Source organism: Hyla sarda, chromosome 1, assembly GCF_029499605.1.
Source record: "Hyla sarda isolate aHylSar1 chromosome 1, aHylSar1.hap1, whole genome shotgun sequence".
NCBI classification, from domain to species: Eukaryota; Metazoa; Chordata; class Amphibia; order Anura; family Hylidae; genus Hyla; species Hyla sarda.
Window position 1 is genome coordinate 10995620 of NC_079189.1, and position 277158 is coordinate 11272777.

The window sequence follows — 277158 nt, forward strand, 5'->3', positions numbered from 1 at the left end:
CTGTATGTTAAGTCCTTTTATTATACTACTGCCTTTGATAATAGGTCAGCAATGTTGGCACAACAAACAGACAAAGATGTCTGGAATTTTTTTTGTTACATAAACCATCCAATTGATCTGCAATAAATTCAATCCACTTATGAATTTATTCTTTTCTTCTGGGTAAACTCCAGCACCTGCAGCCTAATTAGATAACCAGGTGCAATGATGAGACTCCACACCCTCTCTCTGCAAAGCCAGAGTATTCATGAGAAATGTAAGCTACATTACAGAATTACTTCAGTGATAGAATTGTAAACCATCAAGGTCAAATCAGCTAAAACGGTATTGCTGGCGCTAGGCAGCAACTTGCTTATAGCACTTCCCGCTACTTACCTCGGTACAGCCGCATGCTTGGCTCCCCCGCTCGCTGCATGCTCTGAATTTCTTTCGCTGCTGCAGGTGGTGACAGTTTCTGACACCCTGTAAGGTCAAGATATGTGAATGAGTTGTCTCTTTAAGGGTCCGTGAGCATCCTTCACTTTTGTCCACCTGAAATCCATGCCAGGCACCACCTATATAAGGCACTCCTCCCTTCCTTGTGGTATCTGCGCAAAAGTGTAGTTTGGCAAAGGTATCTGCAGTTGCTTTGATATGCTTTTTTCCTGTGTTCTAGACCCAAGCCTGTTTCCTGACTCTTCCTCTAGCCTGATCCCTCGTTACCTGTCTGCTTCTTCAGTGTATGACTCGGAGTGTCGATCATACCTATGTCTGTTAGCAAGCTTACTCCATTTGGCTGCATCTGAGCTCCTCATATATTTTGTTCTAACATCACCAGCTCTGCTTAAACACCAAGTCAGCTTTGCTTCATTCCATTGCTTATTCCATCTAGCAGCAGCTTGCTCCTCCTGCCTGTATCTTTGGTGCTTGGCCTTTGCTGCATTATAGAAGCAAAAGCCAAAAAATATGTAAAATGGTGCCTACAAGGTAGAGATTAGGGTATTTTCCATGATATTTGTATTGATGTCCTATCCATAAATGCATTCATAGACCACGGAATTGTCTTTACTTTAGATGTGTTTTTTAGCTGAGCTCAAATCTCTTTTATTTCCCACAGTGTAAAACTTGGAAAATATCAGCAGCTCCAGGCTTTTATTTTTGCCATTAATGAAATTAACATGAGGACAGATATTCTCCCGAATGTCACCCTGGGATATCACGTCTATGATTCTTGTGGAGATATAAATAAAGTTATTAAAGATGTTCTGCATATAATGACCGGGATTTGGAGTATAATGGAAGTTCCCAACTATACATATAAGGAACATGATGCACTTGCCGGTTACATCGGAGATCTTCATTCTATCACCACAACCCCGATGGCACAATTATTAAGTGTTTTTGGATATACGCAGGTAATTGCACTTCCTTGGATCACTATGGGCATATTTATACAAGGCAACTATGTTGCATAAAATTTCTCAGCAAAAAATTTGTTTTGTTGAAGAATTTCTGTAAGCCTGTGTAGACCGTGTACCAGGGTGGGCTCCCAAGAATACAGCGAAGTCACAAACGAGGAAAACAACTCCACCACCAGCTTTTGTCAAAACCGAATTTTACTTAATCATGGTAATGAACAAACACAGATTCTGGGAACATACAATAAATTTACATACATCCAGCCGAAGGCTGAGACCCTTGAGCCGCACGGCACAACACCCTCCGAAGGATGAGGGAGAAAGGAATGGTAATTTGCCTACCTACAGGCACAACTAAACTGCCACACTTTACCTGTTATTACCCTATAAAAACACAAGAATAACTGTATGGGTATGTGGTATGGGCTATCCTGCGGTGCAGCACAACAGCTTACAATCTTACAAAACTCTACCGTATACCCTCTCCCCTAAGTGGTGTCGTAGCACGTGCATGAGTATTCCTCCTGAGCAAATGCCAGCCTGGCTTGAGTTGGTGGGAATTTTATCAGCTCTCCAATTGTGAAATTCCACTTTAAGTTATGGAGCCCTTGCAATTAACAGTAGGCGATAGACAAAGAGCCGGCACTATAGTGTAGTGTACGATGTTGCAAATGCAGTGTTGGACTAAGGTGACAATCTTGGACGGGCGGTGCGGCAGTGTCGGGGGTGCGCTTATATGGAAAGCAACATGTATAACATAGCAAGGAGAGGAAGGTTACATACCCGGTTTGATGCCAAAGAAAGTTCTTTTATTCCATGCTGGTAAGTTACAGCGGTTCAGGTTGGGGAGAGGAAAGAATCTGAGCTCAGCCGAGCTCGTGGAACGACGGTTCCGTTTCGTGGGTTATCCACTTGGTCACGCGAACTGAACATGCTTGCGGTCACGGTTTTATAATCTACCGCTACAGGGGTCCTCCAGCGCTGCCGAAAGTGGATACATGCATTTTGTGGCTGCATCCGTGCTATAGCATCCATCTGTATAGAGAACAGGTAAGTCCGCCACCATCAAGGCGGAAAAATAAAAATAAAGAAGTACATGGGAGAGGTGGCAGAAAACATAGAAGGGAGGGTAGGGGAGGTGGAAAAGACATCGGATGCAGTTCATATGAACGTACTAAACTAATTGCGTTCCTTGAACCCTATGGGTCCATTAGCTCCCAGCCAGGAGATCCAACAAGCTTCTCTTTGTTGCAGAAAGGTCTGTCAATTGAGACCCACAGGAGTGGTTGTGACTGTTTCTAGACCAAAGAAAGTCAATAATGTAGGGTTGTCACTATGTTCAGTGTGCAGGTGTTCTGCCAATCTTGGTACTCCTTCCTCTCTCCTAGAGTCTCGGGCATGCTCTTTAAATCTCACAAACATCGGGCAGATGGTGCACCCGATGTAGAAGAAACCACAAGGACACTGTATACAGTATACAACCAATTTAGTTCTGCAAGTGATGAGATCTGTAACATGTATGCTCTCACCACCTAGATGATAGTTTTGTTCTTGCTTTAATTGGCCACAGAAGGAACAGTTCCCACACTTGTGGTTCCCCGTGGGGAGTAAATCATTAAGCCAGGTTGTGGGTGAAGTTGGTCCTGATGAGAATTTGCTACGTACTAGTTCGTTTCTGAGCGTTTTTTGTGCGTTTATGTGCAATGAACAGTAACAACACTTGTGGCCTGACACAGAGACCCTAACTAACTACCTACAGGCCTGGTCTAGTCTCTAGGCACCAACAAAGTAATTAGGTGCATGCACAATCTTACCAACCCAGGTTTGCTCTGAACAGAACAAACGCCTCTCCAACAAGTATGCGGTCCCACAGTCTCTCTTGTTTTGCTCCTCAGCTCTCATCCGTGTTCCTGGAAGTAATCCTTGTTCCTCTGGATAGGATCAGGGTCTTGGACAAGCAGCTTCACTTAGCTGCAGTTCTGGTCAATGAGGTATGCTCCCATACCTGGATGCCGTTGGATCCTCTGCTCACAGTTCCTTCAAGATGGCTACTCCCTGCCTTCTTTTTGGCTTTTTTTTTAGGTAACTCCCCCTCTCAGGAATATGGAAAACATGCAGTCTGTTAGCTGTGTTAGGAAACAGCGGCATCTTGTGGCCAAACAGCAGAATGTCAGTCCAGATATTTAACAAAACAAACAGTGTTCAGACAATGAGAGCTGTTTCCCATCTCACACCTGTTTACATGTGAAGTGGCAGAAATTTCTGCAACAAAGTGAGTAGCACTGAAAGCAAGCCGCACTACAAATACCTGCCATGAAAGTTTTTCATTGTATGTAAACTGGGCTGCAGAAAACCCCATTCACATCATCATCAGATTTAGGGTACGCTCACATGTGTAGGATATGCTTCATATTTTTGTTGCATACCTTGTGCAGCTTCTTTTGCTAATCATTAAAGAGTACCAAATAAAACTTTTAATATAGTGTTCCGTGTGCAATTAACAGACACTTTCCTATTCACTTGCTTTTAAAATGATCAACATAAATATGTTTAAAATGTAATATAAAAAATAACTACTAGGTGGCTCTGTTCGGTTCCCTGCTACAATTAATACAGTGAGTTTGGTCTCTTCCCGGCCTGGCAGGAGTCCGAACCCAGGAAGTGTTTCTCTGAACCGAGCTTGATTGTCAGCTGCAGAGAAAGGGAAAGCTCCACAGATTCTCACAGAAAGCCACACAGACTGACAGCAAGAAGAGCATTACTGAAATCTGCACAGACTGAAACATGCTCATAGCCTGAGGTCTTCTATTCATCACAATGCTACAACAATGTGAGGTCGGAAGCTGTCACCCAGCAGGCTTCAGTGAGGTCATGCCTGCTGGGAAATTGCACTATGCGAGTAAGAAGAAAGGTATGATACAGAGCTTTTTAAAGCTCTGAAAATGTTTTTAAGGACAGGAAGGGTGTTAGGAGTAGTTAGGGTACATAGGCAGAGGTAGTTGAGAACAGTATATTTGGTGACAGGTACTTTTTAAATTTAATTGGTAATAAAATTAGCTGCAGAAAATATGCAGCAGATCCTGAACGTGCGAATGTACCCTTTAAGTGGATTTTACTGTAGAACCCATTGCACATATTATATTAGTGCAGCCTTTTTAGTGTTTTCACTGTCATTAGTTGTCACTCCTTTTATAGGACTGTGTGATCATCATCAATTATCGGAGAGACTGCTTTCAATTCTCTGTTACACCCACCATAGATTATTATTATACTAGGGGTGTAAAACTCTTATTCTTATTCCCTTAAACTATTCCTTTCCAAATTATGGATTGTGGTGAAGTAAACAGAGAAACAGAGGATGGTGACTGGTCCTTCTTTGTGTAAAAAAAAAAAAGTACAAAAATAAAAACCCATTTACTGTTTTCTTTGAAACAACATTACCTTTCTAAATTCAGGTCTTTTCAGGGTCCCGCTCAGGGTCCGTTCAGCTCTTTTTTTTTTCTTGCACAGAATGGATGCTAAAATGAGTCGGAGAGCAACAGATAGTGCCGGGTCCCCATTAAGGTTTACTGGAGAAAGAAAATTTAGCAAACGCTATTTTTTTTTCTCCGCTAAACCCCTATGACAATTTCATGTCAATAGCACATTTGGAATTATATTTAGTGAGAACAATGTTGATATGTTCAATACTTATTTCACCTGTATACTAACCTTTATTAAAAGGGTACTCCACTGGAAAACATTATTTTTTTTTAAACCAACAGGTCCCAGAAAGTTAAACAGATTTGTTAATTACTATTATTTAAAAATCTTAACCCTTTCAGTACTTATCAGATGCTGTATGTTCTAGAGGAAGTTCTTTTCTTTTTGAATTTCCTTTCTGTCTGACCGCAGTGCTCTCTGCTGACACCTCTAACAAGAGGATTCTATAAATGTTACATTCTATTCTTATCCTTATAGATCAGTTATGGAGCCCGAGATCCACTTCTGAGCAACAGAAAGCTGTATCCAAACTTTTTTCGAACTGTCCAGGACTATGAGACACAACATGAAGCGATTGCAAAGTTAGTTAAAAAATTTAAATGGAACTGGGTCGGGATAATAACTTCGGCCGATGACCTAGGACAACGTGAAGCTCAACATCTGATCCAGACACTCAGTAAACATTGGATTTGCTGTGAATTAACCCTTAAAATTGCTCTCAATGACTTGCATACAGCAAATTATGAAGATCTGAAATCCTCATCTTCTGAGATTTTTATTATATGTGGAACATTACAAATGCATTTTGTGTATAAAATCTATTCTACAGCAAGTATTCTGAGGCAAAGAACAATTATCTTCCCAGCATCATGGTCAGTTGCCATAGAAATCTTAGACTCTGAAATGGATAATAGCCTGAATGGTAGTTTGGTGTTTGCTTCTCCAGTACGTCACATCCCTGGATTACAGGAATATTTATCTACTTTTTATCCATCCAACCGACCACATGATAAGTTACTGGAGGACATCTGGATTTTTGGGCATTTGTGCCTCTCAGAAAATATGAAAAAGAATAATCTCTTTTCAGCTGTTTTTGGTTTATCTCTTCGTAACTGTACTGGAAGGGAGACATATTCAGAGCTTTATCATTATTTTGAAGATCCAGTGACCTACAAAGTGTTGGTGTCAGTCATGAGCATGGCACTCGCTCTCCATGATTTATATACCGTCTTTAAAATCACTGGAGCAAAACTATTGAAACCCTTTAAATTCCAACATAAAGTAAGTGAAATCATAAAATAATTGTATAAAGGTGCTCTCATTTATGTAAGAACAATACTTCAGTTTGGGCTGGAAAAAGCACAGGACACTACCAACCAATCCAGCCTTTGTGTTTCAGATAAAGTTAAAAGCCATCACTACACCAATTTGCCTTTGAACAAAAAAAGTCCTATCCTTTTTATTCAACTGTATATGTTCTTGTATACAGATTTACTACCACTAACCTGGAACGTGAAGAGGATCTATCAGCTCTTCTGACATGTCTATTTTAGTAAATACTTCCAACTTCCTAATAATATGACAACTTTTCTTTGAGTTCTAGATTGTGCTTTTCCTCAAATATTTCTCCTAAAAAAAATTATAAATAAATTGACCAATAGCTGTTGCCAATTGGATCTGTGTCTTTACAAAGTCTGATATGGTCCAATCAATTATGACAGCCCTAGAGTGTGTAAGGATACACCTCATTGACAAGGGAAATAGTGACACCCAACTGTGAATTTATTCCTAAATATTCAAGAATTGTAACAAAGGAATGGTACAACAAAGTACAGCAGAGAGAATGTTTAAATTTCATAGGCAATACAAGTAGTATTCTACAAATTTAGAAAGTAATACATGGCAGCACATTCACCTGGTGTACCGATAAATAGATAGATAGATAGATAGTATATAAATTATCAGCACAATGTCAACAACTAAAGTAAGGTAGTTAGAATAAATTTAGATTAGACTGCAAGCCCATTTGCCATTTCATGGCCAACTGATTCAAATGGACCCCTAACTTGAATGGCATGGCGCTGGGTGCAGACCCCTACTGCTGTAACACCAGTACCTATAGGAGAAATGATTCAGTGCTCTGGAACATGCTACCCAAAGTGCCAAAGCAACCCTGACCTCCCCATACCAGTGTGAACAGATCACTAAGTTTACCTTATTACATGCTCCCTGTCAACAGACTTGAATATGCTAGGAATAAGCTTGGAGTTCTAGAATGAGGTGACATACTAATAAAATGTGGCCAGTTAGCTCAGCTGTTTAGAGCACAGTGCTAATAACGCCAAGGTCACGGGTTCGATCCCCATTCAGGCCAGTTCGTATACTTATAAAATGTAACACAACTTTAGAAAGACATCAATAAACAACATGTAGATGTGCGACCATGTGTTCTTAAATCTGTGATTCAATACAAGTGTTATGTTTCTCACAGATGTATATTGTCTAAACTACAATAAGTTTGGTGCTGGATCTAAAGGTGGGTTCACACAAGGTTTTCAAGGGATACGATCACTGGATCTGGCTTGGGAGGGGGTGCTCCTGTATCCCAGGTCAAAAAACTGGATACGGGGCAAAAATTAGCTGACCATAGTCAATATCTGACTCCGGTCGGCTCATTCAAATAAATGAGAAATGAGATTCATGACCAAGATAACTTTTTAAATGACAGTGCCCATTTTTGTAAAATGTTTTCTTATTTTTTTAAGCTGAAAGTCTTTGTAAATAAAATTAAATGTTATGGTCAGAGCAACGACTACTTTACCTTTAATAAGAAAGGAGAAATGCCTGAAGATCTGGAGATTGTGAACTGGGTGAAAAGAGAATATAACATCATCTTGCGGAATAATGTGGGCAGCTTTGATCCATCACTACCAGAAGATAAACAGCTGAATATATTCCCACAGAAGATAACATGGAAACATGGAAAGGTGAGAAAAAATTACAATTGTGCCAATTACAGTATAATAGATTTTTATAATGAAATATTAACTTAAAGGGGTACTCCACTAGAAAACATTATTTTTTTAAGTCAACTGGTACCAGAAAGTTAAACAGATTTGTAAATGAATTCTATAAAAAAAAATCTGAAGCATTCCAGTACTTATCAGCTGCTTTATACTACAGAGAAATTTGTGAAGTTCTTTCCAGTCTGACACTGCTCTCTGCTGACACCTCTGTCCATGTCAGGGACTGTCCAGATTATAAGCAAATCCTAATTGAAAACCTCTCCTGTACTGGAAGGGTTGATATATATATATATATATATATATATATATATATATATATATAATTTTTTTTTTTTTAATATAAGTAATTTACAAATCTGTTTAACTTTCTGGAGACAGTTGATTTGAAAACATTACATTTTTCCACCGAAGTTCCCCTTTAAAGGCTGAGAAGTGGGCTTTACTGAGAGGTGGGATTCAGAATTCTTTGCATTGCAGTTAAAGGAAATCTGTCATTAGTATCACTAACCTGTCATACAGGCTTGTAGTGCAGGTGATATTGATTAAAATAATACTTACGGCGTCCGTCACCGTCCAGCCATTTTGCGGTTATTCTGCTTTATCTTCATATGTATATCAGATCCTTTGGGCATGGATGACTACAACCGGAGCTCTGGGCACCCCTGTGTCATTTTCGGCCAGGCGGGCGCATGCAGATGGTGTAGGGATGCCAGGAGCTCCCGTCGTAGCTCCGCCCATGCCCCAAGGACCCGATGTACATATTAAGATAAAGCAGAATAACGGTGGAACGGCTGGACGGTTCTGAACGCTGTAAGTATTATTTTAATTAGTATCACACGCATTACAAGCCTCTATGACAGGTTAGTGCGGGTGATACTGATGACAGATTTCCTTTAACACAGAATAGAGAGGGGAGGCTCCTGCAGTTAGAAACAGGGTTAAGAGAAGGAGAAGGTGGGGATGTGGCTGATCTTATATAGAGTTATGGCTTATCTGATATAGAGTTACTCAATAAGAATTATAATAAAATAAAATTAGGATCAAATTAAATAAAGAGATAATTCTTGTATATATTTCTATGTTTAGTGTTTCTCCTAAAAATAAGTAAGTGTTATTAAAGGGGTATTCTAGCTTTTAAAAACCACAGAATAGAGGATAAGTGTCTGAATGTGGGAGATCCTAACTCTCCACGATCTTCTAAATGCAACCTGGCTCTTCCCACTGATTTAATCCAGCCCCCCAGCTTCCAAGATGAACTGGTGACAGGCCATTAAGTCAATCACCAGCCACAGAAGTGTCCTGCCTTGGTCGGTGATTGACTGAGCAGGTCACCACTGCACAGACAAGTACGTTCAGTGGGAAGAGTTAGGTCCCTTTCTGGGGATTGCCGAGGGTCCTTCCACGAAGATTGGACACATGCCCTATCCTGTTAATACACTTTTAAAAAGCTGGAATACCCATTGAACCTCTTTCTGTCTGTGAATTTTTATTTTCCTCATAGCATTTGCCACGAAGAATCAATTACATTAGTTTTTAACATTTTATTGTAGATACTTTTACGCAAATTACCCAAATTAAGTAATTTCTTTTTAAAGTTTAGACTTCTTAATTTGAAACATGGAAAAAGGGGAATTAATTTAAAGTTATCTTATTTAATAAGTTTATAAAATTTATGAGAACAAGAAAATATAGCAATAACATTGTGCAACCAGTACATGAAGTAACACATATATAAAACTTCTGCCTCCAAATACAAAGGTTCAAAGTCACATGTACATGTATATAGTAAGCAAACCAATGTCAAAGTAAAAAGAAAAAGTAAAAGTAAGACAAGGTACAACAAGAATAGGTCATGAAAGTGAAATTAAGCAATATTTTAGTACATATTTAAGTACATTTATGTTAGGTACTATATAAGAAGTTTTATATTTTGTACCTAGATGCCATAGATACCATTGACCATGGCATGCAAAGGGTTAAATAACTGGCATTGAGTGATATTTTATAGTAGTCACTTTCAAGGACTGACGGTTACTGGTAGCAGCCAACACTCACCGTATATGGAGCAGCATCAGCTTCTGAGTTTTATCCATGTGAAGAGAAAATAACCAGGAAAGAATAATTTAGTTTAGTTAGATATAGTTTAAGAAAGGGATAAGTATATACACTATACACTGCCTAGAGGAGGAGAAGTGCCAGTCAGTAAGTTAATCATAGACCATGTGAGGGGTTAGAATCCCATTAAGTGATGGTTCTAAGGCTTCTGAAAAGCAAGCGATAAGCAGAGAGTAGGCATAGATCGGCATAGTAGCACATGCAAGAACAGTCAACTGTGAGACAATGCATTCTTCTAGAGTAGACCCTGGAAGATACTCCATCTCAATAACCCATTGGTCAAGTCATAAGCCAAAGTTAGAAGAATATCAGTAGGATAAACGGCCCTAGTAGACTGCCATGGGGCCTACATGGTAATAGGTGTGAGGTGGGTTTCTTTGGATGTAGCTTCGGACTGTGCCAGTGAGGAGAGTCTAAGGAAATATGTAGATTTTAAACTCACACAAGGAAATGGTGATTTTTCCACTAGGAATCCACAGTTTGTTACCGCCAACATAGTTTCTGAAGATAACAGCAGATATATCCAGGTGTGGTACCATAGAAGTAATGAGAAGACATAGTCATCCAAGAAGAGATCTGGAACAGGCAGTAGGTCAGGGCAAACTGCAGATAAGGAGAACCGTCAGAAAGAAAGCCTTGTCAGAAAACATTTGAGAAGAATACCTTTGCTTTTCCCTTAGGGTAAAAACCCTATTGCTGAAGTCCTGGAGAATTGGTGAGAAGGCAAAATTAACTGAAGGTTGGTTGAAGTAGCAAAATGTGGTCATAGCTGAAGTCTATCAGAACAGCCAAGGTGAACAATTGAAAGAAACAGCAAGATGACCTGTCAGCCCTTCACTGGGATCATTTTAGAAAGTTTCCATTTCGGTACCTTTTCTTCGAATGAAAATAAAGTTCAATGTGCAAACATGCCCAACTGTATGGTGTACAATGACAGGTTGTTACACCTAGCGCTCCGGCCGGACGCGCTGGCCGTGAGTGCTCCCCTGCTCTGTCTGCTTCTGTTGGCTGGCCCGGGTTTTGCATCGCGGGACGCGCCCGCATGCAAATCTTGGGCCATCACTCACCTTCCCTATCTGCTGTTCCTCCTGTAGTCTCGCATCGCCAGCGTTTGTGTTTCTGCCTCCTTGGGCGCATGCGCCGGTGCTTTAAGATTTAAAGGGCCAGTATGCCCTTGATTGTTGCTTTCACCTGTGCCTGGTCTATAAGTGTGTTCACCTCCCGCACCCCCTTGGCAGATCTTTGTGCCTAGTGCCTCAGAGAAAGCAGTCATTGTGTTTCCATTTCTGTGTTCCTGACTACTCCGCTTGGGACCTGACTACACTCCTGTGCCGCCAGCCTACTGACCTTGCTACGTCCTGACTACTCTTCTGTACCGCCTGTTCCTGCAAGCCTTTCTATGTGTCATCTCTCCTGAGTCAAGATACACCTAGCAGCCTGTGTGGTCGAGTCATGCCAGGGGTAGCGACCTGTCTGCCGCCTCCCGCTTTGCGGCGGGCTCTGTTGAAAACCAGCGGCACCTTAGACTCCGCTTCCTGGTAAGGCTCACGTCATCTTCCACACAGGTCCAGAGGATCTACTACCACCTGCCGTAACAGTAAGATCCAGCCATGGATCCAGCTGGGGTGCCTCTGCCAGATGTTATGGATATTTCCACAGCCGTGGCTCAACAGTTGCAGCAGTTAGCTCGTCAGGTGCAACAATTGAATCAATTGTCTGCCATGATGCAACAGCTTCTTGCCGCCCAGCAGCAGCAACAGCAGCCGCAACCTGCTCCTGTGTCTCCTCCTGTACCTGCAGCTCCTTCCGGATCCAAGCTTTGTTTATCCTTGCCCACGAAGTATGAAGGAGATCCTAAGTTGTGTAGAGGCTTTGTAACTCAGAACTCTATGCATTTGAAGCTCATGGTGGATCAGTTTCCCACCGAGCGAGCTAAAGTGGTCTTTGTGGTCAGCTTATTGTCCCGTAAAGCCCTAGCCTGGGCTACTCCCCTCTGGGATCGTAATGATCAGGTGTCTTCAAACCTGCAGGCCTTTCTCTCAAAATTCTGCAATGTCTTTGAAGAACCCGCATGGGCCTCCTCGCCTGAGACGGCACTCCTGAACCTCTGCCAAGAGAATTCCTCTGTTGGTGACTACGCGGTTCAGTTCCACACGGAATGATGAGGCCTTGTGTGCTACATTTAAAAAAGGACTGTCCAGTAGAATCAAGGATGCTCTCACTGCTCATGATCCTCTGTCTACCCTGAGTGAGCTTATCCATTTGGCCACTCGAATTGATGTGCGTTTTGCTGAGAGGCAGGAGGAACTTCACCTGGAAAGAGAACCAGTCCGAACACGGCGATTTCCTCATCTGGCACCCGTATTCCAACGTCCACCTCTACCGTCTTCTTTGCCTCCTGCTGAAGAGGCACTGCAGGTGGATCGGTCACTCTTAACAGAGCAGGAAAGATCCCGTCGACGCAATGAGAATTTGTGCCTATATTGTGCTAGACCGGAGCACTTTCTCAGAAACGCTCGCACCTAGGGCATGTGAGAGAGGCGTCCCTGGGTGTGAATACTACCTCTCCTCATTTGACCATGTTGGTTCTAGTTTATAATCCTGCCAAGACATCTTTCTCCGCTTCTGCCTTTTTTGGACTCTTGTTCCACTGGACATTTTATTGATGCTTCCTTGGTCCATCGTCTCCCGGTGACTCGGAATTCTAAGCATTTGTACATTTCTTCTGTCAATGGAAAAAACTTGAACTGTACGGTGCTATTTTGCACTGTACCTCTCATTATGCAAGTGGGTGTGTTACATAAGGAAAATATTGAGTTCTATGTGCTCATTGTACTTTGAAGCTTCTTCTCGGTTTTCCTTGGCTTCAACGTCCCACTCCACTTCTCGACTGGAAATCTGGTGAGGTCATCCGCTGGAGACCTTTTTGCCAAAATCACTGTCTTGTGTCTACCCAGCCTAAGTCTGTTTCTTCGCTTTCTTTTATGCCGGGTCTGCCTCTTCCTTATCAAGACTATTCTGATGTATTCAGCAAAAAGCAGGCTGAGACTCTTCCACCACATCGTCCCTATGACTGTCCTATTGACCTACAGTCTGGGACTACTCCTCCCCGGGGAAGAATTTATACTTTGTGTTACAGAGACACAAGCTATGGCAAAATACATTCAAGAGAATCTCCAAAAGGGCTTTATTTGTAAGTCCACCTCTCCTGCTGGAGCAGGTTTCTTCTTAGTCGGGAAGAAGGATGGTTCTCTTCATCCTTGTATTGACTACCGGGAATTAACCCCTTTAACCCCTTTAACCCCTTCAGGACCAAGCCCATTTTGGCCTTAAGGACCAGAGCGTTTTTTGAACATCTGACCACTGTCACTTTAAACATTAATAACTCATGAATGCTTTTAGTTATCTTTCTGATTCCGAGATTGTTTTTTCGTGACATATTCTACTTTAACATAATGGTAAAATTTTGTGGTAACTTGCATCCTTTCTTGATGAAAAATCACAAAATGTCATGAAAAAATTGAAAATTTAGCATTTTTCAAACTTTGAAGCTCTCTGATTGTAAGGAAAATGGATATTCCAATTTTTTTTATTATTCACATATACAATATGTCCATGAGTTTTTACTTTTGGAAGACATCAGAGGGCTTCAAAGTTCAGCAGCAATTTTCCAATTTTTCACAAAATTTTCAAACTCACAATTTTTCAGGGACCAGTTCAGTTTTGAAGTGGATTTGAAGGGTCTTCATATTAGAAATACCCCAAATTACCCCATTATAAAAACTGCAACCCCCAAAGTATTCAAAATGACATTCAGTCAGTGTTTTAACCCTTTAGGTGTTTCACAGGAATAGCAGCAAAGTGAAGGAGAAAATTCAAAATCTTCATTTTTTACACTCGCATGTTCTTGTAGACCCAATTTTTGAATTTTTGCAAGGGATAAAAGGAGAACATTTTTACTTGTATTTGTAGCCCAATTTCGCTTGAGTAAGCACATACCTCATATGTCTATGTAAAGTGTTCGGAGGGCGTAGTAGAGGGCTCAGAAGGGTAGGAGCGACAAGGGGATTTTGGAGAGAACATTTTTCTGAAATGGTTTTTTGGGGGCATGTCACCTTTAGGAAGCCCCTAGGGTGTTAAAACAGCAAAAAAAAACACATGGCATACCATTTTGGAAAATAGACCCCTTGGGGGAACATGACAAGGGGTAAAGTGAACCTTAATACCCCACATGACTTTCATGACTTTTGCAAATGTAAAAAAATTTTTTTTACCTAAAATGCTTGTTTTCCCCAAAATTTTACATTTTTAAAAAGGGTAATAGCAGAAAATACCCCCCAAAATTTGAATCCCAATTTCTCCCGATTCAGAAAACACTCCATATGGGGGTGAAAAGTGCTCTGCTGGCGCACTACAGGTCTCAGAGGAGAAGGAGTCACATTTGGCATTTTGGAAGCAAATTTTGCTCTGGGGGCATGCTGCATTTAGGTAGCCCCTATGGTGCCAGGACAGCAAAAAAAAAAACACATGGCATACCATTTTGGAAACTAGACCCCTCGGGGAACGTAACAGTGTTACAGTGAGTACTTACACCTCACAGGTTTTTTAAACAGTGGGCCATAAAAGTGAAAAATTTGATTTTTTTTTGCACTATATTGATAGTGTTACCCCAAATGTTTCATTTTCACATTGGGTAATAGGGCAAAAGGCCCCAAAAATTTGTAGAACAATTTTGTCTGAGAAAAAAAATACCCCATATGTGGATGTTAATTGCTCTGTGGACGTACTGCAATGCTCAGAATAGAAGGAGTGAAAATTTTGTTGAAATTGAAGTCGGGGTCATGTGCATTTATAAAGCCCCCAACAGCAAAAAAAAAAAAAAAACACATGTGACACCATTTTAGAAACTACACCCCTCAATGAATGTTGGAAGGGGTACAGTGGGAAATAATACCTCACAGGTTTTTTGAAAAGTGGGCCATAAATTGAAAAATTTTATTTTTTTACACTAAAATGCTGGGGTTACCCAATTTTTAACATTTTCACAAGGGGTAATATGAGGAATTGGGTTACAAATTTTGGAGGGCTTTTTCCCCTGACTATGAAAATACATCCACATATGGGGTAACGTGCTGGGCGGGCGCACAACAAGGCTCAAAAGTCATAGAGGTCAGTTTGTATTTGTGGCCTATGGCATATCAGTAGCTGACGGTTACATACATTCCGAGGAAAATACAAAAATGAAACACCCACATGTGACACCATTACAGAAAGTACCCACCCTGAGGAATGGGTATAGGGGTAAAGAGGACATTTTGAACGCACAGGTGTTTCCTAAATTTATTTTCCAGGAATGGATGAAGGGTAGCTTTTGAAAATTGCAATTTTTAACCTATGCTCTGCTTCATTTTTCTGGGAACAACTAACATGTGACTCCGAATTGTCACCTGGAAATATGACAGAGCTCAGCGAGAACTCTTCGCATTTGAAGAGGATGTTTGTTACGGACCAGTTACATACATTCGGAGGAAAATACAAGAAAGGAGCACCCACATGTGAACCTATTACAAACTACACCCCCTAGGGAAGGTGTATAGGGTGAAGTGGAGATTTGGAACAGACGGGTGTTCCCTTCATTTATTTTCCAGGAATGGATGAAGTGTACTATGGGGGGGAAAGAAAATTGCAATTTTAGTACTGATATGCCAATTATTTTCCCAGAATGATGACCCCGAGTACAGCCAAAAGTAAAAATGATGCCCGCCCCAAACCCTATACTCTGAATCCTCATTCTGGGAAGGGGATGTGTGGGGCCGTCCCTATTCTGTTACCTCAAATGCGCAACCCGCTCAGGTGGGGAGAGAGCGTTGCGCATTTGAGGCAACTGCAAACCTCTAATGCTGTTGACTCTGTGTCCCATGACCCATTTTTTAGGGGGAAGAAGAAAAAAAAGATATTGGGAGTATTGAGAAAAAGGTTTTTTTTTTTTTTTTTTTTTTTTTGGGGGGGGGGGGGGGGGGATTGGTATAAAATTTGGAAGACAATGTACCCTGGACTAGTACATTGGAGTCGAATTTTGGGAAATGAAAATTAGGGCAAAGGATGGAAAATTTAGTACTCCATGGAAGTGTGATACTCCCTGAAGCAGCCTATGCAGAGTCCCGGATTATCTGGGCAAGTGTCGCATTGAGTGGTGGTGTCCTTCCGCATCCCCCTCTTGCGACACACTCTGCATTTCTTCTGAGATCGTGCCTTCTTTCCAGTGTGGGGGATCACACCTGGATAGTGTTGGCCGGGGACGATCTGGGGACCTGAAGTTCCAGAGGTGCTCTGACCCGCTCTTTGGCGGTCACCATAGATGAGGGCCTTTAGAACTTCCTCTTGGAACTCCAGGTATGTCCCTTTGTTGCCAGCGTACTTGTACAGTACAAAAGAGTTGTACATGGCAACCTGCACCATGTAGACCGCAACTTTTTTGTACCATACCTTTGTTTTCCGCATGGCATTATATGACTTGAGGACTTTATCAGAAAGATCAACTCCCCCATATACCGATTGTAGTCCAGAATACAATCGGGCTTGAGGACCGGTCCCACGGTACCTCGCACAGGGACAGGGGTGCTGCCATTCCCAGGAATAGTGGTGAGCATAAGGACATCCCTCTTGTCCTTATACCGGACCAACAACAGGTTCTCATGGGAAAAGGCACGGGACTCACCCCGGGGGATAGGAGTCTGCAGGGGATAGGAAGGAAGGCCTCTTTGATTTTTCCGGACTGTCCCACAAGTGACAGTGGATCTGGCGGCGAGGGATGTGAAGAGAGGGATACTAGTATAAAAGTTATCCACGTAAAGGTGGTAACCTTTATCTAGCAATGGGTGCAAAAGGCCCCAAACGATTTCCCCGCTAACACCCAGAGTGGGGGAACAATCTGGGGGTTCAATGCGGGAATCTCATCCCTCATACACCATAAACTTGCAAGTGTACCTGGAGGTACTCTCGCAAAGTTTATACATCTTCACAGCATACCGTGCCCTCTTGGTAGGGATGTATTGCCGGAAGCTGAGTCTCCCCTTAAAGCTGATGAGAGACACATCAATAGGGACCTCCCTTCCAGGGACATAGGCCTCACACAATCTGGCCCCGAAGTGATTGATGACCGGCCTGATTTTATACAGGCGGTCATACGCGGGATCAGTTGGGGGGGGGGGGGACATGCCGCATTATCAGCATAATGCAAACATCTCCGAATGGCCTCGAACCGGGAACGTGCCACGGCCATACTGCCACAGCCAGGCTGGCGGCAGACTGCAGCGACCCAGCAGGGCCGGGGTCACGCAGATAAAGGTGCTACGGACCCACGGACACCCACTAAGGTACGCCGAAAAAAAAAATGTTTTAAACTTTTTTTTTTTAACCATAACCTGTCCCTACCTAAATCTAAAGCTATCCCTGGGGATTTCTGTGCCAAGGGGCCACAGAAAGGGGGCAAGGGGCACTTTTTTTTACAGTGAGAAGATGGTGGGCAGCACGGGGCTCCGCCCTGCTCGCCAGATCTCTGTGACATGGCGGGCAGAACGGAGCAACATGCTCCTAGCCCCCACCATCCCCTCCCATTACTATGTGATTGGTTTGGCCACTTTGGCCACCCAATCACAACTGTACTGAGGGGGGTTGCCACAATGCCAGCCCCCAGTACAGCACGGATGGTGATTGGTGGTGTATACTACACCACCAGTCACCATCTAAATTCAGGTCACAGGGTCACACGTGACCCTGATGACGCGGAACCGCTGCAGAACGCCGGTAAGTAGTTACCGGCGTCCTGCAGCGATCGCCGGTATAGGAGGTCCTCCAGACCACCTCCGGCACACTGCTGGGATGTCTGCAGACATCCAATCCCCACCCGGCGAGCGACGGGGAACGGTCATCTGAATTGATAAGCGATGTGCTGCGATCGCCGACATGGGGGGCATGATGACCCCCCTTGGGCGATATGCCGAGATGCCTGCTGAACGATTTCAGCAGGCATCCGGCTCCGGTCCCCAACCAGCTACCGATGGGGACCGGATTTCCCACGGGCGTATGGATACGCCCTCGGTCCTTAAGGACTCGGAATGCAGGGCGTATCCATACGCCCTATGTCCTGAAGAGGTTAATTTCTGAACTTTTTGATCGACTACGTGGTGCCAAGGTCTTCTCCAAGCTGGATTTGCGGGAAGCAAATAACCTCATTTGAATCCGTGAGGGAGACGAATGGAAGATGGCCTTTAATACCCGGGATGGACACTTTGAGTACCTTGTGATGCCTTTCGGCCTCTGTAATGCCCCGGCTGTCTTCCAAGAATTTATCAATGACAACTTCCGAGATCTGCTCTATATGTGTGTAGTGGTGTACCTAGACGATATTCTGATCTTCTCGCCCAATTTAAGGGGGTTCATCTCTCTCATGTCTGCCAAGTTCTATGGCGCCTCCGAGATAACCATCTATACGCCAAACTCGAAAAAAAGCATTTTCGAGAAATCCAGTTTTCTGTTTCTGGGTTACATTGTTTCCAACCAAGGTCTACAGACGGATCCTAACAAGTTGTCTGCAGTTTTGGGCTGGCCACGTCCTACTGGCTTACGAGCTACTCAATGCTTTCTTGGGTTTGCGAACTGATATCAAAATTTAATTTCTCATTTCTCTGCCTTGGTTGCCCAGATTGTGGCTCTCACGAAAAATAACTGTAATCCCAAGTCTATGACTCCTGAGGCCGAAGAGGCCTTCTCTCAATTAAAATCTGCATTTGCCTCTGCTTCTGTCCTCTCTAGACCTGATCCTGAGAAACCCTTCTTTTTGTAGGTAGATGCTTCATCCGTAGGAGTTGGGGCCATCCTTACTCAAAAAACTCCCAAGGGCAAAACTGTAAACTGTGGCTTTTTTCCCAATCCTTTTAGCCAGCAGAGAGAAACTACTCGGAGATTGGGAACTCCTGGCTATTAAACTTGCTTTGGAAGAGTGGTAACATCTAATGGAGGGTTCATCTCATCCTGTTAGCATCTTCACAGATCATTATACCTCCAGTCTGCTCAGCACTTGAACCCCCAGCAGGCCAGATGGGCCCTTTTCTTTTCCAGGTCTAATTATTTATTCATTTCCGTCATGCGGACAAGAATGTCAGAGGCGATGCTCTTTTTAGATCTTACGATGTTGTTGGTCTGGACTCCACTCCTAGACACATTGTTCCACCTGAGCGATTGGTTTCTGCTACGCCTGTCAATATTCTGCATGTTCCCCCTGGGAAATCTTTTGTGTCTTCTCAACTGAGACGAAGAGTCTTGAATTGGGGTCATTCTGGAGTATGAAAGTCCGTCCAACTTATTTCTCGGCATTACTGGTGGACGAACCTTGAACGCGATGTCACAGATTTTATCCATTCCTGTGCTATCTGTGCTCGCAACAAGACTCCCAGGAAGAGACCAGCGGGCCTTCTACAACCTTTGCCTATTACGGTAACTCCATGGTCTCTCATAGCTATGGACTTTATTACTTTATTGCCACCTTCCAGCAACAATACGGTCATTTGGGTTGTAGTTGATCGTTTTTCCAAAATGGCTCATTTCATTCCTCTGCCTGGTCTTCCATCTGCTCCGCAACTGGCGAAACATTTTCTTCAGCATATCTTTCGCCTTCATGGCCTTCCATCTCACATAGTTTCTGATCGAGGAGTGCAGTTTGTTTCCAAGTTCTGGCGGGCTCTCTGCTCTCACCTTAAAATCAAGCTGGACTTTTCTTCTGCCTACCACCCACAAACCAATGGCCAGGTAGAGAGAGAGTTAATCAAATCCTGAGAGACTATCTCCGTCATCTTGTCTCAGCTCAACAGGAGGATTGGGTCAATCTCTTACCTTGGGCAGATTCTCTTACAATCACAAGGATTCTGAGTCTACAAGGACATCACCATTCTTTGTTGTCTATGGTCATAATCTTCGTCCTCCCCTTCCTCTTCCAGTCTCTTCTGGTGTGCCAGCGGTGGATGAACAATTACGGGATTTCATGACCATTTGGCAAGAAACCCAACACGCTTTGGAGCACGCCTCTTCCCATATGAAGTCTCAGGCGGATAAGAAGAGAAGGTCTCCTCCGACTGTGTTTCTTGTATATCCATTTCAGGATGCCCAGTTACAAATTGGGTCCTTGCTACCTTGGAACGTTTGAGGTCTTGCAGAAAATGTATCTGGTCTCCTACAAGCTCTGTTTGCCATCTTCTCTATGCATCCCTAATTCTTTCCATGTCTCCCTTCTCAAGCAATTTATCATGAACAAAAGCACATCATCTTTACTCTTTGGACATCTTTGGACATCTTTGGACATCTTCATGGTCAAAGAGATTCTGGCAACCGTGAAAGGGAGACGTTATTTTTTTGGTCGATTGGAAAGGTTTCGGTCCTGTGGAAAGGTCCTGGGAGCCAGAGGAGAATATCCTAGATGACGCTTTGGTCAAATAAAATGTCAGACCCAAAAAGAGGGGGAAACCCAAGGGGGGGGGGGTACTGTTACACCTAGCACTCCGGCCGGACACACTGGCTGTGAGTGCTCCCCTCCTCTGTCCGCCTCTGCTGGCGAGCACGGGATTCACATCGCGGGAAGAGACCACATGCGAATCTTGGGCTGTCACTCACCTTCCCCATCTGCTGTTCCTCCTGTAGTCTTGCATCGCCGGCGCACGTGTCCCCACCTCCTAGGGGGCATGTGCACAGGTGCTTTAAGATTTAAAGGGCCAGTGCGTCCTTGATTGTTGCTTTCACCTGTGTCTTATCTATAAGTGTGTTCACCTCCCACACCCCGTTGCCATATCTTTGTGCCTAGTGCCTCAGAGAAAGCAGTCATTGTGTTTGCCTTCCTCTGTTCCTGACTCCGCTTGTGACCTGACTACGCTCCTGTACCGCCAGTCTACTGACCTTGCTACGTCCTGACTACGCTTCTGTACCACCTGTCCCTGCCTTCCCGTCAGCCTCTCTACGTGTCATCTCTCCTGAGTCGAGTTACACCTAGCAGCCTGTGTGGTCGAGTTGTGCAAAGGGTAGCGACCTGGGTGCCACCTGCCGCAGCAAGACCATCCCGCTTTGTGGCAGGCTCTGTTGAAAACAAGCGGCACCTTAGACTCCACTTTTTTTTTTCTTGAATGAAGTTAGGTAAAATGTTTCCCAAGGTAAAAACATAAAAAATTAAAACTATTCAAAATACCAAAAATGAACATTTGAAGAGACAGTCTCTTTAAAAAGTGACTTATGGGAACAAACTACTTAATATATTAATATTTTTTCTCATAGATTCCAACAGGTTTATGTTCTGAAGTTTGTTTTCCAGGAAGTCGGCGATCTCCAAAAGAAAGCTATCACTCCTGCTGCCATGATTGTATTCCATGTCCAGAAGGACATATCTCCAATGTATCTGGTAAATATCACTTATAACGTATATATACAACATTTACTTTATTTCAGTACCAGAAGGGGAAGGAGATATTTAGGAGTTAAACATGGAAAGGGAGATCACACAACACAAAACCAGTCAGGGATTGAGTGTTCAGACCCAACTGATTCCTAGAATAAGCAAGAAATGCACACGGCTGATTTTTCCTCTCTCCTGGCTCTTTCTGCTGGCAACCAAGATAATTCCATGGACTTACATTGAAAGTTTATCTCTGTCATGTGATTTGAGAAATAACACACTTAGGCCCTGATTTACTTTTGTAAACCTGACATGGATTTGTGCCAGAATTTGCTCCAAAATTGGAAAAAAAAACGGACTAACTCTCCATTTTACTATGAAAACCCATAAGGGGCGTGGCCATTGGCAGAAGTGGGCGTGCCCTGAAAAAAAAAAAATATATTTACTAAGGTTTCCACAGAAAATCCAGTGGATTTGAGATGAGAAAAATCTGACAGATCAGAGCATGTGTAAAAAATAAAGCAAAATGTGGGGAAAAGTGCAAAATCTAGGAAAACCTTACTAAATACCGTGGAAATTTTTTGGGGGGAATTAATACCCACAAGAGAAAACTACACTCCACTCTTAGTAAATTAGTATGAACTTGGTGTGAACACTCGGACCTCTATGACATGTCAAAAGTTCAAGTGACAGTGTCTACCTGAACAAAAATGTGATAATAAAAAGAAGTAAAAATGTTAGGTATGACTGTCCATTCCCCTACTAGTCCATGAACACCTACAAATTCAGCATCTCAATGAATTTCTGTTCTCATCCCTCTAATATCCCAATACTAGACAGTAATTTTCCTAGCACCAATAACAGCGTGGCACTCACCAGACTTCTTTATTTTATGTGTAACAGACAACACAAGGCAAGTGGGGCTACAAAACAGGGGACAGGCAAAACAGGGGTACAAGAGCCATGTCGTGTCTTTTCGACACTTTGTCGTGCGCCTGCAAAAGGAAGAGGCCCAAAGTTTTGCAAAGATACAAAGTGGCAGAGAGCATACAGCAGAAGAACAGAGAGTGGCCTCCTGGCCAGAAATGCGCTAGGAAAGTCATGGTCTGCGTCAGCATAGTGCTGGGCAGTATACCGGTTCATACCGAATACCGGTGTGTTTTTTCTTTAAGATATACATTTTTCATATACCGCAATACCGGTTGCCCCACCCCCCAAATGGATTATCAGCCACAGTGCATTGTCCCCACATCAGGGAACGAATCATATATGACGCACGGGTGCTGCTCTGCTTCTCCTCCCCCACCGAAAGAATTATCAGCCGCAGCGCTCTTCCCCCACATTGGGGAACTAATCATATGTTACTCGCAGGCGCTGCTCTGCTTCTCCTCCTGTGAGCTGCGGGCGCAGGGCTTCTGTTCTGATTGTAGAACGGAAGCTGTCACCTCCCCCTGCAAGTGCTGAAAGCTAGTGAGCCGCGGGCTTCTGTTCTGATCAGAAGGGAAGGGGATCAGAAGCTTTGCAGCACCCATGGCTCACTGGCTTTCAGCTCTTGCAGGGGGAGGTGACAGCTTCCGTTCTCCATTCTTACTCTGTGTGGAACTGTGAATGTTTCATTTAATTAGTTATGGTTCATTGTTATCGCTCCAACCTGTTTCATTGGATTCTTGTGGTAATTCCAGAGGTAATATATGACAACGACTATAGGACCTCAGTCTTGAAAAGATTACATAGGGTTTTTTTTAAATTTAAATAGAAGATTTTGAATAGATTCACATGTGCCAGCAGCATGAGGAGATCACATGGTGGCAAAATGACAGAGCCTGGTAATTGGAATGAGCAAACTTTAAATCCTTTTTTGAGGACCCATTAGAAGGCAAGTCTGGTACCAGCAGCCGTGGTAATTCCAGCTCCAGTAGTGTATGATTGCTGCAGTGTAAACTATGGAAAAGCTCTTAGTTGAATCTTAAAGTCGAGCTAATGGTCCGTCGCGATTCCAACTACCACCTGTTCCGGCCCCTGCCTCTCAGCGCACCACTATGCTCTGAGTGTTCAATTGAAAAGGGAGGGACTGCAGTACCAGCAACTTGGACAGGAACACATTCAGCTTCTGTGCCGTTGGATAAGTGGGTGCATTAAGCTAGAAGTGGCTGCAGTGAAAAAGCTTGTACTTGTATCTTAAAATCAACCTGGTGGTCCTTCGCGAGGCAAACTACCATCTGTTCCAGGCCCTGCCTCTCAGCGCCTACCCGCCAGCCCCCCCTCCCCCCCTGTGAAACTGCAAAAGTTTCATTTAATCAATTATGGTTCATCGTTATCGCTCCAACCAGTTTCATTATATTCTTGTGGTAATTCCACAGCTAATATATGACGACGACCATAGGGCCTCAGTCTTGAAAAGATTACATATATATTTTTTACTTTAATTGTAGATTGTGAATAGATTCACAAGTTTGATGTCCCGGGTGCCCAAAACGTTTACTTTGAACTAATACTGTATGGCCACAGAAGCCAATATAACAAGGAGTCACATGGCTGCACAATGACAGAGCCTAGAGGTGACAACAGCCCGATGAGACCATAGAGCCTCACAATTGAAAAGATTAAAGATATTTTGTAAAATTTAAGTTAAAGATTTTATATAGATGAAAATGTAAAAAGTTAAATTTAATGTGCCAACAGCATGAGGAGACCATATGGTGGCACAATGTAAGCAGATACATGGTTTTAATTGCACAAATATCCACTGGCATATAAGAAGTTAAGTGAGAGGCAGTGCACACTGCAGGTGCAACTGCCTCCAATGTTGGCACAAAAAGCCCTTAATCAGCACTAGTTTAGTACTGAACATCCTTTTCCTAACCAGTGCTGAATAGAACAGTTGTTTACAATATTGGAAAGGATAGTGGATTACATCCAGTGGAATTAGTTGTGGTTTTAATATTCCTCCATTGGTGAATTTATAAATGAATGAATAAAAGTTATTTTTTATAAGAGTAGGGATAATGAGGATTCCAGTGCCTTATGGGCACACTTGTTGTTTAGCATATTTTGGCACAATGACACAGCCTGGAGGTGGCAGCAGCATGAGGAGACCATAATATGGCAGAATGACACAGCCTGGTGGTGGCAGCAGCATAAGGAGACCATAATATGGCAGAATGACCCAGCCTGGAGGTGGCAACAGCCTGGGGCCTCACAATTGAGAAGATTAAATATATATTTTTTAATTTAAATTGAAGATTCCATATAGATGAACCTAAAAAGTTTAATTTAATGTGCCAGCAGCATGAGGAGACCACATGGCCACGGTGTGTCTGGTTCCTCTGTCTCGCCTTCTTCATCACCCTGTAGCTCCACAACCTACTCCTGTTCCTCCTCTCCTGTCAGATGACTATAAAAACCATCCATTTCGCAAAGCCTTGCCTGTGCTCCACTGTCCCCCTCTCCCTCCAGTTCAGACTCCATAGGGCTCATGTGGCCGTGAGATGTAGGCGCCACGTCTCCAGTGCCCTGACCAGCCATCGTTTACAACACATGTTGTAGGAAATGAAGCAGTCGAATAACGTCATTCACCCCATAAACGGTGATGGATTTCCACAGTTCGTATGGTCGGTCCAACATATGGAGGGTGGAATTCCAACGTGTGGAAACGTTGCAAATCAGACTATGTTGGGGAATGCCGTTCTGACACTGCAGCTCAAGGAGGGTGTGCTTTGTGGTGTACAAGTGGCTGAAGTGGATGCAAAGTTTCCTGGTCAATGTTAAGATGTCTTGCAGATGGGGGGAACACTTCAGGAACCACCTGACAACCAGGTTGAACACGTGTGCCATGCAGGGCGCATGGCTCAGGCTTCCTTTACGCAGCATAGACAAGATGTTCTTCCCGTTGTCGGTCACCATTGTTCCCATTTCCAGTTTTTGTGGAGTAAGCCATGATTCGATTTCTTGATGAGTCACTTTTAGCAGTTCCTCCCCTTTGTGACTCCATTTGCCAAGGCAAACCATGTGAAGAACAGCGTGACACCGCCGTGCCCTGCACACATGATATAATGGAGGGGCACTGAGACTTGTCCGTGCAGTGGAGGCTGAGGGCACGGTGGAGGATGAGGAGGCAGAGTCACACACTACTGCAGGACCAACGGCCTGAGAGCATGGAGGTGGAAGCGGCGGGACTTGTCCAAGTTGCTGTTGTGGCTGTGCAGGACATGTATTGTCCCTGACCATAGTTACAGCTCCATGCGTCGGCGCTGCCGTGCACTATGGTACACTTTGGTAGAGTGGGGTGTTGGTTGTTAATACCAGTACCCGGTGACGAATGTGGGTGAAAGAAGGAGAACTTGGCATTAGATGTGTGGCATCAGGCGGGTGGCAGGATCAGAATAGTAGCTGAGGCAAGTAGGCAGAAGAAAACGGTCTCTTTTGTCAAAGTGTTGGTGTGCACAAGTAAGTATTGAGAATATGCATTACGTAAAACTTAACTTTTAATACTTTTGGTGGTGTAGGTGGCGCCATGTGCCACCTACACCACCAAGTATTGATGTGATGCAAAGACCTCTAAAAGGTGGAAGGGAACAACGTATGGTCCAATGTAACAGGTGGGGGTAAAAACTTCCCCTGTAAGGCCCTACTCTTGCACTATTAATTCCCTTATTGGCAAGTGTTGCTCGCATCAAAAAGGGCAGCCCCACCCAGGAAGCTCTCCCTATTTCCACCTAAAAACACTGCCATCTACCAGGGTTTTTCATTGGAAATAGGGATTGGTTCCTGTGTGGGGCCGCCCTTTTTAGGACGAGTAACACTTGCCTCCAAAAGGTGGAAGGGAACAACGTATTGTCGATTGTAGCAGGTGGGGGTAAAAACTTCCCCTGTAAGGCCCTACTCTCGCCAAGTGTTACTCTCCCTAAAAATGTCGGCCCCACACAACTAATACCTAATTCCAACTAAAAACCCAGGGAAATGGCAGTGTTTTTAGGTGGAAATAGGGAGAGGTTCCTGTGTGGGGCCGCCCTTTTTAGGGCGAGGAACACTTGCCGAGAAGGGAATTAATAGTGCGGGAGTAGGGCCTTACATGCCAACAGCATAAGGAGACCATATTGTGGCACAATGTAAGCAGATACATGGTTTTAATTCCACAAATATCCACTGGCATATAAGAAGTTAAGTGAGAGGCAGTGCACACTGCAGGTGCAACTGCCTCCAATGCCTGCACAAAAAGCCCTTAACTTCTTGGGGACGGAGGGCATATGCATACGCCCTCACGTACCATCACTTAAGGACGGAGGGGCGTATCCATACGCCCTCCGTATTTCCGATCACCGCTGCTCGCCTGGCGGTGATTGGACCGGGATGACTGCTGATATCTATCAGCAGGCATCCCGTGGCAATGCCTGCGATTTGCGGCGATCCGGGACAATCGGCGATCCTGGACAATCCTGGATGTTGCAAAACTACAACTTTCAGCATGCACTGACTGTCTGGGCATGCTGGGAGTTGTAGTTTTGCAACATCTGAAGTGGCAAAGTTTGGAGACCGCTATATGGTGGTCTCTATACTGTAGCCCTCCAGATGTTGCAAAACTACAACTCCCAGCATGGCCAGACAGTCAGGGATGCTGGGCGTGTAGTTCTGCAATATCTGGCCCTTCAGATGTTACAGAACTACAACTCCCAGCATGCATGGACAGTCTGGGCATGTTGGGAGTTGTAGTTCTGCAATATCTGAAGGGCCAGATATTGCAGAACTACACGCCCAGCATCCCTGAATGTCTGGGCATGCTGGGAATTGTAGTTTTGCAACAGCTGTAGGCACACTGGTTGGGAAACACTGAGCTAGAGTCTGTTTCCTAACTCAGTGGTTCCCCACCAGTGTGCTTACAGCTGTTGTAAAACTACAACTCCCAGCATGTACGTTCTGTCAGTGCATTCTGGGAGTTGTCATTTTGCCACAGCTAAAGGTTTGCCCCCCCCCCCAACCCTATGTGAAAGTACAGGGTACATTCACATGGGAAGGTTTACAGTGGGTTTCCTTCTACAAGTTTGAGCTGCGGCAAATTTTCTGCTGCAGCTCAAACTCCCAGCGGAAAACTTACTGTGAATCCCCACCTGTGTGAATGTACCCTAAAAACACTACACTAACAAATAATAAAAAGTATAATACTACATATACACCCCCTTACACGTACCCCCCCCCCACCCCCCCACCCCAATAAAAATGAAAAACATCTCATATGGCAGAGTTTCCTAAATGGAGCCTCCAGCTGTTGCAAAACCACAACTCCCAGTATTGCCGGTCAGCAGTAGACTGTCCTGGCAGGCTGGGGGTTTTGCAACAGCAGGAGGAACCCTGTTTGGGAAACACTGCTGTAGGGTTTTGGTGGAGACAAGCCCGATCCTTGCAACCGGGTTCGACCCTATTGCAAATTCCTTATTTAGGCCTCAAATGTGCATGGGGCTCTCTCACTTCAGAGCCCTGTTGTATTTCAAGGTAACAGTTAAAGGGGTACTCCGGTGAAAACCTTTTTTCTTTTAAATCAACTGGTGCCAGAAAGTTAAACAGATTTGTAAATTACTTCTAATAAAAAATCTTAATCCTTCCTGTACTTATTAGCTGCTGAATACTACAGAGCAAATGATTTTCTTTTTGGAATTCTTTCTGATGACATCACGAGCACAGTGCTCTTTGCTGACATCAGTATAATAATAATAACTCTTTATTTATTGTTGTCCTTAGTGGGATTTGAACCCAAGGCCCCAGCACTGCAAGGCAGCAGTGCTAAACACTGAGCCACCATGCTGCCCTAAGCATACATCTGCTATGCAAGATTGCTAAAATGGACAGAGATGTCAGTAGCGAGCACTGTGGTCGTGATGTCATCAGTGTTCTAAAAAGAAAGGAATTGTCTCTGTTTTTTTCTCCCTGAAATGCTGGTGTTACCCAAATTTTTTCATTTTCACAAGGGGTAATATGAAAAATGCCCTCAAAATGTCTAACCCCATTTCTTATGAGCATATAAATACCCCATATGTGAATGTAAAGTGCTCTGCGGGCGAATTACAATGCTCAGAAGGGGAGTCATTGGGCTTTTTGAGAGAGAATTAGGCTGGAATTGAAGGCTGTGTGTGCTTACAAAGCCCCCATGGTGCCAGAACAGTGGACCCCTTCCACATGTGACCCCATTTTTGAAACTACACCCCTCACGGAATGTAACAAGGGGTGCAGTGAGCATTTACACCCCACAGGTGTCTGACATTTTTTGAACAGTCGTCTGTAAAAATGAAAAATTTAATTTTTCATTTGCACAGCCCACTGTTCCAAAGATCTGTCAAATGCCAGTGGGGTGTAAATGCTCACTGCACCCCTTATTCAATTCTGTGAGGGGTGTAGTTTCCAAAATAGTATGCCATGTGGGTATTGTTTACTGTTCTGGCATCATGGGGGCTAAATGCGACATGACCCCAAAAACCATTTCAGCAAAATTCGCTCTCCAAAAGCCCAATGCCGCTTCTTCCTTTCTGAGCCCTCTAGTGCACCCGCAGATCACTTTGCATGCACATATTTCCTTACTCTGTATTTCCTTACTCGAGAGAAATGGGGTTGCAAATTTTGGGGGGAATTTTTTCCTATTACTCCTTGTGAAAATGAAAAGTTTGGGGTAACACCAGCATTTTAGTGATAAAAATCTAAATTTTAATTTTTACATCCCACTTTAACGAAAGTTTGTCAATCATCTGTGGGGTGTTAAAGCTCACTGTACCCCTTGTTACGTTCCTTGAGGGGTGCAGTTTCCAAAATAGTAGGCCATGTGTTTTTTTTTTTGGCACCATAGGGGCTTCCTAAATGCGACATGCCCCCAAAAACTATTTCAGCTAAATTTGCTTTCCAAAAGCCAAATGTGACTCCTTCTCTTCTGAGCATTGTAGTTCGACCCGCAGAGCATTTTATATCCCAACATGGGGTATTTCCATACTCAAAAGAGATGGAGTTACAAATTTTGGGTGGCATTTCCCCCCATTACCCTTTGTAAAAATGGTACATTTGGGGAATAAAACTGCACTTTAGTGAAAAATTTTTTTTTTCATTTACACATTCGACTTTAACGAAAAGTCGTCAAACACCTGTGGGGTTGTAAGGCTTACTGGACCCCTAGTTACATGCCTTGAGGGGTGTAGTTTCCAAAATAGTGTGCCATGTGTTTTTTTTTTTTTTTTTTTTTGCTGTTCTGGCACCATAGGGGCTTCCTAAATGTGACATGCCCCTCAAAAACCATTTCAGAAAAACTCACTCTCCAAAATCCCAATGTCGCTCCTTCCCTTCTGAGCCCCCTACTGGGCTCGCCGAGCACTTCACATACACATATGAGGTATTTCCTTACTTCCGTACTGGGGTACACATTTTGGGGGGCTTTTTCTCCTATTACCTCTTATAAAAATTCAAAAACTGGGTCTACAAGAACATGCGAGTGTAAAAAAATGAAGATTTTTCTCCTTCACTTTGCTGCTATTCCTGTGAAACAGCTAAAGGGTTAACAAACTTTCTGAATGTCATTTTGAATACTTTGAGGGGTGCAAATTTTATAATGGGGTCATTTAAAGGGTATCTCTAATATAAAGTCCCTTGAAATCCACTTCAAAACTGAACTGGTCCCTGAAAAATTCCGATTTTGAAAATTTTGAGAAAAATTAGAAAATTGCTGCTGAACTTTGAAGCCATCTGATGTCTTCCAAAAGTAAAAACATGTTAACTTTATGATGGAAACATAAAGTAGATATATTGTATATGTGAATCAATATATCATTTATTTGGAATGTCTATTTTCCTTACAAGCAGAGAGCTTCAAAATAAGAAAAATGCTACATTTTTTATTTTTTCATCAAATTTTTGAATTTTTCACCAAGAAATGATGGAAGTATCGACAAAAATTTACCACTAACAAAGTAGAGTATGTCACGAAAAAAGCTTCTAAGAATCAGAATGAAAAGTAAAAGCATCCCAGAGTTATTAATGCTTAAAGTGATAGTGGTCAGAATTGCAAAAAATGCTCCTGTCCTTAGGGTTATAATGGGCTACGTCTCCAAGGGGTTAATCAGAACTAGTTTAGTACTGAACATGCTTTTCCTAACTAGTTCTGAATAGAACAGCTGTTTAAAATATTGGAATGGATAGTGGATTACATCCAGTGAAATTAGTTGTGGTTTTAATATTCCTCCCTTGGTGAATTTATAAATGAATGAATAAAAGTTATGTTTTATAAGAGTAGGGATTATGAGGATTCGAGTGCCTTATGGGCACACTTGTTGTTTAGCACATTTTGGCACAATGACACAGCCTGGTGGTGGCAGCAGCATGAGGAGACCAAATTATGGCAGAATTACCCAGCCTGGAGGTGGCAACAGCCTGGGGCCTCACAATTGAGAAGATTAAAAATATATATTTTTTAATTTAAATTGAAGATTCCAGCAGCCAGCAGCATGAGGAGACCACATGGCCACGGTGTGTCTGGTTCCTCTGTCTCGCCTTTTTCATAACCCTGTAGCTCCACAACCTACTCCTGTTCCTCCTCTCCTGTCAGATGACTATAAAAACCACCCATTTCGCAAAGCCTTGCCTGTCCCCCTCTCCCTCCAGTTCAGACTCCATAGGGCTCATGTGGCCGTGAGATGTAGGCGCCACGTCTCCAGTGCCCTGAACCAGCCATCGTTTCCAACACATGTTGTAGGAAATGAAGCAGTCAAATGACTTCATTCACCCCGTAATCGGTGATGGATTTCCACTGTTCGTATGGTCGGTCCAACATATGGAGGGTGGAATTTCAATGTGTGGAAACGTTGCAAATCAGACTATGTTGAGGGATGCCGTTCTGACACTGCAGCTCAAGGAGGGTGTGCTTTGCGGTGTACAAGTGGCTGAAGTGCATGCAAAGTTTCCTGGTCAATGTTAGGATGTCTTGCAGATGGGGGGAACACTTCAGGAACCGCTTGACAAACAGATTGAACACGTGTGCCATGCAGGGCGTATGGCTCAGGCTTCCTTGACGCAGACAAGATGTTCTTCCCGTTGTCGGTCACCATGGTTCCCATTTCCAGTTTTCGTGGAGTTAGCCATGATTCGATTTCTTGATGAGTCACTTTTAGCAGTTCCTCCCCTTTGTGACTCCATTTACCAAAGCAAACCATGTGAAGAACAGCGTGACACCGCCGTGCCCTGCACACATGGTATAATGGAGGGGCACTGAGACTTGTCCGTGCAGTGGAGGCTGAGGACACGGTGGAGGATGAGGAGGCAGAGTCACACACTGTTGCAGGACCAACGGCCTGATAGCGTGGAGGCGGAAGCCGCGTGACTTGTCCAAGTTGCTGTGGTGGCTGTGCAGGAACCACATTCACCCAGTGGGCCATAAAGGACATGTATTGTCCCTGACCATAGTTACAGCTCCACACGTCGGCGTTGCCATGCACTATGGTACACTTTGGTAGAGTGGGGTGTTGGTTGTTAATACCAGTACCCGGTGATGAATGTGGGTGAAAGAATGAGAACTTGGCATCAGATGTGTGGCATCAGGCAGGTGGGAGGATCAGAATAGTAGCTGAGGCAGGTAGGCAGAAGAAAACGGTCTCTTGTCAAAATGTTGGTGTGCGCAAGTAAGTATTGAGGATATGCATTACGTAAAACTTAACTTTAAATATTATTCTTAGATTAAATAAAAAATTTTGGTCCATATATTTTATCCTAACAAAAGGAAAGGTGTGCAAAAAAAAAACGCCATGTGCCACCTACACCACCAAGTATTGATGTGATGCAAAGACCTCTAAAAGGTGGAAAGGAACAACATATGGTCCATCGTAACAGGTGGGGGTAAAAACTTCCCCTGTAAGGTCCTACTCTCGCACTATTAATTCCCTTATTGGCAAGTGTTACTCGCATTAAAAAGGGCAGCCCCACACAGGAAGCTCTCCCTATTTTCCCCTAAAAACACTGCCATTTCCCAGGGTTTTTAGGTGGAAATAGGGATTGGTTCCTGTGCGGGGCCGCCCTCTTTAGGATGAGCAACACTTGCCTCCAAAAGGTGGAAGGCAACAACGCATTGTCCATTGTAGCAGGTGGGTGTAAAAACTTCCCGTGTAAGGCCCTACTCTTGCCCTATTAATTCCCTTATTGGCAAGTGCTACTCTCCCTAAAAAGGGCGGCCCCACACAGGAACTAATCGATATTTCCAACTAAAAACCCTGGGAAATGGCAGTGTTTTAGGTGGAAATAGGGAGAGGTTCCTTTGCGTCAACACTTGCCAAGAATGGAATTAATAGTGCGAGAGTAAGGCCTTACAGGGGACATTTTTACCCTCACCTGTTACAATGGACCATACGTTGTTCCCTTCCAACTTTTAATGGTCTTTGCATCGCATCAATACTTAGTGGTGTAGGTGGCACATAGTGTTTTTTGCACACCTTTCCTTTCGTTAGAGTAAAAAAGAAAAATTTGGGTCCATATATTTTATCCTAAGAAAAGGTACGTTTTAGCTAATGCATATCCTCAAAACTTACTTGTGGTCTGATGCAGAGGAATTTTTGTAACTGGGGACCAGCACCTTAATTATGTTTTGCAGTATCCATGGCAGCACAATGAGAGAGCTTGAAGGTGGTAGCATCAGCATGAGGAGACCATATGGCGGCACAATGAAAGAGCCTGGAGGTGGCAGCATCAGCATGAGGAGACCATATAGCGGTACAATGACAAAGCCTGGAGGTGGCAGCAGCATGAGGAGACCATATGGCAGCAAAATGAGAGAGCCTGGACGTGGCAGCATCAGAATGAGGAGACCATATGGCGGCACAATGACAGAGCATGGAGGTGGCAGCATCAGCATGAGGAGACCATGTGGCGGCACAATGACAAAGCCTGGAGGTGGCAGCAGCAGCATGAGGAGACCATATGGCAGCAAAATGAGAGAGCCTGGAGGTGGCAGCAGCAGCATGAGGAGGCCATATGGAAGCACATTGACAGAGCCTGGAGGTGGTAGCAGCCGCATGAGGGACATGCCAGCTGAGGGTTGAGTCTGAGGAACCGACTAACTGGAGGTGTTGGATGTCACTTGGGATGAAGTGAATGACCGAGTGAACCAATCAGTCACAGCTGCCCCTACTCTGCTGCGACCTCTGCCTGCACCTTATGAATTTAGGCCTCTGCCACTTTGACTGGCCAATCACAGTAACTAGGCCTAAATTATTTTAACAGGAAAATATAGACAGGACACCACATCGGTGTACGTAGAGTGTACACTTATGAGAAGAGGACTATGTGCTCCACTACGCTTAACCCCTTAAGGACTCATGATGTACTGCTACGTCATGAGTCCGCTCCCGATCTATAACACGGGGCCACGGCGTGGCTCGGGCCCGGCCTCTAACAACAGCCGGGACCCGTGTCTAATAGCGCGTGGCACTGATCGCAGTGCGGCCCGCTATTAACCCTTCAGACGCGGCGATCAAAGTTGATCGCCGCGTCTGAAAACAAAAGTAAAATGTTCCCGGCAGCTCAGTCGGGCTGATCGGGACATCGCGATAAAATCGCGATGTTCCGATCAGCTGGGACGCAGGCGGAGGTCTCCTTACCTCTCTCTGCGGCGTCCGATCATCGATTGATTGCTCCAAGCCTGACTATGGCTATGGCTTTGCAGGGATCAGCATAGGAGATCAGTGTGTGCAGTGCTATAGGTCCCTATGGGAGCTATAACACTGCAAAAAAAGTGAAAAAAAAAAGTGAACAAAGGTCATTTAACCCCTTCCCTATTAAAATCACCCCACTTTTCCCATAAAAAAACTGTGTAAATAAAAATAAACATATGTGGTATCGCCGTGTGCGAAAATGTCCGAACTATAAAAATTTATCGTTAATTAAATCGCACGGTCAATGGCGTGTGCGCCAAAAAATTCCAAAGTCCAAAATATGGTATTTTTGGTCACTTTTTATATCATGTAAAAATGAATAAAAAGCGTTAAAAAAATCCGATCAATACAAAAATGGTACCGATAAAAACTTCAGAACACGGCGCAAAAAATGAGTCCTCATACCGGCCCGTACGCGGAAAAAAAAAGTTATAGGGGTTAGAAGATGAGAATTTTTAACATATACATTTTCCTGCATGTAGTTATGATTTTTTTCCAAAGTACGACTAAATCAAATCTGTATAAGTAGGGGATCATTTTAACCGTATAGACCTACAGAATAAAGATAAGGTGTTATTTTTACCAAAAAATGCACTGCGTAGAAACGGAAGCACCCAAAAGTTACAAAATGAAATTTTTTCTTCAATTTTGTCACACAATGATTTCTTTTTCCGTTTCGCCGTGGATTTTTTGGTAAAATGACTAATGTCACTGCAAAGTAGAATTGGTGGCGCAAAAAATAAGCCATAATATGGATTTTTAGGTGCAAAATTTAAAGCGTTCTGATTTTTGGAAGGTGATGAAAAATGAAAATGCAAAACGGAAAAACGCTGAGTCCTTAAGGGGTTAAAACTGTATTAGACTACAGAAACAACTGTGTAGCTTTGTCTGGCCTTTCACAGTAACTAGGCCCAAATTAGTTTAACAGGGAAATATATAAAGGACACAACATAGATGTACATACAGTTTATACTTATGAGAGGTGGACAGTGCGCTCCACTACAAACTGCATAAGGCTACAAAGACAAGTGTGCAGTTTTGGCTGGCCTTTCACGGTAACTAGGCCCTAATTAGTTTTACAGGAAAAAAAAACGTACACTATCTATGTATGCACAGGTTACACTTGAGAGGACAATAAGCTCTGCTACACAACCTGTATTAGGCACTGTAATCAGGTGACTACGGCTTATCGTGCTCACCCTAACTGGCCCCTGTTAGCTTTAGAGTTGTTGTACACCCAACTGCAGCAGCACAGAATCGCTGTGTAGTAGAGCCCAGTACAGTATTATTAGGCACTAATAGCAGGTGACAATGGCTTTTAGTGCTCAGCCTAACTGGACCCTATAAGCTTTAAAGTTGCTGTACACCCCACTGCAGCAGTACAGAATCGCTGTGTAGTAGAGCCCAATACAGTATTATTATGCACTAATAGCAGGTGGCAATGGCTTTTAGTGCTGAGCCTAACTGGCCCCTATAAGCTTTAGAGTTTCTGTACACAACTGCAGCAGTAGAGTCGCTGTGTATTACATCCAAAAGTGGACTTTCTCTCTCTCTCTCTCTCTCTCTCTCTCCCCCCCCCCCCCTTCCCTGTCAGTGCTTTTCTGAAGTGATTTGGATTTGTGCTGAATCACTGCTGTCAAGCTGTTTTCTGTGCAACGCATCTGCTCTATCTCTCCCTGCAATGAAACGCTCTCTCTCTGAAATAAAATGCTGAAATGGCTGGCTGCAGTATGGCTGCCGATTATATAGGGCTGTGACATCACAGGGGTGACTGGCTGCATGTGATTTAGGGTCATCCCACCTAACCACCATCCCAGAGTTCCTTGCCCCATGTCCTCACATATGGAACTCCCATTTTAGATGCCCTGGAGCCTGGACCGCACTAAATATAGTTTAATGAAGCTATTTGTTTAATTGAATCGCGGCGATATTTGGATTTGTTGCGAATCAAATTTTTCCTAATAATCATAACGAATTCGGATTTGTCAGATTCGATTCGCTCATCCCTAATGATCATCATTAATAGCGTATGTACTGGTTAAGGCAGGATCTTCTAATCTCATGTTATATTTTATTTCAAGACAGTGAAAATTGCCAAAATTGTCCTGAGGATCAATGGCCAAATGTGGAAAAAGACAAATGTTTATCAAAAATGAAAGATTTTCTATCTTATGAGCAGGACATATTGGCTGCATTTCTATCTTCCATATCTGGACTATTTCTCATCATAACTGTCTCTGTATCAGGGATTTTCATCTCATTCTTGGACTCTCCTATAGTAAAAGCCAATAATCGGAACATCAGCTTCATTCTTCTTCTATCCCTGAAGCTGAGTTTATTCTGTGTGTTCCTGTTCATCGGTCACCCAGATGATATAACCTGCATGTTACGACAAATCTCCACCGGAGTCACCTTCACTGTTGCGGTGTCCTCTATCCTGGCCAAGACCATTATGGTTTCCATCGCTTTCAAAGCCACCAGACCTGGAAGCTCCTGGAGGAAATGGATGGGGGTAACACTGCCCAATTCTGTAGTATTGATCTGCTCCCTTGTTCAGGTTCTGAATGGAATTATTTGGTTGTCGGTTTCTCCTCCATTTCAGGAGCAGGACATTGACTCTTACCCTGGAAAGATCATCATTCAGTGTAATGAAGGTTCTGTGGTGGCTTTTTATTTCATGTTGGGTTATTTGGGGTTTCTGGCAGCGGTGAGTTTTGTTTTGGCCTTTATGGTGAGGACATTACCTGATATCTATAATGAAGCCAAGTACATCACCTTCAGCATGCTGCTGTTCTGCAGTGTGTGGATCTGTGCCATCCCAGCGTATCTGAGCAGTAAGGGGAAAAACATGGTCATGATGGAGATATTTGCTATATTGGCTTCAGAGATTGGGATTCTGGGCTGTATATTTTTTCCCAAATGCTACAATATTATTATGAGGCCGGAGATGAACAGTAAAAGGCAGTTACTGGAGAAAAAATAGTTCATCTGCCTATAGTACTTAGCACGTTGTTATTAAAATGGCTTCTTATCTGATGCTGTACACATATAATAAACTATATGAGCCATAATATAAAACTTATTGTTATATATTAAAAACCACCAGCAAGAAATATGTATTCCCAACAGTGCAGAAAGATTCCAGTCTACTGACCGAGCCAAACAGAGATTTATGAAAGGTAAAACAATAGAATGGTCATACCCAATATCACCCATATATCCATCAGGCCAAAGCATCGTCCAGTTGCACCTTCACACAAAAGCCACTAAGAAAAACATTTTTTTTTCTCCAAATATAGATATTCTTACAATTCCTACCTGTTTCTGTTCACATATATGCTTAATAAATATGGCTACATCCTCAGGGAACTGCCGTGCTGCCAGATACTGAAGGAATATTCTGTAAAATGTGTGGTGAATTACAACATTCAGACATAAGATAGCGACTGTGTAGTGGTTTCGCTAGGGTAAGGTCAGAGGGGACCATAGTCCCACCTACATCATGCTGTTCCCCCCTACATCATGCTGTCCCCCCTACATTATGCTGTGTTCCCCCCACATCATGCTGTGCATCCCCTAAATTGTTATAGTCAGCTCTCTCTGTCTTCGCCTCTGTGTTGATTTCTATGGTCAGTCCTCCCTGTCCTCTCCTTGTTCTGGTCTCTATGGCCAGCCCTATCTTTACTGTACTGATCTCTATGATCAGTCCTCTCTGTCTTGTACTGACCTCTATGGTCAATCCTCTTTGTTTTCTCCCTGTACTGACCTCTACAATCAGTTTTCTCTGTCCATCCCCTGTGCTGATCTCTAGGGTGGGTCCTCTCTGTCTTTCCCCTGTGCTGACATCTATGGTCAGTCCTTTCTGTCCTCTTCCTTTGCTACTCTCTATAGTCAGTCCTCTATGTCCTCTCCCTTTACTGATCTCTATGGTCAGCCCTCTCTTTTGTCCTTTCATTGTGCTGAGTTTTGTGAGTCATCTCTGTGCTGTACTAATCTCTATGGTCAGTCCTCTCTGTCCTCTTGCTGTACTGATCTATGTGGTCAGTCCTCTCTGTCCTCTTGCTGTACTGATCTATGTGGTCAATCCTCTCTGTCCTCTTGCTGTACTGATCTATATGCTCAGTCCTCTCTGTGCTGAACTGATCTCTATGTTTAGTCTTCTCTGTCCCGTACTGATCTCCAGGATCAGTTCTCTCTGTCCTCTCCCTGTGCTTATCTCTATGGACAGTCCTCGCTGTGCTGTCCTTGTCATGATCTTTATGGTCAGTCCTTTCAGTATGTCAGTATAACAAGCATGACACACCAATTTAAACTTTTTTGGGCAGCAGTGGGTGACAGGTATTCTGATGATCCCAAGTTACCCGGTGAGGTGAAAAGAATTGTATAGTGGAAGAGTGGTGCAGTTGTCCAAAGCAAACAATTTGATTTGTTTTTCTGTTTTTTTTTCTTCTATGCTTTGAAAGGCCAGCAATAAATACTCTTAATATGTTTGCGGTGATCCAAATTTACTTAACATTATGCCAAGTTTACAGATTAGAGTTCCTAAAATGCTATTATAAGGCTATTCCACAAATGCTCTGTTACTCAAAAAGGTGAACATGGTAAATATCTTCTACTGCAATGTCAGAAGCGGATTACTGGATTGTGCGCAAAAATTATACACCAAAATTCAACCTCCAACACAGCCAGAAATCCAATAATAAATCCCCCCCCAGTTAATCTATCCTCGTTGCCCCCACTGTACTGTCACAAGAGACCCCCATCTCTGACAGAGTGCTTAATATTGGATCACTTATTAAACCTGTGTTTCCCAACTAGTGTGTCTCCAGCTGTTGTATGGGCATGCTGGGAGTTGTAGTTTTGCTGGAGGCATGCTGGTTGGAAAACAGCACATTGTATTAACCCCTTGAAGACAAATTAAAATCTTTGCATTTATATGTTTCCCTTCCTCCTATACAGATGGGATATTACAACAATATCCCATCTGTATAGTATTAAAAAATGAAAACTTAAAAAAAAAAAAAAAAAGGCCATGCTTAACCCCTTAAGGACTCAGGGTTTTTCCGTTTTGGCACTTTCGTTTTTTCCTCCTAACCTTTTAAAAATCATAACCCTTTCAATTTTGCATCTACAGACCCATATGAGGGCTTGACATCAGTCATTTTACCAAAAAATCTACGACGAAAGCTAAAAAAAAAAAATATTTGTGGGACAAAAATGTAAAAAAAAACAAAATTTTGTAATTTTAGGGGCTTTCGTTTCTATACAGTGCATTTTTTTTTATTTTTTTTTTATTTTGAAAACAAAGGTGATTTAAACTTTTATTATGGAAGGAGTGCATTTATATTTTTGCAGACACTTTTGAAATGAACTTTTTTACACCTTTTTACTTCTCCTAGGGGGCTTGCATGTGCAATTATTGGATTGCTCACACAAATCACGTAGGCACTTCATTGATCAGTTACATCTGTGCTCTATTGGTAGAGGCTGCCGGAAGTGACCGCGAGCTGTAAGGAGTTTTGACAGAGGGAGGGGGCTCCCTCTGTCTCTCTCCTGTAGCACCCTGCAACGATCGCGGGGTGCTGCTGGTTACCTGGGCAGCCGGGGGTCTTTACTAGGACCCCCAGGTCCTGATATGCTGCCTGATAGGCACGTCCTGATATGCTGCCTGCCAGTGTAAAACTGGCCGACAGCATATAACTGCAATGCTTTGGAATACTAAGTATTCCAAAGCATTAAAAAAGTGTAAAAAATATATATATAAAATAAATAAAAGTGTAAAAAATAAGTGTAAAAAATGTTAAAAAAATATGTAAAAAAGTGTACAAAATTAAAAAAATACATTTATTAAATAAATATAATGAAAAATAAAAATGCATGTGTAGGATCACACGGCGCACATCCATTTTATATGCTGCGGATGCCAGCCAGCAGTCACAATAATGAGCTCCCTGCTCCCTGGATTTCCAGCTGGCAGTCATGAGTGGACACATTGAGCTACCCAGCCGCAGCAGTGATCTTGCCCTTGTGACTCCTGGGGGGCATCCGTGGTGTGAAATAAGCCGCGGATGTGCTCTATGTGACCCTACACTGTGTCCTGTTCATACTGCGTTTCAACGGTATGTTACAGCCACGCGTCACTACTAGCCGACCAGGGACCGATCAGAGCGGTGCCTGGTCCAGCCAATGCACTTGTAGGGCTGCGGTATTGTTCTGACAGCTCTGATCCTTTGCAGGCATGGGGTGGGGTCTATAATTCATATAATGATGCCCTGAAAGCCAAAGGGGGCTCCTCTCCTTCTTGGTCCAACCAGGCGGTCAGGCATCCAGATATGGCCTAAATAGGGGTACTGCCCAGCCCGGTACAAACAGCGTGATAAAATATGGGCGCATTTCCTCCATTTCAGAAGCAACTTACCAAAATGATGTCCCACAAATAAAGAATAATTGTAATTTTTTTCCCACTGACTTTGAAATAATTCTAGCCACACAATAAGGGCTCAACGTACTTACTTTTGCCCTAGGTGAATACTTTAGGGGGTGTAGTTTCAAATATGGGGTCACTTCTGGGGGTGCAGTATTGTTCTGACATTTAGAATGCTTTGCAAGATGAAGTGCGGCCTATAATTTGTATAATGATATCCTGAAAGCCAAATGGGGCTCCTCTCCTTTTGGGCCCCACCATGTGGCCATGCAACCAAATATAGCCTAAGGGGGGGGTTTTACCGAACACGGGACGAACAGCGTAATAAAATATGGGATGCATTTTCTACTTTTTAGATGCAATGTACAAAAAACAGGTCCCACAAATGATGCATTTGTGAAAAGAAAAAAAAAGAAAATTTCAATTTTTCCACTGACTTTGTAACCATTCCAGCCACACAAAAAGTACTCAAAGTACTCACTTTTGGTCTAGGTGAATACTTTAGGGGATATAGTTACCAAAATTGGGTCACTTGTGGGGGTTCTGTATGGTTCGGGCAGCTGAATCCCTTTGCAGGCATGAAGTGCAGCCTATAATCCATCCAGCCTAAAATGATGCCCTGAAAGCCAAATGGCGCTCTTCTCCTTCTGAGTCCCACCACGTGGCCTAAGCGGGTTTATTTCCAAACACAGGCCGAGCAGCTCAATAAAATATAGGGAGCATTTCTTTCAATATCAGAAGCTGTGTACAAAAAATATGACCCACAAATGATGCATTCGTGAAAAAAAGCTAATTTTGAATTTTTAACACTGGCTTTGTAGTAATACCTGCCAAAAAAAAACATGGTGTTAAAATACTCACTGTACCCCCTAGTGAATACCTTGAGGAGTCTAATTTTTAGAATGGGGTCATTTGTAGTGATGTCGCAAACATAACATTTTTGGTTCTTGAACCGCGAACGCGAACTTTTGCGAACCGCCATTGACTTCAATGGGCAGGAGAATTTTAAAACCCACAGGGACTCTTTCTGGCCACAATAGTGATTTAAAAGTTGTTTCAAGGGGACTAACACCCGGACTGTGGCGTGCCGGAGTGGGATCCAGGGCAAAACTCCCATGGAAAATTACATAGTTGATGCAGAGTCTGGTTTTAATCAATAAATCACCTAACATTCCTAAATGGTTTGGAATAATGTGCTTTAGCCCCCTTTAGGCACCACCTAGAGCCCCCCTTTAGGCATCACATAGTTAGATCCCCCTTTAGACAGCACATAGATTCCCCCATATTAGGCAGCACATAGTTAGAGCCCCCCTTTAGGCAGCACATAGATTCCCCCATATTAGGCAGCACATAGTTAGTGCCTCCCTTTAGGCAGCACATAGATTCCCCCATATTAGGCAGCACATAGTTAGATCCCCCCTTTCGGCATCACATAGTTAGAGCCCCCCTTTAGGCAGCACATAGTGGGATTTGAACCCAAGGCCCCAGCGCTAACCTCTGAGCCACCATGCTACCCTTACCATACATCTAATATGCACGGTTGCTAAAATGGACAGAGATGTCAGCAGAGAGTACCAGAAAAATTAGGCATGTACACATGGCTCAAAAATTAGGTATTGTTGCAGCCGCAGCTGTAGCAGCGCCCAGACAAATTGCGGCAGCATAAAAAGTGCAGCACCAGAGGCCAGAAAAATTAGGCATGTACACATGGCTGAAAAATAAGAACAAGCGCATATCCAAGAGTCCAGAAGACTCTATAATGCAGGACGGAGAAACAGACAAAGAAATTATTTTCTAAATAACATTTTTCATCAAATTAAGAAACAGAGTTCATCCCTCTCTGTATTTTATTTGTGAAAATTTAAGTTTAAAAATCACACGCAACAAGCGTTCCTTGGTGTAATGGTTAGTACTCTGGAAAATTCAAGTTTAAATTATCAGAAAGTCCAGAAGACTCTATGATGCAGGACAGTGAAAATCACAGAGAAATCCTTTTCCAAATAAAATTTTTCATCAAATCAAGATGAAAGCAGCGGCCAGAAAAATTGCAGCAGCAGAAAAAGTGCAGTACCAGAGGCCAGAAAAATTAGGCATGTACACATGGCTGAAATATAAGAACAAACGCATATCCAAAAGCCCAGAAGACTCTATGATGCAGGATGGTGAAAATCACAGAGAAATCCTTTTCAAAATAAAATTTTTCATGAAAGCAAGATCTAAGCAGCGGCCAGAAAAATTGCAGCAGCAGAAAAAGTGCAGCACCAGAGACCAGAAAAATTAGGCAAGTACACATGGCTGAAATATAAGAACAAGCGCATATCCAAAAGTTCAGAAGACTCTATGATGCAGGACGGTAAAATCACAGAGAAATCCTTTTCAAAATAAATTTTTCATCAAATCAAGATGAAAGCAGAGGCCAGAAAAATTAGGCATGTACACATGGCTGAAATATAAGAACAAGCGCATATCCAAAAGTCCAGAAGACTCTATAAAGCAGGATGGAGAAACAAAGAAATCCTTTTCAAAAGTGCACCATGGCCGTGTAGGAACGCCTGAAATGGCCACACACCTTCCTGGACTGCTTCAGGACATCCTGTAAGTCTGAGTACTTGAGCACAAAGCGTTGTACAATCAGATTACACACATGTGCCATGCACGGCACATGTGTCAACTTGCCCAACCTCAATGCCGCCAACAAATTTGTTCCGTTGTCACAAACCACCTTGCCGATCTCCAGTTGGTGCGGAGTCAGCCATTGGTCCACCTGTGCGTTCAGGGCCAACAGGAGCGCTGGTGCTGTGTGACTCTCCATTTTGAGGCAAGTCAACCCCAAGACGGCGTGACACTGCATGTGGAATAGCACCTGGGGAGCTGGGGGGTGCCGGTGATGTGGAGCAAGACGCAGCAGTGGAAGATGACTCGGCCAAGGATGGAAGAAGATGGAGTAGGAGGAGTAGAGGAGGTGGCAGCAGGCCTGCCTGCAAGTCGTGGCGGTGTCACCAACTCCTCTGCAGAGCCACGCATTCCATGCTTGGCAGTCGTCACCAGGTTTACCCAATGTGCAGTGTAGGTGATGTACCTGCCCTGACCATGCTTTCCAGACCAGGTATCAGTGGTCAGATGGACCCTTGCCCCTACACTGTGTGCCAGACATGCCATAATTTCCTTTTGCACAATGGAGTAAAGGTTGGGGATTGTCTTTTGTGCAAAAAAATTTCGGCCGGGTACCTTCCACTGCGGTGTCCCAATGGCTGCAAATTTTTTAAAGGCCTCAGACTCCACCAGCTTGTATGGTAAAAGCTGGCAGGCCAGCAGTTCGGACAAGCCAGCTGTCAGATGCCGGGCTATGGGGTGACTTTGAGACATTGTCTTCTTGCGCCCAAACATCTCCTTGACAGACACCTGACTGTGGGCAGATGAGCAGGAACTGCTCAAGGCGAGAGATGGAGAGGCGGATGGTTGAGAGGGGGCAAGGAGGGCAGCAGTGGTTGACCTGGCTGAAGATGCTGGGCCAGGAGGAGGATGGCGACTTTGACTTTGTGTGCTGCTTGTACTGACGTGTTGATCCCATTGGCCTCGCTGTTGTCAGAGGCAGAAACACAAAAAAATGCCACACTGCTGAGCTCTGCGATGACGGCATTCTGGTGGTGGCAACAGCATGCGTTGATTGGCGTCCCGTCTGGCTGACCCCGGGTGCCGAAGCATGCTGTCTGACTGTGCCACTAGCTCCTGGCGACGACCTCCCCCGCTTACAACTCGTCTCCCCCTCCTCTCTGTTTCCCCATCTGAACTTTCCCCCTCTTTTTCTCTTCAAGTGGGCAACCACGTGGCATCCACGGACACATCGTCATCATCAACACCTTCACCGCTATCTGACACCTCAAGAAAGAAAGCAGCAGCAGGTACAACATGTGTGTAATGCTGCCTGACTGAGACATATCCCTGTTAACTACATCCTCTGGCAATAATAGTTGCGCATCACTCATGTCTTCAAACTGATGTGTAAATAACTCCTCTGACGGATCAAGTAAATCTGCTGTGGTGCTAGTGTTGGTGGTGGCGGCAGGCGGGCAAGTGGTAGCATGAGAGGTGCCTGAAGCTAAGCTAGAGGAGGAGAAGGATGGTGTGTCAAGATTCCGAGCGGAAGCTGTAGTAGATTGGGTGTCTTGTGATAGCCAGTCAACTAAGCCCTCAGAACTTTGGGGGTTCAGGGTACGTGGCCTCTGAACACTGGCCATTCTAGGGCCAAAGGGAATCCCAGCACCACGACGGCCCCTGCGGGGTAGCCTTCCTCTGCCTGTAATTTTTTTGGTCAAATTTGCACAAGTGTCACACCAAATGTGATTGCACTAGGGTGACACAATTTGCCTTGCAGGAAAAAAAAACTGGTAACTTTGACGTGAACTGACAGTGACGACTGGTTTTATTTAACAGCCAAAAAAGGTATTTTTTATTTTATTTGCACAACTGTCACACCTAATGTGATAGCACTAGGGTGACACAATTTGCCCTGCAGGCAAAAAAACTGGCAACTGTGACGTGAACTGACAGTGACGACTGGTTTTATTTAACAGCCAAAAAAGTTTTTTTTTTTTTTAATTTGTACAACTGTCACACCTAATGTGATTTGCACTAGGGTGACCCAATTTGCCCAGTAGGCAAAAAAAACTGGCAACTGTGACGTGAACTGACAGTGTTGACTGGCTTTATTTAACAGCCCAAAAATGTATTTTTTTTTATTTGCACAACTGTTACACCTACTGTGATTTGCACTAGGGTGACACAATATGCCCTGCAGGCAAAAAAAATGGCAACTGTGACGTGAACTGACAGTGACGACTGGTTTTATTTAACAGCCAAAAAAGGATTTTTTTTTTAATTTGCACAACTGTCACACCTAATGTGATTTGCACTAGAGTGACACAATTTGTCCTGAAGGCAAAAAAACTGGCAACTGTGACGTGAACTGACAGTGATGACCGATTTTATTTAACCCCTTAAGGACCAGGCCATTTTACACCTTAAGGACCAGAGCGTTTTTTGCAATTCTGACCACTGTCACTTTAAACATTAATAACTCTGGAATGCTTTTAGTTATCATTCTGAGATTGTTTTTTCGTGACATATTCTACTTTAACTTAGTGGTGAAATTTTATGGTAACTTGCATCCTTTCTTGGTGAAAAATCCCAAAATTTTATGAAAAAAATGAAAATTTTGCATTTTTCTAACTTTGAAGCTCTCTGCTTGTAAGGAAAATGGATATTCAAAATAAAACATTTTTGGGTTCACATATACAATATGTCTACTTTATGTTTGCATCATAAAATTTATGAGTTTTTACTTTTGGAAGACACCAGAGGGCTTCAAAGTTCAGCAGCAATTTGGAAATTTTTCACTAAATTTTCAAACTCGCAATTTTTCATGGACCAGTTCAGGTTTGAAGTGGATTTGAAGGGTCTTCATATTAGAAATACCCCATAAATGACCCCATTATAAAAACGACACCCCCCAAAGTATTCAAAATGACATTCAGTAAGTGTATTAACCCTTTAGGTGTTTCACAGGAATAGCAGAAAAGTGAAGGAGAAAATTCACATTCTTCATTTTTTACACTCGCATGTTCTTGTAGACCCAATTTTTTAATTGTTGCAATAGGTAGAAAGGAGAAAATTTTTACTTGTATTTTAAACCCAATTTCTCTCGAGTAAGCACATACCTCATATGTCTATGCTAATTGTTCGGCGGGCGCAGTAGAGGGCTCAGAAGGGAAGGAGCAACAAATGTTTTTTGGGGGGCATGTCACCTTTAGGAAACCCCTATGGTGCCAGGACAGCAAAAAAAAAAAACACATGGCATACCACTTTGGAAACTAGACCCCTCGGGGAACGTAACAAGGGGTAAAGTGAACCTTAATACCCCACAGGTGATTCACGACTTTTGCATATGTAAAAAAAAAAAAAATTTTACCTAAAATGCTTGGTTTCCCAAAAATTTTACATTTTTAAAAAGGATAATAGCAGAAAATACCCCCCAAAATTTGAAGCCCAATTTCTCCCGATTCAGAAAACACCCCATATGGGGGTGAAAAGTGCTCTGCTGGCGCACTACAGGTCTCAGAAGAGAAGGAGTCACATCTGGCTTTTTGAAAGCAAATTTTGCTCTGGGGGCATGCCGCATTTAGGAAGCCCCTATGGTGCCAGAACCGCAAAAAAAACACATGGCACACCATTTTGGAAACTAGACCCCTCGGGGAACATAACAAGGGGTAAAGTGAACCTTAATACCCTACAGGTGTTTCACGACTTTTGCATGTGTAAAAAAAAAATTTTTTTTTACCTAAAATGCTTGGTTTCCCAAAATTTTTACATTTTTAAAAAGGGTAATAGCAGAAAATACCCCCCAAAATTTGAAGCCCAATTTCTCCTGATTCAGAAAACACCCCATATGGGGGTGAGAAGTGCTCTGCTGGCGCACTACAGGTCTCAGAAGAGAAGGAGTCACATTTGGCTTTTTGAAAGCAAATTTTGCTCTGGGGGCATGCCGCATTTAGGAAGCCCCTATGGTGCCAGAACAGCAAAAAAAAACACATGGCATACCATTTTGGAAACTAGACCCCTCGGGGAACGTAACAAGGGGTAATGTGAACCTTAATACCCTACAGGTGTTTCACGACTTTTGCATGTGTAAAAAAAACATTTTTTTTTTACCTAAAATGCTTGGTTTCCCAAAATTTTTACATTTTTAAAAAGGGTAATAGCAGAAAATAGCCCCCAAAATTTGTAACACAATTTCTCCCGAGTACGGCGATACCCCATATGTGGCCCTAAACTGTTCGTTGAAATACGACAGGGCTCCAAAGTGAGAGAGCCATGCGCATTTGAGGCCTAAGTTAGGGACTTGCATAGGGGTGGACATAGGGGTATTCTACACTAGTGATTCCCAAACAGGGTGCCTCCAGCTGTTGTAAAACTCCCAGCATGCCTGGGCAGTCAGTGGCTGTCTGGTAATACTGGGAGTAGTTGTTTTGCTGGAGGCTCCGTTTTGAAAACAGTGGCGTACCAGACGTTTTTCATTTTTATTGGGGAGGGGAGGGGGGCTGTGTAGGGGTATGTGTATATGTAGTGTTTTTTACTTTTTATTTTATTTTGTGGTAGTGTAGTGTTTTTAGGGTACAGTCACACGGGCGGGGGGTTCACAGTAGTTTCTCGCTGGCAGTTTGAGCTGCAGCAGAAAATTTGCCGCAGCTCAAACTTGCAGCCCGATACTTACTGTAAATCTCCGCCCATGTGAGTGTACCCTGTACATTAACATTGGGGGGGGACATCCAGCTGTTGCAAAACTACAACTCCCAGCATGTACGGTTTATCAGTGCATTCTGGGAGTTGTAGTTTGGCAACAGCTGGAGGCACACTGGTTGTGAAACACCGAGTTTGGCAACAAACTCAGTGTTTTTCAACCAGTGTGCCTTCAGCTGTTGCAAAAGCTACAACCCCCAGCATGTATGGACAGCGGAAGGGCATGCTGGGTGTGGTAGTTATGCAACAGCGGGAGGCATACTAATTTGGCTGGGGATGCTGGGGATTGTAGTTATGCAACAGCTGGAGACACACTGGTTTGCTACTTAACCCCTTAAGGACGCAGGACGTAAATGTACGTCCTGGTGAGGTGGTACTTAACGCACCAGGACGTACATTTACGTCCTAAGCATAACCGCGGGCATCGGAGCAATGCCCGTGTCATGCGCGGCTGATCCCGGCTGCTGATTGCAGCCAGGGACCCGCCAGCAATGGCCGACGCCCGCGATCTCGCGGGCGTCCACCATTAACCCCTCAGGTGCCGGGATCAATACAGATCCCGGCATCTGCGGGAGTTCGCGATTTAAATGAACGATCGGATCGCCCGCAGCGCTGCTGCGGGGATCCGATCATTCATAACGCCGCACGGAGGTCCCCTCTCCTTCCTCCGTGCGGCTCCCAGCGTCTCCTGCTCTGGTCTGTGATCGAGCAGACCAGAGCAGAAGATGACCGATAATACTGATCTGTTCTATGTCCTATACATAGAACAGATCAGTATTAGCAATCATGGTATTGCTATGAATATTCCCCTATGGGGACTATTCAAGTGTAAAAAAAAATGTTAAAAAATGTAAAAGTAAAAGTAAAAAAAAAGTGAAAAATCCCCTCCCCCAATAAAAAAGTAAAACGTCCGTTTTTTCCTATTTTACCCCCAAAAAGCGTAAAAAACATTTTTTATAGACATATTTGGTATCGCCGCGTGCGTAAATGTCCGAACTATTAAAATAAAATGTTAATGATTCCGTACGGTGAACGGCGTGAACGAAAAAAAATAAAAAAAGTCCAAAATTCCTACTTTTTTAATACATTTTATTAAAAAAAAAATTATAAAAAGTGTATTAAAAGTTTTTTATATGCAAATGTGGTATCAAAAAAATTAAAGATCATGGCACAAAAAATGAGCCCCCATACCGCCACTTATACAGAAAAATAAAAAAGTTAGAGGTCATCAAAATAAAGGGATTATAAACATACTAATTTGGTTAAAAAGTTTGTGATTTTTTTTAAGCGCAACAATAATATAAAAGTATGTAATAATGGGTATCATTTTAATCGTATTGACCCTCAGAATAAAGAACACATGTCATTTTTACCATAAATTGTATGGCGTGAAAACAAAACCTTCCAAAATTAGCAAAATTGCGTTTTTTGTTTTAATTTCCCCACAAAAATAGTGTTTTTTGGTTGCGCCATACATTTTTTGATATAATGAGTGATGTCATTACAAAGGACAACTGGTCGCGCAAAAAACAAGCCCTCATACTAGTCTGTGGATGAAAATATAAAAGAGTTATGATTTTTAGAAGGCGAGGAGGAAAAAATGAAAACGTAAAAATTAAATTGTCTGATCCTTAAGGCCAAAATGGGCTGAGTCCTTAAGGGGTTAACTCAGTGTGCCTTCAGCTGTTGCAAAACTACAACTCAGCAGTCACCAACAGCCAACAGGCATGCTGGGAGTTGTAGTTATGCAACCACCGGATGCACCACTACAACTCCCAGCATGCACTTTAGCTGTTTGTGCAAGCTGGGAGTTGTAGTTACACAACAGCTGAAGGTACACTTTTCCATAGAAAGAATGTGCCTCCAGCTGTTGCAAAACCATAAGTCCCAGCATGCCCATAAGGGAATGCTGGGAGTTGTGGTGGTCTGCCTCCTCCTGTTGCATAACTACAGCTCCCAGCATGCCCTTTTCGCATGCTGGGAGCTGTTGCTAAGCAACAGCAGGAGGCTGTCACTCACCTCCTGCTGCTGATCGACGCTGCAGGTCAGTCCCGCCGCCGCCGCCGTCGCTCCTGGGGCCCCGATCCCAACATTATCGCCGGGGATCGGGGTCCCCAGCACCCGGGGTGCACGTCCCGCACCCGCTCACGTCCTCCGGAAGAGGGGCGGAGCGGGTGCGGGAGTGACACCCGCAGCAGGCTCCCTGATTGGTCGGCCGGTAATCTGGCCGACGAATCAGGGCGATCGTGAGGTGGCACCAGTGCCACCTCACCCCTGCAGGCTATGGCTGTTCCGGGCCGTCTCTGACGGCCCCGATCAGCCAGTAATTCCAGGTCATCGGGTCACTGGAGACCCGATTGACCCGGAATCGCCGCAGATCGCTGGACTGAATTGTCCAGCGATCTGCGGCCATCGCCGACATGGGGGGGCATAATGGCCCCCCTGGGCAATATGCCGCGATGCCTGCTGAACGATTTCAGCTGGCATCGGGCACCGGCTCCCCTCCGGCTAGCGGCGGGGGGCCGGGAATGGACAGGACGTACTCCTACGTCCTTGGTCCTTAAGGACTCGGAAACGGGGGCGTAGGAGTACGTCCATTGTCCTTAAGGGGTTAACAGCCAAAAAAGTTTTTTTTTATTTTTTATTTGCACAACTGTCACACCTAATGTGATTTGCACTAGGGTGACACAATTTGCCCTGCAGGCAAAGAAAATCGCAACTGTGACGTGAACTGACAGTGACGACTGGTTTTATTTAACAGCCAAAAAGGTTTTTTTTTTTATTATTTATTTGCACAACTGTCCCACCAAATGTGATTTGCACTAGTGTGACAATGAGCAAAAAAGCTTGCCAGCGGAGTTCCCCTTTTAAGCAGTGGTCCCCAAACAGTGTGCCTCCAGCTGTTGCAAAACACACGGACTGATATATTTCAGCCCTTTGAATACTGTAGTAGTTAGTTGCTTTAAAGAAAAAAAGCTTGCCAGCGGAGTTCCCCTTTTATGCAGTGGTCCCCAACCAGGGTGCCTCCAGCTGTTGCAAGCCACACAGACTGATATATTTCAGCCCTTTGAATACTGTAGTAGTTAGTTGCTTGAAGGAACTTAAGTTTGATTCTGGAGTACCCCTTTTAAACAGCGGTTCCCTCCCAACCAGGGTGCCTCCAGCTGTTGCAAGACACACGGACTGATATCTTTCAGCCCTAAAAAGGGCTTTTTTGGGTGCTGTCCTTAAAGCAGATGTTACACTAGTGCTTTAGAAGTAAACTGGACCCTGAATACACCACCTAGCAGCAACCTAGCTATCACTTTACCTATACAGCAGGAGCAGCTTCTCTGTCCCTCCACTTTCTAAGCCTGTAGCATGCTGAATGAGGGTAAAATGGCGTCCGTGCAGGAGCTAGGAGGGTCTGGAAGGGAGGGACTGCTGCTGATTGGCTGTAACGTGTCTGCTGACTCTGACTCACAGGGTCAAAGTTTACCGCAATGTTAAAGTATAGGGGGCGGATCGAACTTCACATATGTTCGTCCGGCGATGCGAACGCGAACATGCTAAGTTCGCTGGGAACTGTTTGCCGGCGAACAATTCACGACATCTCTATAAGAGATTAATATGCACTTTATTTTCATAGTACCCACCGTCTGAACTATTAGATCAATTTCTCAAAAATATCTCTGTTCTTTCGGCTGGCTTATCGGACACTGTGGATAATTTTGACTGATTTATCGGATACTGTGGACACTCATATATTTTTTACAATTTTATGAATTTTACTAATACCTGTTGATATTAGTTACAATTGCCGTATTATATTTGTATATTTATTGTGAATTTTTATTGTGGATTTGCCAACCCACAAGGGCCCTGTGAGGTTCAGCACACACTTTAATTATCATATATATTTTATTATAATAAACATATCATCATCCAATATTCATTGACTCTGAGCCTCAATTTCCATTTTTTATTCTCTAGTAAAGTCAGACATCCCCGATTTAAAAAAACAGGCCTGGTCTTTCAGGGGTGTACAGGTTTACTTGTGTTGGTCCTTAAAGGGGTACTACTCCCCTAGACATCTTATCCCCTATCCAAAGGATAGGGGATAAGATGTCAGATCGCCGCTGTCCCGCTGCTGGGGAGCCCCGCGGCACCGAGTTCGCTCTGTGCGTAATGATGGGCGATACAGGGGACGGAGCAGCGTGATGTCATGGCTCCGCCCCTCGTGACATCACGGCCCGTCCCCACAACGCAAGTCTATGGCAGGGGTCGTGATGACCGCCACGCCCCCTCCCATAGACTTGTATTGAGAGGAGCAGGCCGTGACCTCACTAGGGGCGGAGCCATAATGTAACAATGCTCCAGCCCCTGTATTGCCCGTCATTACGTGCAGAGCGAACTCGCTCTGTGCAGTAATGATAGCACGGTGCCGCAGCGGCGATCCCGGGGGTCCCCAGCAGCGGGACTGCGGCGATCTGACATCTTATCCCCTATTCTTTGGATAGGGGATAAGATGTCTAGGGGCGGAGTACCCCTTTAAGGGGTTAAATGGGCACTGTCCCTTAGATAAACTTTTGACATGTCACAGGGACATGTCAAAGGTCTCGATCAGTTTGGTCTCAGTGCTTAGACATCCACCAATTAGGGGAACGAGCTAGGAGAAATGCGCCGTGGCCCAATTTGCTCCTCTGCTCCTAGCGATCTTTGTCTTGTTGCTCCATATGCTGATAATGGAGCATGATCTCTTGTTTCCTTGATTAGTGGAGGGCTCAGCACTGAGACCCCAACTGATCAAAACTTCCGACATGTCCCAGTGACATGTCAAGTTTTTCAAAGTGGAAGGTACACTTTAATAGCATCGAAATGGCAGATAGCTGGTAGCTAATAGTTAAAAATCACTGTATAGCCAGCTGCCCTGCATTGGCAGGCCACAAACAGGTTCCCCGACAATGATGTGCAAATGCAAAAAGAAAGCCCGTTCTGGATAACACTTCCGTACCACATCAGAGGGGGAGGACGTATACAGTGTAAATACTTCAATGCTTACTACTATGAATGTGAAGAATGTCTGGGTGGGCTGTCAATGCTGTCCACAGTCAATGGTTTTATGGCTAGAAATGAAAGAATTCTACAATAAAGAAAAGACTCGCATTAGCAGAGGTTGATGAGACCTACATATCTTATCATAACTGTGATAGCCATAGTGGAAATACCGCAACCTTCCATAATAAATCAAATTAATGCGACTAGCTGATAAGTGACCAGAAATAACCACAACATGTCACCACGTCTTTGTGTATAGTATCAACACTTACTCAACACAAATTCAAGCTTACGCCTTCCTGGGACAAAATTTCCAAAACTCGGGAACCCTACAAAATAAAATGTAACTTTTATTTTCCCTATCAAAAATTATAATTTGGTGACAAATCCAAAATAGTGAATTAAAACCACAGGCATTGTGTCAGACTGGGGTTATTATAGATCATTCCCTTTTAGGATTTTCTGTTAGTTGGATTTAGGCTTCGCATTTTTCCACTTTTATTCTTATTGGATACATTTCCTGTTAGTTCCAACTCCGGTAATTAGATATGCTCTGTCCCAATGCTGCTGTTAAAATTATACACACAATCCCACACACAATAAATTAAAATTTATATATGTAAGAAACACTTTAACATAGGTAAATTTCCATGACCAATAATACTGGTATACAAGGAGCAAATATATACCACCACACAATAACTGGATAATACCGCCATACTGTACTGAATAAAACCACTATACACAGACCAGTATACTATAAAGAATCTGTATACAATAAAAGTGATTATATACAGGACCATATGGTGGTAGATATCAGCTGCACACAGGATGTGTATACCATATAAGTGATTACAATTACATTTTGGGACTCACAATTACGTCTTTTCTGATCAGTGGCTTTCTCTTTCCTTTTCTTCTCCGTCCGGATAAGACCGCCATGTGGATCTCTTAACATCTGCAGGAAAAACATGTTAGACTCTGCATTTTTTCAGTGCCCCTCCTCTACACAATCTTCACATCTATAGGCCCACAAACTGTAATAATGCTTTCCTTGGTGTCCTGCTCAGTAAAAGGGCAGGTAGGTATCCAGGTAACCCCCTCTTTTCCATAGGTATATGCAGAGTTACACCCCCCTCTTTCCCATAGGTATATGCAGAGTTACACCCCCCTCTTTCCCATAGGTATATGCAGAGCTACACCCCCACCCCCTCTTTCCCATAGGTATATACAGAGCTACCCCCCATAGGTATATGCAGAGTTACACTCCCCCCCTCTTTCCCATAGGTATATGCAGAGCTACAACCCCCATCTTTCCCATAGGTATATGCAGGGTTACCTCCCCCTCTTTCCCATAGGTCTATGCAGAGCTACACCCCCCTTCCCCATAGGTATATGCAGAGCTACACCCCCCCCCTCTTCCCCATAGGTATATGCAGAGCTACACCCCCCCCTCTTCCCCATAGGTATATGTAGAACTACACACACACCCTCTTCCCCATAGGTATATGCCGGGCTACACCTCCCTCTCCCTCCCTTTCCCATAGGTATATGCAGAGCACCCCCCCTCTCCCTCCCTTTCCCATAGGTATATACAGAGCACCCCCCTCTCCCTCCCTTTCCCATAGGTATATGCAGGGCACCCCCCTCTCCCTCCCTTTCCCATAGGTATATGCAGAGCACCCCCCTCTCCCTCCCTTTCCCATAGGTATATGCAGGGCACCCCCCTCTCCCTCCCTTTCCCATAGGTATATGCAGAGCACCCCCCTCTCCCTCCCTTTCCCATAGGTATATGGAGAGAACCCCCCCTCTCCCTCCCTTTCCCATAGGTATATGCAGAGCACCCCCTCTCCCTCCCTTTCCCATAGGTATATGCAGAGCACCACCCCTCTACCTCCCTTTCCCATAGGTATATGCAGAGCAACCCCCACCTCTCCCACTCTTTCCCATAGGTATATGCAGAGCACCCCCCCTCTCTCTCCCTTAGGTATATGCAGAGCACCCCCCTCTGCCTCCCTTTCCCATAGGTATATGCAGAGCACCCGCTCTCCCTCCCTTTCCCATAGGTATATGCAGAGCACCCCCCCTCTCCCTCCCTTTCCCATAGGTATATTCAGAGCACCCCCCTCCCTTTCCCATAGGTATATGCAGAGCATATGCTTTCCTGCCTTTCCTGTAGGTATAGGCAGGGTTAAAAAAATTAAATAAAAAGGATGATCACCTGATATCCCACGCAGCAATCTCCTCAGCTGCAGGGCCCGCGTCTTCTCCCCTCCACAGTACAGGCGCCGATGAGTGACGTCACTGGTGCCTGTACTGCGTGGGGGCGGAGGTCATGTCTCCTCTGTGTAGCTGCAGTTGCGGCTCACACAAAGGGGACACCTTCTCCTGTATGTACGTGTAACGCGCATACAGGAAAAGGCCCCGCTGTCTGCTGGGCCCCCCCTCCCCCCTTTTAGTAATGATCAGTACAGGTAAGTTATTTTTACTTATAGTTGTGGATTTTGGCTATAAATATTGGTACAATTTGTTATTTTAATGTATGTATATCGGGTTATAGTATATGTAACTTCCATTCCTATATACCATTCAATAAATTATAGAAGTTGGATGGATTTAAAGTATTTGACAGCCTATATTGAGGTTTATCAAAGGATGGATCCTTTTCTACTTCCTTTTGGTTTATGCATATTTATCAATTAATCACATCAATTCACTAGTGCCCATAATAATTTATTTTAATTTATGTATATTTATCCAATCAGATTACTATCAATAATTGTATACCACAATGATTGTATGCTAAATCGCATATCACTAAAGTTATATGATAGAGGTACTATAATAATCCTACACTTAATCCTACACCCATATAACTAATAAGTTCACATATTTTATAGGTCACCATTTGTTCCTCATTGCAGATTATCGACTATCATCATTTCAGACCCGTCCACTATTCCCTTTACCTGGTGAGTATGATAATTTTTGTTCTTATTCTTACCTGGTGAGTATGATCATTTTCGTTCTTATTCTTATCCATTTTCAATTATTACATTCAATCTTCCTTTTTCCTACTTTTTACATTCTTCTTTTTCCTTCTTTTCTTTTATCTGGTAGTGGAGAATAGTTATCCATAATTCGTTGTGTCAATCAATGATCCATGTTCTTTTATTTACCTAGACAAGTATCCCATTATTTTCAACCTCTCACTATAGTTATTTTTGCATACCTAAACTTTATTATCTTGATTATCTTCCAACCAATCAATGTAAGGAGGCTGTATATGAAAAGCCTTCATTTAAGCCCTTTGAGGATCTACAGTTAAATCCGTAGATCCATTTAGGGTTCTTTCCGTGTCTAACATGCGTAGATTGCAAATATATGATAAAGGGCTCCAGATTCATACACCCTGACACACATATAAAACATCCTCTTAAATTCTGCCTTATCTGTGACTCCACATGGGTCATTTATGTTTTGATGTGCCCATATAATCTTATTTACATAGGACAGACAACTTGGATTTTAAAAACACGTATAAATAACCATCAACTTAGCATTCGTAAACGTAGGCTAGACCTACCAGTGTCTAAACATCTAAAGTGTAATCTAACATGTTCTTATCCATCTGTTTGGTATATAAGGATATGTGGATCTGTCCATCTCTTTTACTACCCAGACATCTAGGAAGCTGAGTCCTTCACTGGAGTATGTCATAGTAACAGAGATATTAGGGTCAATATTGTTAAGAAAGGAGTGAAATGTCTTTAATTCTTCAACTGACCCATCCCATAGGAGGAAGATGTTGTCTATAAATCTAGACAACATCTTCCTCCAGAGCGGCAACATAGAGATTGGCATACATGGGCGCGACATTCGTCCCCATGGCGGTCTCGACTAACTGTAAATAATAAGTGTCTTCAAACATAAAATAATTATTAGTGAGTATCAACTCCAATAACTTTAACATAAAGCCAACAAATCTCTCTCATGGCTTATCGAAGTATATAGACTCGTGATGTCAAATGACACCAAAATTGTCTCATCCCAAGTCTGTACTGCTTGAATTTTTGTCAAAAAATCAGTGGTATCATGAATATATGATCTAATACGAAAAACAAAGGGTCTTAAGATTTTATCCCAAAAAAAAATAATTTTTTAATTTTGATTTTAGGTTTGTATTATTTTATATAATTTTTTTCACCCCTCCCCCTTTCTCACAGGTGGAGTTTTAAATGGATCCAGCATGTCACCCAGTCAGAGGCTATATGCCCAGCAGAGGTGAGTGGATAGTTGAGTGTTAGGCTCAGAATTTGTGCTAGGTTCCCATAATAAATGAGGCCACCTCCCCGTGGTGGATGGGGGACACGTTTTGATCAAAGAGCCTCAATTTTTTTGACCAATGTGTGCTGCTGCAATCCTCTTTTTTTGTATATATATATATATATATATATATATATATATATATATATATACACACATATATATATATATATATTTATGTTTTGAAGAGTAGATTGAGGGGTTAACACTGCTGAAAAGCAGGCACCCTTGGAAAACAGCTATGGTGGGGGGGGGTCCCAGGTGTGGTGGGAACTTGAAGGTCTCGAACACTAGGGTTTCCCCCTTTGACGGTGAACATCCAGTCTCATACAGGTCTGGATAGTGATCTGTCACTAGTGGTGCAAGGTATAACCCGATATATGTAATGACAGTCAATGTAGTAGAAGCAAAGAAGCCTGGCACTAGTAGTATAGGCTGGAGAAGTATGTATATGTTCCTGTATATTGTGGAAAAGGCGTAGGAAGCAATGTGCCTGCTGCGGGTGGTGCTCACACTGTGCGGTATAGTCCAAATGGCAATGACAAAAGAAGATAAATGAATAGGAGCAACTCACCCAAGACCCGAGAGGCAGTAGCAAAATCTTTACTTTATTGCATATCGTGCAGACATAGATGCAAGCCATCTATGCATCTATGTCTGCACGATATGCAATAAAGTAAAGATTTTGCTACTGCCTCTCGGGTCTTGGGTGAGTTGCTCCTATTCATTTATCTTCTTTTGTCATCGTCGATATATGTAATGACCACTGTTGGTTGTGAGCTTTACTTCCCTGACTCTTTGTTATGAAAATTTTTTATTTATATTTTTGTATATGTATTTACATAACCTTTTGTTAGTTTTTTTTTCATTATTACTTTATTATTATTTTTAATTTTTATTTTTTATTTATTATTTTCTCATTTTTTATTATTTCCTTTTTTTATTTTTCTTCCTGCTCTCTCCTACGGGTTAAATGGTGACATCTCTATTGGGTTACCTTAAACATGCCAATGTTCAGGTACTGTTCGCATTCTGCAGTTACACAGAGCTGAGACTTAGTTCACAGCTTTATTTGTAATTAACACAATAACAAAGAAAGAAAATAGCCATCAGGCACTGCCAGTGCAACAAATTGTACCAATCCATATGATTCAATTGTGTCAGCTGCCTCTTATAGTAACATACTATTGAAGTGGACCCAGTGAGTGGTGCGGCTTTAATGGTAGTAGTATAATCCAAGCAAACAGGATAACAGAAAGGCAAAGAATGAATTGCACTCACCACATTTAATGTCCCAGGTAAAATAATCTTTTATTCCACGAAATATGATGCAGTTGTTGCAGGAAAAAAAATTAATGGAGCGGGGAGGGAGAGTAGCCGCTCTCAGACACAGGTGAGCCCCTGCGGCTGAGAGCGGCTGCTCTCACTCCACGCTCCATGAATTTTTTGTTCCTGTAACAACTGCATCATATTTCAAGGAATAAAAAATGATTTTACCTGCGACATCAAATGTGGTGAGTGCGATTCATTCTTCGCCTTTCTGTTATCCTGTTTATTTGTAATTATCTGAGGTCCGGGTGGTTCTTTGCGCATCCTACCCTGTGACTCCCGAGCCCCACTGCGCTTTTGGCATTGGTGGTTGCCGGGGTGACTGGGCGGGTGCGCGCAGGTGCCGCTTGTCTCTGATACATGGTTTTGATTTTACAGTGTGCCCTTGTTCAGATTGCATGCGGCTCCGTGCGCATCCAGCCCTGGGATCCCTGGGCACTACCTTGCTTGATGCGTTGGTGGTTGCCACGGTGACAGGTCGGGTGTGCATCGGAGTCACATGACTGATCATGTGCTCGGAAGTTTACATGTGAAGTTTGCACAGGCGCACTAAGTATTTGCCCACGCTTACAGCGCCATCACATAGAGGTATGTGGTGTCTCCTTCTTATTCCATGCGTATTCAATATCTTCTAATTAATCCAGGTACACATGTGCTTACAATATGTAATATTGAAGTAATTAATGAACTTTACATTTTTCAAGCGGGTTTTTAATCCTTGTATGAATTTTATATATCTATGCACTACCTCACTTTCATATAATATCAAAGCACTTTATTTTGTATATGGATACATGAAAGTATTTGCACTGAATTATTAGAATTTTGCTAATTCTCACAATGTGAATTGATGTTTGCACTTAATGAGATGTATGGGCATATAAGCCCTCTTTGCTGTGTGTGTCACTATGCTTGAAAATGGCTCTAGGAGGAGTTAAAACATTGTAATGCCTACATGAGAAAATAAATCACAGTTGTTTTTGCAGTGCTGCGCACTGTTCTGGTTTTTGTATATATAAGTCCAATAGAACCCCCCCTCTTTTAAGCCACCACCCAACTTAAACTAAACCCAAACCCCAGGTGGCATCACACAATACATACAATATATACAGTACATGAAATATACACAGACTAACCATATATACAGTACATAAGTATACATTACAACAATAAGTACCACAACAAATACATATAACTCTAAAAACCAAACAACAAAGAGGCTTTTCAGCCACACAAACCCCTAAAGCTCAAGTTCAGTGACTGCAAGCCCTATATTACCATATACCTACAGCACAAAACAAAAAGACTAATGTGCCAGCATCAGCCCACCCCACCAGGGGGAGACAACAGGCTAGGGCACTTTAAAGGCAGAACCACTCCACAGACGAGAAGCCCTGCCAGCACCCAACCTCTCGTACTCCAGAGAACGCACCTTCACCAGGTCACCCAGTATGTTCCTAACCACCTCACTCACTAAACACCATGCGTTCCACGTGTAGTACCTGACCACTGAGCTAACAGGGAATAAAATGCTCCGGTCCCAGCCTCCAAGGTTCCTGAATGCCCCATTGGCCCATTCCGCATAGGAGAGACTCTCTGCCCCTACATACAAGGTCTTAAGCAAATCAACAAACCCCCCCGGCAGGCCATATCTCAGAAGGACAGACCAGAGGTATTCAATGTTAACCATATCAAATGCTTTTGCCTGATCCAAGGACAGCAAGTACCTTTTCCAGTGGCCAGCCCTACCCTGCGCCACAGCCTCTTGGACAGTGAGCACAGCACAAAATGTACTGTGGCCTGGAACAGAGCAATGCTCAGCCCCCGAACGGAGCCGCGGCGCAAATTCCATCAGCCGATTAAACAGCACTTTTGCCAAAATCTTTCTGTCCGCATTGAGACGCCAATTCTCAATGAGGGACGGGTCTTTACCCTTTGACAGGATGATCAGTCCTGACCTCCTCATTGACTTCGGCAGAGTGCCCAAGGATAGACACTCATTAAATACCTCGGTCAAGAGGGGAACTAAAGTGTCCTTATAGAACTCAGATATTAAGCCATCTGGACCGGGTGACTTCTTGAGGGCAAGCCCAGCAATCGCCATCCTGACTTCCTCTTCCCGGATCCTCTCTGTCAGAACGTCAAGAGATGGGTCTACTCCTGGTTCAGGGACAGTTTCAGCCAAGAAAGCTGATACCTTATCCTCATCTAGATCCTTCCTTCCCAAGAGGTGCGAGTAAACGGATCTGACGACCTCCAGGATCCCTGATCCTGATCTGGACCTTTTCAAGGATCCCGTACTATCAATCAGTCCTGAGACTACTTTACTATTCACTGGCATCTTGCAGTTTCTGTAAGGGTCGGGCGAGCGGTACTTCCCGAAATCCCTCTTAAAAACCCAAGATGCATATCTATCGTACTGATACCTCATCAGCAAGGACTTCACTCTGGAGATATCATCATGACTACCTCCAGTCGAGACAAGGTGCTCAAGTTTCTTCCTCAGGCCCTGGTACAAGCGGTACCTGTTTAGGCTTCTGAGGCCTGAGAGCTGGTGGAAGAATCTCGTAACCCTTTTTTTTTTTTTTGAAGATCTCCCACAACTCTGACTTACTGCTACAAAGGCCCAGCAATGGTACCTGGCTCTGAAGTAAATCCTCAAAGGACTGTCTTATCTCCGCTTCTTCCAAGAGAGACTAATTGAGCTTCCAGTAGCCTCTGCCCCACCGTGGTCTCTGTAACATTCAGAGAAAACAAAATTAAACAGTGATCGCAGAACTCCACCTCAAAAACAACAGACACTGCTGAAGAGACGGCTTCCTCCTTTAATTAAAACCAGCTAATTCTGGACCTACAACTACCCCTATGATAGGTGAATCTCGTGTGGCCTGGGGTGTGACGGATGTGGACATCCACCAGGCGAGCCTCACCCGCTGCGCTATTAAGGGCAATGCCATCATAAGTCAGCTTGTCTCTGGAACCTCCCCTGTCTTGGGGTCTCCTGACAGCATTAAAGTCCCCTCCAAAGACCACCTGCCAACTTATAAAAAGATAGGGCTTGATCCTCATAAAGAGACACTTACGATCCCACTTAGACTGTGGGCCGTAGATGTTAATAAGGAGAAGTTCTTGTCCCTTCATGGGAACATCTAAAATCAGGCACCTCCCCATTTCTAACTCAATAACCCGCCGGCATTCTACCGCTGCGGTAAAAAGGACCGACACTCCACTATACGGCTCTGCCGCAAAAGGCCAGAGTAGGAGGGCCCATGCCTCCACTCCCTTCTAGCTTTAAATATAGATGACATATCTGTTAACCTGGTCTCCTGCAAAAATAAAATCTCGGCATTCATACGGCTAAAAAAATCAAAGGCCGCAAATCAAGCCGTATCTGACTTAATGCTGGCGCCATTAATGGACGCCAGCGTCAATGGAGAGGGTGCAGCCATTGAGGGTGATTGAGTTAAATGGTTTTCTTTTTCCAACTTCCCTCCTCACCCTCCACATCAGAAGAACTCTTCACCCTCTTCAGAGATACTGAAGTATCCATCACACCAAACACATTTTTACTTTCCTCGTCTCTGGACTCGAGGCCAATCCCTTCCCCCGAAGATATAACCTCCTCAGGAGAAGCGGACTCGGAGCCCCCTTGGAAGCCCCACCGTCACCTTCAGAACCTCTACCTCAGCCTCCCCCTCTGAAGAAGATGAAGAGATGTCCTTGAGGGGTCAGAATCGATTGGAAAGGCCAATCAGAGGGGAGTCAGTTTTGCCTTCCTTTGACACCTGGACCAGGGTGGGAGAAGATCTTAAATCTCCCCTTTTTCTACTTGTACCCCGCTTTTGTGTCTCCTTCTGCCATCCCTCATCATCCTCCACCACGCTATCTGAGGAGATGGCACCTTCCTCATTCTGGATCCTCCTGACCTCCTTATCCAGCTCGTCATTCCTCAGGGTCTCAGCAGCAAGGTTTGCCTCTGGGACAGGATGAGAGGTCGTCCCGGTAACCAGGGCTTTCCCCATCCCCCTATCCCTTTGGCGTTTATCAAGAAGTCTTAGTTGGGCTGGTGTCTTTTTCTTGCTGTTCCTCACTGACCCCTCAGTTCCCTCACCTCTGCTGGTCCCCTCCCCAGCAGATTTCGGCTCGTAATCTTCATCCGCTGGGGCCAAGACCACATTGGCGAAAAAACGAGGACACCGAATGAATGGGTGACCTAAGTCACCACACAGTTGACACCTAATCTTCGCAAGATGACCTACACCCCCAAACAAGGCACATTTCTGTACAGTACAGTAATGAAGTGTGTGGTGTCACCACACCTGTGACAGAGTTTCGGCTGACCCCGGTAGAAAATCTGGATACGATCCCTAGCGAGAAAGGCAGAGGATGGAATACGGGTAACTGTATTTCCTGAACGCTTAAGTTTTACCAAAAACGTCCAGGCTCCTAACCAGATGCCAAAATCGTCCCTGCTCTTCTGGGGAACCCCCATCACCTCGCCATACCGTCCTAATGAGGTGATGATGTTTACACAAGAGAGTGATTCATTACGGGCCAAACGGTCACTCTCTTGATTTCGTTTTGATGAGACAATGCCTGAATAGCAAAGTCTCGCCAGCCGGGCTCATTCTTTACCAATTCATAGTTCGACCAGAAAAGCTCAAGCCCCTCCGGCCGAACAAAACTGATATTGAATTCAGGAGAACCATAGGGATGTGTCAAGGCATAGCTATCAACTGCCTTGAAGCCCATCTTTAGCAAGAGCTCAACCACTTTTGTCCTTGATGGACAAATATCTTTGCCCTGCCACCAAAGATGAACCATATTCCTACGGTTATTACCTGGTACGGCTGTTGGGAGGGACCACACAGTATCCCACCCTCTTTCCTCTTGGAAGGCAGAGAGACGGTGCCTTTCTATCCAGAATGACAGATCAACTGCTCTACCCTCTACATTGATCGACCTTTCCCCCTTTTTCAGAGCTTCCAGGAGACGTTGTTGCAATAAACCGTCCCTAAAGTCAGGAGACAAGGAAAGTATCCTACTTCCCCAGCAGTAACTCCTAGGGTCTGACACCACTGGGGGGCAACCGGACCCGACCCTACACCACTAATGACAACATCCCCACCACCCCCAACAACAACATCAGCACCAACCCCAATAACATGGTCCCTCACAAAAAAATTCTAGACCCATCACCACCACCCCCAACAAGAGCAACACCACCACCTCCCCCCAAAACACTTTCCCTGGTAATATCAACTTCCATCCTCTCCCCAGTCATACACCCCGCACCCCCATTTACCTTCTCATTCACACTGGCTGGACCAGAAACAGATAAGCTGGCAGAAGATGATGATGGTGATGATGATGATGGTAATGAATTTTCAGTCCGTTTTGCCTCGGCATCACGGGGCACTAAGGCTGGGACAACCTCAACTGGTCCTTTAAGGGACAGGGCAGCATGCTTACCAAGTCTAGAGGAGGCCCCAGCCCTGTTCTTATTAGTGCCCTCCACCTCATCAGCAATTTCTCCAGTCCTATCATGGTGCCACTGATCAACGGGATCAGCGGCGCCAATGCAAAATAATATTTTACCTTTATTTTTGGGAGTGTCTGTTACAATATCCTTGGCCACCGCGTCTACCTCCGAGGCTGAGTCACCCCCCCACTCCCACAATGGAGCAAACTACAGCACCGGAGTCTGCCTCTCTGCCCACCTCTGGGCCGCCCTCACTTTCCGGCCTTCTCTGCTCCATCCCTGCTACTACAAGCAGGAATGGAGCTCTGCACCCTTTTAGTACCTGTACTCTCCCCGTAGCCAACTCAGGGTTTACACCGAGGGGGGTGTAGATGTAACGCATGTGAGGACACACTGGGGATTCCAGCATTCTGATCTGGGCCATCAGCGCCCCTCCCTGGCTGCTGCTGTCACTGTCCTCCCCTGAGTTGGCAGGTGACACTGCTGGCTGCTGTGCAGGGGGCCTACTGTACAGGCCTGCTGGTCTTGCTGCAGTTACCAGGTGGATCTGGCTGTTGTTCTCCGTCCATCTCTTCCGCATCATCCACCTGGCTCTCAGGTTGCAGCCCCATCAACCTTTTCTCGCTGTTGTCAGCCAATTCCCTGAAGCAGTCTTCATTTTCCAGTTATTCTTTAAATAGGCCACTCATCTCTCTTAATACCACTTTTCTTTCCTCCAAAGCTTCAATTTCAGACATTAGTCTCTTTATCTGTGCATGAATTTCTGCCCTTTTCCGTTTAGGGGTAACATTAGCCCTGGAACAGGCACACCGCTGTTCCTCTCGGAGTCTTCCGGTAACTTTGCAGGTGTCTTCATACTCACGGAGATGACTCATTACCAGGGAGATATGGAAATAGACTCCTGGGCCCTCAGCACTCCCCAGCCTTCCTCACTGAGGTTGGCTTCACCTCCGTGAGCACTCTCTGAAAAACCCAGCTTTCTGCCGGAAGCACCCAGCTTTCCTGAGGTTGATTCAACCTTGCGGCTTCTCGCCTCAGTGGGGGGAGTTGGAGCCACATTGCTGCGACACCGGGTGGAGCGCCTCACCCCAAATCCTCCGAAGCACAGGCCGCTTGCTGGCCTCTCCTGCCCCCCTGCGGCCTATTCCAGGAAGCAGAAGCTTGGGCCTCGCCTAGCTCACTCATCCTTGAAAACCCACTCCCTCACTGGGGAGGAGGAAGCAGGCTCCAGGTGTAACAGATGGAAATCCCTGGAGCTCAGGAGGCACAGCAGACACACAGCACAGCTGAAGCACAACCACACCCAAAACTACGCACTATTCTGTTGGTGAGGTCACTGTATACATACTGTACATTACATTACTTATCCTGTACTGACCCGGAGTTATATCCTGTACTCCAGAGCTGCACTCACTATTCTGCTCATGAGGTCACAATAATAATAAATAATTACAGACATAAACAAATATCTGGCAGAACATAACAATATAATGAATCATAAAACCAACACTATAGCATAGAATACAACACCAGTCCACCCCACACTCATTCCCCCACACAAACAAATATATACAACATTTCTCCTATAATACCCATAACATATTAATACACTATATACACTAACATTAAATGTGAATTCCCTGGCTCAGCCCAGTTGCAATATCAAAAAACAAATAATTGTGCAAAACCCAATACCAAAATTAATAATAATAAATATACCAAAATAATACAAACCAAGACAAACTAAATAACACCACTTCCCATGCCCCTAGTGCATGCTACCAGACGTTATATCCTGTATTATACTCCAGAGCTGTACTTACTATTCTGTTGGTGAGATCACAGTGTACATATATTACATTACTTATCCTGAACTCATCCTGAGTTATATCCTGCATTATACTCCAGAGCTGCACTCACTATTCTGCTGGTGTGGTCACTGTGTACATACATTACATTACTTAGCATGTACTGATCCTGAGTTACATATCAGAGAGGAGGCTCATATCTTATGCATTAATCTTTCTTTATTAATGCCCATAGCAGAAAATTTTATCTTCATTTTTCAAAAATAAAATTCAAATAGAAACTTTTCCAACGATACTCAAATACTACAACTCCCAGCAGTCCCTGCACACTCAGTAGCCACTCCTAGTCCCGTGGCCCATATATAATGGACTGCCCAGAGTGATCCCTCCTCTTTCTTTCTGCTCATAGCGGCAGTACAGATAAGTAGCTCATTTGTATATTATGCTTTTAATCATTTTATCTTTCTATATATATTCATAGTGTAGTCAGAGTAAATCGGGGTTCTTATATACTCCCCTCTCTGTCTCGGTTCTTTGCTCCTTGGCACCGGATCGTTCCGGTACCAATCATTCCTTATTTGTGCCCCATTCCGGGCAACTATTGCTTTTCCTTACCTCTTCTCTCTCCATTCCCACCCCCCCCCCTCGTCTAGGTGGTCGCCATCTTCCCTGCGCCACCATTTTCTATCTCCTTCTTCTTGCGCCTTTTCGCGCGCGCGGGAAGGGGACGAGGCCTCCGAAGTGCCGGCTGTTTGCTCTTGCGGCCTGCGCTCGGGGGAGTAGGCACGGCCTGTGCGCGTCATCAGCAGAAGCTCCAGCGTCCTCCAATCAGACCCAGAGGGACGTAGTCTCGCGAGACTTCGTCCCCTGGGCATAGAGATATTCAGGCTCTCCTCCCACCGCAGCGCCAGTACAGCGCTATCGGTGTGGAGGTAGGAGCCTGCTACTATAAGTGAATTCCTTCTAGTTAGAGTCAATCCCCTTACTATTGGACGGAATTTATTCCGTTCATAGTCTACAGATTAGGGTCCAGGTCCAGATCAATGATAAAGAGTCCCTAACATATAAGCCCTAGTGAATCAGAATTAGTGGAACCAGTAATGGACCAATCCAATTCCTATATATTGTGTTTTTAAACACCTTCGTTTGTATTATTTTTTGCACCTCATTTTGTTCTTAACAAATAATAAATAAAAGTGAAGTTTTAAAAGGGTGACCCTAGTTGGGGGTCTTAGTCCCGGAGGGGTTGTTAACCCTGAAGGGAATTGGAATTTATGAATTAAATACCCCGGGTACCCCATGGGGGATTTTTGTGTATATGAAAGATTATAGCGGAAAAAAACGCACTTAACCTCCCAAACCTCCGGAAATGTCCGGTTTTTTGAATCAACCGATAAATGCAGATTTATTTCAAACTGAAGCGTCTCATGTCTTCTCAGTAACAAATTTACCCTTACATCAGGCTGATATCTCACAAGCTTTCCGTACCTTGACCAAAACCTATAAACAATATATCCGCTCATGGTGGGAAGTTACAAGCTTGGATACCTATGCCCAACAGAAGTTGGTGTATAGAGGTTTAAGATCACCACTTATACCCACCTCACATAGAGAGGATGAACAATTTATGAGAGGTTGGGAGTATCTACAGACGGAAAACTCTCTGAGATTAATCAATTATCTCTTGGACTATGAAAAAACATTTCTACAAAAAGCTAATATACAACTGCAGGTAGAGATACAGCAGATTCAAAGCTTTATTGATAATCCTGAATATAAAAATTTGGAAATAAGGTTACAAAAAAATTTGGAAACATTTAAAAGTGAGATAAAGGAAAGAAAGCATAGGAAGTATATAAGGGATTATACAGATTTCTCAAGTGATAAAGTTTATACATACAAAGAAAATCACCCTAGAAGTAGAAGGATAACATATAACCCGAAGTTGGGTGAACCAGATAACTCTACTGTAGAGGACACCTTCTCTGATTCGAGCAATAGCTCGACAGGTACTAAACGAAAGAACCAGAAGTGGAAACCTTATCCTAATTCCAAAAGAAATTCCCCCCAACCAGGCCATACAGTGGGTGGGAGGAATAGGAATAGAGGAGGATGGGGAGAGAGAAATACACAGCAATATTCCAACCCAGGAACCTCTTCCCAATCCTCCACATACTCCAATGCTTTCAGACCTATGCATCAACCTGGGAATCAAATGAATACAGGTGTACATATTCCTGCAATGTTTCAAACGAACACGATACAGAGTGCCCAAAGGATGATGACACCATTAATAGGAGCACCCGTGTCTACTACGGCTGCTTTTTTAGGACTCCAAGCACCCAATACTCTCCCCCCGAGCCAAATGACAACAGCGGCCACATCACAAGTGACGGGACAGACTTACCAGGCAATGGGGGGGTGCATTCCCAAGAGTTGAGGGCGGAGACAGGAATGGCATCACCTGTGGAAATAAACATTGATGATGATATGCAGATATTCAATTTATCTTCCTACAATTTATCACAAGTAGAGAGATCATTATTATTGAAGGGACTCTCATTTACCCCAGTACCCAGATTTAGCCACTTTGAATGGGTTAAAGATATTAACCTTTTCGCACGCAAATTGGCATTACACAAATGGCATAAAGAAAGAGAGAAGGACGGGAACCTAATGAGATACAGGGAAAGCATAGCTCTAGAAGCATTGAGAGACTTAGAGATGGAAAATGAAGGTGAAGAAGTTAATTTAAGGGCACCGTTTACCAACTTGAGACCACGCTCTATGTTGACACCCTCATTCACACAATATTCTAACATAGACACTTTTGTTGAAATGGTAACAAAGGATATACAAAAAATTAAGCCGGAACAAAAGAAGATATACTCCAATCTGTCCATGGGGGAGCAACTGGCCCTCAAACAACTACAATCCAATGAGGAATTGGTAATAAAACCCTCGGACAAAGGGGGGAATATTGTCCTCATGGACAGATCGGAATATATAAGGATGGTCAGGGATATCCTCGACGATGGGGACACTTACGAGATTTTAAGGAAAGATCCAACAGAAATCTATCTAGGAGAGTTGAAAACTTTGTTGGAGACAGCGAAAGATAATAATCTCATCTCTGAGGAAGAATTTAAATTCCTATTGATTAAAAGTCCAAGAATAGCGACTTTTTACGCACTGCCAAAAACACATAAAAAATATCCACCAATAAAAGGAAGACCAATCGTCTCAGGGAACAGCAATTTGACTCAAAATATTAGCCAATATGTGGACACAATTCTCGCACCTTTTGTTCCCACACTCCCATCACACCTTAAGGACACAAAAGACACAGTTAAGAAAATTAATGATTTAATTGTCACTGAGCACACTTCACTTATGAGTTTAGATGTGGAAGGACTATATAGCAATATAGCACATCACTTGGGTATAAAAGCCACGGAATCCTATCTAAGCACTAAAAGTAGGTCTTTTTTAGACCACAATACATTTGTAATTAAATTATTGGAGTTTCTGTTAACACACAATTATTTCTTATTTCAGGGTACCTTTTTCAGACAAGTAAAGGGTACAGCTATGGGGACCACCTGTGCACCTACCTTTGCTACACTATTTTTGGGGTGGTGGGAACACAATTTTGTTTTTGGAGATGACACCTTGAATCACTACACAGAACACATATTATTTTCGGGCAGGTATTTGGATGATATCCTAATTTTTTGGGAAGGATCACAGTCGCTATTCTTGGAATTTGTAAATATTTTAAATCAAAATGAAATAGGGATGAGATTTACCCATGAAGTGGGAGGTAAATCTATCAACTTTCTGGATCTAAATATCAGAATAGATGAGAATAAGGGAATACAAACCAAGATCTTTAGGAAACCCACAGCTACCAATAGCTTATTACATTGGAAAAGTTGGCACCCAGGATCGCTTCGCAAGAGTATACCTTATGGCCAGTACCTGCGAGCAAAAAGGAACTGCTCGCAGGAAGAGGATTACAGGGAGGAAAGCCAAAATCTCATGTTACGATTTTGTAATCGGGGATACCCTAAAAAATTCATGAGACAGGCATATAATAAAACAAACTCTAGAACTAGGACATCACTTTTGGAGGACAAAGGAGAAGAACATGACCCCCCAAAAACTATAAGATGCATAGGGATGTATGATGCATATTCCCCTCAAATTAGGAAAATTATGGATAAGTATTGGCCAATACTCTTAGCGGACAGTGATCTCAAGGAAGTAATAAGCAAAAAACCAAGTATAACATACAAGAGAGGTCTTAACCTCAAGGATATCCTTGTACACAGCCATCAGAAGGATATAGAAGTAGCCAATGATTTGAATTGGCTCTCAACCATACCACCACCAGGCTCTTATCCTTGTGGCCATTGTGTGAACTGTAAGTTCATGCCACGGACTAAATCCTTTATTAATCCAGTTGATGGAAAGAAATATGAAATTAGGGAGTTCATTAACTGTAACAGTAAAAATGTAGTCTATGCAGCAAAATGTGGTTGCCCGAAATTGTATATAGGGAAAACAGTTCAACAACTGAGGAGACGTGTGGGTAAACATCTGAGTACAATACGCACCAATGCTGAGACCCCAATATGTAGACACATGAGAAGTGTACACAAGAATAGTTTGGAAGCAATCCAATTCTGGGGAATTACCACAGTTAAATTGGGGCCAAGAAAAGGAGACATAGATAATCTCCTCCAAAGGGAAGAAGCCAGATTGATCTTCCGTCTGAGGAGTAGATCACCTGATGGTCTTAATGAAGGCTTTTCCTACTCTGCATTTTTAGAATGAAATAGGTTGATATATAGTTAATTTAGTAATTTAGTGAGTGGAATAATAGTTAAAATAGTACTAAAGGAAGAAGTGGGTAATTTGCCAATGACATCTTAACTATATCCCTGTTAATTGGTATAGGGTCATCCCTGTAATTACCTGGGTGGGTCCTTGATATAAGAAAAGTGACTTGCTCCAAAAGAATAAAAATGAGAAATAAGAAATAAGATTAATTATTCACACATCCTTACATATCCAAATCATGTGATACTTACCTCGTGGACCGGCTTGGTTGGATCCGGAAGAATCTACCTATAAGAAAATTAACAAAGAAATGAATAAGATGATAGGCTACTATATAGTAAACTATCTTGTATCTCCTCATACTTCTCCTAGTAACCAAAATGTGGGGGTAATAACTACAATATGGTCAGGATATAGTTATAAACATCAATAATCCCGGTATAGTACATAATATAATAGGAAGATACAATAGATATAACGATATAATAAGATGACACCATATAGAGAGATCGAGAGTTGTCAGAGAGCTAGTTTGTTTACTTGTATCCATGGCAACATACATTTAATGCGCCAGCACCGGGAATACCTTAGTGCGCGTGGGCATCCAGCTCCGTGGAGAAAGATCGCAATTACTGATAAGTCGGGAGATAGTGCGCAGGCACCAAGATATGTTTATTTGTTACCATGGGAATACTGAACCCAGTGCGCAAGCGCCGGAAATACCATAGAGGAAAGTCGTGGCATGATAGAAGGGGTAGGACGGGACGAATGCGCATGCCTGATCGCACTAACATCATTGGCTCAGTGACGTAAGAAGATGGAAGCTTACAAGACCTATCTGGATTGGACCACGAATTATAAAGTAAGAAATAAGGATGGAACGTGATTGTTGATAGGTTCGGATGGAAATGGATATCACATGACCTAGATAACCCGGAAGTGATCCGGTAATAAGACAGAAGTTAACAGGATATAGAATCATAACTAAGAGACAAAATGGTGATGTGGCAGTCCCTGATTGGTCAAAATGAATTGGTAAGTGACCACACCTACAAACAGAGGACATATATATCACAGTGATTACCCACTCCCAACATTAGTGTCCTATACCTTGATAAAGCTGGGTCTTTCCAGCAAAACGTCGAGGGGATGCTAGGGAACACTTTTTAAACAGCAATAATAGGAATTGGTAAATTAGATAGAGGAGGTGCATGTTAGGTGGACTATGTAGATTGGAATCTTAGGATCCGGATCAATGATAAAGAGTCCCTAACATATAAGCCCTAGTGAATCAGAATTAGTGGAACCAGTAATGGACCAATCCAATTCCTATATATTGTGTTTTTAAACACCTTCGTTTGTATTATTTATTGCACCTCATTTTGTTCTTAACAAATAATAAATAAAAGTGAAGTTTTAAAAGGGTGACCCTAGTTGGGGGTCTTAGTCCCGGAGGGGTTGTTAACCCTGAAGGGAATTGGAATTTATCAGTTTGCCAATTTAACATATATATATATATATATATATATATATATATTTCGCTCATAACTATACCTTCCATAACAATATGTCTGAAGATTCTACATCCGCTCCCCTCAGAGGGGACGATTTTTCTGCGGAGCCCGCTCAATTTCTGAACGCAAATCAGATCCAAGACCTGATTAATAAATCAGTTCAGGCGGCTCTAGCCTCGACCATGGTACCCTCAGGTTCGCAACAAACCACGGCCGGTATACCAGTCCCGCCACTTCAGAGCGGCGAACCACCAATTAAACAAGGAAAGGCTTCTCATAAGCGGAAACACACTATGGTGGCATTCGACTCCACGCAGGGGAAGATAACAATGTGCTCCAGGCAGCTCCTCCCCCGAACTGCCAACCCCAGCATCTTTCAGACTCCAATCGACCCCTGGGCCTCAGGAAGTTACACCAGAAGAGGCATAGATCCGCTAGACGGACCAAACCCGACTCATACATAGATTCTCCGGACGAGGACTCGTCCAATAAATCTACTGAGTCTGACGGCTATGAATCCGAATCTATACATGAGGATGCTGGGGATACGGCGTGCGACACCGACGCCAACCCTGCTACGCAGGGAGAGGTGATCCTAGATGCCCTAGGTGAGCCCTTCTTTCACCCTGATGACATCTCTCATCCGAGATCAGGAGAATGGTCCCCTCTCCCCCACGTCTCTCAATACGTGGAGCTATGGGCCCGTAAATCATTGGATAGGACCAGCCGTAATAAGCTAAGGGCTGAGTGTCCTAGACCTTTTATACCCAATAAGATTGTGGCCACCCCCGAGGTGGATCCAATTCTGTCAAAATATTTAATAAAGTCGGAGAAATTCCCTAAAAAAGGCATAGAGCGCTCCTTTAAGATAATTCAGGAGCGTATCCTAGATCTGATGAGCCCTCTCACCAAAATTTTAAACCTCTCTGAGCAGGCGGCTGGAACTGATCAACCAGTTGACCTCCGTCAGCTCCGCGGGTGGGCCCAGAGGGCGATATGTCTAATGGGTACGGCCAATACCACCTGCTCAATTGAGAGGCGTCGGTCGATCCTCATGCGTCTCGACCCGCAATTATCCCATCTGACCGAGACTGAGCGTGGTCCGTCGGCAATTGGCATGTTGTTTGGGGACAATTTGATGTAGGACATCAATAGATTTGTTGGCCTTTTTACCGGCTTGGATAAAGCCCAAACCTCGCTGAAAAAGTCAGGGGCCAGTAGTGTTTTTCCCCGCGCCGGCAGAGGTAGAGGCCGATCTGCCGGCCGCAACTCATCCCATCGGCCACAGGGCAGATCCTCTGCCCAATATCAGTACCCACAGGCTCCTCCCTCCTACACCATTCCGGTGGCACAGCCAGCGCCTTTCTTCCCACCTCGGGGCAGACCCCGGCGCGGACGAGGTGGACGTGGCTATCCCCGTTCCCGTCCTCCTACCGGTGAGTATACCATGCATCCCACATTCTCACATACCTGTGGGGGGGCGGCTGATGTATTTTTCCCACGCTTGGTCTGCGATTACGACAGACGCGTGGGTTCTGCAGACTATAACGGGGTTCCGCATAGAACTCCTCTCCTTACCGGTTCTGGGAGTGAGTCCCCCTCCAATCCGGTTTTCAGACCAAAATGTACTTCTCGTAGACAACGAGATAAGAGATCTCCTGTCCAAGCGGGCGGTCCTAGAAGCCAACCCCTCTTCTCTAGGATTCATAAGCAACTTATTCCTAGTGAGGAAAAAAGGGGGCGGATATCGCCCAGTGATCAATCTCAGGGAATTAAACCAACATGTCACTTATCGACATTTCAAAATGGAGGGCATTCACTTCCTCAGAGATCTTTTACAACCCGGGGACTGGTTGGTGAAGGTGGACTTGAAGGACGCCTATCTCACTGTTCCTATACACCCGGACTCTCAGCATTTTCTCCGCTTCCCCTGGAAGGATCGAATGTGGCAGTTTACTTGCCTTCCGTTCGGCCTATCCTCCGCCCCGTGGTGTTTCACCAAACTGATGAAACCTGTGGTGGCGTCTTTGAGAAGCAGAGGGGTACGTCTGATCATTTACCTAGATGACCTCCTCATCATGGCCCGCTCCAAAGCTCAAGCTTCCCTCCACATGTCGTGGACGGTATCGTTACTGCTAGGTCTGGGCTTTATTGTCAACAGGGAAAAGTCGGTTCTGGTCCCGACTCAGGAGATGGAGTTCCTGGGCTTCTTGGTAGACACCAATCGAGCCGTTCTCAGGCTCCCCAAATCCAAGCTCGCCCTGATCCGCAAGGAAATCAGGGTAGTTTTACGCAAAGGTTGTTTATCCTTAAGGGTTCTGGCGTGCTTGGTGGGGCTACTAGCGGCCTCCATCCAAGCTATCTTCCCGGCCCCGTTACACTACAGAGCCCTGCAGAGGCTCAAGATCTTGCATCTGCGACAGGGCCTCAGGTATGCGGATGAGGTGCCCCTCTGTCCAGAGGCTATCGAGGAGTTGCACTGGTGGCTTCGGCATGCCGTCGAGTGGAACAGCAAGGCCATCTTCAACTCCAGCCCGGACATCATCATAGAATCAGACGCGAGCCGTCACGGCTGGGGCGCTCGATGCGGGGAGGCTTTCACAGGCGGGACGTGGTCCGTCTCGGAAGTCGACCTACACATCAATGCGTTGGAACTTCTGGCGGCATTTTTTGCCGTCAAGAGCTTCATACCACATGCGTCCAATTGTTGTGTCTTGTTCCGTATGGACAACGTGGCAGCGGTTCAATACGTCAACCGGCTGGGGGGTACCAGGTCCAGGGTCCTGGCGGATATGGCGAAGGACTTCTGGCACTTTTGCCTAGCCCGCAACATTATCCCTGTGGCGGAATACATTCCGGGGGTCTCCAACATGGTGGCCGATTGGAATTCACGCTATCTTCTTGACTCCAGCGACTGGCGACTGGATCGCTCCGTTTTCCTGCAGTTGAAGCGGCTTTGGGGTCCATTATGCGTGGACCTCTTCACTTCTCGCCTCAACCATCAACTGCCTCGCTTTTTCAGCTGGAGGCCGGATCCGGAGGCGTCTGCGGTGGACGCTTTCCGCCACATTTGGCCGAGGGGAACGAACTATGCGTTCCCTCCATTCCAAATGATATCCAGGGTTCTCCTTCATACGGCGAACCAGAGGGCGACGATTGTGCTGATCACACCCTGGTGGCCGACACAACCGTGGTTTCCCCTCCTGCTGGGGATGGCCGTGGATTATCCCCGATTGATTCCCCAATTTCCGCAGCTCCTCACTAACCCCACCAGGGGTCTCCACCCCCTGGTTGTGGAGGACAGCCTACCTCTCCTAGCGTGGTTGGTTTCGGGATCCCGGACGAGGATAACGACCTTTCAAGATCAGCTAGGGATCTCCTCGCCCTGGCCTGGGCCCCCGGGACTAGATCAGCATGTCGATCAGCCTGGAGACTCTGGGTTCGTTGGTGTGATCAACGACAGGTTGATCCCATACAGGCACCTGTGTCTGTCATAGTGAACTATTTGGCGGATTCTTTTGACTCCGGCAAATCGTTTAGTTCCATCAACGTATACCGGTCGGCTATATCGGCTTACCATTGCCCAGTGGACTTCTTACCGGTGGGCAAACATCCGCTAGTATGTAGGCTCTTACGCGGCATAAAATTTCAACGTCCCCCTCAACCTAGATATCAGGCGACATGGGATGTCTCTAGGTTGCTTGATATGTTCGCCGCGTGGGCGGACAATAACGATTTGTCTTTAAAGATGTTATCTTATAAGCTGACGGTCCTGCTATGTTTGATCTCTATCAAACGCGTCTCGGATGTGAAAGCGTTGGACATCTCTCGGCGGCAGTTTTCGACTCGGTTTTTTACCCGTTTTTCCTTACGCATCCTCGGCTCTGCGTCGTTCGTTGCCTGCAGGAGTATGAGTCCCAAACTGCCAATTTGCGCTCTCCAGGTCATTCTCAACTTCTTGTCTCTTACGTTAGACCTCATCACCCGGTTACCTCCGCTACTCTAGCGCGCTGGGTTCGTTCTGCCATGGAAATGGCGGGCATAGACATTTCTCTATTTGGAGCTCACTCGTCTAGGGGCGCTATGGCTACTAAAATAGTCGCAGCAGGGGGCTCCCTTTCTGATCTATTAATGGCGGCTGATTGGTCTTCGGAGTCCACCTTTCGCCATTTTTATTTCAGACCGGAGGGCCATGTCTCCATGTCGGTCTTGTGAAGTCTATTTGATTCTTTTATGTGTTAGCTTTCAACTTGCATAAGATATGAGCCTCCTGTCTGATATATAAATCTAGATTTTCCTAGCTTGTGACGGAAAATATTAGTTATATGAAGACAGGAGGCGAGTATCTTCCCTCCCGACCCAACCCTATTACGAGTATTTTGCTCTCTTCTCAGGGTACTGATAGACGATGGTGGATCCGTATTGGCGGTTAACAGGTGCGCACGGATGTTCTGATTCCTCGGTCCTCGTTGGGACGAAGTCGGATTGCTCGGTCCCCGTTGGGACGAAGTCGTTTCCTGAGATCCCCGTTGGGATGGGTTGGTGTCCACGTTCCGGGATGCTGTTGATTACACTGTTCCAAGTCTCGGTTCTGCATTTGGAGAAGTCGCGGGCCGGCTGGCTGAAGATCCGGATTATGATTCTACGGTCCGGAGGCAGCTCACGTTTTGTATGCCTGGTTTTCGCACGAAGAAAGAGGAGGGATCACTCTGGGCAGTCCATTATATATGGGCCACGGGACTAGGAGTGGCTACTGAGTGTGCAGGGACTGCTGGGAGTTGTAGAATTTGAGTATCGTTGGAAAAGTTTCTATTTGAATTTTATTTTTGAAAAATGAAGATAAAATTTTCTGCTATGGGCATTAATAAAGAAAGATTAATGCATAAGATACTCGCCTCCTGTCTTCATATAACTAATATTTTCCGTCACAAGCTAGGAAAATCTAGATTTATATCCTGTATTATATTCCAGAGCTATACTCACTATTCTGCTGGTGGTGTCACTGTGTACATATATTACATTACTTATCCTGTATTGATCCTGAGTTATATTCTGTAGAACTTTTATTTAAAAATATAAAAACATTTCAATAATAATAAACAACACCATAATAATAATAATACAAACAAGAAACCATAGCACAAAGCAGCGGCTGACACGCCCCCTCAATATAATTCTATGTCTCTGCCATAGCGCTGTATTGAGGGGCATGTGGCTGACAGTTTGTACAGTGGTTGACATGCCATACCTGGCCAGGGAGATGGGGCCCCGGACGGGATATCACGGGGGTCCCAGCTAGAGATGAGCAAATCTTTAGAAAAACTCCATTTGGCCGATTCACAGAATTGTCCCAAAAAATTTGTTTCGGTGCTAATTTATTCGCTGCAAATCGGTATTAAAAACTGCTATTTCTGGCCTAAAGAGAGCCTCAATAGGGGGGGTAGAACACTTTGCCTTCCTATAACACGCATAGGGTGTGTGCTGGGTTAGTGAAATAATACTGATATTAAGTATGACATGCAGATCGGATGCTATTCGAATCACTGTTGCAGATGGGCACAATGACAGGGCCTGGAGGTGGCATCAGTATGATGAGACCATATAGTGGCTGAATAACACAGCATGGAGGTGGCGGCAGCATGAGCAGAACATAAAGTGCCGGAATGCCACAGCGTGGAGGTGGCGGCAGTATGAGGAGAACATATAGTGGCTGAATGACAGTCTGGAGGTGGCGGAAGCATGAGGAAACCATATAGTGAATGAATGACACAGCGTGGAGGTGGTGGCAGGATGAGAACATATAGTGGCTGAATGACACAGCGTGGAGTTGTCGGCAGCATGAGGAGACCACGTAGTGGCTGAATGACACAGCCTGAAGTTAGTGGCAGCATAAAGTGGCTGAATGACACCGCCTGGAGTTTGAGGCAGCATGAGGAGAACATATAGTGGCTGAATGACACAGCCTAGAGTTGGCAGCAGCATAAGGAGACCACATAGTGGCTGAATGACACAGCCTGGAGTTGGTGGCAGCATATGGTGGCTGAATGACACAGCGTGGAGTTTGCGGCAGCATGAGGAGAACATATAGTGGCTGAATGACACAGCCTGGAGTTAGCGGCAGCATATAGCTGCTGAATGACACAGCATGGAGGTGGCGGCAGCATAAGGAGACCATATAGTGGCTGAATGACACAGCGTTGAGGTGGCGGCAACATGAGGAGAACATAGTGGCTGAATGACACAGCCTGGAGCTGGCATCAGCATGAGGAGAACTTATGGTGGCAGAATGAGACAGCCTGGAGGTGGCAGCAGCATTAGGAGCCCTGAAAGTGAGCCGGTGACAGAGTGGTGCGGTGGATGGCAATACCAGTACTCGGTGATGAAGGTGGGTGAAAAAAGGAGAACTTGGCATCAGGTGGGTGGCAGGATCAGAATAGTAGCTGAGACAGGTAGGCAGAAGAAAATGGTCTCTTTTGTAAAAGTGTTAGTGTGCACAAGATTTGAGGATATGCATTACGTAAAACTTAACTTTTAATAATATGCTTAGGATAAAATATATGGACCCAAATTTTTTTTAAATCAAACAAAAGGAAAAGTGTGCAAAAAACACCATGTGCCACCTACACCACCAAGTATTGATGTGATGCAAAGACCTCTAAAAGGTGGAAGGGAACAACGTATGGTTCATTGTAACCGGTGGGGGTAAACATTTCCCCTGTAAGGCCCTACTCTCGCATTATTAATTCTCTCCTTGGCAAGTGTTACTCGCCCTAAAAAGGGGGGCCCCGCACAGGAACCTCTCCCTATTTCCACCTACAAACACTGCCATTCCCCAGGGTTTTTAGGGGGAAATAGGGATTGGTTCCTGTGTGGGGCTGCCCTTTTTAAGTCAAGTAACACTTTCCTTGAAAAGGTGGAAGGGAACAACGTATTTTCCATTGTAGCAGGTGGGGGTAAAAACTTCTCCTGTAAGGCCCTATTCTTGCCCTATTAATTCCCCTCTTGGCAAGTGTTACTCACCCTAAAAAGGGCGGCCCCACACAGGAAACTCTCTCTATTTCCACCTAAAAACCCTGGGAAATGGGAGTGTTTGTAGGGGGAAATAAGGAGAGGTTCCTGTATGGGGCCGCCCTTTTTAGGGCGAGTAACACTTGCAAAGAAAGGAATTAATAATGCGAGAGTAGGGCCTTACAGGGGAAGTTTTTACCCCCACCGGTTACAATGGACAATGCGTCGTTCCCTTGATTTAAAAAAATGTTGAGTACATATATTTTATCCTAAGAAAAGTTAAGTTTTAGCTAATGCATATCCTCAATACTTGTGGTCTGATGGCGAGGAATGTCTGTAACAGGGGAGCAGCACCTTAAACATGTTTTGCACTATCCATATGTGTAAAGTGTTGGTGTGGCACCATGGTCAATCTGCTCTGATGCATCAGGCATTGGTGGGTGGAAATCCTGACTGATCCATGCCTGATTCATCTTCACAAAGGTCAGTCTCTCGACAGAAGAGTTCTCCTTGGCACTACTATGGCCCCGCCGCACTAAACACCCACTCTGATGGCACACTACATGGCAGGACAGCTTTTCCGGAGCAAACTGCTAGTTGCGGCCACAAATCAAGTTTGGCTGCCCAGAAGTCTAGCGGATCTTCAAGGTGTGTTGGCATGGTCATGTCAAGGATACCATCATCTGCTGGTTCAGGTCCTGCTCCAGGTCTGCCTGCTGCTGATGAGTTGCTTCACTATGCGGGTAAAGAAAGCTACTCATCAGTGACTGTAGACTAAGGCTTCTGCTGATGGACCTGGTACTGCAGTGCATGTAAAGTTTCCTTCCCATTGTTAGGATGTCTTGCAGATGGGAGAACACTTCAGGAACACTTCAGGAACCGTTTGACAACCAGACTGAACACGTGTGCCATACAGGGCACATGGCTCAGGCTTCCTTGTCGCAGCACAGACACAATATTCTTCCCGTTGTCGGTCACCATGGTTCCCGTTTCCAGTTTTCATGGAGTAAGCCATGATTCAATTTCTTCATGAATTACTTTTAGCGGTTTTTCCCCTGTGTGACTCCGTTCGCCAAGGCAAACCATGTGAAGAACAGCGTGACACTGCCGTGCCCTGCACATATGGTAAGCTGGAGGGGCACTGAGACTTGTCTGTGCCGTGGAGGCTGAGAACACGGTGGAGGATGAGGTGGTGGAGTCGCACACTGTCACAGTACCAACGTCCTGAGAGCGGAGGAGGAAGCGGCGTGACCTGTCCAAGTTGCTATTGTGGCTGTACAAGAACCACATTCACCCAGTGGGCCGAAAATGACATGTATTGTCCCTGACCATAGTTACAGCTCCACACAATGGTGCTGCCATGCACTTTGGTACACACTAACAGGCTCAAGGACTGGCCTACCTTCTGTTCCACAAAATTGTGCAGGGCTGGTACTGCCTTCTTCACAAAGAAATTATGGCTTGGGACTCTCCACCTCGGCTCGGGACAAGCCATCAGTTTGGTGCAGAGTCCACCACTTGAAAAAGGAGGGACTGCGGCACCAGCAACTTGTACAGGAGCACATTCAGCTTCTGCGATGTTGGATGAGTGGGCGCATACTGTTTGCTTCGCCAATGAATTGCTGACGGAATGACTGACTCGAAGTAGGAGGATAAGGAGCATCTGGAGTGACAGAAGATGGGTATGACACACAGCTCCCTTCGGCTGAGGTGGTGGAGCCTTGGCTGGCTGAAACAGGGAGCAGCGTACCTATGGGGGATGCAGCAGGCAGGCCCACCACATCGGAGCCACGGTTCTCCCAGGCTGCTTTGTGGTGACGCTGCATATGTTGACACAGGGCCGTGGTGCCAACATTGGGACCCTGGTCACGCTTCACTTTCTGCTGACACATAATGCATGTGGCTATGTTAAGCTCCTCCAGATGCTTGAAAAACTGCCACACCGCCGAGTAGCTGATTTCAACATCAACAGTCCACACTAATTGACTGCTACTGCCACTGACTCCAGGAACCCCTGTTTCACTACCTCCCTGGAAGGTAAGGCTGCCACCTTGCTGGCTCAGCTGCTGCTTCATGGGCAACCTGCAACCCTCTTCTCCTGATGATGATGAAGCCCCTTCTGCATCCGGCTCCCAAGTGTGATTGGCTTCAACATCATCAAGTTGTTTCTGCACGTCACTGATGTCCTCCTCAGGTTCCTCAACAGTGTCTGCTTCGGAGCTGCTTTAGGATCCTGAATGCACTCAATACCACCTCCCATGCCACTCTCCTCATCACTACTTGCCCGCCTAGTGGAGGAAGCAGTGGATGTCTCCTCCACTTCTTGGCTGGGCAGTAGCTGCTGACTGTCCTCTAGATCTTCCTCACTAAATAGTGGAGCTGAACCCACCCTCTGTGGGGGAGGGAACAGCATAGGACAGAGGCAATGGTAGGACAGAGACTGCTCCTGGGCAATGCCAACTGATGGTTGTGTCTGAGGAACCCACCGACTACTGACTGGGGGTGTCAGATGTCACTTGTGATGAAGTGGATGGCCGTGTTAACTAATCGATGACGGCAGATGGGTTGCTGGTCGAGACACAACTGCTAGCTGATACCGGGAGCTCAGGCCTCTCAATGCGACTCCTGCTGTGTACTACAGTGACTGGGCAGGATTTGGTCTTGAGCTGCATTGCTGCTGTTCTGGGCAACACATTGCTGTCTGTCCCTCTCTGTAATAGAACGATGTAGTGACTGGGAAGTGAATCACTGATGTAAGAATGTTTTTCTGTGAAACACACACTGCTCTCTTTCCCTCTCTCTTTGCAACAGAACGCTGATGTGACTAGGAGGTGGAAAAATGCTTTTCTTGGCAAAACACAGCGCTGTCCGTCCCTATCTCTCTGCAATGAAAGGCTGAAGTGACTGGCTGCAATATGGCTGCAGATTATACAGGGCTGGGACATCACAGGGGTGACTGGCTGCTAATAGGCTGCATGTGATTCAGGGTCATCCCGCCTACCCTTTTTCCCGCCTTCCCAGGATTCCTTGCCCCATGTCCTCACATGTGGATCCGCTTTAGATGCCTTTGAGCCTGGACTAAATGGAGTTTATTGAAGCAAATTGCACGCTCAAATCTTTGCGAATCAAATTTTTTTGTCAAAACGAACAAATTCCTGGATTACTCCTTTAAATGCCCATCAAAGTATTTTCTGGTCCAGCCTCATTCTCACCAAACACACACCACTATAATAACTATCCCACATGTGTAAACTTCTAAACTCTACTTTATCATAATGATAATAATAAGAATAATAATTACAGCAACAATAATAATAATAACAACAATAAGTATAATAATTAGAACCTTAATACTAATAACTAAACTAAAATCCCTGGTCCAGTTGCATTTTCCTCACCCAAAAAAAATAAATTTGTGTCATAAACCACCAAACACAATTGGAAAACATTATTTAGTTTGGCCTTAAGCTGGTTCCGCATCCCATGCCCCCAGTAAATGTTGCCAGATAACATACAACACTAAATATTGCATATATAAATACACAAACAGAACAAATATATATACAAAAATAGTAAAAACTATACAAACCAAACAAAAAAGAGTCTTTTGAGCCACACAACCCCTAAAGCCCAAGTTCAGCGTCTGCAAGCCCTATGTTACCATATATCTACAGCTCAAAACAAAAAGTTTTATGTGTCAGCATCAGCCCACCACCAGGGAAGGAGACAACAGGCTAAGGCACTTTAAAAGCAGAGCCCCTCCACAAACGAGAGGCTGTTCCAGCACTCAGCCTCTTGTACTCCAGAGAACGCACCTTCACCAGGTCACCCAGTATGTTCCTAATCACCTCATCCACAGGGAAGATTTTACACTGCGTCAACACTAAACACCATGCGTTCCACGCCTAGTAACTGACCACTAAGCTGACTAGGAAAAAAGAAATAAAGAAAAAGTACAAAACCCAAGTTAGTCCCGTATAATGATCAGAGGAGAAAAGAGAGAGAAAATTAGGAAAGAGCAGGCTACAGGGCATCGCGGAGAGCAGTAATAATGTTGGCAGTATAATTAGTGTGAGGTGTGTGGCACCAAGCTCCCCACACCTTATAAACTTATTATGACACTTCCTGTGTTTAAAGACTGGGTACTCATAGGTGACAGTAGTATTCACTGATTTCTTCCACCCCAAGAGTATAGGAACTCTAGGATCCATCCACCTCAAAGCAATGGATTTTTGAGCCAAAAACAGTGTCTCCTCAAGAAATATCAACTCATGGCAGAAGGCGTGGATGCCGGGAATACTGGAGAAGTGTGACAGCCGTTTCGTAGGTCACACCTACTTCATCAGACCACTTCATCATGATGAGTCAACTAAACTGAGGATCTAAATCAGCAGAGAAGTGTGGCAGTGAGAGGTGATGCCACAACTGTCTGTCCATCATAACATCTAAGTAAGCTAGTAGCTTTATATCAGATGTGTCCTGTGAATAGGCAATCCAGAACCAGCTAGGCCATCCCTTCCCTCCAGTATGGATGAAAGCTGACTGAGCCCTAGAAAATACGCCAGGTGGTGCTCACTATTAGGAAATGTACCAGCCAAAACCAAGGCACAGAAGTAGCTCCAGCCAAATAATAAACATGAAAATCAAGAAAGGACATAACCGTCTGCGACTTTGCCCGATGTAAGGTAGGCAATTTGAGTTTAGCTCTGTTAGGATCCCAGATGAGCCTAGGCAAAAGAGACTTCAGCTGCTTAAAAATGCCCTCAGCACCGGTGACGGGACAGGTTCAAGCAGGTAGAAGCACTTAGGGAGAATGACCATTTTGACGAGGTTGATACGGCATGCCACAGACAGCGGAAAAGCTGACCACACCTTCAATTTCTCCCTGACAAATGGGATCAAAGGGAGAATGTTGGACTGATGTTCCTCCCCAAAGATACTTAAAGGAAATATGTCACCAGTGTCACCTCCACTATCCTTTCGATACAGAGAGGTAGTGCAGGTGACATTGATGACAACGGTGCTGACCTTGTCATGGTCTGTGGTGGGGATCTCCTGTAATCTACTCCGCTATCTTCGCTCCGGGCACCGACATGGGGCACGGGCAGAACTTATTGATGTAACCGCTGCTGTTCGAAGGACCCAGCAGAGAGCAGCAGTGGTGACGTCACTAAGTTCCGCCCATGCCCCAAGCCGCTGCTGCTTTCTGCTGGGTCCAGGGTCCTGGGAACAGCAGCAGTTACGTCATTAAGCTCTGCCCGTGCCCCAAGCCGGTGCCTGGAGCGAAGATACCAGAGAAGATTACAGGAGATCCCCGCCACAAATTGGGACAAGGTGAGTACCGTTGTCATCAGTGTTACCTGCACTACCTGTCGGTACCGACAGGTTAGTGCAGGTGCCACTGGTGACAGATTGCCTTTAAAATGTAATACTGTGAGGCACTGTATATCCAATCCCCAATCCATGGGCTGAAGGGGCATAAAAAATTACTTCTGCCATTGATTTGCAGACCAGAGAAATCTCCAAATTATCTATGACCGTCTTTGGGGGAAGCCATAAACAGAACTATGTCAACTGTACAGGCCCACTGTATCCCCCCTTGTGCCATTAGTAATCGCAACATAGTAAGGATGTTGATGGAGCTGCAGAGCCAATGGCTCAATAGCAGGCACAAACAGCAAGGGAGGAATAAAGCAGCCCTGACGCGTACTCCGGCCCAACAGGAAATATGGTGACAATAGCCCATTTACAGCCATACGTGCCCTAGGGGACTTAAAGACAATAGCTATCCATTGGATAATCCTACTACCAAAGCTAAACTGTCTAAGGACCTCCAAAAAAAACGACTATTCAACAGAATCATGTCGAGAGACATGTCATGTCGAGAGACAACAAAGACCAGTCCCTAACGCTAGTGACCCCCCACTTGAGTTAGCACCTGAACCCTGCGGATATTGTCTGACGTACAGTGCCCAGGTATGTAGCCAGACTGGTTCGAGTGGACCACCTCCAGTATTACTTTATTCAACCCATATATCTCCTTTAATCTAGAACCCCTTCTGGCTAACACTGAGGCACGGCTTCTAACCTAGTCTAATCTCCCTTTTGTCCATAGTGGGTAGGGTTAATATTTTAAAAATGGTTTATCCCTCAAAATTTCTATACTTAGTTCACCTTTCAGCCCCTAAGCGTTTTTTTTTTTTTTTTTTGTTTTTTTTTAGATTGGAGTGCTTAGATAGGAGTGCTGACAAGGTAAACCTCCAAAACTCAATCTGGCTCTTCTCCAGGTGCCAAAAAGTCACGGCAGTTTGGCATCTCCAAATTGTCTAATTATTTCCTTGCATCTCAGTTGGTTTATGCTGCCTGCTGGATTGATTTTGACTTCTCTAACATAGCAACGGCCCTGATTGAAGCCCTCCTGAGATCTTACGAGAGCCTCACCAGCGCATTGTATAGATTCTCCTCGGCATACGCTTTCCTTAAGCCCATTAAAACAGTGATTGTGGTTTGGTCAAAGGTGTCTCGTCGCTGCGCACAACCCACTGCCTCTCCAAGAGCCCCTCTGTGGGCAAATGTGCACCTGTCCCATTTGCATGAATTGCCTACTGTTAGCATTTGGGGTAGGCATGGGGTTAAATTCATTACACACTCGTTCCTGGGGGGATCATACATTTCTGTCCTTCACTGATATGCAATCTAAATTTCATATCCCCTGAACTTCTTTTTATTTTTTTCTATTTCTTCAATTAAGACATGCAGTTAGTGCGCAGTTCGGTACCCTTGAGGTGGTGCCCCAATTTTCTAAGGTAGAGACTTCTCTACAGACTTCTCCAAGCCACTCACTCATGCCTATGCAATCTCTAGGGTCTAGACCATTTGCTGCTGCTTTCTTGAGTGGATGTGCCTACGCCTACTATGTATCAGTGGAAGGAGGTGAAAAACATATATTACTCTACTTTTGTCAGTGCTAGGGATTGCCTGATACAGTCCCTTTTTCTTCTACATCTCTAATACACACCTGTAAAGCTTTAATGAATAGGAGTTCCCCCATCAGCTTTCTTTTTTAGGTGCTCTGCAGAGGAGGGGACCTTCCTGCATGCAGGGTGGAGCTGCCTATGTGTTGTTCTGTTCTGGAGGGAAGTCATACAGTTCCTAAATGACCACCTGGATGCCCCGTTTCTCCTTAACTCCTAGGTCTGTTTGTTGGGTCTTATTATTGAGGTGGAGTGGGGCCCTGGTTCGCTTCCTTCTAATTTGTGTCCATAAGATTATCAATGACCTGAAATGCCAGTGTCACCCCTCTCTCTTGGGATGGCTTCAACAAAGTCTGGATTCTTTGGCTCCTTCTTGATTCATCTGTGGGTGATACTCGTCAGGCAGACCTAACTTGATATATCCTTTCCCCTGTGTGTGTTTTTTCCCCTATTTCCCCTCCCTTGGGGGGGTTGGGGTGCGCACAGGAATGAATGGTATGATTGTGTTTATATGTGTATTTTCCGTGTGATGGGCATGTTTTTTAGTTCTGTTGGTGAATAGTGTCTGCTCTACTGCAATTTTCCCAATATCCATGCCATGACAATTGATACATGCTGTTCTGTGCCCATATTCTCCAATATGATTGTATATGGTGCTGGTGTTTGTATATAGTATTGTATATTTTTTTATTTGTTTTGCTTGAAAATATAATCCCTGATTTTTTTCATATAATTTCCATAGTATTAGAATGGCCCTGGATAGACTCGATTTTCACAGCAGATGAAATTTTACAGTGGATGAAAGAACACTGCAGCGCTCCAAGGCTTGTGGTAAAAACTTGTAGAAAGTGTTTATTCCATCAAAAATGCAGAAGGCAACGTTTCAGCTGCTAACATGCAGCTTTTTTCAAGCTTGAAAAAGACTGCATGTTAGCAGCTGAAACGTTGCCTTCTGCTTTTTGAAGGAATAAACACTTTCTACAAGTTTTTACAACACGCCTTGGAGTGTTGCAGTGTTCTTTCATCTATGTGTTACTTGGAGTCCTGTGACCTGGGACCCTTACTGAATTGCACCCACCTCTAATCACTCTTACGGTGCGCTGCTAACTTTTAGTTTTTTTTCCAGATTTCACAGTAGATGTTCTAGTTTAATTCCAGGTAGTAGACAGTGAGTGGGTAGATATTTCAGTTTTCTGAAGTTTTTTTTAACTCAATAGTATTTGTGAGAAAATATATTTTCTTATCTTTTGCTCAGAATGATGTTATGCATATAATATTATTGTAGAGTTTTTTTTTTATATGAAAGCAAATATAAATTGAAAATAGTAAAATTATATTTCTATCCTAGTAGAAAGTCTGGGACATGATCTGAGAGCTGATCCCCGGAGTAACCAGTCTATGGCTTTGCTGTAAATGTATAAATGTAACACAGGATTCTATGATAATAAATAGGACAGATAACATATATAAACTCTTCCCCATCACTGCCTTATAGCAGAACACTCTATATCATACAGAGTCTGTGCTGCTGCCAGTGAGAGGACATAAGGCTTGATAATGCCTCTGATTTTGATTAACCAAACTTTTCCAAACTTTCTTTTAATACATTGTCTGTTCTGGTTTGTTCTTTTCACTTTAATTTGTAAATTTGATGGTCGGAAATCTGGATGTAAACTTCACAACTATGACTATGTATTTGAATATGAGTATTATCAGGATGGAGACGTCATCATTGGAGGGATATTCTCTGTGCATGATGCAATGACAACGATTGTTAATCCAGGTGGGGGCAAGATGCACAGACCTATCCGAATGTGTCAAAGGTAATAAACCCCTGTGTAATGTAGGAACATCTCACGAGCTTGTACTGAAATATCAGAAGAAATCATTTTCATTTTACAATTATTATACAACAACCTCTTCAAACCCTTTCACGTATTCACTTTTTGTTATGTTGTACCATTGTGCTTAAATGACCAATATCCACCCCCATCTTTCTGCTTTTAGTACCCCATAATGACAATATGAAAATACATTTTTGCTAATTTTTTTAAAAAGAGAAAAGCTATAGTTTTCATACCTTTTACTCAGGACTTAGTTGAAGCCCTTTTGGTAGTGATTACAGCCTCCAGTCTTCTTGAGAATGAGGCCACAAAGGTTTACACATATGGATTTGGGGATTTTTTGCCATTCTTCTCTGCAGATCCTCTCCAGCTCTATCGGGTTGGATGGAGACCGTTGGTAAAAGTCATTTTCATGTCTCTCCAGAGATGTTCCATTGAGTTCAAGTCATGGCTCTGACTGGGTCACTCATGGACATTCACATAGTTGTCCCCAAGCCGTTCCTGTGTTGTGCTGTCAATCAGGTTTTCATTAGGAATAACTTTGTACTTTGCTCTATTCAATTTTCCCTCAACCCAGACCAGTCTCCCTATCCCAGACACTGAAAAATACCCATAGAGAATCATAATGCCACAACCATGCTTCCCTTGGGGATAGTATTGAGCAGGTGAGAAACAGTGCCTGGTTTTCTCCAGACACAATGCATAAAATTGAGGCCTAAAAGTTTAATTTGGTTTCAGGTGTGTCTTTTACAGGGGAAAAGCTCTGCCATAAGCCCAGATTAGTAGAGTGCTGCTGTGATAGTTGACCTTCTTGAAGTTTCTCTGATTACCCTGGAGTTCAACACGAGTGGCCATTGGGTTCTTGATGATGACAAGGCTCAAGAAAAAGTCTAGGTCGTTCTGAACTTCTTCTTCCATTTAAGAATTATAGAGGCCACTGTGCTCTTGGGAACTTTTTCTCCAGGAGAGTGTTTTCACACAATCCTGTCACTGAGCTCTACAGGCAATTCTTTCCACTTCATGGCTAGGATTTTGCTCTGATATGTATTGTCAAATGTAAGGGGGGGGGGGAGGGAATTTTATTTTAGCACAAGGCTGCATTATAACAAAATATGATAAGACTTAAAAGGGTCTGAGGAATGTCCAAGTGCATTGTATATATGCAGGGGTCAAGTCCTGGAAAAAATAGTGTGGGAACCCAAGATTTCCCCTCAAGAGTTAGTTCTGCTAATGGGAACAGTGTTCCTGCTGTAGAAAAAGTGCAGGAACTCAGTTCCCACGAGTTCCTGCAGGGCTTGAGCCCTGTATATATGCTTTTGTGTACTGTCTCTTTTTCAGGCTAAAAATTGCTAGAAGATCGCGGAAGCAAGGGATTGCTGCTTCTATGTAAAGTGATTCCTTGTAAACTAATTGTCCAAGCTCAAGCCTTCACTAGAATTCACCAGAAGATCCCGTCCAGTTCATGTGGCTCCTAAGAGTGATCACCTGACTTCCTCATTACACCATAGGTTATTTGATGGTCAAGCAGAATGTGAGAGGTTGGGCCTTTTCTGCTGAGACCAACTGGCATAAATTTTTAGAATTTAAAGGGTAGAGAGAAATTACCCTCTTTTTGCCCTGCAAATAAGAGATAATTCCAGGGCAGAATTTCCAGGTCAGGCACAGTAACTTCTTTTCTTGTTTCTTTTCATTTCATAACAACATTTTTCCTGTGGTGTGCAGAGGACAGTGTGCATGTAGGCTGTTGGGTCATGTGTCTAACAGTGATGTTCGTGATTCCAGGAGTATTAACCCACCATGCTCCAAGGTACAGGGTTGATGGTACCAAGTGCTGGGTAAAGAATACCTCCAATGCCAGGTTGTGGTAACCACTTGAGCTTTACTTAAGCAATTGCAGGAGAGGTAGCACAGACAGTTCAGTTCAGCAGATGTGCAACTATAGTAAAGGATCCAGTAAGAAACCACAGTTGCAATACAAGTCTTTCTGGGGCATGTTGTCTTAACTGACTGTGATGTGACTCAGACTGAAATAGACTGGACTTAAAGAGACATATCTTGAATAGACTGGACTAGACTTTACTGGTGCAGGCTTGAATTGACTCTGAGAGCTGACTATCACTGCCTTGTGCTGCCTCACAATATGGAATCCAAAATGTGTGCTTGCCAACAGGGTAGACTTAGTGGATGTGGCGGCCAGAGGATCTTCTCCCCTCTATCCTTGGTTGGTAGGAGGCCCGTAAGACTCTTTGGTTATCCCCAAAGCCAACTTTGACTGTAAGTCGCTCTTACTGCAATAATTCTGGCAACTGGGTCCATCAAGTTCAACCTATAACCCTAATGAGTCCCTACTGAGTCGACAACGACTCACTCAAGATTGACTTTACACTGAACTGAGTAACATGTGCTTTCTTACCTGTACTCCAACAGAGGTAACATTAAAGGAAAACTGTCAGCTTGCTCGCCCTGCACTAAACAGCGGTACTGGCTGGTAGTGCGGGGGGATGCTGAGCAGTTTGATGCCTACCATGCCCGGATCCGCCGCGCCGTTCGCCCGTTATCTTCTTTCTTCTGGATATGCAAATTAGCTGCTAACTGGCACGTGCGGGGTTACTGCCTTCATCTAGCAATGTGATGTAACCGCCCCTCAGCCTGCAGCACCGCCCAGCTTATGAATATTCATGTCCTCCCTCATCATCTCCCTCTCCTCCCCGCTGATTTCAGGATTCCACTACGCATGTGCTGGCTTCCTGTCTACACCTGGAAGCGGCCTCAATGCAGTGAGGTCACATACAGAGCGTGGAGGAGAGGGAGAACATGAATATGCATAAGCCGGGCTATGCTGCGGGCCAAGCGGCGGTTACGTCACAGTGCCAGATAAAGGCAGTAACCCCACCCGTGCCATTTAGCAGCTAATTTGCATATCCAGAAGAAAGAAAATAATGGGCAAACGGTGCGCCGGATCCCGGCATGGTAGGCATCAAACTGATCAGCGTCCCCCACGCTACCAGCCAGTACCGCTGGTTAGTGCGGGGGGAGCAAGCTGACAGTTTTCCTTTAACTGCTTACATGACATAAGAATGCAATTACATTAGACAATGAAAAAACAATAAAGACAGGTTTCAAAGTACATTTTAACATGGAGCTGTGGGCCAGTAGTGGACACATAAGATGACATCCACCTGACAGTCATGTAGAGAAAAACAATATAAGACAAATACAATATGTCTACTTTATGTTGGCATCATAACATTGACATGTTTTTACTTTTTGAAGACATTAGAGGGCTTCAAAGTATAGCAGCAATTTTCAAAATTTTATGGAAAAATTTCTCAGGCACCAGTTAAGTTTGAAGTGGATTTGAGGAGCCTATCGAGGAGAAATATCCCATAATTATAGAAACTAAACCCCTCAAAGTATTCAAAATGACATTCAGAAAGTTTGTTAAGCAGTTAGGTGTTTCACAGGAATAGCAGCTAAGTGAAGGAGAAAATTCAAAATCTTCATTTTTTACACTTGCATGTTCTTGTAGAGCCATTTTTTTTTCTGCAAGAGGTAAAAGGAGAGAAATCCCCCAAAAAATTGTAATACAATTTCTCTCAAGTAAGGAAATACCTCATATGTGGATGTAAAGTGCTCTGTGGGTGCACTATAGAGCTCAGAAGGGAAGGAGCGACAATAGAATTTTAGAGAGTGAATTTGGCTGAAATGGTTTTTGGGGGGCATGTCACATTTAGGAACCCCTATGGTGCTAGAACAGCGAAAAAACAAACAAAAAAAAAACAACAACATGGCATAGTATTTTGGAAACTACTCCCCTCAAGGAATGTAACAAAGGTACAGTGAGCCTTAACACCTCACAAGTGTTTTCACGACTTTTTGTTAAAGTTAGATGTGTAAGGATAAGTTTCCACTTGTCTTTTTTTTCTGCCAGTTTTTTTTATAGCTGCCACTGCAGTGTTTGAGCCAAAGCCAGAAATGTATTCAAAAGGAATAGGACATATAAAGGAAGGACTTATACGTCTCCTCCCTCATGGATCCACTTCTGACTTTGGCTCAAAAACCGCAGTGGCAGTTTTCCAAAAACTGCAAAGAAGAAAAACAAGTGGAAACAGCCTAAATGAAAAAAATGTTTTCACTAAAATGCAGTTTTTTCCCCAAATGTTACATTTTCGCAAGGGATAATAGGAGAAACTGCCCCCATGTGTACATGTCAAGTGCTCTGCTGGTGCACTACAATGCTCAGAAGAGAATGAGTCACATTTGGCTTTTGCAAAACAAATTTTGCTGAAATGGTTTTTGGTGGGCATGTCGCATTTAGGAAGCCCCTTTTTTTCACTAAAGTGCTGGTTTTTCCCCAAATTTTACAGGGGGTAATTTGAGAAAATGCACCCCAATATTTGTAACACCATTTCTTCTGAGTATGGAAATACCCCATATGTGGATGTAAAGTGCTCTGCGGGCGAACTACAATGCTCAGAAGAGAAGGAGCGCCATTGAGCTTTTAGAGAGAGAATTTGTTTGGAATGGAAGTTGGGGGCCATGTGCATTTACAAAGCCCCCATGGTGCTACAACAGTGGACCCCCCCCCCCCCCCCACCATGTGACCTCATTTTGGAAACTACACCCCTCACAGAATTTAATAAGGGGTGCAGTGAGCATTTACACCCCACTGGCATTTGACAGATCTTTGGAACAGTGGGCTGTGCAAATTAAATATCAAATTTCTAATTTTCATGGACCACTGTTCCAAAAATCTGTCAGACACCTGTGGGGCATAAATGCTCACTGTACCCCTTATTACATTATGAGAGGGGTGTAGTTTCCAAAATGGGGGTCACATGTGGGGGGGTCCATTGTTCTGGCACCATGGGGCTTTGTAAACGCACATGGCCTATAATTCCGGACAAATTTTCTCTCCAAAAGTCCAATGGCGCTCCTTCTCTTCTGAGCATTTTAGTTTGCCCGCAGAGCACTTTACATCCACATATGGGGTATGTTATTACTCTGAAGAAATGGGGTTATACATTTGTTATTAGTTTTTTTTCCTATTTTCCCTTGTGAAAATTAAAAATTTCGGGTAACACCAGCATATTAGTGAAATTTTTATTTTTATTTTTCCCATCCAGCTTTAGTGAAAATTTGGCAAACACCTGTGGGGTGTTAAGGCGCACTTTACCCCTTGTTGCATTACGTGAGGGGTGTAGTTTCCAAAATAGTATGCCATGTGGGTATTTATTGTTTTGCGTTTATGTCAGAAGCACTGTAAAATCAGCCACCCCTGTGCAAATCACCAATTTAGGCCTCAAATGTACATAGTGCGATCTCACTCCTGAGCCTTGTTGTGCGTCCACAGAGCATTTTACGCCCACATATGGGGTATTTTTTACTCAGGAGAAATTGCGTACAAATTTTGGTGGTCTTTTTTTCCTTTTACCACTTGTGAAAATGAAAAGTATGGGGCAACACCAGCATGTTAGTGTAAGAAATAAATTTTTTTACAATAACATGCAAGTGTAGACCCCAACTTTACCTTTTCATAGGGAGTAAATGGAGAAAAAGCCCACTAAAATTTGTTAGGCAATGTCTCCTGAGTGCGAAAATACCCCATATATGCACTAAATTGTAGCCTTGAAATACGACAGGGGCTCCAAAGTGAGAGAGTGCCATGAGCATTTGAGGCCTAAATTAGGGATTTGCATTGGGACGAACCCAGATGCCCGAATTACATTTGCCTCAGATACTAAAATTACCCAAAGGCAGTGTTTCCCAAACTGGGTGCCTCCAGCTGTTGCAAAACTCCCAGCATGCCTGGACAGTATTTTTCGTAGTGTAGTGTAGTGTTTTTAGGGTACAATCACATAAGCGTGGGTTTACACTGAGTTTCCCGCTGGGAGTTTGAGCTGCAGTGGAGAATTTGCTGCATCTCAAACTTGCAGCGAGAAACTCACTGTAAACCCCCGCCCATGTGAATGTACCCAGAACATTCACATAGGGGGGGGGGGGGGGGGGGGGCAAACCTCAGGCTGTTGCAAAACTAGAACTCCCAGGATGCCCTTTGGCTGTCCATGCGTGGGGGTTGTAGTTATGCAACAGCTGGAGGCACACTGGTTGCAAAACAATGAGAGTTTGTTACTTAACTCAGTGTTTCGCAACCAGTGTGCCTCCAGCTGTTGCAAAACTGCAACTCCCAGCATGTATGGTCTGACAGTGCATGGTGGGAGATGTAGTTTGCAACAGCTTGAGGGACACTGGTTGCAAAACACTGATTTAGGTAACAAACTCAGTGTTATGCAACCAGTGTGCCTTCTGCTGTTGCAAAACTACAACTCTCAGCATGCACGGACAACCAAAGGGCATGCTGGGACTTGTAGTTATGCAACAGCTGTAAGTTTGTCACTTAACTCAGTGTTTCGCAACCAGTGTGTCTCCAGCTGTTGCAAAACTACAACTCCCAACATGTACGGTCTATCTGTGCATGCTGGGAGTTGTATCTTGCAACAGCTCGAGGCACACTGGTTTCAAAACACTGAGTTAGGTAACAAACTGTGTTTTGCAACCAGTGTGCCTTCAGTTGTTGCAAAACTACAACTCTCAGCATGCACTTACAGCCGAAGGGCATGCTGGGACTTATAGTTATGCAACAGCTGGAGGCACACTACTGCAACTCGCAGCATGCCCTTTGGGAACAGTGCCTCCAGCTGTTGCATAACTACAACCCCCAGCATGCACAAACTACCAAAGGGCATTCTGGGAGTTGTAGTTGTGCCTTCTGCTGTTGCATAACTACAAGTCCCAGCATGCCCTTCGGCTGTAGGTGCATGCTGAGAGTTGCAGTTTTGCAACAGCAGGAGGCCAGCTTTACCTCCTGCTGCTGAGCTCTGAGGATCCGCCTGCTACGCTCCTGGGGCCCCGATCCTGCCGCTGATGCCGGGGAACAGGGGCGGAGCGGATGCCATTAGGGATACCCCCACAGCAGGATGATCGTGAGGGGGCACCAGTGCTAAAGGATGATAGGTGCAGCCTCGGACGGCACCTATCATCCTTTTTTTTTCCGGGTCACCGGGGGCCCAATTGAACTGAACTGAACTGAGTAACATCTGCTTTCTTACCTGTACTCCAACAGAGGTAACATTAAAGGAAAACTGTCAGCTTGCTCGCCCCGCACTAAACAGCGGTACTGGCTGGTAGTGCGAGGGATGCTGAGCAGTTTGATGCCTACCATGCCCGGATCCGCCGCGCCGTTCGCCCGTTATCTTCTTTCTTCTGGATATGCAAATTAGCTGCTAACTGGCACGTGCGAGGTTACTGCCTTCATCTAGCAATGTGATGTAACCGCCCCTCAGCCTGCAGCACCGCCCAGTTTATGAATATTCATGTCCTCCCTCATCATCTCCCTCTCCTCCCCGCTGATTTCAGGACTCCACTACGCATGTGCTGGCTTCCTGTCTACCACCTGGATGCCGGGGAACAGGGGCGGAGCGGGTGCCATTAGGGACACCCCCACAGCAGGATGATCGTGAGATGGCACCAGTGCTAAAGGATGATAGGTGCAGCCTCGGACGGCACCTATCATCCTTTTTTTTCCTGGGTCACCGGGGGCCCAATTGACCCTGAATTGCCGCAAATTGCCAACATGGGGGGGGGGGGCATTGTCACGGGATGCCTGCTGGATGATTTCAGCAGGCATCCCGGTCCAGTCCCCGCCCGGCGAGTGGCAGGGACCGGAAATACTCAGGGCATACAGGAACGGCGTACATAGGTCAGAAACAGACTCCATGAGGGTGGTATGAGGGACCAATGTCCACAGGTGGGGGTTGTGCTTACAGCCCAACACCGTGCAGGACGTTTGGCATTTACCAGAGAACACCAAGATTGGCAAATTCGCCACTGGCGCTCTGTGCTCTTCACAGATGAAAGTAGGTTAACACTAAGAACATGTGACAGACATGACAGAGTAAAAAGATGGAGAACGTTCTGCTGCCTGCAATGTCCTCCAGCATGACCATTTTGGCAGTGGGTCAGTAATGGTGTGGTGGCATTTCTTTGGGGGCCGCACAGTCCTCCATGTGCTTGCCAGAGGTAGCCTGACTGCCATTAGGTACTGAGATGAGATCCTCAGACCCCTTGTGAGACCATATGCTAGACCTCATGTGGCTGCAGTGTGTCAGCAGTTCCTGCAAGAGGAAGGCATTGATGCTCTGGAATGGCTGGCCGTTCCCCAGACCTTAATCCGATTGAGCACATCTAGGATGCTTTAGTCCAGGTCTGGGAGGACATCCCTCAGGAGACCATCCGCCACCTCATCAGGAGCATGACCAGACGTTGTAGGGAGGACATACGGGCACGTGGAGGCCACACACACTACTGAGCCTCATTTTGACTTGTTTTAAGGACATTACCTAAAGTTGGATCAGCTTGTATTATGGTTTTCCACTTTGATTTTGAGTGTGACTCCATATCCAGACCTCCATGGGTTGATAAATTTGATTTCCATTGATCATTTCTGTGTGATTTTGTTGTCAGCACATTATGTGAAGACGAAAGTATTTCATACGATTAGTTCATTCATTCAGATCTAGGATGTGTTATGTTAGTGTTCCCTTTATTTTTTGAGCAGTGTACTTAAAACCGCAGCATACAATGCCAAAGTTTAAAATACTGTACGTAATAAATCGCAGCTAGTGGCAACGCGTTTCAGGGGGTTAATCCTGTGTGATTCCTCCCTTGCTCAAGCTCAACATACTAAAACATTATGACACTTAAATGTAGTCACATCCCCTGCTATGCGCCCAACATCTTTACCCACGTGGGATGGCCACGACGTGGCTTTCAGCTCCAACATCACTATAGACCTTATTGCTTACCTCACTTCACATCCGGCAAAACGCAATTCGTGTCTCCCCGACCAGAACTTGGAGGTGAGGCAAGCATACTTTATTCTAATAGTGGAATATAAAAAATTAATGCTGGGTTAACCAGCTACAAAATAGATAGCTTACCCAAAACCCTTAGGTCCAGAGTAGGAGCAAATCCCCATAGGAAACCTATTCTGCTCTGGACAGTTCCTAAAAATGGCCAGAGGTGTCAGCAGAGAGCACTATGGTCAGACAGAAAGAAAATACAAAAAGAAAAGAACTTCCTCTGGCACATACAGCAGCTGATAAGGAAGGGTTAAGATTTCCTGTGTGAAGAAACGGCACCGGGGCATTACCCCGCAGGGCAAAATATTTTACTGGCAGTGTTCTCCAAGCCTGTCCCACCACACAGCCATGGATAATCTATATAATATAAATTGGCATGTATTAATGAACACAATAAAATCCCATACACATAAGTACATGTTACAAATAGTATCACCAATCTCTAAATCATAATTCTATATAGATAAAATTGACCACACGCCATAACAAATAATACAGTATTCAAATTTATATTTTTTTCTTTAAAAAACTGACTCCAAAGTCTCATTGAGTCCATGAGAACTCAAAGTATTAAAGGGGTAGAAAGTTAAAGAGATTTCTAAATTACTAATATTTAAAAATCTTAACCCTTCCTTATCAGCTGCTGTATGTTCCAGAGGAAGTTCTTTTCTTTTTGAATTTTCTTTCTGTCTGACCATAGTGCTCTCTGCTGACACCTCTGGCCATTTTTAGGAACATATACTACCTTTTTTTCTGTCTCTGTGCTAAATTAAGTGTTATACCACACGTTATACACCTGCCGGTGTATTAAAGAAAAAAAAAGGTTTTCCTGCGTACAAATACGCTTAACAGTGGCCTTATCATTGCAAAGGGCCTACATGCAAGCAAATAGCGTACCATATACCCCTTTTTTTCTGTCTCTGTGCTAAATTAAGTGTTATGCCACATGTTATACACCTGCCAGTGTATTAAAGAAAAAAAGTTTTCCCTGCGTACAAATACGCTTAACAGTGGCCTTATCATTACAAAGGGCCTAAATACAAGCAAATAGCGTACCATATACCACCTTTTTTTCTGTCTCTGTGCTAAATTCAGTGTTATACCACACGTTATACACCTGCCGGTGTATTAAAGAAAAAAAAAGTTTTTCCTACGTACAAATACGCTTAACAGTGCGATCATCATTGCAAAGGGCATACATGCAACCAAGTAGTGTACTATTTACTACCTGTTATTCTGTCTCGGTGCTAAATTCAGTGCTATTCCACACATTAGTACACACCTGCTGGTGTATTTAAAAAAAAAAGTGTTTTTTCTGCATAGAAATACGCATACCAGTGCGCTCATCATTGCAAAGGGCATACATACAACAAAGGAGTGTACTATTTAGTAACTGTTATTCTGTCTAGGGCCTATATACTTTGAAAGGACAGCTGTAACTAATCGCCTGCTGCTGTTCTATACCCTCATAAACGCTCTAAGTATGTCAGGCAGGGAAGTGCCAGGACGTGCACAGAGAAGGGGCAGATGCCTACATACATCAGGCAGAGTTGGCAGCAGACTTGGGGCGAGCAGCAATAGGCCTGAGCTCCCGTTAGCACCCAGCGGTTGTGTCGTCGACCCATCTCTCCTCGTCAATTGGTTTGCACACTCATCCCCATCGTCACAAGCGACATCTGACAACCCTAGTCAAGAGTCGATGGGTTTCTCAGACACAACCCTCAGTTGGCATGGCCCGGGAGTAGTCCCCGTAATCCCATTGCCTTTGTCCTATGCTGTTCCCTCTCCCAAAGAAGTATCTCATGCTTTGGGTTCAGCTCCACTATTTAGTAAGGACGATGTAATAGAGGACAGTCAGCATCTAATGGGCAGCCAAGAATGTGAGGAGACATGCGTCGCTTGCTCCGCAAGGCGGGCAAGTAGTGATGCGGAGAGTGACGTGGGAGGCGGTGTTTCAATTGTTCAGGGTCCTGAGGCAGACACTGTTGTGGAACACGAGGATGACATCAGTGACGTGCACACATCTTTTGATGTAGATGAAGCCAATCGCAATTGGGAGCCGGGTGCAGAAGCCGGGGCTTCATCATCATCAGGAGAAGAGATTTGCTCTTTGTCTATGAGGCAGCAAGGCGGTAGCACGGTTGGCACTCAGCGTGGTGGTGGCAGTAGTGGAAATTCAGGAACCAAACATGCCAGGGGGAGACCACCTGCTTCGCGGCAAGCTACCATTCAGGGAGGTAGTGGAAAAGGAGTTCCTGGAGACGGCGCCAATGGCAGTGAAATAGTGCAGACTGCGGGTGGGAAAATCAGCTACTCTGCGGTGTGGTTGTTCTTCTTAAAGAATCTGGAAGACCTTAACGTAGTCACATGCAAAATCTGTCGGCAGAAAGTGAAGCGTGGCCAGGATCCCAATCTGGGCACCACGGCCCTGCGTCAACACATGATTCGCCACCATACAGCGGCCTGGGATAACTGTGGCTCCGATGTAGTGGTCCAGCCTGCCGCATCACCCAGTGGCCATCCGCTCCCTCCGTCATCCAGCCAAGGCTCCACCACCTCAGCCGAAGGGAGCATTGTGTCAAACCCTCCTTCTTGCGCTCCTGCTTCTTCCGCTTGTAGTCAGCCATTCTGCCAACAATCGATCAGCGAAGCCATGTCCAAGAGACAACAGTATGCGCCCACTCATCCAACGGCGCAGAAGTTGAATGTGCTCCTGTCCAAGTTGCTAGTGTTGCAGTCCCTCCCTTTCCAACTGGTGGACTCTGCGGCTTTCAGGGAATTGATGGCTTGTGCCGAGCCAAGGTGGAGAGTCCCAAGCCTTCATTTCTTTGCGAAGATGGCAGTACCAGCCCTGCATAAGTTTGTACAAGAGAAGGTGGGCCAGTCCTTGAGCCTGTCGGTGTGTTGAAAAGTGCACGGCAGCGCCGACGTGTGGAGCTGCAACTACGGGCAGTGACAATACATGTCTTTTACGGCCCACTGGGTAAATGTTGTTCCTGCACAGCCACAACAGCAACTTGGACAGGTCACACCGCTTCCCCCTCCACGCTCTCGCTCCCAGGCAGTTGGTCCTTTTACAGTGTGTGCCTCCTCCTCTTTCTCCCCCGTGTCCTCGGCCTCCGCTGCACGTCCAAATCTTGGTGGCCCTTCATCGTACCACGTGTGTAGAGCACAGCGGTGTCAAGCCGTCCTTCACATGGTTTGCCTTGGCGAACGGAGTCACACAGGGGAGGAACTGCTGAAGTTCATTAGGGAAGAAATCCGAGTATGGCTTACTCCACGAAATCTGGAAATGGGAACCCTGGTGACCGACAAAGGGAAGAACATTGTGGCCGCGCTGCGAAAAGGAAGTGTGAACCATTCGCCCTGCATGGCACACATGTTGAATCTGGTTGTCAAGAAGTTTATCAAGTCTTCACCCCATTTGCAAGACGTCCTGACAATGGCAAGGAAACTGTGCATGTGCTTCAGCCGCTCGTACACCGCCAAGCACACTTTGCTTGAGCTGCAGCGTCAGAATGGTATCCCACAACATAGTATAATTTGTGACGTTGCCACACGTTGGAATTCCACCCTGCATATGTTGGACAGACTATACCAACAAAGAAAAGCCATCACGGATTTTTTGATGATACAAGCAGATAGGAGTACTCCCCTGTGTAACATCAATGTGAACGAGTGGCAGCTCATACGTGACACCTGCCGTTTTCTGAGGCCCTTTGAGTAAGCCACATTTTTTGTTAGTCGCTCGAATTGAACGACGTAATTCTACTCTACATTTACTCCAAAAAATGATTGAAAACATGGCTGATCACGGCAATGGAGACGTTGCGCCTACATCAGAAGGCTACATGAGTCCTGTGGGAGATGAACTGGAGGAGGATGATGAGGGGCAGAGAGGAGCACAGTTTACCGTGGATGAGATGGCCCGTGTTTCTGGTCATTGGACAGGAAAGGAGGAGCAGGAGCAGCCAGAGGAGCTGGAGGGTTATTACGAGGGAGGCGAGACAGAGGACCCAGACACACCGTGGCAGTATGCAGTGGAGATGGAGGCATGTAGTCCAAGCGAGTCACTGTCACAAATGGCACGATGCATGCTGAGTTGCTTGCGTAGTGACCCCCAAATTGTCAAAATTCGTCAGCTCGATGACTTCTGGATCTCCACCTTATTATACCCTCGCTACCGGCCCAGAATGGGGGCCTTTTTTACACCCACTGAGAGGGAGGACAAACTGACCTACTTCAGGGAGCTTCTACGTAGTCGGTTGGCCGATGCCTATCGGCCTCATGGTCCATCCACTCACAGGTCTGACTCTGGGGGCCCTCTGCGTTCACCTTCCACTGCTACGGCTGCTGGGGAGGGGAGGGGTGGCAGGAGCAGTACCGGCTCAATCAGCAGCAGCTTGAGTCTAGAGTCGCTGATGAGTAGCTTCCTTCAGCCGCATAGTGAAGCTATCCCAGATCCCTATCACAAACTGGTTTCAGCGTGCTACACGCACCTGTCCTTGAAAGATGGAGACACGCTAATTGGTTCAGTGGAGCGCTAGTGCGGCCCAGGACATCTGAGGCCATAACACACCTGTTATTGCTCGATCTCGCAATTGATCGGGCAAGGTAAGGGGCTATTAAAGCCTCTTGGGTACTGCTGAGGCCTACTCCTGACTGCTCCTGGTGCAATGTGTGGGGTAATTAAACACTCTTGGGTAGTGTTATTGTTAAATTTACTGATAATTTTATGAGTAATAAAATAGAATTTTGCAGAATGCTAACCGTTACACAACGGAACGCTTGTTGTGTGTGATTTTTTAATGAAAAAAAATATATATATATGGAGAGGGATTAACTCTGCTTAATCATTTTTGGCGATTAGAATCCTTTTGTGATCTGATCTTTTGGAGACAGATGCGCTTACACACATGTAATAATTTTTTTATCCAAATTTCAAACATTGTGTGGTTTATTATTTTTGAGAAGAATGTCTTTTGGTGGTCCACCGTCCTGCATTATAGTGTCTTCTGAAGTGCTGTATATGCACTTGTTTTTAAAAAACAGGTATTTTGTCAGACAATTTCAATAAAATGTTGCGTTTTTTTTGGGTGGATTGTGAAGCCCGGGTGTGTACTCGTGCATCAGCCAACTCCAGGCTGTGTCTTTCAGGCAATCTATGGGTTCCTGATGTCGCAGAGGTGGGGCTTGGGTCTGGGAATTAAAAATTTTTGGATTGCGAGTGCTACCAAAAAAGATGGACACACGCTAATCCGTTCAGTGGAGCGCGCCTGCGGCCCCGGACATCTGAGGGCATAACACACCTGTTATTGCTTGATCTCAGGAGAAGGGGGGTTCATCATCGGGAGAAGAGAGTTGCAGGTTGCCCTTGAGTCAGCAAGGCGGTAGCACGGTTGGCAGTCAGCGTGGTGTGGTAGTAGTGGAAATTCTGGAGCCAAACGTGCCTTGGGGAGACCACCTGCTTTGCGGCAGCTTACCTTCCCAGGAGTTAGCGGGTTACCAGCATCGGTCGATGAAAGATAAGTGGAGTTAAGTGGAGCGCGCCTGCGGCCCAGGAAATCTGAGGGCATAACACACCTTGTATTGCTCGATCTCGCAATTGATCGTGCAAAGGTAAGGGGTTATTAAAGCCTCTTGGGTACTGCTCAGGCCTACTCCTGACTGCTCCTGGTGTAATGTATGGGGTAATTAAACACTCTTGGGTAGTGTTTGTTTGTTTTTTTTATTTACTGATAATTTTATCGGTAATAAAATTGAATTTTCCAGAATGTTAATCGTTACACAACGGAACGCTTGTTGCGTGTGATTTTTTAATGAAAAAAAAATAAAAAAATACGGACAGAGATTAACTCTGCTTTATCATTTTGGGTGAAAAAAGTTCTTTGGTGATCTGATCTATTGGAGACAGATGCGCTTACACACATATTGAATTAGTTTTTGTAAAGAATGAGAAGAATGTCTTTGGGTGGTCCACCGTCCTGCATTATAGAGTCTTGTGAACTGTTGGATATGAGCTTGTTCTTACACAAAGGTATTTCTTTAAAACATTTCTAAAATGTTGTTGTTTTTTGGAGGGGATTGTGAAGCCTGGGTGTGTACTGGTTCATCAGCCAACTCCAGGCTGTGTCCTTCAGGCAATATATGGGTTCCTGATGCCGCAGAGGTGGGGCCTGGCTCTGGAAATTTCTAATTTTTGGATAGCAGGTGCTACCTATGAGAAATCTTTGTCAAAAATTTCATATATTGTGTTGTTTTTTTTTTTTTTTTGGGGGGGGGGGGGGGATTGTGAAGCCCTGGTGTGTAGTGTAATAGTGCATCAGCCAACTCCACGCTGTGCCATTCAGCCACTAAATGGTCTCCTCTTGCTGCCAACATGTCCACGCTGTGTCATTCAGCCACTATATGGTGTCCTCATGCTGTCAACACCTCCACGCTGTGCCATTCAGCCACTATATGGTGTCCTTATGCTGCCAACACCTCCACGCTGTGCCATTCAGCCACTATATGGTGTCCTCATGCTGCCAGCATCTCCACGCTGTGCCATCCAGCCACTATATGGTGTCCTCATGCTAACAACACCTCCACGCTGTGCCATCCAGCCACTATATGGTGTCCTCATGCTGCCAACACCTCCATGCTGTGCCATCCAGCCACTATATGGTCTTCTCATGCTGCCAACACCTCCACGCTGTGCCATTCAGCCACTATATGGTGTCCTCATGCTAACAACACCTCCACGCTGTGCCATTCAGCCACTATATGGTGTCCTCATGCTGCCAACACCTCCACGCTGTGCCATTCAGCCACTATATGGTGTTCTCATGCAGCCAACACCTCCACGCTGTGCCAGTCAGCCACTATATGGTGTCCTCATGCTGCTAACACCTCCACGCTGTGTCATTCAGCCACTATATGGTCTCCTGACACTGATGCTACCACCAGGCTCTGTCATTGTGCTGCTGTGCGGCAATGATTCTAAGAGCGATGCCGGTAATCTGCATGCTATTCTGAATAACAGTATTATTTCACTACCCCAGCATACTCCGTATGCATTTTAGAACACAGCAAAGTGTTCTATACCCCTATAGAGGCTGTATGTAGGCTAGAAATAGCCTTTTTTTAATATCGATTCACCGCAAACAAATTCGGATTGGAACAAACTTTTCGGGAAAATTTGGCAAATCGGCCGAATCGAATTTTTGAAAAGTTCGCTCATCTCTACTTGACATATTCTACTTCATGTTAGTGATAAATATTTGTCGATATTATATATTGATTCAGATTTAGGTGTTTCACTGGAATAGCAGCAAAGTGAAGAAGAAAATTCAAAATCTTCATTTTTTACATTCGCATGTTCTTGTTGACCCAGTTTTTTTTATTTTTACAAGGGGTAAAAGGAGAGAAATCCCCTCCCCGCCCCCCCAAAAAAAATTTGTAACCCAAGAGTTGTACATGGCAACCTGTACCCCATATACCGATTGTAGCCCAAAATACAATCAGGCTTGAGGACGGTTGTTGTGGTACCTCGCAGAGGGACAGGGGTGCTGCCCTTACAATGAATTGTGGACAGCATAAGGACATCCCTCTTATCCTTATACCTGACCAGCAACAGGTTTTCATGGTCACAGGACTCACCCTTGGGCATAGGTGTCTACAGAAAATTTAGAGGGAGGCCTCTCTGATTCTTCCGCACGGTCCCACAAGCGGACGAGGATCTGGCGGCGAGGGATGTGAACAGAGGGATGCTGGTATAAAAGTTATCCACGTACACGTGGTAACCCTTATTCAGCAATGGGTGAAAAAGGTCCCAAACGTTTTTCCCTCTGACACCCAGTGTGGGGACATTCTGGGGTTCAATACGGGAATCTCATCCCTCATATACTCTAAACTTGCAAGTGAACCCTGAGGTACTCTCACAAAGTTTGTAGAGTTTCACGCCATTCCTCACCCGCTTTGAGGGAATATACTGGCAGAAGATGAGTCTCCCCTTAAAACTGAAAAGAGACCAATCTACAGAGAGCTCCCTTAGGGGTACGTAGGCCTCCCAGAATTTGGCCCCAAAGTGATCTATGTCCAACCTCACTTTGTAAAGCTGTTCATAGGCAGGATCACTTCAGGGGGGGGGGGTGACATACTGCCTTATCAGCATAATGGAGGCATTTCTGTATGGCCTTGAACCGTCCCCGTGTCATGGCCATACCGTAGAGTGCTGTCTGGTAGAGGACGGACGTCCCCACTCCAGTACTACCTGACACTGGGGTTTTTAACTAGGGGAAGTGTGTATGTGTGTATGTGTTTGATGCAAACTCTATCTGGTGTATGTCCCCCGCCTCCCTCCACCTGCTTTTGTTACCTGCAATGCTGCAATAATGCTCTGTTGCCATTGGTGAGTGCAGTCTTTTTTCCTTGAATTCAAACTCTATATAACGGTGTGTGATAAAATATCACACACCGTTATAAAAAAAAAATGTAAATAAAATGGTGCAGCCAAAAAAAACAAAGGTGGTCAAATGCAGCGCCCTGAAGCCCTAATAGTGCATAATAGTGGACCCTTGAGGACCAATTAGGGGGTCAGGGGGGTTTACTTTTTTTTAAACTCCTACCCGTCCCACCACACAATCTCTCCCTGAGCTACATGTGGCCGGAGGCCACTCCTTCTGCCCTGAGGGGCACAGATCTGGTTGGGAGGGGTCCCTGGTTTCTTCTCTCAGCTCTGCCCACTGACTGAACTTGGTGAGCTAGCAGAGCTGAGAGAAGGGCACACTAACCCCTCCTCTGCCAGCATCTGGGGAAGTGATCGCCACCCCCCCCACCCCCCAGCATCAGGAGGTGATTGGCTGATATACTTCTAATTCAGACAGTCATCGTGTCCTACATGAATTCACAATCTTTGGCGATCGATGACATGGGGGGGTCTCAGAACCCCCCCAGGCATTGTTACGGGATGCCAGCTGAATGATTTCAGCAGACATCTCGGTCAGATCCCCGCCTGGCGAGTGGAGAGGACTGGTATTCCCACGGGCGTCATGTGTCCATAAAGCGCAACTGTCATGAACTTTTACTGCAATAACATGCACACAGCTGTACTGTGTGCAGGTGGTTTGTATAACAACCTTTCTACCTAATAGTTCCCGGCTTTTATTACCCTAAAAAAGGCTTTTTATGAAAGCCATGGACAGTCGGGTAGGCGTGGCGCGAGGTCCGCGATGCCCCGCCGCCAGCCACGCCCACCAACTGTAATTCAGAGCTGGGACTCTGTGTGATTGACACACAGGTCCCAGAGCATGCGCCGTTCACTTCTAACATGCACGCCGCTGCGTATAATGCTTGCAAGCGCTTGTTCCCCCAGCGAGCGCTCACTTCCTCTGCCGTCTTTCTACTTAGGGCGCACTGCGCAGGCGCCCTGAGTAGAAAGACGGCAGCGGGAGCTTTCAAGCATTATACGCAGCGGCGCGCGCGTTAGAAGAAGTGAACGGCGCATGCACTGGGACCTGTGTGTCAATCACACAGAGTCCCAGCGCTGAATTACAGTCAGTGGGCGTGGCTGGCGGCGGGGCATCCCGGACCTCGCGCCACACTTACCCAACTGTTCATGGCTTTCATAAAAAGCCATTTTTAGGGTAATAAAAGCCGGGAACTATTAAGTAGAAAGGTTGTTATACAAACCACCTGCACACAGTACACAGTGTGCAGGTTATTGCAGTAAAAGTTCATGACAGTTGTGCTTTAAGTACCAGGATGTCTGGGCACACCTGTACGCCCTTTGTCCTTAAAGGGGTTATCCAGGAAAAAACTTTTTTTATATATCAACTGGCTCCAGAAAGTTAAACAGATTTGTAAATGACTTCTATTAAAAAATCTTAATCCTTTCAGTACTTATGAGTTTCTGAAGTTAAGGTTGTTCTTTTCTGTCTAAATGCTCTCTGATGACACGTGTCTCAGGAACCGCTCAGTTTAGAAGGGGTTTGCTATGGGGATTTGCTTCTAAACTGGGCGGTTCCCGAGACACGTGTCATCAGAGAGCACTTAGACAGAAAAGAACAACCTTAACTTATAAAGCTCATAAGTACTGAAAGGATTAAGATTTTTTAATAGAAGTCATTTACAAATCTGTTTAACTTTCTGGAGCCAGTTGATATACAGTACAGACCAAAAGTTTGGACACACCTTCTCATTCAGAGTTTTCTTTATTTTCATGACTATGAAAATTGTAGATTCACATTGAAGGCATTAAAACTATGAATTAACACATGTGGAATTATATACATAACAAAAAAAGTGTGAAACAACTGAAAATATGTCATATTCTAGGTTCTTCAAAGTAGCCACCTTTTGCTTTGATTACTGCTTTGCACACTCTTGGCATTCTCTTGTTGAGATTCAAGAGGTAGTCACCTGAAATGGTTTTCACTTCACAGGTGTGCTGGTGTGGAGGAGGAGGTGTGATGGTGTGGGGGGGGGGGGGCTTTGCTGGTTACACTGTTGAGGATTTATTCAAAATTGAAGACATACTGAACCAGCATGGCTACCACAGCATCTTGCAGTGGCATGCTATTCCATCCGGTTTGCGTTTAGTTGGACCATCATTTATTTTTCAACAGGACAATGACCCCAAACACACCTCCAAGCTGTGTAAGGGCTATTTGACCAAGAAGTAGAGTGATGGGGTGCTGCACCAGATGACCTGGCCTCCACAGTCACCGGACATGAACCCAATCAAGATGGTTTGGGGTGAGCTGGACCGCAGAGTGAAGGCAAAAGGGCCAACAAGTGCTAAGCATCTCTGGGAACTCCTTCAAGACTGTTGGAAGACCATTTCAGGTGACTACCTCTTGAAGCTCATCAAGAGAATGCCAAGAGTGTGCAAAGCAGTAATCAAAGCAAAAGGTATCTAGAAACTAGAATATGACATATTTTCGCACTTTTTTGTTATTTATATAATTCCACATGTGTTAATTCATAGTTTTGATGCCTTCAGTGTGAATCTACAATTTTCATAGTCATGAAAATAAAGAAAACTCTGAATGAGAAGGTGTGTCCAAACTTTTGGTCTGTACTGTATAAAAAAGTTTTTTTCCTGGATAACCCCTTTAACGGGTTAAAGGAGATCTGCAGCCATAGACACTTATTCCCTTATCGTGGCTCTCCCGTGCAGGAGGTGTGTCGGCCGCAGATGACATGCCCCCTCCATGTATCTCTATGGGAAAGGCGGAGATGCAGCATTCATGCATCCCAGCCTCTCCCATAGAGCTGAATGGAAGGAGTGTGTCTGTCAACCTCAATGAGGTCCACAACATGCACATTAGCCGTGCAGAGCCACAGAGCCACAGCAATGCCGGGTTTCCTTCCGGAAAATCCCGGGGGCTCCCAGTGGTTGGACCCCCGCGATCACACACTTATATTCATCCTGCTGATAGGGGATAAGTGTCTATGGCTGCAGCACTCCTTTAAGCCAAAAGATACAGTACATTTCCCTATGACATAATAAAGTATAGTTACCCTCTTGGATTTGGTCTCTTTGATGATACTTAGCAAAATGTCTAGTGATACTGTGTAACCCATTATATTTTTAATGTTTGATCTATGTTTATTGAGCCTTTGTCTTAACTGGTTGATGTTACTACCTATGTAAAGTATCTAAACCCACAAAGGCAGTCTGATAAATATATAACACATTTAGAGGTACAATTAAAAAAATATATACAAATAATATATGGTTGGGTTTCCCCTCTATATTGGTCTGAGTGGTCATATGGGCCATATTGGTACCCCCCACTTACACTTTGTAGAATCACATCTATATTCCTCCTTAATACTAATAAAGCTTCTGATTTTATTGTTTTTTACTCCCTTCTGTTTCCAGGGCACTGATGGAGCCACTATAGGTTTTTAAGGTGCGAGTTCTCCTGAAAATACATCTTGTTTTTTTCTCAATTGTTTTTCTCAAAATAGGGTCACTGGTCAGGATATTCCAAATCATCTCTAAAATATTATGGATCTCCATATGGAATGTTCTATAGTAAGTAAGGAAAGCTAAGTTATAGGATTTTTAAGTTTGGTCAAGTTTTTGTTCCCCACTTTGAGTTCTATCCAGACACTCATCTTGGGTCATAATACCTATCCTTCTTTGAGCGCCATCAATTTAGGATTGTGAATATCCCTCTTCTAGAAAGCAATGTCTCAGGACAGAAATTTGTTGGTTGCAGTCTACATTCGAACTGCAATTCTGCCGGATGGATTTGCCCAAAAGCGATATTTTGCTTCAAGGACTTAACATGGCAACTACCAAAATCCAGGTAGCTGTGTGTAACCACCCGTTTAAATAGGCTATTGGTGCGAACAACCACCTGGTCCATTCAGGTCCAAGAAGACCACCTCCTGTTCGTCAACATGGGCATTTAATTCAAGACTCCAAACATTATGATTGGTTTTCAATGAACTCCATCAAGGCTATCCCTGGGCCATCCCAAATTATAATGATATCATCAACAAATCTTCTGTACATTTCACGCAGGGATCAAAAATGCCCCTCTTGAAAATGCCCATATACAGGTTTGCATAGTCCAGGGCAAATTGAGTCCCTATAGCCATCCTGCAAACCTGTATAAAGAAGCCTCAGTCATAGGAAAAATAATTGTGTCCCAACGTGAGTTGGATGGCACTAAGAAGGAATTGTTGCTGTTTGGCGGACATCAATGGATTGTCCGCCACATATGATGCCACAGCCGGCACACCTATATGATGAGAGATGTTACTGTACAAAGCTGTGATATCTAGAGTGGCCCAACAGGTAGCCTTCATTCCACTGAACCTTCCTCAGAAGACTCAAAAACAATGGACATCTACTAAGGTAAGTAGGAAGATGAACCACATACCATTGTAATTGGTGGTCAATGTATTCTGAAAGGTTCCCAGTGATGGAGTTCATACTAGCAATAATAGGCTGCCCGGGAGGGCGGATAGGATCCATGTGTATCTTAAATGGAACAGAGAAGAAAGCTGTCCAGCACCATCGATATGTAGAGAAAACAATTCAAGAAAACAATTCCAGCTTTATTGAAGGTTGCATATAAAGGTTAAAAAATACAGGATAAAAGTCTCCAGTGCGTTTCACGCCATTGGTGCATAATCATAGAGTCACTCTTTGATTAAGCACAAATGGCGTAAAACAAGTTAGAGACTTTTATCCTGTATTTCTGAACCTTTATATGCAACCTTCAATAAAGCTGTGTCACGATGCCGGCTGGCAGGAGGTGGATCCTCTATGCCAGAGAGGGATTGGCGTGGACCGTGCTAGTGGACCGGTTCTAAGTCACTACTGGTTTTCACCAGAGCCCGCCGCAAAGCGGGATGGTCTTGCTGCGGCGGTAGTGACCAGGTCGTATCCACTAGCAACGGCTCAACCTCTCTGACTGCTGAAGATAGGCGCGGTACAAGGGAGTAGACAGAAGCAAGGTCGGACGTAGCAGAAGGTCGGGGCAGGCAGCAAGGATCGTAGTCAGGGGCAACAGCAGGAGGTCTGGAACACAGGCTAGGAACAACAAGGGAACGCTTTCACTAGGCACAAGGGCAACAAGATCCGGCGAGGGAGTGCAGGGGAAGTGAGGTATATATAGGAGTGCACAGGTGAACACACTAATTAGAACCACTGCGCCAATCAGCGGCGCAGTGGCCCTTTAAATCGCAGAGACCCGGCGCGCGCGCGCCCTAGGGAGCGGGGCCGCGCGCGCCGGGACAGGACCGACGGAGAGCGAGTCAGGTACGGGGGCCGGGGTGCGCATCGCGAGCGGGCGCCACCCGCATCGCGAATCGCATCCCGGCTGGAGGCGGTACCGCAGCGCACCCGGTCAGTGGATCTGACCGGGGCGCTGCAGCAACGAGGATGAGGCGAGCGCTCCGGGGAGGAACGGGGACCCGGAGCGCTCGGCGTAACAGTACCCCCCCCCCTTGGGTCTCCCCCTCTTCTTGGGGCCAAAGAACCTGAGGAAAAAAAACTCAATTTTTTCGTGATGAGGTCCGATGCACATTAGGAGGGGTTCCGTGCGGTAACGCACGGCACAGTCCAATCTTTCATTGTCAACACAATTGATGTAGAGGGGTCCGGCGAGACTGGTCACAGGGACGTTGAACCTGTTGATAAGAGAGGCCAAAAAAAAATTTCCTGCAGATCCGGAATCCAAGAAGGCCATAGTAGAGAAGGAGAAGGTAGAGGAAGATATCCGCACAGGCACAGTAAGACGTGGAGAAGCAGAGTTGACATCAAGAACTGTGTCACCTTTGTGCGGAGTCAGCGTACGTCTTTCCAGGCGGGGAGGACGGATAGGACAATCCTTCAGGAAGTGTTCGGTACCGGCATAGTACAGGCAAAGATTCTCCATGCGGCGTCGTGTCCTCTCTTGAGGTGTCAAGCGAGACCGGTCAGCTTGCATAGCCTCCACGGCGGGAGGCACAGGAACGGATTGCAGAGGACCAGAGGAGAGAGGAGCCGGGGGGAAAAAACGCCTTGTGCGAACAAAGTCCATATCCAGGCGGAGCTCCAGACACCATCCGGAAGAACGCATGTCAATGCGAGTGGCAAGATGAATGAGTTCATGTAGGTTAGCAGGAGTTTCTCGTGCGGCCAGAACATCTTTAATGTTGCTGGATAGGCCTTTTTTAAAGGTCGCGCAGAGGACCTCACTATTCCAGGACAACTCGGAAGCAAGAGCACGGAACTGAATGGCGTACTCGCCAACGGAAGAAACACCCTGGGCCAGGTTCAGCAGGGCAGTCTCGGCAGAAGAAGCTCGGGCAGGCTCCTTGAAGACACTACGGACCTCAACGAAGAAGGACTGGACTGTGACTGTGGCAGGATCATTGTGGTCGCAGAGCGGTGTGGCCCAAGACAAGGCCTTTCCAGAAAGGAGACCACGGCAGAGTCTAGAGTCCCCATCAAATTTGTCCGGCAGGGACAAGCAGGGGTTAGGAGCGGCCGGACGCTGCGGAGGAGTTGCAGGAGCCGGCGGAGGAGATGGTTGTTGCAGTTGCCGCTGCTGTGTCAGTGACAGCAGCTGCTGTAACTGTGACTTCAGTTGCTGTGTCACAGTGGTCAAGTATGCCAGCTGGTGATTTTGTTGGGTGATCATCGTGGAAATGTCGGCAAGACTTGACAGCGGCACCTCAGCGGAATCCATGGCCGGATCTACTGTCACGATGCCGGCTGGCAGGAGGTGGATCCTCTATGCCAGAGAGGGATTGGCGTGGACCGTGCTAGTGGACCGGTTCTAAGTCACTACTGGTTTTCACCAGAGCCCGCCGCAAAGCGGGATGGTCTTGCTGCGGCGGTAGTGACCAGGTCGTATCCACTAGCAACGGCTCAACCTCTCTGACTGCTGAAGATAGGCGCGGTACAAGGGAGTAGACAGAAGCAAGGTCGGACGTAGCAGAAGGTCGGGGCAGGCAGCAAGGATCGTAGTCAGGGGCAACGGCAGGAGGTCTGGAACACAGGCTAGGAACAACAAGGGAACGCTTTCACTAGGCACAAGGGCAACAAGATCCGGCGAGGGAGTGCAGGGGAAGTGAGGTATATATAGGAGTGCACAGGTGAACACACTAATTAGAACCACTGCGCCAATCAGCGGCGCAGTGGCCCTTTAAATCGCAGAGACCCGGCGCGCGCGCGCCCTAGGGAGCGGGGCCGCGCGCGCCGGGACAGGACCGACGGAGAGAGAGTCAGGTACGGGGGCCGGGGTGCGCATCGCGAGCGGGCGCCACCCGCATCGCGAATCGCATCCCGGCTGGAGGCGGTACCGCAGCGCACCCGGTCAGTGGATCTGACCGGGGCGCTGCAGCAACGAGGATGAGGCGAGCGCTCCGGGGAGGAACGGGGACCCGGAGCGCTCGGCGTAACAAGCTGGAATAGTTTTCTCTGCACATTGATGGTGCTGGACAGCTTTCTTCTCTGAGTTGAAGCTGTGGGAGGTGCCTGTGTGTCCGAGCACAGATGTGTGTATTAGAAGGGGTGAGCTGTTACCTGCTCCTACTATATGAACTTGTGTATCTTAGGCAAAAAACTAAAATATGACACACTTGAATTGGATTAAAAATGTAATCTCTTTCCCTCTTTAAAAGGCAATGTTCAACCAAAGCTTCATCCAGTATTATTTTTTGCTCATTATTAAAACTTTCAGTAAGATCTAACTCAAATTTTTTATATTTCTTGTCAGACAATATATTAAGAGATTCCGAATGGTAGTAAGTAAAGTCCATCAAAACCACCCCCCTCCTTTATCTGCTGATTTTATAACTAGCTGGTCATTCTCTCAGACATCTTATTCCCTATCCTTTGGATAGGGGATAAAATGTTTTTGGCCAGACGCAGCACCTAAAATAAAGAGAAAAAAAAACTGTCTCCTCATCGTCCAATCAGCGCTCTTATGCTCCAGTAAGCCAAGGCAGGCTGGAGCAATGAAGCATTGATAATACTAATCAGTGTTGTGCTATGGCAGGCTTTTTTAGCACAGCATTGAACAGCATATGCAATCTGAAGATTGCATGTAATAGTCTCCTAAGGGGACAAAAAAAATTGTGAAAAAAGGTTTTAAATAAAAAAAAAAAAATAAATGTAAACTTCTTCCCTAATAAAAGTTTGAATCATCCCCCATTTCCTATTTTTTTTTATAACATAATATAAACAAAATTAAACAAACGTGGTGTCAAAATGTGTAAATGTACAAACTATTAACCCCTTAAGGACCCAGCCAATTTTCACTGTAGGACCCTGCCATTTTTTGCACATCTGACCACTATCACTTTAAGCATTAATAACTCTGGGATGCTTTTACCTTTCATTCTAATTCCCAGAGGGTTTTTTCATGACATATTCTACTTTATGTTAGTGGTAAAATGTTGTCGATACTTGCATAATTTCTTGGTGAAAAATTCCAAATTTGCTGAACATTTTTTTGAAGCTCTCTGCTAATAAGGAAAATTAATATTTCAAATAAATTATATATTTATTCACATATATAATATGTCTACTTTATGTTTGCATCATAAAGTTGACATGTTTTCACTTTTGGAAGACATCAGAGGGCAATTTTCCAATTTTTCACAAAATTTTCAAAATCGAAATTTTTCAGGGACCAGTTCAGTATTCAAAATTACATTCAAAAGGTTTGTTAACCCTTTAGGTGTTTCACAGGAATAGCAGCAAATTGAAGGAGAAAATTCAAAATCTCTTAATTTTTTACACTGGCACGTTCTTGTAGATCAAGTTATTGAATTTTTACAAGGGGTAAAAGGAGAAAAATCTTCCAAAAATGTGTAACCCAATTTCTCTCGAGTAAGAAAATACCTCATATGTGTATGTGAAGTGTTCGGCGGGCGCAGTGGAGGGCTCAGAAGGGAAGGAGCGACAGTGGGATTTTGGAGAGTGAGCTTTTCTGAAATGGTCATTGGGGGGCATGTCACATTTAGGAAGCCCCTATGGTGCCAGAATAGCAAAAAAAAAAAAACCGCATGGGATACTTTTTTGGAAACTACACCCCTCAAGGCACGTAACAAGGGGTCCAGTGAGCCTTAACACCCCACAGATGTTTGACGACTTTTCGTTAAAGTTGGATGTGTAAATGATTTTTAAAATTTAAAATTAAAAATTTTTTCACTAAAATGCTAGTTTTCCCTCAAATATTTTTTTTTACAAGGGATAATAGGACAAAATGCCCCCCAAAATGTGTAACCCCATCTCTTCTGAGTATGGAAATACCCCATGTGTGGACATCAAGTGCTATGCTGGTGCACAACAATGCTCAGAACAGAAGGAGTCACATTTGGTTTTTGAAAAGCAAATTTTGCTGAAATAGTTTTTGGGGGGCATGTCACATTTAAGAAGCCCCTATGGTGCCAGAACGACAAAAAAAAAACCATATGGCATACTATTTTGGAAACTACACCCCTCAAGGCACATAACAAGGGGTCCAATGAGCCTTAACACCCCACAGGTGTTTTCGTTAAAGTTGGATGTGTAAATTATTATTTTTTTCACTAAAATGCTAGTTTTCCCTCAAATTAAACATTTTTACAAGGGAAAATAGGACAAAATGCCGCCCAAAATTTGTAACCTTATTTCTTCTGATTATGGAAATACCCCATGTTAGGACATAAAATGCTCTGCGGGCGAACTACAATGCTCAGAAGAAAAGGAGTCGCATTTGGCTTTTGAAAAGCAAATTTTGCTGAAATGGTTTTTGAGGGGCATGTCCCATTTAGGAAGCCCCTATGGTGCCAGGACAGCAAAAAAAAAAAAAAAACACACGGCATACTATTTTGGAAACTACACCCCTCAATGCCTGTAAATTCACTTGCTATTTTCCGTAATAGCCGACATTGGGGGGTCTGATGATCCCCCTGGGCATTTGAGTGGGGTGCCTGCTGATCGATATCAGCAGTCACCCCGGTTCGCGGCGGGGACCGAAATTCCCACGGGCGTATGGACACACCCTGGGTCCTTAAGTACCAGGAAGACAGGGCGTATCAATACGCCCTAGGTCCTTAAGGGGTTAAAATATAACATTAATTAGACTGGTCAATGGCATATATATCTATATCTATCTATATATATATATATATATATATATATATATATATATAAAATAAAATACCAAAGTCCAGAATTAAGTATTTTTGGTTACTTCATTTATCATTAAAAAAAAAAACATAAAAAGAGATCAAAAAGTCAGAGGTCAGAAGAGGACAATTTTAATTTTACTTATTTTCATACAAAAAGTAAAACATTTTTTAAAGTAGTTAAACAAAATAAAACCAATATAATTTGGGTATCATTAGTATTGCTTGCACCTAAATTTTAAAGATCCAAAAAGCGCACTGTGTAGAAGTAACAAAATGGTGGGGTTTTTTCACTTTTGCTCCACAAATATTTGTTTTTTGTTTTTGATTTTGTGGCGAGATGATTGTCATTACAAAGTAAAATCGTTGGTGCAAAAAACAAGCCCTTATATATGGGTCTGTAAGTAGAAAATTTAAAGAGTTATAAGTATTAGAAGGTGAGGAGGTAAAAAACAAAAGTGGAAAAAATTAGTCCTTAAGGGGTGGAACATATGAGGTATCCTGCTGATTGATACAGGCAGTGTGAGGTATTGACCCTCGGCACCAGAAACAAGACCAATGGCAGGCTCAATACTTCACACTGCTGCTCATTAAATCATTGGCAGAGGCGTCTACTGACTGCAGACGGGTATTAGCCGAGCTTCAGTCTGAAGTTTTGACCCCTGACACCAGGAAGAGAATTACACTGGAGGCACAGAGGGAGAGCCAGGAGGTAAGTAGAATTTTTTTTGTTAATGCCTGGGCAGAATTTTGAAAAAGCAGTACCCCTTTAATGATTATAATGGCAAAAGAAGATAAATGAATAGGAGCAACTCACCCAAGACCCGAGAGGCAGTAGCAAAATCTTTACTTTATTGCATATCGTGCAGACATAGATGCAAGCCACGGGGGGCAGATGTCACGGTGGGGGAGTAGCAGACAACGGCGGGCCACGGTCTGTATCGTGCTATCAAAGCACTTCGTCAGGCCCCTTTAATGATTATACCGTTTACATTTTTCCTTTTACTCACCCAGCACAATTGTACTTTGTAACGACAAAAAAATATTTGTGGGGTAAAGTCTTGTGGAAGAAAATGTATCCCATATCCAAGGATAGGGGATACGTTTTAGATCGAGGCAGGTCCGACCGCTGGGGCCCTCCTGGATCTCCTTTAGGCTGCATTCACACCACGTTTTGTACATACGGGTGCTGGATCCGGCGGGGGGAGGGGCAAACCGGGCGCTCCCATACCCTAGCCGGATCAGCCCGTGACTCCATTTACTTTAATGATCCGACCGGAGTCAAACGGTGACTCCGGTCGGCTAATTTTCGCCCCGTATGCGGTTTTGGACAGGACCTAAAACCGTAGTATACTACGGTTTTAGGTCCGGTCCAGAACCGCATACGGGTCAAAATTGAGCCGACCAGAGTCACTGTTTGACTCCGGTCGGATCATTAAAGTAAATGGAGTCAAGGGCTGATCCGCCTGGGGTACGGGAGCGCCCGGTTTGCCCCTCCCCCCGCCGGATCCGGCACCTGTATGTACAAAACGTGGTGTGAATGCAGCCTATGAAACCCTGGTTCTCCTCCACAGCGGCACATCACGACCCGCGCCTGAAGCTATTTGTGACCCAATGTGTGACTGAATTTCTCCTGATTTTGGAAATACTCCATATGTGGACATGTGCTGTGCAGGCACACAATAGGGCTCGGGAGGGAAGGGGTAACTTTGGGGTTGTGGAGAGAGGATTTGTCTGGAATTGAAGTCAGGGGCCATATCGCCCTTTACAAAGCCACCATGGTGCCCGAACAGCGTAACCGCCTCCCCCATGTGACACCATTTGGGAAACTACACCCCTCAAAGAACGTAACAAGGGTTACAGTGAGTATTAACACCCCACTGGTGTTTGAAAGATTTTTGGAACAGTGGTCCGAGAAAATGAAAAATTGTATTTATTACATGCACAGCCCACTGTCAGACATCTGTGCGCTGTAAATACTCACTGTATCCCTTGTTACATTCCTTGAGGGGTGTAGTTTCTAAAATGGGGTCACATGTGGGTGGCTTATTTCTTTTGTGTTTGTCAGAACAGCTACAACTATTGGCCACCCCTGTGTAAATCACCAATTTAGGCCTCAAATGTACATGGCACTCTCACTCCTGAGCCCTGTTGAGTGTCCGCAGATCACTTTAGGTCCACATATGGGGTATTTCAGTACTCGGGAGAAATTGCGTTACAAATTTTGGCCATCATTTTCTCCTTTTGCCTCTTGTGAAAATGAAAAGTATGATAATTGTCTTTAGCTATAGTCAGAAACCTGTTTCCTTTATGAGATTCACTGGTCTCAGTGTGACACTCTGTGCTCCGGCCACAAGCACCGGCAGTGAGCGCAGAGACTCTGTGTCCCCGTCTGCCGGCAGGGCCGGGATTCGCATCGCGGGACATGCCCGCATGAGAATCCTGGCCCGTCACTCACCATGTACAGCTGCCGCCTCCTCTCCTGTGTCTGAGCTCTGGCGCGCGCATCCCCGTCTCCTAGGGTGAGAGCGCGCCGGAGCTCTGAAATTTAAAGGGCCAGTACGCCCATAATTATTGTTCGCACCTGACACTACCTTATAAAGTCCCTGCACCTCCCACACTTCCCTGCCGGATCTCCAGTGCCCCTAGCCTGAGATTAAGCATTCCCTATAGCCTGTTAGCCTTACCCATATATCCAGACCTTCCGCTAAATTATTAGACTCCGAACTTTTTCCGCCCGCCTTGACATTCTGCTACGTTTGACCACGCTGCTGCCTTGTCCTTCGGTTCCTCGCCTTGCCCAGCTACCTGTGTGGTCGAGCCGTGTTGGGGGTAGCGACCTGGGTGTTGCCTGCCCTAGCAAGCCCATCGCTCCCCGATATGGTCCGTGTCATCAGCCACACAGATTAGAGGATCCACATCCAGCTTTGTTACACTCAGTCTCCCAGTTTAAATCAGGATAGTTAAAGTGCCCCATTATTTTCAACTCATTCTGATTTGCTGCCTTTTTTATTTGCCTCAATAATTGATCTTCTGCCTCTTCTATTATGTTTGGTGGCATATAACAAACCCCTATCAGAATTTTTTTATTTTCATCTCCATAAATTTCTACCCATAATGACTCCACATTATCGTCTCCCTCCCATATATCCTCCCGCAGTGCAGCCTTCAGACTTGATTTCACATAAAGACAAATTCTTCCACTTTTCCATTTTGTCCGATCCTTCCTGAATAGACTATAACCCTCTCTGTTGACTGCCCAGTCACAGCTATCATCCAACCAAGTCTCTGTTATACCCACTATGTCATAATTTTCCCCAGACATCAACCACACCAGTTCCTCTGTTTTATTGGACAGACTTCTGGCATTAGACAACATGCAATTCATAGGTGTATGTTTTTTCTTCCTATGAAGTCTATCCCTATTAACTATTCTAAGCCCTCCCTCCGCTCCACCCCCAGGTATATTAATAAGTCCCCCCTCTCTATCTACACTATCTTCCCTATCTATGTTGTAGGTTCCCTCCCCCCAGTCCCTAGTTTAACCCCTTAAGGACTGAGCCCTTTTTCACCTTAAAGGGGTACTCCGATGCTTAGACATCTTATCCCCTATCCAAAGGCTAGGGGATAAGATGCCTGATCGTGGGAGTCCCGCAGCTGGGGACGCCCGTGATCATGCACGCGGCACCCTGTTTGTAATCAGTCCCCGGAGCGTGTTCGCTCCAGGTCTGTTTACGGTCGACCGCAGGGCCGGCGGCGTGTGATGTCACGCCCCCGACCCCATGTGACGTCATGCTCCGCCCCTCAATGCAAGCCTATGGGAGGGGGCGTGATGGCTATCACACCCCCTCCCATAGGCTTGCATTGAAGGGCGTGACGTTACATGGGGGCGGAGGCGTGACGTCACACGCCGCCGGCCCTGCGGTCGATTGTAATCAGGCCCGGAGCGGACACGCTCCGGGGACTGATTACAAATGGGGTGCCGCGTGCATGATCACGGGCATCCCCAGCTGCGGGACTCCCGTGATCAGGCATCTTATCCCCTATCCTTTGGATAGGGGATAAGATGTGTAAGCACCGGAGTACCCCTTTAAGGACTGAGCCCTTTTTTGCAATTCTGACCACTGTCACTTTCATCATTAATAACTCAGGGATGCTTTTACCAATTGTTTTGGTTCCAAGACCGTTTTTTTGTGACATATTCTACTTTAACACAGTGGTAAATTTTTGTTGTTACTTGCATCCTTTCTTGGTGAAAAATCCCCAAATTTCATGAAAATTTAGAAAATTTAGCATTTTTCTAACTTTGAAACTCTCTGCTTGTAAAGAAAATCAATATTCCAAATAAATTATATATTGATTCACAAATACAATATGTCTACTTTATGTTGGCATCATAAAGTTGACATGTTTTTACTTTTGGAAGATACCAGAGGGCTTCAAACTTCAGCAGCAATTTTCCAATTTTTCACAAAATTTTCAAAGTCTGAATTTTTCAGGTACCAGTTCAGTTTCGAAGTCGATTTGAGGGGGTCTTCATATTAGAAATACCCCACAAATTACCCCATTATAAAAACTGCACCCCTCCAAGTATTCAAAATGACATTCAGAACGTGTGTTTACCCTTTAAGTGTTTCTAAGGAATAGCAGCAAGGTAAAGGAGAAAATTCTAAATCTTCATTTTTTACACTCGCATGTTCTTGTAGATCCAGTTTTCAAATTTTACAAGGGGTAAAAGGAGAAAAAGCCCCTCAAAATTTGTAACACAATTTCTCTCGAGTAAGAAAATACCTCACATGTGTATGTCAAGTGTTCGACGGGCGCAGTAGAGGGCTCAGAAGGGAAGGAGCAACAATGGGATTTCGGAGAGTGAATTTTGCTGAAATGGTTTTTTGGGGGCATGTCACATTTAGGAAGCCCCTATGGTGCAAGAACAGCAGAAAAACCCACATGGCATACCATTTTGGAAACTTCACCCCTCAAGGCATGTAAAAAGTGGTCCAGTGAGCCTTAACACCCCAAAGGTGCTTGACAAAATGAAAATGTGTGAAAATGAAAAATGTGATTTTTTTCACTGAAATGCTGGTTTTACCCCAAATTTTTCATGTTCACAAGGGGTAATTGGAGAAAAAGCCTCCCAAAATTTGTAACCCCATTTGGAAATGCCCCATGTGTGGACGTCAAGTGCTCTGCTGGCACACTACAATGCTCAGAAGAGAAGGAGCGCCATTGAGCTTATGGCAAGAGAATTTGTTTGGAATGGAAGTCAGGGGCCATGTGCGTTTACAAAGACCCCGGTGGGGCCAGAACAGTGAATCCCCCAACATGTGACCCTATTTTGAAAACTACACCCCTCACAGAATTTAATAAGGGGTGCAGTGAACATTTACACCCCACTGGCTTTTGACAGATCCTTGGAACAGTGGGCTGTGCAAATGAAGAATTAAATTTTTCATTTTCACGGACCACTGTTCCAAAAATCTGTCAGACACCTGTGAGGTGTAAATGCTCACTGCACTCCTTATTACAATATGTGAGGGGTGTATATTCCAAAATGGGGTCACATTTGGGGGGGGGTCGACTGTTCTGGCACTATGGGGGCTTTGTAAACACACATGGCCTTCAATTTCAGACACATTCTCTCTCCAGAAGCCTAATTGCGCTCCTTCTCTTCTGAGAATTGTAGTTCGCCCGCAGAGCACTTTACATCCACATATGGGGTATGTTCTTACTCTGATGAAATGGGGGCTACACATTTTGGGGGGCTTTTTTCCTATTCTCCCTTGTGAAAATTAAAAATATAGGGTAACACCAGCATTTTAGTGAACATTCTTTTTTTTTCATTTTCACATCCAACTTTAACGGAAATTTGTCAAACACCTGTGGGGTGTTAGGGCTCACTATACCCATTGTTACATTCTGTGAGGGGTGTAGTTTCCAAAATGGGGTCACATCTGGGTATTTATTATTTTGCGTTTATGTTAGAATCGCTGTAAAATCAGCCACCCCTGTGCAAATCATTAATTTAGACCTGAAATGTACATGGCACACTCTCACTTCTGAGCCATGTTAGAGCACTTACCGCCCACTTATGGGGTAGTTCTGTACTCAGGAGAAATTGTGTTACAAATTTTGGGGGTCTTTTTTTCCTTTTAAGGCTTGTGAAAATGAAAAGTATGGGGCAACATCAGCATGTTAGTGTAAAAAAATTTTTTTTTACACTAACATGCTTGTGTAGACCCCCACTTTACCTTTTCATAAGGGGTAAAAGGAGAAAAAGCCCATCAAAATTTGTAACGCAATTTCTCCCGAGTACGGAGATACCCCATATGTGGCCCTAAACTCTTTCCTTGAAATACGACAGGGCTCCGAAGTGAGAGAGTGCCATGCGCATTTGAGGACTAAATACGGTATTTGAATCTGCCACAAAAATACTCTACGGCAGTGTTTCCCAAACAGGGTGTCTCCAGCTGTTACAAAACTACCAGCATGCCTTGACAGTCAGTGGCTGCCGGCATTACTGTGAGTTGTTGTTTTTCAACAGCTGGAGGCTCCGTTTTGGAAACACTGTTGTACAATAAGTTTTATTTTATTTTTTTATTGGAATGTGGGAAGGGGGGAACTAGGGGTATGTTTATATGTAGTGTTTTACCCTTTCTTATGTGTTAGTGTAGTGTTTTTAGGATACATTCACACGGGCGCAGGTTTACAATGAGTTTCTCACTGGGAGATTGAGCTGCGGCGGAAAATTTGCCGCATCTCAAAGTTGCAGCAGAACTCGGTGTAAACCCGCCCGTGTGAATGTACCCTGTACATTCACATGGGGGAGGGGCGCAAACCTCCAGCTGTTGCAAAACTACAACTCCCAGCATGCACTGACAGACCACACATGCTGGGAGTTGTAGTTATGCAACAGATGGAGGCACAGAGGTTGCAAAACACAGTTTGTTACTTAACTCAGTGTTTCGCAACCAGTGTGCCTCCAGCTGTTGCAAAACTAGAACTCCCAGCATGTACAGTCTCCCAGTGCATGCTTGGAGTTGTATTTTTGCAACAGCTGGAGGATCACTGGTTGCAAAACACTGAGTTAGCTAACAAACTGTGTTTTGCAACCTCTGTGCCTCCATCTGTTGCATAACTACAACTCCCAGCATGTGTGGTCTGTCAGTGCATGCTGGGAGTTGTAGTTTTGCAACAGCTGGCTGCACACTTTTTCATAGAAAAAAAAGTGCCTCCAGCTGTTACAAAACTACAACCCCCAGCATGCACAGACTACCAAATTGCATGTTGAAAGTTGTATTTGGAACTCCAGCTGTTGCAAAACTACAACTCCCAGCATGCCCTTTGCCTGTGCATGCTGCGATTACCTCCTGCTGTATCCTTCCGCTGGGACCGCCACCGTTGCTGCTGCCGATCCTGCTTCTCCTGTCGCCGCCGCCGATCCCGAGGGGACCCCCGCCAGACCAGGGCAAGGTAGGAGACCCCCACGGACGCCGATCTCCGCCATCTTCGGCATCCCGATCGCCGCACAGCAGGGTCGTGATTGATTGGCCGTTCCGACCAATCAATCATCGTGAGGCGGCACCTGTGCCACCTCACTCCTGCTGTGTAAGGGTGAATGAGGCTGTCTCGGACAGCCCCATTCACCCTTTTTTTCCGGGTCAACGGGTCACCAGAGACCTGATTGACCCGGAAAAGCCGCAAATTGTTGGTCTGAATTGACCGACGATTTGCGGCGATCGCCGACATGGGGGGGTCTCGGGACCCCCCCAGGGGTTTCCACGGGGTGCCTACTGATAGATATCAGCAGTCACCCCGGTCTGATCCCCGCCCAGCGAGTGGCGGGGACTGGAATTCCCACGGGCGTATCCACACGCCCTCAGTCCTTAAGGACTTTAACCCCTAGAGGACTGAGCGATTTCACGTTTTTAAATTTTCGTTTTTTCCTCCTTGCCTTTAAAAAATCATAACCCTTTCAATTTTGCACCTAAAAATCTGTATTATGGGTTATTTTTGGCGTCACCAATTCTAGTTTACAGTGACATTAGTCATTTTACCGAAAAATCCATGGCAAAACAGAAAAAAAATTCATTGTGTGACAAACTTGAAGAAAAAAGGTCATTTTGTAAAATTTTGGTGGCTTCCGTTTCTACGCAGTACATTTTTCAGTAAAATTACACCTTATCTTTATTCTGTAGGTCCATACGGTTAAAATGATACCCTACTTGTATAGGTTTGATTTTGTATTACTTCAGAAAAAAATCATAAATACATGCAGGAAAATTTATAATTTTCAAATTGTCATTTTCTGAGCCCTATAATTTTTTTTATTTTTCTGTGTTCAGGGCGCTATGAAGGCTAGTTTTTTGTGCCGTTATCTGAAGTTTTTAGCGGTACCATTTTTGTTTTCATCAGACTTTTTGATCACTTTTTATTCACTTTTCTGTGTTATAAAAAGTGAGCAAAAATGCGCTATTTTGGACTTTGGAATTTTTTGGCGCATACGCCATTGAATGTGCGGTTTTAAAAGTGGTACATTTTTATAATTCGGACAATTCCGCAAGAAGTGATACCACATATGTTTATTTTTATTTTTATTTACACTGTTTTATTTTGTTACTAGGAAATGCCGGTTGATTTAAACTTTTAATCCAGAAGGAAATACCTGAAAGGGTTAACTTTTTTTTTACACTTTTTTTTGTGAGCTCCTAGCTCCTATAGGGACCTATGAGCTTGCAATGGCTGATTGCATACACAGATTGTTGCCTTGTTGTTGCATGGCAACAAGCTGTGTAATCGACAGTTGATTGCTCCAGCCTGTAACTCAGGCATGGAGCAATCAATCAGAGCCGGGACGCCGACGGAAGAAGGTAGGGACCTTCTTCTCTCCGGGTAGCTGATCGGAGCATCGCGATTTTATCGCAATGACCCCGATCAGCCCGACTGAGCAGCCGGGAAGCATTTACTTTCGATGCAACGCTCAGTTTTGAACGCCGCATCGGAAGGGTTAATAGCGCGTGGCCGAACGATCGCAGCCACGCGCTATTAGCCGTGGGACCAGGCTGTGAATAGGCGCCGGGACCATCCCGCCGGGACCCCGCGTTATAGACAGAGACCGGACTTAAGTCCTTAAGGGGTTAAAACGGGGGCGTATGCATACGCCTGCTGTCCTTAAGGGGTTAAACACTCCTCCACCCTTCTAGCCATCTTCTCCCCATTGAGTTGTTGGAGTGTGCACCTTAGGCGCCTTGAGGTCTTTAGGCCGGGTGCAGCCCATGCCAACCTGTGGGAAAAGCCTATTTCTAAGGTGCATGCTCCAACAACGGATACATTGTGACTTTGAGCTGCTATTATTTGAATCATATAAGCGCAATACTGAGACTCTGAACTGTTACTTTTTTGAGTTACATACAGTAGCCAAAGCACAGTACAAGCTGTTGCTCTATTGATTCTAAGCATTTGGACATATTCTATTAAGGTGGCATATTTCATTTTATTTAATTTTATTGTATTGCATGTTATACTGTTCAGTGTTCATCGAATATTATTCTCTTTTTGTTACAGCCATCATTGTTATTCTAACTGGATCTGTAGTAAGGGCCCTGCTCAGACACCAGTCAGTCCTCTATACTAACCTATTACAACCACTCCAACCTATTTTATTTTCAATATAGCTTATATATCTGTTTATACCTTGAAGTCTGACTCATGTCTCTATATCACATCGCAACTCAGAACCTCGGTATAAACAAAGTTTATATATTATTTGTGTGCAGCCACCCAAATTCAAAGATATTAAACTTGTTAAATGCTGTGCCGTACTTACGCTCCGCAGACCATTGCCATCAATGGGGATGGCACTGTCCATGCGGTCCTAGCTGATTCCGTCGGAAATTCCAAAGTGTAAACCTGGCCTTAGACTCCGCTCCCAATATTGGCCAAAGCCAAATCAGTAAGTGACAGGGCAGGTCAACCCCCAATGTGACTTTACACATACATTATTCTTAAATATTAGCCTATGCTGCACTACGGAAGCAAAAACAGAAAACTATGAAATGTTGTGCCTACAAGATAGAGCTGGCATTAGGGCATTTTCCAGAACATTTTTATTGGTGTTCTATCCCTAGGAGATTCCCTTATATGCATTCAAAGACCACTGCATCGTGTCTATACTTTCGATGTGTTTTTTTCCCCCCCCACAGTGTTAAACTTGGAGAATATCAGAACATGATGACCTTTATTTTTGCCATTGATGAAATTAACAGGAGGACAGATATTCTCCCTAATGTCACCCTGGGTTATCATGTCTATGATTCTTGTGGAGAGATAAGAAAAGTTATTAAAGATGTTCTTCATATAATGACCGGGATTTGGAGCCCCAGAGTAATTCCTAACTATACATATAAGAAACATGGTGCACTGGCTGGTTACATCGGAGATCTCAATTCTTTCACCACAACCCTGATGGCACAATTATTAAGAATTTTTGGATATACTCAGGTAACTGCACTTCATTGGATCACTATGGGCATATTTATATTTATACAAGGCAAATATATTGCAAAAATTTCTCAACACAAAATTTGTTTTGTTCAAGGATTTCTGTAAGCTTTGTTCACATGTGAATTGGCAGAAATGTCTGCAACAAAGCAAGCAGCACTGCTAATATCTGCCATGAAAATTTTCCACTGCATGTCAACTGGGCTGCAAAAAACCCATTCACATAAAACAGATTTAAAGTGGATTTTACCTATGCCATTTTAGTCCTGTCATTGTCGGTGTCATTTTGATGTGTTTTTAGTTGTCATTCACTTCATACCACTGTGTGATCATCATCAAGTGTGGGTACTGTTTTAAAGCTTTGTTACACACACCTTAGGTTATAACTAAACTAGGGGTATAAACCCTTATTCCTTACCCAATTCCTTTCCTAATTGCAGAGAAGTACACGGGGAGCCAGAGGATGATGACTAGCAGCATTACCAGCTTTAAAAAAAAATAAAAACAAAGAAAAACAGCATTTCTGTTTGACTGTTCCAGTGAGCTGGGGTCATAGTATGGAAGTGGAAAGACCATTTCACCATAAATTTGCCTCCACCAAATGCTCCTCTCAAGTTTTTCTTTTTTCAATTGTATTTTTATTGAAAAGGATTTTTCACAATAACAAGTAGGCACAAACTCAGTGATACAAAAGTAAACATGCCAGGGACATAGCAAAGAATGACATCACATGATCAAAGTCAAAGAACAACTGTAAAGTTCAACATGTCACCAATAAAGTTCCCAGGATCATAGGCAACATAAATCGAGTATGTAGCATTGTATATCACAAGAGAATCTCGCAAGAACAAAGAAAAGCGCGCAAGCACCTGGGTGGCAATCAATACATAAACATGACAGGAAAGCGCACAACACTCAAGAAACGCTACATAAAAACACAGAAAAAGGGAGAAACACAAGGGAATAGAGGGGGGAGGGATCAAGGAGGGTACCGTCAGCAAACTGGTACCAAGGCTCCCATACTGAAAGAAACTTAGGTACCATATCATTCAAGGAAGCAGTGAGTAAGTCAAGGAATACTATCTTCCATATGTGATCAATTAAATCAAGCTCTGTGGGGGTGTCAACCTCTTCCAATGTTTTGTAATTAGCAGAAAGATAAAAGTAAAAGTGACTCTTCATCGAGCGCAATCCAGTAGAAGAAATGTGCCGCTAAAGGTAAGTTCGCTCCATAAAGTTTTATTATTAGAGCACAAAAAGCAATGCGTTTCCTGCCCGTAAAGGGCACTTCATCAGGCATGTGCATTGCATTGCACATTGCCAGATGAAGTACCCTTTACAGGCAGGAAATGCGTTGCTTTTTGTGCTCTAATAATAAAACTTTATGGAGCGAACTTACCTTTAGCGGCACATTTCTTCTACTGGATTGCGCTCGATGAAGATCCACTTTTACTTTTATCTTTCTGCTGATTATTCGATCCAGTGAGCGAGGATCTGACCGGAGGATCTGGGCTGCATACAGATTACCGTTTGTCTAAATGCTACATGGTGTTGTGCCCTCAGTGCAACATCTTCTGGTAAGTGTAAGTCTTTACATTTGCCAAATAATCCTTACAGTGCTGCACTAGGGGCGCGTGTGCCTTTTTCAACTTTTTTTTTCCTTACTTTAAATGTTTTGCAATTAAACTGGCTCCAGTTTATATCAACTGGCTCAAGAAAGATAAACAGATTTGTAAATTGCTTCTATTAAAAGATCTTAATTCTTCCAGAATTTAGCAGCAGAGGTGTCAGGAGAGAGCACTGTGGTCAGACTGGAAAGAACTACCCAACTTTCTCTGTAGTATATAGCAACTTAAATAGTAGAAAGTACTAGAAAGATTAACAATTTTTAATAGAGGTAATTAACAAATCTGTTTAACTTTCTGCCACCAGTTGATTTAAATTTTTCTTTCCCACCGGAGAACCTCTTTAAGGTTTTGGTAGCCATCAAAATGTGGGTAAGCAATATTACATGTTTCTTACCCAGGGTCTTAGGAGACAGATGTAGGAGATAGGTCAGCGGATCTATGGGACAGTTGTGCCCAGAACCTTAGAAATCACACTCTTCACTAGGAACCAATAAGTATAGATTAACCTCTTAAGGAAGCAGCTCATTTTCACCTTAAGGACACAGGCCTTTTTTGCAAACTGACCTCTTTCACTTTAAGCATTAATAACTCTGGGATGCTTTTACTTTTCATTTCGATTCCGAGATTGTTTTTTCGTGACATTCTACTTTATGTTAGTGGTAAAATTTCGTCAATACTTGCATCATTTCTTGGTGAAAAATTCCAAAATTTGATGAAAAATTTGAAAATGTTGCATTTTTTTTAACTTTGAAACTCTCTGCATATAAGGAAAATGGACATCCCAAATAAATTAAATATTGATTCACATATACAATTTGTCTACTTTATGTTGGCATCATAAAGTTGACATGTTTTTACCTTTGGAAGACATCAGAGGGCTTCAAAGTATAGCAGCAATTTTCCAATATTTCACAAAATGTTCAAAATCTGAATTTTTCAGGGACCAGTTCAGTTTTGAAGTGGATTTGAGGGGCCTTCATATTAGAAATACTCCACAAATGACTCCATTATAAAAACTGCACCCCTCAAAGTATTCAAAATAACATTCAGTAAGTGTTTTAACCCTTTAGGTGTTTCACAGGAATAGCAGCCAAGTGAAGGAGAACATTTTTTACACTCGCATGTTCTTGTAGACCCAGTTTTTGAATTTTTACAATGGGTAAAAGGAGAAAAATCTTCCTAAAATTTGTAACCCAATTTCTCTCGAGTAAGGAAATACCTCATATGTGTATGTGAAGTGTTCTGTGGGTGCACTAGAGGGCTCAGAAGGGAAGGAGCGACAATGGGATTTTAGAGAGTGAGTTTTTCTGAAATGGTTTTTGGGGGGCATGTCACATTTAGGAAGCCCCTATGATGCCAGAACAGCAAGAAATCCCAACATGGCATACTATTTTGGAAACTACACCCTCAGGGAACGTAACAAGGGATACAGTGAGCCTTAACACCCACAGGTGTTTGACGACTTTTCGTTAAAGTTGGACGTGTAAATTAAATTTTTTTTCACTAAAATGCAGTTTTTTCCCCAAAATTTAAAATTTTTACAAGGAATAATAGGAGAAAATGTCCCTAAAATTTGTAACCCCATCCCTTCTGAGTATGGAAATACCCCATGTGTGGACATCAAGTGCATGCGGGCTCACTACAATGCTCAGAAGAGGTGGAGTCACATTTGGCTTTTGGAAAGCAAATTTTGCTGAAATTGTTTTTGGGGGCATGTCCCATTTAGGAAGCCCCTATGGTGCTAGAACAGCAAAAAAAAAAAAAACACAAAAAAACAAACATATGGCATACTATTTTGGAGATGACACCCCTCAAGGAAAGTAGCAAGGGGTACAGTGAGCCTTAACACCCCACAGGTGTTTGACGACTTTTAGTTAAGGTTGGATGTGTAAATTATTATTTTTTTCACTAAAATGCTGGTTTTCCCCCAAATTTTAAATTTCTACAAGGGGTAATAGGAGAAAATGCCCCCCAAAATTTGTAACCTCATTTTTTCTGAGTATGGAAATACCCCATGTGTGGACGTCAAGTGCTCTGCTGGCTCACTACAATGCTCAGAAGAGAAGGAGCACCATTGAGATTATGGAGACAGAATTTGTTTGAAATAGAAGTCGGGGGTCTTGTGCATTCACAAAGCCCCCCGTGGTGCCAGAACAGTGGACCCCCCACATGTGACCGCATTTTGGAGACTACACCCCTCACGGAATTTAATAAGGGGTGCAGTGAACATTTACACCCCACTGGCATTTGACAGATCTTTGGAACAGTGGGCTGTGCAAATGAAAAATAAAATTTTTCATTTTCACGGACCACTGTTCCAAAAATCTGTCAGACACCTGTGGTGGGTAAATGTTCACTGCACCCCTTATTGCATTCTGTGAAGGGTGCAGTTTCTAAAATGGGGTCACATGTGGCCTTCAATTCCGGACAAATTTTCTCTTCAAAATCCCAATTACGCTCTTTCTCTTCTGAGCATTGAAGTTCGCCCACAGAGCACTTTACATCCACATATGGGGTATTTCCATACTCAGGAAAAAAGCCCCCCAAAATTTCTAACCCCATTTCTTTTATTTTCCCTTGTTAAAATGAAAAATTTAGGGTAACACCAGCATTTTAGTAAAAACAAATATGTTTTTTCATTTTCCCATCTAAATTTAACGAAAATTCATCAAACACCTGTGGGGTGTTAAAGCTCACTATACCCCTTGTTAAATTCCGCGAGGGGGGTAGTTTCCAAAATGGGGTCACATGTGGGTATTTATTTCTTTGCGTTTATGTCAGAACCGCTGTAAAATCAGCCATCCCTGTGCAAATCACCAGTTGAGGCCTCAAATGTACATAGTGTGCTCTCACTCCTCAGGAGAAGTTGCGTTACAAATTATGGGGGTCTTTTTTTTCCTTTTACCTCATGTGAAAATGAAAAGTATGGGGCAACACCAGCATGTTTGTGTAAAAAAAAAAATTTATTTTACACTAACCAGCCGATGTAGACCCCAACTTTTCCTTTTCATAAGGGGTAAAAGGAGAAAAAGCCCCCCCAAAATTTGTAGTGCAATTTCTCCCGAGTACGGAAATACTCCATATGTGGCCCTATATTGTTTCCTTGAAATACAACAGGGCTCCGAAGTGAGAGAGCGCCATGCGCATTTGAGGACTAAATTAAGGATTGCATAGGGGTGGACATAGGGCTATTCTACGCCAGTGATTCCCAAACAGGGTGCTTCCAGCTGTTGCTAAACTCCCAGCATGCCTGGACAGTCAGTGGCTGTCCAGACATGCTGGGAGTTGTTGTTTTGCAACAGCTGGAGGCTCCGTTTTGCAAACACTGCTGTACAATGTTTTTTATTTTTATTGGGGGGGGACAGTGTAATGGGGTATATATGTAGTGTTTTACCCTTAATTATATGTTAGTGCAGTGTAGTGTAGTGTTTTTAGGGTACATTCGCACTGGCACAGTTTTACAGTGAGTATCCTGCTAGGAGTTTGCGCTTCGGCAGAAAATGCAGCAGCTCAAACTTGAAGCAGGAAACTTACTGTAAACCTGCCTTTTTTGAATGTACAGTCGCATGGGGGGGGGGGGGGGGGCAAACCTCCAGCTGTTGCAAAACTACTTTTGCAGCTGGAGGCACATTGGTTGGAAAATCTTCAGTTAGGTTCTGTTACCTAACTCAGTATTTTCCAACCAGGGTACCTCCAGCTGTTGCAAATCTACAACTTCCAGCATGTACTGTTCACCGAAGTGCATGCTGGGAGATGTAGTTATGCAACAGTTGGAGGTATGAAACTACAACTCCCAGCATGACGAGACAGCTGTTTGCTGTTTGGGCATGCTGGGATTTGCAGTTTTGCAATGTCTGGAAGGCTACAGTTCAGAGACCACTGCAGAGTGATCTCCAAACTGTGGCCCTCCAGATGTTGCAAAACTACAAATCACAGCATGCCCAGACAGCAAACTGCTGTGTGGGCATGCTGGGAGTTGTAGTTTTGCAAGATCTGGAGGACTACAGTTTATAGATCACTGCAAAGTCATCTCAAAACTGCAATTCTCTAGATCTTGCAAAACTACAAATCCCAGCATGCCCAAACGGCTGTCTGAGTATGCTGGGAGTTGTAGTTTTGCAACATCTGTGGGGGGGGGGGGGGGGCGACAGTTTAGAGAGAACTGTATAGTGATCTCCAAAGTTTTGCCCCCCCCCCCCCAGATGTTGCTAGGCAACTACTCACCGGCTTTCGTAGTCTTCACCAGGGAGCCACGTGGGAGCCGCATGTCATTACCGCCTTCCACAGCAGATTAGGTAAGGGACCGCCGCCGATCACGCTAAAGTTCTCCCATTCTGCCCGGAGTACAGTTCCCCCCACCCCCGATCTGCTATTGGTCATCGCTTCTTGACGACCAATATTAAGGATAGGAGGGGTGGCACCCCAGCCACCTAACTCCTATTCCTTCAGGGTAACCGGGGGTGTTTTGGACAAGTGCAAGACAGTTCTGCCCTCCCCATTTCCTGTTTTACCTACTCTGTTTCAACTCGGAAATATGGAGGCATGTTGCAAGCAGTCCAAGCCTGCACTGTTGCTAATGTTCCAAGAAAAGGAGATCCCTACTGTGGGAATGAACAAGGAACAACTTATTGCTGATCTTGTGGAGCATGATGCCCATGCAGCAGAGCTGAGTGACTTGAGACAAAGTCCTACAGTTGGAACTGCCATCCAAGGACTGATATCTCCTGGGGAATGCAACAACATTACTCCCCAACAGGACTTTACAGTACTTCATATGAGGCCTTGGACTCTTATACGTGGACTGCCTTACAACACTTTGGGAGTGTGGATGCTAATATGAAACTACAACTTCTTCTACAGTACCAAACTGCATAGAGAGAGAGAGAGAGAGAGAGATAGAAATAGGCAAAAGCCGCAGAGAGAAGCACAAGCTGCAGAGAGAGAGAGAGAGAGGCACAAGCTGCAGAGAGAGAGAGGCCTAGCGGAGGCATGATTTGGAGGTGGTTCTGAGGCTGAGAGGGATGTGCAGGATCAAGGCGACCACAAACCTTGCTTGGAGCATTTCCCCATGTTGGATAAAGATGGTGATCTGGATGTGTTCCTGAAGGGTTTTCTGGCAGTTCCAGCTACCTAAGGAACAGTGGGGGAGATATCTAAACCCATGGTTGCAAGGAAAAGCTCTGGATGTGTTTGCTTCTCTTCCCTCTGAAAGTGACAAGAACCACGAAGCAATAAAATCTGCCCTGCTAAAAAGTTTTAGTCTGACTCCAGAGGCTTTTCGGAAAAAGTTTCGGACTTTGCAACAAAGTGCCACAGAAAGCTGCACTGAACATGCAGGTCAGTTAAGGACTGCATTGAGGCAATGGACTGGGGGCCTACAAGTCATTACTTACGAGACCCTGGAGGACTTGATGGTCCTGGATTAGTTTCTCCAATCATGGAGCTTTGAAGCCAGAGAGTGTATTCTGGTCTGCAAGCCCAAGACAGCAGCGGAAGCAGCAGAACTAGGAGATGACTTTGCTAATAAACGGGCACCAACAGCAAAGCATGGATCTGCACACACTGGAGCAAGTACCTGGAGGGGAGCCACACACCCACAGAGCACCAACAGGCCAGCCAGGAAATTCCTGCCATCAGCACCAAGAGCAACAGGAGCCACAGATGCAATATGATTGGGCACCTAAGTGCCACTTGCTCCAACAACAAAAAATTATCCATCCGCAGCTGGAGGACACACAACCATTCTTCTGGTTGTAAGGGTCACGGCAGGTGGTGGATCCTCTGGGCCTGTGTGAATGATGGCGTGAAGTGGGATGGTCTTGCTGCGGCAGGCGGCACCCAGGTCCAAGGAAGGCGGCACCAAGGAAGACCAGGGAAGTGAATGACGGGCTGGAATTCGCATGCAGGCACATCCTGCAATGCGAATCCCAGCCTCGCCGGCAGCGGGGACATGAGAGGAGAGTGCTCACGGCTCATGTGTCTGGCCAGACCGCTGACGTTACAGTACCCCCCCTTTGGTCTCCCACTCTTCTTGGATGGTTTCAGGAGGTGGGCAAAGGCTGTAAGTGGTCCGCAGGTTTCTCTAGAATAGTTTTGTTACAGGCACACGTAACGCAGGAACGCACAAAATCTGCAACATCACGTTCAAGGTGCAGCCACCAGTAATGCTGGGAGATCAGTTGAATAGTCTTCCATTTTCCAGGGTTCAACAGGCAGCAAAGAAGAATGTCCCCAATTCAGGACTTAACGTCTCAGTTTGGCAGGCACAAAGGATTTCCCTGGAGGAAGATGCTGAAGATAGACAGGAGCTGAAGGAATCAATTGCTCAAGAGGAATATTATGCCCTGGTGTGGAGTCCAAACCTGCGACATCGGAGGACCTGGAAAAAGCATCAGCTCTGAAGTTTTTGTTAGCAGGCCTAGGAGGAGGTGAAGAAATAGTTTTAGACTGGATCAGCACAAGACAATCATTTTGGCAAAACTGTCCCCAACATGTGATTTCACCAGATTCCAGTCTAGTTGAGGAGAAAGCCAAGGAAAACCAAGAAGAAGCTCCAAATTACTATGTGGTAGCACATAGAATTCAATGTTTTCCTTATGCAAATCTCCTACTTGCATGATGAGAGGTTCAGTGCAATATAGCACCTTACAGTTCAGATTTTGTCCATTTACAGAGGAAATGTACAAGGGCTTGGCAAGACGAGTCACTGGAAGATGAAGTTTCTGGACCAGGGAGGCACCAATGAAGTCGCCAGGGGAACCAGAGTCCAAAAATGCAGAAGCGTTGAAAGACATCTTGGCAGGAGAAAAGACCTGAACTGGAATGGTCAAACAAGGAGAGGTAATATTCACATCTAGGGACGCCACTCTTACTTGTCCAAGATGCAAGCCTTCTCCCGGACGCAGAGGACATATAAAACAGTCTTTGAAAAAGTGCTCCGGACTGGCACAATATAGGCACAAATTCTCATTGCATCGATGGGATCTTTCCTGATGCGTTAGACGAAAGCGATCGACCTGCATAGACTCTTCGGCAGGAGGCAAAGAGGATGGAAGAGGTGAATGTTGGAACACAGGAGCAGGTCAGGATAATCACCATGTTCGTGCGGGTTCCAACTTTCCAACTAAAGTTCGGCAAAACACACATCAATACAGGTGGCCAAATGGATAAGTTGGCTCAGGTGAGTCGGAGGATCTCTAGCAGATAGAGCATCCTTGATTCTACTGGAGAGTCCATTTTTAAAGGTGGCACACAAGGCTTCATCGATCCAAACCAGTTCAGAAGCCAGTGTGTGAAATTGAACAGCGTAGTCACCCACAGAGGAGTTGGCAAAGAGTCAGAAGAGCCATCTCGGCAGAGGAGGCTTGTGCAGGTTCTTCAAATAATTTGCGGAATTCTGCAAGGAAGACCGGCAGGTTCGAGGAGACCGGATCATTATGATCCCAGAGAGGCTTAGCCCGGGCCAGGGCTTTACCTGACAGTAGACTGACCACAAACGTCACTTTAGCACTCTCCATCGGGAACGGATTCACCATAAGTTCTAGATGCATAGAACACTGTGTCATAAAGCCTCTACACAGCTTGGGATCTCCGTCAAACTTTGAGAGCAAGGATAAGCGAAGCTTGGACCCGGAAGAAACTGCTGACACAGGAGGAGGCTCAGGAACAGGTTGCTGCTGCTGTTGTTGCTGCTGAGCGGCAAGAAGCTGTTGCACCATAGCAGAAAGTTGATTCAGCTGTTGCGCTTAACAAGATAACTGCTGCGATTGTTGAGCCATGACAGGGGAGAGATCCGAAACATCTGGCAGAGGCAACCCAGCGGGATCCATGGCCGGATCTTACTGTAAGGGTCACGAATGATGATGTGAGCCGTGCCAGGGAGCGGAGTCTAAGGTCTAAGGTTTTCACCAGAGCCCGCCGCAAAGTGGGATGGTCTTGAGCGGCAGGCGGCACCCAGGTCGCTACCCTTGGCACGACTTGACCCCACAGGTAGCTAGGATGAAGCGTGGTACAAAGGATAAAGACAAGATGTGGTCAGGATAGCTGAAGGTCAGGGCAGACAGCACAGTAGCAGGGTCAGGTCACGGAACAAGGATCAGGTACACGGATAGACAGGATAACTGGAACAAAGTAGCTTTCTCTCAGGCACTAGGGCAACAAATATCTGGCATAGGACAGGAAGAGGTGCAGATGCTAATAGACAGGGTGCAGGTGAAGACACTAATTAGGGCATACTGGCCCTTTAAATCACAGAGCTCTCGCGCATGCGGGCCTTAGGAGGTGGGGGCACGTGCGTCAGGACTGAGAACAAGGAAGACCAGGGAGGTGAGTGACAGGCTGGTATTCGCATGCGGGCGCGGGGGCATGAGAGGAGAGTGCTCACAGCCAGCGTGTCTGGCCAGAGGGCTGACATTACATTGGTGTCTGGACCGGTGGAGGAAAGAGGGGATAACCTGCAGAGTGTAACTGTGGGTGACTGGGTGACAGTGGGTTTACGAGATGCTGGAGTTCATTTACCTTAGTGCGGCCTGAAGTGGTGGATACAGAGGACATCATCCCTGGCAGAACCATGGCTTTAAAAGGAATTGGAGGTGTGCAGCCTGCTGTGCCCATGGCCCGGTGTGTACCTTGATTGTCGTACAGACAAAGCTTTGCAGGAGGTGTGGGTCTCTGAGTACATCCCGGTTAATGCTCTGCTGGGGGCAGGGGAATGATTTGAGTCGGATGCTCTGTCATTATGCTCCGGAGGATACTACCTGCACACCAGATGGGCTACTCGGTTGATTCTGAGATACTGTGCGAGACTTTGGAAGACACTGTAAAATGTGATAACTGAGAAATGTTTACCTGTGACTGAACCAGTGATGTTTTCCAAAAGTGAAATGGGGTGTATTGTAAAATGTGATGACAATGAATTACCAATGCCAAAACCTAGTGGATGCCTGTAACATTGTTATGTCCGGGATTGAGGGGGAGGAAGGTACATCCCAAGGGAGGTATACCAATGATGGCAATGGTAACACGTCAGCAGTGTGCCCGGGCTGCAGCTTTAAAAAGAAGCGAGGATGGTGATACAAGGGGCAAGCTGTGTAACTTGCAAGCCAAAGCAGAGGAAGTGGGAGATGCTAGTTCACCTGAAAGAAATGTGCTCCCTGCTGCCACAAGATGAAGAATTTCTGGGAAGCTCTGCGCAGTGACCGTTCCCTTGAAGGTCAGAGGCACCGTGCTGAACATTTAGGTGCTGACACAGCTGGGCATCGGGTATATTGGGTAAACAATATCTTGAACTGAGAGTCCCTTTCCAAAGGCATGCTAGGTCCCCGGGAGAGTAAATAGCAGTTAGTCGTTCCTAGGCAGTACAGGAAAGAGGAGTGGCCAAGACAAAATCCAGGTTGGCACACAATTTTTACTGGCCAGGTATGGGTACTGCTTTTGCACATTACTATAGATCCTGTCACGTCTGCCAGAGGGAGGGTAAGTTTGGGGATGTTACTTGTGTTCCCCTAGTGCCCCTACTAGTCATATCTGTATGTTTTGAACGAGTGACCGTGGATATTGTCGGGCCTCTAGCTATACCCATCAGCACAGGGAAACAATTTATTATTACTGGAAGAGGAGCGTGATGGTCAGCTCACCCAGTGTGACCCACCGCAGCACGGACAGGTGCCGACCTCACCAGAAGTACAATGGAAGAAAGAAGTAGACGTCCAGCACGGTATTCCAGAGCAGTTTGTGCATGTATTGAATAAAATACGTAGTATGACAAGAATGCATGGTGGTGACGCGTTTCGGCTGGTAGCACCTGGCCATACTCATACTCGGATGAGTAAGGCCAACTACTACTGGATGAAATGCGTCACCACCATGCTTTCTTGTCATACTGCGTGTTTTATTCAATAAATGCATGAACTGCTCTGGAACACCGCGCTATGTCTAATCTTTCTTCCAATTTATTCTTACTGTTTTGGATTATGCAACCAGGTACCCTGTAGCTGTTGCCTTATCCTTATCCTTATCTGGGCAGATAAGGTGACAGATGCACTGATCAGTATATTCTGCAGGGTGGGGTTCCCCAGAGAAATGCTCACTGATCGAGGCACACAGTTCATATCCAATCTCTTGCAATGTCTCTGTAAGGATGTATTTACACCTCGTTTTTACACTACGGGTTCCGGATCCGGCTGGGGGAGGGGCAAGCCGGGCTCTCCCGTACCCCAGCCGGTCCAGTGCTGAAATCCCGTATCTGGTTTTGTGACTACGTAGTATACTATGGTTTTAGGTCCGGTCAGGAAACTGTGTACGGGTCAGAAATGAGCCGACCGGAGTTATCGTTTGACTCTGGCCGGCTCATTAACCTGTTGGGGAGGAAATTAACCTGTTGCGTCCTGGTACTTAAGGACGAAGGGCGTATCCATACGCCCGTGGGAATTTCAGTCCCCGCCGCACGCCGGGCAGGGACCGGACCGGGGTGACTGCTGATATCTATCAGCAGGCACCCCATGCAAATGCCCAGGGGGGTCATTAGACCCCCCCATGTCGGCGATCGGCGCAAATCGCAAGTGAATTCACACTTGCGATTTGCGCCGATTCTGGATCATTACGGGTCTATGGTGACCCGGTGACCCGGAATATAAGGGGGATCACGGGTGTCTAAGACACCCACGATCCCCCTAAAGCGATAGGAGTGAGGTGGCACTGGTGCCACCCCTCCTATCCCTGCTCTTGGTGGTCCAGACGCGACCACCAATAGCAGATCGGGGGCTGGGGGTTTACTTTAGTTTTCCCCGTCCTGCCCACCCACAATAGGCGGGCCAGAACGGGGTAAACGAAGAGGAGTCGCGCCGAAGATCACTTACCCGTCCGGAGGCAGCGGAGCGACGGCGATCGGCGGGCAGCGACAGAGATCTGCGGGCGGCGTGTGGAAGAAGAGGACGGCTCCCTGGATGCGACGAAAGCCGGCGAGTTGCCTAGCAACATCTAGAGGGCTACAGTCTGAGACCACTATAGTGGTCCCTAGACTGTAGCCCTTAAGATGTTGCAAAACTACAACTCCCAGCATGCCCAGACAGCTGTTTGCTGTGTAGGCATGCTGGAATTTGTAGTTTTACAACAGCTGGAGGTCTACAGTTTAGAGACCACTGCACAGTGATCTCTATACTGCCCTCTAGATCTTGCAAAACTACAACTCCTAGCATGCCCACACAGCTGTTTGCTGTCTGGGCATGCTGGAAGTTGTAGTTTTGCAACATCTGGAGGTCCACAGTTTGGAGATCACTGTTCAATGGTCTCTAAATTGTAGCACTCCAAATGTTGCAAAACAACAAATTCCAGCATGCCCACACAGCAAACAGGTGTCTCGGCATGCTGGGAGTTGTAGTTGCATACCTCCAGCTGTTGCATAACTACATCTCCCAGCATGCCCTTCTGTGATCAGTACATGCTGGGAATTGTAGTTTTCCAACAGCTGGAGGCACACTGGTTGGAAAATACTGAGTTAGGTAACAGAACCTAACTGAAGGTTTTCCAACCAGTGTGCCTCCAGCTGTTGCAAAACTACAACTCCCAGCATGTACTGACAGACCGTGCATGCTGGGAGTTGTAGTTTTGCAACAGCTGGAGGCACACTGGTTGGAAAATACTGAGATAGGTAACAGAACCTAACTGAAGGTTTTCCAACCAGTGAGCCTCCAGCTGTTGCAAAACTACAACTCACAGCATGCACGGTCTGTCAGTACATGCTGGGAGTTGTAATTTTGAAACAGCTGGAGGTTTCCCCCCCCCCCCCCCCCAGGTGAATGTACAGGGTACATTCACACCGGCGGGTCTACAGTAAGTTTCCTGCTTCAAGTATGAGCTGCGGCAAAATCCTAGCGGGAAACTCACCGTAACCCGCCAGTGTGAATGAACCCTAAAAACACTACACTACACCACACCTAATAAAGAGTAAAACACTACATATACACCCCCTAATACTGTTCCCCCCCTCCCCCAATAAAAATGAAAACGTATTGTACCGCAGTGTTTCCAAAACGGAGCCTCCAGCTGTTGCAAAACAACAACTCCCAGCATTTCCGGACAGCCACTGACTTTCCAGGCATGCTGGGAGTTTAACAACAGCTGGAGGCACCCTGTTTGGGAATCACTGGCATAGAATACCCCTATGTCCACCCCTATGCAATCCCTAATTTAGTCCTCAAATGCGTATGGTGCTCTCTCACTTCGGAGCCCTGTCGTATTTCAAGGAAACAGTTTAGGGCCACTTATGGGGTATTTCCGTACTCGGGAGAAATTGCACTACAAATTTTGGGGGGCTTTTTCTCCTTTTACCCCTTATGAAAAGGAAAAGTTGGGGTCTACACCAGCCTGTTAGTGTAAAAAAAAAATATTTTTACACTAACATGCTGGTGTTGCCCTTTACTTTTTATTTTCACAAGAGGTAAAAGGAAAAAAAGACCCCCAAAATTTGTAACGCAATTTCTCCTGAGTACAGAGATACCCCATATATGGGCGTAAAATGATCTGCGGGCGCACAACAAAGCTCAGTAGTGAGAGCGCACTATGTACATTTGAGGCCTAAATTGGTGATTTGCACAGGGGTGGCTGATTTTACAGCGGTTCTGACATAAACCCCAAAAAATAAATACCCACATGTGACCCCATTTTGGAAACTACACCCCTCACGGAATGTAATAAGGGGTACAGTGAGCATTTACGCCCCACAGGTGTCTGACAGATTTTTGGAGCAGTGGTCAGTGAAAATGAAAAATGAAATTTTTTTGTTTTCACAGCCCACTGTTCCAAAGATCTGTCAAACGCCAGTAGGGTGTAAATGCTCACTGTACCCTTAATTACATTCCGTGAGGGGTGTATTTTCCAAAATGGGGTCACATGTGGGGGGGTCCACTGTTCTGGTACCACGGGAGGCTTTGTAAATGCACATGGCCCCCGACTTCCATTCCAAACAAATTATCTCTCTAAAAGCTCAATGGTGCTCCTTCTCTTCTGAGCATTGTAGTGCGCTCGCAGTGCACTTGACGTCCAAACATAGGGTATTTCCATACTCAGAAGAAATGGGGTTACAAATTTTGGGGGGCATTTTCTCCTATAACCCTTGTAAAAAAGTAACATTTGGGGAAAAAAAAGCATTTTAGTGAAAAAATTTTTTTTTCATTTACACATCCGACTTTAACAAAAAGTTGTCAAACACCTGTGGGGTGTTAAGGCTCACCGTACCCCTTGTTACGTTCCTTGAGGGGTTTAGTTTTCATAATAGTGTGCGATGTGGGGGGGGGGTTTGCTGTCCTGGCACCATAGGGGCTTCCTAAATGGGACATGCCCCCCAAAAACCATTTCAGAAAAATTCACTCTCCTAAATCACATTGTTGCTCCTTCGCTTCTGAGCCCTCTAGTGCACCCGCCGAACACTTGACATACACATATCAGGTATTTTCTTACTCGAGAGAAATTGGGTTACAAATTTTGAGAGGATTTTTTTCCTTTTACCCCTTGTAAAAATTCAAAAACTGGGTCTACAAGAACATGCGAGTGTAAAAAATGAAGATTTTGAATTTTCTCCTTCACTTTGCTGCTATTCCTGTGAAACACCTAAAGGGTTAACACACTTACTGAATGTCATTTTAAATACTTTGAGGGGTCCAGTTTTTATAATGGGGTCATTTATGGGATATTTCTAACCAGAAGACCCTTCAAATCCACTTCAAACCTGAACTGGTCCCTGAAAAATTCAGATTTTGAGAATTTTGAAAAAAATTGGAAAATTGCTGCAGAACTTTGAAGCCCTCTGGTGTTTTCCAAAAGTAAAAACATGTCAATTTTATGATGCAAACATAAAGTATACATATTTTATATTTTGTATATCAATATATAATTTATTTGGAATATCCATATTCCTTATAAGCAGAGAGCTTCAAAGTTAGAAAAATGCAAAATTTTCAAATTTTACATGAAATTTTGGAATTTTTCACCAAGAAATGATGCAAGTATCGTTGAAATTTTACCACTAACATAAAGTAGAATATGTCACGAAAAAACAATCTCTGAATCAAATTTATAAGTAAAAGCATCCCAGAGTTATTAATGCTTAAAGTGGTCAGATTTGCAAAAAATGCTCCCGTCCTTAGGGTCATAATGGGCTTCGTCCCCAAGGGGTTAAAGTAAATGGATTTCAGCGCTGGTCTGGCTGGGGTATGGAAGAGCCCGGTTTGCCCCTCCCCCAACCGGATCCGGCACCCGTAATGTAAAAACGAAGTGTAAATGCAGTCTAAGAAGGTGAATGTACAGCATTTGGTAGCAAGCCCATACCACCCCCAAACAAATGGTCTCTGCAAGAGGTTCAATGGGACCTTGAAACAAATGAAAAAAACCTTTGTAGAATCAGAGGGAAGAGACTTGGGAAAGTATTTACCCCATCTGTTATTCGCTTACAGGGAGGTACCCCAAGAGTCTACAGGTTTCTCGCCCTTTGAATTATTGTAATTGTTACAAAGTGTGGGGACCCCTAAATTTAGATAGCGGGGAATGGGATGGGGGCTACATACCCCTGAGACTTCTGTGGTGGAGTATGTTCAGGGACAGGTTGCAGGCATTGACTGGGCTGGTACATGACAACCTCATATTAGCACAGTCCAGGCAGAAGTCCTGGTATGATTGTAATGCAAGGAACCAGGTCTATGAAGTGGGACAGAAGGTAATGGTTCTGAACCCCCATCAGGCAGAATAAATTGCAGACTGCCTGGTTGGGTCTTTTCCCCCTTTTACAGCGCCTAGAACCCACCACATATGTAGTAGCCCTTGATGAGAATGGTCAGAGGCAGAGACAGTACCACATTAATATGCTAAAGGCATACTATGACCCTGAAGAGGTGGTACTCAGTATTCAGTGCACTAGAGGAAGGGCTGGGTAGTGATCCCTTACTGGACCTAGAGGAGGAAGCTAAGAGCCAGGGATCCCCTCAAGATGTGGAGATCAATCCACAGCTCTCAGAGGAAAGAAATAGGCAGCTAAGTCAGGTACTGGGACCCTTCAGTGCAACCTTTAATGGGAAACCAGGGCAAACTAATCTTGCTACCCACCATGTTGATACGGGGGACCAGCCACCGCTAAGACAGGTAGCCTACTGGGTATCCCCAGAGGTAAAGGCCCATATACAGAAGGAAATCGAGCACATGTTAGAGCTAGGGGTAATTAAGAAGTTGAAAAGCCCCCTGGCCTCCCCAGTAGCTCTGGTGCACAAAAAAAAATTAATCCACCAGGTTTTGTGTGGAATACCAAAGGTTAAATAAAGTGACTACCATTGATGCTTACCCCATGCCCAGAATAGATGAACTGCATGATCAGCTAGCAGGTTCCCAATACGTGATTATCATGGATTTGAGCCGAGGGTACTGGCAGTTTCCTATGATCCCAGGGGCCCAGGAATGGTCAGCCTTTATCACTCCCTTTGGGTTGTATGAGTGCTGTGTAATGCCTTTTGGGATGAAAAGTGCCCCAGACACTTTCCGACTGGTTGATCAGCTGCTAGAGGGCCACAGGGAATACGCCATGGCATACTTAGATTATATTGCCATATTCAGCAAGACCTAGGAGGAGCATCTGATTCACCTGGGCAATGTGATAAAGCAAATAGTTAAGACAGGGCTTACCATAAAACCAAAAAGTGTATGCCAGAAGTGCAGTATCTGGGACATAGGGTAGGAGTAGGATCCCTACACCCTAAGCCCAGTAAGGTGGAGTCTATTATAGCCTGACCAATTCCTAAGACCTAAAAACAGGTCATGTTCTTTTTGGGGACTGCAGGGTATTATCGTAGATTTGTCCCAGACTATAGTATGAAAGCAAAACATCTCACAGAATTGACATAAAAGGTGTCCAAGCAAATTACCTGGACTGAGGATTGTGATGAAGTCCTTCATTGCTCTCAAGACAGCATTGTCCAACTCTCTGGTCCTCCAGGCCCCTGATTTCAGTAGGAGGTTCGTGGTACAAACATATGCTTCCAATTTTGGGCTGGGGGCTGTTCTTAGCCAAGTAAACTCCAATGGAGAAGAACACCCCATACTCTACCTTAGAAGGAAGTTATTGCCTAGAGAAGTGGCCTATGTGGTCATAGAGAAGAATGTCTAGCTGTGGTCCGGGCTTTGCAAATATTACAGCCATACCTGTATAGCAGGGATTTTACTGTTGTAACTGATCACAACCCTCTACATTGGTTGGACAGAGTGTCAGGTAACAATGGCAATCTGCTTTGCTGGAATCTTATCCTCCAACAATATAATTTCACTGTCCAACAAAGGAAAGGAAGCCTGCATCAAAATGCAGATGGATTAATGCCTCACGGAGAAATAGACAGTTAATGGAGACAGATCTATCAGCCTTGAGAGGCAAAATCTCTCTGTCTCCATCTTAAGGGGGGGTTGTCAGGCCCAGGGCCTGATTATGGAATCATACATGTGTATTATAATTGTATTTGTGCATAATGTACAGTGGGGCAAAAAAGTATTTAGTCAGCCATCAATTGTACAAGTTCTCCCACTTAAAAAGATGAGAGAGGCCTATAATTGTCATCATAGGTATACCTCAACTATGAGAGACAGAATGAGGGAAACAATCCATAAAATCACATTGTCTGATTTTTAAAGATTTTATTTGCAAACTATGGTGGAAAATAAATATTTGGTCACCTACAAACAAGCAAGATTTCTGGCTCTCACAGACCTGCAACTTCTTTTTTAAGAGTCTCTGTCCTCCACTCGTTACCTGTATTAATGGCACCTGTTTGAACTTGTTATCAGTATAAAATACACCTGTCCATAACCTCAAACAGTCACACTCCAAACTCCACTATGGCCAAGACCAAAGAGCTGTCGATGGACACAAAAAAACAAAATTGTAGACCTGCACCAGGCTGGAAAGACTTAATCTGCAATAGGCAAGCAGCTTGGTGTGAAGGAATCAACTGTGGGAGCAATTAATAGAAAATGGAAGACATACAAGACCACTGAAAATCTACCTCGATCTCACCCCATGGTGTTAAAATGATTCCAAGAACATAGTTACATAGTTAGTACGGTCGAAAAAAGACATATGTCCATCATGTTCAACCAGGGAATTAAGGGGTAGGGGTGTGGCGCGATATTGGGGAAGGGATGGGATTTTATATTTCTTCATAAGCATTAATGTTATTTTGTTCCATGAATGTATGTAATCCTGTTTTAAAGCTGTTAATTGTTCCTGCTGTGACCAGTTCCTGAGGTAGACCGTTCCATAAATTCACAGTCCTCACAGTAAAGAAGGCGTGTCGCCCCTTGAGACTAAACTTTTTCTTCTCCAGACGGAGGGAGTGCCCCCTCGTCCTTTGGGGGGGTTTAACCTGGAACAGTTTTTCTCCATATTTTTTGTATGGGCCATTAATATACTTATACACGTTTATCATATCCCCCCTTAAACGTCTCTTCTCAAGACTAAACAATTGTAAATCCTTTAATCGCTCCTCATAGCTAAGATGTTCCATGCCCCATATTAGTTTAGTTGCGCGTCTCTGCACCCTTTCCAACTCCGCAGTGTCCCTTTTATGGACAGGTGCCCAAAACTGAACAGCATATTCCAGGTGAGGCCGTACCAATGCTTTATAAAGGGGGAATATTATGTCCCTGTCCCTTGAGTCCATGCCTCTTTTGATACATGACAATATCCTGCCGGCTTTGGAAGCAGCAGCCTGACATTGCATGCTATTCTGTAGTCTGTGATCTACAAGTACACCCAGATCCTTCTCTACCAGTGACTCTGCCAGTTTAATCCCCCCTAAGACATACGATGCATGCAGGTTATTAGTACCCAGATGCATAACTTTACATTTATCCACATTGAACCTCATTTGCCAAGTGGATGCCCAGACACTTAGTCTATCCAAGTCATCTTGTAACTTATGCACATCCTCTATAGACTGTACCGTGCTACAAAGCTTGGTGTCATCTGCAAAGATAGAAACAGAGGTGTTAATACCATCCTCTATATCATTGATAAATAAATTAAACAACAGCGGGCCCAGTACTGAACCTTGGGGTACACCACTAATAACCGGGGACCAATCAGAGTACGAATCATTGACCATCACTCTCTGGGTACGATCCATGAGCCAGTGTTCAATCCAGTTACAAACTAAAATTTCCAAACCCAAAGACCTTAACTTACCTGTCAGACGTCTATGAGGGACAGTATCAAACGCTTTAGCAAAATCCAGAAACACTATATCCACAGCCATTCCTCTGTCAAGGCTTCTACTCACCTCTTCATAAAAGCAAATTAGATTGGTTTGACAACTTCTATCCTTAGTAAACCCATGCTGGCTATCACTTATAATACAATTATCCCCTATGTATTCCAGTATGTAATCCCTTATAAGTCCTTCAAACAATTTACCCACAATGCACGTTAAACTTACCGGTCTATAGTTTCCTGGGGAAGACCTAGAGCCCTTTTTGAAGATTGGCACCACATTCGCCTTGCGCCAGTCCCTTGGCACAATACCAGACACCAGAGAATCTCTAAATATCATGAACAGGGGTACAGATATTACTGAACTTACCTCTCTAAGAACTCGGGTGTAGTCTTGGGTGTAGTCCATCCGGTCCTGGAGATTTGCTTACATTTATATTACTTAACTTACCTTGTACCATCTCTACATTAAGCCAGTTCAGTACATTACATGATGTGTTACCAGCACTGACCTGACCAATGTCAGCTCCTTTTTCCATAGTGTATACAGAACTAAAGAACCCATTCAGTAGCTCCGCTTTCTCTTGATCGCCTGTGACAACCTCCCCATTATCATTATTAAGGGGTCCTACATGCTCTGTCCTTGGTTTTTTTGCATTTATATATCTAAAAAAATATTTAGGATTAGTTTTGCTTTCTTTGGCCACCTGTCTCTCGTTTTGAATTTTTGCTGTTTTTATTAAATTTTTACAGATTTTATTAAGCTCTTTGTACTGTTTAAATGTTATCGCTGACCCATCAGATTTGTATTTTTTGAAGGCTATTTTTTTGTTGTTTATTGCTCTTTTAACATCATGTGTCAGCCATGTAGGATTTAGTTTTAATCGTTTATATTTGTTCCCCTTTGGTATATATTTAGATGTATAGTTATTTAGAGTTGATTTAAAGATGTCCCATTTACCTTCTGTATCAGTATTTGACAACACCTCCCCCCAGTCTATGTCCTGTAGTGCAGCCCTCAGCCCAGGGAAGTTTGCCTTTTTAACGTTATATGTTTTTGCCTTCCCTGCCTGTCTTTGTTTTCTACATTTTAAGTTAAAAGTAACTATATTGTGGTCGCTATTACCAAGGTTTTCCCGCACAGTTACATTACCAACCAGCTCTGCGTTGTTGGAAATGATCAGATCCAACAAGGCATCACTTCTTGTTGGGTCCTCCACAAACTGGCCCATAAAATTATCCTGCAATAAATTTAGGAATTGTCGCCCCTTTGTAGTTTTAGCCAACCCCGGACCCCAATCTATATCTGGATAGTTAAAATCTCCCATTATTACCACTGTACCTGCCCGGGCGGCCCTCTCTATTTGTTTATGAAGCCGAACTTATATCTCCACAGTGATATTAGGGGGTCTGTAGATTACCCCAAATATTATTTTTTCTGTATTTCCCTCCTTTTGTAATTCTACCCACAGTGATTCCACCTCCTCAGAATCATCACACACTATGGCATCGTTCACACTGACTTTCATACCACTTCTTACATACAGACAGACTCCACCACCTTTTCTGTTCATTCTATCCTTGCGAAACAATGTAAACCCCTGCAGATTGACAGCCCAGTCATGCGAGGAGTCCAGCCATGTCTCAGTGACCCCAACTATATCAATATGTTCCTCCAGTATCAAGGCCTCAAGCTCCCCCATTTTATTTGCTAGGCTTCTGGCATTTGTGAACATACACTTTACATTTCCATCCTTTATGTTATTGGGGTTAATGGGATTCAAGGGTGTAAGTTTTATTTTCCTATGAAGCCTATTCCTATTAACTATTCTAACCCCTCCCTCCACTCCTACCCCAGGTACATTTATAATTCCCACCTCTCTATCTACACTATCTTCCCCCTCTTTGCTGTAGGTTCCCTCCCCCCAAGTCCCTAGTTTAAACACTCCTCCACCCTTCTAGCCATCTTCTCCCCAAGCAAAGCTGCACCCTCCCCATTGAGGTGCAGCCCGTCCCTACGGTAAAGCCGGTAACCGACAGCGAAGTCAGCCCAGTTCTCCATGAACCCAAACCCTTCCTTCCTACACCAGCTTCTGAGCCACTTGTTTACCTCCCTGATCTCCCGCTGCCTCTCTGGTGTGGCTCGTGGTACTGGTAGTATTTCAGAAAATACTACCTTGGAGGTCCTTGCCTTAAGCTTGCGGCCTAAGTCCCTGAAATCATTTTTAAGGACACTCCACCTACCTCTTACTTTGTCATTGGTGCCAATATGTAGACCTTGTGGGTTCAGAAATTAACACTCACAGCGATCTCAACCTCCTGCTTTCAAACTCCTGTTTTTGTAACTCCTCTTTCACGCCCCCTCTTATACAGCAACACTCAGAAGAGCAAGCTCTCAATAAGAGTCCCAAGCTAGGATTTATACACCTGTGCCCAATCTACTCCTCCTCCCCCTAGAGGTGCAACAGAGAAAAAAAAAATAAAAAAAAATTAAAAAGGGTGTTTAAACTCTAACAGTTATCCCACTATGTGCAAAAGAGAAAAACTTACCCAAAATATGAATGTGGGCTATAGGCAGTCGCACCCACTCCACAGATTCACTCCGCACAACAGATAATCACAGTTTTTGTAACTCCTCTTTCACGCTCTTACACAGCAACACTCAGAAGAGCAAGCTGAAATCCCAAAACCACACAGGGGGACCTAGTGAATGACCTGCAGAGAGCTGGGACCAAAGTAATAAAGGCTACCATCAGTTACACATGCCGCCAGGGACTCAAATCATGCAGTGCCAGACATGTCCCCCTGTTTAAGCCAGTACATGTCTGAGCCCCTCTGAAGTTTGCTAGAGAGCATTTGGATGATCCAGAAGAGGATTGAGAGAATGTCATATGGTCAGATGAAACCAAAGTAGAACTTTTTGATGAGGAGAAAGAATGCTAAGTTGCATCCAAAGAACACCATACTTACTATGAAGCATGGGGGTGGAAACATCACGCTTTGGGGCAGTTTTTCTGCAAAGGGACCAGATATTGCAGAAGGGAAAGAATGAATGAGCATTGAAGATGAAATGTGGCTGGGTCTTTCAGCATGACAATGATCCCAAACACACCGCCTGGGGCAACGAAGAAGAAGCAATTCAAGGTCCTGGAGTGGCCTTTCCAGTCTCCAGATCTCAACCCCATAGAAAACCTTTGGAGGCATTTGAAAGTCTGTGTTGCCCAGCGACAGCCCCAAAACATCACTGCTCTAGAGATCTGCATGGAGGAATGGGCAACAGTATACCAAATACCAGCAACAGTGTGTGAAAACCTTGTGAAGACTTACAGAAAACGTTTGACCTCTGTCATAGGGTATATAACAAAGGGTATATAACAAAGTATTGAGATAAATTTTTGTAATTGACCAAATATTTTTCACCATAATTTGCAAAACTACAGGCCTCTCATCTTTTTAAGTGGGAGAACTTGCACAATTGGTGGCTGACTAAATACTTTTTTGCCCCACTGTATAAATCCAAGACTTGGGTAAAGGTTCATTCAGACTGTGTATACCTTGTGTTTGTATACCGGTGGGGTCAGAGGGGAGGGGGAATGGAGTTTTCCCTCCAGAAAAGCAGCTATAAAACTTAGATACTGAACATAAACCAGGGGGTTCAAGCCTGTGGCAAAAAGCTGGAAAAGCTGTAAGGACTTCATTTTTGTTTTCAGAACTTGTCTTGCCGAACTCTTTTGTATATATTTTTTTTACCTGTATGTCATTTGTTTATTTTATACGTAGCGCTGTGATACTTTTTTTTTTTTAGATTAAATGTTTAATTAAAGGGATACTCCGGTGGAAATTTTTTTTTTTTTAATGAACTCGTGCCAGAAAGTTAAACAGATTTGTAAATTACTTCTTTTAAAAATCTTAATCCTTTCAGTACTTTTTAGCAGCTGTTTGCTACAGAGGAAAATCTTTACTTTTTCAATTTCTTTTTTGTGTTGTCCACAGTGCTCTCTGCTGACACCTGATGCCCGTATCAGGAACTGTCCACAGCAGGAGAAAATCCCCATAGCAATCCTATGCTACTTTGGACAGTTCCTGACATGGACAGATGTGTCAGCACAGAGCACAAGTATAGAATTTCCTCTGTAGCATACAGCTGCTAAAAAGTACTAAAATGATTAAGATTTTTTAATAGAAGCAATATACAAATCTGTTTAAATTTCTGGCACCAGTTCATTTAAAGAAAAAAGTTTTCCACTGGAGTACCCCTTTAATCAGCTCTGGTCTTTAACCTCTTAAGGACACAGGGTGTACCTCTATGCCCAGCACCCGTTCCCGGGGTTTAAAAATGGGGTCACACCGTGACCCCGCATCATACCGGGTCCGTCCCGGCTGCTAATGATAGCCGGGACCCTGGGCTAATAGTGCACAGCACAAATCGTTGTGATGCGTGCTATTAACCCTTCAGACGCGGCGATCAAAGTTGATCGCCACGTCCAAAACGAAAGTAAAAGCTTCCCGGCAGCTCAGTCGTGCTGATAAAATCAACTATGACACGAGCGGAGGTCCCCTTACCTTGCTCCGTCGCGTCCAATCGGCGTTTGATTGCTCCAAGCCTGAGCTACAGGCTTGAGCAATCGAGCCCCTAGAACGCTGATCCATGCAAAGCTATGGCTTTGCAGGGATCAGGGTAAAAGGTCAGTGTGTGCAGTGTTATAGTCCCCTATGGGAGCTAAAACACTGCAAAAAAAAAATGAAAAAAAAAGTTAATAAAGGTGATTTAACCCCTTCCCTAATAAAAGTTTGAATCACTCCCCTTTTCCCATAAAAAAAAACTGTGTAAATAAAAATAATAAACATATGTGGTATCTCTGCGTAAATGTCTGAACTATAAGAATATATCAATAATTAAACCGCACGGTTAATGGCGTACGGGCAAAAAAAATTCCAAAGTCCAAAATAGCGTATTTTTGGTCACTTTTTCTATAATAAAAAAAATGAATAAATAGCGATCAAAAAGTCCAATCAATACAAAAATGTTACCGATAAAAACTTCAGAACACGGTGCAAAAAATTTGCCCTCATACCGGTCCGTAAGCGGAAAAAATTAAAAAGTTATAGGGGTCAGAAGATGAGAATTTTTTACGTTTAAGTTTTCCTGCATGTAGTTATGATTTTTTTCAGAAGTATGACAAAATCAAACCTATATAAGTAGGGTATAATTTTAACAGGACCTACAGAATAAATATAAGGTGTAATTTGTACCGAAAAATGCACTGCCTAGAAACGGAAGCCCGTTCAATTTTGTCGCTCAATGAATTTATTTTCCGATTCGCCGTGGATTTTTGGCAAAATGACTAATGTCACTGCAAAGTAGAATTGGTGGCACAAAAAATAAGCCATAATATGGATTTTTATGTGCAAAATTGAAAGCGTTATGATTTTTTGAAGGTGATGAGGAAAAAATGAAAATGCCAAAACGGAAAAATGCTGAGTTCTTAAGGGGTTAAATATATCTCTAATAGATCTCTAAATATATGAGTTCACCTTTCTGAGGAAGGTTTGGGGAAATACGTTTATCAAAGGGTTCATTTGGTGACTTGCTTGGACTAGTAGTGGTAGTAGCTTTAACCCTTGCCCCATCACACTCTCTCCAGCGTCTTGGCTGGACCGAGGGTGTGATCGGGACACTAGGTTTTCACACAGGTTTTTTTTTCTGACGTTTTTTTTTACTGCTGCAGTTTTTGAGCCAAAGTCAGAAGTGTATTCAAATTGAATGGAAAATATGAAGGAAAGACTTATTCTTCCTACTTGTTCCACTTCTTACTTCTGGCTAAAATACAGCAGTGGCAGTTTCTCAAAAAACACCAGAAAAAAAACCTGTGTGGAAATCTAGACAATTACTGGGAGAATATAGGGGGAAATTTATCAAAACCTGTGAGTTGCCCATAGCAACCAATCAGATCGCTTCTTTCGTTTTTCACAGGCCTTGTTCAGAATGAAATAAGCGATCTGATTGGTTGCTACTGGCAACTGAGCAATTTTGCCTCTCCACAGGTTTTGATAAATCTCCCCCATAGTGTGGTCAGATGAGAGCAAAATGGAACTGTCTAGTGTCAGAATACGCACCCTATTTGGTGGAGAAATGGCACTGCACATCACAAAAAAAAAACACAATACCAACAGTGATGTTTGAAGGTGGGAATATCATGGGGTGGGCGGCTTTTCAGCAAATAGTACTGGCAAACTTTACATAATTGTAGAAAAAATGAACGGACAAATTTACTTCTTGAAAATCTACTGCCATTTACCAGGATAATGAAGACAAAATGAGGGTGGACATCGGCAAGACAATGATCCCAAACACACAGCCAAGGGAACTCTCAAATGGTGTGGAAAAAAAAGAAAATAAAGAAAAATCTATGGAAAGAACTGAAGATAAAAAACCTTCAAGATTTGAAAACTGTTTGTATGGAACAATGGGCCAAAATCCCCCCGGAGCAATTCAAGCTGCTGGTTTCTTGATATACGAGGGGTCTTGAAGCTGCCATTTCTTTGTATGTCTCCAAAATCTGGTGTATTTTATGGCAATATCACCTTTGGAAACTGTGGCTTGTTCAATACATATTTTACATGCTGTATACTAGTCTGTATGAATGAATCTTACTATACCTTGTTGGATACTGAACCTCAGGTATCCATAATCTTTGAGAAATGGTACGAGCAAACGGTGAGCATAACTACCCCTACAGAGGATGTATGTGTGTCATACTATGGTTTCTGAAGATGTTTCTGGAGTGAATAAAGAGATACATATCATAGCATTGGCATTCCCCGTAGCTGATGCTAACCAAAGAGAAATATCTGTTAGAGTGGGGAAAAATGTCAATATCGAATTCCAACATCTTCCCTAAACTATAAAGATGTACATTTCTGGATAATTCAAATCTATACAATTTGATCATGTGTATATAAACTCTAGAAGAGCACAATCATATACACTTCCTAGGCTGCTTTTAAGGTATGATATCTTCCCCCGATCTTCTGTGGTGGCACCAGCGCAAATCAGTAGCCATGGCTTCCAACCCCACTGACTGGTTGGGACACCAGGCGAATCATGACTGTTCTTGACCTGCCCCACCAAGTTTGATCATTTTCTCTAGGTTGGCTTATGTGCATTTAGCTAGGGTAGGGGCTATCTATCTTGGGTTCATTCTCAAAATATGTAGGGACAGCAGTGTTGATGGAGTTAAGAACTACACTTACCTGTTCTCTGCCATTACACAGAGGTTATTGAAGCACTGATTTGGCTGGAGAAGGCTAGGGTACACTTGTCCCTATACATAGAAACATCGAAGGTGTCGGCAGATAAGAACCATTTGGCCCATCTAGTCTGCCCAATATTCTGAATACTATTAATAGTCTATGGCTCTATGTTAAATGAAGAATAGACTTATGCCTATCCCATGCATGCTTAAACTCCTTCAATGTATTTGCAGCTACCACTTCTACAGAAAGGCTATTCCATGCATCCACTACTCTCTCAGTAAATTAATACTTCCACATGTCACGGAAAGGCAAAAAGAAGACTCTATTAGGCCGCAGCAGCAGAGCAAGTATGGTGGTTTCTCCCGCCTCCGACAGGGCATCTCCTTCTGTTCCCTCCGAACCAGATCGTGACGGAGAGGATGGTGCTCCGGACATATCAGCATATACTTTGCCCGCTTAGCAGCCGACTTAGTGAAACGCATAGCCCCTAAAGTGCTGAAACCGCTGGCGGCTACTGTGCATTCCACCATGCGAGACCTACAACAGTGTTACGCCGAGCGCTCCGGGTCCCCGCTCCTCCCCGGAGCGCTCGCTACACTCTCGCTACTGCAGCGCTCCGGTCAGATCCACTGACCCGGTGCGCTGCGATACCGCCTCCAGCCGGGATGCGATTCGCGATGCGGGTGGCGCCCGCTCGCGATGCGCACCCCGGCTCCCGTACCTGACTCGCTCTCCGTCGGTCCTGTCCCGGCGCGCGCGGCCCCGCTCCCTAGGGCGCGCGCGCGCCGGGTCTCTGCGATTTAAAGGGCCACTGCGCCGCTGATTGGCGCAGTGGTTCTAATTAGTGTGTTCACCTGTGCAGTCCCTATTTATACCTCACTTCCCCTGCACTCCCTCGCCGGATCTTGTTGCCATTGTGCCAGTGAAAGCGTTTCCTTGTGTGTTCCTAGCCTGTGTTCCAGACCTCCTGCCGTTGCCCCTGACTACGATCCTTGCTGCCTGCCCCGACCTTCTGCTACGTCCGACCTTGCTTCTGTCTACTCCCTTGTACCGCGCCTATCTTCAGCAGTCAGAGAGGTTGAGCCGTTGCTAGTGGATACGACCTGGTCACTACCGCCGCAGCAAGACCATCCCGCTTTGCGGCGGGCTCTGGTGAAAACCAGTAGTGACTTAGAACCGGTCCACTAGCACGGTCCACGCCAATCCCTCTCTGGCACAGAGGATCCACCTCCTGCCAGCCGGCATCGTGACAGTAGATCCGGCCATGGATCCCGCTGAAGTTCCTCTGCCAGTTGTCGCCGACCTCACCACGGTGGTCGCCCAGCAGTCACAACAGATAGCGCAACAAGGCCACCAGCTGTCTCAACTGACCGTGATGCTACAGCAGCTACTACCACAGCTTCAGCAATCATCTCCTCCGCCAGCTCCTGCACCTCCTCCGCAGCGAGTGGCCGCTTCAGGCCTACGACTATCCTTGCCGGATAAATTTGATGGGGACTCTAAATTTTGCCGTGGCTTTCTTTCTCAATGTTCCCTGCACTTGGAGATGATGTCGGACCAGTTTCCTACTGAAAGGTCTAAGGTGGCTTTCGTAGTCAGCCTTCTGTCTGGAAAAGCTCTGTCATGGGCCACACCGCTCTGGGACCGCAATGACCCCGTCACTGCCTCTGTACACTCCTTCTTCTCGGAAATTCGAAGTGTCTTTGAGGAACCTGCCCGAGCCTCTTCTGCTGAGACTGCCCTGTTGAACCTGGTCCAGGGTAATTCTTCCGTTGGCGAGTACGCCGTACAATTCCGTACTCTTGCTTCAGAATTATCCTGGAATAATGAGGCCCTCTGCGCGACCTTTAAAAAAGGCCTATCCAGCAACATTAAAGATGTTCTGGCCGCACGAGAAATCCCTGCTAACCTACATGAACTCATTCATCTAGCCACTCGCATTGACATGCGTTTTTCCGAAAGGCGTCAGGAGCTCCGCCAGGATATGGACTTTGTTCGCACGAGGCGTTTTTTCTCCCCGGCTCCTCTCTCCTCTGGTCCCCTGCAATCCGTTCCTGTGCCTCCCGCCGTGGAGGCTATGCAGGTCGACCGGTCTCGCCTGACACCTCAAGAGAGGACACGACGCCGCATGGAGAATCTCTGCCTGTACTGTGCCGGTACCGAACACTTCCTGAAGGATTGTCCTATCCGTCCTCCCCGCCTGGAAAGACGTACGCTGACTCCGCACAAAGGTGAGACAGTCCTTGATGTCAACTCTGCTTCTCCACGTCTTACTGTGCCTGTGCGGATATCTGCCTCTACCTTCTCCTTCTCTACTATGGCCTTCTTGGATTCCGGATCTGCAGGAAATTTTATTTTGGCCTCTCTCATCAACAGGTTCAACATCCCGGTGACCAGTCTCGCCAGACCCCTCTACATCAATTGTGTTAACAATGAAAGATTGGACTGTACCATACGTTTCCGCACGGAGCCCCTCCTATTGTGCATCGGACCTCATCACGAGAAAATTGAGTTTTTGGTCCTCCCCAATTGCACTTCCGAAATTCTCCTTGGACTACCCTGGCTTCAACACCATTCCCCAACCCTGGATTGGTCCACTGGGGAGATCAAGAGTTGGGGTCCCTCTTGTTTCAAGGACTGCCTTAAACCGGTTCCCAGTACTCCTTGCCGTGACCCTGTGGTTCCCCCTGTAACCGGTCTCCCTAAGGCCTATATGGACTTTGCGGATGTTTTTTGCAAAAAACAAGCTGAGACTCTACCTCCTCACAGGCCTTATGACTGTCCTATTGACCTCCTCCCGGGCACTACTCCACCCCGGGGCAGAATTTATCCTCTCTCTGCCCCAGAGACTCTTGCTATGTCTGAGTACATCCAGGAAAATTTAAAAAAGGGCTTTATCCGCAAATCCTCCTCTCCTGCCGGAGCCGGATTTTTCTTTGTGTCCAAAAAAGATGGCTCCCTACGTCCTTGCATTGACTACCGCGGTCTTAATAAAATCACGGTAAAGAACCGCTACCCCCTACCTCTCATCTCTGAACTCTTTGATCGCCTCCAAGGTGCCCACATCTTTACCAAACTGGACTTAAGAGGTGCTTATAATCTCATCCGCATCAGAGAGGGGGATGAATGGAAAACGGCATTTAACACTAGAGATGGACACTTTGAGTATCTGGTCATGCCCTTTGGCCTGTGCAACCCCCCTGCCGTCTTCCAAGACTTTGTTAATGAAATTTTTCGTGATCTCTTATATTCCTGTGTTGTTGTATATCTGGACGATATCCTGATTTTTTCTGCCAACCTAGAAGAACACCGCCAGCATGTCCGCATGGTTCTTCAGAGACTTCGTGACAATCAACTTTATGCCAAAATGGAGAAATGTCTGTTTGAATGTCAATCTCTTCCTTTCCTAGGATACTTGGTCTCTGGCCAGGGACTACAAATGGATCCAGACAAACTCTCTGCCGTCTTAGATTGGCCACGCCCCTCCGGACTCCGTGCTATCCAACGTTTTTTGGGGTTCGCCAATTATTACAGACAATTTATTCCACATTTTTCCACCATTGTGGCTCCTATCGTGGCTTTAACCAAAAAGAATGCCAATCCTAAGTCATGGCCTCCTCAAGCGGAAGACGCCTTTAAACAGCTCAAGTCTGCCTTTTCTTCGGCTCCCGTGCTCTCCAGACCTGACCCATCTAAACCCTTCCTATTGGAGGTTGATGCCTCCTTAGTCGGAGCTGGAGCGGTCCTTCTACAAAAAAATTCTTCCGGGCATGCTGTTACTTGTGGGTTTTTTTCTAGGACCTTCTCTCCGGCGGAGAGGAACTACTCCATCGGGGATCGAGAGCTTCTAGCCATTAAATTAGCACTTGAGGAATGGAGGCATCTGCTGGAGGTATAAAGATTTCCAGTTATTATTTACACCGATCACAAGAACCTCTCCTATCTCCAGTCTGCCCAACGGCTGAATCCTCGCCAGGCCAGGTGGTCTCTGTTCTTTGCCCGATTTAATTTTGAAATTCACTTTCGGCCTGCCGATAAGAACATTAGGGCCGATGCTCTCTCTCGTTCCTCGGATGCCTCGGAAGTAGAGCTCTCTCCGCAACACATCATTCCTCCTGACTGCCTGATCTCCACTTCTCCAGCCTCCATCAGGCAAACTCCTCCTGGGAAGACCTTCGTCTCTCCACGCCAACGCCTCGGAATCCTCAAATGGGGTCACTCCTCCCATCTCGCAGGTCATGCGGGCATCAAGAAATCCGTGCAACTCATCTCTCGTTTCTATTGGTGGCCGACTCTGGAGACGGATGTTGTGGATTTTGTGCGAGCCTGCACTATCTGTGCCCGGGATAAGACTCCTCGCCAGAAGCCCGCTGGTCTTCTTCATCCTCTGCCTGTCCCCGAACAGCCTTGGTCTTTGATTGGTATGGACTTTATTACAGACTTACCCCCATCCCGTGGCAACACTGTTGTTTGGGTGGTCGTTGATCGATTCTCCAAGATGGCACATTTCATCCCTCTTCCTGGTCTTCCTTCAGCGCCTCAGTTGGCAAAACAATTTTTTGTACACATTTTTCGTCTTCACGGGTTGCCCACGCAGATCGTCTCGGATAGAGGCGTCCAATTCGTGTCAAAATTCTGGAGGGCTCTCTGTAAACAACTCAAGATTAAATTAAACTTTTCTTCTGCATATCATCCTCAATCCAATGGGCAAGTAGAAAGAATTAACCAGGTCCTGGGTGATTATTTACGGCATTTTGTTTCCTCCCGCCAGGATGACTGGGCAGATCTTCTACCATGGGCCGAATTCTCGTATAACTTCAGAGTCTCTGAATCTTCCTCCAAATCCCCATTTTTCGTGGTGTACGGCCGTCACCCTCTTCCCCCCCTCCCTACTCCCTTGCCCTCTGGTTTGCCCGCTGTGGATGAAATATCTCGTGATCTTTCCACCATATGGAAAGAGACCCAAAATTCTCTCTTACAGGCTTCATCACGCATGAAGAAGTTTGCTGATAAGAAAAGAAGAGCTCCCCCCATTTTTTCTCCTGGAGACAAGGTATGGCTCTCCGCTAAATATGTCCGCTTCCGTGTCCCTAGCTACAAATTGGGACCACGCTATCTTGGTCCTTTCAAAATTTTGTGCCAGATTAATCCTGTCTCTTACAAACTTCTTCTTCCTCCTTCTCTTCGTATTCCTAATGCCTTTCACGTTTCTCTTCTTAAACCACTCATCATCAACCGTTTCTCTCCCAAACTTGTTTCTCCCACTCCTGTTTCCGGCTCCTCGGACATCTTCTCCGTAAAGGAGATACTGGCCTCCAAGAAGGTCAGAGGGAAAACTTTTTTTTTGGTCGATTGGGAGGGTTGTGGTCCTGAAGAGAGATCCTGGGAACCTGAGGACAATATCCTAGACAAAAGTCTGCTCCTCAGGTTCTCAGGCTCTAAGAAGAGGGGGAGACCCAAGGGGGGGGGGTACTGTTACGCCGAGCGCTCCGGGTCCCCGCTCCTCCCCGGAGCGCTCGCTACACTCTCGCTATTGCAGCGCTCCGGTCAGATCCACTGACCCGGTGCGCTGCGATACCGCCTCCAGCCGGGATGCGATTCGCGATGCGGGTGGCGCCCGCTCGCGATGCGCACCCCGGCTCCCGTACCTGACTTGCTCTCCGTCGGTCCTGTCCCGGCGCGCGCGGCCCCGCTCCCTAGGGCACGCGCGCGCCGGGTCTCTGCGATTTAAAGGGCCACTGCGCCGCTGATTGGCGCAGTGGTTCTAATTAGTGTGTTCACCTGTGCACTCCCTATTTATACCTCACTTCCCCTGCACTCCCTCGCCGGATCTTGTTGCCATTGTGCCAGTGAAAGCGTTTCCTTGTGTGTTCCTAGCCTGTGTTCCAGACCTCCTGCCGTTGCCCCTGACTACGATCCTTGCTGCCTGCCCCGACCTTCTGCTACGTCCGACCTTGCTTCTGTCTACTCCCTTGTACCGCGCCTATCTTCAGCAGTCAGAGAGGTTGAGCCGTTGCTAGTGGATACGACCTGGTCACTACCGCCGCAGCAAGACCATCCCGCTTTGCGGCGGGCTCTGGTGAAAACCAGTAGTGACTTAGAACCGGTCCACTAGCACGGTCCACGCCAATCCCTCTCTGGCACAGAGGATCCACCTCCTGCCAGCCGGCATCGTGACAAACAGACTGTGACGCAGCATGATGCTAGATTGACCGCAATAGAGAATCGCTTTGAGGAGGTGAAAGCAACGTCTGATTCAGCCCTAAGCCATGTCTCTATGATGGAAAATGAATGCAGGCACCTGAGAGAGAAGGCAGAAGACCTCGAGAACCGATCACAGAGGAACAATCTTCAGGTGGTTGGCCTACCTGAGTCGGTCCCGGATTAGATGCTCCTTCACTTCTGTGAATCAATTTTGCCTGAACCGTTGGGACTGGGACACTTATGCAAGGAAGCGGGCTCATCGTATGGGACTTGATTTACGGTCAGCACCTGACACCACTGACCCACCGGGACTTGCTCACCTGAGTGGACCCAGACAGGTCATAGTGAAATATTTGGACTTCACCGATAAGGTGGCCATCTTAAGAGCTTTCCAGAGACGCCAGGAAGATCTCATTTATGAGGGGGCGAGACTACTCTTGTTTGGTGACCTTTCAGCAGATGTTGAAAGAACTGGAAATTATTCGCCTTGATTTGCACATCCCTTCAGAGACAAGGGGTCCATTTTGCACTTATGTTTCCGGCAATATTGAAAGTATTCTCTAATGATGGCAATGCATCCACCTACCGTACGCCTGAACAGGCAGAGGAAGGCCTGAGTGATCTACTACGCTCCGGCTCTGCTTCGCATAGATCACCTGAATCCCGACCTCCAGATCATCTGGCTGCATCATCTGCACTATGTTGCACTCCAGAGAGGGAGTAGAATCGTCTGGCCACATCTGATGATACGTGGCTCATGGCCCCGAGGAATCAATGTAGGCATCGCTTGTCATTACTGCACCAATGACCTTCCCTACTAGCACTTAGTTGGATTCTTATGTGGACATTTTCTGAAGTTCTGGCACTCTCCAGGAGTGGTAAAGTTGGTTTTGGAGGGTGATCTTCTATCTGCCTTTACCATTATTTCTCTCCTGCTTGAGACATGTCAGTCAGTTACATACTAGCTATGCATATTACCTCCATAACGCAGTGACTGTTTCTTATAATCTGTTTTTGTTTTTGGGGATATGCTTAGGGACATCTTCTGCAATGGTTTCTCCATATCTGTTTTATTTGTAAGCTCACTACTATTCATACTTGGGGGAGATTTATCAAAACACATGCAGAGGAAAACTTGCCCAGTTCCCCACGGCAACCAATCAGGTTGTGTCTTCCATTTTGCAGAGGCCTTGTTAAAAATGAAAGAAGAAAGCAGATTGATTGCTATGGGCAACTTTTTCTCTGGACAGGTTTTGATCAATCTTCCCAACTTATTTCTTAGTTTCTACATGTCCTATAATGTGCTCGAGCTGCGGTTGTGGGTTTCAGGATGCTTTTAATAGAGCCAATCGTCTGGTGGCCTGCCTTCCGACTCTTTGTATATTTTCTGAATGGAGCCTTCTTTGAAAACTCCCGCATCTCATCTCATTATGAAAAAACTGAGGTTGCCTTGGATGTGGCCCCCTGGATTGTTACGTATACTACCTCACAGCTTGGAATAATTGAAGTTTTTAATGCTTCGGCACCTTAAGAAACTCTCCCAAGACGTGGTTTTCCTACATGAATCCCATTTAGCAGAGGGGGATTATTTTTGTATGAGGAAATGGTGGGTTGTCACGGTGGAGGGATCCCCCTCAGTTGACCGTAAGACTGGAGTGCTCATTCTTTTTCATGAAGCTTTCTCTTATGAGGTCTGTTCAGCATGATCAGGAGGGACGGCTTTGTTGTGTGCATATTAAAACTGCTATCGAAGAGCTGAAACTGTCCAATATATATGGCCTGAATGGGGATGATAGATCTTTTTTCACCTCCCTGACACAATGCATTTTATTATCGTCTATATCCCACAAGATTGTTACAAGGGATTTTAATGCTGTGATGCACACTCTGGAGGACAGACGTAGTAATAGACCATCCCGACCCCTCCCCAAACCATAAAACATGTTGTTGAGGCAGTGGGCGACTCAGGTGGGCTTGGTGGACTCCTGGAGGGCCTCGCATCCGGACGCTCGAGAGTTTAGTCATTACTCTCATGCCTATGATTCATGGTCATGGATAGATTATGGTTTTGTACCAGATGTGTTGCTCTCCAGGGTTCGGCTTGTTCATTTTGCTGATTTAGTAATCTCTTACCATGCTCCTTTGGTTTTAGAATTCTCTGACATCATACTTAGAGGTTTCGATTTCTTATGGCGATTCCCGAGGGGACTGGCGACAGACGATAGAATTCATGTGCTACTGAAAGGCTGGTGGTTGGAATATTTCAGGGACAAGTTCATCAGTCTTCACCCCAGTGCTTTTGGGATACTGCAAAAGCAGTTTTAGATGGCAGGATTCTAGGATACACCCTCACACTTAAAAAACGTATTGCCTCTCAGCTTAAAGAGCTCAGTGCAACATTACAAGGTGCATATACGACTATTCTGTCTACACTCTCTGACTCCACAAAGCAGGCTTGGCATATGGCAAAATTGTTGTATGATGTATGGCTAACTCGTAGGGATGATCTTAATTGCTCCCATTTTGAAGCTTCTTTATTTTGCTTTGGGAATAAACCTGGGAGATTACTAGCGAGATTTGTAAAGTGGGGCATGTCATACAACCCTATTACTGCTCTAGTTGTTGGGGGCACCATGCAAAGGAACCCTAAAATCATTAATACTATATTGCAGAGTAATTTTCAGGCCTTATCATCCTCCCGGAACTGGCTGTAAAATATTGATCTTCCAGTTCTTACTCTGGAGGAGCTTGCTTTGCTCCTAAATGCTCCTGTTACTAGGGAAAAGTTGGATGAGGTGGTGAAGTCCTTGAATTCTAATAAGGCCCCAGGAACCGACGGCTTCACCGGGGATTTTTATATATCTTCGTCAAGAAACAGCTCCAGTCCTTTTAGATCTTTTTAATTCTTACCTGCAGGTTGCAGTCATACTGGCCCCTATGAACACAGCCTATATTAAGGTCCTCCAGAAACCCGGGAAAGACTTGTTGAGTCCGGATGGATAGATATCTATTTCCTAAACTAATATACACCTAAAACTAATCTCCAAGATTATGGCAGATAGGCTCTCGACTGTTCTACCCAGTTTTATTTCCCATCTGCAGGTGGGTTTTGTCAAAGGTCGGTCAGCGGTGGCAAATGTCCTCAGGGTAATAGCAGTTTTGGACTATATCAAGTTTAGACCTCACCTCCATAATACTAATGCGATTTCATCTATTGACACTGAAAAGGCATTTGATAATGTCTCCTGGGATTGGCTGTGGAGGGTCTTGCATCAGATGCGCTTTGTGGGTCCTTTCTAGCAATATTTGTATTCCCTGCACTCCACGCCCCTTACCAGGATACATACCCCAGGGTTTCTATCCGATTACTTTCCCCACAAAAAGGCACATGTCAACGGTGCCCATTATCGCCCTTACTTTTTAACTTAGCCATAGAGCCCCTTTCTCGTTTTCTATCTACATCCTCGTGGGATCTCAGTTGGGGGTACAGTAGTGTCTCATGCATTATTTGCTGATAATCTTCTCATCTTCTTAGGAGACCCGACTAGTGACCTTGACAAGGTTTTGGATAACTTACTGGATTTTGGGCTGGCCTCAGGTTTTCAGGTTAATGTCGATAAAAGCGTACTATTGGACCTCTCTCATCCAGAGTGTGCTTTGTCTGCTGCTGATCTTTTATTGCCTGTGACAGTGAATAGTGTTTAGGCATATGCATAGGTCACACTGCTCACTCCCTTTAAACTCCTAACTCCCCCCCCCCTTGTTCCAGAAAATATATCTAGATTTGAAACATTGCGTGTCCCTGCCTTTGCCTCAATTGGTTAGATGTCACCTAATAAAGATGCTTAGGTTCTCTAAATTGTTATATCCGCTGCAGACGATTACGGTTTTACTGAAGCACTCGGATATTGACAGTCTCAAGTCTGCCTTTACTAAATTAATCTGGGCTAATAAGCATCCACTTATAGCCCTAAAAAAGAATGCTATTTAAAGAAAAGGGTGCAGTGGGATTCCAGGATATACGCCACTATAATCTAGCGTGTTTGTACCGACACAGTGTGGATTGGCTACAGAGGGGAAGCTGTTACTCTGTGACTTTGAAGCCAGCTTGGTCCATCCTTCGACCTTGCCTGCTCTCCCTCATACTTCATTTAGTCCCGTACGTGAACTTAAAGGCAGTCATCTCCTTAGAAACACGGTATGAAAGTTGTGAAGACTGGCAATGCAACTCCCTGTTCTTATCAGCAAACATATGCCCTTATGATCCCACCCCAAGTTTACACAGGGTCGTTAGAATTTATTATATGATAGTTGGAAAAGGGCAGGTATACTTATAGACGGGTGCTTATTCCACAATACTGAACAGAGATATCTTACCTTTGCCGAGATGTGCAGTAAATTTTCTTTAGGGCTTGGTCACTTTCTCTCCTACTCGCAAGTGGTGGGGCTTCTTAAACCTCGTCTTAGTGATTTGACAAAGGAGTGTGCCAGAACATCGTTTGATACTTTTGTGTTTTCTGATGTCCCTTGCCATTCCTTTTCTTATCTGTGCCACCATGTTCAGAGGCGAGGAGGTGATCTGGTGTCTTCTTCCTTGTTTACATACTGGGAGGGTAAATTGGGGACTTGGGGACTTCCGATTTGACAGTGCCTATACTGACTGGTTGGGCTAAGGTTAGGAAAGCCGTTATCAATGAGACTTGGAGGGAAACACAATTCAGGATCCTCCATTATGCCGCATATGATTTTACATTACCGCGCACTCCTGATCATCCTGACCATATAGAACATTGTCCCAATTTCGGGGCTTATAAAACTGACTAGTTACATGGATTGTTGACATGTCCATACACAGAGAGGTTTTGGAGGGAACTTTTGACCTTGTTTCATGACAAAATGTTTTTTTCTTTACCTTTAGACCCCAATTTCCTCTTGTCACGCATAGATCCGGATGGAATGACTGTCACCTTATTGTTACATACCTTGGAGGATGGGATTTTTCACATTTTGTTTACTTTTTATTTTTTACACTTTTTATGTCCCCATAGGGGACTATCTATAGCAATCATTTGATTGCTAATACTGTTCAGTGCTATGCATAGGACATAACACTGATCAGTATTAATGGTGATCTTCTGCTCTGGACTGCGCGATCTCAGACCAGAGCAGAGGACGCCAGGAGACGGCCGGAGGCAGGTAAGGGGACCTCCGTCTGCCATTACAGATGATCGGATCCCCGCGGCAGCACTGCGGGCGATCCGATCCACTATTTTAACATGCACATTGCTGCAGATGCCGTGATCTGCACTGATCACGGCATCTGAGGCATTAATAGCGGACATCTGCGCGATCGCGGATGTTGGCCATTACTGGCGGGTCCCCGGCTGCTGATAGCAGATGGAACCTGCCGTGTATGACGCGAGCACCGCACCGATGCTCGCGGTCATACACAGGACGTAAATGTACGTCCTGGTGTGTGAAGTACCGCCAAACCAGGACGTACTTTTATGTCTGTGGTCGTTAATGGGTTATATTAGGTGTCAGAATCGCAGTTTACACTATCCCTTTGGCTACTTTGATAGTCTTAGAATCTGAGGATTATTTATTGGCTATAGCCTTTATGTGAGGTGCCATGCGGCAAACTTGTTTCTGTTTGCTCCCTATGTTGATGATGTTTTGGGAGGGGAGGGGGGTGTCAATTTTGCTTTGTGGACTCATCATATTTTTACTGTATGCTTTTTCAGGAGTCTTGTCGATTGATAACTTCCTACTACTACATACAGTATTTATGTTTGTTTTCTGGGAGAGTCCCAGATGATGTTTTCTTTTATGTATATTGAAAGTTCAAATAAAATTATATAAAAAAAAAGTTACATGTTAAATGTTACATATTCATTTTATGTTCATAGATCAGTTTTGGAGCCAGAGATCCACTTCTGAGCAACAGAAATCTGTATCCAAACTTTTTCCGAACTGTCCAGGACTATGAGACACAACATGTAGCGATTGCAAAGTTAATAAAAACATTTGGATGGAACTGGGTCGGAATCATAACCTCGCAGGATGATCTAGGACAACGTGAAGCCGAACATCTGATCCAAACACTCAGTAAATATGGAATTTGCACTGAGTTAACACTTAACTTTGCTGTAGATGACTTGCATACAGCAAATTATGAAGATCTGAAATCATCATCTTCTGAGATGTTTATTATGTGTGGGGCATTAGAAATACATTTTATAATTTTCTTTCTTTCTAAAACAAGTATTCTGAGGCAAAGAACAATTATCTTTCCAGCGTCATGGTCTACTGCAATAGAACTCATAGAACCTGAGATGGGAGATAGGCTGGATGGTAGTTTGGTGTTTGTTTCTCCAGTATGTCACATCCCTGGATTAAAGGAACATTTATCTACTTTTCATCCATCCAACCGACCACATGATAAGATACTGGAGGACATTTGGATTTATGGGCATTTGTGCCTCTCAGAAAATAATGAAAAAAATTTTCTCTTTTCAAAAGCTTCTGGTTTCTCTCTTGATCACTGTACTGGAAGGGAGACATATTCAGAGCTTGACCATTATTATTTAGAAGATCCAGTGACCTACAAAGTGTTGGTATCAGTCATGAGCATGGGACTTGCCCTCCACGATTTATATAGCTTAAAATTAACTGGAGCAAAACTATTGAAAAATTTTAAATTCCAACATAAAGTAAGTGAAAGCATAACATATATGTATGCTATATGGTACGGGTGGCAGAACCATTGAACATTTCCTGCTTAGGCTTGCATAAACCAGGAAATGTGCTAAATGATTAATAAGATGAATGGGAAACACATGGTGCTCTGGGTGCCCAGAGGAAGCGGGAACGACACATCGCAGTGAAATCACATCAGGTTGACCAGAATTCCTTGCAACTATCACATAGGTTAAATAAAGATGTGATGGTTTATGCATCAATCAGCTCCATGGCCAATAGGAGACAGCAATGGCTGAAAGGACTAACACAGTTTTAAAGGCAAGTAGTGCGCCACTGCCAGCATTCTGGAGAAAGAGAGAGGCAGAAAGTGTGAGCAGGAGCAAGAGCAGAGCGATTATGCTAAATCCCCAAAAGCCTTTTCATATTGTGATAGCCTGGGGTATGTAGGGTATGGGGGGTGTAGCTGCAGTAATTAAAGGGTGCTTGTTAACCCTTGCTATTCGTGACGCCAGGGTGGAGGCTCCTCAATAACACTGTTCCTACCGCCACCCTTCCCAAGAGCGATAGGGAGGTAGATGAGAAGAACAGATTGTCCGCAACCGGAGCGTTTCTGAAACAGTATTAACTTTTACTGAAGGTTTTCAGCAAGCTTCAATAATACAACAGTCTCTGAGCATAACAGCTTTCCTTGGAGATTGACAAAGGTTGGGACTTTAGCATAAAGAGTCTTACTCCACTGGATTTAGGGGTTAGTTGCGGTCCAGTAGTCACGCTAGCATTAGCGGGGATTTAGATTTGAACTCACTGTTTTGGTTCCGCTGAGGCCGGCAGGTTTTAGAGGCCTACCATGTCTTTGAAAGTTGTGTAGCACCATGCTGTTAGTCCGGCATCCACGAGAGCAGAAACCCAAGAGAGCGATAATTGGACGCATCTCCCTTTTATGGGCAGGGGCTGGACTTACGCTAATTGGTCCATACTGATGTCAATCACCATTACAGAGATTTGTGGGTAACACGTGACCCAAGGACCTCCTAAGGTCCTACAACATACCATAGAGGTTACTAGCATGGTCACATGACCGAAGGTCCTGCGACGCTGACCAAGGTAAGTACTATACATTACTATACATTACTATAGAACATATATAATTATTAAATATATACATTTATTATTATCAAATATAGATTTGAGGAAAGGCGACTAGGGGCTGTCCCACCTGAGGAACCCTACCTGAACGTATTTACTCTGACTTTGGGGACCTCTATACTAGGTACTGTATGCAATACTGTACCGGGACACCACAATATCAAAACAACCTCCAAAGCTGGCTGTACACAAACCCTAGGTTATACAATTTCACAGTAAACTATTGGTAATTTTAACCGTATATCATAACTCAATTATGAATATTTAAATGTGTCATATACATTAAAATGAAAAAGGTAAAATTATGAAAATTATTTAAATTGTGACCTGGCAAAATTGCAGACAAATTTAATTGATACCATTCATATCTTAGCCTACTAACTCATATTTATTAGATTATTTTTTACAATATGAGAAGACGTTGACACTAGGAGGTAACTAGATGACAATAACACAAGAAGGTAGTTTTGCAATATAAAATAATACACAGGTATTGTAAAAAAATATGCAAATTTATTGATTAAAGGTAATAAACATTACTGATTAACTTAGCACAAATATATATGTAGTATATAATTGTGCTTATTTATTCAATACCATACAAAAATGGTACAGAATGTTGATGAGCAAATGACAAAGGATGGGGGATGAGATCAATGGGGGTCCCGCTGCTGATCAAACACCGGGTTCCAGTGGCAGTGGTCGTAACATCACAGCCATGACCCTTGTGATGTCACGCCATGCCCCATCCATTCAGGATGTCTCGAGGGGGTATGGCCATGATTTAACAATCATGGCCTCCGGGCATGAGCGTCCTGAACAAAATGTTCAGAACGTTGAAGCACCGGAGTACCCCTTTAAGTGACTACATACAGTAGATTGACAAATCAGTAATAAGCAACTATGTAACAAAATAACAACAATTACCAGGTTAGTTCAGATATCATCTAGGGGAAATGTATCACTCTGCAAGAGGGAAACTCATGATATAAAGATGGGCAAAATCTAATTTTAGATATATGAATATGGAATGATAAATAACACTCCAACTCTTCTAACCTACTACACATGACATGATTCTGACAATGGGAACACTCCATCTAAGGATGTATAACATGGAGGTGAAATGTATCCCTCTGCCCATTACAAACTATTTTCCACACATGATTTTGGTAAGATATTTAAGACAGATAGCAGAGATCTATGATCTTGTTGTACACTATATTTTGGAGAGAAAGCTCAGTAGTTCCCTATGTGAGACATTTATTTAACTTAACAGTCAGCTTGGCAAAATTAGAGTCTATCATTTAAAGTAGTAGTTCGATGCTTTAATATGGATCTGGAGAATGGATTCTTCTGCAGTTACAGTAGGAAATCCACAGTCTCAATTTAGAGATAATTAACTAAAGTATTCGCCAATCTAAATAGAAAAATTTCATCCACATTATAGAATTTTGTCTTATTTAAATGGAATACCATTTTGTGTCACCAGTTACCAGTCATGTGGTATCTCACTTCTGCTACCTAGAAAGCTGGGTATATTGCATCATCATGGATAGCCATTGTTCTGTTACCATGTGGGCATCTCAAGTGAGACCTAGCTGGATTATAGAAGATTTCCCCTTTGTTTTTCATGGTTGCGTTTCTTAATTTCCTTAAAGATGCAAATAAGTCCTGGAGATCATAAAAGATCCCTCTATAAAGGAGTACATCTAAGATCTATCAAAGCATATGGAACTTTGTCTTAAGATCTGGCAAAGTATGCAGAAGAGAAATTTGTTTGTCTGTTCTCTGTGTTTAAACATCACTTGTTATCTATTAAACATGCCTCCTAAATTGGAATTCACCAATGAATGTATATTGGGCTTGTACATTTGGAAATGGCTCTCTGATGTCATCCTTTACCATATATGTATTTCCTTCTGGTTAATATCCAGGTACCACATTCTGCCATGGGCCCAATGCAGAGCGATTGGCGCACAAAGTGCAAAGGAGGAATGTAGTGATGCATAGATTAACTACTCACATATACCGGCCAAATAGTATACATAGGTGCATGGTGCACCCATGTATACTATACAGGAGCTGGGAATTCTGTCACTATACTGACAGGACTTCCTGCCCCTAGCAGGGATGAGCTGTGCAGTACAGCTCATGGTTGGCTGGAGATATACATTTTATATCTCCTGTCCAGCAACAACATACAGTAAAAGCAGTGATCTGTAGAGTTCTCTACTTGTACTATAAGCACTTGCTGGACTGAGTGCCATGCGCCAGCCCAGAAAGGTGAGAGTTAACCAGCACTGCTGAGCATTGCTGGTTAACATTTTGAACTATACAGTATATCCAGCCATCTAGAGATCGCTAGACACAATGGAAAAACAGATGATCACTTACCCCATCCTGACTCCTGTCCCAGCTTGGTCCATGTAGCTCTGCCTCCTAGTGACGCCATCAATAGAGCCAGGGAGTGGTAAGTGTAAGCCTCTGTTCACATTGTACGTTTTGTATAATGTGAACAGACCCTTCTGGCAGTGTCTTCACATACAGGGAGGCTAAAAGCTCTTGCAAAACTACCTGTCCCAGCATTTCCAGACAGCATTTGGCTGTCTGGGAATGATAGAGGTTGGAGTTTTGCAACAATTGGAGGCTCCGTGTTTGGGAAAACATTACATTATGGGCGGAGGGTGCCAAAAATGAGCTAACCCATTTTTCGTGTTTTTCTTTTCTTCTTGTTTTAGATCAGTGTATCCTTTGGACTACGTCGATAAACAGTGTTTTTCTTTCTTTTAATAAAATGGTTTAGCTATAGCCCCAAAACCGGCTAGCGCTAACCAACAATTATTACCCCGATACTGACCGCACAGAGGTATCAAGAAGAGGCAGTACAAACAGGCCTGGAGCATCAAAAATAGCGCTTCTTGGCCTAGGCACTAATAAACTGATGTTATTTAGGTTGGTGAGGGCAGGAAACACTGGTCCTTGCCCACCCTGAAAATGTCAGGCTGTTGCCGCTTGATTGGTATCTGTCTGAGAATGAAAATAGGGGAATCTTCTGCGTTTTTTCTTATACATAAATTTTATAAAACTGCATAGGGTTCCCCATCATTTCATTTTTAGCCAGATACCAACCAAGCAGCAACAGGCTGATGCTACCAGGGTGGGCAATGACCATTGACACTGGTGCTCCCAAGCCTAAATAATGTCAGCCTTTTAGCGCCTAGGCCCTGGAGTGACCTTTTTGTGACACTCCGGGCCTGTTGGTACCGGCTCCTCCGAGTATCCCAGTGGCAGTGGATACCGCTGTTTGTGGGGCTAAAACTGAGCCCCAGTTTAATAAAGGATTCAGTCTATAAGACAATTCCACTACTAAGCCTGAAAATTGAAATAAAGTAAACAAGACAAATTGGAAAAATTATTTTATGACAAAACACTCCCCCGCAAAGGCATTTCATGAGAAAGAAGAAAAAATCGCTGGTCATCGACATAGTTTAACGAGTCCGATGTAGTCCACAGGATACACTGTCTGGGACTACTTGTTGTAGTTTTGCCAAAGTTAGAGCCTTCCTGTTTGTGATGACACTGCCAGAAGGGTCTGTTTACATTTTAGTATCAAAAAACAATATCACTGACAATTAGACACAATAGTTTACTATAGCTAATTTGTACCAGAATAACACCAAACCATGTAGCTAAAATGTATAATTTTATTTATTCCTCATTAAAAAGCCCAATAACAATAGTATAAAGAATTTATATCCACACAAAAAAGAAAAGTTCTCCTATGATGAACAACTGTATATCCCAAAGCGTTTCCCCGCGTATCTTATGATATACAACGGTTCATCAGGGGATGACAACAACAGTATAAAAATATACCTAAAAAGCACAGAGATATGGAGAAACAATATATATATATATATATATATATATATATATATATATATATATATATATATATATAGACAGTATGCGAAACATGGACAATGGCACAACTTAATACAAAGAAAAAAGGGGACAATTAAGACTATACATATTTGTAATACATCAAAGCAAACATGTATACAATACAAAACACATGAATGCAGACAAACGATGACAAGGCTTATTTGTGGCTTCGTTTGAATATCCTCCGACTGATGCAATGACCTATAGCAATAAGCATAAACAAGGGAGAAGAAAACGCGACATACCACATAGAACATAGCATTAGCTTTAGCAAACAAATATTCCATTATACATGTAATTGCAAGCAAAATAAAAAAGCAAGACAAAGAATAACAGAACATACAAAAAGATATTAGGACAAAAATGAAAGATAATAAGGATGGAGACTGTGTTAGAGGATAAATAAGATAAAGACTGTTGAGACATGCTGAGAAGCAATCAGATCATTATACAAGATTGTAGATGTGCACCATGTCTGTTTTCTACCCAAATTCACAAAGATAAAGACTGTGTTATTAAAAGACTAGATGCCAAAGAAAAAAGAGGAGATAAACCATTAACCAACTAAAGGGAAATACACATATGTATCATTACCTCTAGGTAGTTAGGAAGTTAGGCAGCAAGACTAGGGTCACTGATAAAGTAAAGACCCTGATGTAAGGGCTCCTCCACAAAAGGAAAGACTTAACAAATGGTCCCCTGAGGATAAGAGAGCAAAAAGGTAGTAATGATAAACCATTCTATATCCACCATTTATACACTGACCAGTTCAATATTATTAGTCAAGCGACTACCTGAAGAGATGACCCGATAATAATATCTCCTTTGAGACAGATAATTCCGGACCACAATTATCCAACCACCTGGATCCTATATGACCCTCCAAATTTTTTACAGACAAAATATTCTGATAACAATACCACCTATATAAAAAAGGGTGGATTAGTACATGTAATATTTGTATATAGACCAGAGTCTCAACCCCAATATCCTAGTCTTTACCTAGATGAAAAAGCAGCCTCTATAATGTCCACATAACCACAGTCTGTCCAAAAGATGTCCAGCCATTATCCATGTATAGTTACTGCAATAAACAACTACAGAACTAAATAACTAGATCCTAAGACCAAAGTCCATCATACATAATCTAGTGCTTACCCCCATATCAAAATGCCTTAAGCATGATGCGTCCCTCTGCGGCTGACGATCCACGTCGCAGATGGCTAATCATAGCCCAACCTATACCTTATATACCTCTACACTGACGCGTATATCCGGGACGCCAAGTGCGTCACTTCCGGTAACCGCACATCATGTGATCGCATCCCCAAGGACGCCGCAACCAAGATAGATCACATGATATATCATGTGACCTGTTGCGTTTGTCACTCCACTAAACGTCCAAGGTAATTAATAAGGATAGGAGTGGGAGGAGAATTAGAAAGGAGGCTAGCAAGAAATAATACTGCATAACAGATAAAAGCAGCACAGGAGAACTTAAATAAGGTACTATATATATGTAGATAGACCGAAAGTACCAGATTAAGAAAACACATATAACTTGACCAAAAAGCAGATATGAAAAAAAAATATATATATACAGTCACAAAGTGGTAAAGAAAAATATAACCACATAATATACAGACTACAGATTTTATTACAAAAATATAGGGAATAATAAATTATTGAGAACAAATGACACATTCAAATTATGTGTCATTAAGACCACATAAATAGTATAATAACTTTTGAAACCTAATTACTCAAAAGAGCCAATAAAATTAGGGGCATTTCTCGCAGTTTCATATAACTCTAAAGTCCATTTTATATTATCTCACCAAACCAAGGTGACTACGATCTTATGGGTAATGTCTTTACTAGATGATGTTGATTTTAAAAGATACAAAAAGCAAGCAAAAGAGGAGAAGTCCCACAACAATTGGGCCCTCCTCTAAGACAGAGATTGATTAAATTACAAAAAGAGTTAACAAGAAGTGACAATGCTGTAATATGCTACAAAAGCAGCTATAAGTTGTCCCCTTATAATTGTCCCCTTATTTTCTTTGTATTAAGTTGTGCCATTGTCCATGTTTCGCATACTGTTTATATATATATATATATATATATATATATATATATATATATATATATATTGTTTCTCCATATCTCTGTGCTTTTTAGGTATATTTTTATACTGTTGTTGTCATCCCCTGATGAATCGTTGTATATCATAAGATACATGGGGAAACCCGTTGGGATATACAGTTGTTCACATAGGAGAACTTTTTTTCTTTTTTGTGTGGATATAAATTCTTTATACTATTGTTATTGGGTTTTTTAATGAGAATTTAATAAAATTATAAATTTTAGCTACATGGTTTAGTGTTATTCTGGTACAAATTAGCTATAGAACACTATTGTGTCTAATTGTCAGTGATATTGTTTTTTGATACTACTATGGAAGGCTATCTCGCAGGGTCTTTAAATTTACATAAATGGGCAGCTGATGCTGCAGATGTCTTTTCTGAGCAAGAGAGTGACAAAGGTGACAATGATACTGTATCTTTAAAATCTTTATTTAGGGAGTTGTATGAAATATATAAAGATAATCTCAAATCATTCTGGGAAGTGCAGTCACTAGAATTTGTTAAAAAAGTGGAAACAAGAGGCTTTAGCAAGCTCCTTTCGTTTTATGAACATCCTTTTGGATGAGGAACGGATCGCCCTTGAAAATTCGAGTAAGCGTCTAAAAGAATCTATTGACGCAATTTTGAAATTCAAGACGGATCCGGAGTTTGCCCGTAGGGAAGCTGTATTGGAGAGCCTAGTTGATAAATTTTCTATCTTATTGAAAAATCGTAAACAAAAGAAGTTTATACGTGATCTTTCTGAATTACGTGAGAAAAGAGCTTTTGTTTTCCAGGAAAAGACAATAGGGGAGTATCCTCCAACGGAGGCATCAACATCGGATCTAGAATCATATGATTCTGAAAGAAGGGGTGATTTTGTGCGGCCTTTCCCCTTCCCACAAGGTAGGCCGAATATTGTGAGAGGCCAGGCAAGAGGGGGGGGGGGGGAGATGGAGGGGCAGGCGGGGGGGAGGGAGAGGGAGAAGGGGGGGAGGTTATGGCCCCTCTCGCTCTTCCTCGTCTGCTCCTTCCTCTTCTTCTTCTTTTTTAGAGGGGAGAGAAATGATTTATGGCCTTCGGGAGAGATCATACCCACAAAGCCAGCAGAAAACCAAGTAATCAATTTATCTAGTAGAAGCTTGTCTGTTTCTGAGGTCTCAGTCCTTTCTAAAGGCTTGGGATTTGTCCCGGTCACACAATTTAAGGCCTTCAATTGGGTTAAGGATATAAATCTTTTTATAAGAAAACTCAAATGGAAAAAATTCTTTAGGAATAATGACCGCGAAACTTGCCAACAATTGGGAATTGCTGATGATGATTTACCCTATGTTAGAAAGATGACAAGTCTCCTGGGTGAAAATGAGAGGGGTTTAGGTCGAGGACCGTTCACCAATTTGAGGTGTAAAAGTATGAGGATGCCCCCCCCCCTATGGAATCATCCAATTTGGATGTATTCCTTGATATGGTAACAAGAGAAATTGAAAGAATACCCTCATGAAATGAACAAATTCCCTCCAACCTTTCAGATAGAGAGTTGAATGCTTTAAAACAACTAGAACGTGATTCCAGGATTACAATTAAACCATCGGATAAAGGTGGGAATCTGGTTGTCATGGACACATGCAGCTATAAGGAAATGACATTAACACTATTGAAGGATCGTGAATCTTATCGAATTATTTCAAGAGACCCCACTAACTCCTTTAAGGAGGAACTTGAGGAACTACTTATTAGGGGCTTAGATGACCAGTTGATTTCTGATCAGGAATGTAGCTACATGTGTCCGGTTGACCCCCAGATTCCCACTTTTTATGCGCTCCCAAAAATACATAGAGGGGTTACGCCCCTAAAGGGGCGACCCATAGTTTCGGGAGTAAACTCAATCACTCAAAAACTAGGCATTTACCTAGACCAGATATTGAGAGAATATGTGTCCTCTTTACCATCATATATAAGGGACACTAGTGACCTTCTGCAAAAGATAGATGGTATACAACTTGACTCGGATATGCTTCTAGCATCTATAGATGTAGAAGCCCTCTATAGTTCTATCCGGCACACAGATGGATTGAGGGCTGTCTCCTACTATTTACAGACTAGGGGCATTCACTTCCGGACCCATAGCAAATACTTCGTTCAATTATTGGAATTTCTTCTAACCCATAATTATTTTATTTTTGATTCTCTGTACTACCACCAGCTCAGGGGTACTGCTATGGGGAGCCCAGTGGCCCCCTCATATGCAAACCTTACCCTGGGCTGGTGGGAGAGTACCATAGTTTTTGGGGAGGAGGAGAGTAAGTGGAACCCACATTTAATTTATTGGGGTAGATATATTGACGACGTGTTCGTAATTTGGTCCGGAAGTGAAAATCTCTTTAAGGAATTTGTAGAAGGTTTAAATCACAACCCCCTGGGTCTTAAGTTCACGTTTGAGATTGATAGGGACAAATTACCATTTTTGGATGTATTAATCAAAAGAGGAGAGAATGGTTTGTTAGAGACATGTACCTATAGGAAACCTACAACGACGAACAGCCTACTTAGATGGGACAGTTTCCATCCTGTACCCCTCAAAAGAGGTATCCCTACTGGACAATTTTTGCGGATACGTAGGAATTGTTCGTCGATGGAAGGTTTCAATAACCAAGCAAGAGACCTGAGGGATAGGTTCATTGAATGAGACTACCCCTCAGAGACGCTGGTTACATCCTTTAGAAGGGCTTTAACATCAGAACATCGGGAGATTAATTGGTACCTATGATAACCAATCAGAAAGGGTAAAAAATGTACTAAAACTATATTGGCCTCTCCTGCGGAGTGATCAAGATCTTCATGATATTGTTTCTCCTTATCCTATGATTGCATTCCGTAAGGGTAGGTCCATAAGAGATAGGCTGGTACATAGTCATTTTGTTGAACCGACTAGAAAAGGGACATGGCTGGACAGGAAACCACTTGGTACTTTCCGTTGTGGCCGATGTAGGGCATGTAGTAACATCCAGCAATGCAAGTCCTTTACTAGCGTAGTGACTGGAAGGGAGTACACAATTAGAGATTTTGCCAACTGTGATACTGAGGGGGTGATTTATGTAGGGACTTGTACATGCCCCCTTCAGTATATAGGCAAAACTAAGAGGTCCCTTAAGAAAAGGATTAGGGAACATGTCTGCGACATTCAAAATCGAAGAGACTGTGGTGTCACTACACATGTGGGCAAAGCATGGTGGTGATACTAAATGTATCTCCTTTTGTGCTATGGAAGTAATTCGGAAATCCCCCAGGGGTGGCGAGTGGGACAGACGCATCCTACAAAAAGAATCCGAGTGGATTTTTAGGATGCGATCTGTATCACCACTTGGCCTTAATGAACGTTTAACTTATAGCTGCTTTTTGTAGCATATTACAGCATTGTCACTTCTTGTCAACTCTTTTTGTAATTTAATTAATCTCTGTCTTAGAGGAGGGCCCAATTGTTGTGGGACTTCTTCTCTTTTGCTTGCTTTTTGTATCTTTTAAAATCAACATCATCTAGTAAAGACATTACCCATAAGATCGTAGTCACCTTGGTTTGGTGAGATAATATAAAATGGACTTTAGAGTTATATGAAACTGCGAGAAATGCCCCTAATTTTATTGGCTCTTTTGAGTAATTAGGTTTCAAAAGTTATTATACTATTTATGTGGTCTTAATGACACATAATTTGAATGTGTCATTTGTTCTCAATAATTTATTATTCCCTATATTTTTGTAATAAAATCTGTAGTCTGTATATTATGTGGTTATATTTTTCTTTACCACTTTGTTTGTGACCGTATATTTATATTTTTTTCATATCTGCTTTTTGGTCAAGTTATATGTGTTTTCTTAATCTGGTACTTTCGGTCTATCTACATATATATAGTACATTATTTAAGGTCTCCTGTGCTGCTTTTATCTGTTATGCAGTATTATTTCTTGCTAGCCTCCTTTCTAATTCTCCTCCCACTCCTATCCTTCTTAATTACCTTGGACGTTTAGTGGAGTGACGAATGCAACAGGTCACATGATATATCATGTGATTTATCTTGGTTGCGGCATCCTTGGGGATGCGATCACATGATGTGCGGTTACCGGAAGTGACGCACTTGGCGTCCCGGATATACGCGCCAGTGTAGAGGTATATAAGGTAGAGGCTGGGCTATGATTAGCCATCTGCGACGTGGATCGTCAGCCGCAGAGGGACGCATCATGCTTATGGCATTTTGATATGGGGGTAAGCACTAGATTATGTATGATGGACTTTGGTGTGAGGATCTAGTTATTTAGTTCTGTAGTTGTTTATTGCAGTATCTATACATGGATAATGGCTGGACATCTTTTGGACAGACTGTGTTTATGTGGACATTATAGAGGCTGCTTTTTCATCTAGGTAAGGACTAGGATATTGGGGTTGAGACTTTGGACTATATACAGATATTACATGTACTAATCCACCCTTTTTATATAGGTGGTATTGTTATCAGAATATCTTATCTGTAAAAAATTTGGAGGGTCATAAAGGATCCAGGTGGTTGGATAATTGTGGTCCGGAATTATCTGTATCAAAGGAGATATTATTATCAGGTCATCTCTTCAGGTAGTTGCTTGACTAATAATATTGAACTGGTCAGTGTATAAATGGTGGATATAGAATGGTTTATCATTACTACCTTTTTGCTTTCTTATCCTCAGGGGACCATTTAAGTCTTTCCTTTTGTGGAGGAGCCCTTACATCAGGGTCTTTACTTTATCAGTGACCCTAGTCTTGTTGCCTAACTACCTAGAGGTAATGATACATATGTGTATTTCCCTTTAGTTGGTTAATGGATATATATTTTTTTCTTTTTTGAGACCACACTTGGTGTAACTAAAGGATCTGATTTATCTCCTCTTTTTTCTTTGGCATCTAGTATTTTAATAACACAGTCTTTATCTTTGTTATCCTCTAACACAGTCTTTATCCTTATTATCTTCCATTTTTGTCCTAATATCTTTTTGTATGTTCTGTTATTCTTTGTCTTACTTTCTTATTTTGCTTGCGATTATATGTATAATGGAATATTTGTTTGCTAAAGCTAATGCTATGTTCTATGTGGTATGTCGTGTTTTCTTCTCCCTTGTTTCTGCTTATTGCTATAGGTCATTGCATCAGTCGGAGGATATTCAAACGAAGCCACAAATAAGCCTTGTCATCGTTTGTCTGCATTCATGTGTTTTGTATTGTATACATGTTTTGCTTTGATGTATTACAAATATGTATAGTCTTAATTGTCCCCTTATTTTCTTTGTATTAAGTTGTGCCATTGTCCATGTTTCGCATACTGTCTATATATATATATATATATATATATATATATATATATATATATATATATATATTGTTTCTCCATATCTCTGTGCTTTTTAGGTATATTTTTATACTGTTGTTGTCATTCCCTGATGAACCGTTGTATATCATAAGATACACGGGGAAACGCGTTGGGATATACAGTTGTTCATCATAGGAGAACTTTTTTTTCTTTTTTGTGTGGATATAAATTCTTTATACAATTTTTATTGTTTTTTTTTAATGAGGATTTAATAAAATTATAAATTTTAGTGTTATTCTGTTTACATTTTACAAAATGTACAATGTGAACAGAGCCTTGCACTTACCACTCCCTGTCTCCCGGGTTGTAGCTCCACCTCTAATGATGTTATCACTAGGGGGAGGAGCTAAACTGATCAAAACTGCCAGATTACAGCAAAACGCAAAGTGGGTTTGGCATTTTTTGTGTTTCCCTATTTACTCCCTGCTAATATCTGCCCGTGGCATTTTTCTGACTGAAAAATGCTGCAGGGAAGTTTGGGCGTTTTGTGGGGCATTTTTGGCTTAGTTATGGCATGTGGTAAACCATGGTAACTAACAGCTTGTTTAATGAGCTTGTGCATTTGATATGATTACTCACACTAAAATAAACCACATAAAGTATCCCTGGTTGTTGGCAGATACCCGCTGGTATATAAAATTCACACAAAAAGGTATCTGAGGACACAATGCCTTTTTTTCAAACATTCCAAAAATTATCCCTTTTTGGGAGTAGCGACAGGTTTTGACTTTGTCAAGTGAAGACACCATGGATTTGTCCAAGCTTTCCATTTCCCTTTCCATTTTTGGGAGTTGCAACAGGATTGGTGTCCTAAACTAGTGAAGAAGAAAGAGCATGTGCATAAAAGTAAAAAAATAAATAAATTAATAAATATCCTTTAAAAAAAAAATATATATATATATATGGTTTGTGTATGTGTAGGCCTAGCTAATTGTGCAGCAGGTGGGGGATGCAGTACCCAGCATACAGCAGGAGATGGAGGACCTATAGTGGCCATTACACAGCAGGAGATGGCAGACTGGTGGAAATTATCGTATCTAGCATACATCAGAAGTTGGTGGGCTGGTAGTAGCCAGCTGACAGCAGGAGCTGCCTGCTGTGCTAAACTCTCTCTGATTCTACACTGGAGGGTGGATAATGTATCACTGGTTGTTGCCAGATGCCTGCTGGTATTAAAATGCACACACATTTATCAGAAGACACAATAGCTTTTTCCAAGCATTTGCAACAGGATTGGTGACAGTGTCTCAAAAAATAAAGGAACCTGATGACAGTGAAGAAATTGCATTTGTAAATATTCAACATTAAAAACTAAATTATGCAAAATTCTCCTCTTGCTAGTTGCAACAGTAACTTTATAAAAGACGTTTATAAATGTTTCCAAAAAAAAGAGGTTTTACATTAAAAAAAATAGTTTGAATAAAAAAAAATGAATAAAATGTTTATAAAAAATTTCCCTAGAACCTTAAAAGTATTCAATGAGGAATCCACTGACAGCTGGCTCACCGTCATACAGTCAGACTCTTCCTCCCCCTGAGACAACCTTTAACCATTCAATAGTCCACAAAGGCCATACTGTTCTAATACTGCCCCCAGCATTCTTACTAGCAAAGAACATGGCGGGGTGCTCTATCCTTTACCCTGTCCAACAATTCCATTACAAAACAGTTTTGTTTTTTATTATAAAAGATTTTGGTAAAGCACTTTAGATGGCTAATGTTCAATTTAAACACTTTCATTGCATTGTTATGTTACAACCAGATAAAAATTAGTTCTGTGATTAAACCAAGAGAAAACAAATAATGCGCTTTAGCTAGCTTATATATATCCTTTCAATTGTGTTACACCTGGATAGGAATATTGTGTGTGGATAAACCCCAAAAATACATGTGAAAGCGCTTAAGATAGCTAATGCATTTTTAATGAATATGCTTTAAAATTGAGTAGCTATGTTACAACCAGGTAGAAATAATTTGTGTGGGAAAAAAACAGAAAAGACATGTAATTGTGCTTTAGATGGCTAATGTGAGTTTAATTTAAATGCATTTAATTGCATTATGTTACAACCAGATAGAAATACTTTGTATGCGCAATTAAACCTAGATAATACACATACATGTGCTTTAGATGGCTAATGCATGTTCAACTTACACTTTTTAATTTTGTTGTTACTGTATGTTTACACAAAGATACCATGTGTGGTTAAAGACAGAAAATACAAGTAAATGCGCTTAACTTGGTTAATGCGTGTTCAAATTTCAAGCTTTAAATTGCATTCTTATGTTCTATCCAGATATATATACTGTGTGTGTGACTAATGTAAATGATTTTAATTGCATTGTTATGTTACAACCGGGTAGGAATAGTATGTGCAGTTAAACCCTGAGAATACATGTGAATGTGCTTTAGAGGACTAATGTATGCTCAATTTACATTGTTATGTAACCAGGTAGAGATACTTTGTGAATAAACCGAGAATATACACGTAAATGCATTTTAGATGGCTATGCTGCATTTGCTGAGCTTTTAATATGTATTGTTATAATAAAGGTCAGCCCACTGTTTTGCTCAGTTTTATAGATATTTATATGTGATCCTTGTTTTGGGCTGGAACACTGCTGGCTGGGATTTATAGTGCAGGTCCCTAAGATCAGCCCACAGAAGAATGTTATGCTTATCTTTCTGTGGAATTGTATAGATTAGGATTCATGTCAGCCTGCTTTGGATTTGGAGAATGTTTATGTTAGAATTTATTTTCAGCTACAGTAGTTGTAGATTTGAGGAAATGTTTAAATTAGAATTGGTAAAGGAGAAAGAAAGAGGCTGCACTCACCAGTGTATTTCTTTCGTGCTTTATTCAACAGACGACATGAGGGTCACAAAAAGCGGGTGCTCAGCCCGTCCCACGCAAGGGGAATCCCCATACATAGGACAGTGCCGGCGTCACTGAGGTGCTGAACACATGACGCCCGGGTGCCAAGCAACCTACATGACACCACAACAACCCAGCGGTCGCCCGCACTGGAATGTTTGCTGGATACCAGGCCGCGTTAGTTAAAGGAACCGCTAATCAAGGGAGGGTGTACATTGCAAGGTATACAAGCTAAACTATTTACCCGAGGAGAGCATACAATAAATTAACATACAAGATGTATGTAATTATTTAACTTACAAATGTAAGCAAAAGACAAAAATAATAGCCATAAGTCCCCTATTTGGGGATAAAAATCATTAAAATTGGAAAAGAAGAAGAAAAGAGGGGGGTTAGCAACCAAGACGAGGAAGGAGGATAAGTAGAAAGGGGAAGGGGGAGGGGGGGGGGCAAGAAAGGCGAGGTAAATTTACAGAACCACTGACATATCGGTTTTGTCATTGAGGCCCGGGGGCCCCATGGCATCCGCCTTTAGGATCCATTTTGCTTCCCGCTGAAGCAAAACCTTATTCCTATCTCCCCCATTTTTGGGGTTACGTATAATCTCTAATTCTGCAAATGTCACGACTTCTGCGTCACCACTATGTACACTTCTCACATGTTCAATCAAACGTGGGGATCCCATGCCCGTGCGGATCAACTTAAAATGCTCACGCACTCTGATATGAAGACAATGAATTGTCTTCCCTATGTAGTACAATCCGCACGGGCATAGGATCACATTTACATTTGCAGGTGATAACATTTTTTATTTTCCATTCAGTGCCTCCTATTTTCAGAAACCTTGCTTCCGCATTGAATTTGCAATGTGTACATTGCTTGCAGTGGTGGTTCCCTTGAGGTAAGGTGCTTTCCAACCATGTAATAGATGTTGTAGTAAATTGGTTGCTTCCTAATGTGCTCCCTAAGGTTCTATTTCAACGGAAACTGAAAAGTGGACCGCGTATAGCTACCTCTCTTAGATCGGGGTCGCTCTCAATCCCATGCCAGTGCTTACGTATGGCGTTTTTTACAACATTATCCATATTAGAGTGTTTTAAAGAAAAAACAAATTTCTTTTCTGTCCTTTTCTTACTTTTCTCTTTTAAAAGATCTTTCCTGTCTAGCATCTTTGCTCTATCATAGGCTTCCTGGACTAAGTTGAGGGGATAGCCTTGTGCTATTAATCTATCGGTCAGTTCGTGGGCCTGTAACTCAAACGAAGCTTCGTCACTATTATTTATGTTAAGGTGGACGAACTGACCATAGGGGATTGCCTTTTTGACATGGGTGGGGGTGAAAGCTCTGGAAGTGGAGGAGGAAGTTTGTAGCTGTGGGCTTCCTAAAATTGGATTGATGTAACAATCTGATTGTCCTCTACTCCCACCTTCACGTCCAGAAACTCCATACTACGCCCTCCATACACATATGTAAAGCGCATTTCAAAATCACCCTTTTTGTTGAGATAATCGACAAAATGTTTAAATTCTGATTCATTCCCTTTCCAAGTAACTAAAATATCGTCCATGTAATGAAGGAAGGAACCAATAAATTTACAAAAGGGGTTACGGACAGAAAATGTTTTTTTCTCAAAGACGGCCAGAAACAAATTAGCAAAAGTACAAGCAACCGGGGTCCCCATAGCTGTCCCCAAGTCCTGTCTAAACCAAAGTTTCATCAAACTTAAATGCATTGTGTAATAAAATAAAATTAAGCGATTCGCAAATGAACTCAACAAAGAGTGGGTCCTTGCCCTTGTCGACGAGGAGCTCCCCCACCACCCGGACCCCATACTTTTGTGGGATCCGGGTGTAGAGGCTCTCCATGTCGACAGAGGCAAGGCTGAAACCCTCCTGCCAAGATACCTCTTCAAGAGCCCTGAGGAAGGCACCAGTGTCTTTGAGATAGGTTGGGAGTTCTATGAGTATAGGTCTTAGTAACCAGTCAATATATTTTGACAGGCCCTCAGTCACCGACCCGATCCCCGAGACGATGGGACGTCCCGGGGGGCGGGTCAGCGACTTATGGACCTTAGGTAGATAGTACCTGTACGTTTTTTGGGGGTAACGCAACAGCAATTTCTCAGCAGTATTTTTTGAGATAACTCTTTTCTCTGTATACTTTCTCAGTAGGGACTGGAGTTAGTCCAGATATTTACTTGTAGGGTCGGCTGGAAGACATGCATACACTTTTTTTGTTGCCCAATAATCTATGGGCTTCTTCTCTATATTGTTCCCTAGTTAGTATGACCAGATTCCCGCCCTTATCAGCTCTCCTGAAAATCAGATCTTTCCTACTTTTCAGCCATACAAGAGCCCTCTCTTTCTTTTTGGATTAATTATTATTTATTTCAGGGTAAAGGACGGACTTAACTTCAATTGTCACCAGCTTTGAAAATAAATTTAATGCACTTCCTGTTTGTACTGGAGGACAAAAGGTGGAGGCATTATCCCCTGTGAAATACTCCATCTCAGCCGATTCCCCATTTACACGATCAACATCCCAGTAAGATACACTACCAACATTTTAGCCCACTCCAACACATCAGTGGGTAGGTCTGTGGAGGCACTAAAACCGAGAGCACCAATTTTAATGGGTATTTCACCCGATTTTGGTGTATAATTTAAGGTGCCGCTCTTTTTAAAGTGCCTCTCCAGACTCATTTTGCAAACTGCTTTGAAGATATCCACTTCTAAGTCCACAATATCAAATGGTTCTGCAAGACAATAATTAAGTCCCTTTGAAAGGAGAGAAACACATTCGTCTGGCAGTATCACATCGGTTAAATTGAGGACATTTTGTATGTCATGTAGCTCATGTCCTTCTGTTATTCTCTCCATGAGACTTGCTTCTTCTTTAGTACTGGTTGATTTTATCTTCCGACCACCTATCCTTGTCCTCCTTCTAAAGGGACCTGGGTTTTATTTTCAGATTTATTTTGAGCACCTCGCATTTCGTCAGACAGGATTGAGTCCGAATTTGTTGTGCCGTAGTCTTGTTTTCTTCTTCTTTGGTGGTTCATAAGTTCTTGCACTTTTTTAGAGCTCCACTAAAAATATGCCCCTTTTCATAGTCGAGTTTGTTCTGGACAAACTTGTCCCTCTTTTTATCCTTGACTTCTGCTTGGACAGTTAGCAACATTTTATCAAATTTTTCAGAGAATGTAGAAAATTGTTGCTCTGTGTAGCGTTTTTTCAATTCCATTTTAATACGGCACAGTTCAGATGTGACGCTGACATATTCTGTTTCATTCCTTTTCAGGATCATACACATCAGATTAAATGCATTGTTTAAGTGAGCCTCTCTCCATTGCTGTAGGAAGAGGGCATCATCCATAAATTGGGCTGGGTCTTTATAGCCCCTCAATCCTCTAGGAACCCGCTTGCATTCCTTATATGAATTCAGTGAGTTGATGGTCCAGAAGAGGCGTAGCTCCCTCTCTGCCAGGTTGACCACCTTATTCTCCAACATTTTAATGCTTATCATTTGTAATTTGTCTTTCTCCTCACGGGAGATGAAGAAAGCACCCACATTTGCGTGCCCCATTTTTAACCCCTTCCCGCAGAATGTCATATATAAACGCCGGGTTGTGCAGTGCGTTCGCGCATCCTGACGTTTATAAATTACATGCAGTTAACCGGCGCTGCGCAGCAGCGCACGGGTTAACAGGCAGAAGTCCCACGGCCAGCGGCAAGAGACAAGTTCTGCCTGACATCCCAGGACCATCTGTGATTGGTCCTGGGATTAGAGCCCTGTGATTGGTCCCTGTGGACTAATCACAGTGTATCAGCGTCTTTGTTACACTAACACCGGCTCCGAAGCTTTCAGTTCGTTCTGAACAGTGATCGGAGCCGGTGTTAGTGTTAGGACAGAAGACAGAAGGGTGTAAAAAATTTTTTTCTAAAAGCTAAAAATTTAAGTGAAAGTAAAAGAACCCCCCTGTAGTGCCCCTTACTAGAGATGAGCGAACTTACAGTAAATTAGATTTGTCATGAACTTCTCGGCTTGGCAGTTGATGACTTTTCCTGCATAAATTAGTTCAGCTTTCAGGTGCTCCGTTGGGCTGGAAAAGGTGGATACAGTCCTAGGAAAGAGTCTCCTAGGACTGTATCCACCTTTCCCAGCCCACGGGAGCACCTAAAAGCTGAACTCATTTATGCAGGATAAGTCATCAACTGCCGAGCCGAGAAGTTCGTGACAAATCGAATTTACTCTACCCCTTACCCTGCTGCTGCTGCCACCGTCTGAAGTCTGCAGCCTGTCCGATCTGACAGGCTGCAGTGAAGATCCTAGTGACTGTCACTGTATATAACAGTGACAGTCTTGTATAAATCTGTGCCCCAGTAATGCCCAGCAGTGCCCCTCACTGCCCATCCTTGCCCACCTGCTGCATCCTAAGTCTGTAGCCTGTGCGATCTGACAGGCTGCAGTGAAGATCCTAGTGACTGTCACTGAATATAACAGTGACAATCTAGTGCCCATCAGTGCCCAGTAGTGCCCCTTACCCTATTGCTGTCCTCCCTGTCTGAAGTCTGCAGCCTGTGTGATCTGACAGGCTGCAGTGAAGATTGTAACTTGTAACTGTAACTGAATATAGTTACATTCTACAGTACAGTACAGTAATAAAGTTTCAGTGCCCATCAGTGCCCCTTATCCTGCTGCTGATTCTTCATTCATTCATTAGCTGCTGTAACCTTGCACACCTCCATACTACCCTGTACCATTTTTACCTAGTGCGTCACTGATTTGTGACAGCAGTGACAGTTCGCCGCTGTTTTTTTTTTTACTTCTAGTGGCGCTTTTTGTTTCAGTTTTTCCGTTGTTATAAAAAAAGTAAAAAAGAAAAAATATATAGAATTATATATATTAGCTATTTGTGACATCTTATAATACTAGTGGTGCTGTTAAAGTTTTAGTTTTTTTAATCCATACTCTCCTAACCGCGAGCTTAGTTCTAGGGAATTAGGACAGCGGTGACAGTTCGCCACCGTTTTGTTGTTCGTAGCGCGCTTACATTTTGGTTGGTTGCTTCCGTAAAAAAAAAAAAAGTAAAAAAAATTATAAAACAATAAAAATACAAAAAAAAATTGTTCTAGTGTTGTACATTAGAGACACTTCGCCACTTATAGTGTCATCAAATATGTCAAGGCGTCGCATGTACAGCACTGAGGAGGCATATGCCTTCTTGGCATCTTCCTCTGGTTTAGATAGCGGTGAAGAGTTGCTATATTTGCCCTCTTCTTCTTCCTCCTCCACTGATTCTGACAAGGAATCTCCCCGCCGCCGCCCTAGGCCAGGTCCTACTACCAGTCCTAGTACCAATATTGAGCCAGGTCCTAGTGCCATCTCTGAGTGGGCTCCAGCTTCAAACTTTATACCTAATTTGCCTGAGTTTGTGGCCACTGCAGGCATTCGTGTTGACACCGCGTGGTTAAAAGAAGCGGATATTTTTCAGCTCTTCTTTTCAGAAGAGTTGATTAATTTGATAGTGGAGGAAACCAACCGGTATGCAGAGCAATTCATTGCGGCCAATCCACAGGCATATCATGCTAGGCCTTACCAATGGACGCCAACCAATGCACTAGAGCTAAAAAATGTTTTCGCCCTTTTGTTTAACATGGTTAACATAATTTAAATGCCCACAATTCGCTCCTATTGGAGTAATGATATGTTTTACCATACTCCACTGTACCGGTCGGTCATGCCAAGTTCTCCTCAAATTTTTACACTACCCTAATAATGAAAATTGTCCACCCCCCCCCCCCCCCCAGTGATCCAAATTTTGATTGCATATATAAAATTCCGGCCCCTTGTTAATTATTTAAATCAAACATTTTCAGAAGTGTACACCCCAGAAAAAGAGATCGCAGTGGACGAATCTCTTGTGCACTTCAAAGGAAGGTTGCACTTTAGGCAATACCTGCCTAACAAATGGGCCAGGAATGGGGTAAAACTGTATAAAGTGTGCGAGAGCGCAACCGGCTATACACACAAATTCAGAGTCTATGAAGCGAAAGACTCTAAAATAGAGCCCCCAGGGTGTCCCATCGTACTAAAAACAATGGGAAAAATAGTATGGGATCTAGTTCAGCCCCTGCTAGATCAAGGGTATAACATCTACCTTGATAATTTTTACACTAGCATCCCATTACTAAAATGCCTGTTTGCCAAGGATACTGTGGCCTGTGGTACCATCAGGCGAAATCAAAGGGATCTGCCTAAAATTTTTGTACAGCAAAAGTTGAAGAAGGGGGAAATCAAGGCTGTGTGCAAGGACAACATGATGCTTGTGAAGTACCAGGACAAGCATGATGTCCTTGTACTAACCACCTTACACCCAGACAGATCCACCCCTGTTCAAGTCTGTGGTACCACAGAGAGTGCCCCTAAACCTGTGTGTTTCCAGGACTATAATAAGTTCATGGGAGGGGTGGATCAGTCAGATCAGGCCTTGCAGCCGTACACTGCCCTACGCAAAACTAAGACCTGGTATAAAAAATTGGCACTGTACCTCTTCCAAATTACCATGTACAATTAATTTGTGGTGTACAAACGTGCAGGAAATACATGCACATACCTGCAATTTCAGGAAAATGTTATTAAGGACTTTCTGTTTAGGGATCCGGAAGGGGAGGGAAGCAGAGCCACAGGATCGGAGAACAGAATAGTTCCAGGGCAACATTTTCCTGTGGTAGTTCCCCATAGAGAATCGGGGAGTAGGCAACAGAAAAGGTGTCAGGTGTGCTCCAAGCGTGGCATTAGAAAATGCACTATATACCACTGTGAGACATGTCCCCACAAACCCGGTCTGTGCATTGAAGACTGTTTTAAAATCTATCACACAACATATGATATCTAAATTTGTCCTCCTTAATTATTTTTAGAATGACTTTGGAAAACTCTACCCAACGCACCCTTGGAATGACATGTGAGCAATTCATTTAATTTCCTATTTTTCTCCACTACACTATTTCCAAAAATCTAATTGGCAAACCCTAATAAAACTAAAAATTCCCATTATACCCCTAGATGAATACCTTGGCAGGTATAGTTTTATATTTTCAACATTTTGCTAAACCCCTAACAAAACAAAAACATTTTTCCAATATACCCCTAGATGAATACTTCAGTAGGTTCCAGCTGTTCTGGCACCATAGGGGCTTCCTAAATCCGACATGCCCCCCCAAAAATTCTCTCTCCAAATTTTGCTTCTTCCCTTCTGAGACCTGTAGTTCACCAGCAAAGCATTTTACGTCCTTTTATGGGATATTTCCTTGCTCAAGGGAAATGGGACTACAAATTTTGGGGTGATTTTTCAGCTATAACCCTTTGTAAAAATGCCAAATTTGGGGGGAAACAAGCATTTTAGTGATTTTTTTTTTTACATATGCAAAAGTCGTGAAACACCTGTGGGGTATTAAGGTTCACTTTCCAAAATGTTATGCCATGTGGGTTTTTTTTTTTTTTTTTTTTGCTGTCCTGGCACCATAGGGGCTTCCTAAATGCGGCATGTCCCCAGAGAACTTCCAAAAAGCCAAATGTGACTCCTTCTCTTCTGAGACCTGTAGTGCACCAAAAGAGCACTTATGCCCATATGGGGTGTTTTCTGAATCGGGAGAAATTGGGCTTCAAATTTTGGGGGGTATTTTTTGCTATTACCCTTTTTAAAAATGTAAAATTTTTGGGAAACCAAGCATTTTCCGTAAAAAAAAAAAATATTTTTTTTACATATGCAAAAGTCGGCAAACCCCTGTGGGGTATCAAGGTTCACTTTACCCCTTGTTACGTTCCCCAAGGGGTCTAGTTTCCAAAATGTGATGCCATGTGGGTTTTTTTTTTTTGCTGTCCTGGCACCATAGGGGCTTTCTAAAGGTGACATGCCCCCAAAAACCATTTCAGAAAAATGTTCTCTCCAAAATCCCCTTGTTGCTCCTTCACTTCTGAGCCCTCTACTGCGCCCGCCGAACACTTTTACATAGACATAAGAGGTATGTGCTTACTCGAAAGGAATTGGGCTACAAATACAAGTAAACATTTTCTCCTTTTACCCCTTGTAAAAATTCTAAAATTGGGTCTAAAAGAACATGCGAGTGTAAAAAATGAAGATTTTGAATTTTCTCCTTCACTTTGCTGCTATACCTGTGAAACACCTAAAGGGTTAAAACACTGACTGAATGTCATTTTGAATACTTTGAGGGGTGCAGTTTTTATAATGGGGTCATTTATGTGGTATTTCTAATATGAAGACCCTTCAAATCCACTTCAAAACTGAACTGGTCCCTGAAAAATAGCGAGGTTGAAAATGTTGTGAAAAATTGGAAAATTGCTGCTGAACTTTGAAGCCCTTTGATGTCGTCCAAAAGTAAAAACTCATCAATTTTATGATGAAAACATAAAGAAGACATATTGTATATGTGAATAATAAAAAAAAAATTTGCGGGGAATATCCATTTTCCTTACAAGCAGAGAGCTTCAAAGTTTGAAAAATGCTAAATTTTAAATTTCTTCACAAAATTTGGGGATTTTTCACCAAGAAAGGATGCAAGTTACCACAAAATTTTACCACTATGTTAAAGTAAAATATGTCATGAAAAAACAATCTTGGAATCAGAATGATAGATAAAAGCATTCCAGAGTTATTAATGTTTAAAGTGACAGTGGTCAGATGTTCAAAAAACGCTCTGGTCCTTAAGGCCAAAATGGGCTTGGTCCTTAAGGGGTTAAAGCCCTTTCTGTGTCCTGTTTAGGAGGATCGCTTTCCATTTCCATGGTTGCGAGTTTTTTTTTAACGGTAACCAAGGGTGCTCAAATTCATAGACAAAGTTCAATGAGCAATAAAGAGTTGGAAAGGGGGCGGAGCCTGACCGCAGAGCCAGATGGCAGCTTGAGAGAGCTGCTCTCCACAGCCGAGCTGCTAACCCACCTTTTTGAGCCCTCTATACCATATGCTAATGGGTAACAAGGACAAGACCAAAGCCAGGGATACACCGGGAGCGAATAAAGCTCAGAAGATTCAGGCGGAGATGGCTAAATACTTCAACAAGAGACTCCCCCAGAGTCCGGCTCGAGCGCCCAAGATGGCGCCTGCTCGAGCGAGCAAAGCAGAACGAGAGGATGAGTCAGACGCTGAAAGCCTGTCGGGCTCGAGAGTGGATTCAGGGGGTTAAGAGACTCGGGCTTCCCTAACCAGATCAGCGATTAGAAAGGCGGTACACCAAGCGGTGGCAAGAGTGCTACAAGGAGCACTAGCCCCGGTCCTCCAGAACTTATTAGAGATAAAGGCGGACGTATGTCATATTGGGCACCGCACGGAGTTTCTGGAAGACGCAGTAACTGAGACGGTCTCGTTTTGCGACTCAGCGGGACACCAATTACGCCATCATGAAACCCAATTGAACAAAGCCTTCCTATTGTTGGAGGACCAAGAAAACCGCAGCCGCTGCAAAAATGTACGTATAAAAGGCATACCCGAGTCCTATGCAGCGGAGGCCTTACCTTCTGTTACGCGCCAAATCTTTGCATCTCTCCTGGGGGAAGAGCGCGTGGCTGCGGTTTTCATAGAGAGGGTCCACAGGGCTCTGAGACCCAAACCTGCTCCAGCAGAACCGCCTAGAGATGTGGTATGTGGCTTGCTCAGCTATGTTGACACCGCGGCGATATTAAAGGCGAACAGAGAGATCGGGGAGGTGCGTTTTGAGGATCATCCTGTGCAGCTATATCAGGACATTTCTCCTTCCACTCTTGCTAAGCGCAGAATCTTAAATCCGCTCCTACAGAAGCTGAGAGAGCTCCATCTACCCTATACCTGGCTGTATCCCTTCGGCTTCACAGTCTTGAAGGATGGGAAGCGATTTGCAGTGCGTGATCCAGCAGACCTCCAGAAGCTTTGGTGTTTTCTCAATATCCCACCTATGGACATACCATCGTGGCTACCAGTACGGATGGGACATCGCTTACCGGAGCTACCCAAGATGGCGCCGTGGTCCAAAGCTGACAAGCAGAATTCGCCAAAAGCACGCAGAGCAACACAGAAGCCGCAAGAAGTAGTTCCACGGGATCCGACTTAAGTCTTTGAGAGTATGTGACCTGTTGATGCTATGGAACGTTTACTACACATCTAGTACGCTTCCAATGTGATATTTTACTGATTTACTCGGTTCATTTGTTCAATTTGACTGTTCTTGTCCTTTATGGTTTTTCTTTGAACTGCAGACTGCTTGCCACATGGAGAACTGAGCATTAATATAACATCTAGCATTTCTTACATATGTGTTTATTGGACATTTATGTCTGCCTTCCATTTGTTTCTTATCCACTCCCCTATCTCCCCATTGTCTGAGCCCCCCCCTCTTTTCCCTTCCCACCCTCCTCTTGTGTCCTTCCTTAGTTACTGTCAGTGCGGGGTAGTTCTGGACTGCCGCAGGGAACTTGGGACTCCCACAAACAGATCTTTACCACCTCTCCATCGAGGTGGTGGACATTGAGTACCGGGACTGCTTCCCAGGCGTACACCTCTGTTGGCTACAAGCCCTAGCTGGCAGAGATGCTTTATTGATGGAGGATGGGGCGACACCCCATATGTTGAGCCTAGTGTTTATTACTTTTTGGCCTCCTATATTTCATCTTGGGCCGCTAGTGGGGGCTGTTTCATGTTGGGTGGGGTGTGTGGGTGGGGGAGGGGTTTGGGGTTGTTTGTATGCATTACCATGCTTTCAGGGACTTAGCCTGTCGTATTGCCTGATGTGCTGGGGATCTACCATTTTTATGTGCATGTTACCCTCCCCAGATTGGGTGACCTGGTGGAGCCCACTCCTCACTGCTCCCTCTGTTTCGCCCTGCCCCCCCTCCCCCTCCCTCCGTTCCTCCTCCCTTTTACCTTGGAGCCACACGTCCAGCTCTCCTCGTTCTCTGACACCGAAGTTCCTTTCCTTTCATGTGGCGTTATATGTCCTGGTGCCTTCCCCGTGGACCCTTGGGCTTTCCAGTTTCCCCCCTGCTACTCCCCTCTTCCCTCCCCCCCTCCACCTTCCCCTGCCCTCATCCCCAGAGATCCCTTTCAACTTTTTCCTCCATGGCGTCAGGTTACCTTACATAATTCTGCATAAAAAGAAAAACAATTATAACTCCTTTATAATGGTGGGTTCATAAATAAATAACACGTTTACTGCCTTCGGGCAGTAAGTAGGTGGGTTGGGGCCATCTATCGGTTTGGGAACACATCCGTACCCCATCTTAGTGACACGAGTTAATTGATACTTGTGCCATACTGGGCTGTAGCTTACAGCCCAGCCCCTGAGTACTGTTCTAAATCCCCCCCCCCCCCCCTTCCGCTTCTTCCTCTCTCCTCTGTTCCTCCCTTTGCTCTACCTTCTTCACTCCTTTTACACTCTTTTTCTCTTCTTTGGATGGGGTTTCTACAGAGTCACTCGGGCATACATTTGACACTGTCCACAAGATAGTGCCTTGCTGATTCCTACAACATGGCACACATTAAGATGGTCACATACAACCTTAAAGGGTTTAATTCGCCAGCTAAAAGACATAGTGTATTAACCCCTTCATGACCCAGCCCATTTTCACCTTCATGAACTGGGCATTTTTTGAAAATCTGACCACTGTCACTTTAAACATTAATAACTCTGGAATGCTTTTACTTATCATTCTGATTCCGAGATTGTTTTTTCGTGACATATTCTACTTTATGTTATTGGTAAAATTTCACTGATATTTGCATCCTTTCTTGGTAAAAAATCTAAAAAATTCATGAATATTTAGCATTTTTCTAAATTTCAAAGTCTCTGCTTGAAAAGAAAATGGATATTTCAAATAAAGTACATATTGATTCAAATATACAATATGTCTACTTTGTGTTTGCATAAAAAAATTGACAAGTTTTTACTTTTGGAAGACACCAGAGGGCTTCAAAGTTCCGCAGCAATTTTCCAATTTTTCTCAAGATTTTCAAAATCGTAATTTTTCAGGGCCCAGTTCAGGTTGGAAGTGGATTTTAAGGGTCTTCATATTAGAAATACCCCATAAATGACCCCATTATAAAAACTGCACCCCCCAAAGTATTCAAAATGACATTCAGTAAGTGTTTTAACCCTTTAGGTGTTTCACAGGAATAGCAGCAAAGTGAAGGAGAAAATTCTAAATCTTAATTTTTTACACTCGCATTTTCTTGTAGACCCAATTTTTGAATTTTTACAAGGGGTAAAAGGAGAGAAATCACCCTAAAATTTGTAACTCAATTTCTCTCGAGTAAGGAAATACCTCATATGCGTATGTAAAGTGTTCGGCGGGCACAGTAGAGGGCTCAGAAGGGAAGGAGCGACAATGGGATTTTGGAGAGTGAGTTTTTCTGAAAGGATTTTTGGGGGGCATGTCCCATTTAGGAAGCCCCTATGGTGCCAGAACAGTGGACCCCCCCCACATGTGTCCCCATTTTGGAAACTATACCCCTCATGGAATGTAATAAGGGGTGCAGTGAGTATTTACACCCCACTGGCGTTTGACAGATATTTGAAACAGTGGACTGTGCAAATTAAACATTTTATTTTTCATTTTCACAGACCACTGTTCCAAAAATCTGTCAGACACCAGTGGGGTTTAAATGCTCACTGCACCCCTTATTACATTCTGTGAGGGGTATAGTTTCCAAAATGGGGTCACATATGGATATTTATTGTTTTGCGTTTGTCAGAACTGCTGTAACAATCAGCCACCCCTGTGCAAATCACCTCAAATGTACATGGTGCACTCTCCCTTCTGGGCCTTGTTGTGCGCCCCCAGAGCACTTTGCGCCCACATATGGGGTATCTCCGTAGTCAGGAGAAATTGCATTACAAATTTAGAGGGTCTTTTTTCCCTTTTACCTCTTGTGAAAATGAAAAGTATAGGGCAACACCAGCATGTTAGTGTAAAAAATTTATTTTTTTACACTAACATGCTGGTGTAGACCCCAACTTCACTTTTTCATAAGGGGTTAAAGAAGAAAAAGCCCCCCAAAATTTGTTAGGCAATTTCCCCCGAGTACGGCGATACCCCATATGTGTCCCAAAACTGTTGCCCTGAAATACGACAGGGCTCCAAAGTGAGAGAGCGCCATGCGCATTTGAGGCCTGAATTAGGGATTTGCATAGGGGTGGACATAGGGGTATTCTATGTCAATGATTCCCAAACAGGGTGCCTCCAGCTGTTGCAAAACTCCCAGCATGCCTGGACAGTCAGTGGCTGTCTGGTAATACTGGGAGTTATTATTTTGCAACAGCTGGAGGCTCCGTTTTGGAAACAGTAGCGTACCAGACGTTTTTCATTTTTTTGGGGAGGGGGGGGGGCTGTGTAAGGGTATGTGCATATGTAGTGTTTTTTACTTTTTATTTTAGGTTAGTGTTAGTGTAGTGTAGTGTTTTTAGGGTACAGTCACTTGGGCAGAGGTTCACAGCAAGTTTGCCGCTGGAAGTTTGAGCTGCAGCGCAAAATTTGCGCCATCTCAAACTTGCAGCACTCACTGTAAACCTCCGCCCATGTGAGTGTACCCTGTACATTCACATTGGGGGGAGGGGGCAAACATCCAGCTGTTGCAAACTCCCAGCATGCCCTTTTGCTGTCCGTGCATGCTGGGAGTTGTAGTTTTGCAACAGCTGGAGGAACACTGGTTTGGAAACACTAAGTTAAGTAATAAACTTTCAAGTGTTTTGCAACCAAACTTAGGCTGGGTTCACACTACGTTTTTCAACTACGGTTCCCGCATACGTTTTCTATCAAAAACCGTATGGGAAAAAAACGGATGGAACAGTATGGGAAAAAGTAAACCGTATGGGTTTTTAAACAGTATACTGTTTTTAAAAGTGCATACTGTTCCGTCCGTTTTTGTAGAAAAAAACCCATACGTTTTTGAAAATTTTGTCCATTTTTAATGGGAGGGGTCTTGGATGGGGACTTTAGGATTCAAATGCGCATGTGCAAAGTAAAAACGTATACGTTTTTCCCGTATGGAACCGTATACATGTGCGTTTCCCATTGACGTCCATGTTAAAAAAAACGTATGCGGTTGCAGTACGGTTTTTAAACCGGAGAAAAAATCGTGGTCAACCACGGTTTTGACTCCGGTTTAAAAACCGTACTGCAACCGCATACGTTTTTTTTTAACATGGACGTCAATGGGAAACGCACATGTATACGGTTCCATACGGGAAAAACGTATACGTTTTTACTTTGCACATGCGCATTTGAATCCTAAAGTCCCCACCCAAGACCCCTCCCATTAAAAATGGACAAAATTTTCAAAAACGTATGGGTTTTTTTTCTACAAAAACGGACGGAACAGTATGCACTTTTAAAAACAGTATACTGTTTAAAAACCCATACGGTTTACTTTTTCCCATACTGTTCCATCCGTTTTATTCCCATAAGGTTTTTGATAGAAAACGTATGCGGGAGCCGTAGTTGAAAAACGTAGTGTGAACCCAGCCTTAGTGTTTCCAAACCAGTGTGCCTCCAGCTGTTGCAAAACTACAACTACCAGCATGCATGGCCTGTCAGTGCATGCTGGGAGTTATAGTTTTGCAACAATTGCAACAGCTGGAGGCACTGAGGTAGGAAACGGACAATGTTTCCCAACTAGTGTGCCTCCAGTTGTTCCAAAACTACAACTCCCAGCATGCCCAGACTGCCCAGGCATGCCGGAAGTTGTAGTTCGGCAATATCTGAAGGATCAGATGTTGCCGAACTACAACTTCCAGCATGCTTGGGCAGTCTGGGCATGCTGGGAGTTGTAGTTTTGCAACATCTGGAGGTCCACAGTTTGGAGACCACTGTATAATGGTCTCCAATCTGTGCTCTTCCAGATGTTACATAACTACAACTCCCAGCATGCCTGGACAGACTGAGCATGCTGAGATTTGTAGTTTTGCAACATCGGCAAAAATGTTCATGACGTACCTGTATGTCATGGGTCGGGAACACCTTGCCACCCATGACCTACAGGTATGTCATAGGTCGGGAAGGGGTTAACCTTACTTAAGAAAGATGAGGTGTCAGTGGTTTTTCTACAGGAGACCCATTTTAAAAATGGCCGCATACCGAAATTGCCTCCTAAACATTTTTCTCTCTGGTTCCACAGTGGGAGTAACAATTCCTCTTCCAAAGGTGTCTCGATTGGGATCCACCATGCTGTTCCCTTTAAGCTTGAATCCCAACACGACTCGGGAGAAGGCAGGGCGTTGTTTCTGAAAGGCAAGGTTGGCTCCAAGACATACACTCTCGCATCTCTCTACCCCCCTAACAGACGCCAGGTTCCATGGCTATTGAAAACACTCAAGAGGTTGAGGGTGTTTGCTGAAGGGCCTATTATCATAGGTGCAGATCTCAACGTGGCATTGGACCCCTTGTGGGACACGTCATCTGGCCGCTCAGAAGTGCCCCCTGTGGGACTGAGAACATTGAGGAACACATTGCACACAATAGGGTTAAGTAGATATCTGGCGTGTTCTGCACTCGGGTGATCGCACGTACACCTTTCACTCTGCACCTCATCAGTCGGCACAACGGCTGGACTACATCTTTTGTCACGACAGTCTCTTGCACTCTGTCATCTCTTCTGACATTACTGCTAAAACTCTTTCCAACCACGCACATGTGCAAACTATTTTTTCATTTGCACACTTGCCATTGCGGGAGTGGACATGGAGACTAAATGATTCGCTGTTAGACAGTGACAGTGACGTTTCTGACCTGACGGATAAGCTGAGAACTTTTTTTGAACTCAATCTTACCCCTGACATTGCCATGACGACAGTCTGGGAAACCCATAAATGTTACATGAGAGGGCCTTTGATTGCCTTAGGCACTAAAGTTAAAAAAGAAAGGTCAAAGAACATATCTGCTCTCCTGAGCAAAATATCTTCTGTGGAGAACAGTCATAAGGCCCTTTACTCTGCCGATGTGGTCCAGAAACTAACTAAACTGAGAGAGGATCTGAAAGAAATACGCGGCTAACGTGCTTAGATTCAAACTAAAATTACTCCTCCATGGCGACAAAGGAGGCAGGCTTATGTCCGCAATGATAAAGAAAAGGAGGGAACAGACATTCATACCACAAATAGTGGAAGATGATGGGACTAGGTGTGTGGACACCTCTTCTATCGCTGCTGCCTTTTCAGCTTACTATACATAATTGTATAACTTGCCGTGTGTGGGGGGGGGGGGGGGGATCGCGGACAGACAGAGAGGAGGCTATTAAAGCTTTCTTGGGCAAGCTGCACCTGCCCACTCTCTCAGAGGAGGAGGGCCTGTCCCTGTTGTCTCCCTGCACGGACGACGAGGTGGGTAATGTCCTGTCTTTATTTCCTGCCGGGAGGAGTCCTGGGCCTGATGGCCTGAGCCTCGCCTACTACAAGGCTTTTCAGCCCACACTCCACCCACACATCACAGCGTTGTGTAACGCTCTTCTTGCTGGCACAGCACTTCCCCCCCAGACCCTTGAGACACATATTACCATACTGCCTAAAGAAGGCAAGGACCGTATATTATGCCAGAGTTATAGACCTATTTCATTGCTGAACTTAGACGTTAAGCTCTGGGCGAAAATGCTCACGTTACGTATAAGCAAATTTACCAGATATCATACATACGGACCAAACAGGGGAGGACAAACGCTCACAGGGTTATGCACTTGATCCTCCATGCTCATCATACCAAGACTCCGTTTCTCCTTCTCGGCACAGATGCCAATAAGGCATTTGACAGAGTTGCATGGGACTATCTGGAACTCTCGCTCCTTAAGTTTCGCTTCCCATCACCCTTTGTTCAGGCCATTATGTCCCTATACTCTGATCCTAGAGCAGGTATTAGGGTAAATGGCACACTGTCTCCAATGTTCTCTATACGGAATGGGACGAGGCAGGGGTGCCCCTTGCCCCCTACGCTATACATCATAGTAATGGAGATGTTGCTTCAGACACTGAGGCAGGATGCCCACATAAAGGGTTTGGAGGTAGGAGGGAGGTCTCACTTAACATCAGCCTTCGCGGATGATTTGTTGATTATGACAACTAACCCTGTACAGTCCTTGCCCAGGATTCAGTCGATCATTGAACAATATGGTACCTTATCTAACTTTAAAGTTAATTACTCGAAATCAGAAATACTGAACATTACGGTGCCTCAGAAAGTGGTGGCTTCCCTAAAACTCCCATCACCTTACAGTTGGCCAGAGAAAGGTATAAAATACTTGGGGATTACACTGCCAAGTACTTTAGACGGCCTATTTGTTGCAAATTATATACCACTATATAATAAACTTAAAAAGCAGTTGGATGGTTATTGGTTGCCTTTCCTCTCATGGATGGGCAGATGCAACCTTCTCCAGACGTATATTGTCCCGTCTGTACTTTACATCCTTAGGATGGTGCCCATCGCTCTTCCGAAGCAATATCTTACGCGGTGGAGACAGTTGTTTTGCCAGTTTCTTTGGTCAGGAAGGAAGCCACGCTTGCCTTTCACACTTTTGACACGTAGTAAACATAGAGGGGGTTTGGGTCTACTTGACGTGACGAGAATTTGCACGACTGTTAACTTACAGAGGTGGACAGAATTGGTCGCTGGGGTAGGGCCGGGGATGTATGCATCTCCTGAATACCAACACTTACTATCTACAGTTGGCGTAGTATCCAGAGCAATATGGTTGCCGTCGAAGCACTCTCTACAGAAGGTGACTAATCCATTGACGAAGTCCACGCTTCTACTGACTCAGAAGTTCCTCACACCTCGGGCACACACTACTACTACGCCCACAAAAACACTTTCTCCAGCTATACCCAGCTCCTTAATACTGTACATAGTCCATCCCCAGTCAACGATGGTTGATGAAGTGTGGCAGTATCTAGAACACGTGCCACTGAGAGATCTGTGCCTTGGAGGGAAACTGCCTTTGGAAACATTGCTATAGGAACTAGTCCCTTCGTCCACACTCAACTTCTATCATACCTTCATGATTAGGAGGGTGTGTTCCTCTATGCTGGGGATGTATGTCATTGGAGCTGATCTCACTTGGCTAGAGCACATAGCGCTGACTGCTTCCCGTGTTGGACGCAGGTCGCACCTAGTGTGCTCGGGGATGGAGATCGATGGGGAACCAGAGGTGCCGTTGTATTTGCTTTCATGGGAAAGGGAGCTGGGGTTGTTCTTGACAACAGAAGAGCGTAGAGAGGTCCTGAGACATTCCCATGGCTTCTCTAAGTGTGTTAAGCTACAAGAAGGCCATTTTAAGCTTCTCACGAGATGGTACCGAACACCAGATTTACTTTACCATAGAGGGTTGACACAAGTGGACGTCTGCTTGAGATGTGGCGAGGATAGAGGCACTTAATCACACATATGGTGGTATTGCCGAGATATCGCCCCATTTTGGTCCGCTGTGAATCACCTGATCTCAGATATTCTGGGTAGCGAAATAACATTGACCCCTCCGCAGGTACTCTTGGGTCTTTCCAATGCAGATTGTAACATGCATAAGAAATCTTTGGTAGCACATCTACTTTCGGCAGCTAAGGCTCTGATACCCTTACACTGGCTCCAGACAACACCCCCCACATGCTCTCAGTGGTTAATCAAAGTGGCTGATTTGTGTAGGATGGAGGAAATGGTGGACTGGAGCACTCATATACATGCTTCCTTCTTAAAAATATGGCAACCATGGTTGGATTACAAGACTAAACAGAGTCAGGCTGCTCTGACGAACTCCCCGAGTCCCGGGGAAATAGGTCAAGTATCTAGTAACGAGTCTGGATGAATCCTGATCCTGCTTCTCTTCCTCTTGCTTCTCCTCTATTACTTTTTCCTCATCTACTTACTCTCTATTTCTTATTCCGTTGCAACTTCTTATCTTTACCCCTCTTCTATTCCTTCCATTTCCCACTCCCCCTCCTAACCCCCCCCCCCCCACCCTAAGTTAGTGCACTTCCCAAGTTTATACTATCTTTGTTATTTGAGGTTAGTTGTACGATGCTAAAAGGATACTCTTGGAAGAGGGCCGTGAGATCCGGGGTAATCGCGGGCAGACAGGGAAGGAGGGACATACCTCTGGCTAACAAGGAAGGACTGCTCATGATTTTGACAATTGAAGCTAGAAGAAGCTTTTGAGTCACCTCTGTTTATACATTACTGTATGTTATGCCTTACTTGCCTAATGTAACGAGGATTGAGGTCCGCTCATGTCCAGTTGAAGCTAACATTGTAACCAATGTTTTTCTATTGAAAATGTAAATAAAGAATTGATAAAAAAAAAAAAGAGTTGGAACCGGCACTCCTATATACTCCATTGTGTATGTATCCCCTTATTCAAATAGCCTTTACTCCAGCAGACATGACGTGGTGGTGCAGTAAAGACTCATAAAAACAGTCCAATGATCCAAAATGTAAAGGAGAAAGAAAGAGGCTGCACTCACCAGTGTATTTATTTCGTGCTTTATTCAACAGATGACATGGGGGTCACAAAAAGCGGGTGCTTCCAGTTAGCAGAGCGACATATGTTTCTCGCTGTCAGCGCATCATCTGGCTCATATAGCATACCTTGCAGGATCCCAACCTTAAATAACAGTCCCAACTCTACTCTCTTGTCCGGTGATTGCGGTTCTGGCGCGAGCCTCCATTCGTCATACCGTGCTGCATGGCCGTCGGAGAGCCCCCGGCGTCACACGATCCGGCTCATGTGACCGCTCAGCCCGTCCCACGCAAGGGGAATCCCCATACATAGGAAGATGCGGGCGTCACTGAGATGCTGAACACGTGACGCCCGGGAGACAAGCAACCGACATGAAGCCACAACAACGCGGCGGTCGCCCGCACTGGAATGTTTGCTGAATACAGGGCCGCATTAGTTACAGAAACCACTAATCAAGGGAGGGTGTACATTGCAAGGTATACAAGCTAAACTATTTACCCGAGGAAAATAAAATACAAGATGTATGTAATTATTTACACTAACAAATGTAAGCAGAAGACAAAAATAATAGAAATAAGTCCCCTAAAATAAAATAAAAACCATTAAAATTGGAGAAGAAGAAGAAAAAAGAGGGGGGTTAACAACCAAGACAAGGAAGGAGGATAAGTAGAAAGAGGAAGGGGGGGGGGGGGGGGGGGGTAAGGGAAAAAAAGGGGGGGGGAAAGAGAAAAGGAAATCAATGGGAAAAGGGGAAAGAAAGGTGAGGTAAATTTACAGAAACACTGACATATCGTTTTTTTCATTGAGGCCCGGGGGCCCCATGCCATCTGTCTTCAGGATTCATTTTGCTTCCCGCTGAAGCAGAAGCAAAACCTTTTTCCTATCTCCCCCATCTTTGGGGTTACGTATAATCTCTAATCATGCAAATGTCAGGACTTCTGCGTCACCACTATGTACACTCCTCACATGTTCAATCAAACGTGGGGATCCCATGCCCGTGCGGAGCGACATAAAATGCTCAACGCTTTTTGTGAACCCCCCCATTTCGTCTGTTGAATAAAGCACGAAAGAAATACACTGGTGAGTGCAGCCTCTTTCTTTCTCCTTTACATTTTGGATCATTGGAGTGTTTTTATGAGGTTTTACTGCACCACCACGTCATGTCTGCTGGAGTAAAGGCTATTTGAATAAGGGGATACATACACAACGGAGTACATAGGAGTGCCGGTTCCAACTCTTTATTGTACATTGAGATTAGAATTTGTGCTCAGCTAGTTGTGGATTTGGGACATTTTATAGATTAGAATTTGTGTTCAGCCAGCTGTGGATTTTTGGAATTGTATAGGTTAGCATTTGAGGTTTTCTGGCTTCTGCAGAGCTTGCTCCCTCTCTCTCCAGAATGGTGGCTGCATGCAATACATAGGGCTTTATTTGTGTCTACCCCCCCCCCCCCTCTTCTGTGCTATGTTCCATTGGCCTAGGTGCTGAGGAGCAAATCATTGGATAAACTGGGGTCAGGCCATAGCTGCAAGGTATGCTGGATGTACCCTGACATCATCTCACCACCCCAGAATTTCCTCCTGTGGGTACCAAAACGCCATGTGTTCCTAATCCCTTGTGTTATTATTGCACACATTGCCAGGTTAGCGCAGACAAAACTTGGCAATGTTTAAAAAGTTCTGTTAGCCGCAATAACCCTGAATATGGGGTTTGCAAGGCTTACTCTAGTCCCTAACTTAAATGACATGGTGATTGGTGGGGACCAGCAACATAGAAACACCAGTGCCCATAGGAGAAATGAGCCAGTGGTCTGTGGTCCCCACTACTGCCAGACCTTGCTCCCGGGCCCTGAATCATGCCACCCCACTGATGCAGTGCCAAAGCCACAATGGTTACCCCACACAAGTGTGAACAGATCACTTAACTGACTTTACCATGTGCTTCCTGTCACCAGACTTAAAGATGCTAGGCATTAACTCATTATGCAATCTCCTGTTAATTAAATTAAGTTAAATTAAAAATGTCTGGGCCAAATGAACGGAATTCTAGAATAAGGGGACATACCAATACAAGTGTAACATGACTTTAGAAAGACATCAACATATAACATGTGGATGTGCAGCCATGTCTTTCTAAATTTATGGTATAATGTACAGGTAAGTGTTATGTTTCTCGCAGATGTGGGTCGTCTAAACTACATTAAGTTTGGTGCTGGCTCTGCCAGTTTTTAAATGACTGTCTATTTAAAGGCAAATGTTTTCTTATGTTTTAAGCTGAAAACCTTTGTAAATAAAATTCAATTTTATGGTCAGTGCAATGACTACTTTACCTTTAATAAGAAAGGTGAAATGCCTGAAGATCTAGAGATTGTGAACTGGGTGAAAAAAGGAAAAAAAAATTTAAATCAGACAAAATACGTCATCTTGCAGAATAATGTGGGCAGCTTTAAACCATCGTTACCAGAAGATAAACAGCTGAATATATTCCCACAGAACATAACATGGAGACATGGAAAGGTGAGAAGAAAGTTCAAAATATACCAATTACAGTATAATAAATTTTTTACAATGAAACATTTCTTTAAAGAAACTCAAAGCATAAAGGCTGATAGGTGGGCTCAACTGAGAGGTGGGCCTAACTGAGAGGTGGGGTTTAGTATTATTTCCATTCCGGAGAACACAGAGCAGAGAGGGGAGGCTCTGGCTGCAGCCTTTCTGATAACTAGAAACAGTTGAGAGAAGGAGACGGTAGGGATATGGCTGATCTTCTCAGTCATATAGGGGGAGATTTATCAAAACCTGTGCAGAGGAAGAGCTGCCCAGTTGCCCATAGCATCCAATCAGATCACCTCTTTCATTTTTCACAAGGCCTCTGCAAAATGAAGGAAGCGATCTGATTGGTTGCTATGGGCAACTGGTCAACTTTTCCTCTGCACAGGTTTTGATAAATGTCCTTCATAGTTACTTAATAAGAATTATAATTATGATAAAAATAGGATCAAATAAGATTACGAGATCATTTCTTGTATGTATTTCTATCTTTGGTATTTCTCTTAACCCCTTAAGGACTCAGCGTTTTTCCGTTTTTGCACTTTCGTTTTTTCCTCCTTACCTTTTAAAAATCATAACCCTTTCAATTGTGCACCCAAAAATCCATATGATGGCTTATTTTTTGCACCACCAATTTTTGCACCCAGAAATCTACAGCGAAACGGAAAAAAAAAAAAACATTGTGGGACAAAAATGGAAGAAAAAACGCAATTTTGTAAATTTTGGGGGCTTCTGTTTCTACGCAGTACATTTTTCATAAAAAAAATGACACCTTATCTTCATTCTGTAGGTACATATGATTAAAATGATACCCTACTTCTATAGGTTTAACTTTTCATTACTTCGAAAAAAAATAACTACATGCAGGAAAATGTATACGTTTAAAATTGTCATCTTCTGACCCCAATAACTTTTTTATTGTTCCATATACGGGGCGGAATGAGGGCTAATTCTTAGCGCTGTGATCTGAATTTTTAATCGGTACCATTGTTGTTTTGATTGGACTTTTTGATCGCTTTTTATTGATTTTTTTATGTTATAAAAAGTGATCAAAAATACGCTATTTGGGACTTTGGAATTTTTTTGCGTGTACGCCATTGACCGTGCAGTTTAATTAACATTTACGCACACAGCGATAACACATATGTTTATGTTTATTTTTATTTACAGTTTTTTTTTTTATGGGAAAAGGGGGGTGATTCAAACTTTTATTTTGTAGTGTTATAGCTCCCATAGGGAGACACACTAATCTTTTACACTGTTCACTGCAAAGCCATAGCTTTGCATTGATCAGTGTTATCGACGGTTGATTGTTCAAGCCTGTATTTCAGGCTTGCAGCAATCAATCACCATTCGGACACGCTGCAGGGAGGTAAGCCACCCTCCTGCTGCGTCCCAGCTGATCGGGACATCGTGATTTTCTTGCAATGTCCTGATCAGCCCAACTGAGCTGTCGGGATACTTTTACTTTCACTTTCACTTTTAGACGCGGCAATCAACTTTGATCGCCGCGTCTAAAGAGTTAATGCCGGACATCTGCTGGAACGGCGATGTCCAGCATTAGCCATGGGTCCTGGCTGCTGTTAGCAGCCGGGACCTTGCGGGTATGACGCGAGCTCAGCCCCTGAGCTCGCGTCATACCCGCAAGGTCCCGGCTGCTATACCCCCCCCCCCCGTGCCGCAGCACCATATAAACCCCGCGTTTTGTGGCAAGGGGTTAAAGGGGTACTCCCGTGGAAACCTTTTTTGTTTAGATCAACTGGTGCCAGAAAGTTAAACAGATTTGTAAATTACTTCTATTAAAAAATCTCAATCCTTCCAGTACTTTTTAGGGGCTGTATACTACAGAGGAAATGTTTTTCTTTTTGGATTTCTCTTATGACACGACCACGGTGCTCTCTGCTGACCTCTGCTGTCCATTTTAGGAACTGTCCAGAGCAGAAATCCCCATAGCAAACATATGCTGCTCTGGACAGTTCCTAAAATGGACAGCAGGGAGCACTGTGGTCGTGACACGAGAGAAATCCAAAAAGAAAAAAATTTCCTTTGTAGTATACAGCCCCTAAAAAGTACTGGAAGGACTAAGATTTGTTAATGGAAGTAATTTACAAATCTGTTTAACTTTCTGGCACCAGTTGATTAAAAAAAAAAAAAAAAAAAGTTTTCCACGGGAGTACCCCTTTAATATAAGGGGACAAGTGGTATTAAAGGAGTATTAAATTAGTATTCAAGCCTTTTTGGGGCAGACTGGACTTTTTGATTGCTTTTTGTTATATTTTTGTAAGGGAATGTTATATATATATATATTATTATTATTATTATTTATTTTTTTTTGTAGCGTTTACCATGTGGGATCAATAAAGTTAAGTTTAATTTGTACCTAAATGCCGCAGTCAACATTGAATATGGCATTTAATGTTTAAATGACTGGCATCTGAGAGATCTTTCATGCTTGTCACTTTCAGATTTAGATTTTTTTTTTGTTCAGTTAGATGTATTTAAAAAAAATAAAATAAAACGAGGTATATACCCTGCCTAGAGCAGAAGTTCCAGACAGCAAGTTAATCCAGCACTCTGTGAGCTTGCAGAATACCAGTCTGCAATGGTTCTAAGGCTTTAGAACAGCAAGCGGTAAGCAGACAGTATGTATAGATGGCATGGGCATTGTAGCAGGTGCAAAAGTAATCAACTGAGACAATACTTTCTGTTAGTGTAGACCCTGGAAGAAACTCTGTTTCAATAACCCATTGGCCAAATCATGGGCCCACGTTAAAAGAACAACAGTAGGATTAACAGCCCTAGCAGACTGACATGGGGCCTACATGGCAATATTTGTGAAGTGGGTTGCTTAGGATTTGGCTTAGGACTATGCCAGGGAGCAGAGTCTAAGAAAATGTGTAGATCTTCAACCTTAAACTCACACAAGGAGGTGGAGATTCCAATAGGAATCCACAAGGCAACAGCTGATGTAGCAAGGTGTGGTACCATAAGAGTAGGTGGAAAACAGTCATACAAGAAGAGGTCTGGACAACTGAAGTTCAGTTGTCACAGGTAACCGACAGTAGGTCAGGGTAGAGAGCAGATAAAGGGAACAGTCAGGAAGCAAGCCCTGTCTCAGAACCTTTACCCTTAGTGCTTTTCACTCAACGTAAAAAACTTTATTGCTCAAGCTCTGGAGAATTGGTGAGGCCGCTAAATTAACTGGAGATTAAAGGGGTACTCCGGTGAAAACCTTTTTTCTTTTAAATCAACTGGTGGCAGAAAGTTAACATATTTGTAAATTACTTCTATTAAAAAATCTTAATTCTTCCTGTACTTATTAGCTGCTGAATACTACAGAGGAAATTATTTTCTTTTTGGAATGCTCTCTGATGACAGACATCACGAGCACAGTTCTCTCTGCTGACATTATTATAATAATAATAACGCTTTATTTACTGTTGTCCTTAGTGGGATTTGAACCCAAGTCCCCAGCACTGCAAGGCAGCAGTGCTAACCACTGAGACACCATGCTGCCCTTAGCATACATCTGCTATGCATGGTTGCTTAAATGGACAGAGATGTCAGCAGAGAGCACTGTGCTTGTGATGTCATCAGTGTTCCAAAAAGAAAGGAATTTCCTCTGTAGCATTGAGCAGCTAATAAGTACTGGAAGGATTAAGATTTTTTAATAGAAGTAATTTACAAATATGTTTAACTTTCTGCCACCAGTTGATTTAAAAGAAAAAAGGTTTTCACCGGAGTACCCCTTTAACTATGGTTGGTTGAAGCAGCAGAATGTGGTCAGAACTGAAGTCTATGTGAATAGCCAAGGAGAACAGTAGTAAAGAAAGAGAAAGGCAACCTAACAGCCCTTCACTGCAGAGAGTCACATCTAAGATAATTTTAGAAGGTTTTCATTTTGGTACCATTTCTTCTAGTGACAATGAAGTTCAATGTGTAAACATGTGTAACTGTATGGGATACAATTATAAAGGGTTTCCTGAATGAAGTTAGCTAAAAATATTCAAATGCCAAAAATGCACTTTTAAAGGTATTAACTATTTTAAAAGTTACTGATGAGAAGAAACAATTTAATATGTTCATTATTTTTCTCATAGATTCCAACAGGTTTATGTTCTGAAGTTTGTTTTCCAGGAACCCGACGATCTCCAAAAGAAACCTATCACTCCTGCTGCCATGATTGTATTCCATGCCCAGAAGGACATATCTCCAATGTATCTGGTAAATATCACTTATATCATATATATACACAACATGGAGGGTTTCACTTTATTTCAGTATCAGGTGGGAAGGAGATATTTAGGATTTAGACAAGTAAACGGTATAAAAACACAAAAAATGTATTTCATCCTTTAAAAAATCAATGAGATGGTGAGAATTAAAAGCATAGATGAAACGCCGACACATTTCAAACCATATGGTTCTTAGTCATGGTTGCCATGACTAAGAATCATATGGTTCGAAACGCGTCAGCGTTACATCTATGCTTTTAATTCTCACCATCTCATTGATTTTTTAAAGGATGAAATACATTTTTTGTGTTTTTATACCGTTATTCTATATTTTTCGGGGGAGCTGGATTTCCTTTTCCTTCCTGGATTCTATTGCAACTGGCTACACGGCTTGACCTGCATCAGTGCTCCTCCACCAACTACCTTTCCAGTGGCTACTTCTACAGGGTGGTGAGCTGGTCTATTTTTTCTTTATGTACTTTATGCTTAGTGTGCACTTCTCCTAGCTCATTCTCCTGAATGGTAAGGATCTGAACACAAAAATTCTTTTAAAGGGAGTGTTTGCCTGAATAAAAATTTGGTAATAAAAAGAATCGAAAATGTTAGGCATGAATGTAGCATCTGGAGCTCAAGGGACTGGACTTCACTCCATTCCCCTACCAGTCTGTAAACACCTATAAACTCAGCATCTCAATACATTTTTGTTCTGACCCTCTCCTATCCTTGCCCAATATTTGACAGTAATTTTCCTAGAACCATATCAGCTGTAGGTGCCCCAAACCCTCTCTCACAGCAACTCCTTTACTTTCCTCCTTCATTTACTTACCCTGCTCCCTTTTCCCTGACCTGTTATAATTTTATATATTATATGACAGTGTTGTGAAGACATCACATGGCTGTTGCCTTATGGCTCCCCTGCTCCACCTGTGTGTGTGTGTGTGTGTGTGTGTGTGTGTGTGTGTGTGTGTGTGTGTGTGTATATATATATATATATATATATATATATATATATATATATATACATACATACACACACACACACACACACACACACACAGGTGAAGCAAGGGAGCCATAAGGCAACAGCCATGTGATGTCTTCACAACACTGTCAGATCTCTGAAAAGGCCGAAGTGTATTAAATGGTCACTCTCATTAAAACTAATTTTTGCTATTGCACTCCTTATGGTAAATAAAACATATTTCTAATATACTTTGGTTAAAAAAAAAGAAGTCTTCTATGTTTTGTTTGTGCTTAATAAAGCTCAAGAGCATTACCCCCCCCCCCCCCCCCCCAATCTTATACACAGACTTTGGACCAAATCCCAAACACAGGAAGTGCAGCCTGGAATGCTGAGGGGGGGGGATCTGTCTAACCAACAGCATATGGCACTTAAGTGTGAGAGGAGCTATGATTGGATGAGGCTGGACACTCCCCCCCCCCCCCTCAGCACTCCAGGCTGCACTTTCTGTGTTTTGACCCCTGTCCTAAGTCTGTGTATGAGATGGGGGAAAATGTGCTCTTGAGCTTTTTTAAGAACAAATAAAACATAGAACACTTCATAACAAAGTATATTAGAAACATTTTTTATTTACCATAAGGAGTGCAATAGGAAAAATGTATTTTAACAAGAGTTACCCTTTAAAGACACAAAAAGACAGCAGAAACGCAGAGAGTGGCCTACTGGTCAGAAATGTGTCCGGAAGGTCATGACCTACGATGTCATCTCTATCATCATATTTTACACAAGGACAATGGAGCTCGTCTCCTAGCCATATCAGTGAAAAGTCCACATACCCATCAAACAGTGGTGTCTCCAGCTTACAGTATATAATTGGGAGGGGGGGGGGGGGGGACTATGAAATACAACATACTATAAACGCTGTCAGAATATAATAGTGCTGCACACTGTGCTGCCTGCTAGGGTATACTAGTGCCACACATTGTGTGCTCAGTATATAACAGTGTCCAATAGAAAGGATTGTGCCAACCCCCAGTGTCCCTGCCTAACCTCCCAACTCCCATCATTTTGGACTATGCAGCATATTTTTTTTTTTCTTGGGTGGTGGTCCAACTACTGGGACCCTCACCAATCACCATGTTTCAAGCGGCTCTCCAGTTGTTACAAGGCTACAACTCACACGATGCCTGGAGAGCCTCAGTTTAAATAGTTTTGCAACAACTGGAGTGCCACAGATTGGGGTACAGTTTCACCTATCCCCACAGAACTTACAAGTGACTGCAGCAGTCATGGGGCCGCCAAGCAGAATACACAATGGTGTCAGGGACCTGAGTGATGTCTCAGGGCCCTCCAACTTCATCTTCCTCTGCAGATTCTGATGTCCTGACATCATTGGTTCCTCATTTTGTCAGTATATCCTCTGTACTAAGATTATCATTACAACCCTGCCAGACACTGTGCCCCTTAAATATGTCTGATGCTGAATATCATGCCCCCTGAAATAATACTGCCACACATTGTTTGTTCTCAGTTTTGCTGAATCCCGCCATTGTACTGTCCTTCTCTAGACTTCTATCCTCTACACCCCTAAATTATCCTCCAGACCCCTCTGTCCCCTCCTACTCCAGGCCCCCATACGACTTAGTCCTCCACCAGACCACTCTGTACCCCTAGACCACTAAGTCCTTCTCCATAGCCCTCTGTCCCCTTACCCCTACAGCATGATGCAGGGGGCCATGGCCCCCTGTTGACACCATTGTCTTCAATCACCAACATCTCCTCATTCTATTGTTCTGTACGAATACTAAAATTGTAACAGTACTCATAGGCACAATCAGTGTATTCTTGGCAGATACATGATCATCATTAAAGGGGTACTCCACCCCTAGACATCTTATCCCCTATCCAAAGGATAGGGGATAAGATGTCAGATCGCCGGGGTCCCGCTGCTAGGGACCCCCGGGATCTACACTGCGGCACCCACCTTTAGAGGCTTCCGGAACCACTGGAGGTCCTAAGGCTGAATCCATCTCGACCACGGGTACGAAAGATCGTGACGTCACGACTCCACCCCCGTGCGACATCACACTCCGCCCCTCAATGCAAGTCTAATGGAGGGGGCGTGAAAGCTGTCTATGGGAGGGGGCGATCTGACATCTTATCCCCCAGCCTTTGGATAGGGGATAAGATTTCTAGGTGCGGAGTACCCCTTTAATAGCGTCTGTAAAGGGTTTAGGCCGTATCTTCTAATCTAATGTTATATTTAATTTTATTGTATTTTAAGATAGTGAAAATTGCCAAAAGTGTCCTGACAATCAATGGCCAAATGTGGAAAAAGACAAATGTTTATCAAAAATGAAAGATTTTCTGTCCTATGAGCAGGACATAATGGCTGCAGTTCTTCCTTCCATATCTGGACTATTTCTTATCATAACCGTCTCTGTATCAGGGATTTTCCTCTCATTCTTGGACTCTCCTATAGTAAAAGCCAATAATCGGAACATCAGCTTCATTCTTCTTCTATCCCTGAAGCTGAGTTTATTCTGTGTGTTCCTGTTCATTGGTCACCCAGATGATATAACCTGCATGTTACGACAAATCTCCACTGGAGTTACCTTCACTGTTGCGGTGTCTTCTATCCTGGCCAAGACCATTATGGTTTCCATCGCTTTCAAAGCCACCAGGCCTGGAAGCTCCTGGAGGAAATGGATGGGGGTAACACTGCCCAATTCTGTAGTATTGATCTGCTCCCTTGTTCAGGTTCTGAATGGAATTATTTGGTTGTCGGTTTCTCCTCCATTTCAGGAGCAGGACATTGACTCTTACCCTGGAAAGATTATCATTCAGTGTAATGAAGGTTCTGTGGTGGCTTTTTATTTCATGTTGGGTTATTTGGGGTTTCTGGCAGCGGTGAGTTTTGTTTTGGCCTTCATGGTGAGGACATTACCTGATATCTATAATGAAGCCAAGTACATCACCTTCAGCATGCTGCTGTTCTGCAGTGTGTGGATCTGTGCCATCCCAGCGTATCTGAGCAGTAAGGGGAAGGACATGGTCATGATGGAGATATTTGCTATATTGGCTTCAGAGATTGGGATTCTGGGCTGTATATTTTTTCCTAAATGCTACAATATTATTATGAGGCCGGAGATGAACAGTAAAAGGCAGTTGCTGGAGAAACAATAGTTTATCTGCCTATAGTACTTAGCACGTTGTTATTAAAATGGCTTCTTATCTGATGCTGTACACATATAATAAACTAGAAAATAAAACTTCTGATTAGTAAATGTTAAAATACATCAGCAAGAAATGTGAATTCCCAAAAGGGTGTAAAGATTCCAGTCTACTAAGAGAGCCAAACCAATAGATTTCTGTAAGAATACATTAGAAACAATAAAAAGGTCATATCGGATATCACCGATATATCCATCAGGCCAAAGGTTCGTCCGGTTACACCTTCACATAAAAGCCACTTACTAAGAAAAACAGTTTTTTTCCCCTCCAAAAAATTGAAATATAAAAGGAATATCCCCTGTAGTTTGTCCTCTCTGTCCTCTCCCTGTGCTGATCTCCATGGTTAGTTCTATCTGTCCTGCGCTGATCTCTGTTGTCAGTCGTCTCTGTCCTCTCTCTGCTGTACCGATCTCTATGGTCATTCCTATCGGAGTGATCTCCGATGTCCATCATTTCCTGATCTCTATGGTCAGCCCCCACCAGGGCCAATGCAATGATTTCTGCCTACACAAACGAAGCTCCATTTTTGCACCATAAATGGTAGTTTTTTAACGGGACCACTTTTGTGCAGTTCAGGCTTCTTGATCACTTTTCATTAAGTTTTTTAAGGATGCAATGTAATCAAAAATCAGCAATTTTGGTGTTTGGAATTTTTTTTGCGTTTATGCCATTCACCATGCAGGATCAGAAAAAATAATTTAATTGTTCGGACAATTTTCCCCGTGGTGATACCAAAAATGTGCATTTTTTTCTTGTTTGTACAATGTTTAATTTTTTCAAAAAAATTTAAAAAGGGGGTTACTTGAATTTTCATTTGGGAGATTTTTTATTATATTTTTAAAAATATATTTTTTTTTTACTCCCCCCCCCACACACACACACACACACACACACTTTTTTGGCCCCCTAAGGGCATATCATAAGCCATGGTATTGCATTACATTGATCCATAATATATGTGCTCAATTGATAGCCTTAAAGGGTAGCTCCCACCATCCTATTTTTTCTTTTTCTGTCCCTGCCTATTGCCAATCTATCCCTAACCCCCTCCCTGCTTTTAATTTTTATTTTTACTATATTAACCCCTTCAGGACCAAGCCCATTTTGGCCTTAAGGACCGGAGCGTTTTTTGCAATTCTGACCACTGTCACTTTAAACATTAATAACTCTGGAATGCTTTTAGTTATCATTCTGATTCCGAGATTGTTTTTTTGTGACATATTCTACTTTAACATGGTGGTAAATTTTTGTGGTAACTTGCATCCTTTCCTTGTGAAAAATCCTAAAATTTTATGAAAAATTTGAAAATTTTGCATTTTTCTAACTTTGAAGCTCTCTGCTTGTAAGGAAAATGTATATTACAAATAAAAAAATTTTTTATTCACATAAACAATATGTCTACTTTATGTCTGCATCATAAAAGTGATGAGTTTTTACTTTTGGAAGACACCAGAGGCTTCAAAGTTCAGCAGCAATTTTCCAATTTTTCACAAAATTTTCAAACTCACTATTTTCAGGGACCAGTTCAGGTTTGAAGTGGATTTGAAGGGTCTTCTTATTAGAAATACCCCACAAAAGACCCCATTATAAAAACTGCACTCCCCAAAGTATTCAAAATGACATTCAGTCATCATTTAACCCTTTAGGTGTTTCACAGGAATAGAAGCAAAGTGAAGGAGAAAATTCACAATCTTCATTTTTTACACTCGCATGTTCTTGTAGACCCAATTTTTAAATTTTTACAAGGGGTAAAAGGAGAAAATGTATACTTAAATTTGTAGCCTGATTTCTCTCGAGTAAGCACATACCTCATATGTCTATGTAAAGTGTTCGGCGGGCGCAGTAGAGGGCTCAGAAGGGAAAGAGCGATAAGGGGATTTTGGAGAGTACGTTTTTCTGAAATGGTTTTTGGGGGGCATGTTGCATTTAGGAAGCACTTATGGTGCCAGAACAGCAAAAAACCCTCACATGGCATACCATTTTGGAAACTAGACCCCTTGAGGAACATAACAAGGAATAAAGTGAGCCTTAATACCCCACAGGTGTTTCACGACTTATATTTTTTTCACTAAAATGTGTGTTTCCCCCCAAATTTCACATTTTTCCAAGGGTTAATAGCAGGAAATACCCCCCAAAATTTGTAAACCCATCTCTTCTGAGTATGGAGGTACCCCATAAGTTGACCTGAAGTGCACTATGGGCGAACTACAATGCTCAGAAGAGAAGGAGTCATATTTGGCTTTTTGAGGGCAAATTTTGCTCGGGGGGCATGTCGCATTTAGGAAGCCCCTAAGGTGCCAGAACAGCAAAAAAAAAACACATGGCATACCATTTTGGAAACTAGACCCCTTGAGGAACGTAACAAGGGGTACAGTGAGCATTTGCCCCCCACTGGTGTCTGACAGATCTTTGGAACAGTGGGCTGTACAAGTTTTCATTTTCATGGACCACTGTTCCAAAGATCCGTCAGACACCTGTGGGGGGTAAATTCTCACTGCACCCCTCATTACATTCCGTGAGGGGTGTCGTTTCCGAAATGGGGTCACATGTGGGGTTTTGTTTTTTTTGCGTTTGTCAAAACCGCTGTAACAATCAGCCACCCCTGTGCAAATCACCTCAAAAGTACATGGTGCGCTCTCCCTTCTGGGCCTTGTTGTGCGCCCCCAGAGCACTTTGCGCTCACATATGGGGTATCTCTGTAGTCGGGAGAAATTGCGTTACAAATTTTGGGGGGCTTTTTTCCCTTTTACCTCTTGTGAAAATGTAAAGTATAGGGCAACAGCATGTTAGTGTAAAAAATAAAAAAATTTTACACTAACATTCTGGTGTAGACCCCAACATTTCCTTTTCATGAAGGATTAAAGAAGAAAAAGCCCCCCAAACCTTGTAACGCAATTTCTCCCGAGTACGGCGATACCCCATATGTCGCCCTAAACTGTTGCCCTGAAATACGACAGGGCTCCAAAGTGAGAGCGACATGTGCATTTGAGGCCTAAATTAGGGATTTGCATAGGGGTGGACATAGGGGTATTCTACGCCAGTGATTCCCAAACAGGGTGCCTCCAGCTGTTGCAAAACTCCCAGCATGCCTGGACAGTCAACGGCTGTCCGACAATACTGGGAGTTGTTGTTTTTCAACAGCTGGAGGCTCTGCTTTGGAAACAGTGGTGTATCGGATGTTCTTATTGGGGGAGGGGGGCTGTGTAAGGGTATGTGTATATGTAGTGTTTTTAACTTTTTATTTTATTTTGTGTTAGTGTAGTGTAGTGTTTTTAGGGTACAGTCACATGGGCGGGGGATTACAGCGAGTTTCCCAGCGCAAAATTTGCTGCATCTCAAGATGCGAGAAACCCACTGTAAAAGCCTCGCCCATGTGAATGTACCCTGTACATTCACGGGGGTGGCGGGGCGGGGGGGGGGGGGGGGGCTTGCATCAGCTGTTGCAAAACCACAACTCCCAGCATGCATGGTCTGTTAGTGCATGCTGGGAGTCATAGTTTTGCAACAGCTGGAGGCACACAGGTTAGGAAACACTGAGTTAGAAACAGACAATGTTTCCCAACCAGTGTGTCTCCAGTTGTTGCAAAACTACAACTCCCAGCATGCCCAGACAGCTGAAGGGCATGCTGGGAGTTGTAGTTCGGCAACATCTGAAGGGCCAGATGTTGCTGAACTAAAACTCCCAGCATGCCTGGACAGTCAGTGCATACTGGGAGTTGTAGTTTTGCAACAGCTGGAAGAGCACAGATTGGAGACCATTATACAATGGTCTCCAAACTGAGGCCCTCCAGATGTTGCAAAACTACAACTCCCAGCATGCATGGTCTTTTAGTGCATGCTGGGAGTTATAGTTTTGCAACAGCTGGAGGCACACAGGTTAGGAAACACTGAGTTAGAAACAATGTTTCCCAACCAGTGTGTCTCCAGCTATTGCAAAACTACAACTCCCAGCATGCCCAGACAGCTGAAGGGCATGCTGGGAGTTGTAGTTCGGCAACATCTGAAGGGCCAGATGTTGCTTAACTAAAACTCCCAGCATGCCTGGACAGTCAGTGCATGCTGGGAGTTGTAGTTTTGCAACAGCTGGAAGAGCACAGATTGGAGACCATTATACAATGGTCTCCAAACTGGGGCCCTCCAGATGTTGCAAAACTACAACTCCCAGCATGCCCAGACAGCCAAAGGCTGTCTAGGCATGCTGGGAGTTGTAGTTTTCAGACTCCTAGAAGCAGCAGTGAAGATCTTCACTGCTGCCTCTGAGGACTACATACTTACCCGTCGCTGCTCGTCCACGTGGCCGGTCCTGCCGCTGCTCCTCGGTCCCGCTGCTGCTCCAGGTAAGTCCGCCGGTTCCCACGTGTTCCCCCCGAATGCCACAGGTCCCCGCGAGCCCCTGCAGCCTTCGTCCCCCGTTCTGCCCGACTTCCAGGGGCGGGCAGTGCGGGGGATCTGAACTTTCACCCCAGATCACTGTGATTGGTCCACAGGGACCAATCACAGTGATCGCTGACCAGGACCATCAATTGATGGTCCTGGGGGTGAAGCAGAAGTTGTCCCCTGCTGGAAACAGCGGGACTTCTGCCAGTTAAGCCGTGCGATGCTGCGCATCGCGGGGTTAACTGCATGTCATTTATAAACGCCGGGATGCGCGAACGCACTGCACAACCCGGCGTTTATATATGACATTCTGCGGGAAGGGGTTAAAAATAACTTTTTTTCTGCCTGGTAATGTGCTCACTACCAGGCAGACTTCCCCAGCAGGCATCTCATCACTGATGCTTGCTGGGGGGGACTTCCGCCCTTAGTTCATCTACACAGGGTGCCTCCAGCTGTTTCACCACTACAACTCCCAGCTTGCCCTGATATCTATTGGCTGTCAGGGTATGCTGGGAGTTGTAGTATTGAAACAGCTGGAGGCACCCTGTGTAGATAAACTATTAGTTAGTTACAAGCGGCGCTGCAGCGCTAGCCTATTCCCTCCATCAAATCCCCCCCCCCCCCCCCCCCGCACGCCATACCCCGTTCCCTCCATCTCAACCCCCCCTCCCCGCATAGCCCGTTCCCTCCATCACAATAGTATATTAGAGATATGTTGTAGTACATAAGTACTACAACATATAAAATAAAGTTGGTGACAGTGCCCATTTAAGCAATTATAGATCTAGGAAAGATCCTGAGGACAAGGTATGGCCTCGGGCCTCTGTAGCCTCCCAACCCCCACTAGACACCAGAGAATAGCAGCATTTAATGTTTAAATGCTGTGATCTGCATAGATAATGGTATTTAACCAGTTAAATGACGTACATCAGAGCCATCTCCAGCAGATGTCAGCTGCTGATAGCAGCAGACATCTCCCGGTTATGACTCGGACCCGACCTGTGTCATGTATGATTTTTCTGAACTACATGGAAGAGGCCGGGGCACATTGCGAGGGGTCCCAGGGTTCAAACCCCCCCGTGATCAGACACTTATGCCTTATCCTGTAGATAGTTTATTTTACTGCAGGTTTTCTTTAACATTATGGCCATTTCATGGATTAGGGTTCCTAATATACTATTATACACCCTGTTTCAAATTATGCAAAATATTTTTTTCTCATTTACCTAAATAATTGATGTAATTAACAGTCAGCATAATTCTCATGTTAGCAACTATTAAGATTACAATTCAAATTTTATTGAACACACCTCCTAATGATAACAGTATTTTTTTAAACATAAAAAAAACTTACTATGCACTGTTCCAAATTATTGTGCACAGTAAGTTTCAAAACACTTTATAGGTTGTAAAGAACTGAAAATTGTCATTTTCAAATCAAAAGCTATTTCAACCAAACTTTTAACAACATTTTAACTTGTTAAACAATTTAACAGGTCACATTACATTTTAGCATATGACCCCTTATTTGATAGAAGCTTCACAAGTCTTGCATTCATTGAACTTGTGAATTTTTGGACAGTTTCTGCTTGAATTTGTTTGCAAGATGTCAGAATAGCCTCCCAGAGCTGCTGTTTGGATGTAAACTGCCTCCCACCCTCATAGATCATTTGCTTGAGGATGCTCCAAAGGTTCTCAATAGGATTGAAGTCAGGGGAGAATGGAGGCTACACAATGACTTTCTCTACTTTTATCCCCATAGCAGCTATATGATGATGCAGAGGTATTCTTTGCAGCATGAGATGGTGCATTGTCATGGATAAAGAAGCATAGTTATTCCTTCTGTACCAGGGAAGAAAGTGGTCAGTCAGAACTCCCCATACTTTGCAGAGGTCATCTTTACACCTTGGGGGACCATAAAGGCGCTCTTCCCATGATTCTGGCACAAAACATGACTCCATCACTGCTTTGCTGACGTCACTGCCTTGTTGGAACAGGGTGTCCGTCAACCAAGCATCCACTACTCCATCCATCTGGACCATCCAGGGTGGCACGCCACTCATCAGTGAACAGGGCTGTTTGAAATTTAGACTTCATGTATTTTTCTGCCCATGAGGCTTTGTTCTGGAGAGCCCAGGATGCCACAACAAAAACGGGTAGAATGAGCCACAACCCTGAAGGGAGGAATCTTCCCCCTACCGCGATAGGCTTCCGAAATGGCAGACCGGATCCACTGAGAAGTGGTAGCCTTGGAAGCAGGTTGTCCCTTACGACGACCTTCCGTAAGGACAAAAAAGGAATTGCACTGACGAAACGAAGAAGAGATAGAGAGGTAGTACATAACAGCCCAAACCACATCCAGTTTGTGGAGTAAATGCTCCCTAGAATGAGAAGGAGCGGGACAAAAGAATAATGTCCTCATTGAGATGAAAGGTCGAAACAACCTTAGGCAAAAAGACAACCTTGTCCTGGTGAAGCACCAGAAACTGAGAACGGCAGGAGAGAGCTGCCAATTCAGACACTCTCCGAATGGAGGAAATAAGAAAACGCCACTTTCCAAGAAAGGAGGCGCAGGGACACCTCCCCAAGGGGTTCAAAAGGTTCACCTTGGAGTACCCCCAGAACCAGATTCAAGTCCCAAGGGGGAGAAGGTGACCGATAAGGAGGGGCAGCATGAGCCACTCCTTGAAGGAAGGTCCAGACATGAGAATTAGAAGCCAGAGGACGCTGGAAAAGAATAGAAAGGGATGAAACCTGACCCTTAAGGGAACTGAGAGACAACCCCATGTCAGGATCCGGATAGCAATGCAGCGAGGACACTGGTGGTGGATTCTCTGTGTCAGTGGGATGATGACGTGGGCCATACCAGGGGAACGGAGTCTAAGGAGTTACTGGTTTTCACCAGAGCCCGCCGCAAAGCAGGATGGACTTGCAGCGGCAGGTAACCCCCAGGTCGTTCCACGCGATAGCGACTCAACCCCAGCTGACGGCTGAGACAGGCGCGGTACAAGGGACAAGGCAAGAGCAAGGTCGGACGTAGCAGAAGGTCAGGGCAGGCAGCAAGGATCGTAGTCAGGGGCAACAGCAGAGGGTCTGGAACACTGGCTTGGAACATACACAAAACGCTTTCACTGACATGACAGGAAGGGGAAGTGGGTTTTTATAAGGAGGGAACAGGTGCAGGAACTGATTGGGCCAGGCGCCAATCAATGGCGCACTGGCCCTTTAAATCTCAGAGAGCCGGCGCGCGCGCGCCCTAGGGAGCGGGGCCGCGCGCGCCGGGACTGAGCAGACGGAGGACGGGGCAGGTGAGGAGATTGGGATGCAAGCCGCAGGCGGGCACGTCCCGCTACGTGGGTCGCATCCCCGCCGGTGACACCAATGCAGCGCTCCCGGTCAGCGGGTCTGACCGGGGCGCTGCATGGAGGTGAACTCCACGAGCGCTCCGGGGAGGAGCAGGGACCCAGAGCGCTCGGCGTAACACCCCAGTTCCAATCCCGACTGCAAGAAAGAGAGAAGACAGGAAACCGAAAGGTTAGCAGGACACAAGACCTGAGCTTCACACCAACTAAAATAAGACCGCCAGGTACGGTGGTAAATTTTTGCCGAGGAGGACTTGCGAGCCTTCAGCATGGTGCGAATGACTTGGGAAGAGAAACCGCGGCTCTCAAAACCGCGGTCTTGACCGCCACGCCATCAAAGCAGAGACGTAATAGGGGTGGCACAGGAGACCTGAGATAGGAGGTCTGGATGATAGGGAAGGCATAGCGTTAAGGCGTTCAGGAGCCTGACCATGACGACGTACCACGCCCGCCGGGCACAGACTGGGCCACTAGAATGGCGGAAACGTCCCACTGAGAGTTTCCTCAAGACCCCGAAAAGAGAAGAAAGGGAGGAAACAGATAAGGTAGGGCAAAGCATGACCACCAAGTAGACAAGGTAGGGCAAGGCTCGACCAAGAGAGAGGAACGCTTCGGTTGTGGCGGGACAAGCAGAGGGCCACGCCTGGAGCGTCCCAGGGGTTGCAGATCACAGCAAACACTCCTGGATGTAGGGACCAGTGGCCTTGGATGACTGAGGACCGGCTGAGAAGATCGCATTCCAGAGACGGCCAGACTGAAGATAACTGAGATGGCCAGAAACCTGAGTGCCGCCCAGGAGGAAAATTCCCAAGAAGCAAGCAAAGAAAGAATTGCCCTAGGACCAAAATGTTGAAGGGGGAAAAAGCTTCTCTGGGGGCCAAGACACCCCCGAAAAAAATGAGGGGGAAAACGAAGCCACCATAGAAAGGACCAACAAGACTGACGAGAGAGAACGATCTTGCACCCGAGAGACAATGGAGACCTGTCACACCGGAAGAAAAACACCAGTTGAAGAGGTCGCTGATGAAACTGGGCAAATGGCACGGCCTCCACGGCCGCCGCCAATCGACCCAGGACATCCATGCAAAAGAGAAACTGGAGCAGGGAGCCGAAGGCATCAGACTCTTGAAAAGAGTCGGCGGAGTAGAAAGCGGGCAGAGGCCGCATCGAACTGGAGCCCCAGGAGAGCGGTTGGGCGTGTCCCAAATGACCATCCAACCGAAGTGAGACAAGGTCTGGAGGTTGAGACTAAGACTCTCCAGGATCTGAGTCCTGGCTGGAGCTCAGATCAGGACGTAGTCCAAACAAGGAATCACGTAAACAACTGTTGTCTGTAAAAAGGCTATCACAGGCGCCAGGACTTTGGTAAAGGTCCGCGGAGAAGTGGCCAGACCGAAATGGATAGCCACAATAGAAATGACCGTCTGGAACTGCAGAGCGGAGGTACTGCTGATGACCGGGAAACAATGAGAAGTGGAGGCAGGCATCCTTGATGTCCACCAAGGAACAAAAACTCCCCTTGAACCATGGACGCCAGCACCGAACGGAGAGACTCCATTCGGGATGGGAACGCAAGATGTTGGCTGAGATACTCGAGAACCAAGACTGGTCTCCTTTCTTGGAGACCTCAGAGAGGTTGGAATAAACCTCGAAAAACGTTCCCCTGAAGCTGCATGTCCAGGCATCCCGGAGGGTGAGAGGCGACCAACCACCCGAGAGAGGTCGGCGGTTGGGGGCGACCCTTCAAGCTGAGGAAGGCCTACAGGTGCCTGATGGGGCCGCCAAATGGCCGGAACGGATAGTCGACCTCCGGGAGGAATGGGATCGGAAAGAGTAGCCCTCTTCCCATGAAGGCGCCTGGCTGGACCCTTTGTTGGCACCCTTTGTTGGTACCAAAGGTCCGCAGAACCGGAAGGAGAACTTACGACGGAAAGCAGTTCTGTGAGTCTTACCAAAGGTAATAAAGAACTCTTTCTCCGCCCGTCGCCTCACTTCCTGAAGGTGGCGTCCACATTCCAGGCTTAAAGCCACATGAAGGGACGTTGGCTACCAGGTAGCTTGTGGTAAAGGCAGCACAGTGGCTGCACATGGAAGCAGAACACAGAAAAATCTAGATTAAATAAATCCTCCAGAGGGATCTTGAAGACTACCCTGGTGGAGTTGGAAGACCATACTAAAAGGGCCTTTGACACCCAGGCAGAAGCAAAAGCAGGAAGAACAAAAATATCCACCTTCATGTCCGCTGGATTCTTGAAGGCAGCCGCATTAGCCAACGGCCGGGAAGGCGCCTTAGAGAGGCGGGAGACCGGCAGATCCACAGTGGGAGAGGAGGTCCCCCGAACAATGAGGTCCTTGGCGAAGGAATACCGCGCTTGAAGCTTCTTCGTTTCCTGAAACTTCTTGTCAGGGTGACTTCCGGCAGATACCTGCAGGGCGTAAAATTCAGCGTGAGAGCTGAAAGTCTTGAGTGCCGGTCGGGTACAAAGAAAGGAGACTTCTGGAGCCACGTCCGAAGTTCCTGGGTCCTTTAGCTGGAAGGTGTCTCTTATGGCCGCAAACCACTGAGTACACCAAATCAGGCACATCCGTGCGGTCCTCTGAGTCGGAGACCGAATCAGAAACCTCATCCACAAGTTCTCCAGGTGAATGGGAACGAGGTGAGGCAGCCCTGGAAGAGGTCGGACACGATGAAAGGAAACTTCTGGACCACGTCCGAAGTTCCTGGGTCCTTTAGCTGGAAGGTGTCTCTTATGGCTGTAACCTAAGAGTACACCACAATAGGCACATCCGTGCGGTCCTCTGAGTCGCAGATCGAATCAGAACTTCTTCCACAAGTTCTTCTGGTGAATGGGAACGTGTGAGGCGACCCTGGAAGAGAAAGAGACGGACCTGGTACGCGGGTCTGGAGAGCCAGAGCGGTGACCCTGGGAGCATTCTCTAGAGGAGCAACGCTTGCTACAGGTCGGAGTAACAGGGTGATGCCTGTGAGGGGAGTGCCCGTGCCTGCCAGAAGACTCGGGGGATGAGTCAGATGACATACCCCTATGATGCTGCGAGAGCGTCAGAATAGGGGGAGAGCGGGACCCTCCGGAAGGGCCAGTGTAGGGAGGGCCTCTCCAAGGCAGTCCCAGATAACAGGAGACCTGAGCCAAGTCAGATATAGACTGGGAGAGGGAGGGAACCCAGGCTGGAGGGGCGGCCAAACCCACAGGGTCTGGAAGAACAACCGGGGTAGAGTAGCAGGGGGGTCTGGGGAAGCAGTGAAGCAGGCAGAACAAGTGGTTCAGCAGAACCAGACAGTTTAGAGTTAAAGTATTAACATAGTAAAGGAGTGGCTAACACTCCAGTTAACTGTTTAGAGGGAGGCAATTCTGAGCCTGTCTCACCAAAGACTGTTCCATTTCACTGCTGATACACTGCTGCTGTTGTGGTTTAAAAATTAAACCACAACACTAACACTCTGACCCACCCCGGGACTCGAACCCGTGGTGGTCTCCAGCTATCAGAGAGGAGAAATGCTGGCCAATAGCAAGGGAGGGGCACTGCTGATTTGCCCCTGCCACAATAATCGCGCGCACAGCGCTGATTGGTGCACAGTTCGCGCCCAGAGAAGCTTCGGCGGCCCTGGGTGGGCGGAGCTAAAGCACACCAGGACGAAGTATTAATAAGAAGTCCCGTAATGGCGCCCGCTCCTTGCCCCGAGCGCACATGTGAATGCATGTGCGCTCGCAGGAAATTGAGCGGACTAGACGCCGCCAGCAGCAGCTGCTGCCGAAAGTGAAAGTAAGCTGGCGCTCAGAGCGCCCGCATAGAGAACGCCGCGGCTGTCAGTCGCTTCAATGTAAAAACACACAGTCGTTACACACACACACACATATATATATATATATATATATATATATATATATATAAAAGAATAAAGTGTAGAAAGTTGCCCATTCAAACTGCCTACTCACCCCAGTTTTTAATAAAGGACCCCCTGTCCAGGCCAGCCCCATTAGACCCATGAGAAGGTGGGCCAAAAACTGAGGGTCTCCAGATGTTGCAAATCTGCACCTAAGGAGAAAGGGACATATACTCACCTCAGGTCAGAAGAACTTACCTCATGAAGTCTTCCTATGAATTCTTCAGCCAGCTTTTACCACCTGCATCATGCCGGGCTACCATGTGCGAGCGAGGCGAGCAGGGAGATAGGGTGACCCGGATCCACGAGGTACAAACCCAGGCGCTGACCGTTGGCGAGAGGGGGTGAACAGCGCATATACGCAATGTCTGTGCCCCCTTACTCGCAATGGGGAAACAGTGAGCCAGGAAAGAAAATGGAATAAAAAATCTAACATCCCTAAATCTAGGAAAATAATAAAACATAAGGCCTGTTCTGGAGAGAACTCCAGACCATGTCCACCTCCTTAGACACTAAGATTAAAACTGATTACTTCAGGGCCTGGAGGCGGGTATATCCTGATTTGTTGCCATAGTGTCATACCTCCTAGAGACAGCAGCCTACACCAACGGTCTGTGTCCCCCAATGGAGCCGATAGAGAAAAAACTATTATGGTGAGTGAAATATCTGGTCATGGGACGTGTGTCACAGTATTGTGATACTGTCAGTCAAGCACAGGCACTTTTGTTACCCACGTGCATATTTTACATGGTATCAGTTCACACTATGTCGCGCAGCAATCATTTTATAAAGATAGACTAGGGCTACACCGCGATTTTAGCCATGACTAAAGTTCTGCATATACCATGTTGCATCACAGCTATGGTAAAGTAGAAGTGGTCACTTTGTGATGCACAAGTGTCCCTAACCTGACAGTGAATGTTTACTCATGGTCGCGGCCACTTGTGGGTCACAACCACTCACTAACATTAGTTGTGATGCTGCACAATCCAGGCAGAGCGACATGGCGATCTTTGGTTGCGCAACCCCAGTCATATAAAATTGCAGCATAGCCCTAGTCTGGCTATTCTATTTCTTCCCTATCTGGACCAGACGGCCATCATGACTCCTCAATAGTGGCCCATGAGAAGAATAGTGTCAGCAAGTGAACCAAACTATAATAGTGCACTTTTGTACTCCACACATCAATAAAGCCCCATTAGACCAAGTAACAGTAACCTAACTGTGTGTTTCAAAGCATCCACACACTCCTACCAAGAAGCCTATAGCTGCCAGATACTGTACTTCCAGGGTGCTGTTCTTGTTGGACCGTTGATCACAAACTGCCCCATGCCTCCCTCTCTCTTAAACAAATACCCCAGTGTGACTTTTTCTCAAACACAGTGTTGTGGTTATAGGGTGATAATCCTGTCTGCAGCTCCACTTATTGTCGAAAATCCTGCTGACTACACCAATTGTGGTTTTAGAATTAGAGTAAAACAAACATGCACCTCCCCCGACCATGTGCTTTCTTTGTTAGAGTCCCCAAAATGGCCACCAACTATATGAAATGGAAGCAGGAAGTACAGGCTAAATTTATAGGGCCTAAATATGTTTGTAAACACCCAGAAACACTGATTAAGTTTTGTACAACTATGAAATAATTGTACATGGTATTTTGGCAGAAATGTCTTGTACCAGCAGTGTATACCCACCAAATTAACAATCACTTAGAAATCAGTAAAGTTGATAACATTTAATAAAACATTAATTAGCTAAACCAAATAAGACATACATACAAGCATTAATACAATAGTACATACTATATGTTTAGCAAACTAGCATGAATATTTGATACATGAATATTTAGTGTAGAAATGATACATTGAATATACTTATCCATCCCAGGCTCCAGAGGGCCATTTGATTTCCAGTGAAATCCCCTATTGCCCCACCCCTTTGACTTAGTGTCCACCTACTCTCCTCACATGAAGTGGATAAACAGGTTCTTTTTTTTTTTTTTTTAAACAATGTTTTATTAAAGTTTTCATAGAAACAACAGAAAAATGTACAGGCAATATAACAAAGTCACTGAGCAGAGCAGAACATCACAGAAGTAAAAAAAAGTACAAAACAGTTGTCGGAGCACATCAGTATCGGCCACGCAATACTTGTAACACATTCAGACATAGAAATGCATGCTACCATACACTACAATGGATCTACGTCTATAACTCATGGAACTAAGCATTATCTTCCTCGAGTTACGATAAGCCCATTGGTATCCATTTGTGAGCACGATAGGCTGGTATCGCCAACTAGGCATTAGCATAACGCCCCAGTACCAATGGAACAAACTTATCCCGTGCTAATACAGGAACATCGCAATCCATGTCTATACAGGATATTAGTCGCTGCTCCGCGAACTACCCAACCACAAGAATCTCCCCACTCAGTCATTTCGAGATCACCTGACCTCATGTACCATCTGGACTACAACAGACAATACTATAGACAAACACCACAGGTAAAGGTAGAAATAAGATCCCATGATGAACATAGAACAATTACCTTGGGAAAAAGAGGTAGAAAAGAAGTAGTGAAAAAGAAAGTAAGAAAGCAAAGAAAAGATAGAAGAGATGAAGAAGAACCTCTCAGCATGTCCGCCCCGCCCCTCCACCGACTATGTAACTTTAAGACCACCCAGCGAGCCACTAATGTTTGCCCTGCAATACCATGAGGAGTCTACAAACTCCTTCATCAGATCAGGCAGCTCACTGGGTGCGTATGCATACTCCATGAACGGTTGCCAAGTTTTGAAAAATTTGCCTGCTCTCTTTTCCGTATCCCTCAGTGTATCCAATCTATCAATAAACAATAGGGTTTTCATAATTTCAATCACCTGCGTAAGCGTCGGAGGATCCCTCTGCAACCATTTTCTCAATAGACTTTTCACTGTGGCCAATAACATAAGATGAACCCCTCTAATTGCCATTATCGGACCCCCAGAGTCCTCTTGAGAGGAAAGAGGCACATAATGAAATATCATAGCTAAGGGGGATATCCACATCCCAAACCCTCGCAATATAAGCCCTTACTACTTCCCACAACGTTGTCAAGAATGGGCACTCCCAAAGAGCATGCAGGAGAGAGGCCTTGGCCAGACCACATTTGGGGCAACTTCTAAGATAATGTGCAGGGGCGTCACTATAGGAAAGGTTAAAAGGCATATGTGGCCCTATGTAAAATGCGGAAATGCATCTCCCTCCAGGACTCATTTATAATAGCTTTCCTCACTTGCGTCAAGCCTGCCAATAATTTGCGTCGTGCATCAGTGATGCCAAGCTCCTCCTCCCATGCTGTGAACAAGGAATTGGCCAGAGCATGTAAGGAGGCCTGTTTGTGTGTGAGGTATAAGGTTGACAGAGAAAGTCTGCCCGAATGCAAATTCAGCAAGATACGGAAAACCGCTTCCCTGGATACATATTCCTCACTCCTGGGGAGGCTGGTCACATAGGAGTGCACCTGTAGATACTGCAGGTAATGCCCATATGGGAGATTAAAATTATGTTTCAGGGCCTCCCATGTGAGCACACCTCCTCCGTCTCCAGAAAACAATTGGTCCACAAGTAAAATACCCCTAGTCTTCCATACCTGAAAAGCACCTCTGCCCACACCCTGAGGGAATGAAGGTGAGTCCCAGAGAGGCAATAGGCTGGACATAATGTAGGGAAGGCCGTATATTTTTCTGATCGCCTTCCACGCTGCAACAGTGTCTTTGAGGAGGAGATTAGTCTTAATTGGGTTCGGGAGGGCTGAGTATGGTACATGTAACTGAGCGCTAAGATCTCGAGGGGCTGCCAAGGCCCGTTCAAGTCTCATGTTAGAGAACTAAGAGGTACCCAGCAGCCAGTCTCTGGAGTGGCGTAACAACGCCGCTAGATTGTATAAGCGCAGATCGGGCAACTGGATACCTCCTTCATGAAGTGGTAGGCACAACTTTCTAAAAGCTATTCACGGTCTTTTCCCCCTCCAAAGAAAATTGGTAAAGGCCGACTGCAACCTGGATACGTCCACATGTCTAAGTAACTGGGTTATCATTTGTAAGGGATAGAGTAATCTCCCGAAGCTTACCATCTTAAGGAGATGAGCTCTGCCGAAGAGGGTCAGCGGTAGAGACTGCCATCTAATTAGTTCCTGCTCTATACGTCTAAAGAGAGGCATATAGTTAAGTTTATATAGGGAAGACGGATTATTACCTACCTTAACTCCTAAATATGTGATGTAGTTATGTGCCACCTCCACCCCCAAATCGCTCGTAGATTTTTGATTGCCCGTTCCCAGATACAATAACTGGCACTTGGACGCATTAACCTTATAGCCAGAGTATCGGCCAAACTCGCGCAGAAGATCCAGGACCTTGTCTAGTTGAGAATTGGGGGACCCCATAAATAATAGCATATCATCAGCGAAACACGCTAATTTCACCTCTAGATCCCCTACCCCGATACCCGTATAGACAGTGGACTGCATGAGAGACTGCCAATGGTTCTAGGGCCAGATCAAATAAAAGGGGCGACAGGGGGCACCCCTGTCGTGTCCCCTTCTCTAACCTGACATTATCAGATAGAAAACCCGGTGTGTAGATTCGGGCCCTTGGTTCTGCATATAAAGAAGACAAGAAGGTCCTGAATGCCCCACTAAACCCAAATTTATCAAGAACACTGTCCAGCCACGCCCAGCTGACATCAAATGCCTTTTCGGCGTCTATGGCTAGGAGACCGTGCGGGTCTGGACAATATCCCCTCCTATGTGTAATTTCCAATGCAGCCAGGACTGATCTGATATTTGCCACCCCCGAACGGCCCTTAACAAAGCCAGTTTGGTGTGAGCCTAACAAGGAGGGCAAGAACCGAGCCAGACGGTCCGCCATTATTTTCGCCAACAGTTTAAGGTCTTGGTTGATTAAAGAAATGGGTCTGTATGAACCTGGGTTCTCTGGGGGCTTGCCTAACTTGTAAAGGACCTTTATATATGCAGTATTGCTAGATGGAATAACGGGATCTCCCCCTAAAATAGCATTAAATAAGGAGGTCAAAGGTTGAGCAGTGTCCTCCATCAACGCCTTATAGAATTCGCTGCCAAAACCATCGGGTCCTGGGTCCTTGCCACTTTTCACATCTTTAATACAGGCAACCACCTCCTCCCAGGTAATGGGCGAGTTAAGCATTTCATTATCCTCAGGGGACAAAGTAGGTAGCTGCAAGCCTGTCAAGAATCTACGGCCGCCCTCATTATCTGTATCCTCCCTGGCATATAAGTCCGCATAAAATCACTGGAGGACAGAATTTATCTCCTTGGGTCCCGTCTGTAGCTGTCCCTCTCCGTCCACCAACGATTTTATATATTCGCCCTGTTTATGTGGCCTGGCCAACCTCGCTAACAGCTTCCCGGACTTATTCCCAAACTTAAAAAGGTCCACCGTGTTCTGATTCCTATGAAGAATATCCCATGCCTCCATGCTAGCCTCAAAAGACTGTTTAGCTGCCACCCAAGAGTCCTTATTAAGCTGAGAGGGGGACCGAAGAAACTCATTGTAAGCCGCTCGCAGTCTATGGGAGTGTTCTGTATAACGTGCCCTGCACTTCTTCTTCCTTGCCGACACATAAGCTATGATTCTGCCCCTGATGACCGCCTTGGCCGCATCCCAATATAGCGATGGCCTATCCAGCGAATCAGCATTGGTCGCTGCATACTCCATCCACCACCCCCTTAGATTGTCTAGAAAATCTGTATCTGACGCCAGGGAACCCGGGAAACGCCATATAATATCTGAGCCCTTAGGAGTGACCTCCAGCAACGTCATACACACCGGGGCATGATCTGACACCACTATGTCTTTTATACTGACGTCGTCCACCCTAGCCAGCAACCCCCGGGATATTAAAAAGTAATCTATACGGGACCATGCTTGTTGTGAATGTGAAAAACGTGTGAATTCCCTGCCCATCGGGTTAAAATATCTCCAGACATCTGTCACTGCCGTGGAAGCAATCATGTCACGCAATGTGTGTACCTCTCTGGTGCCATCAGGATGTGGGCAGCAAGTACGCCTCCTATCTTCACTCATGGACACCACCGTGTTCAGATCCCCACCAACCAAGATGTTGGGAGAGTCATCCTGCAACAGTTGCGATTCAAGGGAGGAAAAGAAAGACGTATTAGAAGCATTAGGGCCATACACATTGTAAATAGTCAGAACACCAGCAGGCGTGTCCATCACAACTCTAAGAAAACGTCCCTGTTCGTCCACCTCCTGTGACTGTGTACTATGCTGCAACTTCTTATAAATAAGCAGCAAGACCCCGACTTTCCCGTTATCAGCGGGAGACCCCATAACCTCGCCTACCCACATCTGTCTCATGCGGATAAAATCATTCTCAGCTAGATGCGTTTCATGCAGTAATGCTATATCAACATCCAGCTTCTTAAGGTGCTTCAGGATCATCCGGCACTTCGCTGGGGACCTAAGTCCCTTAACATTCCAGGACACCAATTTCATACTGGGTATAATTTGTCATGTGATATGGTAGCAGACATTATCTGTGTGGAGAGAGCAGAGCAGAGACGCCCAGAGGCCGAGAAAAAGACTAGCAGTAGAAGCCGAGAGAGAAAGATAGGAGGAAAGAACAGCAGACGAGACGCAAGGGGACAGACAGAAAGAAAACAAACATAAAACTAGTAGAAACCTATGTATTAGCGCAATAGTACACTCAAACCCCACCTCCTCCTCCATAGTGCTACCACCCCTCTCTGGACTTCACTTCTTCCGCGTATCAATGGAGGCGCACTAACCCTCCCTATCCAACAGCCGCTCCCGAACCTGGGGCTCACCGTCCCTCCCTCCCCACCCCCGCTACCTCCTTATACAGGTGTAATAGAACCCGTCCCTTCGCCCCCCTCCCCCACAGACTAACTAACCCAACTGTGCAATAACACATAACCACCCTGGTGACATATGGGATAGCAGGTCCCCACCCGGCACACATATAAATCCGAACAGGGGTACCTTATATCAGAGCATAGCATCTGTGTACAGTAGAGAAGTATGCAGTTAAAGTACCATATAACATTCCTGACTGCAATAATGAAAGTAATTACTGCAAAATGTTAATAAGTACTATATACACAATAGAACCTTGATGTGAATATGAGGCCTATCCCAATGTAAATGACATATAACGGCAGTATATATGTGAAACAACCATGGAACAATAACTCCCAGTGTCCATGGGTCGAACTGGAACAGAAAGAATCCCATGACCCCACTAACTCTCTACGGGGCCAGTCACTTCTCTTCAGAGCCATAGAAAATATAAACCTGGTGCACCATTAAGTGGCTAACAATGGTACATCACCGGAAAAAAAAACCTTAGCAAAATAGAAGAACGGTGAAGGAGATCAGGCCGGTGGGTCAGGAACACTGCTTTCCTTGTCTGTCCTGCGCCTCTTCTGCTGGGTGCGTGGACTGCCGTCTTGCAGCTGTAGGGATGCCAGCTTCGCAACAACAGCTTCTGGCGAAGAGAAAGTCTCTGAGTTTCCATTGGGGAAAAAAATATCTTGAGTTTCGCGGGATACTGGAGAATAAAACGAATTTGTTGTTGTACCAGGGACGAGCAAACTGCAGAAAAGGCTTTACGCCGCTTCGCCACCTCCATGGAATAGTCCCCGAATAAGAGTACCTTGATACCCCTGATCAGCAATGGAGATTGCACTTTCTTGAAGGTACGGAGAATCACCTCTTTGTCGGCATAATTAAGGTATTTGACAATGACTTGACGGGGTTTCGATTCCTCCATAGGGGACTGCCCAGACAAATGCAGCGGATGGCCAATTCTGTGAGCCCTTTCAACAATACAGGGCCCCGGCAGCCCTAGAGCTTCTGGTAGCTCCCTGGCACAGAGTTGTGACAACTGATTAGGCATAATGGATTCAGGTAGTCCCACAATCCGTAGGTTGCTCCTCCTGGAGTGATTTTCTAAGTCCTCAACTTTCTCTTTAAGGGCAATATTAGATCTGGTAAGTGATCTTACTGTTGCATTACTGGCACCAACCTCGTCCTCCAAGCGGCTCACTCTCTGCTCTATCTGTGTGAGCTGTGAGGCATGTGCTGTGACCTCCTTCTGCAACTGCTGCACGGTGCTGGATATGGCCGCCTCCACTGAGGCTCTGATCTCCGGCAGGAGAATGCGGGCGACAACTGCAACCATGTCAGTGTACGGGACCCCCTCCACTCCCCTCTGTTCAGGTAAGGATGCCTGCTCCTCCATTTCCACAGGCCCCTCAGTCTGCCCGCTGACCTGAGTCTGTGGTAAGTCCTGGCCGTGTTAAGGAGCCGCCGCCATTTTCTGGGACGCCATGTGCTGTGAGCCTCGTGAGGCTGGGGGGTCAGGTCCCGGGTCTCCGCTCCGGCGGAGAAACTTCTCAATGTGCTGCTGATATATTCTGACAACGGGGCGCAGATTTTGCCCCCTGTGTCTTCGATATGGAAGCGGTGAGGGAGAGTTGGTAGCGGTGGCGGGCGTGGAGCTCTCCTAAGTGCGACCGCTCATACGCGTACCGGAACCGGAAGTTATATAAACAGGTTCTTTAGCGACACCTATTGTGGCTGTATTTGAAACTAAGGAAATGTATGCTAAATGGGAAATAAAAACGCATCATTTCAATACCCATAACATTAATGTTATGGCAGTCAATTTTGGTGGTCCTGTACCAGAAAGCCACATGGATTTAGTTAAAGGCAAGATGGAGGGTCTTTGAGAGGGTCTCCTAGGCATGCTTACAGGGGCCTTTTGTAACATTAGTCAAAGACCACCTGTGGGCTGGATAGGGGCAGAGAAAACAACATAAAAGGCATTGCAAGGCGAATGAAGCTCACCAACCTCACCAGCTCCCTTTCAACTTCTTGTTTGGGCCTGATCTTGAGACAAAGGACAGCAGCCTTTTTCATGCCTTTCTTTGTTGCTGATACTTGCCATAAGGGTGCCCCGAAGCTAAGTAATTTCAGTTATATTCTTTTGTGTGTTTAATATATAAAATAGTTGTACAGATTAAGGAAAATCCAACCAAATAGCCAACAGATAGTGTTTCTGCTATAATTGTTGTACATGTGTTTCCTTACACTGCAGATTTAAGTTTCTATCTATTAGTATTATCTTTTTCTCTTTTCTCTCTCTTACTTAGAGTGTGTTTAGTTAGTTGTATATTAAACATCTTTATTTCTGCCAGTATTTGGGTGTATAGTGTTAATTTGTGCATTGGATATTAGGAGATAACTCTTCCAAAATTCCTAACAAATAGGTTGGTCTGTGTGGTGCTATGAATGCATTTGGTCTCCAGTAATACTGCTAACCTTTGGAGCCAAATCCAATTCTACCCTAGAGCCACGAACCACAACACACAGATACCCCCTATGTCCCTCTTTTTCCCCCTCACATAGATGCCCCCTATGTTATTTACATAGATGTCTTCTATGGCAACCTGCTAAGCCTGCTTAACATATCAGAAAATAATGTAGAACCAATAAACAAGAAATCATCCAGGTAGTGGACAATATCCCCATCAGGCACACAAAACTGAACGACCCATTCAAATAATTAAGAAAAATTCTCAAAATTTAAAACATGACAATGTGAAGCTAAAATTGGTTTAAGAAAAAAAAAAAGACTAAAAAAAATAATCACAAGGTATTAAAGCCATCAAGATGAATCCGGAGCATTTTAAAAGGCAGACTTAAAGGAAATCTGTAGAGATGAGCGAATCGAAGGTGACGAAACCAAATTCATTTAGAATTTTATGAAATATTCGATTCACAAAAAATGCGAATATGGCTGCGAATCGCTTCATTAAACTCCATTTACTGCGGTCCAGGCTCCAGGGCATCTAAAATGGCAGATCCACATGTCAGTACATCGGGCAAGGAACGCTGGGAAGGGAAGTAGGAGGGATGACCCTGAATCACATGCAGGATGCAGCCTATCAGCAGCCAGTCACACCTGTGATATCACAGCCCTATATATTCGGCAACCATTTTGCGGCTCGTCATATCATTCATTACACTGCATACAGATAGGACAGACATCGCTGTGTGTGTTACACAGAAAAGCAAATTTTTTTAGCAGTGTTTCACATCCTAGTCACATCAGTGTTCTGGTGGACAGAGAGCAGTGTTTTTTTTCAGTGAAAAGGATTTTTACTGCAGTCATTAACTTCCAAGCCACTTTCTTCAGCATAGTATTACAGAGAAGGGCAGATAGCTGTGTGTTGCCTCATACATTTCAACAAGCTGCCTCAACTTCATAAACCTTAGCAGAGGAGGCAGGAATAATTTTTCAGTGCAATTCTGTGTCATTTTTTCCTCAACAAATCATCTGCTGGTTGTACTAGTCTGTAGATGGTATAATACCCCAGCAGTCCATTCCTAATTGTCTGTGACAGAGTACAATTTTGTGTTTAGTACACAGCTTTTTTGTGCAAATATATGTTGTTTTTTTAAAGCATACTGTACTGCATTTTTCTGCCCTCATATGTGCATACCACATATGTACATCTAAGTAGTGTATTATTTTGTACCTGTTAATCTGTCAAGGGCCTAGATACTGTGAAAGGACAGCCAAAAGTAATCACTGGCTGATGTTTTAGTCAAATAAGTTTATTAAGTGTACTGTAGCACACTTTTCTGCCCTCATAAGTGCATCCTGTTAATCTGTCAAGGGCCTAGATACTGTTAAAGTCCAGGCAAAAGTGATCACAGGCTGGTGTTTTACTCCAATATGTTTTCTAACCACTTAGGGACCTAGGGCATATGGATACGCCTTGACGCCCTGGTAGTTAAAGGACCCAGGGCGTATCAATATGCCCCGGAGCGTGGCGAGGACCGGACCGAGATGCCTGTTGAAATCCTTCAGCAAGCATCCCGTGCAAATGCCGAGCCAATAGCAGCTGTCAGGGAAGGGGTTAACAGCATCTTCTCGCAGCTCTGCCCGTTTGCCGAGTTCAGTCAGCGGGCAGAGCTGCTGGAAGGTGCCAGGGACAACCCCCCCCCCCCCCCCCCTGTGAAGATTGGAGCTCCCTCAGAAGCCAAGAAGCCCCTATAGAGCAGGGACAGAATCAAACCCAGGGAAAGGTAGGAGTACAAAGTGTAAAAAAGTTTAAAAAAAAAATAAAAAAATCCGGGCCCTATTAGGGGTTCAGGGCGCTGCATTTGGCCCCCACATTTTTTCTTTTGGCCGCAGCTTTTTATTTTTTGCCCACATAGTATACACCAAGCACACACTACCATACTCCCGCCCCCCCCCCCCCCACACACACACCCTCCCCCACGCCACCGTAGAAAAAAGGTGATGGCTCGCTGGGTATTTTCGGCAGCGGAGGCATACGCCTTACTTGCCACATACCCCCCATGAAAGTGACCCAGTGGCCGGTACTAGTATATGTGACAATGCCGCTCGTACTAGGAGTCCGACCCCCCAGGCAATTTTACAGGAGCCCCCTTCCGGTGAACCTGTCTGAAGACCCCCAGAGGGTTATCAGCCACGGATTCCGGAGTTTGTTGGCGACTCCGGAATCCGGATTGACACGGCCGCGTTCACTGAATTTGACTATTTTAGTTATTTTTTCAGTGACTGCTTTGTCAATCACATGGTGGAGCAGACAAATCTGTATGCCCAGCAGTTCATCGCCCACCACCCTGAATAGTTTTTGGTCAGGTCCAGTACCGCTTAGGGAGCTCTCTGTAGATTAGTCTCTTATAAGTTTTAAGGGGAGACTCATCTTCCGCCAATATATTCCCTCGAAACGGGCGCGGTATGGTGGGAAGCTCTATAAACTTTGTGAGAGTACCTCCGGGTACACTCAAGTTTAGAGTATATGAGGGATGAGATTCCTGTATTGAACCCCCAGATTGTTCCCCCACTCTGGGTGTTAGCGGGAAAATCATTTGGGACCTTATGCACCCATTGCTGGATAAGGCTTACCATGTGTACGTGGACAACTTTTATACCAGCATCCCTCTGTTCACATCCCTTGCCGCCAGATCCACGTCTGCTTGTGGGACCGTGCGGAAGAATCAGAGAGGCATCCCTCTAAATTTTATTCAGACACCTATGCCCAAGGGTGAGTCCTTTGCCCTTACCCATGAAAACCTGTTGCTGGTCAGGTATAAGGATAAGAGGAATGTCCTTATGCTGACCACAATTCATGGTAACGGCAGCTCACCTGTCCCTGTGCGAGGTACCACAACAACGGTCCTCAAGCCCGATTGTATTCTGGACTGCAATGGGTATATGGGGGGAGTTGATCTTTCTGATCAAATCCTCAAGCCATACAACGCCATGTGGAAAACATGTGTATGGTACAAGAAAGTTGCGGTCTACTTGGTACAGGTTGCCATGTACAATTCTTTTGTACTGTACCAGAACGCTGGCAACACAGGGACATACCTTCAGTTCCAAGAAGAAGTACTAAAAGGTCCTGATCTTTGCTGACCGGGAAAGAGCAAGCCGGAGTTCCCAAGGAACTGAAGTTATAGGTGCCAGAATCGTCCCAGGCCTACACTTTCCAGGTGAAGTCCCCCACACTGGAAAGAAGGGACAAACCCAGAAAAGATGCAGAGTGTGTAACAGGAGGGGGATTCGGAAGGACACCATCTATCAATGTAACACTTGCCCCGATCATCCGGGCCTATGCATTAAAAACTGCTTCAGGGAGTATCACACTTTTCATTAAAATGTTGCATAATTTGACCCCAATGTACCAAGTCCAGAGTACATTCCAAGTTTTAACCCCATAAACCACTAAATTGCCCAAAAAACTCTCATTAAAGAAAATAAAAAAAAATAAAAAATAAATAATAAACCTGGTAAGACCTCTGGGGGTATTTATAAAAAAATAAATAAATAAATAAAAGGGTCATGGGTCACTGAGTCACTCTCATCGTGGACTTTTTTATGTTGCCTCAAATGCGCGGAGCTCTCTCTCCACCTGAGTGGGCTGCGCATTTGAGGCAACAGGTTAGGGACAGCCACACACATCACATTCCCAGAATGATGATTCAGAGCATAGGGTTTGGGGTGGGCATATTTTTTAGTTTTGGCTATGCTCAGAGTCATCATTCTGGGAGCATAACCTGTTTTTATAATTTTATGTCCCACTGTACCCCTGGTTAGTAATTAGTATACCCCATCTAATGCCCCTTGAGGGGGGGGGGGTCCCACTGTTCTGGCTCCGTAGGCAGAAGCTCAAGGCCCCTGACTGCCCTCCTGTTCCTCCGTGACCAGTGTGCACCCGCAGAGCCCAGTTATGAGGTATGTCCTTACTCCAAAGAAATGTCTTTACAAATTAATTTTTTTTTGCTAAATGCGATATGCCCCCCCCCCCCCATTTCAGCAAAATTTGCAAATGTGACACCTTCTCTGAGCATTGTAGTGCGCCTGCAGTGCACTTGATGTCCACACATGGGGTATTTCCATACTCAGAAGAGATGATGGGGTTACACATTTTGGGGGGCATTTTCTCCTATTACCCCTTGTAAAAATGTTAAATTTTAGGTGAAAACCAGCATTTTAGTGAAAAAATTTTTTTAATTTTGTGAAAAAAAATTTACCCATCCAACTTTAACAAAAAGTCATCAAACACCTGTGGGGTTTTAAAGCTCACTGTACCCCTTCTTACGTTCCTTGAGGGGTGCAGCACCATAGGGGCTTCCCTAAAACCATTTCAGCAAAATTTGCTTTCTAAAAGCCAAATGTGACTCCTCTTCTGAGCATTGTAGTGCACCAGGAGAGCACTTTATGTCCACACATGGGGTATTTCCATACTCAGAAGAGATGGGGTTACAAATTTGGGGGGGGGGGCATTTTCTCCTATTACACCTTGTAAAAATGTAAAGTTTGGGGAAAAACCAGCATTTTTGTGAAAAAATAAAAAAATTATTTACACATTCAAATTTAACGAAAAGTCGTCAAACACCTGTGGGGTGTTAAGGCTCACTGGACCCCTTGTTACATTCCTTGAGGGGTGTAGTTTCCTAAATAGTATGCCCTGTGTTTTTTTTTTGTTTGTTTTTTTTTTTGTTTGTTTTTTTTTTTTGCTGTCCTGGCACCATAGGGGCTTTCTTAAATGTGACATGCCCACCAGAAACCAGTTCACAAAAACTCACTCTCCAAAATCCCAATGTCGCTCCTTCCCTTCTGAGCCCTCTACTGCCCCTGCCGAACACTTGACATACACATATGAGGTATTTCCTTACTCAATAGAAATTGGGTTACACATTTTAGGAAGATTTCTTTCCTTTTTCCCTTTGTAAAAATTCTAAAACTGAGTGTAGAAGAACATGAGAGTGTAAAAAATCTAGATTTTGAATTTTCTCCATCACTTTGCCGCTATTCCTGTGAAACACCTAAAGGGCTAACACACTTATTGAACGTCATTTTGAATACTTTGAGGGGTGCAGTTTTTATAATGGGGTCATTTGTGGGCTATTTCTAATATGAACGCCCTTTTAATCCACTTCAAAACTGAACTGGTCCATGAAAAATTTTGAAAATTGTGAAAAAAAATGGAAAATTGCTGCTGAACTTTGAAGCCCTCTGATGTCTTCCAAAAGTAAAAACATGTCAACTTTATGATGCAAACATAAAGTAGACATATTGTATATGTGAATCAATGTATAATTTATTTGGAATATCTATTTTCCTTATAAGCAGAGAGCTTCAAAGTAAAAAAAATTGCAAAATTTTCAATTTTTTCATCAAATTTTGGAACTTTTCACCAAGAAATGATGCAAGTATCGATTACATTTTTCCGGGTCATACGGGTCTATGGTGACCCGGTGACCTGGAATATAAGGGGTTCGCGGTTGTCTAAGACACCTATGATCCCCCTGAAGGGATAGGAGTGAGGTGGCAAGGGTGCCACCCCTCCTATCCCTGCTATTGGTCGTCAGAAGCGACGACCAATAGAAGATCGGGGGCGAGGGGGTTAAGTTTCGTTTTCCCCATCCTGCATACCCACAATAGGCCGGGCAGAATGGGGAAACAAAGAGGACCAAACGCCAAAGATCACTTACCCATCCGGAGGCAGCGGTGATCGGCGGGCGGCGATGACGTGCGTCAGAAGAGGACGGCTCCCAGGATCCTACGGAAGCCGGTAAGTTGATCTGGAGGGCTACAGTCTAAGACCACTGTATAGTGGTCTCTAAACTCTAGCCCTACAGATGTTGCAAAAGTACAACTCCCAGCATCACCAGACAGCTGTTTGGGCATGCTGGAATATGTAGTTTTGCAACAGCTGGAGGGTTACAGTTTGAGACCACTATACAGTGGTCTCTAAACTATATCCCTCCAGATCTTGCAAAACTACAACTCCTAGCATGCCCACATAGCTGTTTGCTGTCTGGGCATGCTGGGATTTGTAGTTTTGCAACATCTGGAGGTCCACAGTTTGGCGATCACTGAGCAGTGGTCTATAAACTGTAGCCCTTCAGATGTTGCAAAACTGCAAATCCCAGCATGCTCAAACAGCAAACAGCTGTCTCGGCATGCTGGGAGTTGTAGTTGAGTACCTCCAGCTGTTGCATAACTACATCTCCCAGCATGCCCTTCGGTGTTCAGTACATGCTGGGAGTTGTAGTTTTGCAACAGCTGGAGGCACACTGGTTGGAAAGTAACAGAACCTAACTGAAGGTTTTCCAACCAGTGTGCCTCCAGCTGTTGCAAAAGTACAACTCCCAGAAGGGAATTTCCCAAGAAGCAAGCAAAGAAAGAATTGCCCTATGCCCCAACATGTTGAAGGGGGAAAGGGCTTCTCGGGGGACCAAGGCCCCAGATCGACCAGTCCTTGAAAACACCTCCCCAGCCCGACAGACTGGCAGGGAGGGGTAGGAAGGAACGCCCCCGAAAAAGCATGGGGGAAACGAAGCCACCATAAAAGGGACCGACAAGACTGTCAAGAGAGAACGATCTTGCGGTCGAGAGACAATGGAGACCTGTCCCACCGGAAGAGAATCACCAGCTGAAGAGGTCGGTGATGAAACTGGGCAAATGGCACGGCCGCCGCTAACCGACCCAGGACCTCCATGCAAAAGCGAATGGAAACTGGAGCAGGATGCCGAAAGGTCGGCGGGTGGGGGCGAACCTTCAGACCAAGGAAGGCCTACGGGTACCTGATGGGGCCGCAAAACGGCCAGAACAGATAGCCGACCTCCGGAAGGACAAGTCCGGAAGGAGGGAGCCCTCTTCCCATGAAGGCGCCCGGCTGGACCCTCTGTTGGTTCCCTTTGTTGGTACCAAAGGTCCGCAGAACCAGAAGGAGGACTTATGATGGAAAGCGGTTCTGTGAGCATTATCCAGAGGTAATAAAGATCCCTTTTCCACTCGTTGCCTCACTTTCTGAAGGCAGCGTCCACATTCCAGGCTTTTAAGCCACATTGAGGGACGGTGGCTACCAGGTAACTTGTGGTAAAGGCAGCACAGTGGCTGCGCATGGAAGCAGAACACAGAAAATCTCCAGCTGCGGAGCATCGGAGAGCTAGATTAAATAAATCCTCCAGAGGGATCTTGAAGACTACCCTGGCGGAGATGGGGGACCATACTGAAAGGGCTCCTGACACCCAGGCCGAAGCAAAAGCAGGAAGAACCTGCTGTCTCAAAGGCAAAGTTTTCCAAAGTCTCCACCCTCATGTCCGCTGGATCCTTGAAGGCAGCAGAATAAGCCAACGGCCAGGTAGGCGCCTCAGAGAGGCAGGAGACTGGCAGATCCACAGTTGAAGAGGAGGTCCACCGAGCAATGAGGTCCTTGGCGAAAGGATACCATGCTTGAACCGTTCTTGTTTCCTGAAACTTCTTGTCAGGGTGCCTCCAGGCGGATACCAACAGGGCGTAAAATTCAGCGTGAGAGCTGACTGTCTTGGGTGCCGGTCGGGCACAAAAAAAGGAGACTTCTGGAGCCACGTCCGAAGATCCTGGGTCCTATAGATGGAAGGTGTCTCTTATGGCCTAAACCAATGAGTACACTACATCAGGCATCCGTGCATTCCTTTTGAGTCGGAGGCCGAATCAGAAACCTCATCCACAAGTTCTCCAGGTGAATGGGAACGAGGTGAGGCAACCCTGGAGGTTGGGCACGATGAAAGGAAACTGGAGCCACGCCCGAAGTTGCTGGGTCCTCTAGATGGTAGGCGTCTCTTGTGGCCGAAACCAATGAGTGCACCATGTCCGACATATCCGTGCGGTCTTCTGAATCAGAGGCCGTAACTGAAACTTCATCCACAAGTTCACCAGGTGAACGGGAACGTGTGAGATGGCCCTGGAAGAGAGGGAGACGGACTTGGTAGGCGGGTCTGGAGAGCCAGAGCGGCGACCATGGGAGCATCCTCTAGGGGAGCGACACTTGCTACAGGGCGGAGTAAGAGGGCGATGCCTGCAAGGGGAGCGCACGTGCCTGCCAGAAGACTCGAGGAATGAGCCAGATGAAAAACACCCCTATGACGCTGCAATAGCGTAAGAATAGGTGGAGAGCGGGACCCTCCGGAGGGACGGTTTAGGGAGGGTCTCTCCAAGGCAGTGACCACATAAGGGGAGACCTGGGCCAAGTCGCATAGACTGGGAGAGGGAGGGAACCCAGACTGGGGGGCCGGCCGAACCCACCGGGTCTGGAAGACAACCAGGGTAGATAGCAGGAGGGTCTGGGGGAGCAGGCAGAACAAGTGGTTCAGCAGAACCAGACCTTCTGAGATAAAACTTTAACAGATGTAATGAGTGGCTAACACTCCCGTTAACTGTTTAGAGGGAGGAACAGTTCTGGGCACGGACGTAGTAAAAAATGAACACTCTCACCCAAGCCTGTGTCTCCAGGGCAGCTGCTGCGCATAAAGTCAGTCAGAAAGAGAGAGAGGGAGAGCAAGAGACGCCGGCCAATAGCAAAAGAGGGCCGTGCTAAGTGACCCTTGCAGCTCCCATGCACTCGCATAGCGCTGATTGGTGACCAGTTCGCGCCCCTGTAGAGACTCCGGTGGCCTGGGTGGGCGGAGCTAATGTATCCCGGACGCCGAACACAATGTGAGACAATAATAGCGCCCGCTCCCGGCCACGAGCGCACATGAGAAGACATATGCACCCGGGGGGGGAACAGAGCGGGCAAGGGCGCCGCCAGCAGCCGCAGCTGCCGAAACTAAACTAAAATTTAAGTAAAACAAGCGCAATGCGCTCGTAGAGAAAGTGCCGTGCCCCAGCTGCAGAAGGCAGCCACGTTATAACTGTGCCCCATAAACAATCTGACTGCTCAGGAAGACTGCTCCCCATAAGATAATAAAGGTGCCCCCCCCTGCAGAGAAGAAGAGGGAAAAACCCTATGGCCAGCCCCATCCTCACACTGCTCAATTATGAGCAAGTGGTCCCAAAACTGGGGTACTCCAGATGTTGCAAGTCCGTGACCTAAGGGAAGGAAAAAATACTCACCTCTAGAACTTACCTCTAGAAGTCTTCAGTCAGCATTGTCACCTGCAGCAAGCCAAGCTCATAGCGAGGTGAACAGGGAGGTAGGGGGACCAGGACCCATGAGGTACAACCCGAAGCGCTGACCGTTGGCGAGAGGGTGTTAACAGTACATCCAAGATGCCTGCCACCTCTCGAAATGGGGAAACAGTGAACCGCAGTTCCTGAGTCCCCACCTGAAAACGGAAAGAAAAAGGAATAAAAGAACTAACATTCCCTAACTTGGAAAATAAAAAATAAAAGACCTGGTCTGAGGAGAATCTCAGACCAGTGTCTATCCTCCTTAGACACTAAGCTGAAACTCATTACCTCAGGTGCCTGTGGGCGGGTATACCCTGCTGGGAGGAGCCGACTTTTCTGGTTGCCATAGTGTCAAGCCTCCTAGAGACAGCAGCATAAACCCATAATCTGTGTCCCCCCCAATGGAGCGGATAGAGAAACAGCATTTTAGTAAAAAAAAAAATTTCTTCATTTACACATCCAACTTTAACAAAAAGTTGTCAAACACCTGTCTGTAGTTAAGGCTCACTGTAACCCTTGTTACATTCCTTAAGGGGTGTAGTTTCCAAAATGGTATGCCATGTGGGTGTTTTCTGCTGTTCTGGAACCACAGGGGCTTCCTAAATGCGACATGCCCCCCAAAAACCATTTCGGCAAAATTTGCTTTCAAAAAGCCAAATGTGACTCCTTCTCTTCTGAGCATTGTAGTTCGCCCTCAGAGAATTTTACATCCTAACATGGGGTATTTCCATACTCAGAATAGATGGGGTAACAAATTTTGGGGGCATTTTCTCCCTTTACCCTTTGTAAAAATGGTGAATTTGTGGAAAAAATGCACTTTAGTGGAAAAAACGTTTTTTTCCATTTACACATCCGATTTTAACGAAAAGTTGTCAAACACCTGTGGGGTGTTAAGGCTCACTGGACCTCTTGTTACGTGCCTTGAGGGGAGTAGTTTCCAAAATGGTATGCCATGTGGGGTTTTCCGCTGTTCTGGCACCATAGGGGCTTTCTAAATGTGACATGCCCCCAAAAAACCATTTCAGCAAAATTCACTCTCCAAAATCCCATTGTTGCTCCTTCCCTTCTGAGCCCTCTACTGCGCCAGCCAAACACTTGACATACACATATGAGGTATTTCCTTACTCGAGAGAAATTGGGTTACAAATTTTGGGGGGGGCCTTTTTGAATTTTTACAAGTGGTAATAGGAGAAAAACTGGATCTACAAGAAAATGCCAGTGTAAAAAAAGGAAGATTTAGAATTTTCTCCTTCAATTTGCTGCTATTCCTGTGAAACACCTAAAGGGTTAACAAACCCTTTGAATGTAATTTTGAATACTTTGAGGGATGCAGTTTTTATAATGGGGTAATTTATGGGGTATTTTTTGAAAAATTGGAAAATTGCTGCTATACTTTGAAGCCCTCTGATGTCTTCCAAAAGTAAAAACACGTCAACTTTATGAGGCAAACATAAAGTAGACATATTGTGTATGATTGGAATATCCATTATCCTTATAAGCAGAGAGCTTCAAAGTAAAAAAAAAAAAAATGCAACATTTTAAATTTTGTTATCAAATTTTGGAATTTTTCACCAAGAAATGATACAAGTATAAGCAAAATTTTACCACTAACATAAAGTAGAATATGTCACGAAAACTTTCTCGCAATCAGAATGAAAGGTAAAAGCATCCCAGAGTTATTAATGCTTAAAATTATAGTGGTCAGATGTTCAAAAAATGGCCGGGTCCTTAAGGTATATTTGGGCTGGGTCCTTAAGGGGTTAAAGGGGTTATCCAGGAAAAAACTTTTTTTTATATATCAACTGACTCCAGAAAGTTGAACAGATTTGTAAATTACTTCTATTAAAAAAAAATCTTAATCCTTTCAGTACTTATGAGCTTCTGAAGTTACGGTTGTTCTTTTCTGTCAAATTTCTCTGATGACACACGTCTCGGGAACCGCTCAGTTTAGAAGAGATTTGCTATGGGAATTTGCTTCTAAACTGGGCGGATCCCGAGACACGTGTCATCAGAGAGCACTTAGACAGAAAAGAACAACCTTAACTTCAGAAGCTCATAAGTACTGAAAGGATTAAGATTAAGTAATTTACAAATCTGTTTAACTTTCTGGAGCCAGTTGATATATAAAAAAAAATTTTCTTGAATAACCCCTTTTAAGGAATAAATGGGCTGGGTCCTTAAGGGGTTAACCCCTGATCCCCATGATCCCCCTGAAGGGATAGGAGTGAGGTGGCAGGGGTGCCACCCCTCCTATCCCTGCTATTGGTCCTATAGACGCGACAACCAATAGCAGATCAGGGGCGTGGGGTTAACTTTCGGTTTCCCAGTTCTGCCCACCCACCATAGGCGGGGCAGAAGGGGGAAAACGACAGAGGACCGGGGACCAAGTCCACTTACCCATCCATGGTGGCAGAGGAGACGATCGACAGTGGAGATCGGCAGGCGGAGATGTCGTGCGGCTGGCTCCCTGTATCCTACGGAAGCCGGTGAGTTGCTTAACATCTGGAGGGCTTCAGTTTCAGACCACTATACAGTGATCTCCAAACTGCGACCCTCCCGGTGTTGAAAAAATACAACTCCCAGCATGCCCAGACAGCTGTTTGGGCATGCTGGGATTTGTAGTTTTGCAACAGCTGGAGGGCTACAGTTGAGACCACTATACATTGGTCTCTAAACTGTAGCTCTCCAGGTGTTGCAAAACTGCAAATCCCAGCATGCTCAGACAGCAAACAGCTGTCTAGGCATGCTGGGAGTTGTAGTTGCATATCTCCAGCTGTTGCATAACTAGATCTCCCAGCATGCCATTCGGCGATCAGTACATGCTGGGAGTTGTAGTTTTGCAACAGCTGGAGGCACACTGGTTGGAAAATACTGAGTTAGGTAACAGAACCTAACAGAACCAGTGTGCCTCCAGCTGTTGCAAAAGTACAACTCCCAGCATGCACGGTCTGTCAGTACATGCTATGAGCTGTAGTTTTGAAACAGCATGGAACACTCTGTTCCATGATGGGAGGTTGTAGTACAGGGGCTGAGGGATTGATCGCACCGGGTCTCACTTCTGACACCCGATGCGATCAGAAGTTATTAAGCAGGTGGCAAGCTCCGCAACCCTGCGACGTATCGTGTGTTTTAACTTTCACTTTTAAATCCCCCGCTTAAGTGAAAATTAAAACACACGATAGGGTTGCGGAGCTTGCCACCTGCTTAATAACTTCTGATCGCCCTGAATGGCCGGTGCCGAGGAACCCATTCAGGGCTCTCGGAGGGGGATTTAAAAATGAACATTGTGAGTAGCGGGGGGCAAGATATATAGCACTGCGGGGGGAGGCAGACATATAGCCTAAATATCTAGCCGCCCAGTGCATTTATAATATGCCCCCTGCAGCGCATGACCCCCGCAGGCGCATATATATATTTATATATATATATATATATATATATATATATATATACACATACATACATACATACACACACACACCCCCTGCCGGCACATTTTTAAATATATACCCCCCCTCGGCACATTTATAAATATATACCCCCCCCCAGCGCATGTATAATATACCCTCCATAGCGCATGCATAATATGCCTCCGCAGCACCATATGTGAAAAGCACTCTAGCATTCTGCTGCTGATACAATACTTTTCATACATAGCGCTGCAGGGGCATATGTATATAGATGGAGGGGGGGGGGAGATAACGCTATATGTCTGCCCCCTCCAGCGCATATATATATATATATATATATATGCCCCTGCAGCGCTATGTATGAAAAGTATGGTATCGGCACCATCGGGCCGGCCGCTGCAGGTGGAATATTATAAATATGCTGGGGGCTAGATATATAGGCTATATGTCTGCCCCCCCCCTGCAGTGCTATAAATGAAAGTTAAAAAACACGATACATTGCAGGGTTGCGGACCATGAGACCCAGTGCAATCAATCCCTCAGCCCTAATACTACAACCCCCATCATGGAACAGAGTCTGTTCCATGATGGGGTAGTAGTACAAGCACTAATGTAGTCTCCTCAGCTACCCACAGCTGAGGAACTACTTCTCCCATCATGGAAAACAAGTCTGTTCCATGATGGGAGTAGTAGTAGCCCTGGCTGTGGGAGTCTGTAGGTGGCTGACTTTTCATACTAACGAATGAAAAACTGATGCCACAGAATGTCATCCGTTTTGCATCAGTTTGCATCCGTTAGTAGTATGGTCCGCTTAGGAGGCAGTGTGGGAGAAAAATTGGACAGAAGTAAACGGCCATGTGAACGTACCGTTGAACAGATTTGTAAATTACTATTTAAAAAAAAAAAATCTTAATAGTTCCAGTACATAGGCTGCATTCCAGGGCTGTGGAGTCGGTAGATAAGTGTTCCGACTCCGCAGTTTTTTGTACTTCTGACTCCCCGACTCCTCTGTATTAATATGCAAATGTATTTATAAACACAGTTGAATCCAAGAAACTGTTCCACCAAGTTCTTCTAAGCTCTTCTAGCAGAGAGATGTAGTTGGGCAGAAGCTGCTGCCTTCTCCTTTTTTGTGATCTGCTGAAGCTAGGGCAGTGGGAGGATCCAGGAAGGGGCTTTTATTATAAAACATGATTTCCCTAGTAGGATCCCATAGTCATGTTTAAAGTATAAGCTAACAATCTGAGTTTACAAGTTTTTATAGCCTTAGCTGAATGACAGCAGTTTTTCCAATGGTTTACAGCTTCAGCCTTAAACTATTGACCCTCCATTCCCTTCACTTATACAAGTGTCTCTAGTTCTGCAAAAAACATATTTACTTAAAGGGGTTATCCAGGGGAAAAAATATCAACTGGCTCCAGAAAGTTAAACAGATTTGTAAATTACTTCTATTAAAAAATCTTAATCCTTTCATTACTTATGAGCTGATGAAGTTGAGTTGTTCTTTTCTGTCTAAGTTCTCTCTGATGACACCTTTCTCAGTTTAGAAGCAAATCCTTATAGCAAACCTCTTCTACTCTGTGCTGTTCCCGAGACATGCAGAGACGTCAGCAGAGAGCACTGTTGCCAGACAGAAAACAACAACTCAACTTTAGAAGCTGATAATTATTGAAAGGATTAAGATTTTTTAATCTGTTTAACCTCTTAAGGACGCAGGGCATACCTGTACGCCCTGCGCCTGGTCCCGGTGTTTAAAACGGGGTCACAGCCGGGACCCTGGGCTAATAGCGTGTGGCACCATTCGTTGTGCCGCGCGCTATTAACCCTTCAGACGTGGCGATCAAAGTTGATCACCGTGCTGAAAATGAAAGTAAACGCTTCCCGGCAGCTCAGTCGGGCTTATCGGGACTATCGGGATAAAATCGTGATGTCCCGATCAGCTAGGACGCGAGTGGAGACCCCCTTACCTTGCTCCGTCGCGTCCGATCGGCGTTTCATTGCTCCAAGCCTGAGCTACAGGCTTGAGCAATCGAGCCCCTATCTCGCTGATCCATGCAAAGCTATGGCTTTGCAGGGATCAGTGTAAGAGATCAGTGTGTGCAGTGTTCTAGCCCCCTATGGGAGCTATAACACTGCAAAAAAAAAAAAAAAGTGAAAAAAAAAAAAAGTTAACAAAGGTCATTTAACCCCTTCCTTAATAAAAGTTTGAATCACCCCCCTTTTCCCATAAAAAAACAACACTGTGTAAATAAAAATAAACACATGTGGTACCACCGCGTGCGTATATGTCCAAAATATTAAAATAAATCGTTAATTAAACCGAATGGTCAATGGCGTACGTGCAAAAAAATTCCAAAGTCCAAAATAGTGTATTTTTGGTCACTTTTTATATCATAAAAAAATGAATAAAAAGCGATCAAAAAGTCATATCAATGCAAAAATGGTACCAATAAAAACTTCAGAACACGGCGCAAAATAAAAAATTTTCTTCAATTTTGTCGCACAATGAAATTTTTTTCTGTTTTGCTGTGGATTTTTTGGTAAAATCACTAATGTCACTGCAAAGTAGAATTGGTGGCGCAAAAAATAGACCATCATATGGAATTTTATGTGCAAAATGATGATCTTTAGAAGGTGATGAGGAAAAAATGAAAATATGCTGAGTCCTTAAGGGGTTAACTTTCTGGAGCCAGTTGATACAAAGAAAAAAAAAATTTCCCCCTGGAATACCCCTTTAATCCTTTATCAGCAAGAGGCTAGGTTAACCATGGGTTCCCTGTAACAGCAGAACACAACACTATGGAAAGTATAAGTATTGCCGCTCCTAATTGTGCGTTGCGTGCCATATAGTGAAGCACATGAAAGCATGCTTCTTCGCGGTCACTTAACGTGTTTGTTTTGCGGTTATGTGAGGCACTGCATGCATTGGTCTTTATTCTTACAGTAGAGAAGTCATTAATTATAACTTTTTGTGAATTGGGACATTTAAACTTGCTTTTTTTTTTATTCCAATCTAAATTTAGTAGGAGTCGGTGCATTGTTTGCCGACTCTGACTCCAGGTACCCAGAAATTCGCCCAACTCCGACTCCACAGCACTTCTGCATTCACTCCACTTTTTTGCAATACAGTTCCCGTATCAAGATATTGATGAAAAACGCATTCCTCAAAACCGTACTAAACCGTACATCCAGGATTGCTATTTACTGGTCACTGCCTATTCCTGAAAAATATAAAAAGTAATGAAAACAATATTTGGGACAATAAAACTACAGATCATGGCGCAAAAAAAAAAAAAAAACCTTATACATGGATTCAAATGAAAGGGTTATAAAGGAGTGGGGGGGTCAGAAGAGGACAATTTTAGGCGTACATATTTTCATACAAAAAAGTTTTATGGTGTGATTTATCATTGAGGTCTTTGGAAAGTGGGTTCAATAATAAAAAAAAAAAAATTTTTGCTTTCATTTTGTGTAACATTTAACCCGATAACGACCATGATCATCTATACTTGTCCTTTTGGCCGTTACCCGGGTATGATGCGGGCTCCCGACTCGAGCCCGCGTCATACCGGCTAGCCACTAGCGGATTCCTATAACTGGGGGCCGGCATTAATAGCCGCGGCCGGCTATTAACCCTTTAGATCGCCCTTAGATCAAAGTTGACAGCAGCGTCTAAAGGTGCCTGTATCCTGTTCCAGTGGGGGGGGGGGGGGGGTGATCCACTGCTGAAGTAGAGGTGTGAGGTGAGGGCTTACCTCTCCTCTTGTGACGGCTCTGGTGGTCTGAATGATAAAGCCTGGCAGGGCCAGGTTCTATGGAACCATAAGGATCTGTATGAGGAATCAAATGTTTACTCCTAAAAGTCCCCTAAGGGGACTAAAAGTGTAAAAAAAAAAGAAAAAAAATTAAATACATTTTAAAAAAAGTTTTAAAACACACAAACACACACACACACACACACACACACACACACAACCTCTCCCTTATTAAAAGTTTAAAGGGGTTATCCAGGAAAAAAACTTTTTCTGGCTCCAGAAAGTTAAACAGATTTGTAAATTACTTCTATAAAAAAAAATCTTAATCCTTTCAGTACTTATGAGCTTCTGAAGTTAAGGTTCTTTTCTGTCTAAATCCTCTCTGATGAGACCTGTCTCGGGAACCGCCCAGTTTAGAAGCAAATCCCCATAGCAAACCTCTTATAAACTGGGCATTTCCTGAGACAGGTGTCATGAGAGAGGATTTAGACAGAAAAGAACAACCTTAACTTCAGAAGCTCATAAGTACTGAAAGGATTAAGATTTTTTTTAATAGAAATAATTTACAAATCTGTTTAACTTTCTGGAGCCAGTTGATATATCTTAAAAAGTTTTTTCCTGGAATACCCCTTTAACCCATTAACGATCAAGGACGTATATTTACGTCCTTGGCCGACTTCCGCCACATAACGCGGGGTCACGCAGTCATATCGGGTCGGTCCCGGCATGTATCTGATGTCGGGACCCGGGGCTAATAGCGCGCGGCAGCGATCGCGGTGCCGCGCGCTATTAACCCTTTAGACGCGGCGTTCAAAGTTGAACGCCGCGTCTAAACCGAAAGTAAAACCTTCCCGGCTGCTCAGCGGGGCTGATCAGGACCACCGCAGTGAAAATGCGGTGTCCCGATCAGCTGGGACACGAGTGGAGGTCCTCTTACCTGCCTCCGGCGTGTCCCCTTGGCGATTGATTGCTCCAAGCCTGAGATTCAGGCTTGAGCAATCGACCGCCAATAACCCTGATCACTGCAAAGCTATGGCTTTGCAGGGATCAGGGTAAAAGATCAGTGTGTGCAGTGTTATAGGTCCCTATGGGAGCTATAACACTGCAAAAAAAAAGTGTAAAAAAAAAAAAAAAAAGTTAATAAATGTGATTTAACCCTTTCCTTAAAAGTTCAAATCACCCCTCTTTTCCCATAAAAAAAAACACCATGTAAATAAAAATAAATATAAACATATGTGGTATCGCCGCGTGTGTAAATGTCCAAACTATAAAAATATATAATTAATTAAACCACACGGTCAATGGCGTACGAGCAAAAAAATTCCAAAGTCCAAAATAACGTATTTTTGGTTGCTTTTTATATGATGAAAAAATGAATAAAAAGCGATCAAAAAGTCCGATCAATACAAAAATGGTACCGCTAAAAACTTCAGATTACCGCGCAAAAAATGAGCCCTCATACTGCTCCATATGTGGAAAAATAAAAAAGTTATAGGGGTCAGAAGATGACAATTTTAAACGTATACATTTTTCTGCATGTAGTTATGATTTTTTACAGAAGTGCGACAAAATCAAACCTATATAAGTAGGGGATCATTTTAACCGTACGGACCTACAGAATAAAGATAAGGTGTCATTCTTACCGAAAAATTTACTGTGTAGAAACAGAAGCCCCCAAAAGTTTTTTTTGCCGTTTCGCCGTAGATTTTGGGGCAAAATGACTGATGTCACTGCAAAGTAGAATTGGTGGCGCAAAAAATAAGCATCATATGGATTTTTAGGTGCAAAATGTAAAGGGTTATGATTTTTAAAAGGTGAGGAGGAAAAAATGAAAGTGCAAAAACGGAAAAACCTGTGGTCATTAAGGGATTAAATCACCCATCTTTTCCCAAATTCCATATAAAAAAAACATATATATATAAACATAACAACATATGTGGTATCCCCGCATGCATAAATGTGCAAACTATAAAAATATATCGTAAATTAAACCGCACGGTCAATGGCGTATGTGCGAAAAAATTCCTAAGTCCAAAATAGAGTATTTTTGGTCACTTTTTCTACCATAAAAAGCCATCAAAACAAATATAGTACCTAATAAAACTTCAGATCATGGCACATAAAATGAGCCCTCATACTGCCCCATATGCGGAAAAATTAAAAAGTTATAGGGGTCAGAAGATGACAATTTTAAATGTATTAATTTCCGTGCATGTAGTTATGATTTTTTCCAGAAGTCCGACAAAATCAAACCTATATGTGTAGGGTATCATTTGAATCGTATGGACCTATAGAATAAAGATAAAGTGTAATTTTTACTGAAAAATTTACTACCTAAAAATGTAAGCCCCCCAAAATTTATAAATTGTATTTTTTCTTCAATTTTGTCGCACAATGATTTTCTTTCCTGTTTCGATGTAGATTTTTGGATAAAATGACTGATGTCATTACAAAGTAAAATTGGTGGCGCAAAAAATAAGCCATCACATGGATTTTTAGGTGCAAAATTGAAAGGGTCATGAATATTAAAAAAGGTAAGGAGGAAAAAATGAAAGTGCAAAAACTGGAAATGCTTGGTCCTTAACCCCTTAAGGACTGAGCCCTTTTTCACCTTAACCTCTTAAGGACGCAGGGCGTATGGATACGCCCTGCATTCCGAGTCCTTAAGAACCCAGGGCGTATCCATACGCCCGTGGGAATTCCGGTCCCCACCGCTAGCCGGTTGGGGACCGGAGCCGGATGCCTGCTGAAATCATTCAGCAGACATCCCGGCATATCGCCCAGGGGGGTCATTATGTCCCCCCATGTCGGCGATGGCCGCAGATCGCTGGACAATTCAGTGTCTCCAGTGACCCGGAATTACTGGCTGATCGGGGCCGTCTCTGACGGCCCCGAACAGCCAGAGCCTGCAGGGGTGAGGTGGCACTGGTGCCACCTCACGATCGCCCTGATTCGTCGGCCGGATTACCGGCCGACCAATCAGGGCGCCTGCTGCGGGTGTCACTCCCGCACCTGCTCCGCCCCTCTTCCGGAGGACGTGAGCGGGTGCGGGAAGACGACCTCGGGAGCTGGGGACCCCGATCCCCGGCGCCCCTGTTGGGATCGGGGCCCCAGGAGCGACGGCCGCGGCGAGGGACTTTCCTGCGACGGAGCAGCAGCAGGAGGTGAGTGACAGCCTCCTGCTGTTGCTAAGCAACAGCTCCCAGCATGCAAAAAGGGCATGCTGGGAGCTGTAGTTATGCAACAGCAGGAGGCAGACCACCACAACTCCCAGCATTCCCTTATGGGCATGCTGGGACTTATGGTTTTGCAACAGCTGGAGGCACATTTTTTCTATGGAAAAGTGTACCTTCAGCTGTTGTATAACTACAACTCCCAGCTTGCACAAACAGCTAAAGTGCATTCTGGGAGTTGTAGTGGTGCATCTGCTGGCTGCATAACTACAACTCCCAGCATGCCAATTGGCTGTCGGTGACTGCTGAGAGTTGTAGTTTTGCAACAGCTGAAGGCACACTGGTTGTGAAACTCAGTTTTTTTTACCTAACTCAGTGTTTCACGACCGGTGTGCCTCCAGCTGTTGCAAACTACAACTCCCTGCAGTCACCTTACACCATGCACCGTACATGCTGGGAGTTGTAATTTTGCAACAGCTGGAGGCACACTGGTTTTGAAACACTGAGTAAGGTCACAAACTTAGTGATAAATAACCAGTGTGCCTACAGCTGTTGCAGAACTAAAACTCTCAGCATGTACAGTCTGTCAGCGCATGCTGGGAGTTGTAGTTTTGCAACAGCTGGATATCCCCCCCCCCCCCCCATGTGAATGTACAGGATACACTCACATGGGCGGAGGTTTACAGTAAGTATCGGGCTGCAAGTTTGAGCTGCGGCAAATTTTCTGCAACAGCTCAAACTGCCAGCGAGAAACTACTGTGAACCCCCGCCCGTGTGACTGTACCCTAAAAACACTACCATAAAAAATTAAATAAAAAGTAAAAAACAATACATATACACATACCCCTACACAGCCCCCCTCCCCAATAAAAATGAAAAACGTCTGTTACGCCACGGTTTCCAAAACGGAGCCTCCAGCTGTTGCAAAACAACTACTCCCAGTATTGCCAGATAGCCACTGAGTGTCTAGGCATGCTGGGAGTTTTACAACAGCTGGAGGCACCCTGTTTGGGAATCACTGGCGTAGAATTCCCCTATGTCCACCCCTATGCAATCCCTAATTTAGGCCTCAAATGCGCATGGCGCTCTCACTTTGGAGCCCTGTCGTATTTCAAGGCAACAGTTTAGGGTCACATATGGGGTATCGCCGTACTCGAGAGAAATTGTGTTACAAATTTTGGGGGGTATTTTCTGCTTTTACCCTTTTTAAAAATGTAAAATTTTTGGGAAAAGAAGCATTTTAGGTAAAAAAAAAATATATTTTTTTACATATGCAATAGTCGTGAAACGCCTGTGGGGTATTAAGGTTCACTTAACCCCTTGTTACATTCCCCGAGGGGTCTAGTTTCCAAAATGGTATGCCATGTATTTTTTTTTTGCTGTCCTGGCACCATAGGGGCTTCCTAAATGCGGCATGCCCCCAGAGCAAAATTTGCTTTCAAAAAGCCAAATGTGACTCCTTCTCTTCTGAGACCTGTAGTGCGCCAGCAGAGCACTTTTCACCCCCATATGGAGTGTTTTCTGAATCGGGAGAAATTGGGCTTCAAATTTTGAGGGGTATTTTCTGCTTTAACCCTTTGTAAAAATGTAAATTTTTTGGGAAACCAAGCATTTTTGGTAAAAATTTTTTTTTTTTTTTTACATATGCATAAGTCGTGAAACACCTGTAGGGTACTAAGGTTCACTTTACCCCTTGTTACGTTCCCCGAGGGGTCTAGTTTCCAAAATGGTATGCCATGTGATTTTTTTTTGCTGTCCTGGCACCATAGGGGCTTCCTAAATGCGGCATGCCCCCAGAGCATAATTTCCTTCAAAAAAGCCAAATGTGACTCCTTCTCTTCTGAGACCTGTAGTGCGCCAGCAGAGCACTTTTCACCCCCATATGGGGTGTTTTCTGAATCGGGAGAAATTGGGCTTCAAATTTTGGGGGGTATTTTCTGCTATTACCCTTTTAAAAAATGTAAAAATTTTGGGAAACCAAGCATTTTAGGTAAAAATTATTATTATTTTTTTTACATATGGAAAAGTCGTGAATCACCTGTGGGGTATTAAGGTTCGCTTTACCCCTTGTTATGTTCCCAGAGGGGTCTAGTTTCCAAAATGGTATGCCATGTGGTTTTTTTTGCTGTTCTGGCACCATAGGGGCTTCCTAAAGGTGACATGCCCCCCAAAAACCATTTAACGCTCCTTCCCTTCTGAGCCCGCTGAACAATTAACATAGACATAGGAGGTATGTGCTTACTCGAGAGAAATTGGGTTTCAAATACAAGTAAAAATTTTCTCCTTTTTACCCCTTGCAAAAATTCAAAAATTGGGTCTACAAGAACATGCGAGTGTAAAAAATGAAGATTGTGAATTTTCTCCTTCACTTTGCTGCTATTCCTGTGAAACCCCTAAAGGGTTAAAACGCTTACTGAATGTCATTTTGAATACTTTGGGGGGTGCAGTTTTTATAATGGGGTAATTTATGGGGTATTTCTAACCAGAAGACCCTTCAAATCCACTTCAAACCTGAACTGTTCCCTGAAAAAAAGCGAGTTTCAAAATTTTGTGAAAAATTGGAAAATTGCTGCGGAACTTTGAAGCCCTCTGGTGTCTTCCAAAAGTAAAAACTCATCAATTTTATGATGCAAATATAAAGTAGACATATTGTACATGTGAATAAAAAACATGTATTTGGTATATCCATTTTCCTTACTAGCAGAGAGCTTCAAAGTTAGAAAAATGCAAAATTTTCTAATTTTTCATCAAATTTTGGGATTTTTCACCAAGAAAGGATGCAAGTTACCACAAAATTTTACCACTATGTTAAAGTAGAATATGTCACGAAAAAACAATCTCGGAATCAGAATGATAACTAAAAGAATTCCAGAGTTATTAATGTTTAAAGTGACAGTGGTCAGATTTGCAAAAAATGGCCGAGTCCTTAAGGTGAAAAAGGGCTCAATCCTTAAGGGGTTAAGGACTGAGCCCTTTTTCGCATTTCTGACCCCCGTTACTTTAAGCGTTAATAACTCAAACGCTTTTACCGAATATTCTGATTCTAAGATTGTTTTTTCGTGACATATTCTACTTTATTTTGATGGTAAATCTTCGGCATTACTTGCATCCTTTCTTAGTGAAAAATCCCAAAATTTCATGAAAATTTAGAAAATTTTGCATTTTTCTAACTTTGCAGCTCTCTGCCTGTAAGGAAAATGGATATTCAAAATAAATTTAATTTTTTATTCACAAATACAATATGTCCACTTTATGTTGGTATCATAAAATAGACATATTTTTACTTTTTGAAAAAATTAGAGGGCTTCAAAGTAGAGCAGCAATTTTCAACAATTTCATGAAAATTGCAAAATCTGAAGGGACAGATGTTACAGAACTACAACTCCCAGCATGCCTGGGTGGTCTAGGCATGCTGAGAGTTGTAGTTTGGCAACATCTGGAGGGCTACAGTTTGGGCACCACTGTAACAGTGGTCTCCAAACTGTGACCCTCCAGATGTTGCAAAACTACAACTCCCAGCATGCCCAGACAGCCAAAGGCTGGGAGTTGCAGTCCGGCCTACCTAGTGGTTGCCACAGTAATGATCACTTTACTTTCACTTTCATTTCTCCCCCCCCACCGTCGATTCCCTACTTGAGCCGTGATCTCAGCTGGATGTCTGCGGTGATCGCCGGGCCCCACGCATCTTCTCCCCCCCCCCCCCCCCACCCCCCGTTCTGCCCGACATCCAGGGGTGGGCAGAACGGGGGGTTTCCATGGCAACCCTCTGTCCTGCGCTGCCATTGGTCAGAACTCAGTTCTGACTAATGGCAAGGGATAGGAGGAGATCGCATCACTGCGACCTCACTCCTATCCCTTAGGATGATCGGGGCTGTCACTGACAGCTCTGATCATCCCTATTTTTCAGGTGATCGGGTCACCAGAGACCCGATCAGCCCGGAATTGGAGAAAATCGCATGTCTGAATTGACATGCGATTTTCCCCGATCGCCGACATGGGGGGGTCTCAGGACCCCCCTCGGCGATGTGCCGGGATGCCTGCTGAATGATTTCAGCAGGCATCCCGATCCGGTCCCCAACCGGCTAGCGGCGGGGACCGGAATTCCAACGGAATTTATGCTTGGTTTACATAAGCATAAAAAAAATAAAAATAAAATAAAAACAATAAAATAACTTCAAAACACCACTGTGCATGCTTCCAGGACTAGTAAAACCTAACATGTAGCAGAAGATCTTCAAAGAATGATTAGAGAAGGGACAATTAATTCACATCAATAGGAACAGCTGCTCCTCATGGTAAGACAGTGTTTCCCAGCCAGGGTGCCTCCAGCTGTTGCAAAACTACAACTCCCAGCATGCCCAGACAGCCAAAGGCTGTCTGGGCATGCTGGGAGTTGTAGTTTTGCAACAGCTGTAGACACCCTGGCTGGGAAACACTGGTGTAAGCAGGCACTCACTAGAGATGAGCGAACTTACAGTAAATTCGATTCGTCACGAACTTCTCGGCTCGGCAGTTGATGACTTTTCCTGCATAAATTAGTTCAGCCTTCAGGTGCTCCGGTGTGCTGGAAAAGGTGGATACATTCCTAGGAAAGAGTCTCCTAGGACTGTATCCACCTTTTCCAGCCCACCGGAGCACCTGAAAGCTGAACTAATTTATGCAGGAAAAGTCATCAACTGCCGAGCCAAGAAGTTCTTGACGAATTGAACTTACTGTAAATTCACTCATCTCTAGTATCCACCTTTTCCAGCCCACCGGAGCACCTGAAAGCTGAACTAATTTATGCAGGATAAGTCATCAACTGCCGAGCCGAGAAGTTCATGACGAATCAAATTTACTGTAAGTTCGCTCATCTCTAGCACTCACCACAGGTACAGTGCCTCCTTCTGGACACAGTACCACAGAGCTAAGTTTATATCTACAGCTGTGTTCCCGCTCTTTTTCAAACAACCAATCAGCAGCAGCTACTAGAGAAAAATCTGCCCAGCAACTGTAGGAAATACCACCCGAGGGAAAACAAGAGGGGGAGTAAGAAGAAGATTTGGACTGAAGCACATACAGTCCCCGTGTTTCTCACACAGAAATCTCCTGTCTCAATTTTTCCCTTAGTATCCTGGCCCACACAGACGTCTGGTCACATGATCATGTCATCATTAAAGGCCCCTCAGCCCACCAGGACATGTTTGTGTTGATCTCTATGGCTGTAAGGTAAACTCAATGGGGATTTATATAATCTTGTGTGAAGGAACAGTGGCTTATAGCAACCAATCAGATTCTAGCTTTCATTTTCAGAGTCTTTTTTTTTTTTTTTAAATTAAAGCTTTGGTTGCTATAGGCAACAGCTCCTCTGCTCCAGGTTCTATAATCTCCTTCATTGTGTCCATCTTCAGTGTCTCCTGTCAGGACGCCTGTATGTTTCTAATGCTGTAGTGTGAACTGATGTCTACAGATAAAATACTATGGGAATTCCATGCACAGGCCTCCACTAGCTGTATGGTGCCATGGCACTTAACACCTTAACCCTGTGTTTCCCAACCAGTGCGCCTCCAGCTGTTGAAAATTACAACTCCCAGCATGCCCGGACAGCCTGTTACCAGGAGCCATGACACAAGCTGTAAATTCTGAGGAAATTACCATGGAAACAGCTCATTAGGGCGGCCATCTTGGGGCCTTCACCTGTACTCATAGGACACGCCCCCCAGATAATTAACTTGTATCATGTGAAGGAGTCCAAGCTTATGTGCACCGCAGCCACTGCCTATTATCAGCAGCAGGGTCAGTATACTGTACGGTGTATCTAATCCTGTCATGTGTGATACAGTCTGCTGAGCAGGTGTATCTAATCCTGTTATATGTGATACTGTCTGCTGAGCAGGTGTATCGCATCCCGTCATGTGTGATACTGTCTGCTGAGAATGTTTATCGCATCCCGTCATGTGTGATACTGTCTGCTGAGCAGGTGTATCGCATCCCGTCATGTGTGATACTGTCTGCTGAGAAGGTGTATCTAATCCTGTCATGTGTGATACTGTCTGCTGAAAAGGTGTATCTAATCCTGCCATGTGAGATACTGTCTGCTGAGCAGGTGTATCACATCCCTTCATGTGAGATACTGTCTGCTGAGAAGGTGTATCTAATCCTGTCATGTGTGATACTGTTTGAGAAGATGTATCTAATCCTATCATGTGTGATACTGTTTGAGAAGATGTATCTAATCCTATCATGTGTGATACTGTTTGCTGAGAAGATGTATCTAATCCTGTCACGTGTGATACTGTCTGCTGAACAGGTGTATTTAATCCTGCATTTGTTTGACAAGATCTGCTGATCAAGTGTATCAAATCCTGTCATGTGTGATACAGTCTGTTGAGCAGGTGTATCTAGGCCCGTCAGGTGTGATACTTTTTGCTAAGGGTACGTTAACATGGGCAGATTACCTGCAGAATTTCCTCAGCGGATTTTGCTGCCATTGACTTCAATGGGTCAACAGGAAGTCCGCAATAGAGGCAGATTTTCCATCTGACCCATTGAAGTCAATGGTAACAAAATCCACCCATGTGAACGCTCGCTAATCCTGTCGTGTGTACTGTCTGCTCAGCAGGCGTATCTAATCCTGTCATGTATGATACTATATTCTAAGCAGCTGTATCTAAGCCGTTCATCTGTGAAACAGTCTACTGAGCAGGTTGATCTACGCCTGTCATATGTGATACTGTTTGCTGAGGAAGTGTATCTAATCCTGTCATGTGTGATGAGCATGTGTATCTATGCCAGTCAGGTGTGATACTTTCTGCTGAACAGGTGCATCTAATCCTGTTATTTGTGATACTGTCTGCTTAGCAGGTGTATCTAATCCAGTCATGTGTGATACTGTTGAGGGGCTGACAGGACCCTTTATTTATTAATACTCTTCCCCAAATACTAGACTCCAAATCTTAATCCTTTCAATGATTATCAGCTGCTGAATTTGAGTTACTGTTTTCTGTCTGGCAACAGTGCTCTCTGCTGACATCTCTGCTTGTCTCAGGAATTGCAGTAGTAGAAGAGGTTTTCTATGGGGATTTGCTTCTAAACTGGGCGTTTCCCGAGACGCGTGTCATCAGAGAGCACTTAGACAAAAAAAGAACAACTCAACTTCATCAGCTCATAAGTACTGAAAGGATTAAGATTTTTTAATAGAAGTAATTTACAAATCTATAATATAAAAGAGTTGGAGAGGCTCTTGTCTGACTACCCACCAAATAAACCCGGGCTACCTAATTAGACACTTATACCCAAGGTGTCAGATTGTAGTTTGTCTGTAGAAATATATATATTAGGGCTCAGGGTTTGAGACAACTGGACAGGTTGTGTTTAAAATAATATTTCAATTTATTGATTGTATATAATGTGACAATTGAATATTAGATAAAATGTAAATAGCAGCAACTGCGTCTCACAGGGCCCTTGTGTAGGCGCAGCACCAACTATTAAGAACTATAGCATATGTATAGTACAGTATATAAAATATAAAAATATACTTGTAAAAAATTATAAAAGATATAAAATAAGAATATAGAGACCACCATAAACATATATATAGAGAGGGATCTGGATGGGAGAGTCTTAGTCCATCCTCTATGGTAAATAATCTCCTCTCATAAAAAAGTCCTGCTCATATAGACCGATTCTGGTATTGTGGTAACCAATGGCAACCATAAGGTTAGTAACCCGTAGCAACCGTTCTGATGAGTCCGGCTATTTAAGCACTTCAATGTTTAAGTAGAAGATAAACTTGATATTTGTAGACAATATTCAACATGAACAGCTAGTGTGCAGTCACTGTTAATATGCATGCATATTTGTATGATACTTTGTATCTCACCGCTCCCGGACACTGATGCGCTGGACTTCACGGGGATGCTGCGATCTCCTCCTGATGAGCTGTGTAATCCTGCAGTGTATTAGCACTGAGTAGCTGTCTTGGTAAGCGGCAGCATCACCGGAGACTCGGCAGTCTCCCACAGTGGTGATGTTGGTAGATGGTGGGTTGCGGGTGGTGTTGTCGCAGCGGTTCTGTGGATGCGCACGTACATGTGCCGGAGGCGTCCTCGTGGCAGCGAGGCGCGGATGTCTCCTTCACCGGGTGTCGGGTGATTGACAGTTTATTGTCCGGTATCGGACTGCTATTGACTTAAGCAGGGCAAATATACTGGTGGTCTCAATAGGTATTGAGGGGACGCTGGACGCGTTTCAGAACTCTCTCAGTCCTTTCTTCAGCTGCTGAAGAAAGGACTGAGAGAGTTCTGAAACGCGTCCAGCGTCCCCTCAATACCTATTGAGACCACCAGTATATTTGCCCTGCTTAAGTCAATAGCAGTCCGATACCGGACAATAAACTGTCAATCACCCGACACCCGGTGAAGGAGACATCCGCGCCTCGCTGCCACGAGGACGCCTCCGGCACATGTACGTGCGCATCCGCAGAACCGCTGCGACAACACCACCCGCAACCCACCATCTACCAACATCACCACTGTGGGAGACTGCCGAGTCTCCGGTGATGCTGCCGCTTACCAAGACAGCTACTCAGTGCTAATACACTGCAGGATTACACAGCTCATCAGGAGGAGATCGCAGCATCCCCGTGAAGTCCAGCGCATCAGTGTCCGGGAGCGGTGAGATACAAAGTATCATACAAATATGCATGCATATTAACAGTGACTGCACACTAGCTGTTCATGTTGAATATTGTCTACAAATATCAAGTTTATCTTCTACTTAAACATTGAAGTGCTTAAATAGCCGGACTCATCAGAACGGTTGCTACGGGTTACTAACCTTATGGTTGCCATTGGTTACCACAATACCAGAATCGGTCTATATGAGCAGGACTTTTTTATGAGAGGAGATTATTTACCATAGAGGATGGACTAAGACTCTCCCATCCAGATCCCTCTCTATATATATGTTTATGGTGGTCTCTATATTCTTATTTTATATCTTTTATAATTTTTTACAAGTATATTTTTATATTTTATATACTGTACTATACATATGCTATAGTTCTTAATAGTTGGTGCTGCGCCTACACAAGGGCCCTGTGAGACGCAGTTGCTGCTATTTACATTTTATCTAATATTCAATTGTCACATTATATACAATCAATAAATTGAAATATTATTTTAAACACAACCTGTCCAGTTGTCTCAAACCCTGAGCCCTAATATATATATTTCTACAGATAATTTACAAATCTGTTTAACTTTCTGGAGCCAGTTGATATATAATAAAAAAAATAAAAATAAAAAATAAAAAATAAAGTTTTTTTCCTGGATAACCCCTTTAACGTCCACCTGCGACTCTCGAGAAATTACACGTGCTCAGCAGGTGAGCACGCATCATACCTGGTGGGTCCCGCTTGCTATAGGCAACCAGGACCCACGACTAATGGTGGACATCGCCGATCAGGCTGATGTCCGGCATTAACCCTTTAGACGCGGCGATCAAACTTGATCGCCACGTCTAATTCGAAAATAAAAATTGCCGTTAAGCTCAGTGGTGCTGTTCGGGACCGCCGCTGTGAAAACGCGGCATCCATAACAGCTTGCAGGACACGAGGAGGATCCCTACTTTCCTCCTCGCTGTCCGATCGCCGAATGACTGCTCGGTGCCTGAGATCCAGGCAGCAGCAGTCGAGTGGCGATAACGCTGATCAATGCCATGCTATTGCATGGCAGTGATCAGTGTAGGAAATTAGTGTGTGCAATGTTATAGTCCCCTATGTGGGCTATAACATTGCAAAAAAAAAAAAAGTGAAAATAAAGTGTTAATAAATGTGATTTATCCCCTTCCCTAATAAAAGTTTAAATCACCCCCCCTTTTTGCATAAAAAAATAAAAACTGTGTAAATAAAAATAAACATGTGATGTCGCTGCGTGCGTAAATGTCCAAACTATAAAATTATATCGTTAATTAAACCAATCGGTCAATGGCGTACACGTAAAAAAAATTCCAAAGTCCAAAATAGCGTATTTTTGGTCACTTTTTATACCATAAAAAGTGATCAAAAAGTCTGATCAAAACAACAATGGTACCGATAAAAACTTGAGTCCTCATACCGCCCCGTATCCGGAAAAATAAAACATTTATAGAGGTCAGAAAGGGACATTTTCAGCGTAATAATTTTGGTGCATGTAGCTATAAAAAAAAATTTTTATTTAGTAAACTAAAATGTAACTCAAACCTATATAAATTGGGTATCCTTGCAACTGTATGCACCTACAGAATAAATATAAGGTGCAATTTTTACCGAAAACTGCACTGCGTAGAAACGGAAGCTGAAAAAAATTACAAAATTGGAGTGCATTGGAACTAAACCAAGAAAGGTAAGGAAAAAAGCAAATTGGACATAATGTCACCAAACTCCAAAAATGGTCTGGACACAATTATTGGCACCCTTAACTTAATATTTGGTTGCACACCCTTTAAAAAATAACTGAAATCAGTCGCTTCCTATAACCATCAATAAGCTTCTTACACCTCTCAGCCGGATTGTTGGACCACTCTTCCTTTACAAACTGCTCCAGGTCTCTTATTGGAAGGCGCCTTTTCCCAACAGTAATTTTAAGATCTCTCCACAGGTGATCAATGGGATTTAGATCTGGACTCATTGCTGACACTTCAGAACTCTCCAGCACTTTGTTGCCATCCATTTCTGGGGGCTTTTTGACGTATGTTTGGGGTCATTGTCCTGCTGGAAGACCCAAGATCTCGGACACAAACCCAGCTTTCTGACACTGGGCTGTACAGTGCGACCCAAAATCCGTTGGTAATTCTCAGATTTCATGATGTCTTGTACACATTCAAGGCACCCAGTGCCAGAGGCAGCAAAACATCACTGACCTCCACCATATTTCACTGTAGGTACTGTGTTAATTTCTTTGTAGGCCTCATTGCATTTTCGGTAAACAGTATTGTCACGATCACACCCTATCGTTCCAGCTAAGACGCTAGAGAGAGTGTGATGGTGTAAGGGTTAAAGCTGCCAGACCTCTGGATATCCACTACTAGTCCCAGAAAGTCACCAAATTAACCCTTAGATAAACATGTTTCACCAGAGCTGCCTTCAGAAAGGTGAGCTCATATATTTAGAGATCAAAGACCAGAGCCGATTAATTAAACATTTAATCTGAAAAAAGGTATCACAATGCTATGCATATAAAAATAAACAAATGACATACAGTTACAAAAATATGAAAAAGTTTAGCAAGGCAAGTTCAGAAAACATAAAATGAAGTTCTTACAGCATGATGGTATAGCCCTCCTTCAGTGAGAGTCCAGCTCTTGTCAGCCTTGGGCACAGCCTTGAACACCCGTTGAGTCCAGCATTTTAAATCTTATCTCTGCTTCTTTGGAGGGAAAGTCCATTCCCCCCCTCCCCTCTGATCCCACCAGGTGGGGCATCTCTCTTCCTGACCCCTTATCTCTTTGATTATATGTTGAGACCAGAGTGCATGACTTCAAAGGAGATACAAACAAACAGCCAGACCCCCCAAAAAATGCAATACACAAAAAACAAAGGATACACCATCTGAATGACCCTCACCCCCCAGGTCTTAGTTTATACCCAGATACAATTATAAAACACATGTTTGTTTCCATAATCAGGCCTTGGGCCTGACAAGTGTAATAATGGACTTTACCAAAAAGCTCTATCTTGGTCTCATCTGTCCACAAGACATTTTCCCAGAAGGATTTTGGCTTACTCACGTTCATTTTGGTAAAATGTAGTCTTTGTGTCAGTCTCTGTGCCAGCAGTGGGGTCCTCCTGGGTCTCCTGTTATAGCGTTTTATTTCATTTAACCCCTTAAGGATCACGGGTTTTTCTGTTTTTGCACTTTTGTTTTTTTCTCCTCACCTTTTAAAAATCATAACCCTTTCAATTTTGCACCTAAAAATCCATATGATGGCTTATTTTTAGCACCACCAATTCTATTTTGCAGTGACATAATTTTACCCTAAAATCTGCAGGGAAACGGAAAAAAAATAATTGTGCAATGAAATTGAAGAAAAAACACAATTTTTTAACTTTTGGGGGCTTCCGTTTCTACGCAGTACATTATTCGCTAAAAATGACACCTTCTCTTTATTCTGTAGGTTCATACGATTAAAATGATACCCTACTTATGTAGGTTTGATTTTGTCGTACTTCTGGAAACAATCATAACTACATGCAGGAAAATGTATACGTTTAAAATTTGTCATCTTCTGACCCCTATAACTTTATTGTTCTGCACTGTGATCTGAAGTTTTTATCGGTACCATTTTTGTATTGATCAGACTTTTTTATTGTTTTTTATTCATTTTTTCATGAGATAAAATGTGACCAAATATACGCTATTTTGGAATTTTGATTTTTTTTTTTTTGCGCGTACACCATTGACCGTGCGATTTAATTAGCAATATATTTTTATAGTTCGGATATTTAGGCATGGGGCGATACCACATATGTTTATGTTTATTTTTATTTACATATTTTTTTTTTTAAATGGGAAAAGGGGGGTGATTTGGACTTTTAATAGGGAAAGGATTACCATATTTATCGGGGTATACCACGCACCGGCCTATAACACGCACCCTCATTTTACCAAGGATATTTGGGTAAAAAAAGTTTTTTACCCAAATATCCTTGGTAAAATGAGGGTGCGTGTGTGCATGCGTATTCCCCGATACACCCCCAGGAAAGGCAGGGGGAGAGGGGCAGTCGCTGCCCGCTTCTCTCCCCCTGCCTTTCCTGGGGTCTAGAGCCCTGCTGCCGCCACTTCTCTGGCTATTGGCACCGATGGCTATTGGCACCGATGCCCGTTCTATCCCCCTGACTATCGGTACAGGCGCCCCATTGCTGGTGCCGATAGCCAGGGGGAGAGAAGGGGCAGCGGTACCCATTGCCGGCCCCGTTGCCTCCCCCATCCCCGGTTGCATAATTACCTGTTGCCAGGGTCGGGTCCGTGCTGCTTCAGGCCTCCGGTGTGCGTCCCACGCGTCGTTGCTATGCACTGCACGGCGCCGTGCAGCGCATAGCAACGACGCAGGGGACGCACACCGGAGGCCTGAAGCAGTGAAGACCCGACCCCGGCAACAGGTAATTATGCAACCGGGGATGGGGGAGGCAACGGGGCAGCGGCACCGGCAATGGGTGCCCCTGCCCCTTCTCTCCCCCTGTCTGTCTGCGCCGCTGCCCCATTGCTGGCGCAGCTTCTCTCCCCCTGGCTATCGGCGCCGGCAATGGGGCGCCGGCACCGGTAGTCAGGGGAAGAGAACGGGCAGCGGCACCGATACCCAGGGGGAGAGAAGGGCCGGCAGCAGGGCTCTAGACCCCAGTACAGGCAGGGGCAGAGAAGCCGGCAGCGCTGGCGGTCTCTGCACTTGCAAAGCCGCTGCAGTTCATTGATTTAAAGCGCCCGCTTTAAATCATTGAACTGCAGCGGCTTATCGGCGTATAAGACGCAGGTAGACTTTAGGCTAAATATTTTAGCCTAAAAAGTGTGTGTTATACGCCGATAAATACGGTAAATCACATTTATTAACTATTTTTTTACACTTTTTTTTTTTTGCCAGCACTGTTCACTGCAAAGCCAGGCTGTGGGCGACGGAGATCGGCGGGCGGCGATGTCGTGCGGATGGCTCCTTGGATCCTACGGAAGCCGGTGAGTTGCCTAGCAACATCTGGAGGGCTACAGTTTGAGACCACTATACAGTGGTCTCTAACAGTAGCCCTCCAGATGTTGCAAAACTACAACTACCAGCATGCCCAGGCAGCTATTGGGCATGCTGGGAGTTGTAGTTTTGCAACAGCTGGAGGACAACAGTTTAGAGACCACTGCACAGTGATCTCCAAACTGTGGCCCTCTAGATCTTGCAAAACTAGTTTGCTGTCTGTGCATGCTGGGATTTGTAGTTTTGCAACATCTGGAGGGCTACAGTTTGGAGATCACTTTGCACTGGTCTCTAAACTGTAGCCCTCCAGATGTTGCACAACTGCAAATCCCAGCATGCCCAAACAGCTGTTTCGGCATTCTGGGAGTTGTAGTTGTGTACCTCCAGCTGTTGCATAACTACATCTTTTGCAACAGCTGGAGACACACTGGTTGGAAAATTCTGAGTTAGGTAACGGAACCTAACTGAAGGTTTTCCAACCAGTGTGCCTCCAGCTGTTGCAAAAGTACAACTACCAGCATGCACGGTCTGTCAGTACATGCTTGGAGTTGTAATTTTGAATCAGCTGGAGGTTTGCCCCCCCCCATGATAATGTACAGGGTAGGTTCACATGGGCAGGTTTACTGTAAGTTTCCAGCTTGAAGTTTGAGCTGCAACAAATTTTTTGCCGCAGCGCAAACTCCTAGCGGGAAACTCACCGTAACCCGCCAGTGCGAATGTACCCTAAAACACTACCCTACACTAACACATAATAAAGGGTAAAACACTACATATACACTGCCCCCCCCCCCCCCCCAATAAAAATGAAAAATGTATTGTATGGCAGTGTTTCCAAAATGGAGCCTCCAGCTGTTGCAAAACAACAAATCCCAGCATTTGCGGACAACCACTGACTGCCCAGGCATGCTGGGAGTTTAGTAACAGCGGGAGGCACCCTGTTTGGGAATCACTGGCGTAGAATACCCCTATGCAATCCCTATGTAGTCCTCAAATGCGCATGGCGCTCTCTCACTTCAGAGCCCTGTTGTATTTCAAGGAAACAGTTTAGGGCCACATATGGGGTATTTCCGTACTCGGGAGAAATTGCACTACAAATTTTGGGGGGCTTTTTCTCCTTTTACCCCTTATGAAAAGGAAAAGTTGGGGGTTACACCAGCTTGTTAGTGTAAAAAAATAAAACATTTAAACTAACATGCTGGTGTTGCCACCTACTTTTTATTTTCACAAGCGTTAAAGAAAAAAAAGACCCCCAAAATTTTCAACGCAATTTCTCCTGAGTACGGAAATACCCCATATGTGGGCGTAAAATGCTCTGTGGGTGCACAACAAGGCTCAGGAGTGAGAGCGCACTATGTACATTTGAGGCCTAAATTGGTGATTTGCACAGGTGTGGCTGATTTTACAGCGGTTCTGACATAAACACAAAAAAAGAAATACCCACATGTGACCCGATTTAGGAAACCACACCCCTCACGGAATGTAACAAGGGGTATAGTGAGCCTTAACACCCCACAGGTGTTTAATGAAAATTCTTCAAAGTTGAATGGAAAAATGAAAATAAAAATGCTGCTGTTACCCTAAATTTTTCATTTTCACAAGGGAAAATAGGAAAAAAGCCCCCCAAATTTGTAACCCCATTTCTTCTGACTAAGAGCATACCCCATATGTGGATGTAAAGTGCTCTGCGGGCGAACTACAATGCTCAGAAGGGAAGGAGTGCCATTGGGCTTTTGAAGAGAAAATTTGTCTGGAATTGAAGGCCACGTGTGTTTACAAAGCCTCCATAGTGCCAGAACAATGGACCCCCCCCCCCCACATGTGACCCCTTTTATGAAACTACACCCCTCACATAATGTAATAAGGGGTACAGTGAGCATTTACGCCCCACAGGTGTCTGAAAGATTTTTGGAACAGTGGTCCGTGAAAATGAAAAATATAAGTTTTCATTTGCACAGCCCGCTGTTCCCAAGATCGGTCAAACGCCAGTGGGGTGTAAATACTCACTGCACACTTTATCAAATTTTGTGAGGGGTGTAGTTTCCAAAATGGGGTCACATGTGGGGGGTCCACTGTTCTGGCAGCATGGCCCCCGACTTCCATTCCAACCAAATTTTCTCTCCATAATCTCAATGGCACTCCTTCTGTTCTGAGCATTGTAGTGCGGCAGCAGAGCACTTGATGTCCACACATGGGGTATTTCCATACTCAGAAGAGATGGGGTTACAAATTTTGGGGGGCATTTTGTCCTATTATCCCTTGTAAATTTTTTAAACTTGAGGGAAAAACTATCATTTACACATCCAACTTTGACGAAAAGTCATCAAACACCTGTGGGGTGTTAGGGCTCACTGGACCCCTTGTTATGTGTCTTGAGGGGTGTAGTTTCCAAAATAGTATGCCATGTGTTTTTTTTTTTTATTTTTTTTTTTGTGCTGTTCTGGCACCATAGGGGCTTCCTAAATGTCACATGCCCCCCAAAAACCATTTCAGAAAAAATCACTCTCCAAAATCCCACTGTCACTCCTTCCCTTCTAAGCCCTCTACACTTGACATACACATATGAGGTATTTTCTTACTAGAGAAAAATTAGGTTACACATTTTACGAAGATTTTTCTCCTTTTACCCCTTGTAAAAATTCAATAACTCAGTCTACAAGAACATGCAAGTGTAAAAAATGAAGATTTTGAACTTTATCCTTCAATTTGCTGCTATTCCTGTGAAACACCTAAAGGGTCAACAAACCTTTTAAATGTCATTTTGAATACTTTGAGGGGTTCAGTTTTTATAATGGGGTCATTTATGGGGTATTTCTAATATGAAGGCCTTTTAAATCCACTTCAAAACTGAACTGGTCCCTGAAAAATTTTGATTTTGAAAATTTTGTGAAAAATTGGAAAATTGATGCTGAACTTTGAAGCCCTCTGATGTCTTCCAAAAGTAAAAACATGTCAACTTTATGATGCAGACATAAAGTAGACATATTGTATATGTGAATCAAAATATAATTTATTTGGAATATTCCTTTTCCTTATTAGCAGAGAGCTTCAAAGTTAAAAAAATGCTAAATATTCAATTTTTCCATCACATTTTGGAATTTTTCACCAAGAAATGATGCAAGTATCGACAAAATTTTACCACTAACATAAAGTAGAATATGTTATGAAAAAACAATCTCGGAATTAGAATAAAAGATAAAAGCATCCCAGAGTTATTAATGCTTAAAGTGACAGTGGTCAGATGTGCAAAAAATGGCCGGGTCCTAGAGTGAAAATTGGCTGGGTCCTTAAGGGGTTAATGCATAAAGTGATAGAGGTCAGATTTGAAAAAAAATGCTCCCGTCCTTAGAGTAATAATGGGTTCCTTCCCCAGGGCATTAAAGAGGTGAGGACATAGGGAGAGGCTAAGGGTGTGTTGGCTGACTCCGGTTGTCTCATTTTTCCCCGTATACGGTTTTCTTACCGGACCAAAAACCGTGGTATATGGTTTTAGGTCCGGTCAGGAAACCGTATATGGCGTAAAAATTACACAACCGGAGTCAGCGTTTTACTCCGGTCGGCTCATTGAAATGAATGGGGTTCGGGCCAGATCCGGCTGGGATACAGGAGCGGACGGTTTTCGCCCCTCCCAACCAGATCCAGCAACCGTACACTACAAACGTAGTGTGAACACACCCTAAGAAGGGTGAGCGCATGGAACAGTGTTTCCCAACCAGTGTGCCTCCAGCTGTTGAAAAACTACAACACCCAGCATGCTTAGTCAGGCAAAGAAGTGTTAGGTGGGCCAAGGCTGAAGCCCTGTTTTGAACCTATGTGTGCACATCCCTGGCTAAGAGTTTTAAAGGGGTACTCCGGGGGAAAACACTTATTTTAAAATCAACTAGTTCCAGAAAGTTATACAGATTTGTAAATTACTTCTTTTTTTAAAAATCTTAATCCTTCCGGTACTTATCAGCTGCTGTATACTACAGAGGAAGTTGTATAGTTCTTTCCAGTCTAACCACTGTGCTCTCTGCTGACACCTCTGTCCATGACAGGAACTATCCCGAGCAGGAACAAATCCCCATAGCAAACCTCTCCTGCTTTGGACAGTTCCTGACATGGACAGAGGTGTCAGCAGAGAGCACTGTGGTCAGACTGGAAAGAACTACACAACTTCCTCTGGAGCATAAAGCATCTGATAAGTACTGGAAGGATTAAGATTTTTAAATACAAGAAATTTACAAATCTGTTTAACTTTCTGCCACCAGTTGATTAGAAGGAATTTATTTTCCTGGCAGGAAAGGAAAGAACAACATCTCTAACCTCCTGCTAAGTCACAGGTACTAATACGTTGCCCACTTTTTTTAGTGGTAAGGGAATGGAAGGTTAGTTTATCTTGGAAGGATATAATCTGGTGTTTTCTCTCCTGGACAGGCACAGTTGTGTTTGAGAGATTGTAAAGGGCAGAGTAGTAATCTGTAAATGCTTGGGCTATATCTTTTGCGGAGCAGAGGGTTTCAGCATCTGCCGAGTTCATGATAAGCCCCAAGGCTGCAGACTGTTTATGTAGTCTCTGTAAATCAGAGATGTGACTAAGGAGAGTGTCAATTTCTTTCATTCTATTCTTTTTTTGCTCCCAAGAGCGATTAGAAGGTATCTCATACAGGCCTTGTGTGCTGGTCACATGCAAGGCAAAGATATATCAGGAGAGGTGTTTAGAAGAAAGTATTCCAGTAAACTTGATGCCAGGTCATTGACATGGTCAGTCAAGTTCAGGAGAGTGTCGTTCAGGCCCCATGGGTGTCCAGTCCCTGCGGAGTAGGAAAAGTTATGGCCGCCAGTGGAGTAAAATGGGAAATCTGAGTCAGAGGGGTGGAACGTTTTCCAGACCCATATCTTGTAGTTTATTACGTAGGAGACTGAGCGCCCGAAAGGAGTGTGGGGAACAGTGACGAGAAGAATCCCCTAGCCCAGGGTTCAGGGCGAGATTTAGGCCACCACCTACTATTATAGGTCCTTCTGCAAAGGTTTTAAGTTTGTCTAGAGTGGCAAGAAGCCAAGAGGGTTATAGCCATCAGACCTCTGGGTACCTATTACTAGTCCCAGCAAATGGCTAAATTACCCTTTGATACAAGTGTTTTACCAGAGCTTCCTTCAGAAAAGTGAGCTTCTATATTTAGAGATCAAGGACCTGAAATGATTAATCTGAGAGAAAAAAAAAGTATTTCACAGCTATGTACAAAAATACAAATACAAATGACATACAAAAAGTTAATAAAGAGTTCAGCAAGACAAATTATCATTGCATGGAAGTCCTCGTGATGGATCTTTGATATAGTTTCCAAGAGTTTTTATGTCCAGTGCAGCTCTATGTGACACTTTTTTGAAAAGTCTTAGACCTTTCAAGTAAGCCTCTGAAGTCAGATTAAAACTTTTCAGCAGTGCAGATTTTATTGCCTCTTAGTCCTGGTCACTTTCAGGGAAGAGAAGCAAACACATCCAAAGATTGTTCCTTGCGACCATGGTGTTAATTGGGCACTTTCAGATTCAAAAACTTTTTATATATGTTTTAACAAATATAGAAAAAGAAAAGGATTAGCTCACCTAGACGTGTTTCGAGCCTAAGCTCTTAATCATGGCAATGATACCATCCAACCGAGAGGTTTAAATAACAAAATGAATCAAACCTCATTACAGATCCACCTACCCACATCCCAGGGCCGAAACTGACATTGCACCTTCAGGACATCAGATTTGGTACACAGGTGGTGATTAATCCCTATGATATCAGACTACGCCTACAGCCTTTCCTGAAAGATAATGAAGGGAGGCTGTGCGCACAGTCAAATGTACTGTCCGACTGCCGCACAGTGTAAATTGTAGCCAAAGAATGTCATCTGATTGCCGCACAATATGAACTTCACACAAAGGGATGCAACATCGGCAGAAGCCGCTCAAAATGCTCAATGTAGCAGTTATACTAAGCATCCACTATGCTTGTATATTAAGAATACATTCAACATAATACTTATATCCAAAGTTGAAAACATGTTTACAGTATACTGAATCGGAACACAACCTATACAAAAAACACATATTGCCACATATCGGTGTGAATTTTAATCAGAAGATGTATTATTTGAATGCCGTACAAAGTGAACTCTAAACAGCGCGATGCGGCATCGGCAAAAGCCACAATCAAGATACTCACTCGTGGCATGTATACTAGGCATCCACCATGCAATACATTCAGAATAATATTATTTTAATCCATGGTTGAAAACATGTTTGCAGTATACTGGATTTGAGCACAACGTATATAGAAAACACAGATAGTGCCTTGTGTATATTACATACAATAGTACCAATAGCTGTAATCCATTTAAAAAAAAAACACATATAGTGCCCCATAGACAGAGAAAATGTAATGACAACCAAAAGATGAATAATGCATATAAAAGCACACATAACAAGAAAACGAGATGTAGTAAGTCATAATCAAGGATTATATCAAAAGACCTATATGCATATCTCCCTCATATACAGGATGTTTGCCATATGTGAGACTCCCATCATGATAAAACTCTTTGAGCAAAAAATTTACCATGTGAACAATGTTCGAATCCTCAGCACTTTAAAGCGGCAGCCCCAAGTAAATGTATAAGGGAAAACCTTTGAATACCACTGACAGCCATATGTCTTAGTGCCGCATAAGACAAACATAAAATAATAATTATAGTGTCACTGGCAACCAGACGTACCTAATAAAAGTACATAAGGTCATTTCTGAAGTTTAAGCCCAAGGGCGCTCCAGCGTCCATCCTCAGAATCTGGAAAGCTTCTCTGGTAAAAAGTGCATGTGCCCAATCTCCTCCTCGTTTAGGAGGAGAAACCTTCTCTATCCCTTGTATGTGTAGGGTATTGCTATTACCTTCATGTTTGTCTATCAGATGCCTTGTGAGACCTGACATGGATCAGCTAGAAAAGTCATTGGGAAATCGAAGATGTTCCTTAATATGTCTCTTTATCTTACGACTTGTGCACCCTATGTACTGCATGAGCTAATCTGGTGGACCTAAGCAAGGTGCTGGATTGTGCCAAAATGTGTTGTCCCACTGTTGTCAACTTTATCAACGTTGATCCATGTCCTGTACATAGCCTGTAAATGTCCTTTCTTGCCTATTCAGCAGCTTCTCTGTGAACCCCTTTTTCCTCTTCCTCTCGATTCTTCCTGATGTAAAAATTCCCTACTGTGATTATCTCTACAACAAGTGGTTAAGGAGCCAACCCAGAAGGAGGCCAAATTAGATTTAGTATTCACAAATGGGGATTTGGTAAAATATATTATTGTAGGTGAAAGCTTGGGATCTAGTCATCACCAGTCAGTGTGATTTAGTATAAGAACAATGGGGGGAGATTCATCAAGAACTGTGCTGAAAAGTTGACCAGTTTCCCATGACAACCAATCCGATCGCTTCTTTTTTTTCCGAGGCCTTTTCAAATAATGAAAAAAGCTATCTGATTGCTATGGGCAACTGGTTGACTTTTCTTCTGCACATGTTTTGATGAATTTCCCCCAGTGACACAACACAAAAACAAAGTTTTAAATTTAAGAAAATCAAAATAGTGGTAATTGAGTCACTATCAGACTGGAATGGTTTAAATGGAGTCCAGGAGAAATAGGAATAATTAAAAGTTGCATTATTGAAGGCAACAGATAATCGCATTAGGCTTGGCTTGTAAAACCAAAAAAGGAAGAGACCACTGTGGATAAAGGACTAGCTGACTGCCTCAATGATTACTTCTATTCATTTTTTACAGAAGAAAATTAAGGAAAAGGACCTCGGTTAGGGAGGAAGACTAATGCATTTTTTGATGCATGTGTCTTTACAGAGGGAGAGGTTCTAAATCAGCTGTCTATAGTTAAGACAAATAAGTCAAAGGGCCTGATGGAATACACCTAAAGTTATTTAAAAAAAAAAAAGCTTAGCAGAGTACTAACGAAACCGGTTACAGCTATGTTTCTCAAGTGAGGTCCTCAAGTACTCCCAACAGGTCATGTTTTCTGGATTTCTTTAATCTTTCACATATGATATAATTATGGTCAGTGAATCAGGCATCACCACAGTTATATCACCTGTGAAAGACTAAGGAAATCCTGAAAACATGACCTGTTGTGGGGGTACTTGAGGACCGTGCTTGAGAAACACTGGGTTACAGATTTATTTAACCAATCGCTGCTAACAGGGGTAATCCCAGAAGATCCGAAACTAGCGAATGTTGTGGCCACTCACAAGAAAGGTAGTAGGGAGGAATCAGGCAACTATAGGCCAGTAAGCCTGACACCAATAGAGGGAAAATTGAAAATTAATGGAAACCCTACTAAAGATAGAATTGTGGAACATCTAAAATCCCATGGATTGCAAGATGAGAAACAATATGGGTTTACTTCAGGAAGATCATGTCACTAATTTTATTGATTGTTTTGATTGGGTGACTAAAATAATATATGGTGGAGGTGCAGTAGACATTGGTTATATAGATTTTAGTAAGGCTTTTGACACTATCCCACATAGAAGACTTATCTTTAAACTGCAACATTGGACTCCCGTATTGTAGAATGGATTAGGCAGTGGCTGAGGGACAGAAAACACAGGGTTGTAGTCAATGGAGAATATTCAGAGCAAGGTCTTGTTTCCAGTGGGGATCTCAGGGATCTGTGCTGAGACCCATTTTGTTGACTATCTTTATCAGTGATATTGCAATTTTTTTTGCTGATGACACAAAGATTTGTAACAGGGTTGATGTTCCTGGAGGGATACGCCAAATGGAAGAAGAATGGTCAGAACTCTGGCAACTAAAATTTAGTATTAGCAGTTGAGTCTGATAGACCGTGGATGTGTCACTACAATTCTCTGGCCTCATGGTAGAGCCTCATTCTGCAGGATGTCAACACAATGGGCCTTAAAAGACATGTACTCCATGTATCTACGAGGGATCGACCGATTATTGGTATGGCCGATATTATCGGCCGGTAATCACGATTTTGGGCATTATCAGTATAGGCAATTACCTTGCCGATAAGCCGATAATGCCCCGCCCCCCTCACCGCACCCTGACCCACCGCACCGCGTCGCACCCCCCACCGTGATGCTGGGCGGTATACCGGTATGGATTTTTGCCCATACCGCTGTACCGGCCGAGCCCCTCCCCCACCCTCCGAGTCAATAAAAAAATTAAACTTACCCGTAATGGGGGTGGTCCGGGCCATCCATCCTTCCTTCCTGTAGTGTCCGGGGGCGTTCCGGGCTGTCCTTCTCCGGCGGTCATCTTCTCCACTCCGGGCAGGCTCCGGCCTAGTACACTGCATAGACGCCGTGAGGTCAGGTGCGTCGCTGCGCACGGGCGTCACTGCGCAGCGGCGTCTATGCAGCGTTACTAGGCCGGAGCCTGCCCGGAGTGGAGAAGATGACCGCCGGAGAAGGACAGCCCGGACCGGTTCACTCTTCATCCGGAACGCCCCCGGACACTACAGGAAGGAAGGAAGGATGGATGGCCCGGACCACCCTGACAGGTAGGGAGAGAGAAGCGGGAGGTGGCGGCTGCCGGCCTATGGCCCCGCAAGAGCCACTGCAGATCATTGATTTAAAGCACCCGCTTTAAATCGATGATCTGCAGGGGGTTAAATAGCCGATAACTTATACCGGAATATCGGTATAAGTTATCTGCTATCGGCCCTAACCTGCACCGATTATCGGTATCGGCCCTAAAAAAACGATATCGGTCGATCCCTAGGATCTACTGTTGCATGTACTGTGCTGTACACCAACAATTGCATGGAGTGGCCCACACTCTCTGCCACAAGATTGATCAGGTGCAAATTAAGGCACACTGTAACAGTGTAACTGGGCAAATACTGTTGTCTGTAGGACATAGATTACACAATAGATAACTGACGGGACTGAGGAGGAGGACATGACACTGATGAGGAAAAGACAGATACCGTACTGCCTGTGGACAAGGCCTGGCTGCTAGACAGTTGGAAGTGATCTGGAGGAACATCAGTAGCAGCACGATTTTCTCACTTTGTGGGGTGTCTCAACTGTCCCACGTGGTCTTATGCTGCTCCATATGCTTACGTAGAGAGATGGTTCTTATACTTGGACCCTGACCAAGGCTTACATTATGTTTGCAGAGGTGACACAGTGCCACGGTTTCTGCATCTGGTGTGGTAGAAAAGATTTTTCACACCGCACCACCTAACTGTGCCCATTCTCTGGGAGTTTTTTTTTTTTTTAACCTTAAGATGCAGAAATGTCTTCCTTACCTGAGCTGATAAGCCCAGCAAACTTACGTCTGTTATGTTTGACAGGTGCTCGGCCCCTACCTCTGCTGCATTTTTCTTTGCTGACACTGCCACTACCCTCCTGCTCTGAACACGTCATCTCTTCCTCAACTGGTTCACACGTCCTGACCAACACTACATCATCATCATCATAAGAAGTTTAACTGGTTTGTGCAAACAAGTAAAAACATGAAAACACATAAAAAGTATGGCAATTTAGTGCCCAAAGGAAGCGGGGGCAATGGTATGCCATCAGGGTGACCAGCATATCACATGATAACCCAGGTTATCATATGATTTGCTGATTTAACTGTCAATCAGCTCAAAGGTCAAAAATGAGTGAGCAAGATGGAGGGCATTTTTACACTATAGCCGTAACAAGCTGTTCAGAGCGTTTATTGTGAACAGCATGCAGAGAAAGAGAGCAGGTCTCATTACAGATGGGGAAATAGAGAAAGCAAATGAGAGAGAAATAAAGATAGGACAGACACTGCGTGTAAACCACAATCCTGATCCCTCAGCCAGAAGCCTGATCCTAACAATAACATCCGCAGTGCACAAATCCAATAGGTGCTATACAAAGATCCACAGAA

General features: G+C 44.2%; 2 protein-coding genes and 1 long non-coding RNA gene across 3 annotated transcripts; 2 read left to right on the top strand and 1 right to left on the bottom strand.

The window, feature by feature from the left end:
* The first annotated feature begins 36191 nt into the window (after window positions 1-36191).
* LOC130267153 (vomeronasal type-2 receptor 26-like) lies at window positions 36192-37100 on the top strand. Its single transcript, XM_056518221.1, has one exon. The coding sequence runs from the start codon at window positions 36270-36272 to the stop codon at window positions 37098-37100; it is 831 nt and encodes a 276-aa protein (XP_056374196.1). The 5' UTR covers window positions 36192-36269.
* A 15681-nt stretch (window positions 37101-52781) lies between these two features.
* Window positions 52782-203407, bottom strand: LOC130302605 (uncharacterized). Its single transcript, XR_008852826.1, has 5 exons — window positions 203362-203407; window positions 55879-55987; window positions 53751-53832; window positions 53147-53203; window positions 52782-52959 (listed from the first exon to the last, which is right to left on the bottom strand). It is a non-coding gene; the product is annotated as an uncharacterized LOC130302605 (long non-coding RNA).
* A 3067-nt stretch (window positions 203408-206474) lies between these two features.
* Window positions 206475-211963, top strand: LOC130275858 (vomeronasal type-2 receptor 26-like). The gene is made up of 4 exons (XM_056528278.1): window positions 206475-206632; window positions 207682-207805; window positions 208323-208338; window positions 211062-211963. Exons 1-4 carry the CDS (start codon window positions 206475-206477, stop codon window positions 211961-211963), a joined length of 1200 nt encoding a protein of 399 aa, XP_056384253.1.
* Window positions 211964-277158: the final 65195 nt, after the last annotated feature.

What these genes read in the sequence shown, in the direction of transcription:
- LOC130267153 (XM_056518221.1), top strand. Translation starts at nt 36,270, where the DNA reads ATGAAAGATTTTCTATCTTATGAGCAGGACATATTGGCTGCATTTCTA.
- LOC130275858 (XM_056528278.1), top strand. Translation starts at nt 206,475, where the DNA reads ATGTGTAGATCTTCAACCTTAAACTCACACAAGGAGGTGGAGATTCCA. An exon ending in CTGAAGTTCAGTTGTCACAG is followed by an intron (nt 206,633 to 207,681) that starts GTAACCGACAGT and finishes TTTTTCTCATAG; the next exon opens with ATTCCAACAGGTTTATGTTC.